Here is a 288,358-nt window from a genome sequence, read left to right as displayed (position 1 = left end):
TCAATTTACACACTGACGATTTACTCACTGCTTGATTCACACACTGCCTGATATACACACTGACAATTTACACTCTGCACAATTTGCACACTGCTTGATTTGCACTCTGCTTGATTTACACACTGCCTGATATACAGCCTGTCCTATTTGCCCACTGCCCTATTTACCCACTTCCCGATTTATGCACTGCCAGATTCACACCCTGCCCGATTTACACACTGCCCGATTTACACACTGCCCGATTTACACACTGATGATTTACACAATGCCTGATATACACACTGATGATTTAAACACTGCCTGATATACACATTGCTTGATTTACACACTGCTTGATTTACTAGCTGATGATTTACACACAGCCTGATTTACACATCTACGATGTACTGACTGCTTGATTTACACACTGCCTGATAGACATACTGACGATTTACACACTGCCTGATATACACACTGACGATTTACACACTTCTTGATTTACACACTGCCTGATATACACACTGTCTGCTATACACACTGACGATTTACACACTGCCCGATATACACTCTGTCTGATTTACACACTGCCCGATTTAGACGCTGCCTGATTTACACACTGCATGAAATACACTCGGACGATGCACACACTGCCCGGTTTACACCCTGCTTGATTTACACACTGCTTGACTTACACACTGCCTGATATACACACTGATATTTTACACACTGCCTGATTTACACACTTCTTGATTTACACACTGATGATTTACACACGGCCTGATATATACACTGACTATTTACATCCTGCCTCATTTACACACTGCCTAATTTACACACTGATTGTGTATACACTGCCTGATATACACACTGATGATTTACACACCGCCTGATTTACACACTGCCTGATATACACACTGACGACTTACACAGTGCCTGATATACCCTTTGCTTAATTTACACACTGCATGAAATAAACTCGGACGATGCACACACTGCCCAGTTTACACACTGCTTGATTTACACACTGCTCGACTTACACACTGCCTGATTTACACACTTGTTGATTTACACACTGATGATTTACACACTGCCTGATTTACACACTTCTTGATTTACACGTTGATGATTTACACACGGCCTGATATATGCACTGACGATTTGCATCCTGCCTAATTTACACACTGCCTAATTTACACACTGATGGTGTACGCACTGCTTGATATACACACTGATGATTTACACACTGCCTGATTTACACACTGACGTTTTACACTCTGCCCAATTTACACACTGCCTGATATACAGACTGTGCTATATACACACTGCCCAATTTACACATTGCCTGATATACATACTGCCTGATTTGCACACTGCCTGATTTGCACACTGCCTGATTAACACACTGATGATTTACACACTGATGATTTACACACTGCTTGATTGACACACTGACGATTTACTCACTGCTTGATTTACACACTCCCTGATACATACACTGACAATTTACATCCTGCCTAATTTACACACTGCCTAATTTACACACTGATGGTTTAGACACTGCCTGATATACACACTGATGATTTAGACACTGCCTGATTTACACACTGTCTGATATTTACCCTGATGATTTACACACTGACGATTTACAAACTGCCTGGTTCACACTCTGACGATTTACACACTGCCCAATTCACAAACTGCTTGATTTACACACTGCCTGATATAAAGACTGTGCTATATACACACTGTCCAATTTACACATTGCCTGAGTTGCACACTGACTCATTAACACACTGACAATTTACACACTGCTTGATTTACACACTGACGATTTACTCACTGCTTGATTTACACACTGCCTGATATATACACTGACGATTTACATCCTGCCTAATTTACACACTGCCTAATTTACACACTGATGGTTTACACACTGCCTCATATACACACTGATGATTTAGACATGGCCTGATTTACACACTGCCTGATATATGCTCTGTCTGATTTACACACTGCCCTATGTAGACACTGCCTGATTTACACACTGCCTGATATATGCTCTGTCTGATTTACACACTGCCCTATTTAAACACTGCCTGATTTACACACTGCCTGATATATGCTCTGTCTGATTTACACACTGCCCTATTTAGACACTGCCTGATTTACACACTGCCTTAGATACACACTGCTTGATTTACACACTGCTTGATGTACACACTGCCTGATATAAACACTGATGATATACACACTGATAATTTACACACTGCCCAATTTACACACTGCTTGATTCACACACTGCATGATTCACACACTGCCTGATTTACAAACTGCCTGATATACAGACTGTCCTATTTGCACACTGCCCAATTTACACTCTGCCTGATATACACACTGACTGATTTACTCACTGATGATTTACACACCACCTGATATACACTCTGTCTGATTTACACACTGCCCAATTTACACACTGCATGATATACACTCGAATGATGCACACACTGCTCAATTTACACACTTGTTGATTTACACACCGATGATTTACACATTGCCTGATTTACACACTTCTTGAAATACACATTGATGATTTACACACGGCCTGATATATACACTGACGATTTGCATCCTGCCTAATTTACACACTGCCTAATTTACACACTGATGGTGTATGCACTGCTTGATATCCACACCGAAGATTTACACACTGCCTGATTTACACTCTGACGTTTTACACTCTGCCCAATTTACACACTGCCTGATATACAGACTGTGCTATATACTCACTACCCAATTTACACATTGCCTGATATACATACTGCCTGATTTGCACACTGCCTGATTTGCACACTGCCTGGTTAACACACTGATGATTTACACACTGCTTGATTTAAACACTGATGATTTACTCACTGCTTGATTTACACACTCCCTGATATATACACTGACAATTTACATCCTGCCTAATTTACACACTGCCTAATTTACACACTGATGGTTTGCACACTGCCTCATATACACACTGATGATTTAGACATGGCCTGATTTACACACTGCCTGATATATGCTCTGTCTGATTTACACACTGCCCTATTTAGACACTGCCTGATTTACACACTGCCTGATATATGCTCTGTCCGATTTACACACTGCCCTATTTAGACACTGCCTGATTTACACACTGCCTGATATATGCTCTGTCTGATTTACACACTGCCTGAGATACACACTGCTTGATTTACACACTGCTTGATGTACACACTGCCTGATATAAACACTGATGATTTGCACACTGCTTGATTTACACACTGCCTGATATACAGACTGTCCTATTTACACTCTGTCTGACATACACACTGACTGATTTACACACTGATGATTTACACACCACCTGATATACACTCTGTCTGATTTACACACTGCCCGATTTACACACTGCATGATATACACTCGAATGATGTACACACTGCCTGATTTACACACTGCTCAATTTACACACTGACGATTTACTCACTGCTTGATTCACACACTGCCTGATATACACACTGACAATTTACACTCTGCACAATTTGCACACTGCTTGATTTGCACTCTGCTTGATTTACACACTGCCTGATATACAGCCTGTCCTATTTGCCCACTGCCCTTTTGACCCACTTCCCGATTTATGCACTGCCAGATTCACACCCTGCCCGATTTACACACTGCCCCGATTTACACACTGCCCGATTTACACACTGCCCGATTTACACACTGATGATTTACACAATGCCTGATATACACACTGATGATTTACACACTGCCTGATATACACATTGCTTGATTTACACACTGTTTGATTTACTAGCTGATGATTTACACACAGCCTGATTTACACATCTACGATGTACTGACTGCTTGATTTACACACTGCCTGATAGACATACTGACGATTTACACACTGCCTGATATACACTCTGTCTGATTTACACACTGCCCGCTTTAGACGCTGCCTGATTTACACACTGCATGAAATACACTCGGACGATGCACACACTGCCCGGTTTACACCCTGCTTGATTTACACACTGCTTGACTTACACACTGCCTGATATACACACTGATATTTTACACACTGCCTGATTTACACACTTCTTGATTTACACACTGATGATTTACACACGGCCTGCTATATACACTGACGATTTACATCCTGCCTCATTTACACACTGCCTAATTTACACACTGATTGTGTACACACTGCCTGATATACACACTGATGATTTACACACCGCCTGATTTACACACTGCCTGATATACACACTGACGATTTACACAGTGCCTGATATACCCTTTGCTTGATTTACACACTGCATGAAATAAACTCGGACAATGCACACACTGCCCAGTTTACACACTGCTTGATTTACACACTGCTCGACTTACACACTGCCTGATTTACACACTTGTTGATTTACACATTGATGATTTACACACTGCCTGATTTACACACTTCTTGATTTACACGTTGATGATTTACACACGGCCTGATATATACACTGACGATTTGCATCCTGCCTAATTTACACACTGCCTAATTTACACACTGATGGTGTACGCACTGCTTGATATACACACTGATGATTTACACACTGCCTGATTTACACACTGTGCTATATACACACTGCCCAATTTACACATTGCCTGATATACATACTGCCTGATTTGCACACTGCCTGATTTGCACACTGCCTGATTAACACACTGATGATTTACACACTGATGATTTACACACTGCTTGATTTACACACTGACGATTTACTCACTGCTTGATTTACACACTCCCTGATACATACACTGACAATTTACATCCTGCCTAATTTACACACTGCCTAATTTACACACTGATGGTTTAGACACTGCCTGATATACACACTGATGATTTAGACACTGCCTGATTTACACACTGTCTGATATTTACACTGATGATTTACACACTGACGACTTACAAACTGCCTGGTTTACACACTGACGATTTACACACTGCCCAATTCACAAACTGCTTGATTTACACACTGCCTGATATAAAGACTGTGCTTTATACACACTGCCTGATTCACACATTGCCTGATATACATCCTGTCAAATTTACACACTGCCTGATTTGCACACTGACTCATTAACACACTGATAATTTACACACTGCTTGATTTACACACTGACAATTTACTCACTGCTTGATTTACACACTGCCTGATACATACACGATTTACATCCTGCCTAATTTACACACTGCCTAATTTACACACTGATGGTTTACACACTGCCTCATATACACACTGATGATTTAGAAATGGCCTGATTTACACACTGCCTGATATATGCTCTGTCTGATTTACACACTGCCCTATTTAGACACTGCCTGATTTACACACTGCCTGATATATGCTCTGTCTGATTTACACACTGCCCTATTTAGACACTGCCTGATTTACACACTGCCTGATATATGCTCTGTCTGATTTACACACTGCCTTAGATACACACTGCTTGATTTACACACTGCTTGATGTACACACTGCCTGATATAAACACTGATGATATACCCACTGATAATTTACACACTGCCCAATTTACACACTGCTTGATTCACACACTGCATGATTCACACACTGCCTGATTTACAAACTGCCTGATATACAGACTGTCCTATTTGCACACTGCCCAATTTACACACTGTCTGATATACAGACGGTCCTATTTACACTCTGCCTGATATACACACTGACTGATTTACTCACTGATGATTTACACACCACCTGATATACACTCTGTCTGATTTACACACTGCCCGATTTACACACTGCATGATATACACTCGAATGATGTACACACTGCTCAATTTACACACTTGTTGATTTACACACTGATGATTTACACGTTGCCTGATTTACACACTTCTTGAATTACACATTGATGATTTACACACTGCCTGATATACACACTGACGATTTACACACTTCTTGATTTACACACTGCCTGATGTACACACTGTCTGCTATACACACTGACGATTTACACACTGCCCGATATACACACTGTCTGATTTACACACTGCCCGATTTAGACGCTGCCTGATTTACACACTGCATGAAATACACTCGGACGATGCACACACTGCCCGGTTTACACCCTGCTTGATTTACACACTGCTTGACTTACACACTGCCTGATATACACACTGATATTTTACACACTGCCTGATTTACACACTTCTTGATTTACACACTGATGATTTACACACGGCCTGATATATACACTGACGATTTACATCCTGCCTCATTTACACACTGAATAATTTACACACTGATTGTGTACACACTGCCTGATATACACACTGATGATTTACACACCGCCTGATTTACACACTGCCTGATATACACACTGACGATTTACACAGTGCCTGATATACCCTTTGCTTGATTTACACACTGCATGAAATAAACTCGGACGATGCACACACTGCCCAGTTTACACACTGCTTGATTTACACACTGCCTGATATAAAGACTGTGCTATATACACACTGCCTGATTCACACATTGCCTGATATACATCCTGTCAAATTTACACACTGCCTGATTTGCACACTGACTCATTAACACACTGATAATTTACACACTGCTTGATTTACACACTGACGATTTACTCACTGCTTGATTTACACACTGCCTGATACATACACGATTTACATCCTGCCTAATTTACACACTGCCTAATTTACACACTGATGGTTTACACACTGCCTCATATACACACTGATGATTTAGAAATGGCCTGATTTACACACTGCCTGATATATGCTCTGTCTGATTTACACACTGCCCTATTTAGACACTGCCTGATTTACACACTGCCTGATATATGCTCTGTCTGATTTACACACTGCCCTATTTAGACACTGCCTGATTTACACACTGCCTGATATATGCTCTGTCTGATTTACACACTGCCTTAGATACACACTGCTTGATTTACACACTGCTTGATGTACACACTGCCTGATATAAACACTGATGATATACCCACTGATAATTTACACACTGCCCAATTTACACACTGCTTGATTCACACACTGCATGATTCACACACTGCCTGATTTACAAACTGCCTGATATACAGACTGTCCTATTTGCACACTGCCCAATTTACACACTGTCTGATATACAGACGGTCCTATTTACACTCTGCCTGATATACACACTGACTGATTTACTCACTGATGATTTACACACCACCTGATATACACTCTGTCTGATTTACACACTGCCCGATTTACACACTGCATGATATACACTCGAATGATGTACACACTGCTCAATTTACACACTTGTTGATTTACACACTGATGATTTACACATTGCCTGATTTACACACTTCTTGAATTACACATTGATGATTTACACACTGCCTGATATACACACTGACGATTTACACACTTCTTGATTTACACACTGCCTGATGTACACACTGTCTGCTATACACACTGACGATTTACACACTGCCCGATATACACACTGTCTGATTTACACACTGCCCGATTTAGACGCTGCCTGATTTACACACTGCATGAAATACACTCGGACGATGCACACACTGCCCGGTTTACACCCTGCTTGATTTACACACTGCTTGACTTACACACTGCCTGATATACACACTGATATTTTACACACTGCCTGATTTACACACTTCTTGATTTACACACTGATGATTTACACACGGCCTGATATATACACTGACGATTTACATCCTGCCTCATTTACACACTGAATAATTTACACACTGATTGTGTACACACTGCCTGATATACACACTGATGATTTACACACCGCCTGATTTACACACTGCCTGATATACACACTGACGATTTACACAGTGCCTGATATACCCTTTGCTTGATTTACACACTGCATGAAATAAACTCGGACGATGCACACACTGCCCAGTTTACACACTGCTTGATTTACACACTGCTCGACTTACACACTGCCTGATTTACACACTTGTTGATTTACACACTGATGATTTACACACTGCCTGATTTACACACTTCTTGATTTACACGTTGATGATTTACACACGGCCTGATATATACACTGACGATTTGCATCCTGCCTAATTTACACACTGCCTAATTTACACACTGATGGTGTACGCACTGCTTGATATACACACTGATGATTTACACACTGCCTGATTTACACACTGTGCTATATACACACTGCCCAATTTACACATTGCCTGATATACATACTGCCTGATTTGCACACTGCCTGATTTGCACACTGCCTGATTAACACACTGATGATTTACACACTGATGATTTACACACTGCTTGATTTACACACTGACGATTTACTCACTGCTTGATTTACACACTCCCTGATACATACACTGACAATTTACATCCTGCCTAATTTACACACTGCCTAATTTACACACTGATGGTTTAGACACTGCCTGATATACACACTGATGATTTAGACACTGCCTGATTTACACACTGTCTGATATTTACACTGATGATTTACACACTGACGACTTACAAACTGCCTGGTTTACACACTGACGATTTACACACTGCCCAATTCACAAACTGCTTGATTTACACACTGTCTGATATAAAGACTGTGCTATATACACACTGCCTGATTCACACATTGCCTGATATACATCCTGTCAAATTTACACACTGCCTGATTTGCACACTGACTCATTAACACACTGATAATTTACACACTGCTTGATTTACACACTGACGATTTACTCACTGCTTGATTTACACACTGCCTGATACATACACTGACGATTTACATCCTGCCTAATTTACACACTGCCTAATTTACACACTGATGGTTTACACACTGCCTCATATACACACTGATGATTTAGAAATGGCCTGATTTACACACTGCCTGATATATGCTCTGTCTGATTTACACACTGCTCTATTTAGACACTGCCTGATTTACACACTGCCTGATATATGCTCTGTCTGATTTACACACTGCCCTATTTAGACACTGCCTGATTTACACACTGCCTGATATATGCTCTGTCTGATTTACACACTGCCTTAGATACACACTGCTTGATTTACACACTGCTTGATGTACACACTGCCTGATATAAACACTGATGATATACCCACTGATAATTTACACACTGCCCAATTTACACACTGCTTGATTCACACACTGCATGATTCACACACTGCCTGATTTACAAACTGCCTGATATACAGACTGTCCTATTTGCACACTGCCCAATTTACACACTGTCTGATATACAGACGGTCCTATTTACACTCTGCCTGATATACACACTGACTGATTTACTCACTGATGATTTACACACCACCTGATATACACTCTGTCTGATTTACACACTGCCCGATTTACACACTGCATGATATACACTCAAATGATGTACACACTGCTCAATTTACACACTTGTTGATTTACACACTGATGATTTACACATTGCCTGATTTACACACTTCTTGAATTACACATTGATGATTACCACACGGCCTGATATATACACTGACGATTTGCATCCTGCCTAATTTACACATTGCCTAATTTACACACTGATGGTGTATGCACTGCTTGATATACACACCGAAGATTTACACACTGCCTGATTTACACTCTGACGTTTCACACTCTGCCCAATTTACACACTGCCTGATATACAGACTGTGCTATATACTCACTGCCCAATTTACACATTGCCTGATATACATACTGCCTGATTTGCACACTGCCTGATTTGCACACTGCCTGGTTAACACACTGAAGATTTACACACTGCTTGATTTACACACTGATTATTTACTCACTGCTTGATTTACACACTCCCTGATATATACACTGACAATTTACATCCTGCCTAATTTACACACTGCCTAATTTACACACTGATGGTTTGCACACTGCCTCATATACACACTGATGATTTAGACATGGCCTGATTTACACACTGCCTGATATATGCTCTGTCTGATTTACACACTGCCCTATTTAGACACTGCCTGATTTACACACTGCCTGATATATGCTCTGTCCGATTTACACACTGCCCTATTTAGACACTGCCTGATTTACACACTGCCTGATGTATGCTCTGTCTGATTTACACACTGCCTGAGATTCACACTGCTTGATTTACACACTGCTTGATGTACACACTGCCTGATATAAACACTGATGATTTACACACTGCTTGATTTACACACTGCCTGCTATACAGACTGTCCTATTTACACTCTGTCTGACATACACACTGACTGATTTACACACTGATGATTTACACACCACCTGATATACACTCTGTCTGATTTACACACTGCCCGATTTACACACTGCATGATATACACTCGAATGATGTACACACTGCCTGATTTACACACTGCTCAATTTACACACTGACGATTTACTCACTGCTTGATTCACACACTGCCTGATATACACACTGACAATTTACACTCTGCACAATTTGCACACTGCTTGATTTGCACTCTGCTTGATTTACACACTGCCTGATATACAGCCTGTCCTATTTGCCCACTGCCCTTTTGACCCACTTCCCGATTTATGCACTGCCAGATTCACACCCTGCCCGATTTACACACTGCCCCGATTTACACACTGCCCGATTTACACACTGCCCGATTTACACACTGATGATTTACACAATGCCTGATATACACACTGATGATTTACACACTGCCTGATATACACATTGCTTGATTTACACACTGTTTGATTTACGAGCTGATGATTTACACACAGCCTGATTTACACATCTACGATGTACTGACTGCTTGATTTACACACTGCCTGATAGACATACTGACGATTTACACACTGCCTGATATACACTCTGTCTGATTTACACACTGCCCGATTTAGACGCTGCCTGATTTACACACTGCATGAAATACACTCGGACGATGCACACACTGCCCGGTTTACACCCTGCTTGATTTACACACTGCTTGACTTACACACTGCCTGATATACACACTGATATTTTACACACTGCCTGATTTACACACTTCTTGATTTACACACTGATGATTTACACACGGCCTGATATATACACTGACGATTTACATCCTGCCTCATTTACACACTGCCTAATTTACACACTGATTGTGTACACACTGCCTGATATACACACTGATGATTTACACACCGCCTGATTTACACACTGCCTGATATACACACTGACGATTTACACAGTGCCTGATATACCCTTTGCTTGATTTACACACTGCATGAAATAAACTCGGACGATGCACACACTGCCCAGTTTACACACTGCTTGATTTACACACTGCTCAACTTACACACTGCCTGATTTACACACTTGTTGATTTACACACTGATGATTTACACACTGCCTGATTTACACACTTCTTGATTTACACATTGATGATTTACACACGGCCTGATATATACACTGATGATTTGCATCCTGCCTAATTTACACACTGCCTAATTTACACACTGATGGTGTACGCACTGCTTGATATACACACTGATGATTTACACACTGCCTGATTTACACACTGACGTCTTACACTCTGCCCAATTTACACACTGCCTGATATACAGACTGTGCTATATACACACTGCCCAATTTACACATTGCCTGATATACATACTGCCTGATTTGCACACTGCCTGATTTGCACACTGCCTGATTAACACACTGATGATTTACACACTGCTTGATTTACACACTGACGATTTACTCACTGCTTGATTTACACACTCCCTGAAACATACACTGACAATTTACATCCTGCCTAATTTACACACTGCCTAATTTACACACTGATGGTTTAGACACTGCCTGATATACACACTGATGTTTTAGACACTGCCTGATTTACACACTGTCTGATATTTACACTGATGATTTACAAACTGCCTGGTTTACACACTGACGATTTACACACTGCCCAATTCACAAACTGCTTGATTTACACACTGCCTGATATAAAGACTGTGCTATATACACACTGCCCAATTTACACATTGCCTGATATACATACTGTCCTATTTACACACTGCCTGATTTGCACACTGACTCATTAACACACTGATAATTTACACACTGCTTGATTTACACACTGACGAATTACTCACTGCTTGATTTACACACTGCCTGATATATAAACTGACGATTTACATCCTGCCTAATTTACACACTGCCTAATTTACACACTGATGGTTTACACACTGCCTCATATACACACTGATGATTTAGACATGGCCTGATTTACACACTGCCTGATATATGCTCTGTCTGATTTACACACTGCCCTATTTAGACACTGCCTGATTTACACACTGCCTGATATATGCTCTGTCTGATTTACACACTGCCTTAGATACACACTGCTTGATTTACACACTGCTTGATGTACACACTGCCTGATATAAACACTGATGATATACACACTGATAATTTACACACTGCCCAATTTACACACTGCTTGATTCACACACTGCATGATTCACACACTGCCTGATATACAGACTGTCCTATTTGCACACTGCCCAATTTACACACTGCCTGATATAAAGACGGTCCTATTTACACTCTGCCTGATATACACACTGACTGATTTACTCACTGATGATTTACACACCACCTGATATACACTCTGTCTGATTTACACACTGCCCGATTTACACACTTGTTGATTTACACACTGATGATTTACACATTGCCTGATTTACACACTTCTTGAATTACACATTGATGATTTACACACGGCCTGATATATACACTGACGATTTGCATCCTGCCTAATTTACACACTGCCTAATTTACACACTGATGGTGTATGCACTGCTTGATATACACACCGAAGATTTACACACTGTCTGATTTGCACTCTGATGTTTTACACTCTGCCCAATTTACACACTGCCTGATATGCAGACTGTGCTATATACTCACTGCCCAATTTACACATTGCCTGATATACATACTGCCTGATTTGCACACTGCCTGATTTGCACACTGCCTGAGTAACACACTGATGATTTACACACTGCTTGATTTACACACTCCCTGATATATACACTGACAATTTACATCCTGTCTAATTTACACACTGCCTAATTTACACACTGATGGTTTACACACTGCCTGATATACACACTGATGATTTAGACACTGCCTGATTTACACACTGTCTGATATTTACACTGATGATTTACACACTAACGATTTACAAACTGCCTGGTTTACACACTGACGATTTACACACTGCCCAATTCACAAACTGCTTGATTTACACACTGCATGATATAAAGACAGTGCTATATACACACTGCCCAATTTACACATTGCCTGATATACATACTGTCCTATTTACACACTGCCTAATTTACACACTGATGGTTTACACACTGCCTCATATACACACTGATGATTTAGACATGGCCTGATTTACACACTGCCTGATATATGCTCTGTCTGATTTACACACTGCCCTATTTAGACATGGCCTGATTTACACACTGCCTGATATATGCTCTGTCTGATTTACACACTGCCCTATTTAGACACTGCCTGATTTACACACTGCCTGATATATACTCTGTCTGATTTACACACTGCCTGAGATACACACTGCTTGATTTACACACTGCTTGATGTACACACTGCCTGATATAAACACTGATGATCTCCACACTGCTTTATTTACACACTGCCTGATATACACACTGACTGGTATACACACTGATAATTTACACACTGCCCAATTTACACACTGCTTGATTCACACACTGCATGATTCACACACTGCCTGATTTACAAACTGCCTGATATACAGACTGTCCTATTTGCACACTGCCCAATTTACACACTGCCAGATATACAGACTGTCCTATTTACACTCTGCCTGATATATACACTGACTGATTTACACACTGATGATTTACACACCACCTGATATACACTCTGTCTGATTTACACACTGCCAGATTTACACACTGCCCAATTTACACACTGCATGATATACACTCGAATGATGTACACACTGCTCAATTTACACACTGACGATTTACTCACTGCTTGATTCACACACTGCCTGATATACACACTGACAATTTACACTCTGCACAATTTGCACACTGCTTGATTTTCACTCTGCTTGATTTACACACTACCTGATATACAGCCTGTCCTATTTGCCCACTGCCCTATTTACCCACTTCCCGATTTACGCATTGCCAGATTCACACCCTGCCCGATTTACACACTGCCCCGATTTACACACTGCCCGATTTACACACTGCCCAATTTACACACTGATGATTTACACAATGCCTGATATACACACTGATGATTTACACACTGCCTGATTCACACACTGCCTGATATACACATTGCTTGATTTACACACTGCTTGATTTACACGCTGATGATTTACACACTGCCTGATAGACAGACTGACGATTTACACGCTGCCTGATATACACACTGACGATTTACACACTTCTTGATTTACACACTGCCTGATATACACACTGTCTGCTATACACACTGACGATTTACACACTGCCCAATATACACTCTGTCTGATTTACACACTGCATGAAATACACTCGGACGATGCACACACTGCCCGGTTTACACACTGCTTGATTTACACACTGCTTGACTTACACGCTGCCTGATATACACACTGATATTTTACACACTGCCTGATTTACACACTTCTTGATTTACACACTGATGATTTACACACGGCCTGATATATACACTGACGATTTACATCCTGCCTCATTTACACACTGCCTAATTTACACACTGATTGTGTACACACTGCCTGATATACACACTGATGATTTACACACCGCCTGATTTACACACTGCCTGATATACACACTGACGATTTACACAGTGCCTGATATACCCTTTGCTTGATTTACACACTGCATGAAATAAACTCGGACGATGCACACACTGCCCAGTTTACACACTGCTTGATTTACACACTGCTCGACTTACACACTGCCTGATTTACACACTTGTTGATTTACACACTGATGATTTACACACTGCCTGATTTACACACTTCTTGATTTACACGTTGATGATTTACACACGGCCTGATATATAAACTGATGATTTGCATCCTGCCTAATTTACACACTGCCTAATTTACACACTGATGGTGTACGCACTGCTTGATATACACACTGATGATTTACACACTGCCTGATTTACACACTGACGTCTTACACTCTGCCCAATTTACACACTGCCTGATATACAGACTGTGCTATATACACACTGCCCAATTTACACATTGCCTGATATACATACTGCCTGATTTGCACACTGCCTGATTTGCACACTGCCTGATTAACACACTGATGATTTACACACGGCTTGATTTACACACTGACGATTTACTCACTGCTTGATTTACACACTCCCTGATACATACACTGACAATTTACATCCTGCCTAATTTACACACTGCCTAATTTACCCACTGATGGTTTAGACACTGCCTGATATACACACTGATGATTTAGACACTGCCTGATTTACACACTGTCTGATATTTACACTGATGATTTACAAACTGCCTGGTTTACACACTGACGATTTACACACTGCCCAATTCACAAACTGCTTGATTTACACACTGCCTGATATAAAGACTGTGCTATATGCACACTGCCCAATTTACACATTGCCTGATATACATACTGTCCTATTTACACACTGCCTGATTTGCACACTGACTCATTAACACACTGATAATTTACACACTGCTTGATTTACACACTGACGAATTACTCACTGCTTGATTTACACACTGCCTGATATATAAACTGACGATTGACATCCTGCCTAATTTACACACTGCCTAATTTACACACTGATGGTTTACACACTGCCTCATATACACCCTGATGATTTAGACATGGCCTGATGTACACACTGCCTGATATATGCTCTGTCTGATTTACACACTGCCCTATTTAGACACTGCCTGATTTACACACTGCCTGATATATGCTCTGTCTGATTTACACACTGCCCTATTTAGACACTGCCTGATTTACACACTGCCTGATATATGCTCTGTCTGATTTACACACTGCCTTAGATACACACTGCTTGATTTACACACTGCTTGATGGACACACTGCCTGATATAAACACTGATGATATACCCACTGATAATTTACACACTGCCCAATTTACACACTGCTTGATTCACACACTGCATGATTCACACACTGCCTGATATACAGACGGTCCTATTTACACTCTGCCTGATATACACACTGACTGATTTACTCACTGATGATTTACACACCACCTGATATACACTCTGTCTGATTTACACACTGCCCGACTTACACACTGCATGATATACACTCGAATGATGTACACACTGCTCAATTTACACACTTGTTGATTTACACACTGATGATTTACACATTGCCTGATTTACACACTTCTTGAATTACACATTGGTGATTTACACACGGCCTGATGTATACACTGACGATTTGCATCCTGCCTAATTTACACACTGCCTAATTTACACACTGATGGTGTATGCACTGCTTGATATACACACCGAAGATTTACACACTGCCTGATTTGCACTCTGACGTTTTACACTCTGCCCAATTTACACACTGCCTGATATACAGACTGTGCTATATACTCACTGCCCAATTTACACATTGCCTGATATACATACTGCCTGATTTGCACACTGCCTGATTTGCACACTGCCTGATTAACACACTGATGATTTACACACAGCTTGATTTACACACTCCCTGATATATACACTGACAATTTACATCCTGCCTAATTTACACACTGCCTAATTTACACACTGATGGTTTACACACTGCCTGATATACACACTGATGATTTAGACACTGCCTGATTTACACACTGTCTGATATTTACACTGATGATTTACACACTAACGATTTACAAACTGCCTGGTTTACACACTGACGATTTACACACTGCCCAATTCACAAACTGCTTGATTTGCACACTGAATGATATAAAGACAGTGCTATATACACACTGCCCAATTTACACATTGCCTGATATACATACTGTCCTATTTACACACTGCCTAATTTACACACTGATGGTTTACACACTGCCTCATATACACACTGATGATTTAGACATGGCCTGATTTACACACTGCCTGATATATGCTCTGTCTGATTTACACACTGCCCTATTTCGACATGGCCTGATTTACACACTGCCTGATATATGCTCTGTCTGATTTACACACTGCCCTATTTAGACACTGCCTGATTTACACACTGCCTGATATATACACTGTCTGATTTACACACTGCCTGAGATACACACTGCTTGATTTACACACTGCTTGATGTACACATTGCCTGATATAAACACTGATGATTTACACACTGCTTGATTTACACACTGCCTGATATACACACTGACTGGTATACACACTGATAATTTACACACTGCCCAATTTACACACTGCTTGATTCACACACTGCATGATTCACACACTGCCTGATTTACAAACTGCCTGATATACAGACTGTCCTATTTGCTCACTGCCCAATTTACACACTGCCTGATATACAGACTGTCCTATTTACACTCTGCCTGATATACACACTGACTGATTTACACACTGATAATGTACACACCACCTGATATACACTCTGTCTGATTTACACACTGCCCAATTTACACACTGCATGATATACACTCGAATGATGTACACACTGCTCAATTTACACACTGACGATTTACTCACTGCTTGATTCACACACTGCCTGATATACACACTGACAATTTACACTCTGCACAATTTGCACACTGCTTGATTTGCACTCTGCTTGATTTACACACTGCCTGATATACAGCCTGTCCTATTTGCCCACTGCCCTATTTACCCATTTCCCGATTTACGCACTGCCAGATTCACACCCTGCCCGATTTACACACTGCCCTGATTTACACACTGCCTGATTTACACACTGCCCAATTTACACACTGATGATTTACACAATGCCTGATATACACACTGATGATTTACACACTGCCTGATTCACACACTGCCTGATATACACATTGCTTGATTTACACACTGCTTGATTTACACGCTGATGATTTACACACTGCCTGATAGACATACTGACGATTTACACACTGCCTGATATACACACTGACGATTTACACACTTCTTGATTTACACACTGCCTGATATACACACTGTCTGCTATACACACTGACGATTTACACACTGCCCGATATACACTCTGTCTGATTTACACACTGCATGAAATACACTCGGACGATGCACACACTGCCCGGTTTACACACTGCTTGATTTACACACTGCTTGACTTACACGCTGCCTGATATACACACTGATATTTTACACACTGCCTGATTTACACACTTCTTGATTTACACACTGATGATTTACACACGGCCTGATATATACACTGACGATTTACATCCTGCCTCATTTACACACTGCCTAATTTACACACTGATGGTGTACACACTGCCTGATATACACACTGATGATTTACACACCGCCTGATTTACACACTGCCTGATATACACACTGACGATTTACACAGTGCCTGATATACCCATTGCTTGATTTACACACTGCATGAAATAAACTCAGACGATGCACACACTGCCCGGTTTACACACTGCTTGATTTACACACTGCTTGACTTACACGCTGCCTGATATACACACTGATATTTTACACACTGCCTGATTTACACACTTGTTGATTTACACATTGATGATTTACACACGGCCTGATATATACACTGACGATTTGCATCCTGCCTAATTTACACACTGCCTAATTTACACACTGATGGTGTACGTACTGCTTGATATACACACTGATGATTTACACACTGACGTTTTACACTCTGCCCAATTTACACACTGCCTGATATACAGACTGTGCTATATACACACTGCCCAATTTACACATTGCCTGATATACATACTGCCTGATTTGCACACTGCCTGATTTGCACACTGCCTGATTAACACACTGATGATTTACACACTGCTTGATTTACACACTCCCTGATAGATACACTAACACTTTACATCCTGCCTAATTTACACACTGCCTAATTTACACACTGATGGTTTACACACTGCCGGATATACACACTGATGATTTAGACACTGCCTGATTTACACACTGTCTGATATTTACACTGATGATTTACACACTGCCCAATTCACAAACTGCTTGATTTACACACTGCCTGATATAAAGACTGTGCTATATACACACTGCCCAATTTACACATTGCCTGATATACATACTGTCCTATTTACACACTGCCTGATTTGTACACTGACTCATTAACACACTGATAATTTACACACTGCTTGATTTACACACTGATGAATTACTCACTGCTTGATTTACACACTGCCTGATATATACTCTGACGATTTACATCCTGCCTAACTTACACACTGCCTAATTTACACACTGATGGTTTACACACTGCCTCATATACACACTGATGATTTAGACATGGCCTGATTTACACACTGCCTGATATATGCTCTGCCTGATTTACACACTGCCTGATATATGCTCTGACTGATTTACACACTGCCCTATTTAGACACTGCTTGATTAACACACTGCCTGATATATGCTCTGTCTGATTTACACACTGCCTGAGATACACACTGCTTGATTTACACACTGATTGATGTACACACTGCCTGATATAAACACTGATGATTTACACACTGATAATTTACACACTGCCCAATTTACACACTGCTTGATTCACACACTGCATGATTCACACACTGCCTGATTTACAAACTGCCTGATATACAGACTGTCCTATTTGCACACTGCCCAATTTACACACTGGCTGATATACAGACTGTCCTATTTACACTCTGCCTGATATACACACTGCCTGATATGCACACTGAGGATTTACACACTTCTTGATTTACACACTGCCTGATATACACACTGTCTGATATACACACTGTCTGATATACACACTGCCCGATATACACTCTATCTGATTTACACACTGCCCGATTTAGACACTGCCTGATTTACACACTGCATGAAATACACTCGGACGATGCACACACTGCCCGGTTTACACACTGCTTGATTTACACACTGCTTGACTTACACACTGCCTGATATACACACTGATATTTTACACACTGCCTGATGTACACACTTCTTGATTTACACACTCATGATTTACACACGGCCTGATATATACAATGACGCTTTACATCCTGCCTGATTTACACACTGCCTAATTTACACACTGATGGTGTACACACTGCCTGATATGCACACTGATGATTTACACACCGCCTGATTTACACACTGATGATTTACACACTGCTTGATTTACACACTGACGAATTACTCACTGCTTGATTTACACACAGCCTGATATATACACTGACGATTTACATCCTGCCTAATTTACACACTGCCTAATTTACACACTGATGGTTTACAACCTGCCTCATTTACACACTGATGATTTAGACATGGCCTGATTTACACACTGCCTGATATATGCTCTGTCTGATTTACACACTGCCCTATTTAGACACTGCCTGATTTACACACTGCCTGGTATATGCTCTGTCTAATTTACACACTGCCCGATTTAGACACTGCCTGATTTACACACTGCCTGATATATGCTCTGTCTAATTTACACACTGCCCTACTTAGACACTGCCTGATTTACACACTGCCTTATATATGCTCTGTCTGATTTACACACTGCCTGAGATACACACTGCTTGATTTACACACTGCTTGTTTTACACACTGCTTGATTTGCACACTGCCTGATATACACACTGACTGATATACACACTGATAATTTACACACAGCCCAATTTACACACTGCTTGATTCACACACACTGCATGATTCACACACTGCCTGATTTACAAACTGCCTGATATACAGACTGTCCTATTTACACTCTGCCTGATATACACACTGACTGATTTACACACTGATGATTTACACACCACCTGATATACACTCTGTCTGATTTACACACTGCCCAATTTACACACTGCATGATATACACTCGAATGATATACACACTGCCTGATTTACACACTGCTCAATTTACACACTGACGATTTACTCACTGCTTGATTCACACACTGCCTGATATACACACTGACAATTTACACTCTGCACAATTTACACACTGCCTGATATACAGACTGTGCTATTAACACACTGCCCAATTTACACATTGCCTGATGTACATACTGCCTGATTTGCACACTGCCTGATTTGCACACTGTCTGATTAACACACTGATGATTTACACACTGCATGATTTACACACTCCCTGATATATACACTGACGATTTACATCCTGCCTAATTTACACATTGCCTAATTTACACACTGATGGTTTACACACTGCCTGATATACACACTGATGATTTAGACACTGCCTGATTTACACACTGCCTGATATACACACTGCTTGATGTACACACTGATGACTTAAACATTGCCTGAAATACAGACTGATGATTTACACACTGCTTGATTCACACACCTACGATTTACTCACTGTTTGATTTACACACTGCCTGATATAAACACTGACGATTTACACACTGGTTCATTTACATACAGCCTGATATACATACTGACTGATATGCACACTGATAATTTACACACTGCCCAATTTACACGCTGCTTGATTCACACACTGCTTGATTCACACACTGCATGATTTACAAACTGCCTGATATACAAATTGTCCTATTTGCACACTACCCAATTTACACACTGCCCTATTTACACTCTGTCTGATGTACTCACTGACTGATTTACACACTGATGATTTACACACCACCTGATATACACTCTGTCTGATTTACACACTGCCCGATTTACAAACTGCATGATATACACTCGAATGATCTACACACTGCCTGATTTACAAACTGCTCAATTTACACACTGACGATTTACTCACTGCTTAATTTACACACTGCTTGATTCACACACTGCCTGATATACACACTGACAATTTACACTCTGCACAATTTGCACACTGCTTGATTTACACTCTGCTTGATTTACACACTGCCTGTAATACAGCCTTTCCTATTTGCCCACTGCCCTATTTACCCACTGCCCAATTCACGCACTGCCAGATTCACACACTGCCCGATTTACACATTGCCTGATTTACACACTGCCTGATTTACACACTGCCTGATATACAGACTGTGCTATATACACACTGCCCAATTTACACATTTCCTGATATACAGCCCGTCCTATTTGCCCACTGCCCTATTTACCCACTGCCCGATTTATGCACTGCCAGATTCACACCCTGCCCGATTTACGCACTGCCCCGATTAACACACTGCCCGAGTTACACACTGCCCGATTTACACACTGATGATTTACACGCTGCCTGATATACACATTGCTTGATTTGCGCACTGATGATTTACACACTGCCGGATATACACATTGCTTGATTTACACACTGATGATTTACACACTGCCTGATATATACACGGACTGATTTACACACTGATGATTTACACACCACCTGATATACACTCTGTCTGATTTACACACTGCCCGATTTACACACTGCTCAATTTACATACTGCCTGATATACATACTGTGCTATTAACACACTGCCCAATTTACATACTGCCTGATTTGCACACTGCCTGATTTGCACACTGCCTGATTAACACACTGCCTGAATAACACACTGATGATTTACACACTGCTTGATTTACACACTGCTTGATTTACACACTCCCTGATATATACACTGACGATTTACATCCTGCCTAATTTACACACTGCCTAATTTACACACTGATGGTTTACACACTGCCTGATATACACACTGATGATTTAGACACTGCCTGATTTACACACTGCCTGATATACACACTGCTTGATGTACACACTGATGACTTAAACATTGCATGAAATACACACTGATGATTTACACACTGATAATTTACACACTGCCCAATTTACACGCTGCTTGATTCACACACTGCTTGATTCACACACTGCATGATTTACAAACTGCCTGATATACAAATTGTCCTATTTGCACACTACCCAATTTACACACTGCCCTATTTACACTCTGTCTGATGTACACACTGACTGATTTACACACTGATGATTTACACACCACCTGATATACACTCTGTCTGATTTACACACTGCCCGATTTACAAACTGCATGAGATCCACTCGAATGATTTACACACTGCCTGATTTACACACTGCTCAATTTACACACTGACGATTTACTCACTGCTTAATTTACACACTGCTTGATTCACACACTGCCTGATATACACACTGACAATTTACACTCTGCACAATTTGCACACTGCTTGATTTACACTCTGCTTGATTTACACACTGCCTGATATACAGCCTGTCCTATTTGCCCACTGCCCTATTGACCCACTGCCCGATTCACACACTGCCCGATTTACACATTGCCTGATTTACACACTGCCTGATTTACACACTTGTTGATTTACACACTGATGATTTACACACTTCTTCATTTACACACTGATGATTTACACAGGGCCTGATATATACTGACGATTTACATCCCACCTTATTTACACACTGCCTGATTTACACACTGCCTGATTTACACACTGCCTCATATGCACACTGATGATTTACACAGTGCCTGATATACACACTGACGATTTACACACTGCCCAATTTACACACTGCTTGATTTACACACTGCCTGATATACAGACTGTGCTATATACACACTGCCCAATTTACACATTTCCTGATATACAGCCTGTCCTATTTGCCCACTGCCCTATTTACCCACTGCCCGAAATATGCACTGCCAGATTCACACCCTGCCCGATTTACGCACTGCCCCGATTTACACACTGCCCGAGTTACACACTGCCCGATTTACACACTGATGATTTACACACTGCCTGATATACACACTGCCTGATATACACACTGATGATTTACACACTGATGATTTAACCATCTATGATGTACTGACTGCTTGATTTACACACTGCCTGGTAGACATACTGACGATTTACACACTGCCTGATATACACACTGACTATTTGCACACTTCTTGATTTACTCACTGCCTGATATACACACTGTCTGATTCATACACTGCTTGATTCACAAACTGCCTGATTTAAACACTGCCCGATATACACTCTGTCTGATTTACACACTGCCCGATTTAGATACTGCCTGATTTAAACACTGCATGAAATACACTCGGACGATGCACACTCTGCCCGGTTTACACACTGCTTGATTTACACACTGGTGATTTGCACACTGCTTGACTTTCACGCTGCCTGATATACACACTGATATTTTGCACTCTGCCTGATTTACACACTTGTTGATTTACACACTGATGATTTACACACTTCTTGATATACACTTTAATGATTTACACACTGCCTGATTTACACACTTCTTGATTTACACACTGATGATTTACACACGGCCTGATATATACACTGACGATTTACATCCTGCCTAATTTACACACTGCTGAATTTACACACTGATGGTGTACACACTGCCTGATAGACACACTGATGATTTACACACTGCGTGATTTACACACTGCCTGATATGCACACTGACGATTTACACACTGCCTGATATACAGCCTGTCCTATTTGCCCACTGCCCTATTTACACACTGCCCGATTTACGCACTGCCAGATTCACACCCTGCCCGATTTACACATTGCCCCGATTTACACACTGCCCGATTTACACACTGATGATTTACACACTGCCTGATATACACACTGATGATTTACACACTGCCTGATTCACACACTGCCTGATTCACACACTGCCTGATATACACAATGATGATTTACACACTGCCTAATATACACACTGTCTGATATACACACCGATGATTTACACAGTGCCCGATATACACTCGGTCTGATTTACACACTGCCCGATTTAGACACTGCCTGATTTACACACTGCATGAAATACACTCGGACGATGCACACACTGCCCGATTTACACACTGCTTGATTTACACACTGGTGATTTGCACACTGCTTGACTTTCACGCTGCCTGATATACACACTGATATTTTACACATGCCTGATTTGCACACTGCTTGAATCACACACTGACGATTTACTCACTGCTTGATTTACACACTGCTTGACTCACACACTGCCTGATATACAGACTGACAATTTACACTCTGCACAATTTGCACACTGCTTGACTTACACTCTGCTTGATTTACAGACTGCCTGATATTCACACCGCTTGATTTACACATTTCCTGATTTACGCACTGCTTGATGTACACACTGACGATTTACTCACTGATGATTTAAACACTGCTTGATTTACACAATGCCAGATTTACGCACTGCCTGATTTACACACTGCCTGATATACAGACTGTGCTATATACACACTGCCCAATTTACACATTGCCTGATATACAAACTGTCTTATTTACACACTGCCTGATATACACACTGTCTGATATACACACGGCCCGAAATAGACACTGACGATTTGCACACTGCCCAGTTTACACACTGCTTTATTTACACGCTGACAATTTACACACTGCTTGATTTACACAACGACCAATTTACACACTGACTGATAGACAGTTTGTCCTATTTACATACTGCCCGATATACACTCTGTCTGATTTACAGACTGCCCGATTGAGACACTGCCTGATTTACACACTGCTGAAAATACACTCTGACGATGTACACACTGCCTGATTTACAAACTGCTTGATTTACACATTGGTGATTTGCACACTGCTTGATTTACACACTGCCTGATATACACACTGATGATTTACAAACTGCATTAATTCCACACTTTTTGATTTACACACTGAAGATTTACACACTGACGATTTAAACACTGCCTGATATGCACACTGACTGATTTACACTCTGCTTGATATACACACTGACGATTTACTCACTGCTTGATTTACACACTGCCTGAGATACACACTGTCTGATATACACACTGACGATTTACACACTGCCCAACTTACACACTGCTTGATTCACACACTGCCTGATTTATACACTGCCTGATGTACAGACTGTCCTATTTACACACTGCCTGATATGCACATTGCCTGATTAACACACTGCCTCATATACACACTGCCTGATTTACACACTGATGATTTACACACCGCCTGATATACACTCTGTCTGATTTACACACTGCCCGATTTACACACTGCATGATTTACATTCTAATGATGTACATGCTGCCCGATTTACACACAGCTTGATTTACACACTGACGATTTACACACTGCTTGCTTCACACACTGCCTGATATACACACTGACAATTTACACTCTGCACAATTTGCACACTGCTTGATTTACACTCTGCTTGATTTACAGACTGCCTGATATACAGCCTGTCCTATTTACACACTGCCCGATTCACACACTGCCCAATTTACACACTGCCTGATTTACACACTGCCTGATATACACACTGCTTGATTTACACACTGCTGGATTTACACACTGCCCGATATACACTCTGTCTGATTTACACACTGCGCGATTTACACACTGCCTGATTTACACACTGATGATTTACACACTGCCCGATTTACACACTGCATGAAATATACTCTGACGATGTCCACACTGCCTGATTTTCACACTGTTTGATTTACACACTGGTGATTTGCACACTGCTTGACTTACACGCTGCCTGATCTACACATTGATGTTTGACACACTGCCCAATTTCCACACTGCCTGATATACACACTGCCTGATATACACATTGATGATTTACACACTGCTTGATATGCACACTGACGATTTACTCACTGCTTGATTTACACACTGCCTGATACACACTGATGTTTTACACACCGCCCGATTTACACACTGCCTGATTTCCACACTGCATGATATACACACTGCCTGATATACACATTGATGATTTGCACACTGCTTGATATGCACACTGACGATTTACTCACTGCTTGATTTACACACTGCCTGATATACACACTGCTTGATTCACACACTGCCTGATATACACACTGACAATTTACACTCTGCAAAATTTGCACACTGCTTGAATTAGACTTGACTTGATTTACACACTCACTGATCCACACACTGCCCAATTTACACACTGCCTGATTTACATACTGCATGATTTACACACTGACTGATTTACACACTGATGATTTACATACTGCCTTGTTTACACACTGACAATTTACACATTGCTTGATTTACACACTGCCTGATACACACAGTCTCTGATATACACACTGATGATTCACACACTTCCCAATTTACACACTGCTTGATTTACACACTGCCTGATTTACACACTGCCTGATTTACACACTGACGATTTACACACTGCCCGATTTACACACTGCATGAAATATACTCTGATGATGTCCACACTGCCTGATTTACACACTGTTTGATTTACACACTGGTGATTTGCACACTGCTTGACTTACACACTGCCTGATCTACACATTGATGTTTGACACACTGCCCAATTTCCACACTGCCTGATATACACACTGCCTGATATACACATTGATGATTTACACACTGCTTGATATGCACACTGACAATTTACTCACTGCTTGATTTACACACTGCCTGATACACACTGATGTTTTACACACCGCCCGATTTACACACTGCCTGATTTCCACACTGCATGATATACACACTGCCTGATATACACATTGATGATTTGCACACTGCTTAATATGCACACTGACGATTTACTCACTGCTTGATTTACACACTGCCTGATATACACACTGCTTGATTCACACACTGCCTGATATACACACTGACAATTTACACTCTGCACAATTTGCACACTGCTTGAATTAGACTTGACTTGATTTACACACTCACTGATCCACACACTGCCCAATTTACACACTGCCTGATTTACATACTGCATGATTTACACACTGACTGATTTACACACTGCTTGATATACACACTGACGATTTACTCACTGCGTAATTTACACACTGCCCGATATACACTCTGTCTGATTTACACACTGCCCGATTTAGACACTGCCTGATTTACACACTGCACGAAATACACTGTGACGATGTACACACTGCCCGATTTACACACTGCCTAATTTCCACACTGCATGATTTACACTCTGTCCGATTTACACATTGATGATTTACACACTGCCTGATATACACATTGATGATTTACACACTGCTTGATATGCACACTGACGATTTACTCACTGCTTGATTTACACACTGCCTGATATACAGACTGATGATTTACACACTGCCTGATATACACACTGCTTGATTCACACACTGCCTGATATACACACTGACAATTTACACTCTGCACAATTTGCACACTGCCTGATTTACACTTGGCTTGATTTACACACTGACTGATCCACACACTGCCCGATTTACACACTGTACGATTTTCACACTGCCTAATTTACACACTGCCCGATATACACTCTGTCTGATTTACACACTGCCCGATTTAGACACTGCCTGATTTACACACTGCACGAAATATACTGTGACGATGTACACACTGCCTGATATACACACTGCCTGATATACACATTGATGATTTACACACTGCTTGATATGCACACTGACGATTTACTCACTGCTTGATTTACACACTGCCTGATATACAGACTGATGATTCACACACTGCCTGATATCCACAATGCTTGATATTCACACTGCATGAAATACACACTGATGATTTACACACTGCTTGATTTACACACTGCCTGATTTACACACTGCCTGATATACAGACTGTGCTATATACACACTGCCTGATTTTCACACTGCCTGATATACACACTGTCTGATATACACATGGCCTGAATTAGACACTGACGATTTGCACACTGCCCAGTTTACACACTGCCTGATATACACACTGCCTGATATACACATTGATGATTTACACACTGCTTGATATGCACACTGACGATTTACTCACTGCTTGATTTACACACTGCCTGATATACAGACTGATGATTCACACACTGCCTGATATCCACAATGCTTGATTTACACACTGCATGAAATACACACTGATGATTTACACACTGCTTGATTTACACACTGCCTGATTTACACACTGCCTGATATACAGGCTGTGCTATATACACACTGCCTGATTTTCACACTGCCTGATATACACACTGTCTGATATACACATGGCCTGAATTAGACACTGACGATTTGCACACTGCCCAGTTTACACACTGCTTGATTTACACACTGACGATTTACATGCTGCCTGATTTACACATTGACCGATTTACACACTGACCAATTTACAGCCTGTCCTATTTGCCCACTGCCCTATTTACTAACTGCCCGATTTACGCACTGCCAGATTCACACCCTGCCCGATTTACACATTGCCCCGATTTACACACTGCCCGATTTACACACTGATGATTTACACACTGCCTGATATACACACTGATGATTTACACTCTGCCTGATTCACACACTGCCTGATTCACACACTGCCTGATATACACAATGATGATTTACACACTGCCTGATATACACACTGCTTGATTCACACACTGCCTGATATACACACTGACAATTTACACTCTGCACAATTTGCACACTGCCTGATTTACACTTGGCTTGATTTACACACTGACTGATCCACACACTGCCCGATTTACACACTGTACGATTTTCACACTGCCTAATTTACACACTGCCCGATATACACTCTGTCTTATTTACACACTGCCCGATTTAGACACTGCCTGATTTACACACTGCACGAAATATACTGTGACGATGTACACACTGCCTGATATACACACTGCCTGATATACACATTGATGATTTACACACTGCTTGATATGCACACTGACGATTTACTCACTGCTTGATTTACACACTGCCTGATATACAGACTGATGATTCACACACTGCCTGATATCCACAATGCTTGATTTACACACTGCATGAAATACACACTGATGATTTACACACTGCTTGATTTACACACTGCCTGATTTACACACTGCCTGATATACAGACTGTGCTATATACACACTGCCTGATTTTCACACTGCCTGATATACACACTGTCTGATATACACATGGCCTGAATTAGACACTGACGATTTGCACACTGCCCAGTTTACACACTGCTTGATTTACACACTGACGATTTACATGCTGCCTGATTTACACATTGACCGATTTACACACTGACCAATTTACAGCCTGTCCTATTTGCCCACTGCCCTATTTACTAACTGCCCGATTTACGCACTGCCAGATTCACACCCTGCCCGATTTACACATTGCCCCGATTTACACACTGCCCGATTTACACACTGATGATTTACACTCTGCCTGATTCACACACTGCCTGATTCACACACTGCCTGATATACACAATGATGATTTACACACTGCCCAATTCACAAACTGCTTGATTTACACACTGCCTGATATAAAGACTGTGCTATATACACACTGCCCAATTTACACATTGCCTGATATACATACTGTCCTATTTACACACTGCCTGATTTGTACACTGACTCATTAACACACTGATAATTTACACACTGCTTGATTTACACACTGCCTGATATATACACTGACAATTTACATCCTGCCTAATTTACACACTGCCTAATTTACACACTGATGGTTTACACACTGCCTCATATACACACTGATGATTTAGACATGGCCTGATTTACACACTGCCTGATATATGCTCTGTCTGATTTACACACTGCTTGATTTACACACTGCTTGATGTACACACTGCCTGATGTAAACACTGCTTGATTTACACACTGCCTGATATACACACTGACTGATATACACACTGATAATTTACACACTGCCCAATTTACACACTGCTTGATTCACACACTGCATGATTCACACACTGCCTGATTTACAAACTGCCTGATATACAGACTGTCCTATTTGCACACTGCCCAATTTACACACTGCCTGATATACAGACTGTCCTATTTACACTCTGCCTGATATACACACTGACTGATTTACACACTGATGATTTACACACCACCTGATATACACTCTGTCTGATTTACACACTGCCCGATTTACACACTGCTCAATTTACATACTGCCTGATATACATACTGTGCTATTAACACACTGCCCAATTTACATACTGCCTGATTTGCACACTGCCTGATTTGCACACTGCCTGATTAACACACTGCCTGAATAACACACTGATGATTTACACACTGCTTGATTTACACACTGCTTGATTTACACACTCCCTGATATATACACTGACGATTTACATCCTGCCTAATTTACACACTGCCTAATTTACACACTGATGGTTTACACACTGCCTGATATACACACTGATGATTTAGACACTGCCTGATTTACACACTGCCTGATATACACACTGCTTGATGTACACACTGATGACTTAAACATTGCATGAAATACACACTGATGATTTACACACTGATAATTTACACACTGCCCAATTTACACGCTGCTTGATTCACACACTGCTTGATTCACACACTGCATGATTTACAAACTGCCTGATATACAGATTGTCCTATTTGCACACTACCCAATTTACACACTGCCCTATTTACACTCTGTCTGATGTACACACTGACTGATTTACACACTGATGATTTACACACCACCTGATATACACTCTGTCTGATTTACACACTGCCCGATTTACAAACTGCATGATATCCACTCGAATGATTTACACACTGCCTGATTTACACACTGCTCAATTTACACACTGACGATTTACTCACTGCTTAATTTACACACTGCTTGATTCACACACTGCCTGATATACACACTGACAATTTACACTCTGCACAATTTGCACACTGCTTGATTTACACTCTGCTTGATTTACACACTGCCTGATATACAGCCTGTCCTATTTGCCCACTGCCCTATTGACCCACTGCCCGATTCACACACTGCCCGATTTACACATTGCCCGATTTACACACTGCCTGATTTACACACTTGTTGATTTACACACTGATGATTTACACACTTCTTCATTTACACACTGATGATTTACACAGGGCCTGATATATACTGACGATTTACATCCCACCTTATTTACACACTGCCTGATTTACACACTGCCTGATTTACACACTGCCTCATATGCACACTGATGATTTACACAGTGCCTGATATACACACTGACGATTTACACACTGCCCAATTTACACACTGCTTGATTTACACACTGCCTGATATACAGACTGTGCTATATACACACTGCCCAATTTACACATTTCCTGATATACAGCCTGTCCTATTTGCCCACTGCCCTATTTACCCACTGCCCGACTTATACACTGCCAGATTCACACCCTGCCCGATTTACGCACTGCCCCGATTTACACACTGCCCGAGTTACACACGGCCCGATTTACACACTGATGATTTACACGCTGCCTGATATACACACTGCCTGATATACACACTGATGATTTACACACTGATGATTTACACACTGCCTGATATACACATTGCTTGATTTACACACTGATGATTTACACACTGCCTGATTTACGCATCTATGATGTACTGACTGCTTGATTTACACACTGCCTGGTAGACATACTGACGATTTACACACTGCCTGATATACACACTGACTATTTGCACACTTCTTGATTTACACACTGCCTGATATACACACTGTCTGATTCATACACTGCTTGATTCACAAACTGCCTGATTTAAACACTGCCCGATATGCACTCTGTCTGATTTACACACTGCCCGATTTAGATACTGCCTGATTTAAACACTGCATGAAATACACTCGGACGATGCACACTCTGCCCGGTTTACACACTGCTTGATTTACACACTGGTGATTTGCACACTGCTTGACTTTCACGCTGCCTGATATACACACTGATATTTTGCACTCTGCCTGATTTACACACTTGTTGATTTACACACTGATGATTTACACACTTCTTGATATATACTTTAATGATTTACACACTGCCTGATTTACACACTTCTTGATTTACACACTGATGATTTACACACGGCCTGATATATACACTGACGATTTACATCCTGCCTAATTTACACACTGCTGAATTTACACACTGATGGTGTACACACTGCCTGATAGACACACTGATGATTTACACACTGCGTGATTTACACACTGCCTGATATGCACACTGACGATTTACACACTGCCTGATATACAGCCTGTCCTATTTGCCCACTGCCCTATTTACACACTGCCCGATTTACGCACTGCCAGATTCACACCCTGCCCGATTTACACATTGCCCCGATTTACACACTGCCCGATTTACACACTGATGATTTACACACTGCCTGATATACACACTGATGATTTACACACTGCCTGATTCACACACTGCCTGATTCACACACTGCCTGATATACACAATGATGATTTACACACTGCCTAATATACACACTGTCTGATATACACACCGATGATTTACACAGTGCCCGATATACACTCGGTCTGATTTACACACTGCCCGATTTAGACACTGCCTGATTTACACACTGCATGAAATACACTCGGACGATGCACACACTGCCCGATTTACACACTGCTTGATTTACACACTGGTGATTTGCACACTGCTTGACTTTCACGCTGCCTGATATACACACTGATATTTTACACATGCCTGATTTGCACACTGCTTGAATCACATACTGACGATTTACTCACTGCTTGATTTACACACTGCTTGACTCACACACTGCCTGATATACAGACTGACAATTTACACTCTGCACAATTTGCACACTGCTTGACTTACACTCTGCTTGATTTACAGACTGCCTGATATTCACACCGCTTGATTTACACATTTCCTGATTTACGCACTGCTTGATGTACACACTGACGATTTACTCACTGATGATTTAAACACTGCTTGATTTACACAATGCCAGATTTACGCACTGCCTGATTTACACACTGCCTGATATACAGACTGTGCTATATACACACTGCCCAATTTACACATTGCCTGATATACAAACTGTCTTATTTACACACTGCCTGATATACACACTGTCTGATATACACACGGCCCGAAATAGACACTGACGATTTGCACACTGCCCAGTTTACACACTGCTTTATTTACACGCTGACAATTTACACACTGCTTGATTTACACAACGACCGATTTACACACTGACTGATAGACAGTTTGTCCTATTTACATACTGCCCGATATACACTCTGTCTGATTTACAGACTGCCCGATTGAGACACTGCCTGATTTACACACTGCTGAAAATACACTCTGACGATGTACACACTGCCTGATTTACAAACTGCTTGATTTACACATTGGTGATTTGCACACTGCTTGATTTACACACTGCCTGATATACACACTGATGATTTACAAACTGCATTAATTCCACACTTTTTGATTTACACACTGAAGATTTACACACTGACGATTTAAACACTGCCTGATATGCACACTGACTGATTTACACTCTGCTTGATATACACACTGACGATTTACTCACTGCTTGATTTACACACTGCCTGATATACACTCTGTCTGATTTACACACTGCCCGATTTACACACTGCTCAATTTACATACTGCCTGATATACATACTGTGCTATTAACACACTGCCCAATTTACATACTGCCTGATTTGCACACTGCCTGATTTGCACACTGCCTGATTAACACACTGCCTGAATAACACACTGATGATTTACACACTGCTTGATTTACACACTGCTTGATTTACACACTCCCTGATATATACACTGACGATTTACATCCTGCCTAATTTACACACTGCCTAATTTACACACTGATGGTTTACACACTGCCTGATATACACACTGATGATTTAGACACTGCCTGATTTACACACTGCCTGATATACACACTGCTTGATGTACACACTGATGACTTAAACATTGCATGAAATACACACTGATGATTTACACACTGATAATTTACACACTGCCCAATTTACACGCTGCTTGATTCACACACTGCTTGATTCACACACTGCATGATTTACAAACTGCCTGATATACAGATTGTCCTATTTGCACACTACCCAATTTACACACTGCCCTATTTACACTCTGTCTGATGTACACACTGACTGATTTACACACTGATGATTTACACACCACCTGATATACACTCTGTCTGATTTACACACTGCCCGATTTACAAACTGCATGATATCCACTCGAATGATTTACACACTGCCTGATTTACACACTGCTCAATTTACACACTGACGATTTACTCACTGCTTAATTTACACACTGCTTGATTCACACACTGCCTGATATACACACTGACAATTTACACTCTGCACAATTTGCACACTGCTTGATTTACACTCTGCTTGATTTACACACTGCCTGATATACAGCCTGTCCTATTTGCCCACTGCCCTATTGACCCACTGCCCGATTCACACACTGCCCGATTTACACATTGCCTGATTTACACACTGCCTGATTTACACACTTGTTGATTTACACACTGATGATTTACACACTTCTTCATTTACACACTGATGATTTACACAGGGCCTGATATATACTGACGATTTACATCCCACCTTATTTACACACTGCCTGATTTACACACTGCCTGATTTACACACTGCCTCATATGCACACTGATGATTTACACAGTGCCTGATATACACACTGACGATTTACACACTGCCCAATTTCCACACTGCTTGATTTACACACTGCCTGATATACAGACTGTGCTATATACACACTGCCCAATTTACACATTTCCTGATATACAGCCTGTCCTATTTGCCCACTGCCCTATTTACCCACTGCCCGACTTATGCACTGCCAGATTCACACCCTGCCCGATTTACGCACTGCCCCGATTTACACACTGCCCGAGTTACACACTGCCCGATTTACACACTGATGATTTACACGCTGCCTGATATACACACTGCCTGATATACACACTGATGATTTACACACTGATGATTTACACACTGCCTGATTTACGCATCTATGATGTACTGACTGCTTGATTTACACACTGCCTGGTAGACATACTGACGATTTACACACTGCCTGATATACACACTGACTATTTGCACACTTCTTGATTTACACACTGCCTGATATACACACTGTCTGATTCATACACTGCTTGATTCACAAACTGCCTGATTTAAACACTGCCCGATATACACTCTGTCTGATTTACACACTGCCCGATTTAGATACTGCCTGATTTAAACACTGCATGAAATACACTCGGACGATGCACACTCTGCCCGGTTTACACACTGCTTGATTTACACACTGGTGATTTGCACACTGCTTGACTTTCACGCTGCCTGATATACACACTGATATTTTGCACTCTGCCTGATTTACACACTTGTTGATTTACACACTGATGATTTACACACTTCTTGATATATACTTTAATGATTTACACACTGCCTGATTTACACACTTCTTGATTTACACACTGATGATTTACACACGGCCTGATATATACACTGACGATTTACATCCTGCCTAATTTACACACTGCTGAATTTACACACTGATGGTGTACACACTGCCTGATAGACACACTGATGATTTACACACTGCGTGATTTACACACTGCCTGATATGCACACTGACGATTTACACACTGCCTGATATACAGCCTGTCCTATTTGCCCACTGCCCTATTTACACACTGCCCGATTTACGCACTGCCAGATTCACACCCTGCCCGATTTACACATTGCCCCGATTTACACACTGCCCGATTTACACACTGATGATTTACACACTGCCTGATATACACACTGATGATTTACACACTGCCTGATTCACACACTGCCTGATTCACACACTGCCTGATATACACAATGATGATTTACACACTGCCTAATATACACACTGTCTGATATACACACCGATGATTTACACAGTGCCCGATATACACTCGGTCTGATTTACACACTGCCCGATTTAGACACTGCCTGATTTACACACTGCATGAAATACACTCGGACGATGCACACACTGCCCGATTTACACACTGCTTGATTTACACACTGGTGATTTGCACACTGCTTGACTTTCACGCTGCCTGATATACACACTGATATTTTACACATGCCTGATTTGCACACTGCTTGAATCACATACTGACGATTTACTCACTGCTTGATTTACACACTGCTTGACTCACACACTGCCTGATATACAGACTGACAATTTACACTCTGCACAATTTGCACACTGCTTGACTTACACTCTGCTTGATTTACAGACTGCCTGATATTCACACCGCTTGATTTACACATTTCCTGATTTACGCACTGCTTGATGTACACACTGACGATTTACTCACTGATGATTTAAACACTGCTTGATTTACACAATGCCAGATTTACGCACTGCCTGATTTACACACTGCCTGATATACAGACTGTGCTATATACACACTGCCCAATTTACACATTGCCTGATATACAAACTGTCTTATTTACACACTGCCTGATATACACACTGTCTGATATACACACGGCCCGAAATAGACACTGACGATTTGCACACTGCCCAGTTTACACACTGCTTTATTTACACGCTGACAATTTACACACTGCTTGATTTACACAACGACCGATTTACACACTGACTGATAGACAGTTTGTCCTATTTACATACTGCCCGATATACACTCTGTCTGATTTACAGACTGCCCGATTGAGACACTGCCTGATTTACACACTGCTGAAAATACACTCTGACGATGTACACACTGCCTGATTTACAAACTGCTTGATTTACACATTGGTGATTTGCACACTGCTTGATTTACACACTGCCTGATATACACACTGATGATTTACAAACTGCATTAATTCCACACTTTTTGATTTACACACTGAAGATTTACACACTGACGATTTAAACACTGCCTGATATGCACACTGACTGATTTACACTCTGCTTGATATACACACTGACGATTTACTCACTGCTTGATTTACACACTGCCTGATATACACTCTGTCTGATTTACACACTGCCCGATTTACACACTGCTCAATTTACATACTGCCTGATATACATACTGTGCTATTAACACACTGCCCAATTTACATACTGCCTGATTTGCACACTGCCTGATTTGCACACTGCCTGATTAACACACTGCCTGAATAACACACTGATGATTTACACACTGCTTGATTTACACACTGCTTGATTTACACACTCCCTGATATATACACTGACGATTTACATCCTGCCTAATTTACACACTGCCTAATTTACACACTGATGGTTTACACACTGCCTGATATACACACTGATGATTTAGACACTGCCTGATTTACACACTGCCTGATATACACACTGCTTGATGTACACACTGATGACTTAAACATTGCATGAAATACACACTGATGATTTACACACTGATAATTTACACACTGCCCAATTTACACGCTGCTTGATTCACACACTGCTTGATTCACACACTGCATGATTTACAAACTGCCTGATATACAGATTGTCCTATTTGCACACTACCCAATTTACACACTGCCCTATTTACACTCTGTCTGATGTACACACTGACTGATTTACACACTGATGATTTACACACCACCTGATATACACTCTGTCTGATTTACACACTGCCCGATTTACAAACTGCATGATATCCACTCGAATGATTTACACACTGCCTGATTTACACACTGCTCAATTTACACACTGACGATTTACTCACTGCTTAATTTACACACTGCTTGATTCACACACTGCCTGATATACACACTGACAATTTACACTCTGCACAATTTGCACACTGCTTGATTTACACTCTGCTTGATTTACACACTGCCTGATATACAGCCTGTCCTATTTGCCCACTGCCCTATTGACCCACTGCCCGATTCACACACTGCCCGATTTACACATTGCCTGATTTACACACTGCCTGATTTACACACTTGTTGATTTACACACTGATGATTTACACACTTCTTCATTTACACACTGATGATTTACACAGGGCCTGATATATACTGACGATTTACATCCCACCTTATTTACACACTGCCTGATTTACACACTGCCTGATTTACACACTGCCTCATATGCACACTGATGATTTACACAGTGCCTGATATACACACTGACGATTTACACACTGCCCAATTTCCACACTGCTTGATTTACACACTGCCTGATATACAGACTGTGCTATATACACACTGCCCAATTTACACATTTCCTGATATACAGCCTGTCCTATTTGCCCACTGCCCTATTTACCCACTGCCCGACTTATGCACTGCCAGATTCACACCCTGCCCGATTTACGCACTGCCCCGATTTACACACTGCCCGAGTTACACACTGCCCGATTTACACACTGATGATTTACACGCTGCCTGATATACACACTGCCTGATATACACACTGATGATTTACACACTGATGATTTACACACTGCCTGATTTACGCATCTATGATGTACTGACTGCTTGATTTACACACTGCCTGGTAGACATACTGACGATTTACACACTGCCTGATATACACACTGACTATTTGCACACTTCTTGATTTACACACTGCCTGATATACACACTGTCTGATTCATACACTGCTTGATTCACAAACTGCCTGATTTAAACACTGCCCGATATACACTCTGTCTGATTTACACACTGCCCGATTTAGATACTGCCTGATTTAAACACTGCATGAAATACACTCGGACGATGCACACTCTGCCCGGTTTACACACTGCTTGATTTACACACTGGTGATTTGCACACTGCTTGACTTTCACGCTGCCTGATATACACACTGATATTTTGCACTCTGCCTGATTTACACACTTGTTGATTTACACACTGATGATTTACACACTTCTTGATATACACTTTAATGATTTACACACTGCCTGATTTACACACTTCTTGATTTACACACTGATGATTTACACACGGCCTGATATATACACTGACGATTTACATCCTGCCTAATTTACACACTGCTGAATTTACACACTGATGGTGTACACACTGCCTGATAGACACACTGATGATTTACACACTGCGTGATTTACACACTGCCTGATATGCACACTGACGATTTACACACTGCCTGATATACAGCCTGTCCTATTTGCCCACTGCCCTATTTACACACTGCCCGATTTACGCACTGCCAGATTCACACCCTGCCCGATTTACACATTGCCCCGATTTACACACTGCCCGATTTACACACTGATGATTTACACACTGCCTGATATACACACTGATGATTTACACACTGCCTGATTCACACACTGCCTGATTCACACACTGCCTGATATACACAATGATGATTTACACACTGCCTAATATACACACTGTCTGATATACACACCGATGATTTACACAGTGCCCGATATACACTCGGTCTGATTTACACACTGCCCGATTTAGACACTGCCTGATTTACACACTGCATGAAATACACTCGGACGATGCACACACTGCCCGATTTACACACTGCTTGATTTACACACTGGTGATTTGCACACTGCTTGACTTTCACGCTGCCTGATATACACACTGATATTTTACACATGCCTGATTTGCACACTGCTTGAATCACACACTGACGATTTACTCACTGCTTGATTTACACACTGCTTGACTCACACACTGCCTGATATACAGACTGACAATTTACACTCTGCACAATTTGCACACTGCTTGACTTACACTCTGCTTGATTTACAGACTGCCTGATATTCACACCGCTTGATTTACACATTTCCTGATTTACGCACTGCTTGATGTACACACTGACGATTTACTCACTGATGATTTAAACACTGCTTGATTTACACAATGCCAGATTTACGCACTGCCTGATTTACACACTGCCTGATATACAGACTGTGCTATATACACACTGCCCAATTTACACATTGCCTGATATACAAACTGTCTTATTTACACACTGCCTGATATACACACTGTCTGATATACACACGGCCCGAAATAGACACTGACGATTTGCACACTGCCCAGTTTACACACTGCTTTATTTACACGCTGACAATTTACACACTGCTTGATTTACACAACGACCGATTTACACACTGACTGATAGACAGTTTGTCCTATTTACATACTGCCCGATATACACTCTGTCTGATTTACAGACTGCCCGATTGAGACACTGCCTGATTTACATACTGCTGAAAATACACTCTGACGATGTACACACTGCCTGATTTACAAACTGCTTGATTTACACATTGGTGATTTGCACACTGCTTGATTTACACACTGCCTGATATACACACTGATGATTTACAAACTGCATTAATTCCACACTTTTTGATTTACACACTGAAGATTTACACACTGACGATTTAAACACTGCCTGATATGCACACTGACTGATTTACACTCTGCTTGATATACACACTGACGATTTACTCACTGCTTGATTTACACACTGCCTGAGATACACACTGTCTGATATACACACTGACGATTTACACACTGCCCAACTTACACACTGCTTGATTCACACACTGCCTGATTTATACACTGCCTGATGTACAGACTGTCCTATTTACACACTGCCTGATATGCACATTGCCTGATTAACACACTGCCTCATATACACACTGCCTGATTTACACACTGATGATTTACACACCGCCTGATATACACTCTGTCTGATTTACACACTGCCCGATTTACACACTGCATGATTTACATTCTAATGATGTACATGCTGCCCGATTTACACACAGCTTGATTTACACACTGACGTTTTGCACACTGCTTGCTTCACACACTGCCTGATATACACACTGACAATTTACACTCTGCACAATTTGCACACTGCTTGATTTACACTCTGCTTGATTTACAGACTGCCTGATATACAGCCTGTCCTATTTACACACTGCCCGATTCACACACTGCCCAATTTACACACTGCCTGATTTACACACTGCCTGATATACACACTGCTTGATTTACACACTGCTGGATTTACACACTGCCCGATATACACTCTGTCTGATTTACACACTGCGCGATTTAGACACTGCCTGATCTACACACTGCACGAAATACACTGTGGCGATGTACCTACTGCCCGATTTACACACTGCCCAATTTCCACACTGCATGCTATACACTCTGTCCGATTTGCACACTGCCTGATTTACACACTGATGATTTACACACTGCCTGGTTTACACACTGACAATTTACACATTGCTTGATTTACACACTGCCTGATACACACAGTCTCTGATATACACACTGATGATTTACACACTGCCCGATTTACACACTGCATGAAATATACTCTGACGATGTCCACACTGCCTGATTTTCACACTGTTTGATTTACACACTGGTGATTTGCACACTGCTTGACTTACACACTGCCTGATCTACACATTGATGTTTGACACACTGCCCAATTTCCACACTGCCTGATATACACACTGCCTGATATACACATTGATGATTTACACACTGCTTGATATGCACACTGACGATTTACTCACTGCTTGATTTAACACTGCCTGATACACACTGATGTTTTACACACCGCCCGATTTACACACTGCCTGATTTCCACACTGCATGATATACACACTGCCTGATATACACATTGATGATTTGCACACTGCTTGATATGCACACTGACGATTTACTCACTGCTTGATTTACACACTGCCTGATATACACACTGCTTGATTCACACACTGCCTGATATACACACTGACAATTTACACTCTGCAAAATTTGCACACTGCTTGAATTAGACTTGACTTGATTTACACACTCACTGATCCACACACTGCCCAATTTACACACTGCCTGATTTACATACTGCATGATTTACACACTGACTGATTTACACACTGATGATTTACACACTGCCTGGTTTACACACTGACAATTTACACATTGCTTGATTTACACACTGCCTGATACACACAGTCTCTGATATACACACTGATGATTCACACACTTCCCAATTTACACACTGCCTGATTTACACACTGACGATTTACACACTGCCCGATTTACACACTGCATGAAATATACTCTGATGATGTCCACACTGCCTGATTTACACACTGTTTGATTTACACACTGGTGATTTGCACACTGCTTGACTTACACACTGCCTGATCTACACATTGATGTTTGACACACTGCCCAATTTCCACACTGCCTGATATACACACTGCCTGATATACACATTGATGATTTACACACTGCTTGATATGCACACTGACAATTTACTCACTGCTTGATTTACACACTGCCTGATACACACTGATGTTTTACACACCGCCCGATTTACACACTGCCTGATTTCCACACTGCATGATATACACACTGCCTGATATACACATTGATGATTTGCACACTGCTTAATATGCACACTGACGATTTACTCACTGCTTGATTTACACACTGCCTGATATACACACTGCTTGATTCACACACTGCCTGATATACACACTGACAATTTACACTCTGCACAATTTGCACACTGCTTGAATTAGACTTGACTTGATTTACACACTCACTGATCCACACACTGCCCAATTTACACACTGCCTGATTTACATACTGCATGATTTACACACTGACTGATTTACACACTGCTTGATATACACACTGACGATTTACTCACTGCGTAATTTACACACTGCCCGATATACACTCTGTCTGATTTACACACTGCCCGATTTAGACACTGCCTGATTTACACACTGCACGAAATACACTGTGACGATGTACACACTGCCCGATTTACACACTGCCTAATTTCCACACTGCATGATTTACACTCTGTCCGATTTACACATTGATGATTTACACACTGCCTGATATACACATTGATGATTTACACACTGCTTGATATGCACACTGACGATTTACTCACTGCTTGATTTACACACTGCCTGATATACAGACTGATGATTTACACACTGCCTGATATACACACTGCTTGATTCACACACTGCCTGATATACACACTGACAATTTACACTCTGCACAATTTGCACACTGCCTGATTTACACTTGGCTTGATTTACACACTGACTGATCCACACACTGCCCGATTTACACACTGCCTGATTTACACACTGCATGATTTACACACTGCTTGATATACACATTGACAATTTACTCACTGCTTAATTTACACACAGCCTGATATATACACTGTACGATTTTCACACTGCCTAATTTACACACTGTTCGATATACATTCTGTCTGATTTACACACTGCCCGATTTAGACACTGCCTGATTTACACACTGCACGAAATATACTGTAACGATGTACACACTGCCTGATATACACACTGCCTGATATACACATTGATGATTTACACACTGCTTGATATGCACACTGACGATTTACTCACTGCTTGATTTACACACTGCCTGATATACAGACTGATGATTCACACACTGCCTGATATCCACAATGCTTGATTTACACACTGCATGAAATACACACTGATGATTTACACACTGCTTGATTTACACACTGCCTGATTTACACACTGCCTGATATACAGACTGTGCTATATACACACTGCCTGATTTTCACACTGCCTGATATACACACTGTCTGATATACACATGGCCTGAATTAGACACTGACGATTTGCACACTGCCCAGTTTACACACTGCTTGATTTACACACTGACGATTTACATGCTGCCTGATTTACACATTGACCGATTTACACACTGACCAATTTACAGTCTGTCCTATTTACACACTGCCCGATATACACTCTGTCTGATTTACAAACTGCCCGATTGAGACACTGCCTGATTTACACACTGCTTGATTTACACACTGGTGATTTGCACACTGCCTGATTTACACACTGCCTGATATACACACTGATGATTTACTCACTGCTTGATATACACACTGCCTGATATACACACTGATGGTTTACACACTGCCTGATATATACACTGCTTGATTTACACACTGCTTGATGTACCCACTGATGATTTAAACACTGCATGAAATACACACTGATGATTTACACACTGCTTGATTAACACACCGACGATATACTCACTGCTTGATTTATACACTGCCTGATATACACACTGATGATTTACACACTGCCTGATATACACACTGCTTGATTTACACACTGCTTGATGTACACACTGATGATTTAAACACTGCATGAAATACACACTGATGATTTACACACTGCTTGATTAACACACCGACGATATACTCACTGCTTGATTTATACACTGCCTGATATACACACTGATGATTTACACACTGCCTGATTTACACACTGCTTTACTCACACACTGCCTGATTTACACACTGCCTGATATACAGACTGTCCTATTTACACACTGCCCAATTTACACGCTGCCTGATTTACAAACTGCTTGATTTACACACTGGTGATTTATACACTGCTTGATTTACACACTGCCTGATTGACACACTGACGATTTGCACGCTGATGATTTACACACTGACGATTTAAACACTGCCTGATATGCACACTGCCTGATTTACACACTGCTTGATATACATACTGACGATTTACTCACTGCTTGATTTACACACTGCTTGATATACACACTGAAGATTTACTTCCTGCTTGATTTGCACACTGTCTGATATACACACTGACGATTTACACATTGCTTGATTTACACACTGCCTGATATACACAGTCTCTGATATACACACTGATGATTTACACACTTCCCAATTTACACACTGCCTGATATACACACTGCCAGATTTCCACACTGGCGATTTACTCACTGCTTGATTTATACACTGCCTGATATACACACTGATGATTTACACACTGCCTGATTTACACACTGCTTGATTCACACACTGCCTGATTTACACACTGCCTGATATACATACTGTCCTATTTACACACTGCCCAATTTACACAGTGCCTGATATACAGACTGTCCTATTTACACACTGTCTGATATGCCCACTGCCTGATTAACACACTGATGGTTTACACACTGCTTCATATACACACTGCCTGATTTACACACTGACGATTTACACAATGCCTGATATACACTCTGTCTGATTTACACTCTGCCCGATTTACACACTGCATGCTATACACACTGACAATTTACACTCTGCACGATTTGCACACTGCTTGATTTACACTCTGCTTGATTTACACTCTGCCTGATATACAGCCTGTCCTATTTACTCTCTGCCCGATTTACACACCGCCTGATTCACACATTGCCTGATTTACACATTCCCAGATTCACCCACTGTTTGATATATGCACTGACAATTGACACACTGCCTGATTTACACACTGCCTGGTATATGCACTAACGATTTTCACACTTCCTGGTTTACACACTGCCCAATTTACACACTGCTTGATTCACACATTGCTGATTTACACACTGCCCGATTTACACATTGCCTATTTACACACTGCCCGACTTACACACTGCCGATTTACACACTGCCCGATTTACACAGTACCTGATTCAAACATTCCCGCTGTGCACACTGCTCAGTTTACCCTCTGCCTGGTTTGTAATCTGCCTAAATTACATCCTGCCTGAATCACACATTCTCTGATTTTCTTTCCATCCCATCCCATCATTTTCCCACATGTATTGTCATTGAAAAGCCAATTGGAGTCCTATTGGAAAACGAAGAATCATTAGTAAAATGATGGGCTGCATATTACATTCCGGTCGCTGAAATTGGCGGCGTCCGTAAACACTGGCGTCCCGCACGTTTGGCAGCCCTTCGCAGAGCCACCGTGATATTAGACGCGGGGGCTCATTTAAATGGCTGGGGTGGATCCCCCCCACTCCCCCCCTCCCCCGGCCCCCGGATGACGTGAAGGTGGCAGATGGTCTGTCTCGGCAATGGCACCATGTGCCACTGCACAGGCGCTGACACCATTTTTAAAGGGCTTCGAGTCCTACGTAGCCATTTAAAATTTAAAGGGACATTTTTTATGAAGAAATTAATTAACTTGATCCTGACCCTCTCCACCGCCCCCCCCCCAAATAACCATGGAATTAAGTACCTGCCCTCTTCCGCCCCAAAGTCACTTACCTGGTGCACCTGACCTTCCCCCCAACAAAGTTCATAAACTCTAACCTTTACCCCTTCCCGCCATGCCCTCGACCAAGTAAATTACTCTGATGCTGCTCCCCCCCCCATCCCCCCACACAGAGAAACTTACCTGCTCCCGCATCCCCACCAGTGTTCTGCCTCAGATCCCAGGACGGAGATCCAAAGGTGTGGAAGTGCCGGCCATCAGCACCAATATTGGAGCGGAACGGACGGCGGGAGTGGATAAGTAATTAAATCCTTCATTTACATTAAGTAAATTTGGCTCCCGTCACTGCGCGGCAGTGCGGGGGGTGGGAACATGAGGCCTCGCCACCGTCGGCAATATCAGACTGGGCATTTCTGGTGTCAAGGCCCATGGCAGGCCTCTGTTGGAGATATTTTCCGGCCCCCTCGCCCACGACCCTCAATGTCGGGGGGTGGGGGCTGTAAAATCCAGCCTGGTATGTGTATTGGGCAGGGAAATGGGATGAGAATCGAGAGCTGCCAATGTAGACACAGATGGAATGGTCCAAATGTCGACCTTCTGTACTGTAATTTTTTGATTTCATAAAATAGAAAGTTTCTTCCATGCACAAATCTTTGAAGGTAGCAGGACAACTTAATGAACCTATCAAAATAAATTTGTATGGGATCCTTGGCTTTCTAAATAGAGGCATTGGGCTGGATTTTGCCACGGGCTTCGGGACCCTGAGGTTGGGGGGCAGTGAGATGGATGAAGCAATGTTCTGGGAGACGGCCTCCTAATTGGTCGCCTCTGTGCTCACCTTCTAATTAAGGATGTTGGGCAGGCCCTCGATGCTATCGGTCCAATCAGAGGGCCAGCAGCACTAGAGCCTCAGTAGCCCCACCAGGAGAGGCAGGTCAGGAACTGCAAAGGCGCCTCAAAATGGAGGCACCCTTGCTGGCCTGCACATCAATCATGAAGTAGAGTGATCTAGACCGGAAGGTCAAGCTGGGTGGAGGGGAAGACCCTCCATTGGATTGTTCTTGACCATGGTTGTGGCCTTACACAAACACTGCTCACTCTTTGCAGCATGGACCCTCTGGCCCTGATGGCGGCCTGGTCTCCCTCGAGGAGGATGCCTCTAAGTGACTCTGCGTGCGAGGTAGGGGGTGCACTCCACAGATGGAAAAATGCCATCAATGCTGCAATATCACCCTACTTGGGGCTGTAACTGCAGTAATTAGCTGCCCGCCTCCGTGGAATGGGCAGCTAATCCTCTTCCCAGCCCACCCAGGGAAAGCTCCCCTGCAGCAGATAAGCATTGGGGAGCCATCCCAATTCAGCTCCCACCTAATTCTCCTGGCTCTTCTGGCTCCAACCTGCCACAATGGGGCCAGAGAATGCAGCCCATTGTCCGGAATTTTACGCCCCACCCCAAAGAGCGGGATGGCGGCAGTGGGATGAGGGGGGGGTGGCGGTGCAGCGTAAAATGGAGCAGGGGGTTTGGGAGCTTTCTGATGGCCTGGGGGGTGGCCCTGCTGATCAGGCACCCTGTGCCTGACAAAGGGCTGCCCCCGATGCTGCAACCAACCCCCAATACCCAACACGCATCCCCCCCCTCCCGTCCCCTCAATCGACCACCCTTGCTTCGCCAGGGCCCAACCGATTGCCCCCGGCAAGGCCCCAAAAAACGTAGGCTCTCCAAAATCTTCCACTGCTCTATTAGACGGGACTTCCTGCCTCAATGAGATGGAAGTCTCACCTCAGATCAGTTAAAGGCCTGGGAAGGGAAAAATGCAGTCCAGATTCCCAGGCCAGGCAGAGGCGGGTTTGCCACCGACTTTTCAGTCACTGGACGGCTCCCGTCCGCCGAGGGAAAAATTCTGGCCATTAAGTATAAAACCAAGGAGAAAGAGAGGAGCACGGCGGGAGCGAAGAGAGAGAGAGGCATACGGCGGGAGCGGAGAGAGAGAGAGAGAGGAGCATGACGGGAGTGGAGAGAGAGAGAGGAGCACGGCAGGAGCGGAGAGAGAGAGAGAGGAGCACGGCGGGAGTGGAGAGAGAGAGAGGCGTACGGCGGGAGCAGAGAGAGAGAGAGAGGAGCATGACGGGAGTGGAGAGAGAGAGAGAGGAGCATGGCAGGAGTGGAAAGAGAGAGAGAGGCGTACGGCGGGAGCAGAGAGAGAGAGAGGAGTACGCCAAGAGTGGAGAGAGAGAGAGAGGAGCACGGCGGGAGCAGAGAGAGAGAGAGAGAGGAGCACGGCGGGAGCAGAGAGAGAGAGAGGAGCACGGCGAGAGCGGAGAGAGAGAGAGGAGCACGGCGGGAGCGGAGAGAGAGAGAGGAGCACGGTGGGAGCGGACAGAGAGAGAGAGGAGCACGGCGGGAGCGGAGAGAGAGAGGAGCACGACGGGAGAGCAGATAGAGAGAGAGAGGAGCATGGCAGGAGCGGAGAGAGAGAGAGAGAGGAGCACGGCGGGAGTGGAGAGAGAGATAGAGAGAGAGGAGCACGGCAGGAGCGGACAGAGAGAGAGAGGAGCACGGTGGGAGCAGAAAGAGAGGGAGAGGAGCACGGCGGAGGCGGAGAGAGAGAGAGGAGCACGGTGGGAGCGGAGACAGAGAGAGGAGCACGGCGGGAGCGGAGAGAGAGAGAGGAGCACGGTGGGAGTGGAGAGAGAGAGAGGAGCACGGCGGGAGTGGAGAGAGCGAGAGGCGTATGGCGGGAGCAGAGAGAGAGAGAGAGAGAGGAGCATGACGGGAGCGGAGAGAGAGAGAGAGGAGCACGCAGGAGCGGGGAGAGAGAGAGAGAGAGGGAGAGAGAGGAGCACGGCGGGAGTGGAAAGAGAGAGAGAGGCGTACGGCGGGAGCAGAGAGAGAGAGAGAGGAGCACGCCAAGAGCGGAGAGAGAGAGAGAGGAGCACGGCGGGAGCAGAGAGAGAGAGAGGAGCACGGCGGGAGCAGAGAGAGAGAGAGGAGCACGGCGAGAGCGGAGAGAGAGAGAGGAGCATGGCGGGAGCGGAGAGAGAGAGAGGTGCACAGTGGGAGCGGACAGAGAGAGAGAGGAGCACGGCGGGAGTGGAGAGAGAGAGGAGCACGACGGGAGCACAGATAGAGAGAGAGAGGAGCATGGCAGGAGCGGAGAGAGAGAGAGGAGCACGGCGGGAGTGGAGAGAGAGAGAGAGAGAGGAGCATGGCAGCAGCGGACAGAGAGAGCGAGGAGCACGGCAGGAGCGGAGAGAGAGAGAGAGGAGCACGGCAGGAGCGGAGAGAGAGAGAGAGAGAGAGAGGAGCACGGTGGGAGTGGAGAGAGAGAGAGAGGAGCACGACGGGAGCACAGAGAGATAGAGAGGAGCATGGCGGGAGCGGAGAGAGAGGAGCACGGCAGGAGCGGAGCGAGAGAGAGAGGAGCACGCTGAGAGCGGAGAGAGAGAGAGAGGAGCACGGCAGGAGCGGAGCGAGAGAGGGAGGAGCACGCTGAGAGCGGAGAGAGAGAGAGGAGCACGGCGGGAGCGGAAAGAGAGAGAGAGGAGCACGGCGGGAGCGGAGAGAGAGAGAGGAGCACGGCAGGAGCGGAGAGAGAGAGAGAGAAGCACGCTGAGAGTGGAGAGAGAGAGAAACACGGCGGGAGTGCAGAGGGAGAGAGGAGCACGGCGGGAGCGGAGAGAGAGAGAGGAGCACGGCGGGAGCGGAGAGAGTGGAGCACGGCGGGAGTGGAGAGAGAGAGAGAGGAGCACGGCGGGAGTGGAGAGAGAGAGAGGAGCACAGCGGGAGCGGAGAGAGAGAGAGAGGAGCATGCCGAGAGTGGAGAGAGAGAGAGAAGAGCACGGCGGGAGCAGAAAGAGAGAGAGAGGAGCACGGTGGGAGCAGAAAGAGAGAGAGAGGAGCATGGCGGGAGCGGAGAGAGAGAGAGGAGCACGGTGGGAGCGGAGAGAGAGAGAGGAGCACGGTGGGAGCAGAGAGAGAGAGAGCAGAATGGCGGGAGCGGAGAGAGAGAGAGAGAGGAGCACGGCGGGAGCGGAGAGAGAGAGAGAGAGGGAGAAGAGCACGGTGGGAGCAAAAAGAGAGAGAGAGGAGTACGGTGGGAGCGGAGAGTGAGAGAGGAGCACGGTGGGAGTGGAGAGAGAGAGAGGAGCACGGCGGGAGCGGAGAGAGAGAGAGAGAAGAGCATGGCGGGAGCGGAAAGGGAGAGAGAGAGGAGCACGGCGGGAGCAGAGAGAGAGGAGCACGGTGGGAGCGGAGAGAGAGAGAGGAGCATGGCGGGAGCGGAGAGAGAGAGAGAGAGAGAAGAGCACGGCGGGTGCAGAAAGAGAGAGGAGCACGGTGGGAGTGGAGTGAGAGAGAGGAGCACGGCCGGAGCAGAGAGAGAGAGGAGCATGGTGGGAGCGGAGAGAGAGAGAGGAGCATGACGGGAGTGGAGAGAGTGAGAGGAGCATGGCGGGAATGGAGAGAGAGAGAGAGAGAGGAGCTCGGCGGGAGTGGAGAGAGAGAGACAGAGAGGGGAGCACGGCGGGAGCAGAAAGAGAGAGAGAAGAGCACGGTGGGAGCAGAAAGAGAGAGAGAGGAGCACGGCGGGAGCGGAGAGAGAGAGAGGAGCACGGTGGGAGCATAGAGAGAGAGGAGCACGGCGAGAGCAGAGAGAGAGAGAGAGAGAGGAGCACTGTGAGAGCGGAGAGAGAGACAGAGAGAGGAGCACGGCGGGAGCAAAAGAAGAGAGAGAGGAGCACGGTGGAAGTGGAGAGAGAGAGAGGAGCACGGCAGGAGCGGAGAGAGAGAGAGAGAAGAGCACGACGGGAGCAGAAAGATAGAGAGAGGAGCACGGTGGGAGCTGAGAGAGAGAGAGGAGCACGGTGGAAGCGGAGAGAGAGAGGAGCACGGTGGGTGCGGAGAGGGACTGAGAGAGAGAGAGGAGCACGGCGGGAGCGGAGAGAGAGAGAGGGAGAAGAGCACGGCGGGAGCAGAAAGAGAGAGAGAGGAGCACGGTGGGAGCGGAGAGAGAGAGAGGAGCACGGTGGGAGCGGAGAGAGAGAGAGGAGCATGGCGGGAGCAGAGAGAGAGAGAGGAGCACGGCGGGAGCAGAGAGAGAGAGGAGCACAGTGGGAGCGGAGAGAGAGAGAGGAGCACGGTGGGAGCGGAGAGAGAGAGAGGAGCACGGCGGGAGCAGAGAGAGAGAGAGAGAGGAGCACGGCGGGAGCAGAGAGAGAGAGGAGCACGGTGGGAGCGGAGAGAGAGAGAGGAGCATGGTGGGAGCGGAGAGAGAGAGAGGAGCACGGCGGGTGCGGAGAGAGAGAGAGGGAGAAGAGCACGGCGGGAGCAGAAAGAGAGAGAGAGGATCATGGCGGGAGCAGAGAGAGAGAGAGAGGAGCACGGCAGGAGCAGAGAGAGAGAGGAGCACGGTGGGAGCGGAGAGAGAGAGAGGAGCACGGCGGGAGCGGAGAGAGAGAGAGAGAAGAGCACGGCGGGTGCAGAAAGAGAGAGGAGCACGGTGGGAGTGGAGAGAGAGAGAGGAGCACGGCGGGAGCGGAGAGAGAGAGAGAGAGAGGAGCACGGCGGAGCAGAGAGAGAGAGCAGCACGGCGGGAGCTGAGAAAGAGAGAGAGGAGCACGGCGGGAATGGAGAGAGAGAGAGAGAGGAGCTCGGCGGGAGTGGAGAGAGAGAGAGAGAGGAGCACGGCGGGAGTGGAGAGAGAGGAGCACAGCGGGAGTGGAGAGAGAGAGAGAGATAGAGGAGGTCGGCGGGAGCAGCAGGAGCGGAGCAGGGAAAATTTTAAAAGTGACATCAGAGTGACGTCACTATCAACCGAGAGAGCCAGGAAACAGAGAGCCATCGGGGTGAGTATACAGGTAAGCTTTTAATTTAATTTAATTTAATTTCAATCAAACAATAGCATCAAACATCACAGGCAAGCAGGTAGGTGATTGGTCTGAGAAGAAGCTACCTGTTTAGTGAGTATCTGGTTTTTGATTAAGGTCCATTCTAATCCCAATGTTTAAAATAGTAAAGGAACTATTGGTAAGCTTAATAAAATATATATATAAAAAAGGAAACTAAAATAAATAATTGAATAAAATAAGTAAGTAATTAATTAAAACAGATTAAAGATGGCAGGACAAGTGATGTGTCACAGCTGCAGCATGTGGGATCTCCTGGATGCCAGTGTGATCCAGGGCAAACACGTCTGCAGCAAGTGTTTGCAGCTCGAAGAGCTTCGGCTCAGAGTCATTGTACTGGAGTCCGAGCTGCAGACACTGTGACACATCAGGAAAGGGGAAAGTTACCTGGACATTTTGTACCAGGAGGCGGTCACATCCCTGAGGATAGGATCTTGTGATTTCATCAGTGGTCAGGGCGAGGAGAGTGTGGCTGCAGCTGAGGCCGGTAAGTGGACCCAGAGGGCAGGAGTGCAGGAGCCTCTGCCTTTGTGATTGTCCAACAGGTTTGAGGTTCTTTCAGCTTATTTGGAAGAGAGTGGGGGCTGCAGGGTGGATGAGCAACCTGACCATGGTACAGGAAGCCATTCAAGTGGAGGAAGAAAAAAGGAATGTGGTGATAGTAGGGGACAGTATAGTTAGGGGGATTAACACTGTTCTCTGCAACAAAGAGCGAGAGTCCAGACAGCTGTATTGCCTGCCTGGTGCCAGGGTTCAGGACATCTGCTCAGGGCTGGAGAGGAACTTACAGTAGGAGGGAGTGGATCCAGTCATTATGGTCCATGTAGGTACCAATGACATAGGCAGGACATGGAAATAGTCAGTATGAGGAACTAGGCACCAAATTAAGAAGCATAATCTCAAAGTTATTAATCTCTGGATTATTACCTGAGCCATGTGCAAATTGGCATAGGGCAAATAAGATTAAGAAACAAAAACTGGTGTGGTAGAAGTGGGTTCCCGTTCATGGGGCACTGGCACCAGTAGTGGGGAAAATGGTGGCTGTACCATTGAGATGGTCTACACCTGAATTGTGCTGGGGCTGGTGTTCTAGCGAGCCGCATAATCAGGGACATAGAGAGGGTTTAAACTGAATAATGGGGGCAAGGGATCAAATTTGACAAGATATGGTAAATCAAGGAGTAGAGACAAGGAAAGAGAGCAAAGTATTAATATGGGAAATGATAAACAGACAGTGATAGGAAGGGTCAGACTTACAAATCTAAGAGTAAATCAACAGATAAGGCTAGAGGTTACAAAAATAATAAAAGGACAAAACTAAAGGCTCTGTATCTGAATGCACGTAGCATTCGAAACAAAACAGATGAACTGAGAGTGCAAATAGAAACAAATAAGTACAATCTGATAACCATTACAAAGGCATGGCTGCAGGATGACATAGATTGGGACCTGAATATTGAAGGATACATAGTATTTAGGAAGGACAGGAAGCTAGGAAAAGTTGGAAGGGGTAGCTCTGTTAATTAATGATGGTAGTGGTGCAATAGAGAGGGATGACCTAAGTTCAGGAAACCAAAATGTAGAAGCAGTTTGGCTAGAGATGAGAAATCATAAAGGCAAGAAGTCACTTGCGGGACTGGTGTACAGGCCACCTAACATTAACCACACTGTAGGATGGGGTATAAAGGAAGAAATAATGGCAGCTTGTCAGAAAGGTACAGCGATAATTATGGGGGATATTAACTTACATATCGACTGGAAAAATCAGATGGGCAGAGCTAGCCTCGATTAGGAGTACACAGAATGTTTTCGGAATAATTTCTTGGAACAATTTCAGGAACCAACCAGAGAGCAGACTATACTAGACCTGGTATTGTGAAAAGAGATAGGATTAATTGATGACCTCATAGTTAAGGCGCCCTAGGTAGCAGTGATCATAACATGATTGAATTTTACATTCAGTTTGTGGGACAGAAGAGTGGGTCCAAGACGAATATTTTAAACTTAAATAAGGTCAATTATGAGGGCACGAAAGCAGAGCTAGCTAAAGTGAACTGACAAAACAGGTTAAGGGATAGGTCAATAGAGATGCAGTGGCAGACATTTAAGGGGATATTTCAGAATACACAGAATAGATACATTTCAATGAGAAAGAAACAGTCCAAGGGTGGGACACACCATCCGTGGTTAACTAAAACAGTTAAAGATAGTATCAAACTTAAAGAAAAAGCATATAATTGTGCAAAGATGGGAGGTAGGTCAGAAGATTGGACAGAATATAAAAAACAGCAAAGAATAATGAAAAGAGTGATAAGGAAGGTAAAATTAGAGTACGAGAAAAAGATAGCTAGAAATATAAAGGCAGATAGTAAGAGTTCCTATAGATATCTAAAAAAGAAAAGAGTTAACAAAGTGAGTGTTGGTCCTTTCTGAAAGTGAGTCCAGGGCATTAATAATGGATAATAAGGAGATGGCCGATGAATTGAACAGATAATTTGCATCGGTCTTCACTATTGAGGATACAAGTAACATCCTAGTATTAGCTGTAAGTCAGGAAATGGAAAGGAGCGAAGAACTCAAGAAAATTACAATCACCAGGCAAGTGGTACTGAACAAATTATTGGAGCTGTGGGCTGACATGCCGCCGGGTGCTGATAGATTTCATGCTAGGGTGTTAAAAGAAGTGGATAGTGAGATAGTTGATGCGTCAGTTTTAATTTTCCAAAATTCCCTAGAGTGGGGAAGGTTCCTTTAGATTGGAAAATAGCAAATGTAACTCCTTTGGTCAAAAAGGGAGGGAGACAGAAAGCTGGAAACTACAGGCCAGTTAGCTTAACATCTGTCTTAGGTAAAATGTTTGAAACTATTATTAAAGACGTTACAGCAGGGCATTTAGAAAAATTCAATTTAATCAGACAGAGTCAACATGGTTTTGTGAAAGGGAAATCATGTTTAACCAATGTATTGGAGCTCTTTGAGGGAGTTACATGTGCTGTGGATAAAGGGGAACTGGTGGATGTATTGTACTTAGATTTCCAGAAGGCATTTGATAAAGTGCCACATCAAAGGTTATTGCAGAAAATAAAAGCTCATGGTGTAAAGGGTAACATATTGGCACGGATAGAAGATTGGTTAGCTAACAGGAAACGGAGAGTAGTCATAAATAGGTAATTTTCTGGTTGGCAAGATGTTAAGAGTAGTGTGCCACAGGGATCAGTGCTGGGCCTCAACTTTTTACAATGTATATAAATGACTTAGATGAAGGGACCAAAGGTATGTTTACTAAATTTGCTGATGACACTAGGATAGGTAGGAAAGTCACTTGTGAAGAGGACATAAGGGGGCTACAAAGAGATATAGATAGATTAAGTGAGTGGGCAAAGACCTGGCAAATGGAGCATAATGTGGGAAAGTGTGAAATTATCCACTTTGGCAGGAAGAATAAAAAAGAAGCATATTACCTAAATGGTAAGAGATTGCGGAGCTCTGAGATGCAGAGGGATCTGGGTGTCCTAGTGCATGAATCGCAAAAGGCTAGTATGTAGGTACAGCAAGTAATTAGGAAAGCTAATAGAATGTTATTGTTTATTACGAGGGGAATTGAATATAAAAGTAGGGAGGTTAAGCTTCAACTATACAGCGCATTGGTGAGACCACATCTGGAGTATTGTGTACAGTCCTGGTCTCCTTATTTAAGGAAGGATGTAAATGTGTTGGAGGCAGTACAGAGAAGGTTTAGTAGACTAATACCTGGAATGGGCGGGCTGTCTTACAAGGAAAGATTGGACAGGCTAGGCTTGTATCCGCTGGAATTTAGAAAAGTAAGAGGCGACTTGATTGATACATATAAGATCCTGAGGGCTCTTGACAGGGTGGATGTGGAAAGGATGTTTCCCCTAGTGGGAGAATCGAGAACTAGGGGTCACTGTTTAAAAATAAGGGGCCGCCCATTTAAGACAGAGATGAGGAGAATTTTTTTTTCTCAGAGGGCCATGAGTCTTTGGAATTCTCTTCCTTAAAAGGTGGTGGAAGCAGAGTCTTTGAATATTTTTAAGGCAGAGGTAGATAGATTCTTGATAAGCAAAGGGGTGGAAGGTTATCGAGGGTAAATGGAAATGTGGAGTAATCAGTTCAGCCATGATCTTATTGAATGGTGGAACAGGCTCGAAGTGCCGAGTGGCCTACTCCTGCTCCTAATTCGTATGTTTGTATGTTGATATGCACTGTCTGAAAGGATAGTGGAATCAGCGTCAATAGTAAATTACAAAAGCATTGAGTTGGGCCTGACCACTTTCAAAAGAGCATTGCAGAGAAAAGAAAGGCTTGCATTTATATAGCACCTTTCATGACCACAGGACATCCCAAAGCTCTTTACAGTCAATGAAGTACTTTTGAAGTGTAGTTACTGTTGTAATGTGGAAAAGACAACAGCTAATTAGCACACAGCAAGGTTCCACAAACAGTAAAGTGATAACAACCAGATAATTAGTTTTTATGACTTTACCTGAGGGATAAATATTGGCGACCTCTTCTACTCTTCGAAATAATTCCATGGGACCTTTTATGCCCGCCTGAGAGGGCAGATGGAACCTCGGTGCAATATCTTGTCCAAAAGATGGCATCCTGACAGTGCAGCACTCACTCAGTACTGAACTGGAGCATCAGCCTTGATTTTTCTGCTCAACTCTTCGGGCAGAATTTTGTTCTGTCCTTTGGGATGGACAAGGAGGCGGGGGCAAACAAAATGGCAGGCGCGTTGTTCTCAATGTTACCTGGGCCCTCTGCCATTTTGTCCGGGGCGGGGAAGGCCAAGAACAGCCTTCGCACCCCCAATCCAATTGAGACCAAGGGTCTCTTTCCCTCTCCAATTCAATTTTGTAGAATGCGGAGGGGCCCACTTCCGTGGAGAGACAGTGCCAGGTAAAGCCTGGCAGCCTTTTAGCAGGGTCAGGGGTTGCCCCTCATTTGGGGACAATCCATGTCCCCCGGAGGGCTCCCCACCTTCACCAACCACCCCTCCCACCTGACCCCGTCACCAGGGTCTGCCTGAATGGCCCCGGTGACCTCAACCCTGCTCACCTCTCCCAGGGTCTTCTCTCTCCTCAATACTGCAGGGCCTCCTGCAGAACCAGCAGTGGCCACTGCTCCCAATGGCACTGCAGGCTTTCCAATTGGCCAGCAGTTCTGAAGGCAGGAGCTTGTCCCTTAAAGGGACGCCATCCCCGATGGTGGGCAGTTAATTCCCTGCCCGCCGTTAAATGTCTTCAGGGGTCTGATGGACGACCAAGGCAGGGTTCCCCCCACCAGGGGCCCCCATCACCATAATAAAATGCACCCTTAGAGTGGGGCATGAACCCACAACCTTACAACTCAGAGGCAAGTGTGCGACTAAATAAGCCACAGCTAATATACTGAGCAGCAACAAAACAAATCCAGAGAACTACCTGAACAGGCCACATCATAATCAACATAGAGAAGTGGCAAAGCCTGAGGAATTTAAGCTAAGTATTGAATTTTGTATGACATTTTAATTCACTTTAATTTGAATTTTAAACCAATCAATCAATTTTAGGTAAATAGTTATATCAGTAAATAATCAGAGTAATTCACTACTAATTCATTAGAAATGAAACTAAACTCATCTACTGATTTTAACCTAGACTTCAAGTGATTCTATTACTTCTAGAAATAAATTACTGCGAATAATAAATAAATAAAGATTAAAAATGACAACACAGGCAATGAGTTGGAACTGCAGTATGTGGCAATTTCTACTACTCTGTGGGAAAGTTGCACTTCCTGGATATCTGAAAGGAGAAAGCCATGCGTGGGTTTTCGCTGGGTGCTCCGGTTTCCTCCCACAGCCAAAGACTTGCAGATGATAGGTAAATTGGCCATTGTAAATTCCCCCTAGTGTAGGTAGGGTGGTAGTGAATATGGGATTACTGTAGGGTTAGTATAAATGGGTGGTTGTTGGTCGGCACAGACTCGGTGGGCCGAAGGGCCTGTTTCAGTGCTGTATCTCTAAATAAAATAAAATTAAAAATAAGTAAGGTTGTAGTGTGGGGAGTTGGAGGGAAAATAAGAGTATCATAGAATAACAGAATCATTACAGTGCAGAAGGAGGCCATTCGGCCCATCGTGTCTGCACCAGCTCTCTGAAAGAGCAACTCCCTCAGTTCCATACCCCTGCCTTCTCCCCATAACCCTGCACATTCTTCCTTTTCATATAACTATCTAATTCCTTTTTGATTGCTTCAACTGAACGAGCCTCCACCACGTTCAGGCAGCGCATTCCAGACCTTAACCACTCGCTGTGTGAAAAAGTTTTTCTTCATGTCACTTTTGCTTCTGTTATCAAAAACTTTAAATCTTTGCCCTCTCGTTCTCAATCCTTTCATGAGTGGGAACAGTTTCTCTCTATCTACTCTGCCCGGACCCCTCATGATTTTGAATACCTCTATCAAATCACCTCTCAGCTGTCTCTTCTCCAAGGAAAACAGTCTTAACTTCTCCAATCTATCTTCACAACTGAAATTCCTCATCCCTGGAACCATTCTTGTGAATCTTTTCTGCACTCTCTCCAGTGCCCTCACTTCTTTCCTCAAATGTGGCACCCAGAATTGGATGCAATACTCCAGCTGAGGCCAAACTAGTGTCTTATACAAGTTCAACATAACTTCTGCTCTTGCACTCTATGCCCCTATTAATAAAGCCCAGGATAATGTATGTTTTATTAACTGCTCTCTCAACCTGTCCTGCCACCTTCAATGACTTATGAACATATACACCAAGGTCCCTCTGCTCCTGCAACCCCATTAGAATTGTACCCTTTATTCTATATTGTCTCTCCATGTTCTTCCGCCCAAAATGAATCACTTCACATTTCTCTGCATTGAACTTGATCTGCCACCTGTCTGCCCATTCCACCAACATGTCTATGTCCTTTTGAAGTTCTTCACTATCCTCCTCACAGTTCACAATGCTTCCAAGTTTCGTATCATCTGCAAACTTTGAAATTGTGCCCTGTACACCAAGGTCTAGGTCATTAATATATATCAGGAAAAGCAAGGGTTCCAACACTGATCCATGGGGAACTCCACTACAAACATTCCTCAAGCCCAAAAAACATCCATAAACCACTACTCTTTATTTCCTATTACTCAGCCAATTTCATAACCATGTTGCAACTGTCCCTTTTATTCCATGAGCTATAAGTTTGCACACAAGTCTGTTGTGTGGCACTGTAACAAATGCCTTTTGAAAGTCCATGTAGACCACATCAACAGCATTGCCCTCATCAACCCTCTCTGTTACCTCCTCAAAAATCTCCAGTAAGTTAGTTAAACAGTGGCGCAGCGGTTAGCACCGTAGCCTCACAGCTCCAGCGACCTGGGTTCAATTCTGGGTACTGCCTGTGTGGAGTTTGCAAGTTCTCCCTGTGTCTGCATGGGTTTCCTCCGGGTGCTCCGGTTTCCTCCCACAAGCCAAAGACTTGCAGGTTGATAGGTAAATTGGCCATTATAAATTGCCCCTAGTGTAGGTAGGTGGTAGGGAAATATCGGGACAGGTGGGGATGTGGTAGCAATATGGAATTAGTGTAGGATTAGTATAAATGGGTGGTTGATGGTCAGCACAGTCTTGGTGGGCCGAAGGGCCTGTTTCAGTGCTGTATCTCTAAAACGAAACAAACATGATTTTCCCTTAAGAAATCCATGCTGGCTTTCCTTAATTAACTTGCATTTGTCCATGTGACTCTTGATTTTCTCCCAAATTATTTTTTCTAGAAGTTTTCCCATCAACGAAGTTAAACTGACTGGCCTGTAGTTGTTGGGCTCTTCTTTACACCCCTTTTTGAACAAGGGTGTCACGTTTGCAATTCTCCAGTCCTCTAGCACCACCCCCGAGTCTAAGGAAGACTGAAAAATTATTGCCAATGCCTCTGCAATTTCCACCCTCACTTCCTTTAGTATCCTTGGATGCATCTCATCCGGCCCTGGTGCTTTATCCACTTTAAGTCCAGACAGACTAGCTAATATTTCCTCTTTATCAATTTTAAACCCCTCTACTGTCTGACTTACCTCCTCTTTCAACATTGCCTGGGTTGTATCTTCTTCTTTGGTAAAGACAGATGCAAAGTATTCATTTAATACCTCAGCTATACCCTTTGCCTCCATGTGCAAATCCCCTTTCTGGTCCCTAATCGGTCCCACTCCTCCTTTTACCACCCTTTTACTATTTATATGCCTATAGAAAACTTTGGGATTTCCTTTAATGCTAGCTGCCAGTCTCTTTTCATGCTTTCCCCTTGCTTCTCTTATTTGCTTTTTCACTTCCCCTCTGGACCTTCTATATTCAGTCTGGTTCTCAATAGTATTTTCTACCTGGTATTTGTCATAATCACACTTTTTCTTCTTTATCTTAATCTCTTTCTCCCTTGTCATCCAGGGAGCTCTGGATTTGTTTGCTCTACTTTTCCCCTTCGAAGGCACATACCTTGACTGTGTCTGAACTATCTCTTCTTTGAAGGTAGCCCATTGTTCATCTACCAGTTTTGCTGCCAGCTTTTGACTCCAATTTATTCACCCCAGCTTCATCCTTACCCCATTGAAGTTAGCCTTCCCCCAGTTAATTATTCTCGCCCTGGATTGTTCTTTGTCCTTTTTCATAGTCAGCCTAAACCTTATGATACAATGATCACTGTCCCCTAAATGCTTCCCTACTGATACTTGATCCACTTGGCCCACCTCATTCCCAAGGTTTAGCAGTGCCTGCTTTCTCATTGGACTAGCTACATACCGTTGTAGAAAAAAATCCTGAACACATTCTCAGAACTCTTGCCCCTCACTGTCCTTTACACTACTATTATCCCAGTCTATGTTCGGATAATTAAAATCCCCCATTATAACTACCCTATAATTTTTGCACTTTTCTGTAATTTCCCTGCAAATTTGTTCCTCCATGTCCTTCCCACTAGCTGGTGGCCTATAGACAACACCGATCAATGTAACTGCACCTTTTTTGTTCCTTAGCTCTCGTCAAATTGATTCTGTCCTCGACCCCTCTGGGACATCCTTTTTCTCCAGCACTGCAATGCTCTCCTTAATCAATACTGCCATCCCTCCCCCTGTTTTCCCTTTCCTATCTTTCCAGAACACCTTGTATCCAGGAATATTTTACACCCAGTCCTGCCCTTCTTTGAGCCAGATCTCTGTTATAGTCAAAACATTATATTTCCACATGGCAATCTGCGCCTGTCGCTCACGAGTCTTATTAACCATGCTCCGTACATTCGCATACATGCACATTAACCCTGATTCAGACTTTATTACTTTCTCCCTTACTCTGACCCCATCTAATAATGTACTATTCCCTATTCTTGTGCTATCTATCTCCCCCAGTATTCTGTACATCTTGGTATTACTGTCTAATACTTGGTCCTGGTTCCCACACCACAGGCAGGTTACCAGTTTTGCTTCCCTCCAATCTGTGCTCCTTCTCATGTTCTTATCCCCCAGCAAGCTAGTTTAAACACTCCCCAACAGCACTAGCAAATCTCTCTGCGAGGATATTCATCCCAGCCCTGCTAAGAAGCAACTCGTCTATCTTGTACAGGTCCCACCTGCCCCAAAACCAGTCCCAATGTCTCAGAAATCTGATGCCCTCCCTCCTACACCAGTTCTCCAGCTACATGTTCAATCGATCAATCCTCCTATTCCTATGCTCACATGCACGTGGGACTGGGAGTAATCCTGAGATTACTGCTTTTGAGGTCCTGCTTTTTAATCTCCTTCTGAGCTCCCTAAAATCTGCTTTCAGGACCTCATCCCCTTTCTTACCTATGTCATTGGTACCAGTGTGGACCACAACCTCTGGCTGTTCATCCTCCCCCAGGAGAATGTCCTGCAGCCGCTCCATGACATCCTTGACCCTGGCACCAAGGAGGCAACACGCCATCCTGGAGTCATGTTTACTGCCACAGAAACTCCTGTCTGTTCTCCTAACTAATGAATCGCCTATCACTACTGCTCTTGCACTCTTCTTCCTCCCTGCATGTGCAGCTGAGCCACCTGTGGTGCCACAAACTTGGCTGTGACTGCACTCCTCTGAGGAATCATCACCCTCACCAGTATCCCAAATGGAAAACCGATTAGCGAGCGTGATCGTCTCAGTCGACTCCTGCACTACCTGCCTGATTCTCTCAGACTGCCTGAAGATCACCCATTCCCTATCTGCCTGCATACATCTAACCTGTGGTGTTACCACCTCCCTAAATGTTCTATCCACGTAGTCCTCCACCTCGCAGATGCACAACAGTGACTCCAGCCACCGCTCGCGTTCTGAAACCCAGAGGTGTGACACATCCTGCAGATGTGTTCGTCTAGGACACATGGTGTGTCCATGACTTCCCAGATGCCACAGGCTGTACATTCCACTCAGCTGAGCTGCCCTGCCATACATTAACTTTACAGACTATTTATTATAAGTAGAATAGCTTACCAGGTACTCATCAAACAGCTCCTTCCATTGCACTAAAGCAAGAACCAAATACTGGAGGGTTAAAAAAGTAAGAAAAAAAGTTTAAAAAATGAAAAAAAAGGTACATATTCACACCATCTTCAGCTTGTAAAACAGAAACATTGTGGGATGAGGGGGTAGGGGATGTGAGAAGGAGGATCAGGTATGAGGATACTATCATTATTGATGGTTTCAGCCTCACCACTGGCCATGATCTCAGCAATGGGCACCCAGTAATGGCCAGCATCATCTCCTCCTTGGGGGATAAGACATAGGGGTGCACCTGTCTCCCTCTGGTTTGCTCCTGCTGCTTCTTACGGTGTGCCACCTTGTCCTGCAAGACAGAAGGAAGTTTGTCAGTGAGTATCATGCAATCTGTTTGGGTGATATGGCTGTAATAGTTGAATAGCCTTGCAGCAATGCTAAGTGTGTGAGGGTGCGATGAAGCACAACAGTGTCAGGCATGAGACAGTCCTGGATTGTCACATCTGCAGGAAATTCTCTACATTGAGACATTCCATCTTCAAGTCACTGAGCTAGATGCCAGATCCAAAATATAAGAAAGTGAGAGGAATATCTGAATAGTTTTCTCGAGAGTACAGTCACATCTCAGAGGAAAGCATAGTTGCCAGAAGGGGAGTGTGTAATTATTAGTCAGCAAGGTTGGGATAACCTAAGGGAGGAGGTGAATGAGGTCCCACAGATGCTGGACCTATCCAACATGAACAATGTATTTGCTACTTGTGAGGATAAGGATGAAGGCGAGAGGGAGGGTGGCCAGAATGCTAACCATGACACCATGGAGCAGGAGGCAGTCAAGGGAGTTGGTGGGGGGTGGGGGGGGGGGGGTGGTGGTTGGTGGTGCATCAGAGTAGAAATAGGAATATTATACCCATAGAGCATAGAAGAACTGATAATTATGGAGATAGATAGAATCCTCTACAGTCATCACTGAGAGCGCAGGAAGATGTGTTACCTATCTGGTGTCAGAGAAAAGGACCTCTCGATGCAACTGAAGAGAATCTGTAAAGGGTGGGGGATGATCCTGTTGTCATGGTCCATGTCAGGACCAATAACACAGGAAAGAAAAGCAGGAGGTCCAACAAAGGGAGTTGGAGAAGCTAGGAACTAAATTACAAAGCAGGACCCCACAGGTGGTAATCTCTGGATTGGCATAGGTAGATAGATGTTAATTACTGTAGCAGGAAGCTAAACTAGCTAGTGACTCATCAGGGGCTCGATAAAAGCAGTCAGGTTTTCAAGCTGCATGGAGTAAGGGGAGCATGGAGAGGATACTTCACCTGAGTGAGACGTAGTCAGGGTGTGAAGATGGGAATTTGTTTCATGTGGGAATTCAGTGCAGAGGGGGAAAGAGGTGCTCCTTTTTCAGCCTCCAGTATCTGCAGAAGATGCAAGTTGCTTCCCAGAAATAGAGGGTAACCTAGAGACAGCAGTGAAAGTTTGAAGAGCTAAGGTGGCGAGTCTGTGGGTTCAGAGCATTCCAACGAAAATTGATGTGTGACACCACAGCAAAGAAAGTAAGTGATTGGTTGGTGAACATTTTCTCTTTTTCTCTTATCTAAACTAAGGAATTTTATTTGGGGTTATCATAACATGAATCGAAATAATAAGAATAGGAATCTTCTGAGATTCAGGTAATTTATTAGTAAGGTGTTATTATTAGTAGTAAGGTTTGCTAGCAATAGTAATTCGTGGTGTTTATTAATTATAAATTAACTAAGAAAAATAAATTAATTAACACATATAAAGATGGCAGGGCAGGTGATGTGTTGCGGCTGCAGTATGTGGGAACTGGTGGATGCCAGTGTGATCCACGGCAAACATGTCTGAAGTAAGAGTCTGTGGCTCGAGTAGCTCTGGCTCAGAGACAACGAGCTGGAGGCTGAGCTGCAGACACTGCAATGCATCAGGGAGTGGAAAGTTACCTGGACACTTTGTTCCAGAAGGCAGTCACACTCCTTCGGATGGCATCTTCTGATTTGGTCAGAGGTTAGGGACAGGAGGATGTGACTGTGCGTGAGGCAGGTAAGGGGATTGAGAAGGCAGAAATGGAGGAACCTCAGCCCTTGCAATTTTCCAACAGATTTGAGGTTCTTTCAGCTTGTATGGATGAGAGCGAGGGCTGCAGGGTGGATGGGCAAACTGACCATGGCACCGTGATAAAGGAAGCCATTCAAGTGGGGAGAGTAAATAGGAATGTAGTGGTAGTAAGGGACAGTATAGTCAGGGGGATAGATACAGTTCTCTGCAGCCAAGAGCGAGAGTCTAGAGTTCTAGATATTAAAAATGTCAAGGGATATGGGAATAGTGCAGGAAAATAGTGTTGAGGCTGAAGATCAGCCATGACCGAGTTGAAAGGTGGAGCAGGCTTGAGGGGCCGAATGGCCTATTCCTGCTCCTATTTCCTATGTTCCTATGTATACCTGAGCCCATGCTAATTGGGGTGTACAGATCATAAAAGTGAATGCATGGCTGAAAAATTGGCGTGGGAAGGAAGGGTTCCATTTCATGGGACATTGGCATCAGTACTGGCATAAGAGGGACTGGGATGGGTGACACCTGAACCAGAATGGCACCAAAGTCCAGCAGAAAGGATAAATAGGGTTGTAGATCAGACTTTAAAGTAAAGACAGGAGGAGGCATCCGGTGGAAATGACAGTAGCCTGAAGATAAAAGAATTAGGAGATGAGAGTAAAGGTCAGATCAAGGTAAGGAATAAGGGTAACATAGAAGGCCAGGGAACAATTATAGAACATAAGTAAAAAACAGCTGTTAAAAATGAAGTGAATCAAAGGAAGGATGCGAAGGCTTTAGAGGGAATGCAGAAAAGATTTATAGGAATGGTTCCAAGGATGAGGGATTGCAGTTACGTGGATATATTGGAGAAGTTGAGATTGTTCTCCGTAAAGAGGAGAAGATTGAGAGGAGATTTGATGACAGATCTAGACAAGAGTAGATAGAGAGAAACTGTTTCCATTGGATGAAGGGTCAAGAACCAGAGGACAAAGATTTAAAGCGCTTGGCAAAAGAACCAAAGGCGACATGAGGAAAAGATTTTAGGCAGTGAGTTGTTATGATCTGGAATGCACTACCTGAAAGAGTGGTGGAGGCAGATTCAATTGTGGCTTCCAAAAGGAAATTGGATAAGCACCTGAAGGGAAAAAAATTTGGTGTATGGGGAAAGGGTGTGGGAGTGTGGCTTGCTAAATTGCTCTAGTAGAGAGCTGCCACAGGCTCGACAGGCTGAATGGCTTTGTTCTGTGCTGTAACCATTCTATGATACTGAAAACAAATGAATTTGCCTGAACAACAATGTGATCAGCATCCGAAACAAATCGGGGGAACCAAAGGCTATAATTTACAATGCACTGCCAGCTGTAGTAACTGTAGGGATAACTGAAACACAGCTATATAAAGAACATTCATAAAAGAGCAAAATACTGTTGATGCTGGAAATCTGCAATGAAAGCACAAAATGATGGAAATACCCAGCAGGTCAGGCAGCAACTGTGAAGAGTAAAACAGAGGTAACGTTTCAGGTTGATGCTTCTTCGTCAGAACTTGGAGTACATCAAAATGTAACAGGTTTTAAACAAGTACAGAGGCAGGGAAAGGGAGAAGGGGAGGAAAGAATAAAAGGGTAGGTCTGTGATAGGGTGGAAAGCAGACGAGAATAAAGGACAAAAGGACAAAAGAGATGATGGGCAAAGGAAAGGAGATGGTAATGGGACAAGTAAAGAAACAAAAGATGGGTCTAGAGGAGGTGTAAATGGGAGTAGCAGGTTCATTACCAACAGCTGCCATCGAAAAAATGGGGGCAGAGATTATGATCTGAAATTGTTGAACTCAGTGTTGAGTTCAGAAGTCTGTAAAATGCTAGTCGAAAAATAAGGTGCTTTTCCTCAAGCTTATGTTGAGCTTCATTGGGACAGTGTAGGAGGCTGAGGACAGAGAGGTCAGAGTGGAGTGGAGAATTAAAATGACGGGCAAGTGGAAGCTTGGGGTCACGCTTGTGGACTGAAAGAAGGTGTTCAGGAAAGTGGTCACCCTGTCTGCGTTTGGTCTCCCCAATGTAGAGTAGACCACATCGTAAGCAGTGAATACAGTATACTTAATTGAAAGAAGTATGAGGACATCACTGTTTCACCTGGAAGGAGTATTTGGGGCCTTGGACATTATGAAGGGAGGAGGTAAAAGGGCAGGAATTGCATCTCCTGTGCTTGCATGAAAGGGGAGGGGTAATTGAACAGTGGGCCAGGGTGTCACGGAGAGAATGGTCTCTTTGGAATGCTGAAAGGGGAGACAAGGCGCAGATGAGTTTGGTAGTGGCATCATGCAGGAGGTGGCGGAAATGTGCAGGATGATCCATTGAATGTGAAGGTTTGTGGGTGGAGGGTAAGGGCAAGGGGAATCCTGTTGTGGTTCTGGGAGTTGGGGGAAAGGGTGAGAGCAGATGTGCAGGAAATGGAATGGACACGCTCGAGGGCCCAGTCAACCTTGGGCGGGGGGGCGTTTGGGAATCCTCATGGAAAAAGGAAGACATATTGGAAGTGTGGTATGGAAAGTGGCATCGTCAGAAAAGATATGATGAAGTTGGAGAAATTGGGAGCAGGAGTTTTATTCCATAAAGAACATGACTAGCATATATATTTAACGATGTAACATATCCAGAAAAGATAGAGAGGTGGTGGGGTTACTGGACCAACTAAAGATAGCTTAATGGCAGTAGAATAAAGGGGCATAACTAGCTTTACGTCATAAACAGAATAATATAGAAATAAATTATAAAGTGCAACCAAAGCCAGATCTCCCTGGATGTTGAAAAAGATAGAGTTAAATGAAGTAAAAAAAGGGTGCAGATGACAAATGTCAGGTTGATAATACAAGTGAGAGCCAGGCTGAACATAGAAAGTTCAGAGAGGAAGTGAGAAAATGAAATAAGGGAGGCAATGAGAGAGTATAAGAAGAGACTGGCAGCAAACATACAAGAGAATCCAAAAGTCTTCTATAGATGAGTAGTAAATAGTAAAAGGGTAGTAAGGGGAGAAGTGAGATTGATTAGGGACCAAAAAGGAGACCTATGCATGGAGGAAAAGGGTATAGCTGAGGCACTACATTAGTACATTGCCTTCCGAAGAAGGGTCACTGACCCGAAACGTTAACTCTGCTTCTCTTTCCACAGATGCTGCCAGACCTGCTGAGTGAATCCAGCATTTCTTGTTTTTGTTTCAGATTTCCAGCATCCGCAGTATTTTGCTTTTATTTTAGTACATTGCCTCTGTCTTTGCTATTCTATTCCAGAAAGCCAGTTGGTGAACATAAAAACATAGGAAATAGGTGCAGGAGTAGACCACATGGTCCCTCAAGCCTGCTCCATTATTCAACATGATTATGACTGATCTACTGCCTCAATTCCACTTTCCTGTCCATTCCCATATCCCTTGATTCCCTGCAATCAAAAATCTGTCTATCTTAGCCTTAAATATATTCAATGACGGAGCATCCAGAACCCACTGAGTGAAGAAATATCTGCTTACCTCAGTCCTAAATGACTGTCCCTTTATCCTGAGACCGAGCCCCCATGTTCTAGATTCCCCAGCCAGGGGAAACAACCTCTCCGTGTCTACCATCAAGCCCCTTCAGAATCTTGTATGTTTCAATCAGATCACCTCTCTTTCTTCTAAACTCCAGGGAATATAGTAAAAGCAAAATACTGCAGATGTTGGAAAACTGAAATAAAAACAGAATGTTCTGGAAATACTCAGCAGGTTAGGCAGCACCTGTGGAGAGAGAAGTAGAGTTAACGGCTGGGATTTCACGCTGGGCGGATGGGAGCCAGCCACCAACTGAAAAGTCGGTGGTGAACCCGCTTCCACCTCGCCTAGGGATCCGACCCGCATTTTACAGGTCCCCGGGCTTTAATTGTTCCGAGGTGGGACTTCCACCCCCATTTTGAAAATTCAGCCATTTCTTCATTCCCCATGATAATTTCTCCTGCCTCTGCCTCTAAGGGAACAACATTGACTTTAGTTACTCTCCTGTTTTATGTACTTGTAAAAACTCTCACAATCTGTTGTTATATTCCTGGCTAGTTTATTCTCATATTCTATTTTTTTCCCTTTTTATCAATGTTTTGGTTGCCCTTTGCTGGTTTCTAAAACACTCCCAATCCTCAGGCTTACTACCATTCTTTGCAATATTATAAGCCTCTTCTTTGAATCTAATATAATTAACTTACAGGGATGGATCTTTCTTGCTAAGTTTTTGTTTTTTAATGGAATCTATTTTTGCTAAACATTTTGAATTGTCGCTTTAAATGTTTCCCATCATTTATTTATCGCCAGACCTTTTAGTCTATTTATGCAATCAACCTCAGCCAGCTCTCCCCTCATATCTAAGTTGTTTAAGTTTAAGATTCTTGTTTGGGACTGGAGTATGTCACTTACAAACTTAACATGGAATTTGCTTGTATTATGATCACTTTTCCCCAGCAGATCTTTTACCATGAGATTACTAATTAACCCTGCCTCATTGCACAAAACTAGATCTAAAATAGCTTTACCCCTAGTAGGCTCCACGACATATTGTTCCAGGAAACTGCCAAAAAGCATTCTACAAACTCATCTTCCAGACCAATTTGATTGGTCCAGTCTATATGGAGATTAAAGTTCCCCATAATTATTACATTTCTTCGTCAGAAGCTCCAATTATTTATTGCTTATAACTACTGTTAGGGGGCCAATAACCGACACTCACCACGGTTTTCTGATGCTTGCTATTCCTGATCTCCATCCATACTGATTCTACTTCCTGCTCTTCAATGTTAAGATCCTTTTTCACGACTGTTCTTATGTCATCCTTTCTTATCAGGGCTACTCCTCCTCCTTTTCCATTCTGTCTATCTTTTCGAAATGTTGTACACTGGAATATTTATATCCCACCTTTGCCACCTTGTAACCATAGGCTGAATTTTGAAATGCCGGTGGGTGTGGCAGCGAGTTTTTTTTTATTCGTTCATGGGATGTGGGCGTTGCTGACTAGGCCAGCATTTATTGCCCATCCCTAATTGCCCTTGAGAAGGTGGTGGTGAGCTGCCTTCTTGAACCGCTGCAGTCCATGGGGGGTAGGTACACCCACAGTGCTGTTAGGAAGGGAGTTCCAGGATTTTGACCCAGTGACAGTGAAGGAACGGCGATATAGTTCCAAGTCAGGATGATGTGCGACTCGGAGGGGAACTTGCAGGTGGTGGTGTTCCCATGCATTTGCTGCCCTTGTCCTTCTAGTTGGTAGAGATCGTGGGTTTGGAAGGTGCTGTCTAAGGAGTCTTGGTGCGTTGCTGCAGTGCATCTTGTAGATGGTACACATTGCTGCCACTGTATGTGGAGGAAGTGAATGTTTGTGAATGGGGTGCCAATCAAGCGGGCTGCTTTGTCCTGGATGGTGTCGAGCTTCTTGAGCGTTGTTGGAGCTGCACCCATCCAGGCAAGTGGAGAGTATTCCATCACACTCCTGACTTGTGCCTTGTAGATGGTGGACAGGCTTTGGGGAGTCAGGAGGTGAGTTACTCGCTGCAGGATTCCTAACCTCTAACCTGCTCTTGTAGCCACGGTATTTATATGGCTACTCTTGTAGCCACGGTATTTATATGGCTACTCCAGTTTAGTTTCTGGTCAATGGTAGCCCCTGGGATGTTGATAGTGGGGGATTCAGCGACAGTAATGCCATAGAATGTCAAGGGGAAATGGTTAGATTCTCTCTTGTTGAAGATGGTCATTGCCTGGCACTTGTGTGGCATGAATGTTACTTGCCACTTATCAGCCCAAGCCTGGATATTGCCCAGGTCTTGCTGCATTTCTACACAGACTGCTTCAGTAGCTGAGGAGTGGCGCAGTGGTTAGCACTGCAGCCTCACAGCTCCAGCGACCCGGGTTCAATTCCGGGTACTGCCTGTGTGGAGTTTACAAGTTCTCCCTGTGTCTGCGTGGGTTTTCTCCGGGTGCTCCGGTTTCCTCCCACAAGCCAAAAGACTTGCAGGTTGGTAGGTAAGTTGGCCATTATAAATTGCCCCTAGTATAGGTAGGTGGTAGGGAAATATAGGGACAGGTGGGGATGTGGTGGGAATATGGGATTAATGTAGGATTAGTATAAATGGGTGGTTGATGGTCGGCACAGACTCGGTGGGCCGAAGGGCCTGTTTCAGTGCTGTTTCTCTAAACTAAACATAAACTAACATTGTGCAATCCTGAGCGAACATCCTGACATCTGACCTTATGATTGAAGGAAGGACATTGATGAAGCAGCTGAAGATGGTTGGGCCTAGGACAGTACCCTGAGGAACTCCTGCAGTGTTGCCCTGGAGCTCAGATTATTGACCTCCAACAAACATGACCATCTTCCTTTGTGCTAGGTATGACTCCAGCCAGCGGAGGGTTTTCCCCCTGATTCCCTTTGACTTCAGTTTTGCTAGGGCTCCTTGATGCCATACTGGGTCAAATGCTGCCTTGATGTCAAGGGCAGTCACTCTCACCTCACCTCTTGAGTTCAGCACTTTTGTCCATGTTTGAACCAAGGCTGTAATGAGGTCAGGAGCTGACTGGCCCTGGCGGAACCCAAACTGAGCGTCACTGAGCAGGTTATTGCTAAGCAAGTGCCGCTTGATGGCACTGTTGATGACATCTTCCATCACTTTACTGATGATTGAGAGTAGACTGAAGGGGTGGTAATTGGCTGGGTTGGACTTGTCCTGCTTTTTGTGTACAGGACATACCTGGGCAATTTTCCACATTGCAGGGTAGATGCCAGTGTTGTAGCTGTACTGGAACAGCTTGGCTCGGGGCGTGGCAAGTTCTGGAGCACAGGTCTTCAGTACTATTGCCGGAATATTGTCAGGGTCCAAAGCTTTTGCAGTATCCAGTGCCTTCAGTCGTTTCTTGGTATCATGTGGAGTGAATTTAAGTGGCTGAAGTCTGGCATCTGTGATGCTGGGGACTTCAGGAAGAGGCCGAGATGGATCATCAACTCAGCACTTCTGGCTGAAGATTGTTGCAAATGCTTCAGCCTTATCTTTCGCACTGATGTGCTGGGCTTCCCCATCATTGAGAATGGGGATATTTGTGGAGCCACCTCCTCCAGTTAGTTGTTTAATTGTCCACCACCATTCACAGCTGGATGTGGCAGGACTGCAGAGCTTAGATCTGATCCGTTGGTTATGGGATCGCTTAGCTCTGTCTATCGCATGCTGCTTACGCAGTTTGGCATGCAGATAGTCCTGTGTTGTAGCTTCACCAGGTTGACACCTCATTTTGAAGTATGCCTGGTGCTGCTCCTGGCATGCCCTCCTGCACTCTTCATTGAACCAGGGTTGGTCTCCTGGCTTGATGGTAATGGTAGAGTGGAGGATATGCCAGGCCATGAGGTTACAGATTATGGTTGAGTACAATTCTGCTGCTGCTGATGGCCCACAGCGCCTCATGGATGCCCAGTTTTGCATTGCTAGATCTGTTCGAAATCTGTCCCATTTAGCACGGTCGGAGTGCCACACAACACGATGGAGGGTATCCTCAATGTGAAGGCAGGACTTCGCCTCCACAAGGACTGTGCGGTGGTCACTCTTATCAATACTATCATGGCAGTTGCAGCTGCGGCAGGCAGATTGGTCAGGATGAGGTCAAGTATGTTTTTCCCTCTTGTTCCCTCACCAATTGCCACATACCCAGTCTAGCAGATATGTAATTTAGGACTCGGCCAGCTCGGTCAGTAGTGGTGCTGCCGAGCCACTCTTGGTGATGGACATTGAACTCCCCCACCCAGAGTACATTCTGTGCCCTTGCCACCCTCAGTGCTTCCTCCAAGTGCTCTTCAACATGGAGTACTGACTCATCAGCTGAGGGAGGGCGGTAGGTGGTAATCAGCTGGAGGTTTCCTTGTCCATGTTTGACCTGATGTCATGAGACTTCATGAGGTCCGAAGTCCACTCCCTCCCGACTGTATACCACTGTGCCACCACCTCTGGTGGGTCTGTCCTGCCAGTGGGCCCGGGGATGCTGAAGGCAGTGTCTGGCACATTGTCTGTCAGGTATGATTCCGTGAGTATGACTATGTCAGGCTGTTGCTTGACTAGTCTATGAGACAGCACTCCCAACTTTGGCACAAGCCCCCAGATGTTAGTAAGGAGGACTTTGCAGGGTTGATAGGGCTGGGTTTGCCATTGTCATTTCTGGTGCCTAGGTCGATGCCGGGTTGTCTGTCTGGTTTCATTCTTTTTTATTGAATTCGTAGCGGTTAGATACAACTGAGTGGCTTGCTAGGCCATTTTAGAGGGCATGTAAGAGTCAACCACATTGCTGTGGGTCTGGAATCACACGTACGGTAGGCCAGACCAGGTAAGGACAGCAGATTTCCTTCCCTAAAGGACATTAGTGAATCAGATGGGTTTTTACAACAATCGACAATGGTTTCATGGCCATCATTAGACTAGCTTTTATTCCAGATTTATTAACTGAATTCAAATTCCACCTTCTGTTGTGGTGGGATTTGAACCAATGTCGCCAGAGCAATACCCTGGGTCTCTGGGTTACTAGTCCAGTGACAATACCACTACACTACAGCCTCCCAGAGCGCGTGCGTGATTTGAAAATCGCATTCTCAGAGATCAGCACTGGGTCCCACTGCCTCCAGAACGCGAAGCAATTTTTAAAGCGACTACAGAAGGAAGTGAACGGGAGGCCCGACACCTTCATCTTGCAAGAGTCCCAGATGCCGCACCTCTTCAGGCCCACATCCAGACTCCGTTGGTGGCTGCTGGGAGATAAGGGTTGTCCCCTAAAGAGATGGCTCCTGATGCCTGTCCACTACCCAGACATGGATGGAGAGAAGTTTTACAACCAGAGACATCTCCTAACGTGCACCTGCTTTGAACAGACCATTGGCATTTGGAAGATTCGCTTCCGTTGCCTTGACCGGTCAGGTGGTGCCCTCCAATACGAGCCAGCCAGAGTATCTTGTATCATGGTCATCTGCTGTGCCCTGCACAACATGACAATACAAAGAGGGCTGGAGATGGTTGAGGAGGAGGACCTGGAACGCCACTCCACCTCAGAGGAGAACTGGGAGGAGGAAGAGGAGGAGGAAGGGATCAATCCAGAGGTGGCCGGCACCTAGGCATCGGAGGATCCCAGTGAGTGCTGTCCCTGATCTGAGGGGGGACTGTAGGTTCCACACTGATTCAGCAGCATTTCACTTGATCACCTCTCAGCCCTTATGACTGATGATCCCAGAACTCACCTTCCAGCATGTGACTTATAATTCCATAATGACCTGTGAAGTCCCATTAGCAGCCACGACCAGGGAGACCACCAACATTCTCCAATATCACAAAGCATGGTCATACAGCAATCCCAGGCCCCCACAGCCACTGCCACTCACGTCACAAAACTCAATCCCCCTTTTGACATGAAACATCAATAGCATGCATATCAGATAGATAAACAAGTAGTGAAGACAGGAAAGCAGACAAATGTGGAAAAAGCTCCAGGTGACCTATTAAGTGAAATCAACAGCATTTCTACAGGGTGCTTCTCCTGTGGCAGAGGAGGAGGTGGAGGCAGCCTGCTCCCTACTCTCTGCCACTGGTTGAAATGTCCGTGGCTTCCATCCTCATCTTGGAGGTGCCCATTGGGGTTCCTCCACAGCGTGCCATGCCTGATTCATTACAGGGGTGGCCTCTGTCACAGGACCTTGGCACACAGTTCCTCAGTCGGAGGGGGCGAGGGGCCAAAGGCTGCTCTCGGTGCCCCTTGAGGGATGGCCCCTTCATCTGCTGCTTCGACTGCCTCAGCCCTTTCATGGTGTCTATGGATGCTGAATGAGGCCACTGACTGGGACACAGCTGGCATCCACTCCGAGCATCTCTGTTCCATCAGTGACACTGAGTGGTCTATGCTAAAGAGAGTCTCAGTCTTTCAGCACATATTAGTGTTCTGTTCCTGTGTAGGCCTGAGGCCTGCAGCCACTACTTTTTGCATTTTACTTCTGCTGTGCTTTTGCTTTGCTTTTGACTTTAACAAAACACCTGTATTAAACCTGTAGTGAATTTTTAAAGGTTATTTTGTAGACATTGATTTAAGACTAAGTGTGATTGTAGTCTGATTAAGTGAAGTAATTAATCAATTATGAAATCAATGGCAATCAATAGTATGAACTTGTTTTTCCCAAATCCTTTTGTTTCCATGCTGGTCAGGCCATGCACAGCTGCTGTTTTGTCTAAATTACTGTTTTTTTTTCTTCTTAAAAATAATAGTTGTCTCCCATTGTTTAAACAGAAATCAGTTCTTACAGTCTTACCCTTGAACTACAAACCAGGACCTTGGATAACCTTGCACATGGGGTGGTCCACTATGGTGTGGTATCAGAAGATGCAGTTTAATTGCTGGACAGTATAACCTAATTGTTGGCAGGTGAGAGACACCATCAAAGGATGTGTCAACAGCCTGAACGGCCTCCGAGTGCCTGTGAGAAGAATTTGATAAGGACTCATGGTTGTCAGACTCTTGTTTTGAGAAAGTCTGAATAGAAACCTCGGGAAGCTGGAATGGAGCTAGAAATTGGACTTAAAGGGGGACAGCATCCGATGCTCGGGGCTGCAGCCAGAGTGAACTAGTCATCCACTAAAGTCTACAGAGGAAGGGACGTCGACGGAGTGACTGATCGGAGTGTCCAGCCCGATGCAAGTTTCTCCGGAGACTTGGTGATGTATGTACCGAGGGGGAATGCGGTACCATTTTAGGGAACTGTCGTGAACCGACTAATTTGGTGTTATAGCAGTTGTGCTATGAGGTCTTTTGAAAACTTGGTGGTGTAAGTACCAAAGGGAACTGTACCATTTTAGGGAGCTTTTGTGAACAGACTAATTTGGTGTTACAGTATTTGTGCTATAAGGTTTTTTTTGTCTTTCTATACACTTTTCCTTCCTTTCTTTTTAATAATGTTATCTTTCCTTCCTCTTTGCTATCATTAATAATTGTTGAATAATTACGTAATAATTACTTAACAAAAATTACTGTTTTAACACATTATTTGGTTTTGAGTCACTAATTCCTGTTATGTCCAGAGTAAGTCTCTATAACTAAGTGAGACTCCGCAGGGGACTCTCATGCCCTACACCTGCACCCACTCAGAGTGGTGCTGCATTTGGCTGTCCAAGAGGTTGCACAATTTCTCAATACTGGAGCTTAAGCGATTGAATCCCTGAGTCATTACAGAGCACATGTGCTGCATGGACTTCTCCATTGTCTGCCCAGGGCTCCTCAGGGCCTCAGGGAACTCCCAGAAACAAGATCTTACCTGCCTCTGGTTCTCGAGGCAGACACTCCTTATTTGTCACACCCGAGGCCCAGCATCTTTGCCCAGCAGTACATCGCTGTGTCTATCAAAGGAGGATCTGAGATCTCGACCTTGTTCCGCCTTCAGATCCAAACCTCGCTGCTGCACCATGTTGTGCAGAGTGCAGAACATCACGACTATTCTGGAGACCCTGGCTGATGAGTACTGAAGGACAGCACCAGATCTGTCTAGGCACCAGAAGCACATCTTCAGCATGACGATAGCATTTCAGTCATGCATCTGGTGGTCAGATGTAGTGATCCTGGGCTTCATTGGTCGGGTTTCTGATTGCTGTCACAAGCTGTGGGTATCCCTTGTCTCCTGGCAACCAACCCTTAACCCTCTTTGATGTTTGAAGATACCAGGGATCTTGAATTGCTGTCGAATGAAAGCATCATGGCAGCTTCCCAGGAATCCAGTACACACCGGCACCATGATCTTGTTTGTGTTGCACACCAGCTGCACATTGATTGACAAATTCTCCTGGTTGATCTAAGAGTGAGCAGATTGTCACATGTGTACAGTCAATGACAGCCTACTCCTGTGAGAAACCAGCCAGAGCTGCAAACCCGAGCATCCGCTTCATTCAAAGTGGCCTCATTGCTGGCAAACTTCACATAATTGGTGAACTAGCCATCAGTTACCTGTCTTATACAGTTGTGGGTCACAGTCTGGGAGATCCATAGGCAGAATAGTTGAGGGTGGTCGTCACTTAGACACTCACTGATAACACATGGCCACCAGGTTCAGCAGGGAGCAGGTCTTCTCGGAGGCTGCAGCTGTCTGTCACCATCTGACACGAACCCTGAGCTTCTTGAAACACTGCTGTTCAGACATGTCAGGGAAACTGAAAATCTCCCTGTAGGGCCTGTTTCATGAGCATTTTCTCCTATGAGCTGCACACTTCTGCTGCTCTGCTCTCTGCAGCTCCCCCATCTGCTGCTGTCCCTTTGCAGCTGTGCTCTCTGCTGCTCACCCGTCTGCTGTTCTCCTCTCTGCTGCTGCCCTCTCTGCAGCTCCCACATTATACTCTATTTGCCAGGTCTTTGCCCACTCACTTAACCTATCTATATCCTTTTGTAGCCCCCTTATGTCCTCTTCACAAGTTACTTTCCGAACCTATCCTTGTGACATCAGCAAATTTAGCAACCATACCTTCGGTCCCTTCTTCTAAGTCATTTATATAAATTGTAAAAAGTTGAGGCCCCAGAACAGATCCCTGTGACACACCACTCGTTACATCTTGCCAACCAGAAAATGACTCATTTATGCCTACTCTGTTACCTGTTAGCCAACCAATCTCCTATCCATGCCAATATGTTATCCCCTACACCATGAGCTTTTATTTTCTGCAATAACATTTGATATGGCATCTTATCAAATGCCTTCTGGAAATCTAAGTACAATACATCCACCTTTATCCGCAGCACATGTAACTCCCTTAAAGAACTCCAATAAATTGGTTAAACATGATTTCCCTTTCACAAAACCATGTTGACTCTGCCTGATTACCTTGAACTTTTCTAAATGCCCTGCTATAACGTCTTTAATAATAGGTTCTAACATTTTCCCGAAGACAGATGTTAAGCTAACTGGCCTGTAGTTTCCTGCTTTCTGTCTCCCTCACTTTTTGAATAAAAGAGTTACATTCGCTATTTTGCAATCTAAAGGAACCTTCCCCGAATCTAGAGAATTTTGGAAAATTAAAACTGACGCATCAACTATCTCACTAGCCACTTCTTTTAACACCCGAGGATGTCCATCAGGACCCGGGAACTTGTCAGCCCACAGCTCCAACAATTTGTTCAGTATCACTTCCCTGGTGATTGTAATTTTCTTGAGTTCCTCCCTCCCTTCCGTTTCCTGACTTACAGCTAATACTGGGATGTTACTTGTATCCTCAATAGTGAAGACTGATGCAAATTATCTATTCAATTCATCTGCCATCTCCTTATTATCCATTATTAATTCCCCAGACTCTCTTTTTATAGGACCAACGCTCACTTTGTTAACTCTTTTCAGCACAGACTCGGTGGGCCGAAGGGCCTGTTTCAGTGCTGTATCTCTAATCTAATCTTACTATCTGTCTTTATATTTCTAACTAACTTTTTCTCGTGCTCTAATTTTGCATTCCTTATCAATCTTTTAGTCATTCTTTGCTGTTTTTTAAATTCTACTCTCCTTTCTACTGCTCTCCTCACTGCTGCTCTCCTCTCTGCTGCTCTCCTCACTGCTGCTCCCCTCTCTGCTGTTCTCCTCTCTGCTGCTCCCCTCTCTGCTGCTCTCCTCTCTGCTGCTCCCCTCTCTGCAGCTCTCCTCTCTGCTGTTCTCCTCTCTGCTGTTCTCCTCTCTGCTGTTCTCCTCTCTGCAGCTCTCCTCTCTGCTGCTCCCCTCTCTGCAGCTCCCCTCTCTGCAGCTCTCCTCTCTGCTGTTCTCCTCTCTGCTGCTCCCCTCTCTGCAGCTCTCCTCTCTGCAGCTCTCCTCTCTGCTGTTCTCCTCTCTGCTGCTCCCCTCTCTGCAGCTCTCCTCTCTGCAGCTCTCCTCTCTGCTGTTCTCCTCTCTGCTGCTCCCCTCTCTGCAGCTCTCCTCTCTGCTGTTCTCCTCTCTGCTGCTCCCCTCTCTGCTGTTCTCCTCTCTGCTGTTCTCCTCTCTGCTGTTCTCCTCTCTGCTGTTCTCCTCTCTGCTGCTCCCCTCTCTGCTGTTCTCCTCTCTGCTGTTCTCCTCTCTGCTGTTCTCCTCTCTGCTGCTCCCCTCTCTGCAGCTCTCCTCTCTGCAGCTCTCCTCTCTGCAGCTCTCCTCTCTGCAGCTCTCCTCTCTGCTGTTCTCCTCTCTGCTGTTCTCCTCTCTGCTGCTCCCCTCTCTGCTGCTCTCCTCTCTGCTGCTCCCCTCTCTGCTGCTCCCCTCTCTGCAGCTCTCCTCTCTGCTGTTCTCCTCTCTGCTGTTCTCCTCTCTGCTGTTCTCCTCTCTGCTGCTCCCCTCTCTGCAGCTCTCCTCTCTGCTGTTCTCCTCCCTGCTGCTGCCCTCTTTGCTGTGGAGCTACAGGTCTATGAGTAGCGCCCTGCTGCTGTGGGTGCTGTAGCTGTGGCTGTCGCTGGTCAACTTGATCCTCATCCGAGGCCTAATTTAAGGCTGTATAAGTGATACCCATTCTGATGTGTTAGAACAAACCTCCAAAATGTAGACAAAATCTCCAAAATGTAGAGAGTAATTCTCAGCACAAATATGGGGAACAAACCCTTTCCCAGTAGCAGGATGCAGCTGTGAGTACTGACGATTTATTATCATATTTCCCTGAGATTGATTCGACTCCTCGATTGCTGCTGCGTTCTCCCTTTCACTGGCGAGTCTCAGGAGGCCTGGGAAACCAGGGAACCTGACGTTAAACTCAAAAGCTTGTGTTAATATCGCTCCGATTGAGTGATTAACATATGATAATTCACAACCTGTCTTTCCTGTGGGAATTGCGTGCATGCAGCCTGATGCATTCAAGTGAAATGTGAAAGTTGGCGAACTGGATCCGGGTTCCTGCAACGCTGTCAATTTCATCAACTTTAATCTGGCCTTAGAAGCCAAAAATATGATAAACAATAGTCAGCGTTGATTTCAGTAGGGAAGGCTATGCTTTACCGAACTCTTCTTAATGATGCAACAGAAAGAATAGCAACATAGTAACAGCAGCAGGCCATTCAGTCCATCGAACCTGTTCAATTAGATCATGGCTGATCCATATCTTAACTCCATCTACCCACCTTTGTTTTGTAACCTTTAATATTCTTGCCTGACAAAATTCTGTCAATCTCAGTTTTGAAATTTTCCATTAACCTAATGTCAACAGTTTTTTGAGGGAGATTGCCACTATCCTTTGCGTGAAGAACTACTTCTCGACATCATCTCCGAACAGCCTAACATTACAGGAAAGATGTGATCGAGCTAGTGAGAACAAAGAACAAAGAACAGTACAGCACAGGAACAGGCCATTCGGCCCTCCAAGCCTGCGCCGATCTTGATGCCTGCCTAAACTAAAACCTTCTGCACTTCCAGGGACCGTATCCCTCTATTTCCATCCTATTCATGTATTTGTTAAGATGCCTCTTAAACGTCTCTATGGTACCTGCTTCCACCACCTCCCCCGGCAACAAGTTCCAGGCACCCACCAACCTCTGTGTAAAGAACTTGCCTCGCACATCCCCTCTAAACTTTGCCCCTCTCACATCTTAAACCTATGTCCCCTAGTAACTGACTCTTCCACCCTGGGAAAAAGCTTCTGACTATCCACTCTGTCCATGCCGCTCATAACTTTGTAAACCTCTATCATGTCGCCCCTCCACCTCCGTCGTTCCAGTAAAAACAATCCAAGTTTATCCAACCTCTCCTCATAGCTAATGCCCTCCAGACCAGGCACATCCTGGTAAACCTCTTCTGTACCCTCTCCAAAGCCTCCACATCCTTCTGGTACTGTGGCGACTAGAATTGCACGCAATATTCTAAGTGTGGCCTAACTAAAGTTCTGTACAACTGCAGCATGACTTGCCAATTTGTATACTCTATGCCCCGACCGATGAAGGCAAACGTGCCATACGCCTTCTTGACTATCTTATCCACCTGCGTTGCCACTTTCAGTGACCTGTGGACCTGTACGCCCAGATCCCTCTGCCTGTCAATACTCCTAAGGGTTCTGCCATTTACTGTATACTTCCCACCTGCATTAGACCTTCCAAAATGCATTCCCTCACATTTGTCCGGATTAAACGCCATCTGTCATTTCTCCGCCCAAGTCTCCAACCGATCTATATCCTGCTGTATCCGCTGACAATCCTCATCACTGTCCGCAACTCCACCAACCTTTGTGTCGTCCGCAAACTTACTAATCAGACCAGCTACATTTTCCTCCAAATCATTTATATATACTACAAACAGCAAAGGTCCCAGCACTGATCCCTGCGGAACACCACTAGTCACATCCCTCAATTCAGAAAAGCACCCCTCCACTGCTACCCTCTGTCTTCTACTGACCGAGCCAGTTCTGTATCCATCTTGCCAGCTCCCCTCTGATCCCATGTGACTTCCACTGCCCTTCCTTCATCAATCATCTTTGTCACTTCCTCAAAAAACTCAATCAAATTAGTGAGACACGACCTCCCCTTCACAAAACCATGCTGCCTCTCGCTAATAAGTCCATTCGCTTCCAAATGGGAATAAATCCTGTCCCGAAGAATCCTCTCTAATAATTTCCCTCCCACTGACGTAAGGCTCACCGGCCGATAATTTTCTGGATTATCCTTGCTACCCTTCTTAAAGTCCTCTGGGACTTCACCTGTAGCCAATGAGGATGCAAAGATATCTGTCAAGGCCCCAGCAATTTCTTCCCTTGCCTCCCTCAGTATTCTGGGGGAGATCCCATCAGGCCCTGGGGACTTATCTACCTTAATGCTTTGCAAGACACCCAACACCTCCTCCTTTTTGATAATGAGATGACTGAGACTATCTACACTCCCTTCCCTGGGCTCATCATCCACCAAGTCCTTCTCCTTGGTGAATACTGATGCAAAGTACTCATTTAGTACCTCGCCCATTTCCTCTGGCTCCACACATAGATTCCCTTCTCTGTTCTTGAGTGGGCCAACCTTTTCCCTGGTTACCCTCTTGCTCTTTATATACATATAAAAAGCCTTGGGATTTTCCTTAATCCTGTTTGCCAATGACTTTTCATGACCCTTTTAGGTACAGAGGAGATTTATGGGGATGTTGTCTGAAATGGTGAATTTTCGCTATGAGGAAAGGTTGATAGGCTGAGGTTGTTTTCTTTAGAACAGAGGATGCTGAGGGGAGATTTAATTGGGGTGTATACATTTAGAGCTTAGATAGAGTGGATAGGAAGAACCTATTTCCCTCAGCAGAGAGGTCAATAACGAGGGGTATAGATTAAAAGTAATTGGTGGTAGGATTAAAGGGGAGTTGAGGAGAAATATTTTCACCCTGAGGATGGTGGGGATGTGGAACTCACTGCCTAAAAGGCTGGTAGAGGCAGAAACCCCCATCGCATTTAAAATGTAATTATAAGTGGACTTGAAGTGCCATAATCTACAGGGCTACAGACCAAGACCTGGAAAGTTGGGTTAGGCTGGATAGCTCTTTTATGGCCGGTATAGACATGATGGACCAAATGGTCTCCTTCTGTGCAGTAGATTTTCTATGCTTCTATCACTCGATCAAGTCATTTGATCATTTTAAGCACCTCAGTTAGATGACTGCTTAATCTTCTGTAGACAAGGGAATACAAGCCTAGTCTAGGCAACCTGTTTAACCCTTTTAGTCCTGGTACCATTCTGGTGAATCTGTGCAACATCCCCTTTAAGGCCAATATATTCCTCCTGAGGCGTAGTGCCCAGAATGAAACACAATGTTCCAGATGGGGTCTAACCAGAGATTTAGATAACTGTAATATCACTTGCTCCCCTTTGCAATCCAGGCATGTTATAGAGTCATAGAGTTTTACAGCACAGAAACAAGCCCTTCGGCCCAACGCACCTGCACTGACCATCAAGCACCCATCCAATCTAATCCCATTTTCCAGTACTTGGCCCGTAGCCTTGTATGTTATGGCATTTCAAGTGCTCATCTAAATACTTCTTAAATGTCTTGAGTGTTCCTGCCTCTACCATCCCTTCAAGCAGTGTGTTCCTGATTCCAACCACCCGTTGGGTGAAAAAACTTTTCCTCAACTCCCCTGTAAACCTCCTGCTGCTTACCTTAAATCTATGCCCCCTGGTTATTGACCCCTCCGCTAAGGGAAAAAAGTTTCTTCCTATCTATCAATGCCCCTCATAATTTTGTATACCTCAATCAGGTCCCCCCTCAGCCTTCTCTGCTCCAAGGGAAACAACCCCAGCCTATCCAGTCTCTCTTCATAACTGAAATGCTCCAGCCCAGGCAACATCCTGGTGAATCTCTTCTGCACCCTCTCCATTGCAATCATATCCTTCCTATAGTGTGGTGCCCAGAACTGTACACAGTACTCCAGCTGTGGCCTAACCAGCATTTTATACAGCTCCATCATAACCTCCCTGCCCTTATATTATATGCCTTGACTAATAAAGGACAAGTATCCCATATGCCTTCCTAACCACCTTATCTACCTGTGCTGCTGCCTTCAGTGATCTATGGACAAGTACACCAAGGTTCCTCTGGCCCTCTGTACTCCCTAGGGTCCTACCATCCATTGTGTATTCCATTGCCTTGTTGTGTGATAAAGGCCAACATTCCATTAGCCTTTTTAATAATTTTTTTTCTTCCTAGCCCTAATTTTTAGTGATTTCTATACTTGGACCCATAAGTTTTTCTGCTCATCCACATTTCCTATCTTCACACCACTCAGAAAATATGCTGCAATATCAATTTTACCCTTTGTCTGAAGAATTGCTTTGAGGCATAATCCCTGAATGGCCTCAATCTAATTTTAAGATTATGCTTCCTTGGTCAGGCCTCCCCCACCAGAGAAAATAATTTCTCCCTATCTATCCTATCAAACCCTTTAATCATCTTAAACTCTTCAATTCGAACACCCCTTAATCTTCTATAGGCAAAAGAATAAAAGGCTCGTCAAGTGCTTGTCAAACATTTTTGGTTGAAGGACCCCTTTTCAGATGGATTAGTAATCATGGAGCCCCCATCTAAATTATAATACAATGCATTTATTACACATATACATTTCTGAATGTAAACGTCATTAATGTTGTGTTAAAGGGAATTGCATGAAATTGAACTGAAAGGCAACCCTACAGGTTCAGCAATATGCCTGTATGACACCTCCTTGCTGTTCCTGGAGTAGGCGTGGTGGCTCCTGTTGGGAACACTGACACCATTTCAGGGGTAACCTTCTACCACCTGCCTACTCAATGCACAGCTGCTGAGCATTTTGGGTTTTTTTTCCTCCCCTCTGCTGTTTATCAGCCTGTCTGCATGAAAATGTCACCGGAATGATGCCTGGCATGCGCCATTTCTGCATCGTGACACCACCAGTAAATGTGACGAGCAACAGCGCACGCCCAACCCAGACGTCACAGTAACAAGTCACATTCACATCATTTTGCAGACCCCCTGGAGAGTCTCTATAGATCCCCGGGTGTCCATGACCCCACTTCAACAAACACTGGCCTCGTTTTTGCAGTCTCTCCTCATAACTAAACCTTTGGACTCTGGGGTCAAGTGGACAAGGGTAGTATAGTAGATGTAATATATTTGGATTTGCAAAAGGCCTTTGATAAAGAACCACAACATGGACACATGACTAGTTTGGAGGATGTGGAGTCAGGGGACAGTGTCTGGATGGATAGAAAGCTGGCTACAAAACAGAAAACAGAGAGTGGTGTTTATGAGTCGCTAAGTGGTGTTTCACATGGAACGATGCTAGGACCATTGTTGCTCGCCATCTGTATAAATGATTGAATTTGGGAATCAAAAGTACTATATCAAAATTTGTGGAAAAGTCCAAATTGGAGAACATATTTAGTACTGAGGAAGACTGTGACAAAGTACAAGAAGACATTTAGAGACTCATAGAATTGGGCTGTAATTGGAAAATTAATTTCAATATAGGGGAGTGTGAGATGGTGCATTTTGCCAGGAGGAATTCGGAGGCTATTTACTCCTGGAAAGTAAGAGTGTAAATTGGGCAGATCAACAAATCATTAAAGTAGCAACACAGCTGAGCAAAGCCATAGAGGAATAAAATTCAAAAGCAGGAATTTTATGATACACACTAATATAGAACCTTGGTTAGATCACGTTTGGAGTACTGTGCACCGTTCTGATTTCTACATTGCAAAAAGAATATCGAAGCACGGGAGAAAGTGCAAAAAAGATGTAGAAGGATAAAACCAGAACTGAGAGATTATAAATGCCAGCAAAGGCTGAACAGACTGGGGCCCTTTTTTCCGAGAATACAGGGTGAGAGTTGCCCGAATAGAGGTCTATAATGTATGAAGGGGTTCAATAGGTAGATGTAGAGAAGATGTTTTCACTTGTGGGGGAGTCAAAAACGAAACTCTATAAATATAAGATAGTCGTTAACAAATCCAATAGGGAATTCAGGAGAAACTCCTTTACTCAGTGAATAGTGAGAATGTGAAACTTGCTGTCACAAGGAGTAGTTGAGGTGAATTGATAAGATGGATATTTTGGGAAGCTAAATAAACACAAGAAGGAGAAAGGAACAGAAGGACATGGTGACAGGGTTAGATGAATTAAGGAGGGAGGAATAGACTTAAGTAAAAACAAGAAATGCTGGAAATACTCAGCAGGTCTGGCAGCATCTGTGGAAAGAGAAGCAGAGTTAACGTTTCGGGTCAGTGACCCTTCTTCGGAATTGCCATAATAGACTATTGGGCCAAATGGCCTTTCTCTGTGCTGTAAGTTCCAAGTAATTCAGTGTAAAAGGGAATTGATATATAGTTGAAAAATAAAATGTTGCAGGGCTATGGGAAAGAGTCCGGGGACCTGGATTTTGTGCTGGAGGTAGGACTCCTAGAGCCAGGCCAAAAGGCGGGGAAAACCCCTGCCTCTGCCTTTTCATGTCCTCCAGGAGTGATCCTCCGGTCGTTTAGAATTAAAATTTTAGGAGGCGGGATCCCTGTCCCTTTCAAGACTTTTAAAGAACCGGGATCCTGCCGTCAAGAATTGCCAGCCAATCACAGGGCCAGCAGCTCAGCAGTATTGGCAATGTCCCTGGGAGTGGTGGCCACTGCAGGTACTGCAGAGGCCTTGGATCCAGGCCCAACAGTGGAACCCCGGAACAGAGGTAGGTGAGGTGGGGTTGCTGGGGCCAGTCTGGAAGGTGCTGGCGAGGCGGGGGTTGGCAGGGGGGTGGGTGGTCATTGGGTGCAGGGTGAGGGGGGGGTCTCGGGGGGTAAAATTGTTCCTGGTGCGCTTCCTCTGTGGGCCGCAGATTGCCCACAAAGGAGGGATCCTCCCTGCTCCAAGCCAGCAGGGAGGGTGCCTCGTTTTACAAGACGTCCTCCTTGCGTGGCGGGGGCACCTCTGCTGCTGGTAAGATCCCAGCGATGGCAGGAAGAGGCCCTTAATTGGCCGTTACTAGGCCACTTAAGGGCCTTATTGGACCTCTGGGTGGGAAGGCCATCCTTGGCCTATCCTGCCCCCAGGAAGATCGCTGGCTGACGGGGAGGCAATGAGCCCTCTGTTCCGCTGCCCGTCCACCACCTGTCACAATACTCCAAGCCACTCCGCCTCCGATCCCACCTCAGGGGCCTCAAAGAATTCCGGTATGGGAGTGGGACTAATTGGATAGTTCTTTCAAAGAGCCAGCACAGACATAATGGGCTGAATGACCTCCTTCTGTGTTACATGATTTGATGCCTCGATGATTCGAAGTGATGGTCACTCACTCACTCACTCACTCAGTGTTCACACTAAGTCACTCACTCACAGTCTGGGTCACTCGATCAGTCACTCACTCAGTGACTTACAGTCTCATCATCTCACTGTCACTTACCCTTGCACTCGACTCATTCTGATTCATTCTGTAACAATGTGGGGGAATGCTATTGGCACTTCAAAGGTTGATGATGCACTGCAGTGCTCAGTGATGCAGAAATGCACTGTGTGGGCATTAAATGTGATCTTGAACACAGGGGAGAGCTCTTGGTGAGAAAGATGCCTTGTGCTTTGTTTAAAGTCAGAACTGTTTGATGATAATTGTGTTAATTTGATAGCTGAGTATGGCTTGGAGTCATGAATACATGACTTTGGAAGAAGACAGCGCCTGGGGGAAACCATTGTGGTGACTGCTATGATATCTATGAAGACAGAAGTGAAAGTTACCCTGATTGCACTGGTTGATCAAGAATTACGCCAATTATCTGGCTAGTTTTATTATGAAACTTTATACCCTGTGTTGATATATGAAAACAGCTGTAATAGCAGGACAAACAATAATTATACTAACCAGAGGTCGGGTTAATCCATTCACTGTGAAATATCCAAAGACCATGCAAGATGGATACAGAACTGGCTCAGTCATAGAAGACAGAGGGTAGCAGTGGAAGGGTGCTTTTCTGAATGGAGGGATGTGACTGGTGGTGTTCCGCAGGGATCAGTGCTGGGACCTTTGCTGTTTGTAGTATATATAAATGATTTGGAGGAAAATGTAGCTGGTCTGATTAGTAAGTTTGCGGATGACACAAAGGTTGGTGGAGTTGCGGATAGTGATGTGGATTGTCAGAGGATACAGCAGGATATAGATCGGTTGGAGACTTGGGCGGAGAAATGACAGATGGAGTTTAATCTGGACAAATGTGAGGTAATGCATTTTGGAAGGTCTAATGCAGGTGGGAGGTATACAGTAAATGGCAGAACCCTTAGGAGTATTGACAGGCAGAGAGATCTGGGCGTACAGGTCACTGAAAGTGGCAACGCAGGTGGATAAGGTAGTCAAGAAGGCATACGGCATGCTTGCCTTCATCAGTCGGGGCATAGAGTATAAAAATTGGCAAGTCCTGCTGCAGTTGTACAGAACTTTAGTTAGGCCACACTTAGAATATTGCGTGCAATTCTGGTCGCCACACTACCAGAAGGATGTGGAGGCTTTGGAGAGGGTACAGAGGAGGTTTACCAGGATGTTGCCTGGTCTGGAGGGCATTAGCTATGAGGAGAGGTTGGATAAACTCGGATTGTTTTCACTGGAATGATGGAGGTGGAGGGGCGACATGATAGAGGTTTACAAAGTTATGAGCGGCATGGACAGAGTGGATAGTCAGAAGCTTTTTCCCCGGGTGGAAGAGTCAGTTACTAGGGGACATAGGTTTAAGGTACGAGGGGCAAGGTTTAGAGGGGATGTGAGAGGAAAGTTCTTTACACAGAGGGTGGTGAGTGCCTGGAACTTGCTGCCGGGGGAGGTGGTGGAAGCAGGTACGATAGCGGCGTTGAAGAGGCATCTTGACAAATACATGAATAGGATGGGAATAGAGGGATACGGTCCCCGGAAGTGCAGAAGGTTTTAGTTTAGGCAGGCATCAAGATCGGCGCAGGCTTGGAGGGCTGAATGGCCTGTTCCTGTGCTGTACTGTTCTTTGACCAAGTCGAGTATTTGTTAGCTTAATGAAATTAAAAATTAATTGTTCCAAGAGTTGCTGCCTGGGAATTTGATTATTCGAAGGATCAGCCAATAAAGTGCTAAATGCCGTATTTTAATCCGTGAAGATTTGTGCTAATGAAACCTGTGAAAGGAAGAATTTTCCCATTTTAAGTGCCAATTCTGGGAATTTCCTGGGGGCCTTCTCCTGATGGGGAACTTTGGCATAAACTCTGGATAGACTGGAAAACGGGGATTCCGCTGATCTGTATGGCAGCTGCTCAGCAAAAAACCATCCAGGAAATTCTCAGTGAGAACATCAACACCAAGCACAGTCAGATAAGACCTGGGATGTCCAAATGCACATTAAACTGCTCTACGCACTATCCTGACATTGTTTCCCAATACCAACTGGCACCAGTTAAAATTAGTCCCAAACATATATCCTGGTATCCAATTAGTGCCAACAGAGGGGTAGATATGCATTGTGACCAAATACATCCCGGGTAAAATTCTTGGATTCAGCAGATGCAATATGCTGTCTGCTTTAATAAAAGCAAAATACTGCGGATGCTGGAAATCTGAAATAAAAACAGAAAATGGTGGGAACGTCTGTGGAGAGAGGAACAGTTAACATTTCAACTGTTAACTCTACTTCTCTCTCCACAGATGCTGCCAGACCTGCTGAGTATTTCCAGCACTTTTTGTTTTTATGCTGTCTGCTTGGGCTGGATTCAAGCCAGGGTCAAAAAAGTGAGAGGGCAAAGTTCATTCCTTCAAGACTACATTAACAGTCATGTCATTTGTCAATGTGTTCAACAAGTTGCTGTGTTGCCAGCTGAGCTGGTATGCTTGTGGACAGATGTGAGTGAGTGACAAGAAAGCCCAGATTGGTGGCTAAGGAATCCCCACCTATCAAGATGCCATCTGGGGCTTCAGTTAAGAACATGAGAACATAAAAAAAAGGAGCAGGAATCGGCCATTCGGCTCCTCGAGCCTGCTCCGCCATTGAATAAGATCATGCCCCCCTCATAAGCCTTGACTCCCCTGTAGATCATAAATCTGTCTAACTCAGCTTTGAATATATTCAATGATCCAGCCTCCAGTGCTCGCTCGGTCGAGGATTCCAAAGATTAATGACTCTCCGAGAGAGGAAATTCCTTGTCATCTCCATATTAAATGGGAGACCTCTTATTCTAAAATTGTGCCCCCTAATTCTAGATTCCCCCATGAGGGGAAACATCCTTTCAGCATCTACTCTGACAAGCAGCCTCAGAATCTTATAAGCTTCAATCAGATCACCTCTCATTCTTCTAAACTCCAATGAGTATAGACTCAACCAGCTCAACATTTCCTGATAAGACAACCCTTTCAGGAATTAATCTGGTGAACCTTCTCTGAACTGCTTCAAATGCAAGTATATCCCTCCTTAAATAAGGAGTCCAAAACTGTACATAGTACTCTAGGTGCAGTCTCATCAATGCCCTGTACAATTATAGCAAGACTTCCCCACTTTTATACTCCATCCCCCTTGCAATAAATGCCAACATTCCATTTGCCTTCCTAATTATTTAATGTAGTTGCATGCTAACTTTTGATGATCCATGTACAAGGACACCCAGATCCCTCTGTACCACAGCATTTTGCATTCTCACTACATTTAAATAATATTTTGCTTTTCTATTCTTCCTGCCAAAGTGGACAATCTCACATTTGCCCACATTATACTTCATCTGCCAACTTTTTTTCCATTCACTTAACCTATCCATATCCTTTTACAGACTCATTGGCTGGAATTTTATTCTGACGACGGGGGTCTCGACGTCCGGAAAAAGCGATGCCGAGATTGCTGCATCGCCTCTTCTCTGGAAGACCTGCTGAATCTTGTGCCAATTAGGCACTTAAGTGGACAGCGGTGGACCTTCCACAGGATCAGTGACCCCATCGGCGGAAGTCCTGCCCTTGGAGAGGTGCTGACTAATCAGAGGCCAGTAACTGCAGTGTCACTGTGGAGGCGGTGGCTGTTGCTAACAGAGGCTGAAGAGCTTCGCTGGACCCAGGCCGCAGGTAGGTCAGGGCGGGAGGGCTTTCGCAGGGTGGAGTTCATGTGGCAGGGGGTGTAGAGGGTCAGCAGCAAGGGTGGGGGTGGCTCTCAGCAGGCCTCCCCTTTCCCAATGCCAGGTCCCTCATTCAGGTATTAAATGCCTTTTAACGAGAGACCACCCCGCCCCACCCAGGAGATGGGAAGCAGCCTAAACCGATTTTTGAGCTGTGCTTCCTGTGCGGTGACAGGGCTTTCCACCGCACGGCTAATTGTAGCTGCAGCGGAAAGAGGCCTTTAATTGGGGTTAATTGCTCAGTTAAGGGCCTCAATTGGCGGCAGGGCAGAATGGTTTGTTCACAGACCTTCCCACCCCAGACTATATATTGGTGGAGGCGGCATGGTGGCAGGACCCGTCCGATTTTATGCTTTCCCCACCTCCAAACTTGCCATGGGGGAGAGCATAAAATTCCCCCCTTTGTGTCCTCCTCACAAATTACTTTCCCACCTATCTTTGTATTGTCAGTAAATTTGGCTACAATGCACTTGGTTCCTTCATCCAAATCAGTAATATAGATTGTAAATAGTTGAGGGCCCAGTCCTAATCCCTGTGGCACCCCAACCTGAAAATACCCCATTAATCCTGACTCTCTTTTTCCTGTTAGTTAGCCAATCCTCTATCCATGCTAATATGTTACCCTCAACACCATGAGCTCTTATCCTGTGCTGTAATCTTTTATGTGACACCTTATCGAATGCCTTTTGGAAATCCAAATACATTACATCTACTGGTTCCCCTTTATTCACCCTGCTTGTTACATCCTCAAAGAACTCTAAAAAATTTGTCAAACACGATTTCCCTTTCATAAAACCATGTTGACTCTGCATGTTTGATTTTGAAAAGTCTGATATTGGAGAGCATGCAACAGGGGATCTGGGGCCTTGGTAAATGATGGGACCAGCAGTGTATCTCTTTAACCAATGAGATCGAAAAAGTGAGAAATAAACCAAGAAATGAGTTTGAATCAGTGTGTGTGAATTCAAAGTCAAACCAGGTACAGCAAGAGAAAGTGGGAGAAGGAATGTAATATGTAACCATATTGGAAAGTGATGTAATGCACACCAGTCAGTTTTGACAGATCCTCCACATTCAGTTGAGAAACCAAACGGCCTCTTTCTTATAGCATTTCATCCCTAATTAGATGGTGAGACAGATTGAAACAATAGAACTTGGACCATATTGAGAAGCTATATTCATCACAGAGGGAATGCCAGAACAAACACCTACCATCTGCTGAATTTACATATAATAACACTTTTCTATAGAGTATATGCCATTTTATTCAGATGTTGCCTGACAAACTCATCTGTCAGTTTCTTTGACTCGCCCAATATCCTAGAATCCAGTTGCCGCTCCAACAGATTGTTCAGAGATTTTAGACACTACTCTTTGTGCCACGAAGGATTTTGGGATTCTTGGCCCAGAAAGAGATTATGAGGCTCACAGGGGGTGTCAGTGATCCATCTGCTGTGTAATTGTTTCTCTCGTCCACTCCAGTTTTTTTCTACTCTGTTGCTAAAGATGGTGACTCAATAATCCACAGCTCAATGAGAACAATTGCAGAATACTTTTCTCTACCGAGCTTAAAGACGTCGTTCCTCCATCTGATTCACCATGGTGAGTTATCATTAAACTATGCATGATGTTACACCAAACGGTGTGAGGAAAATTAAAATCAAGTCTAAAAACTGATATTAGGGAAAGGGTTTCATACAGGTAGAAACGTAAGAACAGGAGGAGGCCATTCAGCCCCTCGAGCCTGCTCTGCAATTCCATTAGATGATGGCTGATCTATACCCCAACTCTATTTACCCATCTTTGTTCCATATCCTTTGGATTCCTTATCTAACAAAAATCTATCCACCTCAGTTTTGAAAGCTCCAACTGACCCCCAGCATCCACAGCCTGTTGGGAGAGAGAATTCCAGATCTCACTATACTCTGCATGATAAAGTGCTTCCTAATTTCACTCTGGAATCTTCTAGCTCTAAGTTTAAGATTGTGTCTTTTTCTGGATTTACTCACCAGAAGAAATAATTTCTCTGTACCTACCCTTATCTCATCCTCTAATCATTCTGCATACCTTGATTACATCACCACTTAACTTCCTAAACTCAAGGAAATACAAACCAAGTTTCTGCAGTCTATTCTATCCTTTAACCCTTTAAACCCTGCTATCTGTCTGGTGAATCTGCACTGTACCTTCTCCAAGGCCAATATATTCTTCCCCAGGTGCACTGCCCAAAACTGAATGCTGTACATCTGATGAGTCTGACCGAGGTTCTGTACAATTGAAGCATAACTTTCACCCCCTTGTATTCCAGTCTCCTTGAGATAAAGAGCAGCCTTTTCGATTACTCTTTATTTACCTGTCCAATAGCTTTAAGTGATATGTATACTTGGAAAACCACATCTCTTTGTTCCAACAGAGTTCCTAGTCATTAAGAAACTGTATTTGCAGACCCCAGTTGATGTTGGTTGGGATACAAATCCTTTAGTAGGTCAGTCAGTTTTACTTTTTTTCTACTTCTAGTAATATGTAAGTTGGAAGCTGTGAATCCCTATCTTCCAACTCTATCAGCTACCATGTGTGAACATATCTGCCGAGCCCTTTGGATTCCAGTTCTAAGTCCAGCCTGCCTCCACGTCCTGAGAATATTTTTGAGAAGGGTATTGGAAATGGAGATCCCAAAGCTCCTGGGCCCTGAGGACCATGCAGGCTGGAATTCGCAGATGGACATATTTCCGTCTGGACTTCACACCTTAATTTTTGCAATATCTAATGTCACCAGGTATTTCTTGTGTCCATTTCTGAGGTCATGATAGGCACAATGTAAAGGCAAGTTTTTATTTCTTATGATGACCTTCTTGAAGCTACATTTAATGCACACCCAGTGTACCACAGCACCCAGAAAACACAGCAAATAAAATTGCTTGTTAGCTTAAATGAGTGACCAAAAGATTTAGCTCTTTGCTGCCAGTGAAGTACCTTTGAAGTGTAGTTACTTGTAATTTAGGAATCACAATAACCAATTTGTGCACAGCAAAATTCCACAAACACCAATCTGATAATAACCAGACAAGGTTTGTTTAGTGATGTTGGTTGAGGAATAAATAAAGAGGACTATGGGATTTTTTTACATCCACATAAGAGGTCAGGCAGAGCCTCGGTTTGACACCTCATCCGAAAGACAGCACCTCTGCTAGTGCAGCACTCCCTCAGTACTACACTAGAGTATAAGCCTGGATCATGTGCTCAAGTCTCTGGAGTTTGATTTGAACGCACAAACCTTTATCTCAGAGTCGAGAGTACCACTAACTGAGCTACGGCTAAGAGGAACTAACCTGTCTTCCTCGTTTCAGAGATGAGGGACTATCACTTTAGTGAGATAGACCAGTGCTATAGGGTCCTGTGCAATTTGGCTCCAGAGAGAGATGATACCGACAGGACAGGAAGAGAAATGAGGCAGCACCGCTGACTAAATAATGCAGGACAGATTAGTTTGGGCTAAAAGAGGAGTAGGAGAAAAGGTGAAGGTGCTCAGTTGGCCTCAGAACAAGTTCACAGGCAGAAGCAGTCCTAAATGTATTTGGCCCCACAAACCTTACCATGAACTAACATTTTCCACTAGTTTAGGATAATGGTAAACTGCTGGTGTGACCCGGTATTGCAGGCAGTGTCCAGCCAGCTCACCTTTCATGAGACAGTGACAAATTGTTAATCATCTAGTCCATCGACATGGTAGCGGTTGATGAGCATTCTAATTTGTTGGTCAAGTTATGTGCCCCTGGTAGCATGGGTGCACACGGGGCCATTCGAGGGAGGTGACATCAAACTGACTGCAAACTCCAGTAAGGTCAGCACCAGAGGTGCAACTGCCAGGATCATTGACCATGCATTCTCTGGGCGAAATGGTTCTGGTCACAATCCGTTGTTGTATGTGAGATTTTTTTGTTTTCAGTCTTGTTGTAATCAAAAACATCCTCAGATCACGGGCAGTTTAAAACCAATTAATTGAAAACATTTCTTTCTTATCTCCTGAAATCATTCTTTGAAATCCTCAGAGTCTGTATTAGAAAACAACATTATCATTATTATTAGGAAAAGAGTGTCATTGACTGCAGTGGTTATGGTATAGAATTAGTAACCTAAAGATTGTGAGTTCAAATCCCAAACTATGGCACATTGTGAAACTGAATTCAGTAATTCTGGGCATTATGGCTGGCACAAGAAAGTGACCATGAAAGCTGCCAGACTGCCATACAAACTCATCTGATTCATTACTGTCAGTGAAAGGAACCTGCTACCCCGACCTGGTATGGGCTACATGTACCTCCAGTGTGTAACTATGGGATTAGCACTTAATTGCCCAGCTACCACTAAGTTACATGGACAGTTTTCCAAACTGTAGTACTGTTTAATGGGACTGATAATACTTGATTGGTGAATTCACCCATATATACTTCAGTTCATTCAAAATGTGCAGCCATGCATGTGGCAATAGTGCAGTATTACTGAACACAGCTGGCACAGTAGGTGCTTCACCTGCCAATTGCATAGATTAAGAGACCAGATGCTCTCCTGTGTGCAGCATTGTGATGGTACCATGCAGAGTGCCCCTGAATCCTTGAAATAGGGAATTGTTTGAACACCACCATGTCCCATCATGCTTGACAAGGCTCATTGATCATGCTGTGACCCTGAGATAATGGCCCACCCAAAGCTCAGTGGCCAAACCTGTAGATAGTTTTCGAGAACAGTGCAATTAATTTATTTAATGCTCCATTAATTTAGTTTTGGACAAAATAAAAAAAAACAAAGAAAACATTTTTAACATAGCATCATAAACAACTCTAAACACACAACTAGATCCCATGCAATAAGATTAATGACCAGTTGGTTTTATTATTCATGAGGAAGAACCTGTTTGACCTGATCCACACATATCTACCTACCAAAGATGCACCTGTCCATGATAGTTTTGGTAGGGGTGACCACAGTCCTTGCACAGTCATTATGGAGGCCATGTCCTGTCTGAGGACTGAAATTAAATTAAAGAATTCTTGTGATATGGGCATTGCTAGTAAGATGAGAAGGTGGTGGTGAGCTGCAAGCCTTCTTGATCCGCTATAAGTCGTGTGGTGATGGTACTCATAATTCCAATATTTTGATGCAGTGAAGATGAAGGGATGGTGATATATGTTCAATGCAATCCCAGACAACAATGTCTAAAGTAAATGTCTGCAGCTTGCACAACTTCAGCTCAGAATTGTTGAGCTGGAGACTAAGTTGCAGACATTGTGGAGCATCAGGGAGGGGGAGAGTTACCTGGACACTTTGTTTCAGGAGGCAGTCACACTCCTTAGAGCAGGGAGACCATTAGAGATGGCCAATGGTCAGGGACAGGAGGGTGTGACTGCAAATGAGCCAGGTAGGGGGAATCAGCATGTAGTGATGGAGGAGCCTCAGCCCCTGACCTTGTCCAACAGGTACGACGAGGTCCTTGCTACCTGTGTGGATGAAGAGAAAGACTGCAAGGTGAATGAGCGGACTGACCATGGTACCATGGTGAAAGATGCCATTCCAGTGGGGGGAGTAAAGAGGAATGTGGTAGTGATAGGAGACAGTGTATTCAGGGGGATAGATACTGTTCTCTGTAGCTGCGACCAGGATGTCCGATGGCTGTGTTGTCTGCTCAATGTCAGGATTAAGGACATCTCCTCGCAGCTGGAGAGGACCCTGGAGTGGGAGGGGAAGATCCAGTTGTCGTGGTCCATGTGGGAACCAATGACATTGGTAGAACTAGAAATAATGGTCTGCTTGAAGAATTTGAGGAGTTAGAGCCCAAACTAAAGCACAGACCATCAAAGGTAATCATCTCCGGATTGTTACCTGAGCCAGGGCATCGGAGGAGGATAGTGATGTGGGTAACTCCTAACAGAATGGGACAGGAAGGGACAGAGAGTTTAACAAAAATTGTACATTGGCAAATAAGGTCATTGCAGGGAATAGAGGCATAAAATTAAATTGAAGTTCCTTTATCTGAATGCATGAAGCAATAAGATAGATGAACTAGTGGCACAAATGGAGGTAAATGATCTAGATCTAATTGCTATTACCAAGACATGGTTACAAGGAGATCAAGGTTAGGAAATAAATATTCCAGACTATACAATATTTCGGACAGGCAGACAGAATGGCAAAGGAGGAGGGGTAGCCCTGATAGTAAAGAGTGGCATAAGGACATTAATAAGAAGGGATCTGGCCTCAGAAGTTCATGAAGTAGAATCCGTTTGGGTGGAAATTAGGAATAGCAGGAGTCAGAAAGCACTGGTGGGAGTAATTTACAGACCCCCTAACAGTAGCTAGATTATAGGACAGAACATTAAATGGGAAATTATTGGAGCATGTAAAAAAGGTAACATATTAATTGTGGAGGACTTTAATCTATGTTTAGACTGGGAGAATGAAATTCGCAACAGTGGTCTAGAAGATGAATTTATAGAATGCTTTTGTGACAGTTTCTTGGAGCAATACATTGTAGAACCAACTAGAGATAAAGCTATCTTAGATCTTGTATTGTGTAATGAAGCAGAGTTAATAAACAATGTCATAGGAAAAGATCCACTGGGAAATAGTGATCATAATACCATTGAATTTCATGTTAAGCTTGAAAGTGACAGTTTTCAATCACAAACAAGAAACTTAAACTTAAACAAAGCCAATTACAATGGTGTGAGGGGAGAACTAGCTAAGGTTAATTGGGTAAATAGACTGGACGGTATGGCAGTAAATGAATAGTGTGAAACATTTAAAGAAACAATTCAAAGGGTTCAACAAAAGTACATTCCATTCAAAAACAAAAACTCACCCAGAAAGACCCATCCGTGGCTCACTGAGGAAGTTAAGGAGAGTATTAGACTAAAAGAAGAGGCTTACAATGTTGCAAAAAATAATAGCAAGTCTGAAGATTGGGAGTGTTTTAGAAACCTGCAAAGGGCCACCAAAAAGTTGATAAAAAGGGAATAAAATAGCATATGAGAGTAAACTAGCCAGCAATGTAAAAACAGATTGTAAGAGCTTTTATAAGTACATAAAAAGGAAGAGAGTAACTAAAGTAGCTTTGGTCCCTGAAAGGCAGAGACAGGAGAAATCATCATGGGGAATGAGGAAATGGCAGAGGCATTGAACAAATACTTTGTGTCTGTCTTCACAGTAGAAGACCCAAGTTCCATACCAGAAATAGGCAGTAACCTAGGGGCTAAGAAGAGTGAGGCAATTTAGGATATTGATATCAGCCGAGAAAAAGTATTGGAGAAACTTGAGGGACTAAAATCTGACAAGTCCCCAGGAGCAGATGGCCTACACCCGAGGGTTCTAAAAGAGATAGCTGCAGAAATAGTGGATGCACTGACTATGATTTTCCAGAATTCCTCAGATTCAGGAATGGTCCCATCAGATTGGAAGTTGGCAAATGTTATGCCACTTTTCAAGAAAGGAGGTAGAGAGAAAACAGGGAACTACAGTCCAGTTAGCTTAACATCAGTCATTGGGAAGATGCTGGAAACTATTATTAAGGAAGTCTTAACATTGCACTTGGAAAAGCATAGTATGATCAGAACAAGTCAGCATGGTTTTACTAAAGGGAAATCCTGTTTGACAATTTATTAGAGTTTTTTGAGGATGTAACTAGTAGGGTAGATAAAGGGGAACCAGTAGATGTAGTATACCTGGATTTTCAAAAGGTATTCGATAAGGAGCCACATAACAGATTAATAGGCAAGATAAGGGCTCTTGGTGTTAGGGGTAATATATGAATATGCATAGAGGATTGCTTAACAGACAGGAAGAAGAGAGTGGGCATAAATGGGGCATTTTCAAGTTGGCAGGCAGTGAATAGTGAGATTCCACAAGGATCAGTGCTGGGGCCTCAGCTATTTACACTCTATATTAATGACTTGGATGAAGAGACAGAGAGTAATGTATCTAAGTTTGCTGATGATATAAAACTGGGTGGAAAGGTAAGCTGCAGGGAGGATGTAGAGAGGGTGCAAAGAGATATAGACAGGTTAAGTGAGTGGGCAACAAGATGGCAAATGGAGTACAATGTAGGGAAGTGTGAAGTTGTTCACTTTGGTCGTAAAAATAGAAAAGCAGCATATATTTTAAAAGGTGTGAAACTGGTAAGTGTTGATTTTCAGAGAGACTTGGGGGTACTCGTATAAGGAACGCACAAAGTTAACATACAGGTGCAGCAGGCTATTGGGAAGGCAAATGGCATGTTGACGTTTATTGTAAGGAGATTGGAGTACAGGAATAAAAAAGTCTTACTAAAATTGTACGAGACTTTGCTGAGACCGCACCTGAAATACTGTGTGGGTTTCCACATTTAATAAAGGATATACTTGCGCTGGAGGCAGTGCAGCAAAGATTTACTAAATTGGTCCCTGGGATGAGGGGGATGTCCTATGATGAGAGGCTGAGTAAATTAGGCCAATATTCTCTGGAGTTTAGAAGAATGAGAGACGATCTAATTGAGACATACAAGATTCTGAAAGGGCTTGATAGGGTAGAAGCTGAGCGATTGTTCCCACTGGTCAGGGAATCTAGAACACGGGGACACAGTCTCAGGATAAGGGGCCAATCATTTAGGACTGAGATGAGGAGAAATTACTTCACTCAAAGGGTTGTGAATCTTTGGAATTCTCTACCGCAGAGGGTTGTGGATGTTCCATCATTGAATACATTTAAGGCTGAGATAGATAGATTTTTGGTCTCACAGGGAATCAAGGCATATGGCGAGCAGGCAGAAAAGTGGAACTGAAGCCCAAGATCAGCCATGATCGTATTGATCGTATCGATGGGCCTTATGGTCTACTTCTGCTCCTATTTCTTGTGTTGTTGTAGGTCGGGATGGTGTGAGACTTAGAGGGGAACTTGCAGGTGGTGGTGTTTCGATGCGTCTGCTGCCTGTGTCCTAGTTGGTAAAGGTCATAGCTTTGGAAGATGCTGACGAAGGAGACTTGACGAGTTGCTGCAGTGTACTTTGTAGATGGTACACACTGCTGCCACTGTGCATTGGTGGTGAAGGGAGTGAATGTTGAAGGTGGTGGTTGGGGTGCCAATCAAGTGGGCTGCTTTGTCCTGGATGGTGTCAAGCTTCTTGAGCGTTGTTGGAGCTGCACCCATCCAGGTAAGTGGAGAATATTCCATCACATTCCTGACTTGTGCCTTGTAAGTCTGGGAAAGGTGAGGACTCTGGAGGTGAGTTACTCACTGCAGTTCATCTGCTTTTCGCATATTGGTTGAGGGAGGAAGGTTAACCTAGGCACCTTTTTCAATAGTACAATGTGGGCCTAGTTTTTTCTTTGAATTGTTGCCTGTTTTGGAGCAAATGCAGGCAGTAAACAGTGGAACATGCATTCTTAAAGAGTATCACCTCAAATTCAACTCAAAAAAAATCTGCACCAGAATTCTCCTCCCATAAAGATCCCCAGTTCCCTTTAAGGCCCTTCATAAGCCTGTTCTAAAATATTTAAGTGAAGTCATGATGTATGACTAACTCCTACACCCTAGTCCCCTACATTTCCACCTGAATTACTGCAACTATACCAGCCTCATTGCTGTTTGTGGGAGCTTGCTATGTGCAAATAGGTTGCTGCATTTCCTGCATTACAACAGTGATCCCACTTCAAGAATATTTCATTGGCTGTCCAGTACTTTAGGACAACCTGAGATTGTGAAAGGCACTATAGAAATCCAAGTCCTTTCCCTGAGCTGCAGGTTCCAGCACCTGGGCTTGGATGGGGACCCAGCTGTGTGTCAGTGGTGGTCCATTACCCGAGTGAGATAAGGTATGAAATAAAGAATGTGCTGGTTTTGCCAAAGGCAAGTGTGGCTCCCATTCTCACCAGTGGGGTTCAGTCCTGGCAAGTGGACTGGCTGCTTTGCCCAGGGTTGGTGTTTGGGGGCACAGTCTGGGTAACACTCCCTCGCCATGGTCAAGCAGCTAGAGAGATTTCTACTGGCATGTGGCAGGCAGGCACTGAAAAAATGGTACTTGTGTCCACTGGCCCCATGTCAGTGAGGTGCACTCCAATGACCCCATGAGCTCTGGCAAGTGTCAGTGTCAGAGGACGTGCGCAGGAGCAATCTTGCCACATCCACTGAGATCATTACCCATGGAAATTCAGGGTACTCTGGTATAGTTAACTACACTTAAATCTGCAAAACACCCAAATGCAGCTGTAACATTTGAGAGGATTATTTAACTCACATTTTTTTTTAATTCCTTCAATGCCTTGTACCTTTTTTTCTTAACAGTGATTGTTTATTGCCAATGATGCCAAGGAAGGCTACAAACTGTGCAGCTGGCATGGGTTCAGGGATTTCTGTTGATGAAAGTCACTTTCATTAATATTCATACAAAAGATGACTTGGCTGGTGGTAACAGAAACACGTAAGTTATTTCCTCCACAGAAATCTTGCGATTGCAAACTGTTATTTCACAACAGTCAAGCTATACACGATAATGCTGGCTGATTTGTTAATGTGTTAAAACACATAAAAATGTCAGGAAACAAGCAGCTGAAAATTTCTGCCAAGTCGTAAAATCATTGTGGAAGCTTCAATCTAACTTGACGGGGTCCAGTTAGGTTCATTCATTCATTACATCATGCTAATAGGTGATTTGAGACCTATTACAACAAGAGCAACAATAATACCAACTGGTGCCCACTCACAAGACAAAACTCACTCATAGTCACATCTGTCCTTGTCCCTGTCCCAGACCCCAGATACAGATGGAAATTGAGGCAATGCTGATTGAACTCTTTTAAATTAAAAATTAAATAAACTTGCTTAATCTTCATGTAAATGGCAAATTAATTTTAATATAGGTAAGTGTGAGGTGGTGCATTTTAGTAGGAGAAATAAGACAACCACATACTCCTTGGAAAATAAGAACTTGAATGAGGCAGTGGAGCAAAGGATCTTGGGATACAGCTACACAAATTCCTAAAAGTAGCAATGCAAGTTAATAAGGTCAAAAAATGAAAACTAAGCAGTGGGCTTCATTTCTGGAAGAACAGAATTGAAAAGCAGGGATATTATGTTAAACTTGTACAGAACCTTGGTTAGCTCACACTTAAAGCAATGTAAACAGCTCTGGTCTCAACATACAAAAAGGTGCAAAAAAGATTTATAAAGATGATATCAGAACTGAGAGGTTATAACTATCAGGCATGCCTGCAGAGGTCTTTAAAATTATGATAGGGTAAAGATAGAGATGATGTTGCTACTTGTGAGATATCCAAAACAAGGACCATAAATATAAGCTAGTCATTAATAAATCCTTTGAAGAATTCAGGAGAAACTTCTTTACTCAGTGTGTGGTCAGAATGTGAAACTTGCTACCACAGGGAGTAGTTGAGGTGAACAGCTTTGATGCATTTAATGGGAAGCTTGATAAGCACATGAAGGAGAAAGGAATAGGATATGCAGATAGTGTTTGATGAAGTAAGGTGAAAGGAAGCTCATGTGGAGCATCATGGCTGTTTCTACACTGTAAATTTTATATAATTCATATAAATAAACAATTTTTATGCTCAAGTACCTTCAGGAATAAAAAAGAGGATGATTCGATAACCATGAATTTCCTTCTCCCGCTCTGCTGGTGCAGTTATAGTGGAGACCGGGTTTCCTTGTGTGAATTGGGTTCTGGACAAATCTCAGCAGAAGTTGTGGTAGTGGAATTTGAGAATCCCTGAGGAAACTCCCGGCTATTTAATTGAAACAAAGCACTTTACAGAGGCATAATTGGAAAAGAATTGGACTTCAAGCCAAAGAAAGATATTATGATGTGAGACATACTGTTTAGTCAAATGAGTTGAATTTTTAGGAGGACCTTAAACAAGGAGAGGAAAGTGGTGAGGCATTGGGGTGCAGGGAGGAAATTTCAGAACTTAGGATAAGGCAGCTGAAGGAGTGACCGCCAACAGTAGGTTGAAAGGAGGGAAGTTACACAATGATAATGGAGAGGTCACAGTGGGTGAGGAGGTTGTAGGACTGGAGAAGGTTATAGAGACAGGGAGAGGTGAAGCCATGAAAGGATTTACATATAAGGATGAGATGTAAGTCAATGAGCACAGGGGTGATGCTGAACAGGACTTGGTGCAGGGTCGGATATGGACTGCAGAGTTTTGAATGAGCTAAGTTTATGGAGAGAGGCAAGCCAAGAGAGTAATGGAACAGTCAAGTCTGGAGGTGACAACGGGATGGATGAGGGTTTCGGCAAAAGGTGAGCTGAGATGGGAGAAGGCAGGTGAGGTTTTGGAGGTGGAACTAGGAGGACTTTGTGAGAGAGAGGATATCGGGTAGGAAGCTCAGCTCGGGATTGAACAAGAAGTTGAGTTTATGGAGAGTCTGATTGCCTGAGCGAATGGCCAGGATGAGGATAGAATTGGCAGACAACGTACGGAGTCCGTGGTGGGGACTGAAGATGATGGTTTTGGACTTCTGAATATTTAACTGGAGGAAAGTTTAGAACAAATTTCTGTTGAAGCACCATACCCAAATATTAACCCGCAATTTCCGAGATGCTGACCAACTTGCTGAAATTAGGGAAAATTCAGCGCTTCCATTAGGGAAGCTATGCTCAAGGGGAGTGCAGGTCAGAGTCAGGCATGAATAATTGATCTGTGCTCCCTTTGAGTGTGGATTCCCTAGGTTGATCACAGGATTGTAGTTTTTAGCTGTGTTTATGAGCGTACATGGACTTCTCTGGGAATTCTGCAGATGTGACCTAGATACGCTCAGTGGGACCGGGGCCTGCTGCTAGCAGGGACAGGTCCAGTTGGGGGTCTAGTGAAGGTCCTGAGAGTGAGCAGTGTAATTGTACTCAACCCCGAGGCATACATTGCGATCGGAGTGACCCTGTTTACACAAGTCAGGAGTGTGATGGAACACTTTCCACTTGCCTGGATGGGTGCAGTTCCAACAACACTCAAGAAGCTCGATACCATCCAGGACAAAGCAGCCCGCTTGATTAGCACCTCATCCACAAACATTCACTCCTTCCACCACCAACACACAGTGGCAGCAGTGCGTACCATCTACAAGATGCACTGCAGCAACTCATCGAAGCTCCTTAGACAGCTGCCTCCATGGGTCAGACACTTCTGTTGCACCACTCTACATGGAGGTGACCACTTCTGTTAGAACCATAGAAAATTACATCACCTGGTCCATAGCCTCACAGGTTACAGCAGGTCAGGTGCATGTCCAGGTACCTTTTAAATTAGTCGAGGGTTTCTGTCTTCACCACCGGACAGTGAGTTCCAGAGACCCACCACCCTCTGGGTGCAAAAGGTTTTCCTCATGTTCCCTCTAATCCTTCTACCAATCACCTTAAATCTGTGCCCCCTGGTAATTACCCTCTCCGCTAGGGAAAACAGGTCCCTCCTGTCTTGTCTATCTAGGTCCCTCATAACTTTGTACACCTGAATTAAATCACCCCTCAGCCTTCTCTGTTCTAGGGAAAACAACCCTAACCTATCCAATCTTTCCACATAACATACTTGTAAATCTCCTCTGTACTCTCTCCATAGCAATTATGTCCTTCCTGTAATGTGGTGACCAGAACTGTATGCAATACTCCAGCTGCAGCCTAACCAATGTTTTACAAGTTCCAGCATTACATCCCTGATTTTGTATTCTATATCTCGGCCAATAAAGGAAAGCATTCTATATGCTTTCTTCACCACTCTATCTACCTGTCCTGCCACCTTCAGGGACCTGTGGACATGCACTCCAAGGTCTCTCACTTCTTCTACCTCTCTCAATATCCTCCCATATATTATGTAGTCCCTTGTTTTGTTTGCCCTCCCCAAATGCATTACCTCACACTTCTCCGAATTGAATCCCATTGCCACTTTTCCGCCCACTCAACCAAACCATTGATATCATTCTGGAGTCTACAGTTATCCTCTTCACGACCAACTACAGGGCTAATTTTTGTGTCATCTGCAAATTTCCCAATCATGCCTCCCGCATTTAAGTCCAAATCATTAATATATTGCACAAACAGCAAGGGTCCCAACACTGAGCCCTGTGGAACACCATTCGCAAAAACATCTATCAACTACTACCCTTTGTTTCCTGTCATTGAGCCAATTTTGGATCCAACCTGCCGCATTCCCCTGTATCCCATGGGGTTTCATTTTACTGACCAGTCTGACATGTGGGACCTTGTCAAATGCCTTACTAAAGTCCATGTAGACCACATCCCCTGCACTACCCTCATCAGTCCTCCGTGTTACTTCCTCAGAAAACTGAATCAAGTTAGTAAGATATGACCTTTCCTTAACAAATCCATGCTGACTATCCCTGATTAATCTGTGCCTTTCTAAGTGGCAGTTTATCCTGTCCCTTAGAATTGATTCTAATAATTTACCCACCACCGAGGTCAGACTGACCGGCCTGTAATTATTTGGCCTACCCCTCGCATCCTTTTTAAACAATTGTATAACGTTCGCAGACCTCCAATCTGTGGCACTTAGCCTGCATCCATTGAGGATTTGAAGATAATCCTCAGCGCATCTGCTATTTCATCCCTGGTTTCCTTTAACAATCTGGGATGCAATCCATCCGGCCCTGGTGATTTATCCACTTTCAACGATGTCAGACCCTCTAATACTTCCTCTCTCATTATGCTTATCGTATCGAATATTTCACATTCCTCCTCTTTAACTACAACGTCTGCATCATCCTTTGCCTTTGTGAAGACAGAGACAAAGTACTCATTAAGAGCCCTGCCCACATCTTCTGCATCCATGTATAAGCTACCTTGTACATCTCTGATAGGCCGTACCCTTTCCTAGTTATCCTCTTGCTCTTAATGTACTGATAAAACATCTTCAGGTTTTCTTTGATTTTACCTGCCAATAATTTTTCATGTCCTCGCTTTGCTTTTCTAATTTCTGTTTTATTTCACCCCTGCACTTTCTGTATTCCTCGAGGCTTTCTAAAGTATTAAGTGTTTTTGTGATTGGCATTAGCGTTCTTTTTCTGCTTTAACTTACCCTATAAGCTTCTAGATAACCAGGGGGCTCTCGATTTGGTAGTACCACCCTTTATCTTTGTGGGGACATGCCTACACTGTGCCTGTAGTATCTCGCTTTTGAATGCCTCCCACTGGTTGGGCACTGATTTTCCTTCAAGTAGCTGTATTCAGTCCACTTTCGCAGGTCATCTCTCAGCTTCGTAAAATTTGCCTTCCCCCAATTTAGAACTTTTACTCCTGTTTTATCTTTGTCCTTTTCCACGATTATGCTAAAACTAACTGTATTATGGTCACTATCTCCAAAATGGTCACCCACTGTTACTTCATCCACTTGCCCAGCTTCATTACCAAAGACTAAATCTAGAATTGCACCCCCTCTCGTTGGGCTAGTTACGATCAAGTGTAGTATCTGTTCTTATCAGTGCTTATTTGATTGAGAAGAGACCATGATCATTGCCTTTTGATCCTGGGGAAGCTTTGAGTAAAATGGCTAGAACCAATTTTCGAGCTTCGGGCCAGGGAGTGCGCAACACCGTTCGGGTGGTCGTGAAGGACAAGGAAGGAGATGCACCGGTCGATCGCACCTTCTTCATCAAGAAAATTCTCTTCGATTGCTGCGGATTTCAAGAGACGGACGTCTTCTGCCTGCAGGATTTCCCCAGCAGTGGATACTTCGACGTGACGTTCCGGAACGTGGCGGGATGCATCAAGTTCCTGAAGGCGTTCAAGGAGAAAGGGGACCGGGCGCCACTGTCGATCCTCACGGCGGAACCGCTCTTCACGCTCGCATCTCAACGGGACCGGGTGGTGACGATTCACCTCTACAACCCCCATGTTCCGGTGGTGGATGTACTCACCTTTCTCGCCAGGTACGTCGAGGTGGCCGGCAGCAGCACTGATGTCAAGGACCCCTTTGGGATCTGGACCAGCAAGCGGCAGGTCAAGGTGACCTTGAAGGTAGATCCCAGTGGAGCCATCATCCACCCTCCCTCCAGCTTCGCTATCGGGGGAAGTCGAGGCTTCTTGGTCTACGCTGGTCAGCCCTGAGTTTGCCGCACCTGTGGCAAATCTGGTCACATGGCAGCCAACTGCAGCACGGTTGTTTGCAAGAACTGCAAGGAGGAAGGACATCAGACCAAGGACTGTAAGCAGACTAAGTGTTGCAACTTGTGCGGTGCGGCAGGCCATCTCTACAAGACCTGCCCCAAACGTTGCCTCAGCTATGCTCAGGCAGCAAGGTCCAAGGAAAGGCCGGGAGAAGGTTCGACGAAGGCGTCCGCTGTTCGAAAGAAGACCAGCAACCTTCTCCGCAGTGAGGAACTTCAACCTGAGAATGAAGGGGAGGCAGCTGAAACCAACGACCCAGCACCTACCCAGCGCCCGGAAACCCCTCCTCCACAGACAGAATCAATGGAGGAGGAGGCAGCAGATGGACAAACAGGTCAGTGGCAAGTGGTCCAGAGGAAAACCACAAAGAAAAAACATCCCAAAGCCACCACCCAAACCAGTGGCAAGAGGAGGCTCTCTTCTGAATCCGACTGCAACAACTCCTCTTCACTGGACGGGGAAATGCTGGAACGACAGCCCCTTCAAAAGAGGCGGCAGAACTCCGAGATGGATGATAAAGCATCCCAGCCCCCGGGCACTGGAAGCTGTGATGGGCCCGGCGTGCCCCAACCCCAATGCCCCACACGTAACGACATGGCCAACGCATCTCAGCTCCGGGACACCGGGAGCAAAGACACGTCTGGCGCACCTGAGCTCCGGGAGCTGTGATGTTTTCGAGGAGGAACAGATGGAAGCAGCTGAGGACAACCCAATCCTCTCTGCCTACAAGACCCCCCCGATGTCACCCGAGCGGCACAAACCCTGCAGGAAAAATCAGGAGGGGTTTCTGAGCCCAACCAACGTGAAACTGCTTGCGCATACGATGGGTATGCAGGAACATCCCGAAGGGGAAGGACTGGGACTAGCGAGGACAAATGGTATGGGAAGCAACAACTAACTTTTAGTAAAAAATGGGTGTAAGAATTGCTTCCATTAATGTGCGTAGCATTAAATCTACTACGCGATGTGTTTCAACCTTGGATTACCTTGCCAAGGTCAAAGCTGACCTACTGTTTCTGCAGGAGTGTGGAATACCACACCTCAGCACCTACAGGCAGTGGTCGCGATGGTGGTCCCACGGGCCATCGATCTGGTCGGGGGGGAATGACTGCCGTTCCTCCGGCCTGGGTATTCTGCTGCGGGGAGGTAACTTCACCATCTCCGAAGTTAAGGAGGTGGTGGGCGGTCGCCTCCTCGTAGCAGACGTGATGTACAACAACGCTCCGCTCCGGTTGATCAACGTGTACGCCCCGGTACAACGCAGCGAGCGGCTGACCGTCTTCCAGCAGCTCCCACTGCTGCTGGCGACGTCCAGGCCGGTCATCCTAGGCGGTGACTTCAACTGCATCATCGATGCGGCTGGACGATCCGGCAGTGACGACAGCAAACTGGACGCTACGTCCAGATTCCTAATAGAAACAGTTAAGGATGCCAAACCGCACGACGTCTTCAGCAAACCTGCAGACGGAGCGCAGCGCAGATACACATGGTCAAGATCGGACGGGTCTGCCCGTTCCAGGATTGATTTCCTGTTTGTGTCCCGTGCTGTCACGGTCGGATCCACCGACGTCAAGCAGGTGTTCTTCTCCGACCACTGCCTCTTACTGGCCGACTGTCACTTACAGGACGACCAGCGGGTTGACAGAGGGACATGGAAACTCAATGCTACACTGCTGACCCCAGAGAACGTTGAGGAACTCAAAAGGGATTACAATGGTTGGAGGACCGTGAAACCCCTCTTTGAGTCTCCAGTTCACTGGTGGGAAGCGATTAAGGAGAACATCAAGAGGTTCTTCATCCACAAAGGTGTTCAGAAGGCGAGAGAGAGACAGAGGGAACTGTCCCGACTCCAGAAAATTATGCAAAATCTACTCCGGTTGCAGTCAATGGGGGTCGAGGTCAAGGAGGACCTCCAAGAGGTGAAGAGCCAGCAGGCCTCGCTCTTTGCCAAGGAGGCCTCCAAGATCATCTTCCGGTCCAGAGTCCGCTCCATCGAGCAGGATGAGACGTGCTCGCGTTACTTCTTCCAAAAGGTACACAGAGAGAGCTCTGTTATCAGCAGCCTGAATAAAGAAGATGGCTCGGTAACGTCTTCGCAGTCCGACATACTAAGGATCAGCAAATCCTTTTATGCTGGGCTGTATGACGCGAAGCCCACAGACAGCAGAGCCTCCCAGTCCTTCCTGTCATCTATCACAGAGGTCTTAGATGACAGCAGGAGGGAGGGACTGGACAAGCCGCTAACTCTGGACGAGCTGACAAAGGCCGTCGAGTCTTTCGAGACGAGTAAAACTCCCGGGAGCGACGGCTTACCGGTCGAGTTGCACTCGGCCCTGTGGGACTGGGTCGGCCCGGACCTGCTGGAAGTATACGAGAGTATGCTCCTGGCCGGCAGCATGTCAGAATCCATGAGAAAAGGCATCATCACCCTCATTTACAAGCAGAAGGGGGAGAGGGCAGAAATCAGAAATTGGCGGCCCATCTCACTGCTTAATGTTGATGACAAGATTCTGTCCAAAGTCATAGCCAGTCGAGTCAAGTCTGCTCTGGAGATGGTGATTCACCCCGATCAGACCTGTACTGTACCCGGCAGGAAGATCTCTGATAGTCTCGCGCTACTCAGGGATACGATCGCCTACGTACGGGACAGGAGGGTGGACACCTGCCTCATCAGCCTGGACCAGGAGAAGGCTTTTGACAGGATATCGCACACCTACATGATGGACGTGCTTTCCAAAATGGGGTTTGGGGAGGGAATCTGCAATTGGATCCAACTGCTCTACACAAACATCAGTAGCGCAGTCTCAATCAACGGGTGGGAATCGGAAAGTTTCCCGATCAAATCTGGAGTCAGACAGGGCTGTCCTCTCTCCCCGTGTCTTGTTTGTTTGCTGTATTGAATCCTTTGCTGAGTCTATTAGGAAGGATGCGAGCATAAGAGGGGTGACAATCCCAGGCAGCGGAGGCACTCAGGTCAAAACCTCCCTGTACATGGATGACGTCGCCGTTTTCTGCTCGGATCCGCTGTCCGTGCGCAGACTGATGAGCATCTGCGACCAGTTCGAACTGGCCTCGGGTGCCAAAGTTAACCACGGCAAGAGCGAGGCCATGTTCTTTGGCAACTGGGCTGACCGATCCTTTGTCCCCTTCACCGTCAGGTCAGATTACCTGAAGGTGCTGGGGATATGGTTCGGAAGGGCCGGGGCGTGCACCAAAACATGGGAGGAGCGAGTAGCCAAGGTACGACAAAAGTTGGGCATGTGGGGGCAGCGATCTCTCTCCATTGTGGGTAAGAACCTGGTCATCAGGTGCGAGGCGCTCACGTTGTTGCTCTACGTGGCGCAGATCTGGCCCATACCCCACTCCTGCGCCGTGGCAGTCACCCGAGCCATTTTCCGCTTTGTCTGGGCATCTAAAATAGACCGGGTCCGGAGGGACACGATGTTCAAATCTCTGGACAAGGGCGGGAAAAATGTACCCAACGCGGCCCTCATTCTGATGACCACCTTCGTGTGCGGATGCATCAAGCTGTGTGTAGATCCCCAGTACGCAAACTCCAAGTGTCACTACGTGCTGAGGTTCTATCTGTCCCCGGTGTTGCGAAGGATGGGCCTGGTCACATTGCCGCGGAACGCTCCGTGCAGTTGGGCGGTGCCGTACCACCTATCCTTCGTGGAGCAGTTTCTGCGGGAAAACACCTTTGACCACCGGTCCATCAGGCAGTGGTCTGCACGGAATGTCCTCAAGGCCCTACGGGAAAAGGAAACGGTGAATCCTGTCGGATGGTTCCCCGAGCAGACCGTCAAAGTTATTTGGCGGAATGCCTCATCACCAGAACTTTCAAACAAGCACCAAGACGTAGCTTGGCTGGTGGTGAGAAGGGCCCTCCCCGTCAGATCCTCCATGCACACCCGAAGTCTCGCCCCCTCTGCACAATGACCCCGCGTTGGCTGTGGTGGGGAAGAGACGGTCGCCCACCTCCTCCTGGAATGTGCCTTTGCAAAGCAGGTGTGGAAAGAGATGCAGTGGTTTTTGTCAAGGTTCATCCCAAGCAGCTCTGTCACACAGGAGTCTGTGCTCTACGGGCTGTTCCCAGGGACGCACACCGAGACAAACATCAACTGCTGCTGGAGGACTATCAATTCGGTGAAAGACGCCCTTTGGTCTGCCCGAAACTTGCTGGTCTTCCAGCGCAAAAAGTTGTCCACCACCGAATGTTGCAGACTGGCACATTCCAAGGTCCAGGACTACGTGCTGAGGGACGCACTAAAGCTTGGGGCAGCCGCAGCAAAGGCTCAATGGGGAAAGACCACAGTGTAAGGTTCCCCCACCAAGCTGGACTGAGGGGCTGGATCCATGGGAAACCCCTCGAACTGTATCGTTAATATTCTCAATTGCTGTAAATGTAAAACTGTAATTGACATGACAATTGTGAAAAGGAAGGGTTGGGAAGGAACTCATGACAGTATTGAAGGAAACTGATCTCCCTTGCAATGTTTGTATTTTTTGGTGCTGTTTGGAAACTGTCTGGCAATGTAATTTTTACAGATGTTTATGAATAAAGTATATTTTGGAAATAAAAAAAAAAGTTACGTGCTGGTTAAAAAAGTTCTCTTGAATGCAGTTCAAGAATTTTGTCCCCTCTGTTATCAAAATAACTCCAGTCTGGGACTTGGGATGGGTGGGCAGCAGGTAAAATAGCAGCTGGATATTCCAACCCCCTCACACTTCCACAGATGTAACGATGCTACAGAGCTTGTAAACCTCAGCCTTCAGTCTCAGAAGTGACAGTACTAAAAATACAGTCAAACAGGCAGGAAAATTGAAAGGGTTGGCTTACAATTGTTAAATAATTGTTCTGACAGATAGGGTGAAAGTGGCTCAGATTAAGACCGAGACTGATCCTAGATTTGATCCTTGCAGTATTTGTTGGAACAGACTGTGGCTTTGCTGGTAGCATGCTTGCCTCTGAGTCAAAACGTTGTGAGTTCAAATTCAGTGTAACACAGAGAAAGTGTTGGACTGTTGGAGATGATGTCTTTCAGATGAGGCACTAAACTGAGGTCCTGTCTGTCCTCTCAGGTGATTGTAGCTATTTGGAAAAGAACAGGGGTCCTGATCAATAATTACCCTCAATCAACACATTAAAACAGTTTATCTGTTCATTATCACATTGCTGTTTGTGGGAGCTTGCTGTGCACAAATTGGCTGTTGTGTCTCCTGTGTTACAACAATGACTACACTTCAAAAGTACTTCATTGGCAGTCAGGTGATTCGATACGATAAGTTGTGATCTCCTGAGGTAGTTAGAAATGAAAATCTTACTTTCATTTAAATTAAGAGTTCGTAGCAATCATGAATAGGAAGTTTGGGAATTCAAACCCCAGTCTAGGACTTGAGCACATAATCTAGGCTGTGACATTTCAATGCAGTGCGGTGAGAGTGCTGGATTGTTGGAGGTGCTGTTTTTCAGATAGGATGTCAAAACAAGGCAATGTAAAAGATCCCAAGGTATTATCTGATGAGTTTGCTCTACTGGTCAACCTTTCTCCGTCAACTACAAACGAATTAACTAGTCATTCATCTCATTTGCGGTTTTGGAAGCTTGCAGTGTGCAGATTGGGTGCTGTGTTTGCCTATGTAATAAGAGTGACTACCCTTGAAAAAGTGCTTCATGGCTTGTGAAGGAGTCGCACAGACCTCCAATTGTTAGGGCAATTCAATTGCAATGGAGAAGTGGGTGGGTCCAAGACTTTGGAATACACTGTCAGCACTTTCACTACTTGTTGAATTCATGGGGAAATTAAACACAAGACTAACCAGCTTGTGATTGGAACCTTGCACCTTTTTGTTGTGAGCATGTGAGTGTGGCAGGTGGGGTGCGTTGCCCCGGGGCTGTAGATGAAGTGAGCTACATGTTGAACTGGTGCAATGAAAGTTTCACAATTGAATGTCAGTTAACTTGTTCTCATATTCTGAAAATACTTTGATCCATTTGGTGTAATATTAAATGCTCTCAGATCTCATCTCTCATTAATTGATAACCCTTCAAGGCTATATGATTACATATTTATGTAGGTCTGTGCAATTTTTTTCAATTTCAGAGAAGAAATTGTCATGAAGACCCCCACCTGCCAAGAATGAGGCATATTAATTTTGTCACATGAACATTAATTTTAAACTGTTGCTGAAGTGGAGAGATGACTCGTTTAAAGAGATCAGCAGTGGCTGGAAAAGAATTGCATTCTAAGATACAGTCGCCTCGGAAAAGACAATGGGAATTGCCCACTGATTCAATTAACAGAGATTGTTCTGGGCAATGGTGATCCACATCTTGTCGGTGTAAGAGACAGCACTACACACCCCCACCGAGAGCTTTGAAATCCACAAACTCAGAAGTTTGTTAAAAAAGTGAGTCACATGACTAACTGGCTTGGCCCAGGTCTGGTTTTGAACTGCTCACAGGACAGCTTGGATCAGACTGCAGATTGCAACTCAACTTGGAACCAGAGCCTCTCTCCTGTCTGGCTCTCTGTCCCTCACTAATCTCTGGTTCCACTGAAGTCAATTAAAACTCAAGAGAGAAAAGACTCCTACATCGAAACAAGTTTTAAAGTGTGCACTGAGCCCCAACGAAATGACAAGACTTACCGGCAACCAAAGACTCAATGTCAAACTCAAAGGACCGTAAATAGAAACCCAGCTATTGCCTCAAACCTTCCCCCTTTATTCTTTCTACTTCTGTCTCTATCTGCGTGTGTGTTTATTGCGTATGCATGCTAGTGTGGTCACGTCGTGGATTCATAGTTGTTAACTGACTTAGAGTATAAGTTTAATAAACTTCCACCTTTCTTGTTTAAATCTAAGAAAACCTGTGTGATTGATTTCTTTGCCTTACAATTGGAAAGCAGTGAACAAGGATTCACTGAGGGGGAGCTTTAAAAATTAAACCCTGTTACGGTTAAACCAGGCAAAGGCTGAGAGGGAACCCTTAGACCCCTTTCTCACCTGGTCGTAATAAAACAAATAAGTCACTGTGGCACAGTGGCGCAGTGGTTAGCACCACAGCCTCACAGCTCCAGCGACCCGGGTTCAATTCTGGGTGCTGCCTGTGTGGAGTTTGCAAGTTCTCCCTGTCTCTGTGTGGGTTTCCTCCGGGTGCTCCGGTTTCCTCCCACATGCCAAAGACTTGCAGGTTGATAGGTTAATTGGCCATTATAAATTGCCCCTAGTATAGGTAGGTGGTAGGGAAATATAGGGACAGGTGGGGATGTGGTAGGAATATGGGATTAGTGTAGGATTAGTATAAATGGGTGGTTGATGGTCGGCACAGACTCGGTGGGCCGATGGGCCTGTTTCAGTGCTGTATCTCTAAACTAAACTAAACTGGTCTTGTCCTGAGGACGTGCCAAAGTACTTCATAGCCAATGAAACATTTTTGAAGTGGAATCATGGTTATTTTGTAGGCAAGCATAACAGACAACTTTCTCTGTTCAGCAGCAGGAAGGACCTCACATCAGTGCTATGTAAAGGGATCATCAACTGTTTACAGGTTAGTTGCTGCTTGATTTCTTCTGGCTGTTGCTTCAATTCTATAAGTGCTTTGTATAGTTGTTTGAAGCTGCAAAAAATTACAGGAAGTGGAGTGGTAGGTGCTGAAGGACTTTTTACTGACTTCAAGGCTTCTGCACAAAACAGTTGCCCCCAGATATGTTTGCACTGGTCGTCATTCCCCCTGGAATGCAGCATGACTTAGAGAATGAGCAGAGGCCATACAGAGCAGGAAAAGTTGCTGGAAGAGGGAGGAGGAAGAGGAAGAATATGGCTCTTATGTTGCTCTGGGAGCAATTCACCTACCTGAACCTCATGAAGGAACAATGTGCAACATCTACACTTCAGAAAAGACATTCTCACTGAAATCTGTCATCTGCTGTAGCCACAACTGCAGCCTCAGAGCAGGGCAATGACCACATTGTTACGGACAGGTGAGAAATGGCATGGCTGGTTTCCACTGGTCACCTCCCAACTGACCACTGGTAGTGTTTTGTTTAACTTATTGTTTCAGCCCCTGTGTTGTTGGTCAAATAAACAGGTCTTCTCGTGAGTTTAAAACAAAACTAAAAATTTATTGAATAATAATCATTCAAAATGTTTGTACCACCACCCACGCATACATTTACTCTCTCATGCATACAAAAGAAAAGCTAGATAGAAAGTAAAAGGTAAGAGGTGTTAAGAATTCAAGGTGTAGAAGTCTGCTGTTTTCAGGAAAGACCTGTGGGATCCTCTTCCAAGGTAAGTTTTAAAGTCGCAGGCCTATTTGCTGGTCATCTTGCCCTTGCTGGGTTGCTGAAGTCTCTTAGTAGTCAAAACTTCAGTTTGAAGATGGTGCTTATATTTTAGTTCAATTTCCACAGGTGGAGGAGTTGTTCAAAGGGCCCTCAGTTATTTCTCTGCTGCAGTTGGTTGCCAACTCGTCTCAGTAGGGTTCAAATGTCTTAGCTAGAATTGATCTCTCTCTCACTCTCTCTCAGACTTTTGCTGGAATTAAAGATGGCTTTCAATATTCTCTCTGTGGCTGGAGATACTAGTTGATGTTCTGATGACTTGTGGACACAGAGAGAGAAAGAAGGGGGACAGAGAGAGAGAAGAAGGACAGACAGAGAGAGAGAGAAGGGGGGACAGAGAAAGAGAGAGAGAGTGAGAAAGAGGGGGGCAGAGAGAGAGAGAGTGAGAAGGGGGAGAGAGAGCCAGATCCGCTGTGTACTGGATAGGTATATACAAAGACATTGAAAATATGGCATCTACATGCAATGTATGCCAGAAGTACAGAAACACACAGCAAAAAGAGGAGATGATAGCAACTGAAATACCAACCAGACCATAGCATACTGTCGGAGCCGATTTATTCATACACAATTAAGAATGGTATCTCTGTCACCGACTACTACTCAAAATTCCCTTTTAGACTGAAGGTGAAAGACTTGAGTGCCACAACAATCATTTCAGCAGTATGAGTTCTGTTCACTGAGCTAGGGATTTGTGAAAGATTAATGGCCGGAACCCTTGGTGGCAGGACAGCAAAGGCCTCAGGAACCCTGGCTGGTGAAACTAGGCTGCCTTCTTGCGGGATGGGGGGGTGCCCTCCTGATTGGGCACCCTGTGCCCCACGGAGGGCCACCCCGAAACCCTAACTGCCCCCAACGCTCAACACTGCCGCACCCCACACCCACTTAACTGACCTCCCCTTGCCTCACCCGTGTCCAGCCGATTGTCCCTGGCGAGGCCCTAAAAACTTATCTCCTTTCCCAGATCATCCTTTCTCTTCCTCCTGAAGCTGGGTGTGGTCACTGCTGATTGGCCGGCAGCTCCATTAGGCGGGACTTCCTGCCTCAAGGAAGACTAATTAAGGGCCTAGGAGAAAAAAATCCCGGCGGAGGCGGGCTCGTCACCAACTTTTCGGTCAGTGGGCAGGGCCTCCCGCCCAACGTAAAATTCCGGCCACTATGTGATAATGGCACCCAATTCACCTCCAGAGAATTTAAGGAATTTGCTGAACAGTATGGTTTCAACATCACCTCATCACCACACCACCCACCGGGACATGGGTTTATAAAAAGACATGTCCAGATGGTCAAAACAATCTTTGTGAAATGCTGAGAGACGAAGGAAGAACCAAACCTTGCCTTATTGTCACTCTCATCCGCACCTCTCAAGGCTGACATGAAATCACTTGCAGAGCTGTTGAATGGAAAAAAGTATAAGGCAACTCTGCCAAGCAAAATACATCCTCTAAGTAAGCAGGGGGAAGTGAGACAACAACTCACTGAAGCACAGGTAGAACAAGGTCAGTGCTTCAAGCAGACTAAATCCCTACCCGAGCTGTTGAAAGGACAAACTGTATAAGTACAGGATCCAATCATTGAGTCTTTGAATATTTTAAGGCAGAGGTAGATAGATTCTTGATAAGCAAGGGGGTGGAAGGTTCTTGGGGGTAGGTGGAAATGTGGAGTAATTAGTTCAGGAAATGAACTTATTGAATGGTGGAGCAGGCTCGAAGGGCCGAGTGGCCTACTCCTGCTCCTAACTTGTATGTTTGTATGTTGAAGCAACACTTCTACTGTCGAGACCACTCTGGAGGAGCCCTGCAGTACTCGGCAGAGCAGGTGTAAGGATTCATTGTGGTCTGCTGCATGCTGCACAACCTCACTACCAGCAATAGGATATGCAGCTGATCTGTGGGAATATGAGGAGAAGGAGGAGGAGACATCCTCTGTGTCAGCAGAACTAGTGTGCAACTTCACTCAACGGCAAGCTGGCACCTACACCATCCTTGCCACCTGCCTTGGCTGCAGCCCAATTATGCCCAGTGTCTCATCACATACAGATCCTGCCTCTATGCTACATCTTACAGTATGCACAGTGTCATTATCTGAGCTGGTGGCTGTGAGTGTGAAATCAAGTGATGACAAATCTTCAACATCACTGTTTTCTTGCTCTAACATCACCACCTGCTCAGGTTGCATTTTTTGTGTATCTGAAAGGAGAAAGGCACAAGAGTAAGATTGTAGTGAGGGGAGGGGAGAAAGTAAGAGTGCATGATTACAAAATCTGCAGTTTGTAAATCAGAAGAGATTATGAGATGAGGGGGCAGTGAGAGGTGAGAAGGAGGATTACGGATGAAGATACTGTCATCTTCAATAGTTTCAGTGATGGCCACTCCACTGAAGGTGAGCATCGTGTCCTCCATAGGGATCAGAACATGTAGGCATGCCTATCACCCGCCGGTTAGCTGCTGCTGCCTCCAGTTGTCCACCACCTTGCACTGCAAGAGAGAGGGAAGTTTTAGTTTAGTTTAGTTTAGAGATACAGCACTGAGACAGGCCCTTCGGCCCACCGAGTCTGTGCTGACCATCAACCACCCATTTATACTAATCCTACACTAATCCCATATTCCTACCACATCCCCACCTGTCCCTATATTTCCCTACCAACTACCTATACTAGGGGCGATTTATAATGGCCAATTAACCTATCAACCTGCAAGTCTTTTGCATGTGGGAGGAAACCGGAGCACCCGGAGGAAACCCACGCAGACACAAGGAGAACTTGCAAACTCCACACAGGCAGTACCCAGAATTGAACCCGGGTCGCTGGAGCTGTGAGGCTGCGGTGCTAACCACTGCGCCACTGTGTGTCAGTGAGTGTGGTGAAACGTGTTTGGGTGATGTGGCTGTCATGGTTGAATAGCTGGCAGTGTGTGGAAACTGTGAGATGTGGGTACGAGAATTGCAGAAGTCCTAAGTGTGACGGTGAGGTGAAGCAATTGAATGTTAGATAAGACTGCTGATTGATAGAGTTTGTCAATAAGTAATAAGAAACAAATAAAATAAAGAATAAATAAGTAATTGACTATTTAGGACCTAGATGAGGATGGATTCCTTGACTCAGAAAAAAGCTCAAAATGGTTGTGAATCTTTGGAATTCTCTACCCGAGAGAACTGTGGATGCTCCATCATTCAGCGTGTTCGAGACAGAGAGTGATAGGTTTTTGGGAATTCAAGGATATGGAGATAGTGTGGGAAGGTGGAGTTGAGGCAGAAGATCGGCCATAATTTTGTTGAATGGCAGTGCGGGCTCAAAGGGCCAAATGGACTATTCCAGCTCCTATTTCTTATGTTGTCATGCTGTTATATTCTAAGTGAATGATGGGGGTGTGATGATTTGAGAGTGTCTGAGGCTACTGGTGTATTTGCACAGATAAGGCATTTGAATATGCATTCACTGAAATGACTAATTGTGTGAAGCCATTGAACATCTTGTGACACTGCATCCAGCTTCTGCAGGTTTGACTTCTGGCATTGCCCTCCACAGCTATCTCTTCCGACTTCTTTCTGAACATGTGTCTGCAGGTCCTCCTGGCCCCCTGCAGATACAGGACATCTCTCCTCCTTTGCATCGCCTCCACCTAGACATCCAATACAACAACTGAAAACCTTGGAGCCCACTCTCTCTCTTGTGCCACTCTTCAATGTTTCCCAAATCAGACCCACTTCCTGAATGATTGCTAATAGCTGGTCCCGCCACAATGCACCTCCCCTTTAAGAGGTGCAGACTTCCTTTAAGTGGTGCTAGCCACTCACAATATTCAGCCACTAGTGATGCGTCCAAGCAATCAACAGCACAGTTTGCACTGCCTGGATACTGAAGTTGGCATGTTGTTTGCACCCCGATCAGTAGGGGGTGATTAATTGCACATCACAATCCCAGCACCTGTTTTCAGGCGCTATCCAATTTAGCCACCAATATGTTTTCAGAAAATGCAGTGCAGTTCAATAGTACTTGGCTAGAAGATTAGAAACACATGTATGGAGGAGTCGTTCAACAGGAATGAAGCTTTGATTTTAGGCAAGGGAGGTGATTGCTCCTACCTTAAGAACTCCCAGTGCAACATCCAGCCTATTTTTCTTCAGCAAGGTTGCTCTGCCTGTAAGTCTTTCCCGCGTCTGACTGCTCATCGATTATAAACATCCTGAAGTGAATCAATTTCAGATTTCTGCCCAAAGGAAAGTAAAAATAAATAGTTTTGAGGCAAGGTTATAACTTTGCATTTTCCCACCTCCTCTCCCAAGCACAGAAGCGGGCTGAAGTAATTTGTTTGCAAATTGCAATTGGTGCATTGCTTCCCCGTTACCAATCTCCACTGTTTATTTATTAAAACCAAGCAATTACTCTATGAGAGAACAAAAGAAGACTTGTTATTACTCTTGTAATGGGCAGTGAACACTCTCGTTATCACTTTAGAACAGATGTCGAACTAATCATCGTGGATAGCACGTACAGGGAGGTGGTCACACGGCAGGTAAAGACTGCAGAGGCAGAAAGGGAATGTGTGACCGTCAGGCAGAGTAGAAGAACTAGGCAGGTAGTGCAGGAGTTCCCTGGGTCCATCTCCCTATCGAACAGATTTTCCACTTTGGATACTGTTGGGGGAGAAAGCTTCTTGGGGGAATGCAGCAAAAGCCAAGTCTGTGGCACCACGGGTGGCTCAGCTGCACAGGAGGGGAGGAAAAGGAGTGGGAGAGCTATAGTGATAGGGGATTCTGTCGTAAGGGGTACAGATAGGCGTTTCTGTGGTCGCAAACGTGACTCCAATATGGTATGTTGCCTCCCTGGTGCTAGGGTCAAGGATGTCACACAACAGCTGCAGGACATTCTGAAGGGGGAGGGTTAACAGTCAGAGGTCGTGGCACAAATTAACGGCATGCTACCCGACCCGAACCCAATGGGACCCGACGACGTGTCGGGTTCAGGTCGGGTCAGGCCCCTCTTCCGGGTCCGGGTTTCAGGCTTGGGTTGGGCCGGGCCGAGTCTGGGTCGTGCTTGGGTCGGGCTGGACACATAGGGTAACTCCTCTGCCGGTAAGTATTAAAAATAAAAAAACGATCCTGAGCTGGGAGTCCAGGACGAAACTGAGTCTGCGCAGTGTGAGTGACATCACTATGATGTCATCATGCACGCGCTGCAGCTTCGTGGAGCTTCCCAGTCGCAAGGTAAGTAAAGGGATGGTCGGGTCGGGCTCGAGTCGGGTCATGTGGGGTCGGGCTCAGGCCGGGTCGAGCTAGGGTCCGCTGTAGATCAGCCGGGTTTGGGTCGGGTTCTTTTTCCCGACCTATGCAGGCCTTTATACACATTGGTACCGACGACATAGGTAGAAAGAGGGATGAGGTCGTGCAACAAGAATTTAGGGAGCTAGGCAGCAGATTAAAAAGCAGGACCTCCAAAGGTTGCAATCTCTGGATTACTCCCGGTGCCACATGCTAGTGAGTATAGGGATAGGAGGATAGAGCAGATCAATGCGTGGCTGAAGAGATGGTGCAGGAGAGAAGGCTTTAATTTCCTGGATCACTTGGTCTGTTTCTGGTGAAGATGCGATCTGTACAAGTTGGACAGGTTGCACCCGAACCGGAACGGGACCAACATCCTTGCTGGGAGGTTTGCTAATGCTGTTGGGGAGCATTTAAACTAATTTGGCAGGGTTATGGAATATAGAGTGGAGGTACAGTAGGTGGTGATGCACAGTCAAATATAGAAGAGAAACGGAGTCAGTCTGGAAGACAGAGCACAAGTGAATAATGGATTCCATCTTTTTTAAGGCAAGGGGTCTTACTAGTAAGGCAGATGAACTGAGGGCATTGATTAAAACATGGGATTATGATATTATTGCTATCACAGAGACATGGGTAAGGGAGGGGCAGGACTGGCAGCTCAATATTCCGGGGTATAGAATCTTCAGGCGTGACAGGGAGGGGGTAAAAGAGGAGGCGGCATTGCACTCCAGACCCACAGCAATGTGGTTAACTCTTACATGCCCTCTGAAATGGCCTAGCAAGCCACTCAGTTGTACCTAACGGCTATGAAGTCAATAAAAAGGAATGAAATCGGACGGACCACCCGGCATCGACCTAGGCACCGGAAACGACAACGGCAAAGCCAGCCCTGTCGACCCTGCAAAGTCCTCCTGACTAACATCTGGGGGCTTGTGCCAAAGTTGGGAGAGCTGTCCCACAGACTAGTCAAACAACAGCCTGACAGAGTCATACTCACGGAATCATACCTTACAGACAATGTGCCAGACACTGCCATCACCATCCCCGGGTATGTCCTGTCCCACCGGCAGGACAGACCCACCAGAGGTGCTGGCACAGTGGTATACAGTAGGGAGGGAGTTGTCCTGGGAGACCTCAACATCGACTCTGGACCCCATGAAGTGTCATGGCATCAGGTCAAACATGGGCAAGGTAATCTCCTATTGATTACCACCTACTGCCCTCCCTCAGCTGATGACTCAGCACTCCTCGATGTTGAACACCACTTGGAGGAAGCACTGAGGGTGGCAAGGGCACAAAATATACTCTGGTTGGGTGACTTCAATGTCCATCACCAAGAGTGGCTCGGTAGCACCACTACTGACCGAGCTGGCCGAGTCCTAAAGGACATAGCTGCTAGACTGGGTCTGCGGCAGGTGGTGAGGGAACCAACACGAGGGAAAAACATATTTTTTTAGAATATTTTAGAACATTACAGCGCAGTACAGGCCCTTCGGCCCTCGATGTTGCGCCGACCTGTGAAACCATCTGACCTACACTATTCCATTTTCATCCATATGTCTATCCAATGACCACTTAAATGCCCTTAAAGTTGGCGAGTCTACTACTGTTGCAGGCAGGGCGTTCCACGCCCCGGCTACTCTCTGAGTAAAGAAACTACCTCTAACATCTGTCCTATATCTATCACCCCTCAACTTAAAGCTATGTCCCCTCGTGTTTGCCATCACCATCCGAGGAAAAAGACTCTCACTATCCACCCTATCTAACCCTCTGATTATCTTATATGTCTCTATTAAGTCACCTCTCCTCCTCCTTCTCTCCAACGAAAACAACCTCAAGTCCCTCAGCCTTTCCTCTTAAGACCTTCCCTCCATACCAGGCAACATCCTAGTAAATAAAAACAAGAAATGCTGGAATCACTCAGCAGGTCTGGCAGATTTCCAGCATCCGCAGTATTTTGCTTTTATATTAACATCCTAGTAAATCTCCTCTGCACCCTTTCCAAAGCTTCCACATCCTTCCTATAATGCGGTGACCAGAACTGCACGCAATACTCCAGGTGCGGCCTCACCAGAGGTTTGTACAGCTGCAGCATGACCTCGTGGCTCCGAAACTCGATCCCCCTACTAATAAAAGCTAACACACCATATGCCTTCTTAACAGCCCCATTAACCTGGGTAGCAACTTTCAGGGATTTATGTACCTGGACACCAAGATCTCTCTGCTCATCTACACTACCAAGAATCTTCCCATTAGCCCAGTACTCTGCATTCCTGTTACTCCTTCCAAAGTGAATCACCTCACACTTTTCCGCATTAAACTCCATTTGCCATCTCTCAGCCCAGCTGTCCCTCTGTACCCTACAACATCCTTCGGCACTATCCACAACTCCACCGACATTCGTGTCATTCGCAAATTTGCTAACCCATCCTTCTACACCCTCTTCCAGGTCATTTATAAAAATGACAAACAGCAGTGGCCCCAAAACAGATCCTTGCGGTACACCACTTGTAACTAAACTCCAGGATGAACATTTGCCATCAACCACCACCCTCTGTCTTCTTTCAGCTAGCCAATTTCTGATCCAAAGCTCTAAATCACCTTCAAGCCCATACTTCCGTATTTTCTGCAACAGCCTACCGTGGGGAACCTTATCAAACGCCTTACTGAAATCCATATACACCACATCCACTGCTTTACCCTCATCCACCTGTTTGGTCACCTTCTCGAAAAACTCAATAATGTTTGTGAGGCACGACCTACCCTTCACAAAACCGTGCTGACTATCGCTAATGAACTTATTATTTTCAAGATGATTATAAATCCTGTCTCTTATAACCTTTTCCAACATTTTACTCACAACCGAAGTAAGGCTCACAGGTCTATAATTACCAGGGCTGTCTCTACTCCCCTTCTTGAACAAGGGGACAACATTTGCTATCCTCCAGTCTTCCGGCACTATTCCTGTCGACAATGACGACATAAAGATCAAGGACAAAATTGATAACACCTCCTCCTTGTGAACCTCAATCCCATCTAGCCTAGTAGTCTGAATCTCAGTATTCTCCTCGACAACATTTTCTTTCTCTACTGTAAATACTGACGAAAAATATTCATTTAACGCTTCCCCTATCTCCTCTGATTCCACACACAACTTCCCACTACTATCCTTGATTGGCCCTATTCTAACTCTAGTCATTCTTTTATTCCTGATATACCTAAAGAAAGCCTTAGGGTTTTCCTTGATCCTATCCGCCAATGACTTCTCGTGTCCTCTCCTTGCTCTTCTTAGCTCTCCCTTTAGATCCTTCCTGGCTAGCTTGTAACTCTCAAGCGCCCTAACTGAGCCTTCACGTCTCATCCTAACATAAGCCTTCTTCTTCCTCTTGACAAGCGCTTCAACTTCTTTAGTAAACTACGGCTCCCTCGCTCAACAACTTCCTCCCTGCCTGACAGGTACATACTTATCAAGAACACGCAGTAGCTGCTCCTTGAATAAGCTCCACATTTCGATTGTGCCCATCCCCTGCAGTTTCCTTCCCCATCCTAGCATCCTAAATCTTGCCTAATCGCATCATAATTTCCTTTCCCCCAGCTATAATTCTTGCCCTGCTGTATATACCTGTCCCTGCCCATCGCTAAGGTAAACCTAACCGAATTGTGATCACTATCACCAAAGTGCTCACCTACATCTAAATCTAACACCTGGCCGGGTTCATTACCCAGTACTAAATCCAATGTGGCATCGCCCCTGGTTGGCCTGTCTACATACTGTGTCAGAAAACCCTCCTGCACACACTGGACAAAAACTGACCCATCTAAAGTACTCGAACTATAGTCTTTCCAGTCAATATTTGGAAAGTTAAAGTCCCCCATAACAACTACCCTGTTACTCTCGCCCCTGTCGAGAATTATCTTCGCTATCCTTTCCTCTACATCTCTGGAACTATTCGGAGGTCTATAGAAGACTCCCAACAGGGTGACCTCTCCTCTCCTGTTTCTAACCTCGGCCCATACTACCTCAGTAGACGAGTCCTCAAACGTCCTTTCTGCCGCTGTAATACTCTCCTTGATTAACAATGCCACACCCCCCCCTCTTTTACCATCTTCTCTGTTCTTACTGAAACATCTAAATCCCGGAACCTGCAACATCCATTCCTGCCCCTGCTCTACCCATGTCTCCGAAATGGCCACTACATCGAGATCCCAGGTACCAACCCATGCTGCAAGCTCACCCACCTTATTCCGGATGCTCCTGGCGTTGAAGTAGACACACTTTAAACCAGGTTCTTGCTTGCCAGTGCCCTCTTGCGTCCTTGTAACCTTATCCCTGACCTCACTACTCTCAACATCCTGTACACTGGAACTACAATTTAGGTTCCCATTCCCCTGCTGAATTAGTTTAAACCCCCCCGAAGAGCACTAGCAAATCTCCCCCCCAGGATATTGGTACCCCTCTGGTTCAGGTGAAGACCATCCTGTTTGTAGAGGTCCCACCTACCCCAGAAAGAGCCCCAATTATCCAGGAAACCAAAACCCTCCCTCCTGCACCATCCCTGCAGCCAGGTGTTCAACTCCTCTCTCTCCCTATTCCTCGCTTCGCTATCACGTGGCACGGGCAACAGCCCAGAGATAACAACTCTGTTTGTTCTCGCTCTAAGCTTCCACCCTAGCTCCCTGAATTTCTGCCTTAAATCCCCATCTCTCTTCCTACCTATGTCGTTGGTGCCTATGTGGACCACGACTTGGGGCTGCTCCCCCTCCCCCTTAAGGAACCCAAAAACACGATCCGAGACATCACGAACCCTGGCACCTGGGATGCAACACACCAACAGTGAGTCTCTCTCGTTGCCACAGAACCTCCTATCTGTTCCCCTAACTATGGAGTCCCCAATGACTAATGCTCTGCTCCTCTTCCCCCTTTCCTTCTGAGCAACAGGGACAGACTCTGTGCCAGAGACCTGTACCCCATTGCTTACCCCTGGTAAGTCGTCCCCCGCAACAGTATCCAAAACGGTATACCTGTTGTTGAGGGAAACGGCCACAGGGGATCCCTGCACTGCCTGCTGGTTCCCTCTCCTTCCCCTGACGGTAACCCAGCTACCTACTTCTTTTACCTGAGGTGTGACTACCTCCCCATAACTCCTCTCAATAACCCCCTCCGCCTCCAAAATGATCCGAAGTTCATCCAGCTCCAGCTCCAGTTCCCTAACGCGGTCTGCGAGGAGCTGGAGTTGGGTGCACTTCCCACAGGTGCAGTCAGCAGGGACACTCTTGGTGACCCTTACCTCCCACATTCTGCAGGAGGAACATACAACTGCCTTAACCTCCATTCCCACTATTCTAAATTCCCAACAAATCTACTGAATACTTGACCTCGTCCTCACCAATCTGCCTGCCACAGATGCTTCTGTCCATGACAGGATAGGTAGGAGTGACCACCGCACAGTCCTTGTGGAGACGAAGTCCCGCCTTCACACTGAGGATACCCTCCATCGTGTTGTGTGGCACTATCACCGTGCTAAATGGGATAGATTTCGAACAGATCTAGCAATGCAAAAGTGGGCATCCATGAGGCACTGGGCCATCAGCAGCAGCAGAATTGTACTCAACCACAATCTGTAACCTCATGACCCGGCATATCCCCCACTCTACCATTACCATCAAGCCAGGAGACCAACCCTGGTTCAATGAAGAGTGCAGGAGGGCATGCCAGGAGCAGCACCAGGCATACCTCAAAATGAGGTGTCAACCTGGTGAAGCTACAACACAGGACTATCTGCGTGCCAAACTGCGTAAGCAGCATGCGATAGACAGGGCTAAGCGATCCCATAACCAACGGATCAGATCGAAGCTCTGCAGTCCTGCCACATCCAGCGGTGAATGGTGGTGGACAATTAAACAACTAACTGGAGGAGGTGGCTCCATAAATATCCCCATCCTCAATGATGGGGCAGCCCAGTACATCAGTGCGAAAGATAAGGCTGAAGCATTTGCAACAACCTTCAGCCAGAAGTGCCGAGTTGATGATCCATCTCGACCTCCTCCTGAAGTCCCCAGCATCACAGATGCCAGACTTCAGCCAATTCGATTCACTCCGCATGAAATCAAGGAACGACTGAAGGCACTGGATACTGCAAAAGCTATGGCACCTGACAATATTCCAGCAATAGTACTGAAGACCTGTGCTCCAGAACGTGCCGCACCCCTAGCCAAGCTGTTCCAGTACTGCTACAGCCACAACACTGGCATCTACCCTGCAATGTGGAGAATTGCCCAGGTATGTCCTGTACACAAAAAGCAGGACAAGTCTAACCCGGCCAATTACCGCCCCATCAGCCTACTCTCAATCGTCAGTAAAGTGATGGAAGGTGTCATCAACAGTGCCATCAAGCGGCACTTGCTTAGCAATAACCTGCTCTGTGACGCTCAGTTTGGGTTCCACCAGGGCCACTCAGCTCCTGACCTCATTACAGCCTTGGTTCAAACATGGACAAAAGAGCTGAACTCAAGAGGTGACGTGAGAGTGACTGCCCTTGACATCAAGGCAGCATTTGACTGAGTATGGCATCAAGGAGCCCTAGCAAAACTGAGGTCAATGGGAATCAGGGGGAAAAGCCTCCGCTGGTTGGAGTCATACCTAGCGCAAAGGAAGATGGTTGTGGTTGTTGGAGGTCAATCATCTGAGCTCCAGGACATCACTACAGGAGTTCCTCAGGGTAGTGTCCTAGGCCCAACCATCTTCAGCTGCTTCATCAATGACCTACCTTCAATCATAAGGTCAGAAGTGGGGATGTTCGCTGATGATTGCACAATGTTCAGCACCATTCGTGACTCCTCATATAATGAAGCAGTCCGTGTAGAAATGCAGCAAGACCTGGGCAATATCCAGGCTTGGGCTGATAAGTGGAAAGTAACATTCGTGCCACACAGGTGCCAGGCAATGACCATCTCCAACAAGAGAGAATCTAACCGCCTCCCCTTGACATTCAATGGCATTACCATCGCTGAATCCCCCATTATCAACATCCTAGGGGCTACCATTGACCAGAAACTGAACTGGAGTAGCCATATAAATACCGTGGCTACAAGAGCAGGTCAGAGGCTAGGAATCCTGCAGCGAGCAACTCACCTCCTGACTCTCCAAAGCCTGTCCAGCAACTACAAGGCACAAGTCAGGAGTGTGATGGAATACTCTCCACTTGCCCGGATGGGTGCAGCTCCAACAACACTCAAGAAGCTCGACACCATCCAGAACAAAGCAGCCCATTTGATTGGCACCCCATCTACAAACATTCACTCCCTCCACCACCGACGCACAATGGCAGCAGTGTGTACCATCTACAAGATGCACTGCAGCAATGCACCAATGCTCCTTACACAGCACCTTCCAAACCCGCGACCTCCATCAACTAAAAGGACAAGGGCAGCAAATGCATGGCAACACCACCACCTGCAAGTTCCCCTCCAAGTCACACACCATCCTGACTTGGAACTATATCGCCGTTCCTTCACTGTCGCTGGGTCAAAATCCTGGAACTCCCTTCCTATATACCTACCCCAAATGGACTGCAGCTGTTCACGAAGGCAGCTCACCACCACCTTCTCAAGGGCAATTAGGGATGGGCAATAAATGCTGGCCTGGACAGCGACGCCCACATCCCATGAATGAATAAAAAAAAAGCACTGTTGATCGAGGAGTCAATTACTGCAGTAAGGAGGGATGATATCTTAGAAGGTTCCTCAAATGAAGCCATATGAGTAGAACTTAAAAACAAAAAGGGGGCAATCACTTGGCTGGGTGTGTACTACAGGCCTCCAAACAGTCAGGGAGAGATAGAGGAGCAGATATGAAGGCAAATTTCAGAAAGGTGTAAAAATAATAGGGTAATAATAGTCGGGCTTCAACTTCCCCAATTTCAACTGGGATAGTCTTAGTGCAAAAGACTTAAAGGGGACGGAATTCTTATAATGCATACAGGAGAGCTTTTTGAGCAAGTACGTAGAAAGTCCAACAAGAGAAGGGGCAGTACTGGACCTAATCCTAGGGAATGAAGCCGGTCAAGTGGTAGAAGTGTCACTGGGGGAACATTTTGTGGATAGTGACCATAACTCTGTAAGATTTAAGGTAGTTATGTAGAAGGACAAAGATGGTTCGGGAAAAAAGGTACTGAATTGGGGGAAGGCTGATTTCAATGTGATAAAACAGGATCTGGCCAAAGTGGACTGGGAGCAGCTACTTGTAGGAAAGTCTACATCAGATCAGTGGGAGTCATTCAAAGAGGAAATAGTGAGAGTTCAGGGCCAATATGTACCCATTAAGGTGAAGGGTAGGGCGACCAGGTCCAGGGAACCCTGGATGTCAAGGGATATAGAGGGTTGGATAAGGAAAAAAATGAAGGCTGAGGCAGATTCAGATCGCTGAAAACAGAGGAGGCCCAAGAGGAGTATAGAAAGTGTAGAGCAGTAGATAAAAAAGTAATTAGGAGAGCGAAGAGGGGACATGAAAAAACACTGGCGGGCAAGATAAAGGAACATCCGAAGGCATTTTATAAGTATATTAAGGGCAAGAAGATAACCAGGGAAAGAGTAAGGCCCATTAGGGACCAAAGTGGCAATCTGTGTGTGGAGCCGGAGGATATAGGTGAGGTTTTAAATGATTACTTTTCATCTGTGTTCACTAAGGAGAAGGATGACGTAGGTGTAGCGATCAGGGAGGGGGATTGTGATATATAACATATATCATTGAACATATAACATTGAAAGGGAGGAAGTATTCGCTGTTTTAGCGGGCTTAAAAGTGGATAAATCCCCAGGCCTAGATGAGATGTATCCCAGGCTGTTACGTGAGGCAAGGGAGGAGATAGCAGTGGCTCTGAAACAAATTTTCAAATCCTACTTGGCCACAGGAGAGGTACCAGAGGACTGGAGGACAGTGAATGTGGTACCATTATTCAAGAAGGGTAGTAGGGATAAACCAGGTAATTACAGGCGGGTGAGTTTAACGTCAGTGGTAGGGAAACTACTGGAAAAAATTCTCAGGGACAGAATTAATCTCCATTTGGAGAGGCAGGGATTAATCATGGATAGTCAGTGTGGCTTTGTCAGTGGGAGATCGTGTCTAACCGATGACTAGAGGCGGTGACTAGATGTGTCGATGAGGGTAAAGCAGTTGATGTAGTCTACACTGACTTCAGTAAGGCTTTTGATAAGGTCCCGCATGGGAGATTGGTCAATAAGGTAACAGCCCATGGGATCCAGGGCAATCTGGTAAATTGGATCCAAAATTGGCTTAGTGGCAGGAGGTAGAGGGTGATGGTCGAGGGTTGATTTTGCGATTGGAAGCCTGTGACCAGTGGGGTACCACAGGGATCGGTGCTGGGACCCTTGCTGTTTGTAGTGTACATTAACGATTTAGACGTGAATATAGGAGGCATGATCAGTAAGTTCGCAGATGACATGAAAATTGGTGGTGACGTAAATAGTGAGGAGGAAAGCCTTAGATTACAGGACGATATCGATGGGCTGGTAACATGGGCAGAGCTGTGGGAAAGGGAATTTAATCCTGAGAAGTGTGAGGCAATGCATTTTGGGAGGACTAACAAGGCAAGGGAATATACAATGGATGGTAGGACCCTAGGAAGTACAGAGGGTCAGAGGGACCTTGGTGTACTTGTCCATAGATCACTGAAGGCAGCAGCACAGGTAGATAAGGTGGTTAGGAAGGCATATGGGATACTTGCCTTCATTAGCCGAGGCATAGAATATAAGAGCAGGGAGGTTATGACGGAACTGTATAAAACGCCAGTTGGGCCACAGCTGTGTACAGTTCTGGGCACCACACTATAGGAAGGATGTGATTGCACTGGAGAGGGTGCAGTGGAGATTCACCAGGATGTTGCCTGGACTGGAGCATTTCAGCTATGAAGAAAGACTCAAAAGGCTGGGGTTGTTTTCCTTAGAGCAGAGAAGGCTGAAGGGGGACATGATTGCGGTATACAAAATTATGAGGGGCATTGGTAGGCTGGATAGGAAGAAACTTTTTCCCTTAGCGGAGGGGTCAATAATCAGGGGGCATAGATTTAAGGTAAGGGGCAGGAGGTTTAGAGGGGAGTTGAGGAAAATTATTTTCACCCAGAGGATGGTGGGAATCTGGAACACACTGCCTGAAGAGGTGGTAGAGGCAGGAACCTCACAACATTTAAGAAGTATTTAGATGAGCACTTAAAACGCCATAGCATAAAAGGCTATGGTCCAAGTGCTGGAAAATGGGATTAGAAAAGTTAGGTGATTGATGGCCAGCACAGAGACGATGGGCTGAAAGGCCTGTTTCTGTGTTGTATAACTCTATGACTCTATGATTCTGATAGATTTCTTCAGCTACAGCCTGCCTGCTCCCCTGACTGGGGGACTTCAAACCTTTAGAGTGAAGCTTCTGAAAAAATACAATGTAGTAATTGGTCATTCAAAGAACAAAGAACAAAGAAAATTACAGCACAGGAACAGGCCCTTCGGCCCTCCAAGCCTGCGCCGATCCAGATCCTCTATCTAAACCTGTCACCTATTTTCTAAGGGTCTGTATCTCTTTGCTTCCTGCCCATTCATGTATCTGTCTCGATACATCTTAAAAGACGCTATCGTGCCCGCGTCTACCACCTCCGCTGGCAACGCGTTCCAGGCACCCACCACCCTCTGCGTAAAGAACTTTCCACGCATATCCCCCCTAAACTTTTCCCCTCTCACTTTGAACTCGTGACCCCGAGTAATTGAATCCCCCACTCTGGGAAAAAGCTTCTTGCTATCCACCCTGTCTATACCTCTCATGATTTTGTACACCTCAATCAGGTCCCCCCTCAACCTCTGTCTTTCTAATGAAAATAATCCTAATCTACTCAACCTCTCTTCATAGCCAGCGCACCTCCATACCAGGCAACATCCTGGTGAACCTCCTCTGCACCCTTTCCAAAGCATCTACCTCCTTTTGGTAATATGGCGACCTGAACTGCACGCAGTATTCCAAATGTGGCCGAAATGTGGTCTTATACAACTGTAACATGACCTGCCAACTCTTATACTCAATACCCCGTCCGATGAAGGAAAGCATGCCGTATGCCTTCTTGACCACTCTATTGACCTGCGTTGCCACCTTCAGGGAACAATGGACCTGAACACCCAAATCTCTCTGTACATCAATTTTCCCCAGGACTTTTCCATTTATTGTATAGTTCACTCTTGAATTGGATCTTCCAAAATGCATCACCTCGCATTTGTCCGGATTGAACGCCATCTGCCATTTCTCTGCCCAACTCTCCAATCTATCTATCTTCTGCTGTATTCTCTGACAGTCCCCTTCACTATCTGCTAAACCACCAATCTTAGTGTCGTCTGCAAACTTGCTAATCAGACCACCTATACTTTCCTCCAAATCATTTATGTATATCACAAACAACAGTGGTCCCAGCACGGATCCCTGTGGAACACCACTGGTCACACGTCTCCATTTTGAGAAACTCCCTTCCACTGCTACTCTCTGTCTCCTGTTGCCCAGCCAGTTCTTTATCCATCTGGCTAGTACACCCTGGACCCCATGCGACTTCACTCTCTCCATCAGCCTACCATGGGGAACCTTATCAAACGCCTTACTGAAGTCCATGTATATGACATCTACAGTCCTTCCCTCATCAATCAACTTTGTCACTTCCTCAAAGAATTCTATTAAGTTGGTAAGACATGACCTTCCCTGCACAAAACCATGTTGCCTATCACTGATAAGCCCATTTTCTTCCAAATGGGAATAGATCCTATCCCTCAGTATCTTCTCCAGCAGCTTCCCTACCACTGACGTCAGGCTCACCGGTCTATAATTACCTGGATTATCCCTGCTACCCTTCTTAAACAAGGGGACAACATTAGCAATTCTCCAGCCCTCCGGGACCTCACCCGTGTTTAAGGATTCTGCAAAGATATCTGTTAAGGCCCCAGCTATTTCCTCTCTCGCTTCCCTCAGTAACCTGGGATAGATCCCATCCGGACCTGGGGACTTGTCCACCTTAATGCCTTTTAGAATACCCAACACTTCCTCCCTCCTTATGCCGACTTGACCTAGAGTAATCAAACATCTATCCCTAACCTCAACATCCGTCATGTCCCTCTCCTCGGTGAATACCGATGCAAAGTACTCGTTTAGAATCTCACCCATTTTCTCTGACTCCACGCATAATTTTCTTCCTTTGTCCTTGAGTGGGCCAATCCTTTCTCTAGTTACCCTCTTGCTCCTTATATATGAATAAAAGGCTTTGGGATTTTCCTTAACCCTGTTTGCTAAAGATATTTCATGACCCCTTTTAGCCCTCTTAATTCCTCATTTCAGATTGGTCCTACATTCCCGATATTCTTCCAAAGCTTCGTCTTTCTTCAGCCGCCTAGACCTTATGTATGCTTCCTTTTTCCTCTTTGCTAGTTTCACAATTTCTCCTGCTATCCATGGTTCCCTAATCTTGCCATTTCTATCCCTCATTTTCACAGGAACATGTCTCTCCTGCACGCTAATCAACCTCTCTTTAAAAGCCTCCCACATATCAAATGTGGATTTATCTTCAAACAGCTGCTCCCAATCTACTTTCCCCAGCTCCTGCCGAATTTTGGTATAGTTGGCCTTCCCCCAATTTAGCACTCTTCCTTTAGGACCACTCTCATCTTTGTCCATGAGTATTCTAAAACTTACGGAATTGTGATCACTATTCCCAAAGTAGTCCCCTACTGAAACTTCAACCACCTGGCTGGGCTCATTCCCCAACACCAGGTCCAGTATGGCCCCTTCCCGAGTTGGACTATTTACATACTGCTCTAGAAAACCCTCCTGGATGCTCCTTACAAATTCTGCTCCATCTAGACCTCGAACACTAAGTGAATCCCAGTCAATGTTGGGAAAATTAAAATCTCCTATCACCACCACCCTGTTGCTCCTACATCTTTCCATAATCTGTTTACATATTTCTACCTCTATCTCACGCTCGCTGTTGGGAGGCCTGTAGTACAGCCCCAACATTGTTACCGCACCCTTTCTATTTTTGAGTTCTGCCCATATTGCCTCACAGCTCGAGTCCTCCATAGTGCCTTCCTTCAGCACAGCTGTGATATCCTCTTTGACCAGTAATGCAACTCCTCCACCTCTTTTACCTCCCTCTCTATCCCGCCTGAAGCATCGATATCCTGGGATATTTAGTTGCCAATCGTGCCCTTCCCTCAACCATGTCTCAGTAATAGCAATAACATCATACTCCCAGGTACTAATCCAAGCCCTAAGTTCATCTGCCTTACCTACTACACTTCTTGCATTAAAACAAATGCACCTCAGAGCACCAGTCCCTTTGCTTTCATCATCTGCTCCCTGCCTACTCTTCCCCTTAGTTACGCTGACTTCATTATCTCGTTCCTTATAGGCTTTAGTTACTACCTCCTTACTGTCCACTTACCTCCTCATTTGGTTCCCATCCCCCTACCACATTAGTTTAAACCCTCCCCAACAGCGTTAGCAAAAGCACCCGCAAGGACATTGGTTCCAGTCCGGCCCAGGTGTAGACCGTCCAATTTGTAATAGTCCCACCTCCCCCAGAACCAGTCCCAATGTGCTGATTCTCTCTCCCCCCAGATAGCTGCAAGCCTGAGAACCCGGACGCCATGCTGCAAGAAGTTCAATTATCACACACGAGAGGTCAAAATTAGTGAATATATCTTCAAATGGCAGTTCCTACTGATTGCATCATTAACCTTACCCACTGCTCAATGCATCTCCATCACTCACCTGCCAACAATCTCTATCAATCAGGACTCATTCCTAACAATTCAAATGCTTCACCCCACCCTCACAGATTTAGCACTGTTGTAAGCATCACACCCACATCTTATAGGTTGGACGCCCTGCCAGCTATTCAACCATGACAACCACATCACCAAAACACATTGCACCACACTTACTGACACAATTCCCTCTTTCTTGCAAGACAAATTGGCACACTACTAAAGTTAGCAAGTGCTAACTGGAGGGGGACAGGGGAACCGGCATGTCCTGACCCCATAGAGAAGGCAGTGCCAGTCAATATGGAAACAGCCATTGCTGAAGCCGTGGCTAGTGGCAAGGCTGCAACCATTGAAGATAATGGTACCCTTATACCCTCATACCTAATTCTCCTTCTCACATCCCACTTCCTCCTCATCCCAAACCCTCTTCTGATCTACAAGCTGCAGTTGGTGTAAGCCTGCACCTCTTACTTTCTGCCTCTCCCCACACCACAACCCTATCCTTGTCCTTTTTTCTTTCAGATACCCAGGAGATGCAACATGGTTTGACAGTGGAGGAAGAGCAACAAAATAATGATGATGAAGATGCACTGTCATTTAATTTCACACTCGCATCAACTCAGATACTGACACAGCGCATTTCTTACAGGTTAGGTTAGAGGTGGGATCTGTATGTGGTGAGACACTAGGCACAAGTGGGCTGCTGTCAGGGTAATCAGAAAGGATAATACAGATGTCAGCTCACCAGAGACTGAGGTCACACACAGGTTCTGCTGCACAGGACTCAGATGAGAACTTTGGTGGAGAAGCCTACGGACAAACACTGATGGAGATGCACAACAAAATGTTTGGTGCATTCGCAGATTGGCCAAAAAGCCTGCGGTCAATGTCAAGGAGCATGAAAAAGCCCAGTACCAACTTGGAAGAGGACTTTGTGCAGAGACTGGAGACCATTTTTCCTGGATGGAAGTGTTGGCCAACTCTAGTTGCACACTTGTGAACCTAAACATGATGCAGCGTTTGATGGCCGATGTCTCAGCTTCCATTGCAGCACAAGCAGCAGCCACCTTTGTCTGAGTGCTGCAGTGAAAGTTCAGATGGAGGTCAGGTAAGGCCAGACTGCTGTCATCATGGTTGTGGAATACAGTGTGCAAAGAGGCGTGCAGAGTGTTACTGCAGTCCAGCAATCTGTTCTCCAGCACATTGCAAGGATTGCTGAGGAAGTGGCAGTGGCTCCATGGAGCACAAACCTCTCAGGAGGACAGTATTTACCCTCACATCCCACCACCTCACCAGTGTCTTTGCCAGCCAGCCCAGAGAGTTGCCACCCATGCCGAGTTGGTGCCATCTGCAGCCTGATCTTCTCGGCTCAGAGCTGCTCAAGGTCATCCTGCAAGGTCATCTGAATCTCCTCTACTGAAAGCCAGAAGCCTTCCAGCAACCATGTTGCAGCCAGTGGTGTCACACCATGTAGGAGCACTAGGACAGGCAAATTCATGTGGAAGATAGGCACGAAGGGAATACACAAAGATGATTAGTTGACTCTTGTATGCAACATGAGATGGTTTTGTTTTCAAATTTGGTTGGAATTTTGTGGTTGCTTTTTGTTTTGCATTATGGTTAAGTGGATGCTTGTATGGGCAGTGAAAGAGAGAAGGCAAGGCGCAGGAATGTTGGTGAATGGGTATTCTTCTCTTCTTCTTCTTCTTTGGCCTCCTTATCTCGAGAGACAATGGATACGCACCTGGAGGTGGTCAGTGGTGTGTGGAGCAGCACCTGGAGTGGCTATAAAGGCCAATTCTAGAGTGACAGGCTCTTCCACAGGTGCTGCAGAAAAATTTGATTGTCGGGGCTGTTACACAGTTGGCTCTCCCCTTGCGCCTCTGTCTTTTTTCCTGCCAACTGCTCAGTCTCTTCGACTCGCCACACTTTAGCCCCGCCTTTATGGCTGCCCGCCAGCTCTGGCGAACTCTGGCAACTGACTCCCACGACTTGTGATCAATGTCACAGGATTTCATGTCGCGTTTGCAGACGTCTTTAAAGCGGAGACATGGACGGCCGATGGGTCTGATACCAGTGGCGAGCTCGCTGTACAATGTGTCTTTGGGGATCCTGCCATCTTCCATGCGGCTCACTTGGCCAAGCCATCTCAAGCGCCGCTGACTCAGTAGGATATATAAGCTGGGGATGTTGGCCGCCTCGAGGACTTCTGTGTTGGAGATACGGTCCTGCCACCTGATGCCAAGTATTTTCCGGAGGCAGTGAAGATGGAATGAATGGGTATTGGGGTTGCGTTTACTGGTGTCACAATCGGATGAGTTCTTCACGGACTGCTTGGGCAGATAGGGACTGACTAGGTTGCCTCTTCCCTTCCTCCTCTTCCTCCTCCTTATGCTCCTGCTCCTCAGCTGCTCACAATATGACTGGTGACAAAGGCTGACCCCTCATGATGGTGAGGTTCTGCAGCATGCAGCAAATTACCACAAACATTCACACCACTCTCTCAAGTACTGTGTGGCTCCTCCAGTGTGGTCCAGGCAGCAGAAGCATTGTTTCAGCAATGGTCTGCTCTGTCACATTTTGTGTGGCACCATGACTTTCATTGTATGCATGATGAGCACGTGTGTGTGAGTGATACACCAGTGACATGGGGTATGTTGTCAGTGGATAGACCATGTTGTGCAGTAAACACCCTTTGGTTTGCCATGGTTGATGCAGCTGGTACAGTGGACTGCTGCAAAATGAAGGCATCACGACTGCTGCCCAGATACTGTGCATTGACCTGCATGATTCTCTGCCTACAGTCACACACCAGCTGGATGTCGAAGGAGTGGAATCCCTCTTGGTAGAGGGCTGAGTTGGCATGTGGCACCCACAAAGCGATGTGTATGCAATCAATGGAACCCTGCACCTTGGGGTAGCCTGCAATCCTAGCAAAGCTGTGTGCTTACTCCACCTGCTTCTCTCAGGCAAGAGAGAATGAAATGTAGTTAGCTCTAATTGAGTAGAGGGCCTCATTGATGTCCCATGCACACCAGTGGATGGAAAACTGTGAGATGTTGCAATATCTCCAGCTCCAGACTGGAAGCCACAAGCATAAAAGTCCATCGCCATGGTCATCTTCACAGCCAATGTCAATACGGTGCTTGCCCTGCTCTGAGGTTGCAGTATGGCTGCAGCAGGTGGCAGATTTCAGTGAGCATGCACTGACTAGAGTGCAATTGTTGCATACATTGTTCCTCATTGACGGTCAGGTAGGAGAATTGTTCCCTGAACACCCTGGGTGGATATGGCATCCTGCTGACAGGGACTCGCCTCCTCCCTCTTCCAGCAGCTTGTCCTGCTCTGCATGGCTTCTGCTTACTCTCCAAGTTATTTTGTATTCCAAGGGGAATACCGACGAGTGCACATATAGGGCAGGACTTCAAATCGTGGGTAGGAACCTCAATGTTGCAGGGACTTCTGGATCCCGACCCTGCGCCGATACAGAAAAGTTCATGCATTGCAATTAAAAGTTGCAAATCAATTATTTGGCCTGGCATCGCGTTCACCACTCAATTAGCAGTGGCAGATGCGGGAAGAAGGTGGGGACTGAGGGAGCAGTGGGCCCAATTTAAAGGGTGACAGCAGCCAATTGCTGAGGCACAACCTGCACAGAGGGCAGTGGGCTGGGAGGGCCCTGTGCCAGGGCTGCCCACTACCCCCCAGGCCCCGTTTTGCTGATGGTTTGTTGGAGGTGCTGCTGGAGGCGGCGAGTGAGGGTAGGAGCATCCTCTTCCCTGCCAGTGGCCACAGACGACCCATGGGACTCAAGAAGAGGGCATGGCTGGAGGTGGAACATGAGGTCAACAGCAGAGGAGTGATGATCAGGAACTGGGTGCAGTGCCGGAAATGCTTCATTGACCTTCTTAGATCTGGAAGGGTGAGTGCCAATAGAGACCTAGGTGGCATGCCTCCTGGTCAGCAGTCACCAGAGTACAAAACAGAGGGGAATCCTAAGGGTGCATAGAGTTCTCCTCACCACGGGAGAGGAGTATGCGCAACAGCTTTGCTGACCCACAGGCATAGGTCAGAACCCTAGTGCTGCTGGTCAGGAGGCTGGAGTGCTGACCGCAATATTGAATGAGAAGCTGCAAGTGGAGAGGGCATCATTCTTCACCTTGCAGGCCAAAAGGGAATTGAATGTTTGGAGAACGGGAGGGCATGCCTGGAAGGTGGGCTGCGGTACTGACGTGATTCAAGGGGCAGGCCCTTGATGTGGCCAGACTATCCAGCCGCAGGGATGCTGGGGACAGAGAAACAGGAGTCTACTGCAGACAAGGTGCAGACATCTCAACATCTCCAGGTTCAGGGGGACAAGGCAATGTTTCCCGTGCAACCAGTTGACAATATTGTAATCTCAATGCTTTAAGCAGCAGAGGCATCTGCTGACTGTTCCAATCTCTCATCACCACCTTCTCTTATGTCACCCAAAGGGCCAGCTGCAGAGGGGCAGGAGTCCATGCTCCTGAGGGATCAGAGGAGGAAGACACTTCAGAGCCTGCACCATTACATCTTACTAGCACGCCCTCCAACAGGGCAGGCACTCACACCTCGGTGGGCCTCATGTGTTATTAGAAATGGTGGCCCAGGGTGAAGCACACATTACATCAGAGCAGGAAAATTCAGGGGAGGCTGAATCAGCTGTGGCCAGTCCCACTCACAGGGTGAAGGACAGGTACAGCCCTGCTCAGCAGGGTGGAGATGCAGAGCCTTGGGTGTTACAAAACAGATGGCTCTACCTGGTGAACCAGCATGAGATGTGTGCCCACATGTCAGGGTTACCTGAGGTTCTGCTGATTCATTGGATGAGAATGGAGTCATTCATCTCATGTGCTCCACAATGTTTCAGTGCTTTGAATGTGTGAGCTCTTCCATTGAGAGAGTGGCCAACCTCTTGTGGCATCACTCAGAGTGGATGCAGGAGCAGCACACTGACACACACTTTGTGGGTCACTAGGGTGTTTCTGATGTAAATCATAGTGAAATGTTAAGTGTTAAAGCACTGGGATAGGTGTTGCAATAACGCTGATTTGTATGTTTCCATTTCATGTTGGTGAGATGCAAAAGAATGGGAAGTGAGGGTTGACAGAGTGATGGAGTGTGTTGGTGAAGATTGTGTAAGCTGGAGAGTTTGAAACCTTCCTGCCCCTCCGTCCTCACCTCTTTGCCCACTTTGCCCAGGGGTCTCTGCCTCTGCTCCAGCAGATGCTGCCCCTTATTGCCGGTCGGAGCAAGTTTGGAGAAACTTGATTCCAGTTCCTCTAATGCTCTTTCTTCACTGGCATTAGACTGTGGAGTCTGCCTGCAAGCCCCCATCCTCTATCTTGCCCCAACCCTCCCCCAAAAAGCCCTTGTCAGGAGTGCAAAGATATGCAGGATATTTCTTATCACTAAGCACTGAAGTGATTTATGACTTTAACCCCTTATAGGGACTAAACCAAATCAGGAGTACATCCCAATGAATCTCCTTTAATTAAGTTCAATTCAGACAAACTCTTATAGATACCTATTTGGGTCCAAAGAATTGAAGTAGCTTTCCTTCAAAGAAAGAAAATTAACAGAGAATATTACCAACTTTCGGATAACCTATTTTTAATAATTATGGCTGTCATAAATATCCCAGATATTATAAGGGTCTGGGAAAAAATACATATCTCTCCACTTAAAGGGACATAGAGTGGGGGTCCTTGTAGTTGTATACAGAATACTTACATGAGACGATTTTTTAACTTTTATATATTTATTAAAGAATTTAACATGCACTACACTTCTTAGTGGATAAGTATATCACAATATCAACATTTCTATGAGATGTAACACATAATCTTATTTCTAACATAGAATCCGAAGGTTTAACCCTGCTAATGTTACAGTAAAATATCTTAGAATATCCATCAAAATTTAAAGTAAACTTTTACCTTAAATTCCCCGAGTAAGGCATAGGGTAAGAAATACTGATGAGGTATTCAACACTTCTAATTTTTCCTTCAGAACCTCTCATGTTTATACTGTTTCTAAGGTGTCATATGACCTCTTAGCATATAGGTGTTACCTTTCTGTGTGTGTTTTTCTTGCTTTCAAGATCCATATTTGGTAGTATCATTAACAAACATTCCACTTAATGTTTTACTGGAAATACCCTGTTCTTGAAGTTTTGAGAATTTATCGGGTCAAATTGTTTATAATTGTATTACAGGAACCTCTTGTAAATGTAAGCCCATTCCATTTATTGTTTTATTAGCTATAATTGCCTTTTTTATGGTACCTTGAAGCAACCTTTTGAGACAATCTGTCTGCATCAACAACCCTGTTATGACCAGATGAGAAAGGTGTCTAGGGGTCTTTCTCAGCCTTCTCCGGTCTTATTGTAACAGGTTTTGTGTTTTAAAACACACTGTGTTTTAAGCTCCCCCTTGATGAATTCTTGTTCACTGCTTTCCAATTATAAGGCAAAGAAATGAGCATAAACAGGCTTTCTTAGGTTTAAAGTAGAAAAGTGAAATTTATTGAACTTAAACCTAAACTCTAATTTGGTTAATGCCTTCGGATACATGCCGCTCCCACGCTAGCATGCATACACGATACGCTCATGCAAATTGAGACAGAAAAGAGCAGAAGAACCATAAAGTAGAGGTTTGAGGCAATCTCTAAAGAGGGTTTTTTGTTACTGTACTTTGAGCTTGCTGTAGTCCTTGCTTGTAGGTAGATCTTGCTTTTCATTGGGACCCAGTATTCTTCTTAAACCTTGTTCACTGTAGGAGACTTTTCTCTCTCGGGGTTCCTAAGTCTTCAATGGATTCCAAAGCTGCTCAGAATGAGATGAGAGGAGACAAGGGAGAGGTCTTTTCCAGTTCAAGGGCAAACAGCTTTCTGAGTTTTAAACCTCTGTGGCAAGTTCAAATTCAAAAAAACTCCCAACAACCAGTTAGTCATGTGACTAAACTGGTCTGACCAAGTCTTGTGTAGTCAGCCATCTTAGCAGTTAACCTGGAATGCTAGCCTCTCCACCTTCAATGTCTGGTAATCAAAAGTCCATCATGGATTAAATTGGAGCAGGAAGTGGCCCCTTTGTCCTTTCCAAGTACTGTCTGTCCAGTAAGGGTCTGGTGTTTTTTTTTAAAACAAGTTCTTTCTTTACTCCAGTAACAGTTTAAAAATCAATGTTCTTGTGGCAAAATATGTGTCACATTCTTGGCGGGTGGGGGCCTGCATGACAAACCCCACAAACTATTTAAGTCTATTTCTACCTCTTATTGATGTCACACAGCATATTTCAATGTGTGTGTGTATCTTCCAAGTCCCTGACAACAGAAATTCTATTCTAACAGTGACTTTGAAATTTTTAACTCTATCTTCTTAAAGGGGAATGTCAATGAGTCTTGAAAACTGACCATCTATTCAATCTTTAATTCAAAAAGTTATAATATATTAACTATATCTAAATGTTACCTAATTAAGCCGATTATATCGATATTCCATCACAGCACAACTGCTTGCCTGTGAGGACAGGCCTTATCTGAGCCTTCCCTCTTCACTGCTGCCTCATGCTTGTCTTGTCATTCCATATTACTCCCCACTATGTCACCACCTCCTCCTCCCTGTTGTGGTTCTGACAGCACATTGAATCTGCCCCTTAGAACCAAAATCTAAGTTTGGTTCTTAAACGAGCTGTCAACAAGCTTATGCTTAATTGTCCAATTACACAGAGCGGCGGGTTGCTTCTTCCGGCTCCCATTGGCACCATTCAAAATCTGAGTGTGTCAGTTTCACATTGGTTTAAGCAACTTCCTGGGCCCGTTCCCACCCTCCTGACGAATTGGAATCATGCCCATAATCTGGGAGTACCTGGTTTGTACAGAAGACTTGATGTCAGTAAAAAGTCCTTCAGCACCTGCCACGCCTCCCGCAATAGACTTTTGCAATGTGAAACTCCGACAGCAAACACCGAAGATTTGTAGAATAGAAGCAACTGCCAGAAGAAATCAATCAGCAACTAACCTATAACCAATGGATGATCTTACGTTTATAGGGGGTGGAAGATGTGAGGCCGGCCAGGGCAGCATTGGAATACACAAGTGCAGAGGTAACAAAGTCATGGATGAGGTTTTCAGCAGCAGATAGAGTCATAGAGTTATACAGCACAGAAACAGGCCCTTCGGCCCATCGTGTCTGTGCCGGCCATCCAGCACCCAGCTATTCTAAACCCATATTCCTGCACTTGGACCATAGCCTTGTATGCTATGGCATTACAAGTGCTCATCTAAATACTTCTGAAATGTTGTGAGGGTTCCTGCCTCTACACCTCTTCAGGCGGTGCGTTCCAGATTCCAAACACCCGCTGGGTGAAAAACTTTTCCTCAAATCCCCCCTAAACCTCCTGCCCCTTACCCTAAATCTGTGCCTCCTGGTTCTTGACCTCTCCGCTAAGGGAAAAAGTTTCCTCCTATCTAACCTATCAATGCCCCTCATAATCTTGTATACCTCAATCATGTCCCCCCTCAGCCTTCTCCGCTACAAGGAAAACAACCCCAGCCTTTTCAGTCTCTCTTCACAGCTGAAATGCTCCAGCCCAGGCAACATCTTGGTGAATCTCCTCTGCACCCTCTCCAGTGCAATCACATCCTTCCTATAGTGTGGTGCCCAGAACTGTACACAGTACTCCAGCTGTGGCCTAACTAGAGTTTTATACAGCTCCATCATAACCTCCCTGCTCTTATATTCTATGCCTCGACTAATAAAGGCAAGTATCCCATATGCATTCCTAACCACCTTATCTACTTGTGCTGCTGCCTTCAGTGATCTATGGACAAGTACACCAAGGTCCCTCCGACCCTCTGTACTTCCTAGGGTCCTACTATCCATTGTATATTCCCTTGCCTTGTTAGTCCTTGCAAAATGTATTACCTCACACTTTTCAGGATTAAATTCCATTTGCCACTGCTCCGCCCATCTTACCGACCCATCTATATCTCCCTGTAATCTAAGGACTTCCTCCTCACTATTTACAGCACCACCAATTGTCATGTCATCTGCGAACTTACTGATCATACCTCCTATATTCACGTCTAAATCATTGATGTACATTACAAACAGCAAGGGTCCCAGCACCGATCCCTGCGGTACATCACTGGTCACAGGCTTCCAATCACAAAAACAGCCCTCGATCATTACCCTCTGCCTCCTGCCACTGTGCCAATTTTGGATCCAATTTGCCAAATTGCCCTGGATCCCATGGGCTCTTACCTTCTTAACCAATCTCCCATGTGGGACCTGATCAAAAGCCTTACTGAAATCCATGTATACTACATCTATTGCTTTACCCTCATCAACACATCTAGTCACCGCCTCGAAAAATTCAATCAAGTTAGACATGATCTCCTCCTGACAAAGCCATGCTGACTATCCTTGATTAATCCCTGCCTCTCCAAGTGGAGATTAATCCTGTCCCTCAGAATTTTTTCTAATAGATTCCCTACCGGTGATGTTAGACTCACCGGCCTGTAATTACCTGGTTTATCACTGCTACCCTTCTTGAATAATGGTACCACATTCGCTGTCCTCCAATCCTCTGCTACCTCTCCTGTGGCCAGAGAGGATTTGAAAATTTGTGTCAAAGCCCCTGCTATCTCCTCCCTTGCCTCACATAGCAGCCTGAGATACATCTCATCTGGGCCTGAGGATTTATCCACTCCTAAGCCTGCTAAAACAGCTAATACCTCTCCCTTTCAATGCTGATATGTTCAAGTATATCACAGTCCCCCTCCTTGATCTCTACACCTACATCGTCCTTCTCCATAGTGAACACAGATGAAAAGTAATCATTTAAAACCTCATCTATGTCCTCCGGCTCCACACAAAGATTGCCACGTTAGTCCCGAATGGGCCCTATTCTTTCCCTGATTATCCTCTTACCCTTAATATACTTATAAAACGCCGTAGAATTTTCCATTATCTTGCCCGCCAGTGTTTTCTCATGTCCCCTCTTCGTTCTCCCAATTACTTTTTTACGTGCCACCCTACACTTTCTATACTCCTCTAGTGCCTCCGCTTGGGATCTGCCATAAGTCTCCTTTTTTTCCTTATCCAATCCTCTATATCCCTTGACATCCAGGGTTGCCTGGGCCTGTTGGTCCTACCCTTCACCTTAACGCGTACATGTTGTCTCTGAACTCTCACTATTTCCTCTTTGAATGACTCCCACTGATGTGATGTAGACTTTCCTACAAGTAGCTGCTCCCAGTCCACTTTGGCCAGATCCTGTTTTATCATATTGAAATCAGCCTTCCCCCAATTCATTTCCGGTCCATCTTTGTCCTTTTCCATAACTACCTTAAATGTTACAGAGTTATGATCACTATGCCTGAAATGCTCCACCACTGACACTTCTACCACTTGACCGGCTTCATTCCCTAGGATTAGGTCCCGTACTGCCCCTTCTCATGTAGGACTTTCTACGTACTGGCTCAAAAAGCTCTCTTGTATGCATTTTAAGAATTCCGCCCCTTTAAGCCTTTTGCACTAAGACTATCCCAGTTAATATTCGGGAAGTTGAAATCCCCTACTATTAATACCCTATTATTTTTACACCTCTCTGAGATTTGCCTACATATCTGCTCCTCTATCTCTTCCTGACTGTTTGGAGGCCTGTAGTACACTTCCAGCCAAGTGATTGCCCTCTTTTTGTTTTTTTCTACCCAAATGGCCTCATTTGAGGAACCTTCTAAGATATCATCCCTCCTTACTGCAGTAATTGACTCCTTGATCAACAGTGCAATGCCACCTCCTCTTTTATCCCCTCCCCTGTTGCGCCTGAAGATTCTATACCCTGGAATATTGAGCTGTCAGTCCTGTCCCTCCCTCAACCATGTCTCTGTGATAGCAATAATATCATAATCCCATGTACTAATCAATGCCCTCAATTCATCTGCCTTACTAGTAAGACTCCTTGCATTGAAATAGATGCTATCCAACTTGCATTTTTCACTTGTGCCTTACCAGGTTTATATTTGCTCTGCCTTCCAGACAGACTCAATTTCTGTTCTATATTAGCCCTTGCAGTTCAAGATGGCTCCTGGGCTGGAAGCTCCCTTGCTGTTCAACTCTATCCATGGCCATCTGCTCCCATCCCTAACGTTTTCTCCCCCAATCTGCCCTCTTAAACTGTTTAAATTCCCCTGGCTCTTTAAATCAGTTCATTTTAGCCCTATCTAAAAGTTAACAGTTAGTTTTAGTGTATGTTACCTGGGCCCACTGCCCTCCCCCAGCCACACCTGCTCTTTGTTTTCTCAATGAAATTGATCCGGATGAAATTGACGAGCACAGCTGCCGATACTTCAATCTCCGATCCTGCTGTCTTCACAGTCCAGAGTGTCTGCAGCCACGGCATGCGGTAAGTCCATTGAGGTGAAGAAGGAGCTGCGGGACCCGAGAGAAGTCCTGTGAAAAGGTGCCCCGAACACCCAAAACATCCACGAACGGCACCCCCGGCCGCAACTTCAAAGCGCCCGCGGGAGATGGCTCGGAGAGCATCTGCAGCGCACTGTCGGCAATGCTGCATGCCTTTATTTAAACCACTGCAGAAAAAAAAAACCCTTAGCAAATGTAATCACCTCTAAGTCTGCCAAATGATGCTTCACCTCCCGAAGGACGTGGATGAGCTTGCCGGACGTCGATGGTGGGCACTGAGGAAATGGCTTATTACCTGCACCAGATTCCACCCCCCCTCCCCCCCCCCCCCACCCCCGTCCCCTTCCCTGCTCCACCCTCTCAGCTCACCCCCTCACAACCCCGTCCCAGCCCGCCCCCCCTCGCACCATCTTCACCCCGCACCCCCTTCCCCTGCACCCCCACCCACCCCCTCCCTCTACCCCTCCCCCTTGCATCCCCTCCTCCCACCGGCACCATCCTACACCTGTGTAGGGGCCCCAACAACCCCACTGCCTTGTGGGCGTCTCGGGAGAGACCAAGGCTAAGGGAGTAAACCCTAACAGAAAATCCGGAGCGGAACCCCGTAGGCGGTCATGTGTCACCTTTGGCATGTTTCCGGCAGTTCCTGCAGCCATACTGGTGCCAAACGTCGTGTCCTGCACTCCTTTGGACCCCACCAGAAAGGCCGAGAGGGGGGTTTTGACGACTGGGCAACTCTCAACCTCCATAAATTTGCCCAGGCATGCGCCATGGAGAGGTCACTCCATAGTTGCCTCACAGCGACTAAAACAACACGGAAGGCAGCAGTTACGGGTTATAAGTCCAGATAAATTGGCGTAGAAACTGGGCGCCACGGGTTGCCTTTGTCAATGGGAGAGGTCATTGCACCTCACTGGACAGCTATCGCCCGCCTCAAACCGGGCAGCCCCCGGTCAATAAGGTTCTGTCCCGCCACAGTCTGCCTGCTTCAATGGGTGCTTGGAGCTCAGGGTCATTGCCCGAAAGGTGGACTGATACACCGCACCAAACAACATGAAAAAAGGAAAGAAGGTACCAGCCCTTCGCTTTGCAAGCTGGAACGTCAGAACTATGTGTCCTGGCCTGTCGGAAGACCTTACACAAATCAACGATTCTCGGAAGACCGCCATCATTAACAACGAGCTCAGTAGATTCAATGTGGACATTGCAGCACTTCAGGAGACTCGCCTCCCCGTGAGTGGCTCTCTAGCAGAGCAAGACTACACCTTCTTCTGGCAGGGCAGGGATCCTGAAGAACCAAGACAGCATGGAGTGGGCTTCGCCATCAGAAACTCCTTGCTCAGCATGATAGAGCCTCCCTCAAATGGCTCGGAACGCATACTGTCCATCCGACTGCTCACCACCTCTGGTCCAGTACACCTACTCAGCATCTATGCTCCAACACTCTGCTCCGCACCTGAAGCTAAAGACCAGTTCTATGAACAACTCCATAACATCATTAGCAGCATCCCCAACACCGAACACCTATTCCTGCTGGGGGACTTTAATGCCAGGGTTGGGGCCGACCATGACTCATGGCCCTCCTGCCTTGGGCGCTATGGCGTTGGAAGGATGAATGAGAACGGGCAGAGACTGCTTGAGTTGTGTACCTATCATAACCTCTGCATCACCAACTCGTTCTTTCACACTAAACCCTGTCACCAGGTTTCATGGAGGCACCCAAGATCACGTCGTTGGCACCAGCTAGACCTCATTGTCACAAGGCGAGCCGCCTTAAACAGTGTTCAAATCACACGCAGCTTCCACAGTGCGGACTGCGACACCGACCACTCCCTGGTGTGCAGCAAGGTTAGACTCAGACCAAAGAAGTTGCATCATTCCAAGCAGAAGGGCCACCCGCGCATCAACACGAGCAGAATTTCTCACCCACAGCTGTTACAAAAATTTCTAAATTCACTTGTAACAGCCCTTCAAAACACTCCCACAGGGGATGCTGAGACCAAGTGGGCCCACATCAGAGACGCCATCTATGAGTCAGCTTTGACCACCTACGGCAAAAGTGCGAAGAGAAATGCAGACTGGTTTCAATCTCATAATGAAGAGCTGGAACCTGTCATAGCCGCTAAGCGCATTGCACTTTTGAACTACAAGAAAGCCCCCAGCGATTTAACATCCGCAGCACTTAAAGCAGCCAGAAGTACTGCACAAAGAACAGCTAGGCGTTGCGCAAACGACTACTGGCAACACCTATGCAGTCATATTCAGCTGGCCTCAGACACTGGAAACATCAGAGGAATGTATGATGGCATGAAGAGAGCTCTTGGGCCAACCATCAAGAAGATCACCCCCCTCAAATCTAAATCGGGGGACATAATCACTGACCAACGCAAACAGATGGACCGCTGGGTTGAGCACTACCTAGAACTGTACTCCAGGGAGAATGCTGTCACTGAGACTGCCCTCAATGCAGCCCAGCCTCTACCAGTCATGGATGAGCTGGACATACAGCCAACCAAATCGGAACTCAGTGATGCCATTGATTCCCTAGCCAGCGGAAAAGCCCCTGGGAAGGACAGCATTACCCCTGAAATAATCAAGAGTGCCAAGCCTGCTATACTCTCAGCACTACATGAACTGCTATGCCTGTGCTGGGACAAGGGAGCAGTACCCCAGGACATGCGCGATGCCAACATCATCACCCTCTATAAAAACAAAGGTGACCGCGGTGACTGCAACAACTACCGTGGAATCTCCCTGCTCAGCATAGTGGGGAAAGTCTTTGCTCGAGTCGCTCTGAACAGGCTCCAGAAGCTGGCCGAGCGCGTCTACCCTGAGGCACAGTGTGGCTTTCGTGCAGAGAGATCGACTATTGACATGCTGTTCTCCCTTCGTCAGATACAGGAGAAATGCCGTGAACAACAGATGCCCCTCTACATTGCTTTCATTGATCTCACCAAAGCCTTTGACCTCGTCAGCAGACGTGGTCTCTTCAGACTACTAGAAAAGATCGGATGTCCACCAAAGCTACTAAGTATCATCACCTCATTCCATGACAATATGAAAGGCACAATTCAACATGGTGGCTCCTCATCAGAGCCCTTTCCTATCCTGAGTGGTGTGAAACAGGGCTGTGTTCTCGCACCCACACTTTTTGGGATTTTCTTCTCCCTGCTGCTTTCACATGCGTTCAAATCCTCTGAAGAAGGAATTTTCCTCCACACAAGATCAGGGGGCAGGTTGTTCAACCTTGCCCGTCTAAGAGCGAAGTCCAAAGTACGGAAAGTCCTCATCAGAGAACTCCTCTTTGCTGACGATGCTGCTTTAACATCTCACACTGAAGAATGCCTGCAGAGTCTCATCGACAGGTTTGCGTCTGCCTGCAATGAATTTGGCCTAACCATCAGCCTCAAGAAAACGAACATCATGGGGCAGGATGTCAGAAATGCTCCATCCATCAATATTGGCGACCACGCTCTGGAAGTGGTTCAAGAGTTCACCTACCTAGGCTCAACTATCACCAGTAACCTGTCTCTAGATGCAGAAATCAACAAGCGCATGGGTAAGGCTTCCACTGCTATGTCCAGACTGGCCAAGAGAGTGTGGGAAAATGGCGCACTGACACGGAACACAAAAGTCCGAGTGTATCAGGCCTGTGTCCTCAGTACCTTGCTCTACGGCAGCGAGGCCTGGACAACGTATGCCAGCCAAGAGCGACGTCTCAATTCATTCCATCTTCGCTGCCTTCGGAGAATACTTGGCATCAGGTGGCAGGACTATATCTCCAACACAGAAGTCCTTGAAGCGGCCAACACCCCCAGCTTATACACACTACTGAGTCAGCGGCGCTTGAGATGGCTTGGCCATGTGAGCCGCATGGAAGATGGCAGGATCCCCAAAGACACATTGTACAGCGAGCTCGCCACTGGTATCAGACCCACCGGCCGTCCATGTCTCCGTTATAAAGACGTCTGCAAACGTGACATGAAATCGTGTGACATTGATCACAAGTCGTGGGAGTCAGTTGCCAGCATTCGCCAGAGCTGGCGGGCAGCCATAAAGACAGGGCTAAATTGTGGCGAGTCGAAGAGACTTAGTAGTTGGCAGGAAAAAAGACAGAGGCGCAAGGGGAGAGCCAACTGTGCAACAGCCCCAACAAACAAATTTCTCTGCAGCACCTGTGGAAGAGCCTGTCACTCCAGAATTGGCCTTTATAGCCACTCCAGGCGCTGCTTCACAAACCACTGACCACCTCCAGGCGCGTATCCATTGTCTCTCGAGATAAGGAGGCCCAAAAGAAGAAAGAAAAAAGAAAGAAGAATTAGCCCTTACTGTATCTCCACTCTGTATCCCATCCCCCTGCCAAATTAGTTTAATGATGAGCTGAGGCAGGGGCAGAGTTGGACAATGTTACAGAGGCAGAAACAGGCAGTCTTAGAGATGGCATGGATATGTGATTGGAAGGTCATCTCGGGTCAAGTAGGACATCAAGGTTACTCCAGTGTGTACACTTGCATTGATGACTAAGCAAGCATGATATTGAGTTTGGGATAATAAGCCTAAAACCTTTCTATATTTTGCTTTAGCTGTTCTGAGCCAACACAAGATCTTGGTGACACAGTGGCGCAGTGGTTAGCACCAGCGACCCGGGTTCAATTCTGGGTACTGCCTGTGTGGAGTTTGCAAGTTCTCCTTGTGTCTGCATGGGTTTTCGCCGGATACTCCTGTTTCCTCCCACCACCAAAGACTTGCAGGTTGATAGATAAATTGGCCATTATAAATTGCCCCTAGTATAGGTAGGTGGTAGGGGAATATAGGGACAGGTGGGGATGTGATAGGAATATGGGATTAGTGTCGGATTAGTATAAATGGGTGGTTGATGGTTGGCACAGACTCGAAGGGCCTGTTTCAGTGCTGTATCTCTAAATAAAATAAAAATAAATAAATAAACAACACTAGACCTTGTTGTTAGGCTTCAACTGTGGCTCAGTGGTAGCACTCTCACCTCAGAGTCATTAGTCCCACTCCAGGAAATGAGCACATAATCTAGACTGACACTGGCGACCAGTACTGAGGGAGTGCTGTACTGTCAGAGGTGCCATCTTTTAGATGAGTTGTTAAACTGAGGCCTTGTCTGCTCCTTAGGTGGAGGTAAATGATCCCACGGCCAGGGGAGGGGAATTCTCCCTGGTTACTAAGTAGGGCGGTCCACAGATCCCACTGATCCTTTGAGTCATTGACTTAATGAGGGTGTCTGCTATCTAGTTTTGTTAGGAGTCTTCACAATGACACCTGGTTGTCTGTCTCAACCCTGCCTTAGCTTATCTGCTGCTGAAATCCTCATACATGCTGTTTTCACCTCCAGACATGACGATTCTAATGATTTCCTGGCTGGCCTCTTGTCTTCCATCCTACATAAACTTGAGTTCTTCCAAAATACAATTAAATTCTCCCAAGTCCTGCTCTCTATTGGCTCAAATTAAAAATTCTCATATTTAAAACAGGATCCTCTGAAATTTATAATTAATAATGGATAATAAGGAGATGGCAGATGAATTGAACAGATATTTTGCATCGGTCTTCACTACTGAGGATACAAGTAACATTCCAGTATTAGCTGTAAGTCAGGAAATGGAAGGGAGGGAGGAACTCAAGAAAATTACAATCACCAGGGAAGTGGTACTGAACAATTGTTGGAATTGTGGGCTGACAAGTTCCCGGGTCCTGATGGACATCATCCTAGGGTGTTAAAAGAAGTGGCTAGTGAGATAATTGATGCGATTGTTTTAATTTTCCAAAATTCCCTAGATACAGGGAAGGTTCCGTTAGATTGGAAAATAGCGAATGTAACTCTTTTATTCAAAAAGGGAGGGAGACAGAAAGCAGGAAACTACAGGCCAGTTAGCTTAACATCTGTCTTAGGGAAAATGTTAGAAGCTATTGTTCAAGATGTTATAGCAGGGCATTTAGAAAAATTCAAGGTAATCAGGCAGAGTCAACATGGTTTTGTGAAAGGGAAATCATGTTTAACCAATTTATTGGAGGGAGTTACATGTGCTGTGGATAAAGGGGAACTGGTGGATGTATTATACTTAGATTTCCAGAAGGCATTTGATAAGGTGCCACATCAAAGGTAATTGCAGAAAATAAAAGCTCATGGTGTAGGGGTAACATATTGGCATTGATAGAAGATTATCTAGCTAACAGGAAACAGAGGGTAGGCATAAATGGGTCATTTTCTGGTTGGCAAGATGTAAAGAGCGGTGTGTCATAGGGATCAGTGCTGGGCCCTCAACTTTTTACCATTTATATAAATGAATTAGATGAAGGGATCGAAGGTATGGTTGCTAAATTTGCTGATGACACAAAGATAGGTCGGAAAGTAACTTGTGAAGAGGACATAAGAGGGCTACAAAGGGATATAGATAGATTAAATGAGTGTGCAAAGATCTGGCAAATGGAGTATAACATGGGAAAGTGTGAAATTGTCCACTTTGGCAGGAAGAATAAAAAAGAAGTATATTATCTAAATGGTGAGAGATTGTAGAGCTCTGAGATGTAGAGGGATCTGGGTGTCTTAGTGCATGAATCGCAAAAGGTTAGTATGCAGGTACAGCACGTAATTAGGAAAGCTAATAGAATGTTATCGTTTATCGTGAGAGGAATTGAATATAAAAGTATGCTTCAGCTTTACAGGGCATTGGTGAGACCACATCTGTACAGTATGGGTCTCTTTATTTAAGGAAGGATGTAAATGCGTTGGAGGCAGTACAGAGAAGGTTTACTAGACAAATACCTAGAATAGGCAGGCTGTCTTATGAGGAAAGATTGGATAGGCTAGGCTTGTATCCGTTGGAATTTAGAATAAGAGGTGACTTGATTGAAACATATAAGATCCTGAGGGGTCTTGACAAAGTGGATGTGGAAAGGATGTTTCCCCTTGTGGGAGAATCTAGAATTAGGAGTCACTGTTTAAAAATAGGAGTTCGCCCATTTAAGACAGAGATGAAGAAAAATTTTTTCTCTCAGAGTGTCGTGAGTCTTTGGAATTCTCTTCCTCAAAAGGTAGTGGAAGCAGAGTCTTTGAATATTTTTAAGACAGAGGTAGATAGATTCTTGATAAGCAAGGGGATGAAAGGTTATGGGGTTTATGTAGAAATGTGGGGTATAGTTTAGTTTAGTTTAGAGATACAGCACTGAAACAAGCCCTTCGGCCCACCGAGTCTGTGCCGACCATCAACCACCCATTTATACTAATGCTACACTAATCCCATATTCCTACCACGTCCCCACCTGTCCCTATATTTCCCGACCACCTACCTACACTAGGGGCAATTGCTAATGGCCAATTTACCTATCAACCTGCAAGTCTTTGGCATGTGGGAGGAAACCGGAGCACCCGGAGGAAACCCACGCAAACACAGGGAGAACTTGCAAACTCCACACAGGTATTACCCAGAATTGAACCCAGGTCACTGGAGCTGTGAGGCTGCGGTGCTAACCACTGCGCCACTGTGTGGGGTAATCAGTTCAGCCATGAACTCCACCTTCTGTGGAGACTGTGGAGTTGGCAGGAGAAAGAGAAAATAGCATAATATTGTGGTGTCACTAAATACTGGATAAACCAAAGGAAAGGTTCTACATGTGCAAAAACAGAAGATGGATCTTCTCCCCCCGTTCAAAAGATCTGATCTGCTGGGGGATAAAGCAGTCTGATTAAGCAAAGGATTGATGGACCCTGGGGGTAGTTGCTAATTCATAGGAACGAATTGTATCGGGAAATGGTGCTGTAAACAGGAAGTACTCTGTGATTAACAGTGCGCCTTGAATGCACAGTTCCTGTCATTACCTACATACCCTTAATCAGAAAAGATTGTTTAAATCTGCATGAGCCATTGGTTACTGTGGTACTTTACCAGATGTAGAAGGAGGCCACTGTTTGAGATTTATTACAGCTACTTTCAGACAAAGCCACATGTTATTACCACCATCTATCTGCTCACATGCTTACTCATCAAGGCACTGCATGGGAAAGGCTCTCACACACATGCAACCCATACTCCCACCCCCGCCACAATGCCAGCCCTCATAGTACTTTCAAAATGATTTATAGCATAGGTCAGGTTGACTAAAGAACTCAGTGTTAGGGTGTTGGGATTTCTCCGAAAGCATTTTCCCACAGCATAAATTATAAACAGCATACGTTTTCAATTGAGATTGATAATGGATCCCTTATTCAGGTTGGAATGCTCCAAGGCTTTTTTTCCCTGGATACATGACTTTTAATTCGGATGTAAAATGTGTTTCATTTCCTCCCAATTACCAACAGCATATTCCACAGATCATCTCTTGAATCCCTGACATCTTCTGGTGGGGAAGTTCGTACTGAATTGGCTAAAGGGGGGCAGTGATTAATAGAATTCTAACAATTTGTTGTTGGGTGTTAGATCCTTGTTAGATTTATCCAATTACCTGATAGATTAAGGATTCCCCTATCAGAGAACTACCCAAGTTGGGCCAATCTGAAGAAGATTGGTGCAGTGCTGATTGCCTGTCTGTGGTAGATAAGCAATTGCACGTATTTTCTCCACAAAGCTTCCAGGAGACAATTGAAGGAAGAACATTATTACTGCAAGACATAGCTTGTTATTGCATGGCAATTATCTGTCTCCCTATTATCCAGTCCTTCGTGAATTTATTCTGTTGATGCTTGTGTGCTCATTCTCCCTCTGAACATTCTCGTTCTATCATAAATGCACATTCTGACCTACACTTCCTCCTCTCAAGACTTCACCAAGTTGAAATCAAGATTTGTATCACTGCACTGCACTGCACTACGCTATGTCGTGTTAGAGAAACTCCAAAGCCTGTTTGTGAAGAAGACACAGAGACTAGGATGCTTTGGTAGGGATTGTTTATTGCTTACAACAGAAATTAATTCTGCTCTCCAAACAACACCCACAGCCATTGCTGGCTGGCTTTTCTTTATACATACACATTTGAATACAATTAACTAATTAACACAAAACACCTGTTCAACCTATTATATTGAACTACCAGGTATTAATAATCTATTAACAGAACTTAAGGATGTTATCATTACTCATGCATTCACAGGATCACAAAACTGTGCTGTACCTTAATTACACAAGCCTTCAAGTCTTTTCAACCTCAAGCTTGGAAAAACAACCACGAGGTCCTGAATTAGCTTGTCATCTCTCTTATACTCTGCATGGCTCTGATGTCCTGCTCCATCAGTCAGTAATGTCCTGCTCCATGTGTCATTGATGTCCTGCTCCATGTGTCAGTGATGTCCTGCTCCATGTTTCAGTGATGTCCTGCCCCATGTGTCATTGATGTCCTGCTCCATGTGTCAGTGATGTCCTGCTCCATGTGTCAGTGATGTCCTGCTCCATGTTTCAGCGATGTCCTGCTCCATGTGTCAGTAATGTCCTGCTCCATGTGTTATTGATGTCTTGCTCCGTGTGTCAGTGATGTCCTGCTCCATGTGCCAGTAATGTTCTGCTCCATGTGTTATTGATGTCCTGCCCCAGGTGTCATTGATGTCTTGCTCCGTGTGTCAGTTATGTCCTGCCCCATGTGTCATTGATGTCTTGCTCCGTGTGTCATTGATGTCCTGCTCCATGTGTCAGTGAGGTCCTGCTCCATGTCTCATTGATGTTCTGCTCCATGTGTCATTGATGTCCTGCTCAATGTGTCAGTGATGTCCTGCTCCATATGTCAGTGATGTGCGGCTCCATGAGTCAATAAAGTCCTGCTCCATGTGTCATTGATGTTCTGCTCCATGTGTCAGTGATGTCCTGCTCCATGTGTCATTGATGTTCTGCTCCATGTGTCAATTCATTCCTGCTCCATGTGTCAGTGATGTCCTGCTCCGTGTATTAGTGATGTCCTGCTAGATGTGTAATTGATGTCCCGCACCATGTGTCACTGATGTCCTGATCCATATGTCTGTCATGTCCTGCTCCATGTGTCATTGATCTCCTGCTCCATGTGTCACTGATGTCCTGCTCCATGTGTCATTGCTGTCCTGCTCCATATGTCAGTGGTGTCCTGCTCCATATGTCAGTGAAGTCCTGCTCCATGGGTCATTGATGTCCTGCTCCATATGTCAGTGATGTCCTACTCCATGTGTCAGTGTTGTGCTGCTCCGTGTGTCATTGATGTCCTGCTCAATATGTCATTGATGTCCTGCTCCATGTGTCATTGATGTCCTGCTCCATATGTCATTGATGTCCTGCTCCACATGTCAGTGCTGTCCTGCTCCATGTGTCATTGATGTCCTGCTCCATATGTCAGTGAAGTCCTGCTCCATGTGTCAGTGGTGTCCTGCTCCATGTGTCATTGATGTCCTGCTCCATGTGTCAGTGATGTCCTGCTCCATATGTCATTGATGTCCTGCTCCATGTGTTAGTGATGTCCTGCTCCATGTGTCCTTGTTGTCCTGCTCCATATGTCAGTGATGTCCTGCTCCATGTGTCAGTGTTGTCCTGCTCCGTGTGTCATTGATGTCCTGCTCAATATGTCATTGATGTCCTGCTCCATGTGTCATTGATGTCCTGCTCCATATGTCAGCGATGTCCTGCTCCATGTGTCATTGATGTCCTGCTCCATGTGTCAGTGATGTCCTGCTCCATATGTCATTGATGTCCTGCTTGATGTGTTAGTGATGTCCTGCTCCATGTGTCTTTGATGTCCTGCTCCATATGTCAGTGATGTCCTGCTCCATGTGTCAGTGATGTCCTGCTCCATGTGTAAGTAATGTCCTGCTCCATGTGTCAGTGATGTCCTGCTCCATATGTCAGTGATGTTCTGCTCCATGTGTCAGTGATGTCCTGCTCCATATGTCAGTAATGTCCTGCTCCATGTGTCAGTGATGTTCTGTTCCATGTGTCAGTGATGTTCTGCTCCATATGTCATTGCTGTCCTGCTCCTTGTTTCAGTGATGTCCTGCTCCATGTGTCATTGATGTTCTGCTCCTTGTGTCAGTGATGTTCTGCTCCATGTGTCAGTGATGCCCTGCTCCATATGTCAGTAATGTCCTGCTCCATGTGTCAGTGATGTTCTGCTACCTGTGTCAGTGATGTTCTGCTCCATGTGTCATTGATGTCCTGCTCCTTGTATCAGTGATGTCCTGCTCCATGTGTCATTGAGGTTCTACTCCATGTGTCAGTGATGTTCTGCTCCCTGTGTCAGTGATGTTCTGCTACCTGTGTCAGTGATGTTCTGCTCCATGTGTCAGTGATGTTATGCTCCATGTTTCAGTGATGTAATGCTCCATATGTCAGTGATATCCTGCTCCATGGGTCATTGATGTCCTGCTCCATATGTCAGTGATGTCCTGCTCCATGTGTCATTGATGTCCTGCTCCATATGTCAGTGATGTCCTGCTCCATGTGTCAGTGGTGTCCTGCTCCATATGTCATTGATGTCCGGCTCCATATGTCAGTGATGTCCTGCTCCATGTGTCAGTGTTGTCCTGCTCCGTGTGTCATTGATGTCCTGCTCCATATGTCATTGATGTCCTGCTCCATATGTCATTGATGTCCTGCTCCATATGTCAGTGCTGTCCTGCTCCATGTGTCATTGATGTCCTGCTCCATATGTCAGTGATGTCCTGCTCCATGTATTAGTGATGTCCTGCTAGATGTGTAATTGATGTCCCGCACCATGTGTCACTGATGTCCTGCTCCATATGTCTGTGATGTCCCGCTCCATGTGTCATTGATCTCCTGCTCCATGTGTCACTGATGTCCTGCTCCATATGTCAGCGATGTCCTGCTCCATGTGTCATTGCTGTCCTGCTCCATATGTCAGTGGTGTCCTGCTCCATATGTCAGTGATGTCCTGCTCCATGGGTCATTGATGTCCTGCTCTCTATGTCAGTGATGTCCTGCTCCATGTGTCATTGATGTCCTGCTCCATATGTCAGTGATGTCCTGCTCCATCTGTCAGTGGTGTCCTGCTCCATGTGTCATTGATGTCCTGCTCCATATGTCAGTGATGTCCTGCTCCATGTGTCAGTGTTGTCCTGCTCCGTGTGTCATTGATGTCCTGCTCAATATGTCATTGATGTCCTGCTCCATGTGTCATTGATGTCCTGCTCCATATGTCATTGATGTCCTACTCCATATGTCAGTGCTGTCCTGCTCCATGTGTCATTGATGTCCTGCTCCATATGTCAGTGATGTCCTGCTCCATGTGTCACTGATGTCCTGCTCCATATGTCAGTGATGTCCTGCTCCATGTGTCATTGCTGTCCTGCTCCATATGTCAGTTGTGTCCAGCTCCATATGTCAGTGATGTCCTGCTCCATGGGTCATTGATGTCCTGCTCTCTATGTCAGTGATGTCCTGCTCCATGTGTCATTGATGTCCTGCTCCATGTCTCAGTGATGTCCTGCTCCATATGTCAGTGATGTCCTGCTCCATGTGTCAGTGATGTCCTGCTCCATGTGTCATTGATGTCCTGCTCCATATGTCAGTGATGTCCTGCTCCATGTGTCACTGATGTCCTGCTCCATATGTCAGTGATGTCCTGCTCCATGTGTCATTGCTGTCCTGCTCCATATGTCAGTTGTGTCCAGCTCCATATGTCAGTGATGTCCTGCTCCATGGGTCATTGATGTCCTGCTCTCTATGTCAGTGATGTCCTGCTCCATGTGTCATTGATGTCCTGCTCCATGTCTCAGTGATGTCCTGCTCCATATGTCAGTGATGTCCTGCTCCATGTGTCAGTGATGTCCTGCTCCACATGTCAGTGATGTTCTGCTCCAAGTGTCAGTGATGTTCTGCTCCCTGTGTCAGTGATGTTCTGCTCCATGTGTCATTGATGTCCTGCTCCATGTGTCAGTGATGTTCTGCTCCCTGTGTCAGTGATGTTCTGCTCCCTGTGTCAGTGATGTTCTGCTCCCTGTGTCAGTGATGTTCTGCTCCATGTGTCAGTGATGTTCTGCTCCCTGTGTCAGTGATGTTCTGCTCCCTGTATCAGTGATGTTCTGCTCCATATGTCACTGATGTCCTGCTCCATGTGTCAGTGATGTCCTGCTAGATGTGTAATTGATGTCCTGCTCCATGTGTCACTGAAGTCCTGCTCCATATGTCAGTGATGTCCTGCTCCATGTGTCACTGAAGTCCTGCTCCATATGTGAGTTATGTCCTGCTCCATGTGTCAATGATGTCCTGCTCCATGTGTCATTGTTGTCCTGCTCCATATGTCAGTCATGTCCTGCTCCATGTGTCATTGATGTCCTGCTAGATGTGTCACTGATGTCCTGCTCCATATGTCAGTGATGTCCTGCTCCATATGTCAGTGATGTCCTGCTCCATGTGTCAGTGCTGTCCTGCTCCATGTGACATTGCTGTCCTGTTCCATATATCAGTAATGTCCTGCTCCATGTGTCATTGTTGTCCTGCTCCATATGTCATTGATGTCCTGCTCCATGTGTCAGTGATGTCCTGCTCCATGTGTCATTGATGTCCTGCTCCATGTGTCAGTGATGTCCAGCTCCATGTGTCATTGATGTCCTGCTCCATGTGTCATTGTTGTCCTGCTCCATGTGTCATTGATGTCCTGCTCCATATGTCAGTGATGTCCTGCTCCATGTGTCAATGATGTCCTGCTCCATGTGTCATTGTCGTCCTGCTCCATATGTCAGAGATGTCCTGCTCCATGTCTCAGTGGTGCCCTGCTCCATGTGTCATTGATGTCCTGCTCCATGTGTCATTGATGTCCTGCTCCATATGTCAGCGATGTCCTGCTCCATGTGTCATTGATGTCCTGCTCCATGTGTCAGTGATGTCCTGCTCCATATGTCATTGATGTCCTGCTTGATGTGTTAGTGATGTCCTGCTCCATGTGTCTTTGATGTCCTGCTCCATATGTCAGTGATGTCCTGCTCCATGTGTCAGTGATGTCCTGCTCCATGTGTAAGTAATGTCCTGCTCCATGTGTCAGTGATGTCCTGCTCCATATGTCAGTGATGTTCTGCTCCATGTGTCAGTGATGTCCTGCTCCATATGTCAGTAATGTCCTGCTCCATGTGTCAGTGATGTTCTGTTCCATGTGTCAGTGATGTTCTGCTCCATATGTCATTGCTGTCCTGCTCCTTGTTTCAGTGATGTCCTGCTCCATGTGTCATTGATGTTCTGCTCCTTGTGTCAGTGATGTTCTGCTCCATGTGTCAGTGATGCCCTGCTCCATATGTCAGTAATGTCCTGCTCCATGTGTCAGTGATGTTCTGCTACCTGTGTCAGTGATGTTCTGCTCCATGTGTCATTGATGTCCTGCTCCTTGTATCAGTGATGTCCTGCTCCATGTGTCATTGAGGTTCTACTCCATGTGTCAGTGATGTTCTGCTCCCTGTGTCAGTGATGTTCTGCTACCTGTGTCAGTGATGTTCTGCTCCATGTGTCAGTGATGTTATGCTCCATGTTTCAGTGATGTAATGCTCCATATGTCAGTGATATCCTGCTCCATGGGTCATTGATGTCCTGCTCCATATGTCAGTGATGTCCTGCTCCATGTGTCATTGATGTCCTGCTCCATATGTCAGTGATGTCCTGCTCCATGTGTCAGTGGTGTCCTGCTCCATATGTCATTGATGTCCGGCTCCATATGTCAGTGATGTCCTGCTCCATGTGTCAGTGTTGTCCTGCTCCGTGTGTCATTGATGTCCTGCTCAATATGTCATTGATGTCCTGCTCCATATGTCATTGATGTCCTGCTCCATATGTCATTGATGTCCTGCTCCATATGTCAGTGCTGTCCTGCTCCATGTGTCATTGATGTCCTGCTCCATATGTCAGTGATGTCCTGCTCCATGTATTAGTGATGTCCTGCTAGATGTGTAATTGATGTCCCGCACCATGTGTCACTGATGTCCTGCTCCATATGTCTGTGATGTCCCGCTCCATGTGTCATTGATCTCCTGCTCCATATGTCAGTGGTGTCCTGCTCCATATGTCAGTGATGTCCTGCTCCATGGGTCATTGATGTCCTGCTCTCTATGTCAGTGATGTCCTGCTCCATGTGTCATTGATGTCCTGCTCCATATGTCAGTGATGTCCTGCTCCATCTGTCAGTGGTGTCCTGCTCCATGTGTCATTGATGTCCTGCTCCATATGTCAGTGATGTCCTGCTCCATGTGTCAGTGTTGTCCTGCTCCGTGTGTCATTGATGTCCTGCTCAATATGTCATTGATGTCCTGCTCCATGTGTCATTGATGTCCTGCTCCATATGTCATTGATGTCCTACTCCATATGTCAGTGCTGTCCTGCTCCATGTGTCATTGATGTCCTGCTCCATATGTCAGTGATGTCCTGCTCCATGTGTCACTGATGTCCTGCTCCATATGTCAGTGATGTCCTGCTCCATGTGTCATTGCTGTCCTGCTCCATATGTCAGTTGTGTCCAGCTCCATATGTCAGTGATGTCCTGCTCCATGGGTCATTGATGTCCTGCTCTCTATGTCAGTGATGTCCTGCTCCATGTGTCATTGATGTCCTGCTCCATGTGTCAGTGATGTCCTGCTCCATGTGTTAGTGATGTCCTGCTCCATGTCTCAGTGATGTCCTGCTCCATATGTCAGTGATGTCCTGCTCCATGTGTCAGTGATGTCCTGCTCCATGTGTCAGTAATGTCCTGCTCCATGTGTCAGTGATGTCCTGCTCCACATGTCAGTGATGTTCTGCTCCAAGTGTCAGTGATGTTCTGCTCCCTGTGTCAGTGATGTTCTGCTCCATGTGTCATTGATGTCCTGCTCCATGTGTCAGTGATGTTCTGCTCCCTGTGTCAGTGATGTTCTGCTCCCTGTGTCAGTGATGTTCTGCTCCATGTGTCAGTGATGTTCTGCTCCATGTTTCAGTGATGTTCTGCTCCCTGTGTCAGTGATGTTCTGCTCCCTGTATCAGTGATGTTCTGCTCCATATGTCACTGATGTCCTGCTCCATGTGTCAGTGATGTCCTGCTAGATGTGTAATTGATGTCCTGCTCCATGTGTCACTGAAGTCCTGCTCCATATGTCAGTGATGTCCTACTCCATGTGTCACTGAAGTCCTGCTCCATATGTCAGTGATGTCCTGCTCCATGTGTCAATGATGTCCTGCTCCATGTGTCATTGTTGTCCTGCTCCATATGTCAGTCATGTCCTGCTCCATGTGTCATTGATGTCCTGCTAGATGTGTCACTGATGTCCTGCTCCATATGTCAGTGATGTCCTGCTCCATGTGTCAGTGCTGTCCTGCTCCATGTGACATTGCTGTCCTGTTCCATATATCAGTAATGTCCTGCTCCATGTGTCATTGTTGTCCTGCTCCATATGTCATTGATGTCCTGCTCCATGTGTCAGTGATGTCCTGCTCCATGTGTCATTGATGTCCTGCTCCATGTGTCAGTGATGTCCAGCTCCATGTGTCATTGATGTCCTGCTCCATGTGTCATTGTTGTCCTGCTCCATGTGTCATTGATGTCCTGCTCCATATGTCAGTGATGTCCTGCTCCATGTGTCAATGATGTCCTGCTCCATGTGTCATTGTCGTCCTGCTCCATATGTCAGAGATGTCCTGCTCCATGTCTCAGTGGTGTCCTGCTCCATGTGTCATTGCTGTCCTGCTCCATGTGTCATTGCTGTCCTGCTCCATATGTCAGAGATGTCCTGCTCCATGTGTCATTGCTGTCCTGCTCCATATGTCAGTAATGTCCTGCTTCTTGTGTCATTGCTGTCCTGCTCCATATGTCAGTGATGTCCTGCACCATGTGTCATTGATGTCCTGCTCCATATGTCAGTGTTGTCCTGCTCCATGTGTCAGTGATGTCCTGCTCCATGTGTCATTGTTGTCCTGCTCCATGTGTCAGTGATGTCCTGCTCCATGTGTCAGTGATGTCCTGCTCCCTGTGTCAGCAATGTCCTGCTCCATGTGTCATTGCTGTCGTGCTCCATGTGTCATTGCTGTCCTGCTCCATATGTCCGTTATGTCCTGCTCCATGTGTCATTGCTGTCCTGCTCCATATGTCAGTGATGTTCTGCTCCCTGTGTCAGTGATGTTCTGCTCCCTGTGTCAGTGATGTTCTGCTCCATGTGTCAGTGATGTTCTGCTCCATGTTTCAGTCATGTTCTGCTCCCTGTGTCAGTGATGTTCTGCTCCCTGTATCAGTGATGTTCTGCTCCATATGTCACTGATGTCCTGCTCCATGTGTCAGTGATGTCCTGCTAGATGTGTAATTGATGTCCTGCACCATGTGTCACTGATGTCCTGCTCCATATGTCAGTGATGTCCTCCTCCATGTGTCATTGATGTCCTGCTCCATGTGTCACTGAAGTCCTGCTCCATATGTCAGTGATGTCCTGCTCCATGTGTCACTGATGTCCTGCTCCATATGTCAGTGATGTCTTGCTCCATGTGTCAATGATGTCCTGCTCCATGTGTCATTGTTGTCCTGCTCCATATGTCAGTCATGTCCTGCTCCATGTGTCATTGATGTCCTGCTAGATGTGTCACTGATGTCCTGCTCCATATGTCAGTGATGTCCTGCTCCATGTGTCAGTGCTGTCCTGCTCCATGTGACATTGCTGTCCTGTTCCATATATCAGTAATGTCCTGCTCCATGTGTCATTGTTGTCCTGCTCCATATGTCATTGATGTCCTGCTCCATGTGTCAGTGATGTCCTGCTCCATGTGTCATTGATGTCCTGCTCCATGTGTCAGTGATGTCCTGCTCCATGTGTCATTGATGTCCTGCTCCATGTGTCAGTGATGTCCAGCTCCATGTGTCATTGATGTCCTGCTCCATGTGTCATTGTTGTCCTGCTCCATGTGTCATTGATGTCCTGCTCCATGTGTCAGTGATGTCCTGCTCCATATGTCATTGATGTCCTGCTTGATGTGTTAGTGATGTCCTGCTCCATGTGTCTTTGATGTCCTGCTCCATATGTCAGTGATGTCCTGCTCCATGTGTCAGTGATGTCCTGCTCCATGTGTAAGTAATGTCCTGCTCCATGTGTCAGTGATGTCCTGCTCCATATGTCAGTGATGTTCTGCTCCATGTGTCAGTGATGTCCTGCTCCATATGTCAGTAATGTCCTGCTCCATGTGTCAGTGATGTTCTGTTCCATGTGTCAGTGATGTTCTGCTCCATATGTCATTGCTGTCCTGCTCCTTGTTTCAGTGATGTCCTGCTCCATGTGTCATTGATGTTCTGCTCCTTGTGTCAGTGATGTTCTGCTCCATGTGTCAGTGATGCCCTGCTCCATATGTCAGTAATGTCCTGCTCCATGTGTCGGTGATGTTCTGCTACCTGTGTCAGTGATGTTCTGCTCCATGTGTCATTGATGTCCTGCTCCTTGTATCAGTGATGTCCTGCTCCATGTGTCATTGAGGTTCTACTCCATGTGTCAGTGATGTTCTGCTCCCTGTGTCAGTGATGTTCTGCTACCTGTGTCAGTGATGTTCTGCTCCATGTGTCAGTGATGTTATGCTCCATATTTCAGTGATGTAATGCTCCATATGTCAGTGATATCCTGCTCCATGGGTCATTGATGTCCTGCTCCATATGTCAGTGATGTCCTGCTCCAAGTGTCATTGATGTCCTGCTCCATATGTCAGTGATGTCCTGCTCCATGTGTCAGTGGTGTCCTGCTCCATATGTCATTGATGTCCGGCTCCATATGTCAGTGATGTCCAGCTCCATGTGTCAGTGTTGTCCTGCTCCGTGTGTCATTGATGTCCTGCTCAATATGTCATTGATGTCCTGCTCCATATGTCAGTGCTGTCCTGCTCCATGTGTCATTGATGTCCTGCTCCATATGTCAGTGATGTCCTGCTCCATGTATTAGTGATGTCCTGCTAGATGTGTAATTGATGTCCCGCACCATGTGTCACTGATGTCCTGCTCCATATGTCTGTGATGTCCCGCTCCATGTGTCAGTGATCTCCTGCTCCATGTGTCACTGATGTCCTGCTCCATATGTCAGCGATGTCCTGCTCCATGTGTCATTGCTGTCCTGCTCCATATGTCAGTGATGTCCTGCTCCATGTGTCAGTGTTGTCCTGCTCCGTGTGTCATTGATGTCCTGCTCAATATGTCATTGATGTCCTGCTCCATGTGTCATTGATGTCCTGCTCCATATGTCATTGATGTCCTACTCCATATGTCAGTGCTGTCCTGCTCCATGTGTCATTGAGGTCCTGCTCCATATGTCAGTGATGTCCTGCTCCATGTGTCACTGATGTCCTGCTCCATATGTCAGTGATGTCCTGCTCCATGTGTCATTGCTGTCCTGCTCCATATGTCAGTTGTGTCCAGCTCCATATGTCAGTGATGTCCTGCTCCATGGGTCATTGATGTCCTGCTCTCTATGTCAGTGATGTCCTGCTCCATGTGTCATTGATGTCCTGCTCCATGTGTCAGTGATGTCCTGCTCCATGTGTTAGTGATGTCCTGCTCCATGTCTCAGTGATGTCCTGCTCCATATGTCAGTGATGTCCTGCTCCATGTGTCAGTGATGTCCTGCTCCATGTGTCAGTAATGTCCTGCTCCATGTGTCAGTGATGTCCTGCTCCACATGTCAGTGATGTTCTGCTCCAAGTGTCAGTGATGTTCTGCTCCCTGTGTCAGTGATGTTCTGCTCCATGTGTCATTGATGTCCTGCTCCATGTGTCAGTGATGTTCTGCTCCCTGTGTCAGTGATGTTCTGCTACCTGTGTCAGTGATGTTCTGCTCCATGTGTCAGTGATGTTCTGCTCCATGTTTCAGTGATGTTCTGCTCCCTGTGTCAGTGATGTTCTGCTCCCTGTATCAGTGATGTTCTGCTCCATATGTCACTGATGTCCTGCTCCATGTGTCAGTGATGTCCTGCTCCATGTGTCATTGCTGTCCTGCTCCATATGTCAGTGATGTCCTGCTCCATGTGTCAGTGTTGTCCTGCTCCGTGTGTCATTGATGTCCTGCTCAATGTGTCATTGATGTCCTGCTCCATGTGTCATTGATGTCCTGCTCCATATGTCATTGATGTCCTACTCCATATGTCAGTGCTGTCCTGCTCCATGTGTCATTGAGGTCCTGCTCCATATGTCAGTGATGTCCTGCTCCATGTGTCACTGATGTCCTGCTCCATATGTCAGTGATGTCCTGCTCCATGTGTCATTGCTGTCCTGCTCCATATGTCAGTTGTGTCCAGCTCCATATGTCAGTGATGTCCTGCTCCATGGGTCATTGATGTCCTGCTCTCTATGTCAGTGATGTCCTGCTCCATGTGTCATTGATGTCCTGCTCCATGTGTCAGTGATGTCCTGCTCCATGTGTTAGTGATGTCCTGCTCCATGACTCAGTGATGTCCTGCTCCATATGTCAGTGATGTCCTGCTCCATGTGTCAGTGATGTCCTGCTCCATGTGTCAGTAATGTCCTGCTCCATGTGTCAGTGATGTCCTGCTCCACATGTCAGTGATGTTCTGCTCCAAGTGTCAGTGATGTTCTGCTCCCTGTGTCAGTGATGTTCTGCTCCATGTGTCATTGATGTCCTGCTCCATGTGTCAGTGATGTTCTGCTCCCTGTGTCAGTGATGTTCTGCTACCTGTGTCAGTGATGTTCTGCTCCATGTGTCAGTGATGTTCTGCTCCATGTTTCAGTGATGTTCTGCTCCCTGTGTCAGTGATGTTCTGCTCCCTGTATCAGTGATGTTCTGCTCCATATGTCACTGATGTCCTGCTCCATGTGTCAGTGATGTCCTGCTAGATGTGTAATTGATGTCCTGCTCCATGTGTCACTGAAGTCCTGCTCCATATGTCAGTGATGTCCTGCTCCATGTGTCACTGAAGTCCTGCTCCATATGTCAGTGATGTCCTGCTCCATGTGTCAATGATGTCCTGCTCCATGTGTCATTGTTGTCCTGCTCCATATGTCAGTCATGTCCTGCTCCATGTGTCATTGATGTCCTGCTAGATGTGTCACTGATGTCCTGCTCCATATGTCAGTGCTGTCCTGCTCCATGTGTCAGTGCTGTCCTGCTCCATGTGACATTGCTGTCCTGTTCCATATATCAGTAATGTCCTGCTCCATGTGTCATTGTTTTCCTGCTCCATATGTCATTGATGTCCTGCTCCATGTGTCAGTGATGTCCTGCTCCATGTGTCATTGATGTCCTGCTCCATGTGTCAGTGATGTCCAGCTCCATGTGTCATTGATGTCCTGCTCCATGTGTCATTGTTGTCCTGCTCCATGTGTCATTGATGTCCTGCTCCATATGTCAGTGATGTCCTGCTCCATGTGTCAATGATGTCCTGCTCCATGTGTCATTGTCGTCCTGCTCCATATGTCAGAGATGTCCTGCTCCATGTCTCAGTGGTGTCCTGCTCCATGTGTCATTGCTGTCCTGCTCCATGTGTCATTGCTGTCCTGCTCCATATGTCATAGATGTCCTGCTCCATGTGTCATTGCTGTCCTGCTCCATATGTCAGTAATGTCCTGCTCCTTGTGTCATTGCTGTCCTGCTCCATATGTCAGTGATGTCCTGCACCATGTGTCATTGATGCCCTGCTCCATATGTCAGTGTTGTCCTGCTCCATGTGTCAGTGATGTCCTGCTCCATGTGTCAGTGATGTCCTGCTCCATGTGTCATTGATGTCCTGCTCCATGTGTCAGTGATGTCCAGCTCCATGTGTCATTGATGTCCTGCTCCATGTGTCATTGTTGTCCTGCTCCATGTGTCATTGATGTCCTGCTCCATATGTCAGTGATGTCCTGCTCCATGTGTCAATGATGTCCTGCTCCATGTGTCATTGTCGTCCTGCTCCATATGTCAGAGATGTCCTGCTCCATGTCTCAGTGGTGTCCTGCTCCATGTGTCATTGATGCCCTGCTCCATATGTCAGTGTTGTCCTGCTCCATGTGTCAGTGATGTCCTGCTCCCTGTGTCAGCAATGTCCTGCTCCATGTGTCATTGCTGTCGTGCTCCATGTGTCATTGATGTCCTGCTCCATATGTCCGTTATGTCCTGCTCCATGTGTCATTGCTGTCCTGCTCCATATGTCAGTGATGTCCTGCTCCAGTGTCATTGCTGTCCTGCTCCATATGTCAGTGATGTCCTGCTCCATGTCTCATTGCTGTCCTGCTCCATGTGACAGTGATGTCCTGCTTCATGTGTCATTGTTGCCCTGCTCCATGTGTCAGTGATGTCCTGCTCCATGTGTCAGTAATGTCCTGCTCCATGTGTCATTGCTGTCCTGCTCCATGTGTCATTGCTGTCCTGCTCCATAAGTCCGTGATGTCCTGCTCCATGTGTCATTGCTGTCCTGCTCCATATGTCAGTGGTGTCCTGCTCCATATGTCAGTGATGTCCTGCTCCATGGGTCATTGATGTCCTGCTCCATATGTCAGTGATGTCCTGCTCCATGTGTCAGTGATGTCCTGCTCCATGTGTCAGTAATGTCCTGCTCCATGTGTCAGTGATGTCCTGCTCCACATGTCAGTGATGTTCTGCTCCAAGTGTCAGTGATGTTCTGCTCCCTGTGTCAGTGATGTTCTGCTCCATGTGTCATTGATGTCCTGCTCCATGTGTCAGTGATGTTCTGCTCCCTGTGTCAGTGATGTTCTGCTCCCTGTGTCAGTGATGTTCTGCTCCATGTGTCAGTGATGTTCTGCTCCATGTTTCAGTCATGTTCTGCTCCCTGTGTCAGTGATGTTCTGCTCCCTGTATCAGTGATGTTCTGCTCCATATGTCACTGATGTCCTGCTCCATGTGTCAGTGATGTCCTGCTAGATGTGTAATTGATGTCCTGCACCATGTGTCACTGATGTCCTGCTCCATATGTCAGTGATGTCCTCCTCCATGTGTCATTGATGTCCTGCTCCATGTGTCACTGAAGTCCAGCTCCATATGTCAGTGATGTCCTGCTCCATGTGTCACTGAAGTCCTGCTCCATATGTCAGTGATGTCCTGCTCCATGTGTCAATGATGTCCTGCTCCATGTGTCATTGTTGTCCTGCTCCATATGTCAGTCATGTCCTGCTCCATGTGTCATTGATGTCCTGCTAGATGTGTCACTGATGTCCTGCTCCATATGTCAGTGATGTCCTGCTCCATGTGTCAGTGCTGTCCTGCTCCATGTGACATTGCTGTCCTGTTCCATATATCAGTAATGTCCTGCTCCATGTGTCATTGTTGTCCTGCTCCATATGTCATTGATGTCCTGCTCCATGTGTCAGTGATGTCCTGCTCCATGTGTCATTGATGTCCTGCTCCATGTGTCAGTGATGTCCTGCTCCATGTGTCATTGATGTCCTGCTCCATGTGTCAGTGATGTCCAGCTCCATGTGTCATTGATGTCCTGCTCCATGTGTCATTGTTGTCCTGCTCCATGTGTCATTGATGTCCTGCTCCATATGTCAGAGATGTCCTGCTCCATGTCTCAGTGGTGTCCTGCTCCATGTGTCATTGCTGTCCTGCACCATGTGTCATTGCTGTCCTGCTCCATATGTCAGAGATGTCCTGCTCCATGTGTCATTGCTGTCCTGCTCCATATGTCAGTAATGTCCTGCTCCTTGTGTCATTGCTGTCCTGCTCCATATGTCAGTGATGTCCTGCACCATGTGTCATTGATGTCCTGCTCCATCTGTCAGTGTTGTCCTGCTCCATGTGTCAGTGATGTCCTGCTCCATGTGGCATTTGTGTCCTGCTCCATGTGTCAGTGATGTCCTGCTCCATGTGTCAGTGATGTCCTGCTCCCTGTGTCAGCAATGTCCTGCTCCATGTGTCATTGCTGTCGTGCTCCATGTGTCATTGCTGTCCTGCTCCATATGTCCGTAATGTCCTGCTCCATGTGTCATTGCTGTCCTGCTCCATATGTCAGTGATGTCCTGCTCCATGTGTCATTGCTGTCCTGCTCCATATGTCACTGATGTCCTGCTCCATGTCTCATTGCTGTCCTGCTCCATGTGACAGTGATGTCCTGCTCCATGTGTCAGTGATGTCCTGCTCCATGTGTCAGTAATGTCCTGCTCCATGTGTCAGTGATGTCCTGCTCCACATGTCAGTGATGTTCTGCTCCAAGTGTCAGTGATGTTCTGCTCCCTGTGTCAGTGATGTTCTGCTCCATGTGTCATCGATGTCCTGCTCCATGTGTCATCGATGTCCTGCTCCATGTGTCAGTGATGTTCTGCTCCCTGTGTCAGTGATGTTCTGCTCCCTGTGTCAGTGATGTTCTGCTCCATGTGTCAGTGATGTTCTGCTCCATGTTTCAGTCATGTTCTGCTCCCTGTGTCAGTGATGTTCTGCTCCCTGTATCAGTGATGTTCTGCTCCATATGTCACTGATGTCCTGCTCCATGTGTCAGTGATGTCCTGCTAGATGTGTAATTGATGTCCTGCACCATGTGTCACTGATGTCCTGCTCCATATGTCAGTGATGTCCTCCTCCATGTGTCATTGATGTCCTGCTCCATGTGTCACTGAAGTCCTGCTCCATATGTCAGTGATGTCCTGCTCCATGTGTCACTGATGTCCTGCTCCATATGTCAGTGATGTCCTGCTCCATGTGTCAGTGATGTCCTGCTCCATGTGTCATTGTTGTCCTGCTCCATATGTCAGTCATGTCCTGCTCCATGTGTCATTGATGTCCTGCTAGATGTGTCACTGATGTCCTGCTCCATATGTCAGTGATGTCCTGCTCCATGTGTCAGTGCTGTCCTGCTCCATGTGACATTGCTGTCCTGTTCCATATATCAGTAATGTCCTGCTCCATGTGTCATTGTTGTCCTGCTCCATATGTCATTGATGTCCTGCTCCATGTGTCAGTGATGTCCTGCTCCATGTGTCATTGATGTCCTGCTCCATGTGTCAGTGATGTCCTGCTCCATGTGTCATTGATGTCCTGCTCCATGTGTCAGTGATGTCCAGCTCCATGTGTCATTGATGTCCTGCTCCATGTGTCATTGTTGTCCTGCTCCATGTGTCATTGATGTCCTGCTCCATATGTCAGAGATGTCCTGCTCCATGTCTCAGTGGTGTCCTGCTCCATGTGTCATTGCTGTCCTGCACCATGTGTCATTGCTGTCCTGCTCCATATGTCAGAGATGTCCTGCTCCATGTGTCATTGCTGTCCTGCTCCATATGTCAGTAATGTCCTGCTCCTTGTGTCATTGCTGTCCTGCTCCATATGTCAGTGATGTCCTGCACCATGTGTCATTGATGTCCTGCTCCATCTGTCAGTGTTGTCCTGCTCCATGTGTCAGTGATGTCCTGCTCCATGTGGCATTGTTGTCCTGCTCCATGTGTCAGTGATGTCCTGCTCCATGTGTCAGTGATGTCCTGCTCCCTGTGTCAGCAATGTCCTGCTCCATGTGTCATTGCTGTCGTGCTCCATGTGTCATTGCTGTCCTGCTCCATATGTCCGTAATGTCCTGCTCCATGTGTCATTGCTGTCCTGCTCCATATGTCAGTGATGTCCTGCTCCATCTGTCAGTGATGTCCTGCTCCATGGGTCATTGATGTCCTGCTCCATATGTCAGTGATGTCCTGCTCCATGTGTCAGTGGTGTCCTGCTCCATGTGTCATTGATGTCCTGCTCCATATGTCAGTGATGTCCTGCTCCATGTCTCAGTGTTGTCCTGCTCCATGTATCATTGATGTGTTGCTCCAGATGTCAGTGATGTCCTCCTCCATGTGTCATTGATGTCCTGCTCCATATGTAATTGATGTCCTGCTCGATATGTCAGTGATGTCCTGCTCCATGTATCATTGATATCCTGCTCCATATGTCAGTGATGTCCTGCTCCATGTGTCAGTGGTGTCCTGCTCCATGTGTCATTGATGTCTTGCTCCATAAGTCAGTGATGTCCTGCTCCATGTGTCAGTGGTGTCCTGCTCCATATGTTAGTGATGTCCTGCTCCATGTGTTAGTGATGTCCTGCTCCATGTGTCATTGATGTCCTGCTCCATATGACAATAATGTCCTGCACCATGTGTCAGTGATGTTCTATTCCATGTGTCAGTGATGTTCTGCTCCATATGTCATTGCTGTCCTGCTCCTTGTGTCAGTGATGTCCTGCTCCATGTGTCATTGATGTTCTGCTCCATGTGTCAGTGATGTTCTGCTCCCTGTGTCAGTGATGTTCTGCTCCATGTGTCATTGATGTTCTGCTCCATGTGTCATTGATGTCCTGCTCCTTGTGTCAGTGATGTCCTGCTCCATGTGTCATTGATGTTCTGCTCCATGTGTCATTGATGTTCTGCTCCATGTGTCAGTGATGTTCTGCTCCCTGTGTCAGTGATGTTCTGCCCCATGTGTCAGTGATGTTCTGCTCCCTGTGACAGAGATGTTCTGCTCCCTGTGTCAGTGATGTTCTGCTCCATATGTCAGTGATGTCCTGCTCGATGTGTCAGTGGTGTCCTGCTCTATGTGTCATTGATGTCCTGCTCCATATGTCAGTGATGTCCTGCTCCATGTGTCAGTGATGTTCTGCTCCATATGTCAGTGATGTTCTGCTCCATGTTTCAGTGATGTTCTGCTCCATATGTCACTGATGTCCTGCTCCATGTGTCAGTGATGTCCTGCTCCATGTGTCAGTGATGTTCTGCTCCATGTTTCAATGATGTTCTGCTCCATATGTCACTGATGTCCTGCTCCATGTGTCACTGATATCCTGCTCCATATGTCAGTGATGTCCTGCTCCATGTGTCATTGATGTCCTGCTCCATGTGTCACTGATGTACTGCTCCATATGTCAGTGATGTCCTGCTCCATGTGTCAGTGATGTCCTGCTCCATGTGTCATTGATGTCCTGCTCCATGTGTCAGTGATGTCCTGCTCCATGTGTCATTGATGTCCTGCTCCATGTCTCAGTGATGTCCTGCTCCATGTGTCACTGATGTCCCGCACCATGTGTCTGTGATGTCCTGCTCCATGTGTCATTGATGTCCTGCTCCATGTGTCACTGATGTCCTTCTCCATATGTCAGTGATGTCCTGCTCCATGTGTCATTCATGTCCTGCTCCATTTGTCACTGGTGTCCTGCTCCATATGTCAGTGATGTCCTGCTCCATGTGTCAGTGATGTCCTGCTCCATGTGTAATTGATGTCCCGCACCATGTGTCAGTGATGTCCTGCTCGATATGTAATTGATGTCCCGCACCATATGAAAGTGATGTCCTGCTCCATGTGTCATTGATGTCCCACACCATGTGTCAGTGATGTCCTGCTCCATGTGTCAGTGATGTCCTGCTCCATGTGTCATTGATGTCCTGCTCCATGTGTCAGTGATGTCCTGCTCATGTGTCAGTGATGTCCTGCTACATGTGTCATTGTTGTCCTGCTCCATGTGTCAGTGATGTCCTGCTCCATGTGTCAGTGATGTCCTGCTCCCTGTGTCAGCAATGTCCTGCTCCATGTGTCATTGCTGCCGTGCTCCATGTGTCATTGCTGTCCTGCTCCATATGTCCGTTATGTCCTGCTCCATATGTCCGTTATGTCCTGCTCCATGTGTCATTGCTGTCCTGCTCCATATGTCAGTGATGTCCTGCTCCATGTGTCAGTGATGTCCTGCTCCATGTCTCATTGCTGTCCTGCTCCATGTGACAGTGATGTCCTGCTTCATGTGTCATTGTTGTCCTGCTCCATGTGTCAGTGATGTCCTGCTCCATGTGTCATTGCTGTCCTGCTCCATGTGTCATTGCTGTCCTGCTCCATGTGTCATTGCTGTCCTGCTCCATAAGTCCGTGATGTCCTGCTCCATGTGTCATTGCTGTCCTGCTCCATATGTCATTGCTGTCCTGCTCCATATGTCAGTGGTGTCCTGCTCCATATGTCAGTGATGTCCTGCTCCATGGGTCATTGATGTCCTGCTCCATATGTCAGTGATGTCCTGCTCCATGTGTCAGTGATGTCCTGCTCCATGTGTCAGTAATGTCCTGCTCCATGTGTCAGTGATGTCCTGCTCCACATGTCAGTGATGTTCTGCTCCAAGTGTCAGTGATGTTCTGCTCCCTGTCTCAGTGATGTTCTGCTCCATGTGTCATTGATGTCCTGCTCCATGTGTCAGTGATGTTCTGCTCCCTGTGTCAGTGATGTTCTGCTCCCTGTGTCAGTGATGTTCTGCTCCATGTGTCAGTGATGTTCTGCTCCATGTTTCAGTCATGTTCTGCTCCCTGTGTCAGTGATGTTCTGCTCCCTGTATCAGTGATGTTCTGCTCCATATGTCACTGATGTCCTGCTCCATGTGTCAGTGATGTCCTGCTAGATGTGTAATTGATGTCCTGCACCATGTGTCACTGATGTCCTGCTCCATATGTCAGTGATGTCCTCCTCCATGTGTCATTGATGTCCTGCTCCATGTGTCACTGAAGTCCTGCTCCATATGTCAGTGATGTCCTGCTCCATGTGTCACTGAAGTCCTGCTCCATATGTCAGTGATGTCCTGCTCCATGTGTCAATGATGTCCTGCTCCATGTGTCATTGTTGTCCTGCTCCATATGTCAGTCATGTCCTGCTCCATGTGTCATTGATGTCCTGCTAGATGTGTCACTGATGTCCTGCTCCATATGTCAGTGATGTCCTGCTCCATGTGTCAGTGCTGTCCTGCTCCATGTGACATTGCTGTCCTGTTCCATATATCAGTAATGTCCTGCTCCATGTGTCATTGTTGTCCTGCTCCATATGTCATTGATGTCCTGCTCCATGTGTCAGTGATGTCCTGCTCCATGTGTCATTGATGTCCTGCTCCATGTGTCAGTGATGTCCTGCTCCATGTGTCATTGATGTCCTGCTCCATGTGTCAGTGATGTCCAGCTCCATGTGTCATTGATGTCCTGCTCCATATGTCAGAGATGTCCTGCTCCATGTCTCAGTGGTGTCCTGCTCCATGTGTCATTGCTGTCCTGCACCATGTGTCATTGCTGTCCTGCTCCATATGTCAGAGATGTCCTGCTCCATGTGTCATTGCTGTCCTGCTCCATATGTCAGTAATGTCCTGCTCCTTGTGTCATTGCTGTCCTGCTCGATATGTCAGTGATGTCCTGCACCATGTGTCATTGATGTCCTGCTCCATCTGTCAGTGTTGTCCTGCTCCATGTGTCAGTGATGTCCTGCTCCATGTGTCAGTGATGTCCTGCTCCATGTGGCATTGTTGTCCTGCTCCATGTGTCAGTGATGTCCTGCTCCATGTGTCAGTGATGTCCTGCTCCCTGTGTCAGCAATGTCCTGCTCCATGTGTCATTGCTGTCGTGCTCCATGTGTCATTGCTGTCCTGCTCCATATGTCCGTTATGTCCTGCTCCATGTGTCATTGCTGTCCTGCTCCATATGTCAGTGATGTCCTGCTCCATGTGTCATTGCTGTCCTGCTCCACATGTCAGTGATGTCCTGCTCCATGTCTCATTGCTGTCCTGCTCCATGTGACAGTGATGTCCTGCTTCATGTGTCATTGTTGTCCTGCTCCATGTGTCAGTGATGTCCTGCTCCATGTGTCAGTAATGTCCTGCTCCATGTGTCATTGCTGTACTGCTCCATGTGTCATTGCTGTCCTGCTCCATAAGTCCGTGGTGTCCTGCTCCATGTGTCATTGCTGTCCTGCTCCATATGTCAGTGGTGTCCTGCTCCATATGTCAGTGATGTCCTGCTCCATGGGTCATTGATGTCCTGCTCTATATGTCAGTGATGTCCTGCTCCATGTGTCAGTGGTGTCCTGCTCCATGTGTCATTGATGTCCTGCTCCATATGTCAGTGATGTCCTGCTCCATGTGTCAGTGTTGTCCTGCTCCATGTATCATTGATGTGTTGCTCCAGATGTCAGTGATGTCCTCCTCCATGTGTCATTGATGTCCTGCTCCATATGTAATTGATGTCCTGCTCCATGTGTCAGTGATGTTCTGCTCCCTGTGTCAGTGATGTTCTGCTCCCTGTGTCAGTGATGTTCTGCTGCATGTGTCAGTGATGTTCTGCTCCATGTTTCAGTCATGTTCTGCTCCCTGTATCAGTGATGTTCTGCTCCATATGTCACTGATGTCCTGCTCCATGTGTCAGTGATGTCCTGCTAGATGTGTAATTGATGTCCTGCACCATGTGTCACTGATGTCCTGCTCCATATGTCAGTGATGTCCTCCTCCATGTGTCATTGATGTCCTGCTCCATGTGTCACTGAAGTCCTGCTCCATATGTCAGTGATGTCCTGCTCCATGTGTCACTGAAGTCCTGCTCCATATGTCACTGAAGTCCTGCTCCATATGTCAGTGATGTCCTGCTCCATGTGTCAATGATGTCCTGCTCCATGTGTCATTGTTGTCCTGCTCCATATGTCAGTCATGTCCTGCTCCATGTGTCATTGATGTCCTGCTAGATGTGTCATTGATGTCCTGCTAGATGTGTCACTGATGTCCTGCTCCATATGTCAGTGATGTCCTGCTCCATGTGTCAGTGCTTTCCTGCTCCATGTGACATTGCTGTCCTGTTCCATATATCAGTAATGTCCTGCTCCAAGTGTCATTGTTGTCCTGCTCCATATGTCATTGATGTCCTGCTCCATGTGTCAGTGATGTCCTGCTCCATGTGTCATTGATGTCCTGCTCCATGTGTCATTGATGTCCTGCTCCATGTATCAGTGCTGTCCTGCTCCATGTGTCATTGATGTCCTGCTCCATGTGTCAGTGATGTCCAGCTCCATGTGTCATTGATGTCCTGCTCCATGTGTCATTGTTGTCCTGCTCCATGTGTCATTGATGTCCAGCTCCATATGTCAGAGATGTCCTGCTCCATGTCTCAGTGGTGTCCTGCTCCATGTGTCATTGCTGTCCTGCACCATGTGTCATTGCTGTCCTGCTCCATATGTCAGAGATGTCCTGCTCCATGTGTCATTGCTGTCCTGCTCCATATGTCAGTAATGTCCTGCTCCTTGTGTCATTGCTGTCCTGCTCCATATGTCAGTGATGTCCTGCACCATGTGTCATTGATGTCCTGCTCCATCTGTCAGTGTTGTCCTGCTCCATGTGTCAGTGATGTCCTGCTCCATGTGGCATTGTTGTCCTGCTCCATGTGTCAGTGATGTCCTGCTCCATGTGTCAGTGATGTCCTGCTCCCTGTGTCAGCAATGTCCTGCTCCATGTGTCATTGCTGTCGTGCTCCATGTGTCATTGCTGTCCTGCTCCATATGTCCGTTATGTCCTGCTCCATGTGTCATTGCTGTCCTGCTCCATATGTCAGTGATGTCCTGCTCCATGTGTCATTGCTGTCCTGCTCCATATGTCAGTGATGTCCTGCTCCATGTCTCATTGCTGTCCTGCTCCATGTGACAGTGACGTCCTGCTTCATGTGTCATTGTTGTCCTGCTCCATGTGTCAGTGATGTCCTGCTCCATGTGTCAGTAATGTCCTGCTCCATGTGTCATTGCTGTCCTGCTCCATGTGTCATTGCTGTCCTGCTCCATAAGTCCGTGATGTCCTGCTCCATGTGTCATTGCTGTCCTGCTCCATATGTCAGTGGTGTCCTGCTCCATATGTCAGTGGTGTCCTGCTCCATATGTCAGTGATGTCCTGCTCCATGGGTCATTGATGTCCTGCTCCATATGTCAGTGATGTCCTGCTCCATGTGTCAGTGGTGTCCTGCTCCATGTGTCATTGATGTCCTGCTCCATATGTCAGTGATGTCCTGCTCCATGTGCCAGTGTTGTCCTGCTCCATGTATCATTGATGTGTTGCTCCAGATGTCAGTGCTGTCCTCCTCCATGTGTCATTGATGTCCTGCTCCATATGTAATTGATGTCCTGCTCCATATGTCAGTGATGTCCTGCTCCATGTATCATTGATATCCTGCTCCATATGTCAGTGATGTCCTGCTCCATGTGTCAGTGGTGTCCTGCTCCATGTGTCATTGATGTCTTGCTCCATAAGTCAGTGATGTCCTGCTCCATGTGTCAGTGGTGTCCTGCTCCATATGTTAGTGATGTCCTGCTCCATGTGTTAGTGATGTCCTGCTCCATGTGTCATTGATGTCCTGCTCCATATGACAATAATGTCCTGCTCCATGTGTCAGTGATGTTCTGCTCCATATGTCAGTGATGTCCTGCTCGATGTGTCAGTGGTGTCCTGCTCTATGTGTCATTGATGTCCTGCTCCATATGTCAGTGATGTCCTGCTCCATGTGTCAGTGATGTTCTGCTCCATATGTCAGTGATGTTCTGCTCCATGTGTCTGTGATGTCCTGCTCCATATGTCAGTAATGTTCCGCTCCATGTGTCAGTGATGTTCTTTTCCATGTGTCAGTGATGTTCTGCTCCATATGTCATTGCTGTCCTACTCCTTGTGTCAGTGATGTCCTGCTCCATGTGTCATTGATGTTCTGCTCCATGTGTCATTGATGTTCTGCTCCATGTGTCATTGATGTTCTGCTCCCTGTGTCAGTGATGTTCTGCTCCATGTGTCAGTGATGTTCTGCTCCATGTTTCAGTGATGTTCTGCTCCATATGTCACTGATGTCCTGCTCCATGTGTCAGTGATGTCCTGCTCCATGTGTCAGTGATGTCCTGCTCCATGTGTCAGTGATGTTCTGCTCCATGTTTCAATGATGTTCTGCTCCATATGTCACTGATGTCCTGCTCCATGTGTCACTGATATCCTGCTCCATATGTCAGTGATGTCCTGCTCCATGTGTCATTGATGTCCTGCTCCATGTGTCACTGATGTACTGCTCCATATGTCAGTGATGTCCTGCTCCATATGTCAGTGATGTCCTGCTCCATGTGTCAGTGATGTCCTGCTCCATGTGTCATTGATGTCCTGCTCCATGTGTCAGTGATGTCCTGCTCCATGTGTCATTGATGTCCTGCTCCATGTCTCAGTGATGTCCTGCTCCATGTGTCACTGATGTCCCGCACCATGTGTCTGTGATGTCCTGCTCCATGTGTCATTGATGTCCTGCTCCATGTGTCACTGATGTCCTTCTCCATATGTCAGTGATGTCCTGCTCCATGTGTCATTCATGTCCTGCTCCATTTGTCACTGGTGTCCTGCTCCATATGTCAGTGATGTCCTGCTCCATGTGTCAGTGATGTCCTGCTCCATGTGTAATTGATGTCCCGCACCATGTGTCAGTGATGTCCTGCTCGATATGTAATTGATGTCCCGCACCATATGTCAGTGATGTCCTGCTCCATGTGTCATTGATGTCCCGCACCATGTGTCAGTGATGTCCTGCTCCATGTGTCAGTGATGTCCTGCTCCATGTGTCATTGATGTCCTGCTCCATGTGTCAGTGATGTCCTGCTCATGTGTCAGTGATGTCCGGCTACATGTGTCATTGTTGTCCTGCTCCATGTGTCAGTGATGTCCTGCTCCATGTGTCAGTGATGTCCTGCTCCCTGTGTCAGCAATGTCCTGCTCCATGTGTCATTGCTGTCCTGCTCCATATGTCCGTTATGTCCTGCTCCATTTGTCCGTTATGTCCTGCTCCATGTGTCATTGCTGTCCTGCTCCATATGTCAGTGATGTCCTGCTCCATGTGTCAGTGATGTCCTGCTCCATGTCTCATTGCTGTCCTGCTCCATGTGACAGTGATGTCCTGCTTCATGTGTCATTGTTGTCCTGCTCCATGTGTCAGTGATGTCCTGCTCCATGTGTCAGTAATGTCCTGCTCCATGTGTCATTGCTGTCCTGCTCCATGTGTCATTGCTGTCCTGCTCCATAAGTCCGTGATGTCCTGCTCCATGTGTCATTGCTGTCCTGCTCCATATGTCAGTGGTGTCCTGCTCCATATGTCAGTGATGTCCTGCTCCATGGGTCATTGATGTCCTGCTCCATATGTCAGTGATGTCCTGCTCCATGTGTCAGTGATGTCCTGCTCCATGTGTCAGTAATGTCCTGCTCCATGTGTCAGTGATGTCCTGCTCCACATGTCAGTGATGTTCTGCTCCAAGTGTCAGTGATGTTCTGCTCCCTGTGTCAGTGATGTTCTGCTCCATGTGTCATTGATGTCCTGCTCCCTGTGTCAGCAATGTCCTGCTCCATGTGTCATTGCTGTCGTGCTCCATGTGTCATTGCTGTCCTGCTCCATATGTCCGTTATGTCCTGCTCCATGTGTCATTGCTGTCCTGCTCCATATGTCAGTGATGTCCTGCTCCATGTGTCATTGCTGTCCTGCTCCATATGTCAGTGATGTCCTGCTCCATGTCTCATTGCTGTCCTGCTCCATGTGACAGTGACGTCCTGCTTCATGTGTCATTGTTGTCCTGCTCCATGTGTCAGTGATGTCCTGCTCCATGTGTCAGTAATGTCCTGCTCCATGTGTCATTGCTGTCCTGCTCCATGTGTCATTGCTGTCCTGCTCCATAAGTCCGTGATGTCCTGCTCCATGTGTCATTGCTGTCCTGCTCCATATGTCAGTGGTGTCCTGCTCCATATGTCAGTGGTGTCCTGCTCCATATGTCAGTGATGTCCTGCTCCATGGGTCATTGATGTCCTGCTCCATATGTCAGTGATGTCCTGCTCCATGTGTCAGTGGTGTCCTGCTCCATGTGTCATTGATGTCCTGCTCCATATGTCAGTGATGTCCTGCTCCATGTGCCAGTGTTGTCCTGCTCCATGTATCATTGATGTGTTGCTCCAGATGTCAGTGCTGTCCTCCTCCATGTGTCATTGATGTCCTGCTCCATATGTAATTGATGTCCTGCTCCATATGTCAGTGATGTCCTGCTCCATGTATCATTGATATCCTGCTCCATATGTCAGTGATGTCCTGCTCCATGTGTCAGTGGTGTCCTGCTCCATGTGTCATTGATGTCTTGCTCCATAAGTCAGTGATGTCCTGCTCCATGTGTCAGTGGTGTCCTGCTCCATATGTTAGTGATGTCCTGCTCCATGTGTTAGTGATGTCCTGCTCCATGTGTCATTGATGTCCTGCTCCATATGACAATAATGTCCTGCTCCATGTGTCAGTGAAGTTCTGCTCCATATGTCAGTGATGTCCTGCTCGATGTGTCAGTGGTGTCCTGCTCTATGTGTCATTGATGTCCTGCTCCATATGTCAGTGATGTCCTGCTCCATGTGTCAGTGATGTTCTGCTCCATATGTCAGTGATGTTCTGCTCCATGTGTCTGTGATGTCCTGCTCCATATGTCAGTAATGTTCCGCTCCATGTGTCAGTGATGTTCTTTTCCATGTGTCAGTGATGTTCTGCTCCATATGTCATTGCTGTCCTACTCCTTGTGTCAGTGATGTCCTGCTCCATGTGTCATTGATGTTCTGCTCCATGTGTCATTGATGTTCTGCTCCATGTGTCATTGATGTTCTGCTCCCTGTGTCAGTGATGTTCTGCTCCATGTGTCAGTGATGTTCTGCTCCATGTTTCAGTGATGTTCTGCTCCATATGTCACTGATGTCCTGCTCCATGTGTCAGTGATGTCCTGCTCCATGTGTCAGTGATGTCCTGCTCCATGTGTCAGTGATGTTCTGCTCCATGTTTCAATGATGTTCTGCTCCATATGTCACTGATGTCCTGCTCCATGTGTCACTGATATCCTGCTCCATATGTCAGTGATGTCCTGCTCCATGTGTCATTGATGTCCTGCTCCATGTGTCACTGATGTACTGCTCCATATGTCAGTGATGTCCTGCTCCATATGTCAGTGATGTCCTGCTCCATGTGTCAGTGATGTCCTGCTCCATGTGTCATTGATGTCCTGCTCCATGTGTCAGTGATGTCCTGCTCCATGTGTCATTGATGTCCTGCTCCATGTCTCAGTGATGTCCTGCTCCATGTGTCACTGATGTCCCGCACCATGTGTCTGTGATGTCCTGCTCCATGTGTCATTGATGTCCTGCTCCATGTGTCACTGATGTCCTTCTCCATATGTCAGTGATGTCCTGCTCCATGTGTCATTCATGTCCTGCTCCATTTGTCACTGGTGTCCTGCTCCATATGTCAGTGATGTCCTGCTCCATGTGTCAGTGATGTCCTGCTCCATGTGTAATTGATGTCCCGCACCATGTGTCAGTGATGTCCTGCTCGATATGTAATTGATGTCCCGCACCATATGTCAGTGATGTCCTGCTCCATGTGTCATTGATGTCCCGCACCATGTGTCAGTGATGTCCTGCTCCATGTGTCAGTGATGTCCTGCTCCATGTGTCATTGATGTCCTGCTCCATGTGTCAGTGATGTCCTGCTCATGTGTCAGTGATGTCCGGCTACATGTGTCATTGTTGTCCTGCTCCATGTGTCAGTGATGTCCTGCTCCATGTGTCAGTGATGTCCTGCTCCCTGTGTCAGCAATGTCCTGCTCCATGTGTCATTGCTGTCCTGCTCCATATGTCCGTTATGTCCTGCTCCATTTGTCCGTTATGTCCTGCTCCATGTGTCATTGCTGTCCTGCTCCATATGTCAGTGATGTCCTGCTCCATGTGTCAGTGATGTCCTGCTCCATGTCTCATTGCTGTCCTGCTCCATGTGACAGTGATGTCCTGCTTCATGTGTCATTGTTGTCCTGCTCCATGTGTCAGTGATGTCCTGCTCCATGTGTCAGTAATGTCCTGCTCCATGTGTCATTGCTGTCCTGCTCCATGTGTCATTGCTGTCCTGCTCCATAAGTCCGTGATGTCCTGCTCCATGTGTCATTGCTGTCCTGCTCCATATGTCAGTGGTGTCCTGCTCCATATGTCAGTGATGTCCTGCTCCATGGGTCATTGATGTCCTGCTCCATATGTCAGTGATGTCCTGCTCCATGTGTCAGTGATGTCCTGCTCCATGTGTCAGTAATGTCCTGCTCCATGTGTCAGTGATGTCCTGCTCCACATGTCAGTGATGTTCTGCTCCAAGTGTCAGTGATGTTCTGCTCCCTGTGTCAGTGATGTTCTGCTCCATGTGTCATTGATGTCCTGCTCCATGTGTCAGTGATGTTCTGCTCCCTGTGTCAGTGATGTTCTGCTCCCTGTGTCAGTGATGTTCTGCTCCATGTGTCAGTGATGTTCTGCTCCATGTTTCAGTCATGTTCTGCTCCCTGTGTCAGTGATGTTCTGCTCCCTGTATCAGTGATGTTCTGCTCCATATGTCACTGATGTCCTGCTCCATGTGTCAGTGATGTCCTGCTAGATGTGTAATTGATGTCCTGCACCATGTGTCACTGATGTCCTGCTCCATATGTCAGTGATGTCCTCCTCCATGTGTCATTGATGTCCTGCTCCATGTGTCACTGAAGTCCTGCTCCATATGTCAGTGATGTCCTGCTCCATGTGTCACTGAAGTCCTGCTCCATATGTCAGTGATGTCCTGCTCCATGTGTCAATGATGTCCTGCTCCATGTGTCATTGTTGTCCTGCTCCATATGTCAGTCATGTCCTGCTCCATGTGTCATTGATGTCCTGCTAGATGTGTCACTGATGTCCTGCTCCATATGTCAGTGATGTCCTGCTCCATGTGTCAGTGCTGTCCTGCTCCATGTGACATTGCTGTCCTGTTCCATATATCAGTAATGTCCTGCTCCATGTGTCATTGTTGTCCTGCTCCATATGTCATTGATGTCCTGCTCCATGTGTCAGTGATGTCCTGCTCCATGTGTCATTGATGTCCTCCTCCATGTGTCAGTGATGTCCTGCTCCATGTGTCATTGATGTCCTGCTCCATATGTAATTGATGTCCTGCTCCATATGTCAGTGATGTCCTGCTCCATGTATCATTGATATCCTGCTCCATATGTCAGTGATGTCCTGCTCCATGTGTCAGTGGTGTCCTGCTCCATGTGTCATTGATGTCTTGCTCCATAAGTCAGTGATGTCCTGCTCCATGTGTCAGTGGTGTCCTGCTCCATATGTTAGTGATGTCCTGCTCCATGTGTTAGTGATGTCCTGCTCCATGTGTCATTGATGTCCTGCTCCATATGACAATAATGTCCTGCTCCATGTGTCAGTGAAGTTCTGCTCCATATGTCAGTGATGTCCTGCTCGATGTGTCAGTGGTGTCCTGCTCTATGTGTCATTGATGTCCTGCTCCATATGTCAGTGATGTCCTGCTCCATGTGTCAGTGATGTTCTGCTCCATATGTCAGTGATGTTCTGCTCCATGTGTCTGTGATGTCCTGCTCCATATGTCAGTAATGTTCCGCTCCATGTGTCAGTGATGTTCTTTTCCATGTGTCAGTGATGTTCTGCTCCATATGTCATTGCTGTCCTACTCCTTGTGTCAGTGATGTCCTGCTCCATGTGTCATTGATGTTCTGCTCCATGTGTCATTGATGTTCTGCTCCATGTGTCATTGATGTTCTGCTCCCTGTGTCAGTGATGTTCTGCTCCATGTGTCAGTGATGTTCTGCTCCATGTTTCAGTGATGTTCTGCTCCATATGTCACTGATGTCCTGCTCCATGTGTCAGTGATGTCCTGCTCCATGTGTCAGTGATGTCCTGCTCCATGTGTCAGTGATGTTCTGCTCCATGTTTCAATGATGTTCTGCTCCATATGTCACTGATGTCCTGCTCCATGTGTCACTGATATCCTGCTCCATATGTCAGTGATGTCCTGCTCCATGTGTCATTGATGTCCTGCTCCATGTGTCACTGATGTACTGCTCCATATGTCAGTGATGTCCTGCTCCATATGTCAGTGATGTCCTGCTCCATGTGTCAGTGATGTCCTGCTCCATGTGTCATTGATGTCCTGCTCCATGTGTCAGTGATGTCCTGCTCCATGTGTCATTGATGTCCTGCTCCATGTCTCAGTGATGTCCTGCTCCATGTGTCACTGATGTCCCGCACCATGTGTCTGTGATGTCCTGCTCCATGTGTCATTGATGTCCTGCTCCATGTGTCACTGATGTCCTTCTCCATATGTCAGTGATGTCCTGCTCCATGTGTCATTCATGTCCTGCTCCATTTGTCACTGGTGTCCTGCTCCATATGTCAGTGATGTCCTGCTCCATGTGTCAGTGATGTCCTGCTCCATGTGTAATTGATGTCCCGCACCATGTGTCAGTGATGTCCTGCTCGATATGTAATTGATGTCCCGCACCATATGTCAGTGATGTCCTGCTCCATGTGTCATTGATGTCCCGCACCATGTGTCAGTGATGTCCTGCTCCATGTGTCAGTGATGTCCTGCTCCATGTGTCATTGATGTCCTGCTCCATGTGTCAGTGATGTCCTGCTCATGTGTCAGTGATGTCCGGCTACATGTGTCATTGTTGTCCTGCTCCATGTGTCAGTGATGTCCTGCTCCATGTGTCAGTGATGTCCTGCTCCCTGTGTCAGCAATGTCCTGCTCCATGTGTCATTGCTGTCCTGCTCCATATGTCCGTTATGTCCTGCTCCATTTGTCCGTTATGTCCTGCTCCATGTGTCATTGCTGTCCTGCTCCATATGTCAGTGATGTCCTGCTCCATGTGTCAGTGATGTCCTGCTCCATGTCTCATTGCTGTCCTGCTCCATGTGACAGTGATGTCCTGCTTCATGTGTCATTGTTGTCCTGCTCCATGTGTCAGTGATGTCCTGCTCCATGTGTCAGTAATGTCCTGCTCCATGTGTCATTGCTGTCCTGCTCCATGTGTCATTGCTGTCCTGCTCCATAAGTCCGTGATGTCCTGCTCCATGTGTCATTGCTGTCCTGCTCCATATGTCAGTGGTGTCCTGCTCCATATGTCAGTGATGTCCTGCTCCATGGGTCATTGATGTCCTGCTCCATATGTCAGTGATGTCCTGCTCCATGTGTCAGTGATGTCCTGCTCCATGTGTCAGTAATGTCCTGCTCCATGTGTCAGTGATGTCCTGCTCCACATGTCAGTGATGTTCTGCTCCAAGTGTCAGTGATGTTCTGCTCCCTGTCTCAGTGATGTTCTGCTCCATGTGTCATTGATGTCCTGCTCCATGTGTCAGTGATGTTCTGCTCCCTGTGTCAGTGATGTTCTGCTCCCTGTGTCAGTGATGTTCTGCTCCATGTGTCAGTGATGTTCTGCTCCATGTTTCAGTCATGTTCTGCTCCCTGTGTCAGTGATGTTCTGCTCCCTGTATCAGTGATGTTCTGCTCCATATGTCACTGATGTCCTGCTCCATGTGTCAGTGATGTCCTGCTAGATGTGTAATTGATGTCCTGCACCATGTGTCACTGATGTCCTGCTCCATATGTCAGTGATGTCCTCCTCCATGTGTCATTGATGTCCTGCTCCATGTGTCACTGAAGTCCTGCTCCATATGTCAGTGATGTCCTGCTCCATGTGTCACTGAAGTCCTGCTCCATATGTCAGTGATGTCCTGCTCCATGTGTCAATGATGTCCTGCTCCATGTGTCATTGTTGTCCTGCTCCATATGTCAGTCATGTCCTGCTCCATGTGTCATTGATGTCCTGCTAGATGTGTCACTGATGTCCTGCTCCATATGTCAGTGATGTCCTGCTCCATGTGTCAGTGCTGTCCTGCTCCATGTGACATTGCTGTCCTGTTCCATATATCAGTAATGTCCTGCTCCATGTGTCATTGTTGTCCTGCTCCATATGTCATTGATGTCCTGCTCCATGTGTCAGTGATGTCCTGCTCCATGTGTCATTGATGTCCTCCTCCATGTGTCAGTGATGTCCTGCTCCATGTGTCATTGATGTCCTGCTCCATGTGTCAGTGATGTCCAGCTCCATGTGTCATTGATGTCCTGCTCCATATGTCAGAGATGTCCTGCTCCATGTCTCAGTGGTGTCCTGCTCCATGTGTCATTGCTGTCCTGCACCATGTGTCATTGCTGTCCTGCTCCATATGTCAGAGATGTCCTGCTCCATGTGTCATTGCTGTCCTGCTCCATATGTCAGTAATGTCCTGCTCCTTGTGTCATTGCTGTCCTGCTCGATATGTCAGTGATGTCCTGCACCATGTGTCATTGATGTCCTGCTCCATCTGTCAGTGTTGTCCTGCTCCATGTGTCAGTGATGTCCTGCTCCATGTGGCATTGTTGTCCTGCTCCATGTGTCAGTGATGTCCTGCTCCATGTGTCAGTGATGTCCTGCTCCCTGTGTCAGCAATGTCCTGCTCCATGTGTCATTGCTGTCGTGCTCCATGTGTCATTGCTGTCCTGCTCCATATATCCGTTATGTCCTGCTCCATGTGTCATTGCTGTCCTGCTCCATATGTCTGTGATGTCCTGCTCCATGTGTCATTGCTGTCCTGCTCCATATGTCAGTGATGTCCTGCTCCATGTCTCATTGCTGTCCTGCTCCATGTGACAGTGATGTCCTGCTTCATGTGTCATTGTTGTCCTGCTCCATGTGTCAGTGATGTCCTGCTCCATGTGTCAGTAATGTCCTGCTCCATGTGTCATTGCTGTACTGCTCCATGTGTCATTGCTGTCCTGCTCCATAAGTCCGTGGTGTCCTGCTCCATGTGTCATTGCTGTCCTGCTCCATATGTCAGTGGTGTCCTGCTCCATATGTCAGTGATGTCCTGCTCCATGGGTCATTGATGTCCTGCTCCATATGTCAGTGATGTCCTGCTCCATGTGTCAGTGGTGTCCTGCTCCATGTGTCATTGATGTCCTGCTCCATATGTCAGTAATGTCCTGCTCCATGTGTCAGTGTTGTCCTGCTCCATGTATCATTGATGTGTTGCTCCAGATGTCAGTGATGTCCTCCTCCATGTGTCATTGATGTCCTGCTCCATATGTAATTGATGTCCTGCTCCATGTGTCAGTGATGTTCTGCTCCCTGTGTCAGTGATGTTCTGCTCCCTGTGTCAGTGATGTTCTGCTCCATGTGTCAGTGATGTTCTGCTCCATGTTTCAGTCATGTTCTGCTCCCTGTGTCAGTGATGTTCTGCTCCCTGTATCAGTGATGTTCTGCTCCATATGTCACTGATGTCCTGCTCCATGTGTCAGTGATGTCCTGCTAGATGTGTAATTGATGTCCTGCACCATGTGTCACTGATGTCCTGCTCCATATGTCAGTGATGTCCTCCTCCATGTGTCATTGATGTCCTGCTCCATGTGTCACTGAAGTCCTGCTCCATATGTCAGTGATGTCCTGCTCCATGTGTCACTGAAGTCCTGCTCCATATGTCAGTGATGTCCTGCTCCATGTGTCAATGATGTCCTGCTCCATGTGTCATTGTTGTCCTGCTCCATATGTCAGTCATGTCCTGCTCCATGTGTCATTGATGTCCTGCTAGATGTGTCACTGATGTCCTGCTCCATATGTCAGTGATGTCCTGCTCCATGTGTCAGTGCTGTCCTGCTCCATGTGACATTGCTGTCCTGTTCCATATATCAGTAATGTCCTGCTCCATGTGTCATTGTTGTCCTGCTCCATATGTCATTGATGTCCTGCTCCATGTGTCAGTGATGTCCTGCTCCATGTGTCATTGATGTCCTGCTCCATGTGTCAGTGATGTCCTGCTCCATGTGTCATTGATGTCCTGCTCCATGTGTCAGTGATGTCCAGCTCCATGTGTCATTGATGTCCTGCTCCATGTGTCATTGTTGTCCTGCTCCATGTGTCATTGATGTCCTGCTCCATATGTCAGAGATGTCCTGCTCCATGTCTCAGTGGTGTCCTGCTCCATGTGTCATTGCTGTCCTGCACCATGTGTCATTGCTGTCCTGCTCCATATGTCAGAGATGTCCTGCTCCATGTGTCATTGCTGTCCTGCTCCATATGTCAGTGATGTCCTGCTCCATGTGTCATTGCTGTCCTGCTCCATATGTCAGTGATGTCCTGCTCCATGTCTCATTGCTGTCCTGCTCCATGTGACAGTGATGTCCTGCTTCATGTGTCATTGTTGTCCTGCTCCATGTGTCAGTGATGTCCTGCTCCATGTGTCAGTAATGTCCTGCTCCATGTGTCATTGCTGTCCTGCTCCATGTGTCATTGCTGTCCTGCTCCATAAGTCCGTGATGTCCTGCTCCATGTGTCATTGCTGTCCTGCTTCATGTGTCATTGCTGTCCTGCTCCATATGTCAGTGGTGTCCTGCTCCATATGTCAGTGATGTCCTGCTCCATGGGTCATTGATGTCCTGCTCCATATGTCAGTGATGTCCTGCTCCATGTGTCAGTGGTGTCCTGCTCCATGTGTCATTGATGTCCTGCTCCATATGTCAGTGATGTCCTGCTCCATGTGTCAGTGTTGTCCTGCTCCATGTATCATTGATGTGTTGCTCCAGATGTCAGTGCTGTCCGCCTCCATGTGTCATTGATGTCCTGCTCCATATGTATTTGATGTCCTGCTCCATATGTCAGTGATGTCCTGCTCCATGTATCATTGATATCCTGCTCCATATGTCAGTGATGTCCTGCTCCATGTGTCAGTGGTGTCCTGCTCCATGTGTCATTGATGTCTTGCTCCATAAGTCAGTGATGCCCTGCTCCATGTGTCAGTGGTGTCCTGCTCCATATGTTAGTGATGTCCTGCTCCATGTGTTAGTGATGTCCTGCTCCATGTGTCATTGATGTCCTGCTCCATATGACAATAATGTCCTGCTCCATGTGTCAGTGATGTTCTGTTCCATGTGTCAGTGATGTTCTGCTCCATATGTCATTGCTGTCCTGCTCCTTGTGTCAGTGATGTCCTGCTCCATGTGTCATTGATGTTCTGCTCCATGTGTCAGTGATGTTCTGCTCCCTGTGTCAGTGATGTTCTGCTCCATGTGTCATTGATGTTCTGCTCCATGTGTCATTGATGTCCTGCTCCTTGTGTCAGTGATGTCCTGCTCCATGTGTCATTGATGTTCTGCTCCTTGTGTCAGTGATGTCCTGCTCCATGTGTCATTGATGTTCTGCTCCATGTGTCATTGATGTTCTGCTCCATGTGTCAGTGATGTTCTGCTCCCTGTGTCAGTGATGTTCTGCCCCATGTGTCAGTGATGTTCTGCTCCCTGTGTCAGAGATGTTCTGCTCCCTGTGTCAGTGATGTTCTGCTCCATATGTCAGTGATGTCCTGCTCGATGTGTCAGTGGTGTCCTGCTCTATGTGTCATTGATGTCCTGCTCCATATGTCAGTGATGTCCTGCTCCATGTGTCAGTGATGTTCTGCTCCATATGTCAGTGATGTTCTGCTCCATGTGTCTGTGATGTCCTGCTCCATATGTCAGTAATGTTCCGCTCCATGTGTCAGTGATGTTCTGTTCCATGTGTCAGTGATGTTCTGCTCCATATGTCATTGCTGTCCTACTCCTTGTGTCAGTGATGTCCTGCTCCATGTGTCATTGATGTTCTGCTCCATGTGTCATTGATGTTCTGCTCCCTGTGTCAGTGATGTTCTGCTCCATGTGTCAGTGATGTTCTGCTCCATGTTTCAGTGATGTTCTGCTCCATATGTCACTGATGTCCTTCTCCATGTGTCAGTGATGTCCTGCTCCATGTGTCAGTGACGTTCTGCTCCATGTTTCAATGATGTTCTGCTCCATATGTCACTGATGTCCTGCTCCATGTGTCACTGATATCCTGCTCCATATGTCAGTGATGTCCTGCTTCATGTGTCATTGATGTCCTGCTCCATGTGTCACTGATGTACTGCTCCATGTGTCAGTGATGTCCTGCTCCATGTGTCATTGATGTCCTGCTCCATGTGTCAGTGATGTCCTGCTCCATGTGTCATTGATGTCCTGCTCCATGTCTCAGTGATGTCCTGCTCCATGTGTCACTGATGTCCCGCACCATGTGTCTGTGATGTCCTGCTCCATGTGTCACTGATGTCCTTCTCCATATGTCAGTGATGTCCTGCTCCATGTGTCATTGATGTCCTGCTCCATTTGTCACTGGTGTCCTGCTCCATATGTCAGTGATGTCCTGCTCCATGTGTCAGTGATGTCCTGCTCCATGTGTAATTGATGTCCCGCACCATGTTTCAGTGATGTCCTGCTCGATATGTAATTGATGACCCGCACCATATGTCAGTGATGTCCTGCTCCATGTGTCATTGATGTCCCACACCATGTGTCAGTTATGTCCTGCTCCATGTGTCAGTGATGTCCTGCTCCATGTGTCATTGATGTCCTGCTCCATGTGTCATTGATGTCCTGCTACATGTGTCAGTGATGTCCTGCTCCATGTGTCATTGATGTCCTGCTCCATGTGTCAGTGATGTCCTGCTCCATATGTCATTAATGTCCTGCTCCATCTGTCATTGATGTCCTGCTCCATATGTCATTGATGTGCTGCTCCATATGTCAGTGATGTCCTGCTCCATGTGTCAGTGATGTCCTGCTACATGTGTCAGTGATGTCCTGCTCCATGTGTCAGTGATGTCCTGCTCCATGTGTCATTGATGTCCTGCTCCATGTGTCATTGATGTCCTGCTACATGTGTCAGTGATGTCCTGCTCCATGTGTCATTGATGTCCTGCTCCATGTGTCAGTGATGTCCTGCTCCATATGTCATTGATGTCCTGCTCCATCTGTCATTGATGTCCTGCTCCATATGTCATTGATGTGCTGCTCCATATGTCAGTGATGTCCTGCTCCATGTGTCAGTGATGTCCTGCTCCATCTGTCATTGATGTCCTGCTCCATATGTCATTGATGTGCTGCTCCATATGTCAGTGATGTCCTGCTCCATGTGTCATTGATATCCTGCTCCATATGTCAGTGATGTCCTGCTCCATGTGTCATTGATGTCTTGCTCCATATGTCAGTGATGTCCTGCTCCATGTGTCATTGATGTCCTGCTCCATATGTCATTGATGTCCTGCTCCATATGTCAGTGATGTCCTGCTCCATGTGTCATTGATGTCTTGCTCCATATGTCAGTGATGTCCTGCTCCATATGTCAGTGGTGTCCTGCTCCACGTATCATTGATGTCCTGCTCCATATGTCAGTGATGTCCTGCTCCATGTGTCATTGATGTCCTGCTCCATGTGTCAGTAATGTTCTGCTCCATATGTCAGTGATGTCCTGCTCCATGTGTCATTGATGTCTTGCTCCATATGTCAGTGATGTCCTGCTCCATGTGTCAGTGGTGTCCTGCTCCATGTGTCATTGATGTCCTGCTCCATATGTCAGTGATGTCCTGCTCCATGTGTCATTGATGTCCTGCTCCATGTGTCAGTAATGTTCTGCTCCATGTGTCAGTGATGTCCTGCTCCATATGTCAATAATGTCCTGCTCCATGTGTCAGTGATGTTCCGTTCCATGTGTCAGTGATGTTCTGCTCCATATGTCATTGCTGTCCTGCTCCTTGTGTCAGTGATGTCCTGCTCCATGTGTCATTGATGTTCTGCTCCATATGTCACTGATGTCCTGCTCCATGTGTCAGTGATGTCCTGCTCCATGTGTCAGTGATGTTCTGCTCCATGTTTCAATGATGTTCTGCTCCATATGTCACTGATGTCCTGCTCCATATGTGACTGATATCCTGCTCCATATGTCAGTGATGTCCTGCTCCATGTGTCATTGATGTCCTGCTCCATGTGTCACTGATGTACTGCTCCATATGTCAGTGATGTCCTGCTCCATGTGTCAGTGATGTCCTGCTCCATGTGTCATTGATGTCCTGCTCCATGTGTCAGTGATGTCCTGCTCCATGTGTCATTGATGTCCTGCTCCATGTCTCAGTGATGTCCTGCTCCATGTGTCACTGATGTCCCGCACCATGTGTCTGTGATGTCGTGCTCTATGTGTCATTGATGTCCTGCTCCATGTGTCACTGATGTCCTTCTCCATATGTCAGTGATGTCCTGCTCCATGTGTCATTGATGTCCTGCTCCATGTGTCACTGGTGTCCTGCTCCATATGTCAGTGATGTCCTGCTCCATGTGTCAGTGATGTCCTGCTCCATGTGTAATTGATGTCCCGCACCATGTGTCATTGATGTCCTGCTCCATGTGTCACTGATGTCCTTCTCCATATGTCAGTGATGTCCTGCTCCATGTGTCACTGGTGTCCTGCTCCATATGTCATTGATGTCCTGCTCCATGTGTCATTGATGTCCTGCTCCATATGTCAGTGATGTCCTGCTCCATGTGTCATTGATGTCCTGCTCCATATGTCAGTGATGTCCCGCACCATGTGTCATTGATGTCCTGCTCCATGTGTCACTGATGTCCTTCTCCATATGTCAGTGATGTCCTGCTCCATGTGTCACTGGTGTCCTGCTCCATATGTCATTGATGTCCTGCTCCATGTGTCATTGATGTCCTGCTCCATATGTCAGTGATGTCCTGCTCCATGTGTCATTGATGTCCTGCTCCATGTGTCACAGGTGTCCTGCTCCATATGTCATTGATGTCCTGCTCCATGTGTCATTGATGTCCTGCTCCATATGTCAGTGATGTCCTGCTCCATGTGTCATTGATATCCTGCTCCATATGTCAGTGATGTCCTGCTCCATGTGTCATTGATGTCTTGCTCCATATTTCAGTGATGTCCTGCTCCATGTGTCATTGATGTCCTGCTCCATATGTCATTGATGTCCTGCTCCATATGTCAGTGATGTCCTGCTCCATGTGTCATTGATGTCTTGCTCCATATCTCAGTGATGTCCTGCTCCATGTGTCAGTGGTGTCCTGCTCCATGTATCATTGATGTCCTGCTCCATATGTCAGTGATGTCCTGCTCCATGTGTCATTGATGTCCTGCTCCATGTGTCAGTAATGTTCTGCTCCATATGTCAGTGATGTCCTGCTCCATGTGTCATTGATGTCTTGCTCCATATGTCAGTGATGTCCTGCTCCATGTGTCAGTGGTGTCCTGCTCCATGTGTCATTGATGTCCTGCTCCATATGTCAGTGATGTCCTGCTCCATGTGTCATTGATGTCCTGCTCCATGTGTCAGTAATGTTCTGCTCCATGTGTCAGTGATGTCCTGCTCCATATGTCAATAATGTCCTGCTCCATGTGTCAGTGATGTTCCGTTCCATGTGTCAGTGATGTTCTGCTCCATATGTCATTGCAGTCCTGCTCCTTGTGTCAGTGATGTCCTGCTCCATGTATCATTAATGTTCTGCTCCATGTGTCAGTGATGTTCTGCTCCCTGTGTCAGTGATGTTCTGCTCCCTGTGTCAGTGATGTTCTGCTCCATGTGTCAGTGATGTCCTTTTCCATGTGTTAGTGATGTCCTGCTCCATATGTCAGTGATGTCCTGCTCCATGTGTCAGTGATGTCCTGCTCCATGTGTCAGTAATGTCCTGCTCCATGTGTCAGTGATGTCCTGCTCCATATGTCAGTGATGTTCTGCTCCATGTGTCAGTGATGTCCTGCTCCATATGTCAGTAATGTCCTGCTCCAAGTCTCAGTGATGTTCTGTTCCATGTGTCAGTGATGTTCTGCTCCATATGTCATTGCTGTCCTGCTCCTTGTGTCAGTGATGTCCTGCTCCATGTGTCATTGATGTTCAGCTCCATGTGTCAGTGATGATCTGCTCCCTGTGTCAGTGATGTTCTGCTCCCTGTGTCAGTGATGTTCTGCTCCATGTGTCAGTGATGTTCTGCTCCATGTGTCAGTGATGTTCGGCTCCCTGTGTCAGTGATGTTCTGCTCCCTGTGTCAGTGATGTTCTGCTCCATATGTCACTGATGTCCTGCTCCATGTGTCAGTGCTGTCCTGCTCCATGTGTCATTGATGTCCTGCTCCATGTGTAATTGATGTCCTGCTCCATCTGTCAGTGATGTCCTGCTAGATGTGTAATTGATGTCCCGCACCATGTGTCACTGATGTCCTGCTCCATATTTCAGTGATGTCCTGCTCCATGTGTCATTGATGTCCTGCTCCATGTGTCACTGATGTCCTGCTCCATATGTCAGTAATGTCCTGCTCCATGTGTCAGTGATGTCCTGCTCCATGTGTCATTGATGTCCTGCTCCATGTGTCAGTGCTGTCCTGCTCCATGTGTCATTGATGTCCTGCTCCATGTGTAATTGATGTCCTGCTCCATCTGTCAGTGATGTCCTGCTCCATGTGTCAGTAATGTCCTGCTCCATGTGTCAGTGATGTCCTGCTCCATGTGTCTGTGATGTCCTGCTCCATGTGTAATTGATGTCCTGCTCCATGTTTCATTGATGTCCCGCACCATGTGCCATTGATGTCCTGCTCCATGTGTCAGTGATGTCCTGCTCCATGTGTCTGTGATGTTCTGCTCCATGTGTCAGTGATGTTCTGCTCCATGTTTCAGTGATGTTCTGCTCCCTGTGTCAGTGATGTTCTGCTCCATGTGTCAGTGATGTTCTGCTCCATATGTCACTGATGTCCTGCTCCATGTGTCAATGATGTCGTGCTCCATGTGTCATTATTGTCCTGCTCCATATGTCAGTGATGTCCTGCTCCATGTGTCACTGAAGTCCTGCTCCATATGTCAGTCATGTCCTGCTCCATGTGTCTTTGTTGTCCTGCTCAATATGTCAGTCATGTCCTTCTCCATGTGTCATTGATGTCCTGCTCCATGTGTCACTGATGTCCTGCTCCATATGTCAGTGATGCCCTGCTCCATGTGTCAGTGCTGTCCTGCTCCATGTGTCATTGTTGTCCTGCTCCATGTGTCAGTGATGTCCTGCTCCATGTGTCATTGCTGTCCTGTTCCATATGTCAGTAATCTCCTGCTCCATGTGTCATTGTTGTCCTGCTCCATATGTCATTGATGTCCTGCTCCATGTGTCAGTGATGTCCTGCTCCATGTGTCAATGATGTCCTGCTCCATGTGTCAGTGATGTCCTGCTCCAAGTGTCAGTGATGTTCTGCTCCATATGTCATTGCTGTCCTGCTCCTTGTGTCAGTGATGTCCTGCTCCATGTGTCATTGATGTTCTGCTCCATGTGTCAGTGATGATCTGCTCCCTGTGTCAGTGATGTCCTGCTCCCTGTGTCAGTGATGTTCTGCTCCATGTGTCAGTGATGTTCTGCTCCATGTGTCAGTGATGTTCGGCTCCCTGTGTCAGTGATGTTCTGCTCCCTGTGTCTGTGATGTTCTGCTCCATATGTCACTGATGTCCTGCTCCATGTATCAGTGATGTCCTGCTCCATGTGTCAGTGATGTCCTGCTAGATGTGTAATTGATGTCCCGCACCATGTGTCACTGATGTCCTGCTCCATATGTCAGTGATGTCCTGCTCCATGTGTCATTGATGTCCTGCTCCATGTGTCACTGATGTCTTGCTCCATATGTCAGTAATGTCCTGCTCCATGTGTCAGTGATGTCCTGCTCCATGTGTCATTGATGTCCTGCTCCATGTGTCAGTGCTGTCCTGCTCCATGTGTCATTGATGTCCTGCTCCATGTGTAATTGATGTCCTGCTCCATCTGTCAGTGATGTCCTGCTCCATGTGTCATTGATGTCTTGCTCCATATGTCAGTGATGTCCTGCTCCATGTGTCAGTGGTGTCCTGCTCCATGTGTCATTGATGTCCTGCTCCATATGTCAGTGATGTCCTGCTCCATGTGTCATTGATGTCCTGCTCCATGTGTCAGTAATGTTCTGCTCCATGTGTCAGTGATGTCCTGCTCCATATGTCAATAATGTCCTGCTCCATGTGTCAGTGATGTTCCGTTCCATGTGTCAGTGATGTTCTGCTCCATATGTCATTGCTGTCCTGCTCCTTGTGTCAGTGATGTCCTGCTCCATGTGTCATTGATGTTCTGCTCCATATGTCACTGATGTCCTGCTCCATGTGTCAGTGATGTCCTGCTCCATGTGTCAGTGATGTTCTGCTCCATGTTTCAATGATGTTCTGCTCCATATGTCACTGATGTCCTGCTCCATATGTGACTGATATCCTGCTCCATATGTCAGTGATGTCCTGCTCCATGTGTCATTGATGTCCTGCTCCATGTGTCACTGATGTACTGCTCCATATGTCAGTGATGTCCTGCTCCATGTGTCAGTGATGTCCTGCTCCATGTGTCATTGATGTCCTGCTCCATGTGTCAGTGATGTCCTGCTCCATGTGTCATTGATGTCCTGCTCCATGTCTCAGTGATGTCCTGCTCCATGTGTCACTGATGTCCCGCACCATGTGTCTGTGATGTCGTGCTCTATGTGTCATTGATGTCCTGCTCCATGTGTCACTGATGTCCTTCTCCATATGTCAGTGATGTCCTGCTCCATGTGTCATTGATGTCCTGCTCCATGTGTCACTGGTGTCCTGCTCCATATGTCAGTGATGTCCTGCTCCATGTGTCAGTGATGTCCTGCTCCATGTGTAATTGATGTCCCGCACCATGTGTCATTGATGTCCTGCTCCATGTGTCACTGATGTCCTTCTCCATATGTCAGTGATGTCCTGCTCCATGTGTCACTGGTGTCCTGCTCCATATGTCATTGATGTCCTGCTCCATGTGTCATTGATGTCCTGCTCCATATGTCAGTGATGTCCTGCTCCATGTGTCATTGATGTCCTGCTCCATATGTCAGTGATGTCCCGCACCATGTGTCATTGATGTCCTGCTCCATGTGTCACTGATGTCCTTCTCCATATGTCAGTGATGTCCTGCTCCATGTGTCACTGGTGTCCTGCTCCATATGTCATTGATGTCCTGCTCCATGTGTCATTGATGTCCTGCTCCATATGTCAGTGATGTCCTGCTCCATGTGTCATTGATGTCCTGCTCCATGTGTCACAGGTGTCCTGCTCCATATGTCATTGATGTCCTGCTCCATGTGTCATTGATGTCCTGCTCCATATGTCAGTGATGTCCTGCTCCATGTGTCATTGATATCCTGCTCCATATGTCAGTGATGTCCTGCTCCATGTGTCATTGATGTCTTGCTCCATATTTCAGTGATGTCCTGCTCCATGTGTCATTGATGTCCTGCTCCATATGTCATTGATGTCCTGCTCCATATGTCAGTGATGTCCTGCTCCATGTGTCATTGATGTCTTGCTCCATATCTCAGTGATGTCCTGCTCCATGTGTCAGTGGTGTCCTGCTCCATGTATCATTGATGTCCTGCTCCATATGTCAGTGATGTCCTGCTCCATGTGTCATTGATGTCCTGCTCCATGTGTCAGTAATGTTCTGCTCCATATGTCAGTGATGTCCTGCTCCATGTGTCATTGATGTCTTGCTCCATATGTCAGTGATGTCCTGCTCCATGTGTCAGTGGTGTCCTGCTCCATGTGTCATTGATGTCCTGCTCCATATGTCAGTGATGTCCTGCTCCATGTGTCATTGATGTCCTGCTCCATGTGTCAGTAATGTTCTGCTCCATGTGTCAGTGATGTCCTGCTCCATATGTCAATAATGTCCTGCTCCATGTGTCAGTGATGTTCCGTTCCATGTGTCAGTGATGTTCTGCTCCATATGTCATTGCAGTCCTGCTCCTTGTGTCAGTGATGTCCTGCTCCATGTATCATTAATGTTCTGCTCCATGTGTCAGTGATGTTCTGCTCCCTGTGTCAGTGATGTTCTGCTCCCTGTGTCAGTGATGTTCTGCTCCATGTGTCAGTGATGTCCTTTTCCATGTGTTAGTGATGTCCTGCTCCATATGTCAGTGATGTCCTGCTCCATGTGTCAGTGATGTCCTGCTCCATGTGTCAGTAATGTCCTGCTCCATGTGTCAGTGATGTCCTGCTCCATATGTCAGTGATGTTCTGCTCCATGTGTCAGTGATGTCCTGCTCCATATGTCAGTAATGTCCTGCTCCAAGTCTCAGTGATGTTCTGTTCCATGTGTCAGTGATGTTCTGCTCCATATGTCATTGCTGTCCTGCTCCTTGTGTCAGTGATGTCCTGCTCCATGTGTCATTGATGTTCAGCTCCATGTGTCAGTGATGATCTGCTCCCTGTGTCAGTGATGTTCTGCTCCCTGTGTCAGTGATGTTCTGCTCCATGTGTCAGTGATGTTCTGCTCCATGTGTCAGTGATGTTCGGCTCCCTGTGTCAGTGATGTTCTGCTCCCTGTGTCAGTGATGTTCTGCTCCATATGTCACTGATGTCCTGCTCCATGTGTCAGTGCTGTCCTGCTCCATGTGTCATTGATGTCCTGCTCCATGTGTAATTGATGTCCTGCTCCATCTGTCAGTGATGTCCTGCTAGATGTGTAATTGATGTCCCGCACCATGTGTCACTGATGTCCTGCTCCATATTTCAGTGATGTCCTGCTCCATGTGTCATTGATGTCCTGCTCCATGTGTCACTGATGTCCTGCTCCATATGTCAGTAATGTCCTGCTCCATGTGTCAGTGATGTCCTGCTCCATGTGTCATTGATGTCCTGCTCCATGTGTCAGTGCTGTCCTGCTCCATGTGTCATTGATGTCCTGCTCCATGTGTAATTGATGTCCTGCTCCATCTGTCAGTGATGTCCTGCTCCATGTGTCAGTAATGTCCTGCTCCATGTGTCAGTGATGTCCTGCTCCATGTGTCTGTGATGTCCTGCTCCATGTGTAATTGATGTCCTGCTCCATGTTTCATTGATGTCCCGCACCATGTGCCATTGATGTCCTGCTCCATGTGTCAGTGATGTCCTGCTCCATGTGTCTGTGATGTTCTGCTCCATGTGTCAGTGATGTTCTGCTCCATGTTTCAGTGATGTTCTGCTCCCTGTGTCAGTGATGTTCTGCTCCATGTGTCAGTGATGTTCTGCTCCATATGTCACTGATGTCCTGCTCCATGTGTCAATGATGTCGTGCTCCATGTGTCATTATTGTCCTGCTCCATATGTCAGTGATGTCCTGCTCCATGTGTCACTGAAGTCCTGCTCCATATGTCAGTCATGTCCTGCTCCATGTGTCTTTGTTGTCCTGCTCAATATGTCAGTCATGTCCTTCTCCATGTGTCATTGATGTCCTGCTCCATGTGTCACTGATGTCCTGCTCCATATGTCAGTGATGCCCTGCTCCATGTGTCAGTGCTGTCCTGCTCCATGTGTCATTGTTGTCCTGCTCCATGTGTCAGTGATGTCCTGCTCCATGTGTCATTGCTGTCCTGTTCCATATGTCAGTAATCTCCTGCTCCATGTGTCATTGTTGTCCTGCTCCATATGTCATTGATGTCCTGCTCCATGTGTCAGTGATGTCCTGCTCCATGTGTCAATGATGTCCTGCTCCATGTGTCAGTGATGTCCTGCTCCAAGTGTCAGTGATGTTCTGCTCCATATGTCATTGCTGTCCTGCTCCTTGTGTCAGTGATGTCCTGCTCCATGTGTCATTGATGTTCTGCTCCATGTGTCAGTGATGATCTGCTCCCTGTGTCAGTGATGTCCTGCTCCCTGTGTCAGTGATGTTCTGCTCCATGTGTCAGTGATGTTCTGCTCCATGTGTCAGTGATGTTCGGCTCCCTGTGTCAGTGATGTTCTGCTCCCTGTGTCTGTGATGTTCTGCTCCATATGTCACTGATGTCCTGCTCCATGTATCAGTGATGTCCTGCTCCATGTGTCAGTGATGTCCTGCTAGATGTGTAATTGATGTCCCGCACCATGTGTCACTGATGTCCTGCTCCATATGTCAGTGATGTCCTGCTCCATGTGTCATTGATGTCCTGCTCCATGTGTCACTGATGTCTTGCTCCATATGTCAGTAATGTCCTGCTCCATGTGTCAGTGATGTCCTGCTCCATGTGTCATTGATGTCCTGCTCCATGTGTCAGTGCTGTCCTGCTCCATGTGTCATTGATGTCCTGCTCCATGTGTAATTGATGTCCTGCTCCATCTGTCAGTGATGTCCTGCTCCATGTGTCATTGATGTCTTGCTCCATATGTCAGTGATGTCCTGCTCCATGTGTCAGTGGTGTCCTGCTCCATGTGTCATTGATGTCCTGCTCCATATGTCAGTGATGTCCTGCTCCATGTGTCATTGATGTCCTGCTCCATGTGTCAGTAATGTTCTGCTCCATGTGTCAGTGATGTCCTGCTCCATATGTCAATAATGTCCTGCTCCATGTGTCAGTGATGTTCCGTTCCATGTGTCAGTGATGTTCTGCTCCATATGTCATTGCTGTCCTGCTCCTTGTGTCAGTGATGTCCTGCTCCATGTGTCATTGATGTTCTGCTCCATATGTCACTGATGTCCTGCTCCATGTGTCAGTGATGTCCTGCTCCATGTGTCAGTGATGTTCTGCTCCATGTTTCAATGATGTTCTGCTCCATATGTCACTGATGTCCTGCTCCATATGTGACTGATATCCTGCTCCATATGTCAGTGATGTCCTGCTCCATGTGTCATTGATGTCCTGCTCCATGTGTCACTGATGTACTGCTCCATATGTCAGTGATGTCCTGCTCCATGTGTCAGTGATGTCCTGCTCCATGTGTCATTGATGTCCTGCTCCATGTGTCAGTGATGTCCTGCTCCATGTGTCATTGATGTCCTGCTCCATGTCTCAGTGATGTCCTGCTCCATGTGTCACTGATGTCCCGCACCATGTGTCTGTGATGTCGTGCTCTATGTGTCATTGATGTCCTGCTCCATGTGTCACTGATGTCCTTCTCCATATGTCAGTGATGTCCTGCTCCATGTGTCATTGATGTCCTGCTCCATGTGTCACTGGTGTCCTGCTCCATATGTCAGTGATGTCCTGCTCCATGTGTCAGTGATGTCCTGCTCCATGTGTAATTGATGTCCCGCACCATATGTCATTGATGTCCTGCTCCATGTGTCACTGATGTCCTTCTCCATATGTCAGTGATGTCCTGCTCCAAGTGTCAGTGATGTTCTGCTCCATATGTCATTGCTTTCCTGCTCCTTGTGTCAGTGATGTCCTGCTCCATGTGTCATTGATGTTCTGCTCCATGTGTCAGTGATGATCTGCTCCCTGTGTCAGTGATGTCCTGCTCCCTGTGTCAGTGATGTTCTGCTCCATGTGTCAGTGATGTTCTGCTCCATGTGTCAGTGATGTTCGGCTCCCTGTGTCAGTGATGTTCTGCTCCCTGTGTCTGTGATGTTCTGCTCCATATGTCACTGATGTCCTGCTCCATGTATCAGTGATGTCCTGCTCCATGTGTCAGTGATGTCCTGCTAGATGTGTAATTGATGTCCCGCACCATGTGTCACTGATGTCCTGCTCCATATGTCAGTGATGTCCTGCTCCATGTGTCATTGATGTCCTGCTCCATGTGTCACTGATGTCTTGCTCCATATGTCAGTAATGTCCTGCTCCATGTGTCAGTGATGTCCTGCTCCATGTGTCATTGATGTCCTGCTCCATGTGTCAGTGCTGTCCTGCTCCATGTGTCATTGATGTCCTGCTCCATGTGTAATTGATGTCCTGCTCCATCTGTCAGTGATGTCCTGCTCCATGTGTCAGTAATGTCCTGCTCCATGTGTCAGTGATGTCCTGCTCCATGTGTCTGTGATGTCCTGCTCCATGTGTAATTGATGTCCTGCTCCATGTTTCATTGATGTCCCGCACCATGTGTCATTGATGTCCTGCTCCATGTGTCAGTGATGTCCTGCTCCATGTGTCTGTGATGTTCTGCTCCATGTGTCAGTGATGTTCTGCTCCATGTTTCAGTGATGTTCTGCTCCCTGTGTCAGTGATGTTCTGCTCCATGTGTCAGTGATGTTCTGCTCCATATGTCAATGATGTCGTGCTCCATGTGTCATTATTGTCCTGCTCCATATGTCAGTGATGTCCTGCTCCATGTGTCACTGAAGTCCTGCTCCATATGTCAGTGATGTCCTGCTCCATGTGTCATTGTTGTCCTGCTCCATATTTCAGTCATGTCCTGCTCCATGTGTCATTGATGTCCTGCTCCATGTGTCACTGATGTCCTGCTCCATATGTCAGTGATGTCCTGCTCCATGTGTCAGTGCTGTCCTGCTCCATGTGTCATTGATGTCCTGCTCCATATGTCATTGATGTCCTGCTCCATGTGTCAGTGATGTCCTGCTCCATGTGTCATTGATGTCCTGCTCCATGTGTCAGTGATGTCCTGCTCCATGCGTCATTGATGTCCTGCTCCATGTGTCAGTGATGTCCTGCTCCAAGTGTCATTGATGTCCTGCTCCATGTGTCATTGATGTCCTGCTCCATGTGTCAATGATGTCCTGCTCCATGTGCCATTGTCGTCCTGCTCCATATGTCATTTCTGTCCTGCTCCATGTGTCATTGCTGTCCTGCTCCATCGGTCCGTGATTTCCTGCTCCATGTGTCATTGCTGTCCTGCTCCATATGTCAGTGATGTCCTGCTCCATGTGTCATTGCTGTCCTGCTCCATATGTCAGTGATGTCCTGCTCCATGTCTCATTGCTGTCCTGCTCCATGTGTCACTGAAGTCCTGCTCCATATGTCAGTGATGTCCTGCTCCATGTGTCATTGTTGTCCTGCTCCATATGTCAGTCATGTCCTGCTCCATGTGTCATTGATGTCCTGCTCCATGTGTCACTGATGTCCTGCTCCATATGTCAGTGATGTCCTGCTCCATGTGTCAGTGCTGTCCTGCTCCATGTGTCATTGTTGTCCTGCTCCATGTGTCAGTGATGTCCTGCTCCATGTGTCATTGCTGTCCTGTTCCATATGTCAGTAATGTCCTGATCCATGTGTCATTGTTGTCCTGCTCCATATGTCATTGATGTCCTGCTCCATGTGTCAGTGATGTCCTGCTCCATGTGTCATTGATGTCCTGCTCCATGTGTCAGTGATGTCCTGCTCCATGTGTCAATGATGTCCTGCTCCATGTGCCATTGTCGTCCTGCTCCATATGTCAGAGATGTCCTGCTCCATGTCTCAGTGGTGTCCTGCTCCAGGTGTCATTGCAGTCCTGCTCCATGTGTCATTGCTGTCCTGCTCCATATGTCAGTAATGTCCTGCTCCATGTGTCATTGCTGTCCTGCTCCATATGTCAGTGATGTCCTGCTCCATGTGTCATTGATGTCCTGCTCCATATGTCAGTGTTGTCCTGCTCCATGTGTCAGTGATGTCCTGCTCCATGTGTCAGTGATGTCCTGCTCCCTGTGTCAGCAATGTCCTGCTCCATGTGTCATTGCTGTCCTGCTCCATGTGTCATTGCTGTCCTGCTCCATAGGTCCGTGATGTCCTGCTCCATGTGTCATTGCTGTCCTGCTCCATATGTCAGTGATGTCCTGCTCCATGTGTCATTGCTGTCCTGCTCCATATGTCAGTGATGTCCTGCTCCATGTGTCATTGCTGTCCTGCTCCATATGTCAGTGATGTCCTGCTCCATGTCTCATTGCTGTCTTGCTCCATGTGTCAGTGATGTCCTGTTTCATGTGTCATTGTTGTCCTGCTCCATGTGTCAGTGATGTCCTGCTCCATGTGTCAGTGATGTCCTGCTCCATGTGTCATTGTTGTCCTGCTCCATGTGTCAGTAATGTCCTGCTCCATGTGTCATTGCTGTCCTGCTCCATGTGTCATTGCTGTCCTGCTCCATAAGTCCGTGATGTCCTGCTCCATGTGTCATTGCTGTCCTGCTCCATATGTCAGTGGTGTCCTGCTCCATATGTCAGTGATGTCCTGCTCCATGTGTCATTGATGTCCTGCTCCATATGTCAGTGATGTCCTGCTCCATGTGTCAGTGGTGTCCTGCTCCATGTGTCATTGATGTCCTGCTCCATATGTCAGTGATGTCCTGCTCCATGTGTCAGTGTTGTCCTGCTCCATGTATCATTGATGTCCTGCTCCATATGTCAGTGATGTCCTCCTCCATGTGTCGTTGATGTCCTGCTCCATGTGTCAGTGATGTCCTGCTCCATGTGTCATTGATATCCTGCTCCATATGTCAGTGATGTCCTGCTCCATGTGTCAGTGGTGTCCTGCTCCATGTGTCATTGATGTCTTGCTCCATAAGTCAGTGATGTCCTGCTCCATGTGTCAGTGGTGTCCTGCTCCATGTGTCATTGATGTCCTGCTCCATATGTTAGTGATGTCCTGCTCCATGTGTTAGTGATGTCCTGCTCCATGTGTCTTTGCTGTCCTGCTCCATACGTCAATGATGTCCTGCTCCATGTCTCAGTGATGTCCTGCTAGATGTGTAATTGATGTTCTGCTCCATGTGTCATTGATGTTCTGCTCCCTGTGTCAGTGATGTTCTGCTCCATGTGTCAGTGATGTTCTGCTCCATGTTTCAGTGATGTTCTGCTCCCTGTGTCAGTGATGTTCTGCTCCATATGTCAGTGATGTCCTGCTCCTTGTGTCAGTGATGTCCTTCTCCATGTGTCATTGATGTTCTGCTCCATGTGTCATTGATGTCCTGCTCCATGTGTCAGTGATGTCCTGCTCCAAGTGTCAGTGATGTTCTGCTCCAAATGTCATTGCTGTCCTGCTCCTTGTGTCAGTGATGTCCTGCTCCATGTGTCATTGATGTTCTGCTCCATGTGTCAGTGATGATCTGCTCCCTGTGTCAGTGATGTCCTGCTCCCTGTGTCAGTGATGTTCTGCTCCATGTGTCAGTGATGTTCTGCTCCATGTGTCAGTGATGTTCGGCTCCCGGTGTCAGTGATGTTCTGCTCCCTGTGTCTGTGATGTTCTGCTCCATATGTCACTGATGTCCTGCTCCATGTATCAGTCATGTCCTGCTCCATGTGTCAGTGATGTCCTGCTAGATGTGTAATTGATGTCCCGCACCATGTGTCACCGATGTCCTGCTCCATATGTCAGTGATGTCCTGCTCCATGTGTCATTGATGTCCTGCTCCATGTGTCACTGATGTCCTGCTCCATATGTCAGTAATGTCCTGCTCCATGTGTCAGTGATGTCCTGCTCCATGTGTCAGTGATGTCCTGCTCCATGTGTCATTGATGTCCTGCTCCATGTGTAATTGATGTCCTGCTCCATCTGTCAGTGATGTCCTGCTCCATGTGTCAGTAATGTCCTGCTCCATGTGTCAGTGATGTCCTGCTCCATGTGTCTGTGATGTCCTGCTCCATGTGTAATTGATGTCCTGCTCCATGCTTCATTGATGTCCCGCACCATGTGTCATTGATGTCCTGCTCCATGTGTCAGTGATGTCCTGCTCCATGTGTCTGTGATGTTCTGCTCCATGTGTCAGTGATGTTCTGCTCCATGTTTCAGTGATGTTCTGCTCCATGTGTCATTGATGTCCTGCTCCATGTGTCAGTGCTGTCCTGCTCCATGTGTCATTGATGTCCTGCTCCATGTGTAATTGATGTCCTGCTCCATCTGTCAGTGATGTCCTGCTCCATGTGTCAGTAATGTCCTGCTCCATGTGTCAGTAATGTCCTGCTCCATGTGTCAGTGATGTCCTGCTCCATGTGTCTGTGATGTCCTGCTCCATGTGTAATTGATGTCCTGCTCCATGTTTCATTGATGTCCCGCACCATGTGTCATTGATGTCCTGCTCCATGTGTCAGTGATGTCCTGCTCCATGTGTCTGTGATGTTCTGCTCCATGTGTCAGTGATGTTCTGCTCCATGTTTCAGTGATGTTCTGCTCCCTGTGTCAGTGATGTTCTGCTCCATGTGTCAGTGATGTTCTGCTCCATATGTCAATGATGTTGTGCTCCATGTGTCATTATTGTCCTGCTCCATATGTCAGTGATGTCCTGCTCCATGTGTCACTGAAGTCCTGCTCCATATGTCAGTGATGTCCTGCTCCATGTGTCATTGTTGTCCTGCTCCATATTTCAGTCATGTCCTGCTCCATATGTCAGTGATGTCCTGCTCCATGTGTCACTGAAGTCCTGCTCCATATGTCAGTGATGTCCTGCTCCATGTGTCAGTGCTGTCCTGCTCCATGTGTCATTGTTGTCCTGCTCCATGTGTCAGTGATGTCCTGCTCCATGTGTCATTGCTGTCCTGTTCCATATGTCAGTAATGTCCTGATCCATGTGTCATTGTTGTCCTGCTCCATATGTCATTGATGTCCTGCTCCATGTGTCAGTGATGTCCTGCTCCAAGTGTCATTGATGTCCTGCTCCATGTGTCATTGATGTCCTGCTCCATGTGTCAGTGATGTCCTGCTCCATGTGTCAATGATGTCCTGCTCCATGTGCCATTGTCGTCCTGCTCCATATGTCATTTCTGTCCTGCTCCATGTGTCAGTGATGTCCTGCTCCAAGTGTCATTGATGTCCTGCTCCATGTGTCATTGATGTCCTGCTCCATGTGTCAATGATGTCCTGCTCCATGTGCCATTGTCGTCCTGCTCCATATGTCATTTCTGTCCTGCTCCATGTGTCAGTGATGTCCTGCTCCAAGTGTCATTGATGTCCTGCTCCATGTGTCAGTGATGTCCTGCTCCATGTGTCAATGATGTCCTGCTCCATGTGCCATTGTCGTCCTGCTCCATATGTCATTTCTGTCCAGCTCCATGTGTCAGTGATGTCCTGCTCCAAGTGTCATTGATGTCCTGCTCCATGTGTCAATGATGTCCTGCTCCATGTGCCATTGTCGTCCTGCTCCATATGTCATTTCTGTCCTGCTCCATGTGTCATTGCTGTCCTGCTCCATAGGTCCGTGATGTCCTGCTCCATGTGTCATTGCTGTCCTGCTCCATATGTCAGTGATGTCCTGCTCCATGTCTCATTGCTGTCCTGCTCCATGTGTCACTGAAGTCCTGCTCCATATGTCAGTGATGTCCTGCTCCATGTGTCATTGTTGTCCTGCTCCATATGTCAGTCATGTCCTGCTCCATGTGTCATTGATGTCCTGCTCCATGTGTCACTGATGTCCTGCTCCATATGTCAGTGATGTCCTGCACCATGTGTCAGTGCTGTCCTGCTCCATGTGTCATTGTTGTCCTGCTCCATGTGTCAGTGATGTCCTGCTCCATGTGTCATTGCTGTCCTGTTCCATATGTCAGTAATGTCCTGATCCATGTGTCATTGTTGTCCTGCTCCATATGTCATTGATGTCCTGCTCCATGTGTCAGTGATGTCCTGCTCCATATGTCAGTGATGTCCTGCTCCATGTGTCAGTGCTGTCCTGCTCCATGTGTCATTGTTGTCCTGCTCCATGTGTCAGTGATGTCCTGCTCCATGTGTCATTGCTGTCCTGTTCCATATGTCAGTAATGTCCTGATCCATGTGTCATTGTTGTCCTGCTCCATATGTCATTGATGTCCTGCTCCATGTGTCAGTGATGTCCTGCTCCATATGTCAGTCATGTCCTGCTCCATGTGTCATTGATGTCCTGCTCCATGTGTCACTGATGTCCTGCTCCATATGTCAGTGATGTCCTGCTCCATATGTCAGTGATGTCCTGCTCCATGTGTCATTGTTGTCCTGCTCCATGTGTCAGTGATGTCCTGCTCCATGTGTCATTGCTGTCCTGTTCCATATGTCAGTAATGTCCTGATCCATGTGTCATTGTTGTCCTGCTCCATGTGTCATTGATGTCCTGCTCCATGTGTCAGTGATGTCCTGCTCCATGCGTCATTGATGTCCTGCTCCATGTGTCAGTGATGTCCTGCTCCATGTGTCATTGATGTCCTGCTCCATGTGTCAGTGATGTCCTGCTCCATGTGTCAATGATGTCCTGCTCCATGTGCCATTGTCGTCCTGCTCCATGTGTCAGTAATGTCCTGATCCATGTGTCATTGTTGTCCTGCTCCATATGTCATTGATGTCCTGCTCCATGTGTCAGTGATGTCCTGCTCCATGTGTCATTGATGTCCTGCTCCATGTGTCAGTGATGTCCTGCTCCATGCTTCATTGATGTCCTGCTCCATGTCTCAGTGGTGTCCTGCTCCAGGTTTCATTGCTGTCCTGCTCCATGTGTCATTGCTGTCCTGCTCCATATGTCAGTAATGTCCTGCTCCATGTGTCATTGCTGTCCTGCTCCATATGTCAGTGATGTCCTGCTCCATGTGTCATTGATGTCCTGCTCCATATGTCAGTGTTGTCCTGCTCCATGTGTCAGTGATGTCCTGCTCCATGTGTCAGTGATGTCCTGCTCCCTGTGTCAGCAATGTCCTGCTCCATGTGTCATTGCTGTCCTGCTCCATGTGTCATTGCTGTCCTGCTCCATAGGTCCGTGATGTCCTGCTCCATGTGTCATTGCTGTCCTGCTCCATATGTCAGTGATGTCCTGCTCCATGTGTCATTGCTGTCCTGCTCCATATGTCAGTGATGTCCTGCTCCATGTCTCATTGCTGTCTTGCTCCATGTGTCAGTGATGTCCTGTTTCATGTGTCATTGTTGTCCTGCTCCATGTGTCAGTGATGTCCTGCTCCATGTGTCAGTGATGTCCTGCTCCATGTGTCATTGTTGTCCTGCTCCATGTGTCAGTAATGTCCTGCTCCATGTGTCATTGCTGTCCTGCTCCATGTGTCATTGCTGTCCTGCTCCATAAGTCCGTGATGTCCTGCTCCATGTGTCATTGCTGTCCTGCTCCATATGTCAGTGGTGTCCTGCTCCATATGTCAGTGATGTCCTGCTCCATGTGTCATTGATGTCCTGCTCCATATGTCAGTGATGTCCTGCTCCATGTGTCAGTGGTGTCCTGCTCCATGTGTCATTGATGTCCTGCTCCATATGTCAGTGATGTCCTGCTCCATGTGTCAGTGTTGTCCTGCTCCATGTATCATTGATGTCCTGCTCCATATGTCAGTGATGTCCTCCTCCATGTGTCATTGATGTCCTGCTCCATATGTCATTGATGTCCTGCTCCATATGTCAGTGATGTCCTGCTCCATGTGTCATTGATATCCTGCTCCATATGTCAGTGATGTCCTGCTCCATGTGTCAGTGGTGTCCTGCTCCATGTGTCATTGATGTCTTGCTCCATAAGTCAGTGATGTCCTGCTCCATGTGTCAGTGGTGTCCTGCTCCATGTGTCATTGATGTCCTGCTCCATATGTTAGTGATGTCCTGCTCCATGTGTTAGTGATGTCCTGCTCCATGTGTCTTTGCTGTCCTGCTCCATACGTCAATGATGTCCTGCTCCATGTCTCAGTGATGTCCTGCTAGATGTGTAATTGATGTTCTGCTCCATGTGTCATTGATGTTCTGCTCCCTGTGTCAGTGATGTTCTGCTCCATGTGTCAGTGATGTTCTGCTCCATGTTTCAGTGATGTTCTGCTCCCTGTGTCAGTGATGTTCTGCTCCATATGTCAGTGATGTCCTGCTCCTTGTGTCAGTGATGTCCTTCTCCATGTGTCATTGATGTTACGCTCCATGTGTCATTGATGTTCTGCTCCCTGTGTCAGTGATGTTCTGCTCCATGTGTCAGTGATGTTCTGCTCCATGTTTCAGTGATGATCTGCTCCCTGTGTCAGTGATGTTCTGCTCCATATGTCACTGATGTCCTGCTCCATGTGTCAGTGATGTCCTGCTCCATGTGTCAGTGATGTCCTGCTAGATGTGTAATTGATGTCCCGCACCATGTGTCACTGATATCCTGCTCCATATGTCAGTGATGTCCTGCTCCATGTGTCATTGATGTCCTGCTCCATGTGTCACTGATGTACTGCTCCATATGTCAGTGATGTTCTGCTCCATATGTCAGTGATGTCCTGCTCCATGTGTCATTGATGTCCTGCTCCATGTGTCAGTGATGTCCTGCTCCATGTGTCATTGATGTCCTGCTCCATGTGTCAGTGATGTCCTGCTCCATGTGTCACTGATGTCCCGCACCATGTGTCAGTGATGTCCTGCTCCATGTATCATTGATGTCCTGCTCCATGTGTCACTGATGTCCTTCTCCATTTGTCAGTGATGTCCTGCTCCATGTGTCATTGATGTCCTGCTCCATGTGTCACTGGTGTCCTGCTCCATGTGTCAGTGATGTCCTGCTCCATGTGTCATTGATGTCCTGCTCCATGTGTCAGTGATGTCCTGCTCCATGTGTCATTGATGTCCTGCTCCATGTGTCAGTGATGTCCTGCTCCATGTGTCAGTAATCTCCTGCTCGATATGTAATTGATGTCCCGCACCATATGTCATTGATGTTCTGCTCCATGTGTCAGTGATGTCCTGCTCCATGTGTCATTGATGTCCTGCTTCATGTTTCATTGATGTTCCGCACCATGTGTCATTGATGTCCTGCTCCATATGTCATTGATGTCCTGCTCCATGTGTCATTGATGTCCTGCTCCATGTGTCATTGATGTCCTGCTCCATGTGTCATTGATGATCCGCACCATATGTCAGTGATGTCCTGCTCCATATGTCATTGATGTCCTGCTCCATGTGTCATTGATGGCCTGCTCCATGTGTCATTGATGTCCTGGTCCATATGTCATTGATGTCCTGCTCCATATGTCAGTGATGTCCTGCTCCATGTGTCAGTGGTGTCCTGCTCCATGTGTCATTGATGTCTTGCTCCATATGTCACTGATGTCCTGCTCCATGTGTCAGTGATGTCCTGCTCCATGTGTCACTGATGTCCAGCTCCATATGTCAGTGATGTCCCTCTCCATGTGTCATTGATGTCCTGCTCCATGTGTCACTGAAGTCCTGCTCCATATGTCAGTGATGTCCTGCTCCATGTGTCAATGATGTCGTGCTCCATGTGTCATTATTGTCCTGCTCCATATGTCACTGAAGTCCTGCTCCATATGTCAGTGATGTCCTGCTCCATGTGTCATTGTTGTCCTGCTCCATATGTCAGTCATGTCCTGCTCCATGTGTCATTGATGCCCTGCTCCATGTGTCACTGATGTCCTGCTCCACATGTCAGTGATGTCCTGCTCCATGTGTCAGTGCTGTCCTGCTCCATGTGTCATTGTTGTCCTGCTCCATGTGTCAGTGATGTCCTGCTCCATGTGTCAGTGCTGTCCTGCTCCATGTGTCATTGTTGTCCTGCTCCATGTGTCAGTGCTGTCCTGCTCCATGTGTCATTGTTGTCCTGCTCCATGTGTCAGTGATGTCCTGCTCCATGTGTCATTGATGTCCTGCTCCATATGTCAGTGATGTCCTGCTCCATGTGTCATTGTTGTCCTGCTCCATATGTCATTGATGTCCTGCTCCATGTGTCAGTGATGTCCTGCTCCATGTGTCAGTGATGTCCTGCTCCATGTGTCATTGATGTCCTGCTCCATGTGTCAGTGATGTCCTGCTCCATGCGTCAGTGATGTCCTGCTCCATGTGTCAATGATGTCCTGCTCCATGTGTCATTGTCGTCCTGCTCCATATGTCAGAGATGTCCTGCTCCATGTCTCAGTGGTGTCCTGCTCCATGTGTCATTGCTGTCCTGCTCCATGTGTCATTGCTGTCCTGCTCCATATGTCAGTGATGCCCTGCTCCATGTGTAATTGCTGTCCTGCTCCATATGTCAGTAATGTCCTGCTCCATGTGTCATTGCTGTCCTGCTCCATATGTCAGTGATGTCCTGCTCCATGTGTCATTGATGTCCTGCTCCATCTGTCAGTGTTGTCCTGCTCCATGTGTCAGTGATGTCCTGCTCCATGTGTCATTGTTGTCCTGCTCCATGTGTCAGTGATGTCCTGCTCCATGTGTCAGTGATGTCCTGCTCCCTGTGTCAGCAATGTCCTGCTCCATGTGTCATTGCTGTCCTGCTCCATGTGTCATTGCTGTCCTGCTCCATAGGTCCGTGATGTCCTGCTCCATGTGTCATTGCTGTCCTGCTCCATATGTCAGTGATGTCCTGCTCCATGTGTCATTGCTGTCCTGCTCCATATGTCAGTGATGTCCTGCTCCATGTCTCATTGCTGTCCTGCTCCATGTGTCAGTGATGTCCTGCTTCATGTGTCATTGTTGTCCTGCTCCATGTTTCAGTGAAGTCCTGCTCCATGTGTCAGAGATGTCCTGCTCCATGTGTCATTGTTGTCCTGCTCCATGTGTCAGTAATGTCCTGCTCCATGTGTCATTGCTGTCCTGCTCCATGTGTCATTGCTGTCCTGCTCCATAAGTCCGTGATGTCCTGCTCCATGTGTCATTGCTGTCCTGCTCCATATGTCAGTGGTGTCCTGCTCCATATGTCAGTGATGTCCTGCTCCATATGTCAGTGATGTCCTGCTCCATGTGTCATTGATGTCCTGCTCCATATGTCAGTGATGTCCTGCTCCATGTGTCAGTGGTGTCCTGCTCCATGTGTCATTGATGTCCTGCTCCATATATCAGTGATGTCCTGCTCCATGTGTCAGTGTTGTCCTGCTCCATGTATCATTGATGTCCTGCTCCATATGTCAGTGATGTCCTCCTCCATGTGTCATTGATGTCCTGCTCCATATGTCATTGATGTCCTGCTCCATATGTCAGTGATGCCCTGCTCCATGTGTCATTGATATCCTGCTCCATATGTCAGTGATGTCCTGCTCCATGTGTCAGTGGTGTCCTGCTCCATGTGTCATTGATGTCTTGCTCCATAAGTCAGTGATGTCCTGCTCCATGTGTCAGTGGTGTCCTGCTCCATGTGTCATTGATGTCCTGCTCCATATGTTAGTGATGTCCTGCTCCATGTGTTAGTGATGTCCTGCTCCATGTGTCTTTGCTGTCCTGCTCCATACGTCAATGATGTCCTGCTCCATGTCTCAGTGATGTCCTGCTAGATGTGTAATTGATGTTCTGCTCCATGTGTCATTGGTGTTCTGCTCCCTGTGTCAGTGATGTTCTGCTCCATGTGTCAGTGATGTTCTGCTCCATGTTTCAGTGATGTTCTGCTCCCTGTGTCAGTGATGTTCTGCTCCATATGTCAGTGATGTCCTGCTCCTTGTGTCATTGATGTTCTGCTCCATGTGTCATTGATGTTCTGCTCCCTGTGTCAGTGATGTTCTGCTCCATGTGTCAGTGATGTTCTGCTCCATGTTTCAGTGATGTTCTGCTCCCTGTGTCAGTGATGTTCTGCTCCATATGTCACTGATTTCCTGCTCCATGTTTCAGTGATGTCCTGCTCCATGTGTCAGTGATGTCCTGCTACATGTGTAATTGATGTCCCGCACCATGTGTCACTGATATCCTGCTCCATATGTCAGTGATGTCCTGCTCCATGTGTCATTGATGTCCTGCTCCATGTGTCACTGATGTACTGCTCCATATGTCAGTGATGTCCTGCTCCATATGTCAGTGATGTCCTGCTCCATGTGTCATTGATGTCCTGCTCCATGTGTCAGTGATGTCCTGCTCCATGTGTCATTGATGTCCTGCTCCATGTGTCAGTGATGTCCTGCTCCATGTGTCATTGATGTCCTGCTCCATGTGTCAGTGATGTCCTGCTCCATGTGTCATTGATGTCCTGCTCCATGTGTCATTGATGTCCCGCACCATGTGTCAGTGATGTCCTGCTCCATGTGTCATTGATGTCCTGCTCCATGTGTCACTGATGTCCTTCTCCATGTGTCAGTAATCTCCTGCTCGATATGTAATTGATGTCCCGCACCATATGTCAGTGATGTCCTGCTCCATTTGTCATTGATGTCCCGCACCATGTGTCAGTGATGTCCTGCTCCATGTGTCATTGATGTCCTGCTCCATGTGTCATTGATGATCCGCACCATATGTCAGTGATGTCCTGCTCCATGTGTCAGTGATGTCCTGCTCCATGTGTCAGTGATGTCCTGCTCCATATGTCATTGATGTCCTGCTCCATGTGTCATTGATGTCCTGCTCCATATGTCATTGATGTCCTGCTCCATATGTCATTGATGTCCTGCTCCATATGTCAGTGATGTCCTGCTCCATATGTCAGTGATGTCCTGCTCCATGTGTCATTGATATCCTGCTCCATATGTCAGTGATGTCCTGCTCCATGTGTCAGTGGTGTCCTGCTCCATGTGTCATTGATGTCTTGCTCCATATGTCAGTGATGTCCTGCTCCATGTGTCATTGATGTCCTGCTCCATGTGTCAGTAATGTTCTGCTCCATGTGTCAGTGATGTCCTGCTCCATATGTCAATAATGTCCTGCTCCATGTGTCAGTGATGTTCCGTTCCATGTGTCAGTGATGTTCTGCTCCATATGTCATTGCTGTCCTGCTCCTTGTGTCAGTGATGTCCTGCTCCATGTGTCATTGATGTTCTGCTCCATGTGTCAGTGATGTTCTGCTCCCTGTGTCAGTGATGTTCTGCTCCCTGTGTCAGTGATGTTCTGCTCCATGTGTCAGTGATGTCCTTTTCCATGTGTTAGTGATGTCCTGCTCCATATGTCAGTGATGTCCTGCTCCATGTGTCAGTGATGTCCTGCTCCATGTGTCAGTAATGTCCTGCTCCATGTGTCAGTGATGTCCTGCTCCATATGTCAGTGATGTTCTGCTCCATGTGTCAGTGATGTCCTGCTCCATATGTCAGTAATGTCCTGCTCCATGTGTCAGTGATGTTCTTTTCCATGTGTCAGTGATGTTCTGCTCCATATGTCATTGCTGTCCTGCTCCTTGTGTCAGTGATGTCCTGTTCCATGTGTCATTGATGTTCTGCTCCCTGTGTCAGTAATGTCCTGCTCCATGTGTCAGTGATGTCCTGCTCCATGTGTCAGTGATGTCCTGCTTCATGTGTCTGTGATGTCCTGCTCCATGTGTCATTGATGTCCTGCTCCATGTGTCACTGATGTCCTGCTCCATATGCCAGTAATGTCCTGCTCCATGTGTCATTGATATCCTGCTCCATGTGTCACTGATGTCCTGCTCCATATGTCAGTAATGTCCTGCTCCATGTGTCATTGATGTCCTGCTCCATATGTCACTGATGTCCTGCTCCATGTGTCATTGATGTCCTGCTCCATATGTCACTGATGTCCTGCTCCATATGTCAGTGATGTCCTGCTCCATGTGTCATTGATGTCCTGCTCCATGTGTCACTGATGTCCTGCTCCATATGTCAGTAATGTCCTGCTCCATGTGTCAGTGATGTCCTGCTCCATGTGTCATTGATGTCCTGCTCCATGTGTCAGTGCTGTCCTGCTCCATGTGTCATTGATGTCCTGCTCCATGTGTCAGTGATGTCCTGCTCCATGTGTAATTGATGTCCTGCTCCATCTGTCAGTGATGTCCTGCTCCATGTGTCAGTAATGTCCTGCTCCATGTGTCAGTGATGTCCTGCTCCATGTGTCTGTGATGTCCTGCTCCATGTGTAATTGATGTCCTGCTCCATGTTTCATTGATGTCCCGCACCATGTGTCATTGATGTCCTGCTCCATGTGTCAGTGATGTCCTGCTCCATGTGTCTGTGATGTTCTGCTCCATGTGTCAGTGATGTTCTGCTCCATGTGTCAGTGATGTTCTGCTCCCTGTGTCAGTGATGTTCTGCTCCATATGTCACTGATGTCCTGCTCCATGTGTCATTGATGTCCTGCTCCATGTGTCAGTGCTGTCCTGCTCCATGTGTAATTGATGTCCTGCTCCATCTGTCAGTGATGTCCTGCTCCATGTGTCTGTGATGTTCTGCTCCATGTGTCAGTGATGTTCTGCTCCATGTGTCAGTGATGTTCTGCTCCCTGTGTCAGTGATGTTCTGCTCCCTGTGTCAGTAGTGTCCTGCTCCATGTGTCAGTGATGTCCTGCTCCATGTGTCATTGATGTCCTGCTCCATGTGTCAGTGCTGTCCTTCTCCATGTGTCATTGATGTCCTGCTCCATGTGTAATTGATGTCCTGCTCCATCTGTCAGTGATGTCCTGCTCCATGTGTCAGTGATGTCCTGCTCCATGTGTCAGTGATGTCCTGCTCCATGTGTCTGTGATGTCCTGCTCCATGTGTAATTGATGTCCTGCTCCATTTTTCATTGATGTCCCGCACCATGTGTCATTGATGTCCTGCTCCATGTGTCAGTGATGTCCTGCTCCATGTGTCTGTGATGTTCTGCTCCATGTGTCAGTGATGTTCTGCTCCATGTGTCAGTGATGTTCTGCTCCCTGTGTCAGTGATGTTCTGCTCCATGTGTCAGTGATGTCCTGCTAGATGTGTAATTGATGTCCCGCACCATGTGTCACTGATGTCCTGCTCCATATGTCAGTGATGTCCTGCTCCATGTCTAATTGATGTCCTGCTCCGTGTGTCAGTGATGTGCTGCTATATTCTGGTTACTGTGTGAGTACAGAATTTATGTATGAGTCTGAGATTTAAAGTAAGTGGAGTTTATTTAAACATGACTTGCATCTAATACTTCCATTCCAGGTCTTCCACATGGTTCTGTACAGTTTACATTACGACATTTCCTATGATGGTGTTCACTGTCTTTTTACATATTCTGCCCAGTAACGTTGGACCACATCTCCCCCCATGTCTCGGAATTCTCTTTTCAGATTGATAACTGCTGTGGTGTTTTCACAAGCCTGCCATAACGCGTTCTTCTTTCTTTTGATGGATTTTGAGGTCTTGAATCTTTTGGTTCCTTCTTCTGACTTTGCAGTGCTTGTATAGGATTATTGATTGACTCGCAAGGTCTTTATTTGGGTTGTCCTCTGACTTCATTGATAATTGCAGCATCACTGGTTCAATAAACGTTTGAGATGATTGGTCTTCTTGTATTTTATGCATCTTTGGTATCATCACCAATGACCTGTTTCTTCTTATCATCCCATGGTCAATTAAGACAATTAATGATCATGAATGTGGTGATTTGTCTATCAATTATCCATACTGATTTTGGTCTCTAACCCAAACTGTTCCCTCAGGTTGGATATCTGACAAGTTTCTTGCTCTGTGACATCTGTCATAATTTCTGATTGATTTGCCTGCTCTCTATCCTCTATTTCTTGCACTTTCTCCAAGTCTTCTGCACTTACTTGTGGTTTGAGTGCACTTGGGAGTGCAGGAAGCTGGGTCTGCAACCTTCTTCTCCTTAACAATTCGCAGTTGGGCTAAACCGTTCCAAAGAGGTGTCAATGAAAAACTTAAAATTGCTGGCTGCAGATCTTCATTCTTTTTTCACAATGCTTTCACAGTCTGTACACCTCTCTCTGCTTCATTAGCTTGAGGGCACCTTAGCGAATAAGTGACATGGGCAAAGCCCTATACTCCTATAAACTCTCTGAAACATTAATTTGCAAATTGCGGCCCATTGTCTGATATTTCAAAGTCTGGAATTTCAAGCATAGCAAAAATTTCTCTCAAGGATGTGATTACGGCTTCTGAATGTTGACCTTGTCATTGGTTAACTTCAATCCACCTTGAGTAATAAGCGACCACTATTAAGAATATTTTACTCTTATAGCTGTTTGGTAGTGCAGAGCTTGAGTATTGGTGAAAATAGAGACTTGTTGTTGAAGCTTTTCATCTTGCACTCATCAGGACAATTCTCAAGAATACCAATGTAAAGGAAAAACAACAATGTTGCCCTTAAAGGACATGAGTGAACCAGATGTTTCATGGTCACCATTAGACTAGCTTTTTATGGAAAATGTTACAAATAACTGACAGCCAAGATGGTCACGCACAATTTGCATATGAAAAACCAAAGGATTAGGCTGGAGACACATAGTGAGTTTCCATAGTGAGCACAACCTCACTAGCAGGAATGAAGGTGACAGCTGCTCACATCTCCTTAGCTGCTTTCAGGCTCCTGAAGGTGATGTCCGCAGGCACCAGACAGCTTACTATGTCAGACCTGTTTCTCAGACATTGGTGAGCATGACCAGAAAAACCAGTTGAATTTCATGTCATAATTTTATTCTCTAGTCTTCTGGAATTAATGGAGGCCATGCATCTTAAATTACAGATGCCTTCATATGTGTTAGCCGTAGCTCAGTTTTAGGTCTGGGTCAGAAGGTTGAGAGTTCAAGTCACACTCTGGAGACTTGAGCACTTAGCTGACACTCCCGTACAATACTGACACTCTGGAGATTTGTGAGTTGTGACTCAGAAGACAGACAGTAACTGAAATCCGGCAAGGGAACATCTCTCTCCCCTCTCCCTCTCTCTAGTAAAGTCCCAGAGTAGCCTCCATTGCAACTACTAAGCCTCAAAGCTACAGCCCAGCACCATCAGTAAATGGGGACATGGATAAAGCCCCTCTCCTGCCTTCTGGAACCTGAGAAGCAAGCCTGAATCATGCACGTGGCCCAGCGAGGACTTCAGGACTACAATTTCAACCAAGAACTCTGGAACTGAGATTCAGTTCTTAAATTCCATTTATTACAGACTCTACTCCAACCTCCCAACTCTGTTTTTTCTGTCTGTAATCTATTTGTGTGTGCCTCTTGGGTGAATGTGGGGTGTGGATACATAGGGTATTTTAGTAATTTTAACCGGTTTAGAGTGATAAGGATAATAAACTTACATCCTTTATGTTTACACTCAAGAAAACCTGTCTGGTTGGCTCATTTGCAATTATATTAGAGCAACAGGAGCAAGTGCTCACTGAGGTGGTAAGTTCAATCATTGTGTTAAAAGGATAACCCCTATTGTGTTCAAACCAGAGACAGTGTGAAAGGGGAGCCTGAGACCTCTTCCTCACCTGGTTATAACATTCCTTTCTCAGAGTGATGTGGTATGCTGTTTTTAACATCCCCAATCCTCCAAATAATTTTTGGAAATTCAGCTCTAAAATCTCTAGGCTGCTCTTCTTTACATTTGAGCTCTTCTACTCTACATATTAGTTGTCGGTCTATGAAAGCCATTCTGCTTAGGAGTGAACAACTTTTATTTTTGATCGCATATAAAGTCTCAGGAATTTCTTTTCCCTGGGACCTCAATGATGTTTTTAACTCTCCTATTACTTTCAACTTAATGCCCCCAGGCCCATATGTGTCTGACAGAACTGAAACTGCTGCTCCAGTATCCAGTTTAAAAAGTTGGTCTTTTTCCCTTCCACAAGAATTTCTGCTGTCCAGCAATTTTCACTGATTCCCTGGATCTTGCCTAAAAAGGGTATTTCCACACTTTGGACATCCTGTACTTTGCTAACTCCTTTCCTCTCTTATTTTCCCTTATTTGTCTGCAGCACTAGCTTTTTAATGTGACGCAGTGACTGGAAGTGTCCCTTCTTCGTACGCAAGAAACACTCCACTTCTCTGGTTAGGTAGTTTTCCCGTTGGTGCCTCTCTCGGCCACACCTACTGCAATTAGTTGCTGCTGCTTCTAGAGGCTTTATCGTCTTTCTGGACTTTTGCCACCATTTTTCTCCCTGGTTTTTCTAACAAATTCAATTGATTCTGATAGCCTCAAGATCGGACTCTCTCTGTCCCCTCAAAACACATGTTGGTTAAACTTCCTAACCTCCACTTGTCTGCTCAATTAAATGGCTTTCAATAATATTAAATCATCCCTTGACTGTAGTTGATCTGATAGGGTGTCGTCTAATACCCCGACTATGATCCTGTCCTTAATCAGTTCTTCACATAAGCTGCCGTATTCGCAATCCTTCACAATTTTACATAAATCGTTAATAAACAAATCAATACTCTCCCCTTTCTGCTGGCACGCTTATTAAATTTGGCATGCTCCACAAGAAAGTTTTTTTCTTACTTTAAATTAAGGCTTGAGTGCCTTGGTAATTTCTGCTTATGTAGCCCTCTTTTCGTCTGTGCCTTGGGTGATGAAGATGTTGTCTGCACATTCCCCCATAGCATGCAATAATGCACTGACCTGTTCTTTGCCTGGCTTGCGCACTAAACCCGATACAGAATGGTACCTTTCAAACCTTCAACTTGGTTTGATCCAGCTACACTCTCGACGTTTTCTGGTAGAGGCAAAGACTTTTCCATTTTTTGCTTTCTTCTTCGGTTTTTCCGTTGTTATAATTGCTTTTCCGCTGCCACCATGTAATAGACTGGTAACTATTGACAGTACAAATATATAAATATATATATATAAGTCTGAGCGTTAAAGTACAGGAGTTTATTTACACACATTTTGCATCTAAGGCTTCCACTACAACTCTTCCACGAGGTTTTGTACAGATTACATTACATCACTTCTTGTGATGATGCTCATGGTCTATTTACTTATTCTACCCAACTCTATATTACATTATACTACATTGTCCTGCACCCTGGGGTCCTGCACAATGTGTTTGAGGTGACTTGCCCCATGCGTCTCCATGGTATCTCATCACCTTGATTTCTCAATTGTGAAAAAAATCTCTGTTTTATGAACTTGAAAAGCATTTGACTTGACTGAAGAAATGTGTATCTTCAGAAATCTGCAGCAGATGGTAGTTTAGAGCCAGGACTTTCAGCTTTGCATTGCATTTTAATGAGGATCCATTCAGTATCAGAGCCAAGACAACTTGCTGTTCAATCCTTTTGTTGAACAGTAACAAGATACAAGCTAGAGACAACTGTAAGGAGGGCCTGTGATGTCACAATAGCAGCTCTGGTGGCAGATGTGGACTTGAGGGAATCTTATTGGAGTAACATACAGGCAAAAGATTTTCACCACCTAAACCATTCTCAAAAAGTGACAAATGAGAATTAGCTGTATATTTAAACTTTCAAGGTTCCAGGCAGTAACTCTGTGAGTGAATTCCACAGGTGGAAGAAATAGTATGTATGAAACTTCACTGTGGGTGCTCTGCAGATGGCCTGGAAGGGTCTGAAGTAGTGACTGTTCATGGTTTGGCCATCGTCACCCAGCACCAGCACCTCTTGCACCACCTAAACACCAACAACACTTATGATGGACCCTCCAGTCATGTTCTTTGACTGGGAGCAGGAGGCCAGTGAGATTTCTTTAATCCAGCATGGAGAAAGCATCCTCATCAAGTGGCCTTGATGCTAGGGTTGGGCTTCCACTGTAGCCTCCAAAACAGGCTAAAATATTCCATCACTGGTGGGGACGGAAGCTTCTGTTTCCTATACTGTGTTATAGAGAATTGAATTTTGTATGTGTGGATCATTATTCTGTTCTGTTGACATGATAAGTGAGCACATGACCTTATCCATGTTTACACTGTGTAAGAAAATGCAATAACTTGCATTTATCTCATGCATTTAATGTAGGAAAACATCCTCAGGTGACTCACAGAGGTGTTTGTGCCAAGTCGTTAATATTGAAAGTAAATAAATTGGCAGCCTGCAGCAGAGCAGGTCAAAGTATTATTTTTCTCTGATATTTAAGAGTGCTGGAATAAGTAAATTTAAGGAGGAGAAATCGAAGGAAGAGTTGTCCTTTAAATGAATCAATTATCCCAATTTTCCATTTCATGCCCAAAGTCTTCAGAGTTTTCTGTTGCCAAGACAAACATTTGTGATCTCCGTTAGGACTAGAAGATTGACCTTGATGATGTTCTCATAACATTAGTTTCCATAGTGAGCACAACCTCACTAGCAGGAATGAAGGTGACAGCTGCTCACATCTCCTTAGCTGCTTTCAGGCTCCTGAAGGTGATGTCCGCAGGCATCAGACAGCTTACTATGTCAGACCTGTTTCTCAGACATTGGTGAGCATGACCAGAAAAACCAGTTGAATTTCATGTCATAATTTTATTCTCTAGGCTTCTGGAATTAATGGAGGCCATGCATCTTAAATTACAGATGCCTTCATATGTGTTAGCCGTAGCTCAGTTTTAGGTCTGGGTCAGAAGGTTGAGAGTTCAAGCCACAGTCTGGAGACTTGAGCACTTAGCTGACACTCCCGTACAATACTGAGAGAGTGCGGCACTGTCAGAGGTGCCATCTTTCAGATGAAATATTAAACCAAGGCCCTGCCCGCTATCTCAGGTGGCTGTAAAAGATCACATAGTGCTATTTTGAAGAAGTGCGGGGGAGTTCTCCTGGAGTCCTGGCCAATATTTATCCCTTTTTTAGCTAGCACGTAACAAGCCCAACAAGAGGGCACAATTCTAGATTTAGTCTTAGGAAATTAAGCTGGGCAAGTGGATGAAGTAGCAGTGGGTGACCATTTTGGAGATAGTGACCATAATACAGTTAGATTTAGCATTATTAAGGAAAAGGACAAGAACAGAACAGGAGTAAAAGTTCTAAATAGGGGAAGGCAAATTTTACGAAGCTGAGAGGTGATCTGGCGAAAGTGGACTGGATACAGCTACTTGAAGGAAAATCAGTGGCAAACCAGTGGGCGGCATTCAAAAGCGAGATTCTACAGGCACAGTGTCGACATATTCCCACAAAGAAAAAGGGTGGTCCTGCCAAACCTAGAGCCCCCTAGTTATCTAGAAGCATACAGGGTAAGATAAAGCAGCAAAGGAAAGCTTATGACAGTCACAAAGACTTCATACTTTAGAAAGCCTAGAGGGGTATAGAAAGTACAGGGGTGAAGTAAAGAAGGAAGTTAGGAAAGCAAAGAAATGACATGAAAAATATTGGCAGGTAAAATCAAAGAAAACCCAAAGATGTTTTTATCAGTACAAGAGAATAACTAAGGAAAGGGTAGGGCCTGTCCGAGATGTACAAGGTAACTTATACGTGGATGCAGAAGATGTGGGCAGGGTTCTTAATGAGTACTTTGTCTCTGTCTTCACAAAGGAGAGGAATGATGCAGACATTGTAGTTAAAGAGGAGGCGAGTGGAATTTTAGATACGATAAGCATAATGAGAGAGGATGTATTGGAGGGTCTGGCATCCTTGAAATTGGATAAATCACCAGGGCCGGATGGATTGTATCCCAGGCTGTTAAAGGAAGCCAGGGAGGAAATAGCGGATGCTCTGAGGATCATCGTCAAATCCTCACTAGATACAGGAGAGGTACCAGAGGATTGGAGGTCTGCAAACATTGTATAAAAAGGGTGCGAGGGATAGACCAAATAATTATAGGTTGATCAGTTTGACCTCGGTGGTGGGTAAATTATTAGAATCAATACTGAGAGATAGGATAAACTGCCACTTAGAAAGGCACAGATTAATCAGGAATAGTCAGCAACGATTTGTTAGGGGAAGGTCATGTCTTACTAACCAATTGACTTTTTTGAGGAAGTAATAAAGAGCACTGATGAAGGTAATGCAGTGGATGTGGTCTACATGGATTTTAATAAGGTATTCAACAAGGTCCCACATGGCAAACTGGTCAGAAAATGAAACCCCATGGGATACAGGGGAATGTGACAAGTTGCATCCATAATTGGCTCAGTGACAGGAAACAAAGGGTAATGGTCAACGAATGTTTTTGTTAATGGAAAGCAGTTTCAAGTGGCGTTCCACAGGGCTCAGTGTTGAGTCCCTTGCTATTTGTGGTATATATTAATGATTTGGACTTAAATGTGGGAGGCATGATTGGGAAATTTGCAGATGACACAAAAATTAGCCATGTAGTTGATAGTGAAGAGGATAGTCGTAGACTCCAGAATTATATCAATGGTTTGGTTGAGTGGGCAGAAAAGTGGCAATGGGATTCAATCTAGAGAAGTGTGAGGTAATGCATTTGGGGAGGGCAAACAAAGAAGGGAATACACAATAAACGGGAGGATATTGAGAGGGTAGAAGAAGTGAGAGACCTTGGACTGCATGTCCATAGGTCTCTGAAGGAGGCAGGAGTGGTGAAGAAGATACATGGAATGCTTTCCTTTATTGGCCGAGGTATAGAATACAAAAGCAGGGATGTAATTCTGGAACCGTATAAAACGCTGGTTAGGCCAGAGCTGGAGTATTGCGTGCATTTCTGGTCACCACATAACAGGAAGGACATAATTGCTCTGGAGAGAGTACAGAGATTTACAAGATTGCCAGGGCTTGAAAGTTGCAGCTATGAAGAAAGATTGGATCGGCTGGGGTTGTTTTCCTTCCAACAGAGGAGGCTGAGGGGTGACTTAATTGAGGTGTACAAAATTATGAGAGGCCTAGATAGAATAGACAGGAAGTACCTGTTTCCCCTAGCAGAAAGGGCAATTACAAGGGTGCACAGATTTAAGGTGATTGACAGAAGGATTAGAGAAAACATGAGGAAAAACTTTTTCATGCAGAGGGTGGTGGGTGTCTGAAATTCACTACCCGGATTGGCAGTGGAGGCAGAAACCCTCAACTCTTTGAAAAGGTACCCGGACATGTACCTGAAGTGCTGTAACCTGCAAGGCTACGAACCAGGTGCTGGAAGGTGGGATTAGATTGGGCAGCCAGTTTTTCAGCCATGCAGACATGATGGGCTGAATGGCCTCTTTCTGTGCCATAACTTTTTTATGCTTCTATGGGTCAAAGGAAGGATGATGAAAAACGTAAACTTGAACTCCAAATAACTGTTACAAACAATGCCAGCTGTAGCAGTTGTAAAATGGAGGAATGAATGAAATGAATGTGTACCGTGGTGTGACCCTAAACTTTTTTACTGTTTCTGTCTTCCCTCTTTTTAATCCCAAAAAAGAAACAGCATTGAAATTAAATCCAAGGAATTTCATTCTCTTCCCTTTTGGGGGAGGTGTCATACACACCGGAAGTGCGATCATACAACAATCATGGACGAACTCTGAAGAGTTATGAAAAACTGACTTTGTCTTTAAAGAATGAATCTTTATTTTTAAAAGTGAACAATGGTCCAAACGGCCATGGAAGAAAAGGGGATTGGCCTTTTGTTTATTCAAACGGTCTGACAAAGACAAAGGACAAATCATCAAAGACAAAAGGTGTTAATGGAGCCCATCTTACATGTATAAACATTCCAGAATTGAATTTCTTCTTCTGAAATAAAGGAGGTGTGAAGTAGCCACATCCTGGGACATTGTGCGATCACCATGGGGAAGAGACGAGACAGTCTCCTACCAGGAAGTGAATGCTCACACATGCTTAAAAAAGAAAGGCAGAGAGAGAGACTGACCCAGAAGATGTTGCTTGTAAGAGCTTCAGTTCCAACCAAGCCAGGAAGCACAGTGCCTGCTGAAAAAAATCTGACATCTACAATATACAGCAGTGAGACTAAACTCTAATACAAAAAGACTTGCTACCATCAGGTGGGGAGTTGAACAGTGGAAACCACTCATATCACATGATGTGGCCAAAACATCACCCTTACTTGCGTGGAAATCCATCTGCCACAGTTTTGGCCATTCATTTACTATATCAATGTAATTTGTAATTTCATGCTCCCATCTAAACTATTGACCATACAACAAATCTTTGTGAATATATACTTTGCTACATATTTTAAAAATAAATATTTTCGGGGTTATGGGGAAAGATTGGGGAGTTAGACTAATTGGATCGTTCTTTCAAAGAATCAGCACAACCACAATGGGCCAAAGAGGCTGCTTCTGTGTTGTATCATTCAATGATTCTAGAAATGCAAGTCTTTCTTGTTCTGTAGATATATTATACCATATATGGACTACCCTAATGGTTAAATGATGTTACCCAGTAAGAAGCTGTGCCATGCAGATTATAAGGCCCCAGATTCAATCTCTGCTGTGCACTGAGTTAGCCAGTCCCTACCGGGGGAGGTCATGTCTCACTAACTTGATTGAGTTTTTTGAGCAAGTGACAAAGATGATTGATGAAGGAAGGGCAGTGGATGTTGTCTATATGGACTTCAGTAAAGCCCTTGACAAAGTCCCTCATGGCAGACTGGTACAAAAGGTGAAGTCACACAAGATCAGAGGTGAGCTGGCAAGATGGATACAGAACTGGCTCTGTCATAGAAGACAGAGGGTAGCAGTGGAAGGGTGCTTTTCTGAATGGAGGGCTGTGACTGGTGGTGTTCCACAGGGATCAGTGCTGGGACCTTTGCTGTTTGTAGTATATATAAATGATTTGGAGGAAAATGTAGCTGGTCTGATTAGTAAGTTTGCGGATGACACAAAGGTTGGTGGAGTTGCAGATAGTGATGAGGATTGTCAGAGGATACAGCAGGATATAGATCGGTTGGAGACTTGGACGGAGAAATGGCAGATGGTGTTAATCTGGACAAATGTGAGGTAATGCATTTTGGAAGGTATATTGCAGGTGGGAAGTATACAGTAAATGGCAGAACCCTTAGGAGTATTGACAGGCAGAGAGATCTGGGCGTACATGTCCACAGGTCACTGAAAGTGGCAACGCAGGTGGATAAGGTAGTCAAGAAGGCATACGGCATGCTTGCCTTCATCGGTCGGGGCATAGAGTATAAAAATTAGCAAGTGATGTTGCAGCTGTACAGAACCTTAGTTAGGCCACACTTAGAATATTGCGTGCAATTCTGGTCGCCACACTACCAGAAGGACGTGGAGGCTTTGGAGAGGGCACAAAGGAGGTTTACCAGGATGTTGCCTGGTCTGGAGGGCATTAGCTATGAGGAGAGGTTGGATAAACTTGGATTGTTTTCAGTGGAACGACGGAGGTGGAGGGGCGACATGATAGAGGTTTACAAAGTTATGAGTGGCATGGACAGAGTGGATAGTCAGAAGCTTTTTCCCAGGGTGGAAGAGTCAGTTACTAGGGGACATAGGTTTAAGGTGAGAGGGGCAAAGTTTAGAGGGGATGTGCGAGGCAAGTTCTTTACACAGAGGGTGGTGAGTGCCTGGAACTTGCTGCCGGGGGCGGTGGTGGAAGCAGGTACCATAGAGACGTTTAAGAGGCATCTTGACAAAAACATGAATAGGATGGGAATCGAGGGATACGGTCCCCGGAAGTGCAGAAGGTTTTAGTTTAGGCAGGTTTCAAGATCGGCGCAGGTTTGGAGGGCTGAATGGCCTGTTCCTGTGCTGTACTGTTCTTTGTTCTTTGTTAGTTCTTTGTATTTGTCCTTGGCAGTCTTGAGTAAGGGAAGGGTAGATCACCCATGGTCCCTGCTCCTGCCACTAGCCAGTGAGCTCCTGGGCCCATGCATGTGTGGACAATTATTGAAGATAGGACTAGGTTTGACTTTCATACTGGATGCACTCTGCTTTCCTACTTCATTTTATCCTTTTCTCTCTGCCTCTACATTTTTCAACTAAATATGTTAGAGAGGGCAATGGATCACAATCTCAAGTTATGGAAGGCCTGATCTAGGAGATGGTTCTTCTTTTCCCAGAGAATAGTAGACCTCTGGAACAGGCTGCCAGCTCGTGTGGTGGATTCTGATTCACTTAGTTACTTGAAGCAAGAGCTGGACCTGTTTCTGGCTGGGACAGAGAGCACTTGTGCTAAAGGTAGGCACTACATTAATCAGGGCCAGAGTGGTCTCCTGGACTAGTTTTGATTGCATAAGGAGGGTCAGAGAGGAATTTTGAAGATTTTCTTCCCCCCCAGTTGGCCTGGGTTTTTCACCTCTCCCAAGAAATCATATGACTTTTGGGTGAGGTGGGGAGTATATATATTGTGATAAACAAGGTATCATAATTGTGTGGGACAGGCAGGTTGAATAGACTAGAGTGTATTTTCCTGTCCGTCATTGCTTATATGTGGATACAATCTTGTATGAGCTAATTATTATTGACTCATTACTCCTTCTGCAATACTCCTCATTCTGTGTTAGTTTTGGGCCGGCACCAAAAGGTTACTGTGTCTGTGAGATGATGTCAGACATACTGTAGGGTTGGCAGCTTGTGGTTGGGTCAACATCCATTGAAATTATATCTAAAATTACATGGGTGTGAACCTGATTATCTGACTGCGGTTCTAACATTGCAAAAAGGCTGAGTCAAGTTTGTTCGTTTGCTGACTCCAAGTCAAAACTGGAGTTCAGAACTGTAAGAGAGATTCAAAATTCAACTGTTTCACAATGGCACAAAGAGTATGCACCTGTTTACCTTTGCCCCTTTACTACAAAAATGATGAAAATTAATTATGCACCTCAAGACTTGTAACCTGCAGGCTACGGACCAAATACTGGAAAGTGGGATTAGGCTAGGTGGCTCGTTTTCCAGCCAGTGTAGACATGATAGGCCAAGTGGCCTCTGCTTTCTGAGCAGTAAACTTTCTATGATTCTATGATTCTAATCCATGTCATGTAGCAATTGGGACCTGAGGTGTTAAAACCTTCCTGAGATAATATTGTGAAATGTTTGACAATAAAGGAAGGTCCTGAGGCAAAGACATTTTTGTTCAGTATTTTCCTGTGGATGTAATAATTTGTGTGGTTTAGTCTATACATCTTCAAACCATTAGGCTATTTTGTAACACAATCATATCTATTCTTTGGTGCAGAACCCATTTGGAAAGACTGAGGCTTTAATTTGGGCCTATCATTTGGGGAAATCTAATAATGCCTTTCATAAGGCCATTTAAGCTAAATTCAGTTCAATCATTCACAAAATTATTCATGCTCAGTTTTTCTCTCTCGTTTCCTCTTCTGATAATTGATGTCTATCTTTAGATGTCTCACACCCACCATGAACCATTGTCCCATTAGGGTCAATAAGTAATACGCTGCAAGGAGATCTCAGATGATGACTAGATTGCAAGTTCTTCTTTGGGAAGGACCTTGTCCTCACTTTGTGCCTCTTCTGAACTGCCCAGCAGATATTAGGAACTCTCCATGTGAAGGCTCATAATCCTGAAGTGTCGCAAGAATAAAAATGTCATCTCATGGAAAGCATCTAATCCAGGATGTAGGGTTGCACAGACACTCATAGAAACATAGAAACATAGAAAATAGGAGCAGGAGTAGGCCATTCGGCCCTTCGAGTCTGCTCCGCCATTCATTATGATCATGGCTGATCATCCAACTCAGTAACCTGTTCCCGTTTTCGCCCCATATCCTTTGATACCTTTAAACCCAAGAGCTATCTAACAATCTATATTTATATCTAACTCCTTCTTGAAAAAATACAATGTTTTGGCCTCAACTACTTTCTGTGGTAGTGAATTCCACAGGTTCGCCATTCTCTGTATGAAGAAATTTCTCCTCATCTCAGTCCTGAAAGGTTTACTCCGTAGACTATGGTTTATCCTTAGACTATGACCCCTGGTTCTGGACTTCCCCACCATCGGGAACATCCTTCCTGCATCTACCTTGTCAAGTCCTGTTAGAATTTTATAGGTTTCTATGAGATCCCCCTCTCACTCTTCTGCGCTCCAGCGAATATAATCCTAACCGACTCAATCTCTCCTCATAAGTCAGTCCCGCCATCCCAGGAATCAGTCTGGTAAATCTTCACTGCACTCCCTCTAGCAAGAACATTCTTCCTCAGATAAGGAGACCAAAACCGCACACAATATTCTAGGCGTGGCCTCACCAAGGCCCTGTATAATTGCTCCTGTACTCGAATCCTCTCGCTACGAAGGCCAACATACCATTTGCCTTTTTTACCGCCTATTGGACCTGCATGCTTACCTTCAGCGATTGGTGTACGAGAACACCCATGTCTTGTTGCTTACTCCCCTCTCTCAGTTTATAACCATTCAGATAATAATCTGCCTTCCTGTTTTTGCGACCAAACATTTACCAAACCTCACATTTATCCACATTATACTTCATCTGCCATGCATTTGCCCACTCACTCAACTTGTCCAAATCACCCTGAAGCCTCTCTGCATCCTCCTCACAACTAACCCTCCCACATAGTTTTGAGCCATTTGCAAATTTGGAGATATTACATTTAGTTCCCTCATCTAAATCATTAATATATATTGTGAATAGCTGGGGTCCTAGCATCGATCCCTGCGGTACCCCACTAGTCACTGCCTGCCATTCGGAATAAGACCTATTTATCCCTACTCTTTGTTTCCTGTCCACCAACTAATTTTCTATCCATCGCAATACACTACCCCCAATCCCATGCACTTTAATTTTACATGCTAATCTCTCATGTGGGACTTTGTTGAAAGCCTTCCAGAATGTTGCTTCATTTATTTTTTTAGAGGGGAAAAGGACAGTGAAAAACCTTCACAGACCCTCTAGAGGAGATGAGATGGATGACTCAGAGTCCAGAATAAAGTAGATTGTACACAGGTTCTACAAGGAGTCTGATGGACTGAATACCCTTTTCTCATTCTGTGTTTTCTTTTGCCGTATAATCCTATCATTTCTGGGAACAAAGACTGAGTTGCAGAGTCAAGATTGAGGTGAAAAATAAAGGTTCATTTTTTTAAAGACAAAGTCTGTTTTCATAACCATTCTGAGTTAGTCCACAATTGTTGTATCATTGCACTTCCACTGTGCATGACAGTGAGGTCATATATTTTGGACCAAACAGGATGTATTTGACTATTATATAAATTGTTAAAATCTCGGAACAGTGAAGTCCGAAGAGATTTAGGGTCCATGTAGACAGATCACTAAAATGTGATGATCAGATACAAAAAATAATCAAAAAGGCTCATAGAACGTTAGTGCAAAAAGAAAATACTGCAGATGCTGGAAATCTGAAACAAAAACAGAAAGTGCTGGAAATACTCAGCTGGTCTGGCAGCATCTGTGGAGAGAGAAACAGAGTTAACGTTTCAGGTCAGCGACCCTGATGAAAGGCCGTCAGCTTGAACCATTAACTCTGTTTCTCTCTCCACAGATGTGCAAAGGCAGCTGATATCATCGGGGGAGGGGGGGTCGTCTGTCCTCGCCATTTAACTGAGCTGCCGCGTTTAACATCGCAGCAGCTCCGCGACGTGCGGCCCGCACAGAGGAAAGCCATTGTTTACATATAAATTTCGGTCCAATATTAAAATCAGAGCCGGGCCATTTAGGAAAGAAGTTGGAAAACACTTCTTCATACAAAGGGTAGTAGAAGTGTGCAACTCTCCCTGCAACAGTTTTGCTATACAAGAACGTAAAAGGATATGGAGACAAGGCAGGTGGATGTAGTAAGATACAGATCAGTCATGATCTCATTGAATGGCAGAACAAGCTAGAAGGGCTGAATGGCCTACCCCTGTTTCTATGTTCCTATGTTAATTCCCTTTTGAAAGTTGTTATTGAACCTTCTACCACCACCCTTTCAGGCAGTGCATTCCAGATCATGACAACTCACTGAATAAAACACTTGTCCTCACATCCACCCCTATATTAATGTATGTGAATGCACAGAGGGTGGTAAATAAGATTGGTGAGTTGCAGGTGCAGGTAGCCATGTGGAAATATAATGTTGTGATGATAAAAGAGACCTAGCTTAAAGAAGGGCAGGATTGGGTATTAAATATTCCTGGATACAAGGTGTTCAGGAATGATAGGAAAGGAAGTAAAAGGAGAGGGGTTGGAGTATTGACAAAGGAGAACATTGCAGTGCTGGAGAGGGTGAAGGACAGAATCTATTTGGCTGGAGCTAAGGAACAAAGAAGATGCAATTACATTGCTCAGTGTAATCTATAGGCCACCAACTAGTAGGAAAGTTATAGAGGAACAAATTTGCAAGGAAATTACAGAGAGGCACAAGAATTATCGAGTACTTAGAATGGAGGACTTTAATTATCCAAATATAGACCTGGATAGTAGTAGTGTAAAGGGCAGGGAGGGACAAGAGTTCCTACAGTGTGTTCAGGAGAATTTTCTACAGCAGTATGTTTCTAGTCCAATGAGAAAGGAGGCACTGCTACATATGGTTCTCAGGAATGAGATGGGCCAAGTGGATCAAGTGTCAGTAGGGAACCAATTAGGGGACAGTGATCATTGTATCATTAGGTCTAGGTTGGCTATTGAAAAGGACAAGGAACAATCCAGGACAAGAATAATTAACTGGGGTAAAGCCAACTTCAATGCGGTAAGAATGGATCTGACCCAGATAAATTATAATCAAAGGTTGGCGGGCAAAACAGTAACTGAACAATGGGCTGCCTTTCAGGAAGAAATAGTTCGGGCACAGTCAAGGTATATTTCCACAAAGAAGAAAGGTAGGGCAAACAAATCGAGAGCTCCCCGAAGGACAAAAGAAATAGGGATTAAGATGAAAAAGAAAAAGGGTGCTTATGACAGATGTCAGGTGAATAATACAACCGAGAACAAGGCTAAATATAGAAGGTTCAGAGGGGAATTAAAAAAGCAAGTAAGAGAAGCAAAGAGAGAATATGAGAAGAGACTGGCAACTAACATAAAAAGGAATCCCAAACTCTTCCATAGGCCTATAAATAGTGTCATGCAGGCCCCCACCTGCCAAGAATGAGGCACATTCATTTCGCCACATGGACATTAAACTTCAAATTGTTGTTGGGAAGAAAAGAGGGCCCATTACAAGGAATTGCCAGGCCCCTAGCCAGAAAGACAATTTTTCATACTCACAGACAATATTGGAACAAAGGAACCAGTCTTTGCTCCTAATAGACAAAACGGACGTGGTCAAACCAGTCGGCATGTGACCACCCTGCTGGCCAACTTAGAGAGTTTTTAATTGGAGAAACAGTGTTTTGAAGACAGAAATCTCCTGGCTCCTGGATTGAGAACATCTCTCTCCTGTCTCCTCTCAACTCTTTCTCACCTGCTTTGGAATCCATTGAAGACACATGAACCCCAAGAGAGAAAAGTCTCCAACAAAAAGCAAGAACTACCTACAAAAGGACTCGACAGTGATCTCGAAGCACAGTAACAAGAAATTCTTCAGATATTGCCTCAAACCACTCCACTTTATTATTCCTCTGCTGTTATCTGTCTCTATTTTCATGTGCATATCGCATATGCATGCTAGCGTGGGGTGCGGCGTGTATCCATAGGCGTTAACCGAATAAGAGTTTAAGTTTAAGTTTCAATAAATTTCACTTTTCTTCTTTAAACCTAAGAAAGCCTGTTTGTGCTAATTTCTTTGCCTTATAATTAGAAAGCAGTGAGCAAGAATTCACCAAGGGGGAGCTCAAAACACGGTGTGTTTAAAATTAAATCCTGTTACAGTCGACCAGGTAAAAGCTGAAAGGGAACCCTAGACAGCTTTCTCACCTGGTCATAACAATAGTAAAAGGGTGGTAAAAGGAGGAGTGGAGCCGATAAGGGACCAAAAGGGGAGTTACGCATGGAGCCAGGGGGCATGGCTGGGGTATTAAATGGATAGTTTGCTAATAGATTCCAAATGGAAACAGTAAAAGATGCCAAACTGCACGAAGTCTTCAGCAAACCTGCAGACGGAGCGGAGCGTAGATACACCTGGTCAAGATCGGACGTGTCTGCCCGTTCCAGGATTGACTTCCTGTTTGTGTCCTAGGCTGTCACAGTCAGATCCACCGACGTCAAGCCAGTGTACTTCTCTGACCATTGCCTCTTACTGGCTGACTGTCACGTACCTGACGACCAGCAGGTTGGCAGTGGGACATGGAATCTCAATGCTACATCCCAGAGAACGTTGAGGAACTCAAAAGGGATTACAAAGGTTGGAGAACCATGAAACCCCTCTTTGAGTCTCCAGTTCACTGGTGGGAGACGATCAAGGAGAACATCAAGAGGTTCTTTATCTTCAAAGGTGTTCAGAGGGCGAGAGAGAGAGAGAGAGACAGAGGGAAATGTCCCGACTCCAGAAAAGAATGCAAAATCTGCTCCGGCTGCACTCGATGGGGGTCGAGGTCAAGGAGGACCTCCAAGAGGTGAAGGGCCAGCAGGCCTCGCTCTTTGCCACGGAGGCCTCCAAGATCATCTTCCGGTCCAGAGTCCGCTCCACTGAGCAGGATGAGACGTGCTCGCGTTACTTCTTCCAAAAGGTACACAGAGAGAGCTCTGTTATCAGCAGCCTGAAGGAAGAGGATGGTTCGGTAACATCTTCGCAGTCTAACATACTAAGAATCAGCAAATCCTTTTATGCTGGGCTGTACGACGTGAAGCCCACGGACAGCACGGCTTCCCAGTCCTTCCTGTCATCTATCACGGAGGTCTTAGATGACAGCATGAGGGAGAGTCTGGACAAACCGCTAACTCTGGATGAGCGGACAAAGGCCGTCAGGTCCTTTGAGACAAGTAAAACTCCCGGAAGCGATGGCTTACCGGTTGAGTTGTACTCGGCCCTGTGGGATTGGGTCGGCCCGGACCTGCTGGAAGTATACGAGAGTATGCTCCTGGCTGGCAGCATGTCAGAATCCATGAGGAAAGGCATCATCACCCTCATCTACAAGCGGAAGGGGGAGAGAGCGGAAATCAGAAATTGGCTGCCCATCTCACTGCTTAATGTTGACTACAAGATTCTGTCCAAAGTCATCACCAGTCGGGTCAAGTCTGCTCTGGAGTTGGTGATTCACCCTGACCAGACCTGCACTGTACCCGGCAGGAAAATCTCTGATAGTCTCGCGCTACTCAGGGATACGATCACCTATGTACGGGACAGGAGGGTGGACACCTGCCTCATCAGCTTGGACCAGGAGAAGGCTTTTGACAGGATATCGCACACCTACATGATGGACGTGCTCTCCAAAATGGGATTTGGGGAGGGAATCTGCAATTGGATCAAACTGCTCTACACAAACATCAGTAGCGCAGTCTCAATCATTAGGCGGGAATCAGAAAGCTTCCCGATCCAATCTGGAGTCAAACAGTGCTGTCCTCTCTCCCCGGTCTTGTTTGTTTGCTGTATTGAACATTTTGCTGAATCCATTAGGAAGGATGGGGCATAAGAGGGGTGACAATCCCAGGCAGTGGAGGCACTCAGGTAAAAACCTCCCTCTACATGGACGACATCGCCGTCTTCTGCTCGGATCCACTGTCCGTTCACAGACTGATGAACATCTGTGACCAGTTCGAACTGGTCTCGGCAGCTAAAGTCAACCAAGGCAAGTGTGAGGCCATGTTCTTTGGGAACTGGGCCGGCTGAACCTTTGTCCCCATAACCATCAGGTCAGACTACCTGAAGGTGCTGGGGATATGGTTCGGAAGGGCTGGGGCATGTGCCAAAACCTGGAAGGAGCGACTAGCCAGGATACACCATAAACTGAGCATGTGGGAGCAGCGATCTCTCTCCATTGTGAGTAAGAACCTGGTCATCAGGTGCGAGGCGCTCACGTTGTTGCTGTATGTGGCGCAAGTCTGGCCCATACGCCACTCCTGCACCGTGGCGGTCACCCGAGCCATTTTCCGCTTTATCTGGAGATCTAAAATGAACCGGGTCCGGAGGGACATGATATTCAAACCTCTGGATAAGGGCGGTAAAAATGTACCCAACGTCACCCTCATCTTGATGACCACTTTCGTGTGCGGCTGCATCAAGCTGTGCTTGGAGCCCCAGTACACAAACACCAAGTGTCACTACGTGCTGAGGTTCTATCTCTCCCCAGTGTTGCGAAGGATGGGCCTGGTCACATTGCCGTGGAATGCTCCATCCAGTTGGACCATGCCGTACCACCTATCCTTCGTGGGAAAGTTTCTGCAGGAAAACACCTTTGACCACCAACCCATCAGGCAGTGGCCTGCACGGAATGTCCTCAAGGCCCTACGGGAGAAGGAGATGGTGGATCCGGTTGGATGGTTCCCCGAGCAGACTGCCAAAGTCATTTGGCAGAAAGCCTCATCACCAGAACTTCCAAACAAGCACCAAGATGTAGCTTGGTTGGTGATGAGAAGGGCGCTCCCCATCAGATCCTTCCTGCACACCCAGAGTCTCGCCCCCTCCACACGCTGCCCTCGAGCTGGCCATGGTGGGGAAGAGACAGTTGCCCACCTCCTCCTGGAATGTGTCTTTGCAAAGCAGGTGTGGAAAGAGATGCAGTGGTTTTTGTCGAGGTTCATCCCAAGTAGCTCTGTAACACAGGAGTCTGTGCTCTATGGGCTGTTTCCAGGGACACACACCAAAACAAACATCAACTGCTGCTAGAGGACCATCAATTCAGTGAAAGACGCCCTTTGCTCTGCCTGAAACTTGCTGGTCATCCAGCGCAAAGAGTTGTCCACGACCGAGTATTGCAGACTGGCACATTCCAAGGCCCAGGACTACGTGCTGAGGGGCGCACTAAAGCTTGGGGCAGCCGCGGCAAAGGCTCAATGGAGAAAGACCACAGTGTAAGGTCCCCCCCACCAATGTGAACTGAGGGGCTGGACCCATGGGAAACCCCTCGGACTGTATACACCAAATATGGTTTTGCTGTAAAATATACATGGCATGTTAAATGGAATGGAAGGGTTGTTGGGCAACTCACTCCTGTATTGAAGAAAACTGATTTCCTTTACACTTTTTGGAATGTCAACTTGGTGCTGTTTTGAACTCTTTTGTAATGTATTTTTTATAGATTTTTATGAATAAAGTAAATTTTGGAAAAAAAAATAAATGAATAGTTTGCATCTGTCTTTACCACGGAAGAAGATTCTTTTTCTTTTATTCGTTCATGGGATGTGGGCGTCACTGGCCAAGCCAGCATTTATTGCCCAACCCTAATTGCCCTTGAGAAGGTGGTGGTGAGCTGCCTTCTTGAACCGCTGCAGTCGATGTGGGGTAGGTCCACCCACAGTGCTTTTAGGAAGGGAGATCCAGGATTTTGACCCAGCGACAGTGAAGGAACAGCGATATAGTTCCAAGTCAGGATGGTGTGTGGCTTGGAGGGGAACTTGCAGATGGTGGTGTCCCCATGCATTTGCTGCCCTTGTCCTTCTAGTTGGTAGAGGTCGCGAGTATGGAAGGTGCTGTCTAAGGAGCCTTGGTACAAACTGCTGCAGTGCATCTTGTAGATGGTACACACTGCTGCCACTGTGCGCCGGTGGTAGAGGGAGTGAATGTTTGTAGATTGGGTGCCAATCAAATGGGCTGCTTTGCCCTGGATGGTGTCGAGCTTCTTCAGTGCTGTTGGAGCTGCACTCATCCAGGCAAGTGGAGAGTATTCCATCACACTCCTGACTTGTGCCTTGTAGATGGTGGATGGGCTTTGGGGAGTCAGGACGTGAGTTAGTCGCCGCAGGATTCCTAGCCTCTGACCTGCTCTCGTAGCCACGGTATTTATATGGTTACTCCAGTTCAGTTTCTGGTCAATGGTAGCCCCTAGGATGTTGATAGTGGGGGATTCAGCGATGGTAATGCCATTGAATGTCAAGGGGAGATGGTTAGATTCTCTCTTGTTGGAGATAGTCATTTCCTGGCACTTGTGTGGCACAAATGTTACTTGCCACTTATCAGCCCAAGCCTGGATATTGTCTAGGTCTTGCTGCATTTCTACACGGACTGCTTCAGTATCTGAGGAGTTGTGAATAGTGCTGAACATTGTGCAATCATCAGCAAACATCCCCACTTCTGACCTTATGATTGAAGGAAGGTCATTGATGAAGCAGCTGACGATGGTTGGGCCGAGGGCACTACCCTGAGGAAGTCCTGCAGTGATGTCCTGGAGCTCAGATGATTGACTTCCAACAACCACAACCAACTTCCTTTGCGCTAGGCATGACTCCAGCCAGCGGGGGGTTTTCCCCCTGATTCCCATTGACCTCAGTTTTGCTAGGGCTCCTTGATGTCATACTCGGTCAAATGCTGCCTTGATGTCAAGGGCAGTCACTCTCACCTCATCTCTTGAGTTCAGCTCTTCTGTCCATGTTTGAACCAAGGCTGTAATGGGGTCAGGAGCTGAGTGGCCCTGGTGGAACCCAAACTGAGCGTCACTGAGCAGGTTATTGCTAAGCAAGTGCTGCTTGATGGCACTGTTGATGACACCTTCCATCACTTTACTGATGATTGAGAGTAGGCTGATGGGGCGGTAATTGGCCGGGTTGGGCTTGTCCTGCTTTTTGTGTACCGGACATACCTGGGCAATGTTCCACATTGCAGGGTAGATGCCAGTGTTGTAGCTGTACTGGAACAGCTTGGCTAGGGGTGAGGCAAGTTCTGGAGCACAGGTCTTCAGTACTATTGCCGGACTATTGTCAGGTCCCATAGCCTTTGCAGTATCCAGTGCCTTTAGTCATTTCTTGATATCACGCGGAGTGAATCAAATTGGCTGAAGTCTGGCATCTGTGATACTGGGGACTTCAGGAGGAGGCCGAGATGGATCATCAACTTGGCACCTCTGGCTGAAGATTGTTGCAGATGTTTCAGCCTTATCTTTCACACTGATGTGTTGGTCTCCTCCATCATTGAGGATGGGGATATTTGTGGAGCCACTTCCTCCAGTTAATTGTTTAATTGTCCACTACCATTCACAGCTGGATGTGGCAGGACTGCAGAGCTTAGATATGATCCGTTGATTATGGGATCTCTTAGCTCTGTCTATCGCATGCTGCTTACGCAGTTTGGCATGCAGATAGTCCTATGTTGTCGCATCACCAGGTTGGCACCTCATTTTGAGATATGCCTGGTGCTGCTCCTGGCATGCCCTCCTGCACTCTTCATTGTACCAGGGTTGGTCTCCTCGCTTGATGGTAATGGTAGAGTGGGGGATATGCCGGGCCATGAGGTTACAGTTTGTGGTTGAGTACAATTCTGCTGCTGCTGATGGCCCACAGCGCCTCATGGATGCCCAGTTTTGCATTGCTAGATCTGTTCAAAATCTATCCCATTTAGCACGGTGGTAGTGCCACACAACACGAAGGAAGGTATCCTCAATGTGAAGGCGGGACTTCGTCTCTACAACGACTGTGCAGTGGTCACTCCTACTAATACTGTCATGGACAGATGCATCTGCAGCAGACAGATTGGTGAGGACGAGATCAAGTATGTTTCTCCCTCTTGTTCGTTCCCTCACCACCTACCGCATACCCATTCTAGCAGCTATGTCCTTTAGGACTCGGCCAGCTCGGTCGGTAGTGGTGCTACCGAGCCACTCTTGGTGATGGACATTGAAGTCCCTCACCCAGAGTACATTCTGTGCCCTTGCCACCCTCAGTGCTTCCTCCAGGTGCTGTTCAACATGGAGGAGTACTGACTCATCAGCTGAGGGAGGGCGGTATGTGGTAATCAGTAGGTTTCCTTGCCCATGTTTGATCTGATGCCATGAGACTTCATGGGGTCCAGAGTCGATGTTGAGGACTCCCAGGGCAACTCCCTCCTGACTGTATATCACTGTGCCGCCACTTCTGCTGGGTCTGTCCTGCCGGTGGGACAGGACATACCCGGGGATGGTAATGGCAGTGTCTGGGACATTGTCTGTCAAGTATGATTCCGTGAGAATGACTATGTCAGGCTGTTGCTTGACTGGTCTGTGGGACAGCTCTCCCAACTTTGGCACAAGTCCCCAGATGTTAGTAAGGAGGACTTTGCAGGGTCGACAGGACTGGGTTTGCCATTGTCGTTTCCGGTGCCTAGGTTGCTGCCGGGTGGTCCGTCCGGTTTCATTCCTTTTTTCATTCTGTGCAGGTCATGGTGAAAATGGAGATAGTTCAGCCACTTGAAGGGTTTAAAATTGATAAAGGAGGAGGTATTAGATAGGCTGACTGTACTTAAAGTTAATTAGGCACTGGGACTGGATGAGATGCACCCAAGGATGCTGAGGGAAATTGCAGAGGCACTGGCCATAATCTTCCAATCTTCTTTAGACTCAGTGGTGGTGCCAAAGGACTGGTGAAATGCAAATGTAACACCCTTGTTCAAAAAAGGTGCAAAGATAAGCCCAGCAACTACAGGACAGTCAGTTTAATCTTGGTGGTGGGGAAACTTCTAGAAACAATAATTCGGGACAAAATTAATACTTGGACATATATAGGTTAATTGTGGAAAACCAACACAGATTAGTTCAGGGCAAATTGTGTTCGACTAACTTGCTGGAGCTTTTTGAGAATGTAAAAAAAAGAGTTGAAAAGGGCAATATTGTTGACATGGTGTACATGGACTTTCAAAAGGCATTTGGTAAAGTGTCACACAACAGCCTTATGAGTAAAGTTATAGCTCATGGAATAAAAGGGACAGAAGCAAAATGGATACAAAATTGGCTGAGTGACAGGAAGCAGATTAATGAATGTTTTAAGGACTGGAGGAAGGTTTGTAGTGGAGTTCCCCAGGGGTTGTGTCAGGACCCCTGCTCTTCTTGATATGTATTATTGACCCAGACCTTGGTGTACAGGGCATAATTTCAAAATTTGCAGACGATGGAAAACTTGGAACTATGAGGAGGATAATGTAGAACTTCAAAAGGACATAGACAAGTTGGTGGAATGGGCAAACAAGTGGTAGATGAAATTTCATGCAGAGAAGTGTGAAGTGATTCATTTTTGCAGAAAGAACATGGAGAGACAAATATAAAATAAAGGGTACAATTCTAAAGGGGTGCAGGAGCAGAGGGACCTGGGGGTATATGTGCATAAATCATTGAAGGTGGCAGAACAAGTTGAGAGATTGGTTTATAAAGCATTCAGCATCATAGGCTTTATCAATAGGGGCATAGTGTACAAAAGCAAGGAAGTTATGCCAAACTTGTATACAACACTGATTCTGGGCATCACACTTTGGGAAGGAAGGTGTGAGAGAGGGTGTAGAAAAGATTCACGAGAAAAGTTCCAGGGATGAGGAACTTGAGTTAGGTCGATAGATTGGAGAAGTTGGGACTGTTTTCCTTGGAGAAGAGAAGGTTGAGAATAGATTTGATACAGTATTCAAAATCATGAGGGGTCTGGGTAGATAGGGAGAAACCGCTGCCATTGGTGGAAGGATCGAGAACCAGAGGGCACAGATTTAAAGAAATTGGAAAAAGAAGCAATGGTGACATGAGAAAAAACTTTTTCACGCAGTGCATGGTTAGGATCTGGAATGCAGTACCTGAGAGTATGATGGAGGCAGATTGAATCGAGACATTGAAGAGGGAATTGGATTATTATCTGAAAAGGAAGAATGTGAAGGGCTATGAGGACAAGGCGAGGCAGTGGTACTGTGCGAATTTCTCCTTCAGAGTGCCAGCACAGACACGATGGGCCCAATGGCCGCCTTCTGTGATGTAACCATTCCATGATTCTATGATTTTATATAGAACTTATTCCTCAGGAATGACCCAAAGCACTTCAAATGCAATGAAATACTTTGAAGTGCAGTCACTGTTGCAATGTATGGAAATGCAATACCCAATCTGTGCACAGCATGGTCCCGTAATCACAGATTAATGATCAATTAATCTACCTTTGATTATGTTGGTTGAGGGACTAACATTGGTCAAGATATTGAAATAATTTTCTGCCCTCCTTGTATTGTGCCACTTGGTCTTTAGCATTCACTTGGACAGTCAGACAGGACCTTAGATTTCCACAGCCAACCTAGACTGAATGATACAATGATCACTCTCCCCAAATTGATGGCATGTCCCACAGTCCAGCTGTCCCTCATTACAGCAGTTGAGTTACAGACTGGTCTATGTGTTAACGTCCTGAGACCGCGTCTGGTTCTCCTCACGATGTTGTGTTTTGTGGCGGAGTGCGGGGTGGGGTGGTGGGGGGTTGGGTGGGGGGGGCTGGAAAATCAGAGCAGAAGCGGCTGACCACAGAACTCGACGCCGGGATTGCTGGACCCTCTCTTCATGGCGGCGGGGAAACTCGATGGAGACCCCACTGCCGCACTGCAACAGGACCCGAATTAGCATATTTAAATTACATCTTTGCATGAATTAAAACGTCATCCGCAGCAATCATGCCTTCAGATCCCAATCTTCAGCAAAACGTGGGGCACTCATGAGACTTCACTTTCCCATCCAGGGAAAGCTGGTGCCACTGAGATGGGGAAGAGGGTGAACTCTGCACTAGGTACTGTACGGGGGGAGGGGGTGAACTCTGCATTATGTACTGTATGGGGGGAGGGGGTGAACACTGCACTAGGTACTGTATGGGGGGAGGGGGTGAACTCTGCATTATGTACTGTACGGGGGGAGGGGGTGAACTCTGCATTATGTACTGCATGGGTGGAGGGGGTGAACTCTGCACGATGTACTGTATGGAGGGCGGGGTGAACTCTGCACGATGTACTGTATGGGGCGGGGCTGAACTCTGCATTATGTACTGTATGGGGAGGGGGTGAACACTGCATTCTGGACTGTATGGGGGGAGGGGGTGAACTCTGCATTATGTACTGTACGGGGGGAAGGGGTGAACTCTGCACTATGTACTGTATGGGGGGAGGGGGTGAACTCTGCATTATGTACTGTATAGGGGGAGGGGGTGAACTCTGCATTATGTACTGAATGGGGGAGGGGGTGAACTCTGCATTATGTACTGTACGGGGGGAGGGGGTGAACTCTGCATTATGTACTGTATGGGGAGGGAGTGAACTCTGCATTATGTACTGTTTGGGGAGGGGGTGAACTCGGCAAAAGGTACTGTATGGGGGGAGGGGGTGAACTCTGCATTATGTACCGTATGGGGGGAGGGGGTGAACTCTGCATTATGTACTGCATGGGGAGGGGGTGAACTCTGCATTATATACAGTATGGAAGGAAGGGGTGAAGTCTGCATTATGTACTGTATGGGTGGAGGGGGGTGAACTCTGCATTAAGTACTGAATGGGTGGAGGGGGTGAAATCTGCATTATGTACTGTATGGGTGGATGGGGGGGAACTCTGCACTATGTACTGTATGGGAAGGGGGTGAACTCTGCATTATGTACTGTAATGGGTGGGGGTGAACTCTGCATTATATACTGTATGGGAGGAGGGGGTGAATTCTGCATTATGTACTGTATGGGAGGAGGGGGTGAACTCTGCATTATGTACTGTTTCGGGAGGGGGTGAACTCTGCATTATATACTGTATGGGGAGGGGGTGAACTCTGCATTATGTACTGTATGGGTGGAGGGGGGTGAAATCTGCATTATGTACTGTATGGGTGGAGGGGGGTGAAATCTGCATTATGTACTGTATGGGTGGAGGGGGTGAACTCTGCATTATGTACTGTTTGGGGAGGGGGTGAACTCTGCATTATGTACTGTATGGGGAGGGGGTGAACTCTGCATTATCGACTGTTTGGGGAGGGGGTGAACTCTGCATTATGTACTGTATGGGTGCAGGGGGTGAACTCTGCATTACGTACTGCATGGGGAGGGTGTGAACTCTGCATTATGTACTGCATGGGGAGGGTGTGAACTCTGCATTATGTACTGTTTGGGAGGAGGGGGTGAACTCTGCATTCTGTACTGTAATGGGTGGGGGTGAACTCTGCATTATGTACTGCATGGGGAGGGTGTGAAATCTGCATTATGTACTGTATGGGTGGAGGGGGTGAACTCTGCATTATGTACTGTATGGGTGGATGCGGGTGAGCTCTGCATTATGTACTGTTTGGGGAGGGGGTGATCTCTGCATTATGTACAGTATGGGTGCAGGGGGTGAACTCTGCATTACGTACTGCATGGGGAGGGTGTGAACTCTGCATTATGTACTGCATGGGGAGGGTGTGAACTCTGCATTATGTACTGTTTGGGAGGAGGGGGTGAACTCTGCATTCTGTACTGTATGGGTGGATGGGGGTGAACTCTGCATTATGTACTGTTGGGTGGATGGGGGTGAACTCTGCACTATGTACTGGATGGGTGGAGGGGGTGAACTCTGCATTATGTACTGTATGGGTGGATGGGGGTGAACTCTGCACTATGTACTGTATGGGAGGAGGGGGTGAACTCTGCATTATGTACTGTATGGGGACGGGGTGAACTCTGCATTATGTACTGGATGGGGAGGGGGTGAACTCTGCACTTTGTAATGTATGGGGGGAGGGGGTGAACTCTGCCTTTTGTACTGTACGGGTGGATGGGGGTGAACTCTGCACTATGGACTGTATGGGGAGGGGGTGAAGTCTGCATTTTGTACTGTATGGGTGCAGGGGGTGAAATCTGCATTACGTACTGTATGGGGAGGGAGTGAACTCTGCATTATCTACTGTTTGGGAGGAGGGGGTGAACTCTGCATTATGTACTGTATGAGTGGAGGGGGTGAACTCTGTATTATGTACTGTAATGGGTGGGGGTGAACTCTGCATTATGTACTGTAGGGTGGATGGGGGTGAACTCTGCACTATGTACTGTATGGGAGGAGGGGGTGAACTCTGCATTATGTACTGTATGGGTGGAGGGGGTGAACTCTGCATTATGTACTGTATGGGGATGGGGTTAACTCTGCATTATGTACTGTATGGGTGGAGGGGGTGAACTCTGCATTATCTACTGTTTGGGAGGAGGGGGTGAACTCTGCATTATGTACTGTATGAGTGGAGGGGGTGAACTCTGTATTATGTACTGTAATGGGTGGGGGTGAACTCTGCATTATGTACTGTAGGGTGGATGGGGGTGAACTCTGCACTATGTACTGTATGGGAGGAGGGGGTGAACTCTGCATTATGTACTGTAGGGTGGATGGGGGTGAACTCTGCACTATGTACTGTATGGGAGGAGGGGGTGAACTCTGCATTATGTACTGTATGGGTGGAGGGGGTGAACTCTGCATTATGTACTGTATGGGGATGGGGTTAACTCTGCATTATGTACTGTATGGGTGGAGGGGGTGAACTCTGCATTATGTACTGTTTGGGTGGAGGGGGTGAACTCTGCATTATGTACTGGATGGGGGGAGGGGGTGAACTCTGCACTATGTAATGTATGGGGGGAGGGGGTGAACTCTGCCTTTTGTACTGTACGGGTGGATGGGGGTGAACTCTGCACTATGGACTGTATGGGGAAGGGGTGAAGTCTGCATTTTGTACTGTATGGGTGGAGGGGGTGAACTCTGCATTATGTACTGTATGGGGAGGGTGTGAACTCTGCATTATGTACTGTATGGGTGGATGTGGGTGAACTCTGCACGATGTACTGAATGGGTGGAGGGGGTGCAATCTGCATTATGTACTGTATGGGTGGATGCGGGTGGGCTCTGCATTATGTACTGTATGGGTGGAGGGGGTGAACTCTGCATTATGTACTGTTTGGGGAGGGGGTGAACTCTGCATTATGTACAGTATGGGTGCAGGGGGTGAACTCTGCATTACGTACTGCATGGGGAGGGTGTGAACTCTGCATTATGTACTGTATGGGGAGGGGATGAACTCTGCATTATGTACTGTTTGGGGAGGGGGTAAACTCTGCACTATGTACTGTATGGGTGGATGGGGCTGAACTCTGCACTATGTACTGTATGGGTGCAGGGGGTGAACTCTGCATTATGTACTGTGTGGGGAGGGGATGAACTCTGCATTATGTACTGTTTGGGGAGGGGGTAAACTCTGCACTATGTACTGTATGGGTGGATGGGGCTGAACTCTGCACCATGTACTGTATGGGAAGGGGGTGAACTCTGTACTATGTACTGTAATGGGTGGGGGTGAACTCTGCATTATGTACTGTATGGGAAGGGGGTGAACTCTGTACAATGTACTGTAATGGGTGGGGGTGAACTCTGCACTATGTACTGTATGGGAAGGGGGTGAACTCTGTACTATGTACTGTAATGGGTGGGGGTGAACTCTGCATTACGTACTGTATGGGTGGATGGGGGTGAACTCTGCACTATGTACTGTATGGGTGGAGGGGGTGAACTCTGCATTATGTACTGTATGGGTGGAGGGGAGAACTCTGCATTATGTACTGTATGGGTGGAGGGGGTGAACTCCGCATTATGTACTGTTGGGTAGATGGGGGTGAACTCTGCACTATGTACTGGATGGGTGGAGGGGGTGAACTCTGCATTATGTACTGTATGGGTGGATGGGGGTGAACTCTGCATTATGTACTGTTTGGGGAGGGGGTGAACTCTGCATTATGTACTGTTTGGGGAGGGGGTGAACTATGCATTATGTACTGTATGGGTGCAGGGGGTGAACTCCGCATTATGTACTGTATGGGGACGGGGTGAACTCTGCATTATGTACTGTATGGGGAGGGGGTGAAGTCTGCATTATGTACTGTATGGGTGGAGGGGGTGAACTCTGCATTATGTACTGTTTGGGGAGGGGGTGAACACTGCATTATGTACTGTATGGGTGGAGGGGGCAAACTCTGCGTTATGTACTGTTTGGGGAGGAGGTGAACTCTGCATTATGTACTGTACGAGGAGGGAGTGAACTCTGCATTATGTACTTTTTGGGGAGGGGGTGAACACTGCATTATGTACTGTATGGGTGGAGGGGGCAAACTCTGCATTATGTACTGTATGGGTGGAGGGGGTGAACTCTGCATTATGTACTGTTTGGGGAGGGGGTGAACACTGCATTATGTACTGTATGGGTGGAGGGGGCAAACCCTGCATTATGTACTGTTTGGGGAGGGGGTGAACTCTGCATTATGTATTGTTTGGGGAGGGGGTGAACTCTGCATTATGTACTGTATGGGTGGAGGGGGTGAACTCTGCATTATGTACTGTATGGGTGGAGGGGAGAACTCTGCATTATGTACTGTATGGGTGGATGGGGGTGAACTCTGCATTATGTACTGTTGGGTGGATGGGGGTGAACTCTGCACTATGTACTGGATGGGTGGAGGGGGTGAACTCTGCATTATGTACTGTATGGGTGGATGGGGGTGAACTCTGCACTATGTACTGTCTGGGAGGAGGGGGTGAACTCTGCATTATGTACTGTATGGGGACGGGGTGAACTCTGCATTATGTACTGGATGGGGAGGGGGTGAACTCTGCACTTTGTAATGTATGGGGGGAGGGGGTGAACTCTGCCTTTTGTACTGTACGGGTGGATGGGGGTGAACTCTGCACTATGGACTGTATGGGGAGGGGGTGAAGTCTGCATTTTGTACTGTATGGGTGCAGGGGGTGAAATCTGCATTACGTACTGTATGGGGAGGGAGTGAACTCTGCATTATCTACTGTTTGGGAGGAGGGGGTGAACTCTGCATTATGTACTGTATGAGTGGAGGGGGTGAACTCTGTATTATGTACTGTAATGGGTGGGGGTGAACTCTGCATTATGTACTGTAGGGTGGATGGGGGTGAACTCTGCACTATGTACTGTATGGGAGGAGGGGGTGAACTCTGCATTATGTACTGTATGGGTGGAGGGGGTGAACTCTGCATTATGTACTGTATGGGGATGGGGTTAACTCTGCATTATGTACTGTATGGGTGGAGGGGGTGAACTCTGCATTATGTACTGTTTGGGTGGAGGGGGTGAACTCTGCATTATGTACTGGATGGGGAGGGTGTGAACTCTGCACTATGTAATGTATGGGGGGAGGGGGTGAACTCTGCCTTTTGTACTGTACGGGTGGATGGGGGTGAACTCTGCACTATGGACTGTATGGGGAAGGGGTGAAGTCTGCATTTTGTACTGTATGGGTGGAGGGGGTGAACTCTGCATTATGTACTGTATGGGGAGGGTGTGAACTCTGCATTATGTACTGTATGGGTGGATGTGGGTGAACTCTGCACGATGTACTGAATGGGTGGAGGGGGTGCAATCTGCATTATGTACTGTATGGGTGGATGCGGGTGAGCTCTGCATTATGCACTGTATGGGTGGAGGGGGTGAACTCTGCATTATGTACTGTTTGGGGAGGGGGTGAACTCTGCATTATGTACAGTATGGGTGCAGGGGGTGAACTCTGCATTACGTACTGCATGGGGAGGGTGTGAACTCTGCATTATGTACTGTATGGGGAGGGGATGAACTCTGCATTATGTACTGTTTGGGGAGGGGGTAAACTCTGCACTATGTACTGTATGGGTGGATGGGGCTGAACTCTGCACTATGTACTGTATGGGTGGATGGGGCTGAACTCTGCACCATGTACTGTATGGGAAGGGGGTGAACTCTGTACTATGTACTGTAATGGGTGGGGGTGAACTCTGCATTATGTACTGGATGGGTGGATGGGGGTGAACTCTGCACTATGTACTGTATGGGAAGGGGGTGAACTCTGTACAATGTACTGTAATGGGTGGGGGTGAACTCTGCACTATGTACTGTATGGGAAGGGGGTGAACTCTGTACTATGTACTGTAATGGGTGGGGGTGAACTCTGCATTACGTACTGTATGGGTGGATGGGGGTGAACTCTGCACTATGTACTGTATGGGTGGAGGGGGTGAACTCTGCATTATGTACTGTATGGGTGGAGGGGAGAACTCTGCATTATGTACTGTATGGGTGGAGGGGGTGAACTCCGCATTATGTACTGTTGGGTAGATGGGGGTGAACTCTGCACTATGTACTGGATGGGTGGAGGGGGTGAACTCTGCATTATGTACTGTATGGGTGGATGGGGGTGAACTCTGCATTATGTACTGTTTGGGGAGGGGGTGAACTCTGCATTATGTACTGTTTGGGGAGGGGGTGAACTATGCATTATGTACTGTATGGGTGCAGGGGGTGAACTCCGCATTATGTACTGTATGGGGACGGGGTGAACTCTGCATTATGTACTGTATGGGGAGGGGGTGAAGTCTGCATTATGTACTGTATGGGTGGAGGGGGTGAACTCTGCATTATGTACTGTTTGGGGAGGGGGTGAACACTGCATTATGTACTGTATGGGTGGAGGGGGCAAACCCTGCATTATGTACTGTTTGGGGAGGGGGTGAACTCTGCATTATGTATTGTTTGGGGAGGGGGTGAACTCTGCATTATGTACTGTATGGGTGGAGGGGGTGAACTCTGCATTATGTACTGTATGGGTGGAGGGGAGAACTCTGCATTATGTACTGTATGGGTGGATGGGGGTGAACTCTGCATTATGTACTGTTGGGTGGATGGGGGTGAACTCTGCACTATGTACTGGATGGGTGGAGGGGGTGAACTCTGCATTATGTACTGTATGGGTGGATGGGGGTGAACTCTGCACTATGTACTGTATGGGAGGAGGGGGTGAACTCTGCATTATGTACTGTATGGGGACGGGGTGAACTCTGCATTATGTACTGGATGGGGAGGGGGTGAACTCTGCACTTTGTAATGTATGGGGGGAGGGGGTGAACTCTGCCTTTTGTACTGTACGGGTGGATGGGGGTGAACTCTGCACTATGGACTGTATGGGGAGGGGGTGAAGTCTGCATTTTGTACTGTATGGGTGCAGGGGGTGAAATCTGCATTACGTACTGTATGGGGAGGGAGTGAACTCTGCATTATCTACTGTTTGGGAGGAGGGGGTGAACTCTGCATTATGTACTGTATGAGTGGAGGGGGTGAACTCTGTATTATGTACTGTAATGGGTGGGGGTGAACTCTGCATTATGTACTGTAGGGTGGATGGGGGTGAACTCTGCACTATGTACTGTATGGGAGGAGGGGGTGAACTCTGCATTATGTACTGTATGGGTGGAGGGGGTGAACTCTGCATTATGTACTGTATGGGGATGGGGTTAACTCTGCATTATGTACTGTATGGGTGGAGGGGGTGAACTCTGCATTATGTACTGTTTGGGTGGAGGGGGTGAACTCTGCATTATGTACTGGATGGGGAGGGTGTGAACTCTGCACTATGTAATGTATGGGGGGAGGGGGTGAACTCTGCCTTTTGTACTGTACGGGTGGATGGGGGTGAACTCTGCACTATGGACTGTATGGGGAAGGGGTGAAGTCTGCATTTTGTACTGTATGGGTGGAGGGGGTGAACTCTGCATTATGTACTGTATGGGGAGGGTGTGAACTCTGCATTATGTACTGTATGGGTGGATGTGGGTGAACTCTGCACGATGTACTGAATGGGTGGAGGGGGTGCAATCTGCATTATGTACTGTATGGGTGGATGCGGGTGAGCTCTGCATTATGCACTGTATGGGTGGAGGGGGTGAACTCTGCATTATGTACTGTTTGGGGAGGGGGTGAACTCTGCATTATGTACAGTATGGGTGCAGGGGGTGAACTCTGCATTACGTACTGCATGGGGAGGGTGTGAACTCTGCATTATGTACTGTATGGGGAGGGGATGAACTCTGCATTATGTACTGTTTGGGGAGGGGGTAAACTCTGCACTATGTACTGTATGGGTGGATGGGGCTGAACTCTGCACTATGTACTGTATGGGTGGATGGGGCTGAACTCTGCACCATGTACTGTATGGGAAGGGGGTGAACTCTGTACTATGTACTGTAATGGGTGGGGGTGAACTCTGCATTATGTACTGGATGGGTGGATGGGGGTGAACTCTGCACTATGTACTGTATGGGAAGGGGGTGAACTCTGTACAATGTACTGTAATGGGTGGGGGTGAACTCTGCACTATGTACTGTATGGGAAGGGGGTGAACTCTGTACTATGTACTGTAATGGGTGGGGGTGAACTCTGCATTACGTACTGTATGGGTGGATGGGGGTGAACTCTGCACTATGTACTGTATGGGTGGAGGGGGTGAACTCTGCATTATGTACTGTATGGGTGGAGGGGAGAACTCTGCATTATGTACTGTATGGGTGGAGGGGGTGAACTCCGCATTATGTACTGTTGGGTAGATGGGGGTGAACTCTGCACTATGTACTGGATGGGTGGAGGGGGTGAACTCTGCATTATGTACTGTATGGGTGGATGGGGGTGAACTCTGCATTATGTACTGTTTGGGGAGGGGGTGAACTCTGCATTATGTACTGTTTGGGGAGGGGGTGAACTATGCATTATGTACTGTATGGGTGCAGGGGGTGAACTCCGCATTATGTACTGTATGGGGACGGGGTGAACTCTGCATTATGTACTGTATGGGGAGGGGGTGAAGTCTGCATTATGTACTGTATGGGTGGAGGGGGTGAACTCTGCATTATGTACTGTTTGGGGAGGGGGTGAACACTGCATTATGTACTGTATGGGTGGAGGGGGCAAACTCTGCGTTATGTACTGTTTGGGGAGGGGGTGAACTCTGCATTATGTACTGTACGAGGAGGGAGTGAACTCTGCATTATGTACTTTTTGGGGAGGGGGTGAACACTGCATTATGTACTGTATGGGTGGAGGGGGCAAACTCTGCATTATGTACTGTATGGGTGGAGGGGGTGAACTCTGCATTATGTACTGTTTGGGGAGGGGGTGAACACTGCATTATGTACTGTATGGGTGGAGGGGGCAAACTCTGCATTATGTACTGTTTGGGGAGGGGGTGAACTCTGCATTATGTATTGTTTGGGGAGGGGGTGAACTCTGCATTATGTACTGTATGGGTGGAGGGGGTGAACTCTGCATTATGTATTGTTTGGGGAGGGGGTGAACTCTGCATTATGTACTGTATGGGTGGAGAGGGTGAACTCTGCATTATGTATTGTTTGGGGAGGGGGTGAACTCTGCATTATGTACTGTATGGGTGGAGGGGGTGAACTCTGCATTATGTACTGTATGGGTGGAGGGGGTGAACTCTGCATTATGTACTGAATGGGGGAGGGGGTGAACTCTGCATTATGTACTGTACGGGGGGAGGGGGTGAACTCTGCATTATGTACTGTATGGGGAGGGAGTGAACTCTGCATTATGTACTGTTTGGGGAGGGGGTGAACTCGGCAAAAGGTACTGTATGGGGGGAGGGGGTGAACTCTGCATTATGTACCGTATGGGGGGAGGGGGTGAACTCTGCATTATGTACTGCATGGGGAGGGGGTGAACTCTGCATTATATACAGTATGGAAGGAAGGGGTGAAGTCTGCATTATGTACTGTATGGGTGGAGGGGGGTGAACTCTGCATTAAGTACTGAATGGGTGGAGGGGGTGAAATCTGCATTATGTACTGTATGGGTGGATGGGGGGGAACTCTGCACTATGTACTGTATGGGAAGGGGGTGAACTCTGCATTATGTACTGTAATGGGTGGGGGTGAACTCTGCATTATATACTGTATGGGAGGAGGGGGTGAATTCTGCATTATGTACTGTATGGGAGGAGGGGGTGAACTCTGCATTATGTACTGTTTCGGGAGGGGGTGAACTCTGCATTATATACTGTATGGGGAGGGGGTGAACTCTGCATTATGTACTGTATGGGTGGAGGGGGGTGAAATCTGCATTATGTACTGTATGGGTGGAGGGGGGTGAAATCTGCATTATGTACTGTATGGGTGGAGGGGGTGAACTCTGCATTAAGTACTGTTTGGGGAGGGGGTGAACTCTGCATTATGTACTGTAGGGGGAGGGGGTGAACTCTGCATTATCGACTGTTTGGGGAGGGGGTGAACTCTGCATTATGTACTGTATGGGTGCAGGGGGTGAACTCTGCATTACGTACTGCATGGGGAGGGTGTGAACTCTGCATTATGTACTGCATGGGGAGGGTGTGAACTCTGCATTATGTACTGTTTGGGAGGAGGAGGTGAACTCTGCATTCTGTACTGTAATGGGTGGGGGTGAACTCTGCATTATGTACTGCATGGGGAGGGTGTGAAATCTGCATTATGTACTGTATGGGTGGAGGGGGTGAACTCTGCATTATGTACTGTATGGGTGGATGCGGGTGAGCTCTGCATTATGTACTGTTTGGGGAGGGGGTGATCTCTGCATTATGTACAGTATGGGTGCAGGGGGTGAACTCTGCATTACGTACTGCATGGGTGGGGGTGAACTCTGCATTATGTACTGCATGGGGAGGGTGTGAAATCTGCATTATGTACTGTATGGGTGGATGGGGGTGAACTCTGCATTATGTACTGTTGGGTGGATGGGGGTGAACTCTGCACTATGTACTGGATGGGTGGAGGGGGTGAACTCTGCATTATGTACTGTATGGGTGGATGGGGGTGAACTCTGCACTATGTACTGTATGGGAGGAGGGGGTGAACTCTGCATTATGTACTGGATGGGTGGATGGGGGTGAACTCTGCACTATGTACTGTATGGGAAGGGGGTGAACTCTGTACAATGTACTGTAATGGGTGGGGGTGAACTCTGCACTATGTACTGTATGGGAAGGGGGTGAACTCTGTACTATGTACTGTAATGGGTGGGGGTGAACTCTGCATTACGTACTGTATGGGTGGATGGGGGTGAACTCTGCACTATGTACTGTATGGGTGGAGGGGGTGAACTCTGCATTATGTACTGTATGGGTGGAGGGGAGAACTCTGCATTATGTACTGTATGGGTGGAGGGGGTGAACTCCGCATTATGTACTGTTGGGTAGATGGGGGTGAACTCTGCACTATGTACTGGATGGGTGGAGGGGGTGAACTCTGCATTATGTACTGTATGGGTGGATGGGGGTGAACTCTGCATTATGTACTGTTTGGGGAGGGGGTGAACTCTGCATTATGTACTGTTTGGGGAGGGGGTGAACTATGCATTATGTACTGTATGGGTGCAGGGGGTGAACTCCGCATTATGTACTGTATGGGGACGGGGTGAACTCTGCATTATGTACTGTATGGGGAGGGGGTGAAGTCTGCATTATGTACTGTATGGGTGGAGGGGGTGAACTCTGCATTATGTACTGTTTGGGGAGGGGGTGAACACTGCATTATGTACTGTATGGGTGGAGGGGGCAAACTCTGCGTTATGTACTGTTTGGGGAGGGGGTGAACTCTGCATTATGTACTGTACGAGGAGGGAGTGAACTCTGCATTATGTACTTTTTGGGGAGGGGGTGAACACTGCATTATGTACTGTATGGGTGGAGGGGGCAAACTCTGCATTATGTACTGTATGGGTGGAGGGGGTGAACTCTGCATTATGTACTGTTTGGGGAGGGGGTGAACACTGCATTATGTACTGTATGGGTGGAGGGGGCAAACTCTGCATTATGTACTGTTTGGGGAGGGGGTGAACTCTGCATTATGTATTGTTTGGGGAGGGGGTGAACTCTGCATTATGTACTGTATGGGTGGAGGGGGTGAACTCTGCATTATGTATTGTTTGGGGAGGGGGTGAACTCTGCATTATGTACTGTATGGGTGGAGAGGGTGAACTCTGCATTATGTATTGTTTGGGGAGGGGGTGAACTCTGCATTATGTACTGTATGGGTGGAGGGGGTGAACTCTGCATTATGTACTGTATGGGTGGAGGGGGTGAACTCTGCATTATGTACTGAATGGGGGAGGGGGTGAACTCTGCATTATGTACTGTACGGGGGGAGGGGGTGAACTCTGCATTATGTACTGTATGGGGAGGGAGTGAACTCTGCATTATGTACTGTTTGGGGAGGGGGTGAACTCGGCAAAAGGTACTGTATGGGGGGAGGGGGTGAACTCTGCATTATGTACCGTATGGGGGGAGGGGGTGAACTCTGCATTATGTACTGCATGGGGAGGGGGTGAACTCTGCATTATATACAGTATGGAAGGAAGGGGTGAAGTCTGCATTATGTACTGTATGGGTGGAGGGGGGTGAACTCTGCATTAAGTACTGAATGGGTGGAGGGGGTGAAATCTGCATTATGTACTGTATGGGTGGATGGGGGGGAACTCTGCACTATGTACTGTATGGGAAGGGGGTGAACTCTGCATTATGTACTGTAATGGGTGGGGGTGAACTCTGCATTATATACTGTATGGGAGGAGGGGGTGAATTCTGCATTATGTACTGTATGGGAGGAGGGGGTGAACTCTGCATTATGTACTGTTTCGGGAGGGGGTGAACTCTGCATTATATACTGTATGGGGAGGGGGTGAACTCTGCATTATGTACTGTATGGGTGGAGGGGGGTGAAATCTGCATTATGTACTGTATGGGTGGAGGGGGGTGAAATCTGCATTATGTACTGTATGGGTGGAGGGGGTGAACTCTGCATTATGTACTGTTTGGGGAGGGGGTGAACTCTGCATTATGTACTGTAGGGGGAGGGGGTGAACTCTGCATTATCGACTGTTTGGGGAGGGGGTGAACTCTGCATTATGTACTGTATGGGTGCAGGGGGTGAACTCTGCATTACGTACTGCATGGGGAGGGTGTGAACTCTGCATTATGTACTGCATGGGGAGGGTGTGAACTCTGCATTATGTACTGTTTGGGAGGAGGAGGTGAACTCTGCATTCTGTACTGTAATGGGTGGGGGTGAACTCTGCATTATGTACTGCATGGGGAGGGTGTGAAATCTGCATTATGTACTGTATGGGTGGAGGGGGTGAACTCTGCATTATGTACTGTATGGGTGGATGCGGGTGAGCTCTGCATTATGTACTGTTTGGGGAGGGGGTGATCTCTGCATTATGTACAGTATGGGTGCAGGGGGTGAACTCTGCATTACGTACTGCATGGGTGGGGGTGAACTCTGCATTATGTACTGCATGGGGAGGGTGTGAAATCTGCATTATGTACTGTATGGGTGGATGGGGGTGAACTCTGCATTATGTACTGTTGGGTGGATGGGGGTGAACTCTGCACTATGTACTGGATGGGTGGAGGGGGTGAACTCTGCATTATGTACTGTATGGGTGGATGGGGGTGAACTCTGCACTATGTACTGTATGGGAGGAGGGGGTGAACTCTGCATTATGTACTGTATGGGGACGGGGTGAACTCTGCATTATGTACTGGATGGGGAGGGGGTGAACTCTGCACTTTGTAATGTATGGGGGGAGGGGGTGAACTCTGCCTTTTGTACTGTACGGGTGGATGGGGGTGAACTCTGCACTTTGGACTGTATGGGGAGGGGGTGAAGTCTGCATTTTGTACTGTATGGGTGCAGGGGGTGAAATCTGCATTACGTACTGTATGGGGAGGGAGTGAACTCTGCATTATCTACTGTTTGGGAGGAGGGGGTGAACTCTGCATTATGTACTGTATGGGTGGAGGGGGTGAACTCTGTATTATGTACTGTAATGGGTGGGGGTGAACTCTGCATTATGTACTGTAGGGTGGATGGGGGTGAACTCTGCACTATGTACTGTATGGGAGGAGGGGGTGAACTCTGCATTATGTACTGTATGGGTGGAGGGGGTGAACTCTGCATTATGTACTGTATGGGGATGGGGTTAACTCTGCATTATGTACTGTATGGGTGGAGGGGGTGAACTCTGCATTATGTACTGTTTGGGTGGAGGGGGTGAACTCTGCATTATGTACTGGATGGGGAGGGTGTGAACTCTGCACTATGTAATGTATGGGGGGAGGGGGTGAACTCTGCCTTTTGTACTGTACGGGTGGATGGGGGTGAACTCTGCACTATGGACTGTATGGGGAAGGGGTGAAGTCTGCATTTTGTACTGTATGGGTGGAGGGGGTGAACTCTGCATTATGTACTGTATGGGGAGGGTGTGAACTCTGCATTATGTACTGTATGGGTGGATGTGGGTGAACTCTGCACGATGTACTGAATGGGTGGAGGGGGTGCAATCTGCATTATGTACTGTATGGGTGGATGCGGGTGAGCTCTGCATTATGTACTGTATGGGTGGAGGGGGTGAACTCTGCATTATGTACTGTTTGGGGAGGGGGTGAACTCTGCATTATGTACAGTATGGGTGCAGGGGGTGAACTCTGCATTACGTACTGCATGGGGAGGGTGTGAACTCTGCATTATGTACTGTATGGGGAGGGGATGAACTCTGCATTATGTACTGTTTGGGGAGGGGGTAAACTCTGCACTATGTACTGTATGGGTGGATGGGGCTGAACTCTGCACTATGTACTGTATGGGTGGATGGGGCTGAACTCTGCACCATGTACTGTATGGGAAGGGGGTGAACTCTGTACTATGTACTGTAATGGGTGGGGGTGAACTCTGCATTATGTACTGGATGGGTGGATGGGGGTGAACTCTGCACTATGTACTGTATGGGAAGGGGGTGAACTCTGTACTATGTACTGTAATGGGTGGGGGTGAACTCTGCATTATGTACTGTATGGGTGGATGGGGGTGAACTCTGCACCATGTACTGGATGGGAAGGGGGTGAACTCTGTACAATGTACTGTAATGGGTGGGGGTGAACTCTGCATTACGTACTGTATGGGTGGATGGGGGTGAACTCTGCACTATGTACTGTATGGGTGGAGGGGGTGAACTCTGCATTATGTACTGTATGGGTGGAGGGGAGAACTCTGCATTATGTACTGTATGGGTGGAGGGGGTGAACTCCGCATTATGTACTGTTGGGTGGATGGGGGTGAACTCTGCACTATGTACTGGATGGGTGGAGGGGGTGAACTCTGCATTATGTACTGTATGGGTGGATGGGGGTGAACTCTGCACTATGTACTGTTTGGGAGGAGGGGGTGAACTCTGCATTATGTACTGTATGGGTGCAGGGGGTGAACTCCGCATTATGTACTGTATGGGGACGGGGTGAACTCTGCATTATGTACTGTATGGGGAGGGGGTGAAGTCTGCATTATGTACTGTATGGGTGGAGGGGGTGAACTCTGCATTATGTACTGTTTGGGGAGGGGGTGAACACTGCATTATGTACTGTATGGGTGGAGGGGGCAAACTCTGCATTATGTACTGTTTGGGGAGGGGGTGAACTCTGCATTATGTATTGTTTGGGGAGGGGGTGAACTCTGCATTATGTATTGTTTGGGGAGGGGGTGAACTCTGCATTATGTACTGTATGGGTGGAGGGGGCGAACTCTGCATTATGTACTGTTTGGGGAGGGGGTGAACTCTGCATTATGTATTGTTTGGGGAGGGGGTGAACTCTGCATTATGTACTGTATGGGTGGAGGGGGTGAACTCTGCATTATGTACTGTATGGGTGGAGGGGGCAAACTCTGCATTATGTACTGTTTGGGGAGGGGGTGAACTATGCATTATGTGTTGTTTGGGGAGGGGGTGAACTCTGCATTATGTACTGTATGGGTGGAGGGGGTGAACTCTGCATTATGTACTGTTTGGGGAGGGGGGTGAACTCTGCATTATGTACAGGATGGGGGAGGGGGTGAACTCTGCATTATGTACTGCATGGGTGGATGAGGGTGAACTCTGCACGATGTACTGAATGGGTGGAGGGGGTGAAATCTGCATTATGTACTGTATGTGTGCAGGGGGTGAACTCTGCATTATGTACTGTTTGGGGAGGGGGTAAATTCTGCACTATGTACTGTATGGGGAGGGGGTGAACTCTGCATTATGTACTGTATGTGTGCAGGGGGTGAACTCTGCATTATGTACTGCATGGGGAGGGGGTGAACTCTGCATTATGTACTGTTTGGGGAGGGGGTAAATTCTGCACTATGTACTGTATGGGGAGGGGGTGAACTCTGCATTATGTACTGTATGTGTGCAGGGGGTGAACTCTGCATTATGTACTGCATGGGGAGGGTGTGAACTCTGCATTTTGTACTGTATGGGTGCAGGGGGTGAAATCTGCATTACGTACTGTATGGGGAGGGAGTGAACTCTGCATTATCTACTGTTTGGGAGGAGGGGGTGAACTCTGCATTATGTACTGTATGGGTGGAGGGGGTGAACTCTGTATTATGTACTGTAATGGGTGGGGGTGAACTCTGCACTATGTACTGTATGGGAGGAGGGGGTGAACTCTGTATTATGTACTGTATGGGAGGAGGGGGTGAACTCTGCATTATGTACTGTATGGGAGGAGGGGGTGAACTCTGTATTATGTACTGTATGGGAGGAGGGGGTGAACTCTGCATTATGTACTGTAGGGTGGATGGGGGTGAACTCTGCACTATGTACTGTATGGGAGGAGGGGGTGAACTCTGCATTATGTACTGTATGGGTGGAGGGGGTGAACTCTGCATTATGTACTGTATGGGGATGGGGTTAACTCTGCATTATGTACTGTATGGGTGGAGGGGGTGAACTCTGCATTATGTACTGTTTGGGTGGAGGGGGTGAACTCTGCATTATGTACTGGATGGGGAGGGTGTGAACTCTGCACTATGTAATGTATGGGGGGAGGGGGTGAACTCTGCCTTTTGTACTGTACGGGTGGATGGGGGTGAACTCTGCACCATGGACTGTATGGGGAAGGGGTGAAGTCTGCATTTTGTACTGTATGGGTGGAGGGGGTGAACTCTGCATTATGTACTGTATGGGGAGGGTGTGAACTCTGCATTATGTACTGTATGGGTGGATGTGGGTGAACTCTGCACGATGTACTGAATGGGTGGAGGGGGTGCAATCTGCATTATGTACTGTATGGGTGGATGCGGGAGAGCTCTGCATTATGTACTGTATGGGTGGAGGGGGTGAACTCTGCATTACGTACTGTTTGGGGAGGGGGTGAACTCTGCATTATGTACAGTATGGGTGCAGGGGGTGAACTCTGCATTACGTACTGCATGGGGAGGGTGTGAACTCTGCATTATGTACTGTATGGGGAGGGGATGAACTCTGCATTATGTACTGTTTGGGGAGGGGGTAAACTCTGCACTATGTACTGTATGGGTGGATGGGGCTGAACTCTGCACTATGTACTGTATGGGTGGATGGGGCTGAACTCTGCACCATGTACTGTATGGGAAGGGGGTGAACTCTGTACTATGTACTGTAATGGGTGGGGGTGAACTCTGCATTATGTACTGGATGGGTGGATGGGGGTGAACTCTGCACTATGTACTGTATGGGAAGGGGGTGAACTCTGTACTATGTACTGTAATGGGTGGGGGTGAACTCTGCATTATGTACTGTATGGGTGGATGGGGGTGAACTCTGCACCATGTACTGGATGGGAAGGGGGTGAACTCTGTACAATGTACTGTAATGGGTGGGGGTGAACTCTGCATTACGTACTGTATGGGTGGATGGGGGTGAACTCTGCACTATGTACTGTATGGGTGGAGGGGGTGAACTCTGCATTATGTACTGTATGGGTGGAGGGGAGAACTCTGCATGATGTACTGTATGGGTGGAGGGGGTGAACTCCGCATTATGTACTGTTGGGTGGATGGGGGTGAACTCTGCACTATGTACTGGATGGGTGGAGGGGGTGAACTCTGCATTATGTACTGTATGGGTGGATGGGGGTGAACTCTGCACTATGTACTGTTTGGGAGGAGGGGGTGAACTCTGCATTATGTACTGTATGGGTGCAGGGGGTGAACTCCGCATTATGTACTGTATGGGGACGGGGTGAACTCTGCATTATGTACTGTATGGGGAGGGGGTGAAGTCTGCATTATGTACTGTATGGGTGGAGGGGGTGAACTCTGCATTATGTACTGTTTGGGGAGGGGGTGAACACTGCATTATGTACTGTATGGGTGGAGGGGGCAAACTCTGCATTATGTACTGTTTGGGGAGGGGGTGCACTCTGCATTATGTATTGTTTGGGGAGGGGGTGAACTCTGCATTATGTATTGTTTGGGGAGGGGGTGAACTCTGCATTATGTACTGTATGGGTGGAGGGGGCGAACTCTGCATTATGTACTGTTTGGGGAGGGGGTGAACTCTGCATTATGTATTGTTTGGGGAGGGGGTGAACTCTGCATTATGTACTGTATGGGTGGAGGGGGTGAACTCTGCATTATGTACTGTATGGGTGGAGGGGGCAAACTCTGCATTATGTACTGTTTGGGGAGGGGGTGAACTATGCATTATGTGTTGTTTGGGGAGGGGGTGAACTCTGCATTATGTACTGTATGGGTGGAGGGGGTGAACTCTGCATTATGTACTGTTTGGGGAGGGGGGTGAACTCTGCATTATGTACAGGATGGGGGAGGGGGTGAACTCTGCATTATGTACTGCATGGGTGGATGAGGGTGAACTCTGCACGATGTACTGAATGGGTGGAGGGGGTGAAATCTGCATTATGTACTGTATGTGTGCAGGGGGTGAACTCTGCATTATGTACTGTTTGGGGAGGGGGTAAATTCTGCACTATGTACTGTATGGGGAGGGGGTGAACTCTGCATTATGTACTGTATGTGTGCAGGGGGTGAACTCTGCATTATGTACTGCATGGGGAGGGGGTGAACTCTGCATTATGTACTGTTTGGGGAGGGGGTAAATTCTGCACTATGTACTGTATGGGGAGGGGGTGAACTCTGCATTATGTACTGTATGTGTGCAGGGGGTGAACTCTGCATTATGTACTGCATGGGGAGGGTGTGAACTCTGCATTATGTACTGTATGGGGAGGGGGTGAACTCTGCATTATGTACTGTTTGGGGAGGGGGTAAATTCTGCACTATGTACTGTATGGGGAGGGGGTGAACTCTGCATTATGTACTGTATGTGTGCAGGGGGTGAACTCTGCATTATGTACTGCATGGGGAGGGTGTGAACTCTGCATTATGTACTGTCTGGGTGGATGTGGGTGAACTCTGCACGATGTACTGAATGGGTGGAGGGGGTGAACTCTGCATTATGTACTGTATGTGTGCAGGGGGTGAACTCTGCATTATGTACTGCATGGGGAGGGTGTGAACTCTGCATTATGTACTGTATGGGGAGGGGGTGAACTCTGCATTATGTACTGTTTGGGGAGGGGGTAAATTCTGCTCTATGTACTGTATGGGGAGGGGGTGAACTCTGCATTATGTACTGTATGGGGAGGGGGTGAACACTGCATTCCGGACTGTGCGGGGGGAGGGGGTGAACTCTGCCTTCTGTACTGTCTGGGGAGGGGGTGAACACTGCACTATGTACTGTATGGGGAGGGGATGAACTCTGCATTATGAACTGTATGGGGAGGGGGTGATCTCGGCATTATGAACTGTATGGGGGGAGGGGGTGAACTCTGCGTAATGTACTGTATTTGTAGAAGGGGTGAACTTTGCATTATGCACTGGATGGGGAGGGGGTGAACTCTGCATTATGTACTTTATGGGGAGGGGGTGATCTTGGCATTATGAACTGTCCGGGGGGAGGTAGTGAACTCTGCACTTTGGACTGTATGGGCAGGGGGTGAACTCTGCATTATGTACTGTATGGGGAGGGGGTGAACTCTGCATTACGGACTGTGCGGGGGGAGGGGGTGAACTCAGCATTATGTACTGTATGGGTGGAGGGGGTGAACTCTGCATTATTTACTGTCTGGGGAGGGGATGAACTCTGCATTACGTACCCTATGGGGGGAGGGGGTGATCTCTGCACTATGTACTGTATGGGGGGAGGGGGTGAACTCTGGACTATGTGCTGCATGGGGGGAGGGGGTGAACTCTGCATTATGTACTGTATGGGGAGGTTGTGAACTCTGCATTATGCACTGTATGGGGAGGGGGTAAACTCTGCATTACGGACTGAGCGGGGGGTGGGGGTGAACTCTGCATTATGTACAGGATGGGGGAGGGGGTCAACACTGCACTATGTACTGTATGGGGAGGGGGTGATCTCGGCATTATGAACTGTATGGGGGGAGGGGTTGAACTCTGCATTATGTACGGCATGGGGGGGGGTGAACTCTGCATTATGTACTGGATGGGGGGAGGGGGTGAACTCTGCATTATGTACTGCATGGGGAGGGGGTGATCTCGGCATTATGTACTGGATGGGGGGAGGGGGTGAACTCTGCATTATGTACTGCATGGGGAGGGGGTGATCTCGGCATTATGAACTGTATGGGGGGAGGGGGTGAACTCTGCATTATGTACTGTATGGGTGGAGGGCGTGAACTCTGCATTATGTACTGTATGGGGAGGGGGTGAACTCTGCATTATGTACTGTATGGGGAGGGGGTGAACTCTGCATTATGTACTGTATGAGGAGGGGTTGAACTCTGCACTATGTACTGTTTGGGGAGGGGGTAAACTCTGCGTTACGGACAGAGCGGGGGAGGGGTTGAACTCAGCATTATGTCCTGTATGGGGAGGGGGTGAACGATGCATTATGTACTGTTTGGGGAGGGGGTGAACTCTGCACTATGTAATGTATGAGGAGGGGGTGAGCTCTGCATTATGTACTGTACGGGGAGGGGGTGAACACTGCATTATGTACTGTATGGGGAGGGGGCAAACTCTGCATTATGTACTGTTTGGGGAGGGGGTGAACTCTGCATTATGTACTGTTTGGGTGGATGGGGAGAACTCTGCGTTATGTACGGCATGGGGGAGGTGAACTCTGCATTATGTACTGGATGGGGGGAGGGGGTGAACTCTGCATTATGTACTGTATGGGGAGGGGGTGATCTCGTCATTATGAACTGTATGGGGGGAGGGGGTGAACTCTGCATTATGTACTGTATGGGTGGAGGGCGTGAACTCTGCATTATGTACTGTATGGGGAGGGTGTGAACTCTGCATTGTGTACTGTATGGGTGGATGGGGGTGAACTCTGCATTATGTACTGTCTGGGTGGATGCGGGTGAACTCTGCATTATGTACTGTATGGGTGGAGGGGGTGAACTCTGCATTATGTACTGTTTGGGGAAGGGGGTGAACTCTGCATTATGTACAGTATGGGTGCAGGGGGTGAACTCTGCATTACGTACTGCATGGGGAGGGTGTGAACTCTGCATTGTGTACTGTATGGGTGGATGGGGGTGAACTCTGCACTATGTACTGTATGGGTGGAGGGGGTGAACTCTGCATTATGGACTATATGGGGAGGGGGTGAATTCTGCATTTTGTACTGTATGGGTGGAGGGGGTGAACACTGCATTCTGGACTGTATGGGGGGAGGGGGGTGATCTCTGCCTTCTGTACTGTATGGGTGGAGGGGGTGAACACTGCATTCTGGACTGTATGGGGGGAGGGGGTGATCTCTGCCTTCTGTACTGTATGGGTGGAGGGGGTGAACTCTGCATTATGTACTGTTTGGGGAAGGGGGTGAACTCTGCATTATGTACAGTATGGGTGCAGGGGGTGAACTCTGCATTACGTACTGCATGGGGAGGGTGTGAACTCTGCATTGTGTACTGTATGGGTGGATGGGGGTGAACTCTGCACTATGTACTGTATGGGTGGAGGGGGTGAACTCTGCATTATGGACTATATGGGGAGGGGGTGAATTCTGCATTTTGTACTGTATGGGTGGAGGGGGTGAACACTGCATTCTGGACTGTATGGGTGGAGGGGGTGAACACTGCATTATGTACTGTATGGGCGGAGGGGGTGAACTCTGCACGATGTACTGTATGGAGGGCGTGGTGAACTCTGCACTATGTACTGTATGGGGAGGGGCTGAACTCTGCATTATGTACTGTATGGGGAGGGGGTGAACACTGCATTCTGGACTGTGCGGGGGGAGGGGGTGAACTCTGCCTTCTGTACTGTGTGGGGAGGGGGTGAACACTGCACTATGTACTGTTTGGGGAGGGGATGAACTCTGCATTATGTACTGTATGGGGAGGGGGTGAACTCTGCATTATGTACTGTATGGGGAGAGGGTGATCTCGGCATTATGAACTGTCCGGGGGGAGGTAGTGAACTCTGCATTATGTACTGTATGGATGGAGGGTGTGAACTCTGCAGTATGTACTGTATGTGGGGGGGCGGGGGGTGAACTCTGCACTTTGGACTGTATGGGCAGGGGGTGAACTCTGCATTATGTACTGTATGGGGAGGGGATGAACTCTGCATTATGTACTCTATGGGGGGAGGGGGTGAACTCTGCACTATGTACTGTATGGGGGGAGGGGGTGAACTCTGTACTATGTACTGCATGGGGGGAGGGGGTGAACACTGCATTATGTACTGTATGGGGAGGGGATGAACTCTGCATTATGTACTCTATGGGGGGAGGGGGTGAACTCTGCACTATGTACTGTATGGGGGGAGGGGGTGAACTCTGTACTATGTACTGCATGGGGGGAGGGGGTGAACTCTGCATTATGTACTGTATGGGGAGGTGGTGAACTCTGCATTACGGACTGAGCGGGGGGTGGGGGTGAACTCTGCATTATGTAGTGCATGGGTGGAGGGGGTGAACTCTGCATTATGTACTGTATGGGGAGGGGGTGATCTCGGCATTATGAACTGTATGGGGGGAGGGGTTGAACTCTGCATTATGTACTGTATGGGGAGGGGGTGAACGATGCATTATGTACTGTTTGGGGAGGGGGTGAACTCTGTACTATGTTCTGTATGGGGGGATGGGGGTGAACTCTGCATTATGTACTGTATGGGGAGGGGGTGAAATCTGCACTATGTTCTGAATGGGGGGGGAGGGGGTGAACTCTGCATTATGTACTGTATGGGGAGGGGGTGAACTCTGCACTATGTACTGTATGGGGGGATGGGGGTGAACTCTGCATTGTGTACTGTATGGGGAGGGGGTGAACTCTGCACTATGAACTGTATGGGGGGAGGGGGTGAACTCTGCACTATGTATTGTTTGGGGAGGGGGTGAACACTGTACTATGTACTGTATTAGGGGGGAGGGGGTGAACTCTGCACTATGTACTGTATTAGGGGGGAGGGGGTGACCTCTGCACTATGTACTGTATTGGGGAGGGGGTGAACTCTGCACGATGTACTGTATTAGGGGGGAGGGGTTGAACTCTGCACTATGTACTGTATTAGGGGGGAGGGGGTGACCTCTGCACTATGTACTGTATTGGGGAGGGGGTGAACTCTGTGCTATGTACTGTATGGGGAGGGGGTGAACTCTGCACCATGTACTGTATGGGGGGAGGGGGTGAACTCTGCACTATGTACTGTGTGGGGAGAGGGTGAACTCTGCATTATGTACTGTTTGGGGGGAGGGGGTGAACTCTGCATTATGTACTGTTTGGGGGGAGGGGGTGAACTCTGCATTATGTACTGTATTGGGGAGGGGGTGAACTCTGCACTATGTACTGTATGGGGGGAGGGGGTGAACTCTGCACCATGTACTGTATCGGGGGACGGGGTGAACTCTGCACTATGTACTGTATGGGGGAGGGGGTGAACTCTGCACCATGTACTGTATGGGGGGAGGGGGTGAACTCTGCACTATGTACTGTGTGGGGAGAGGGTGAACTCTGCATTATGTTCTGTATGGGGAGGGGGTGATCTCTGCATTATGTACTGTATGGGGAGGTGGTGAACTCTGCATTACGGACTGAGCGGGGGGTGGGGGTGAACTCTGCATTATGTACTGTATGGGGAGGGGGTGATCTCGGCATTATGTAGTGCATGGGTGGAGGGGGTGAACTCTGCATTATGTACTGTATGGGGAGGGGGTGATCTCGGCATTATGAACTGTATGAGGGGAGGGGGGTGAACGATGCATTATGTACTGTTTGGGGAGGGGGTGAACTCTGTACTATGTTCTGAATGGGGGGGAGGGGGTGAACTCTGCACTATGTACTGTATGGGGGGATGGGGGTGAACTCTGCATTGTGTACTGTATGGGGAGGGGGTGAACTCTGCACTATGAACTGTATGGGGGGAGGAGGTGAACTCTGCACTATGTATTGTTTGGGGAGGGGTGAACTCTGTACTATGTACTGATTGGGGGTGAGGGGGTGAACTCAGCACTATGTACTGTATGGGGAGGGGCTGAACTCTGTGCTATATACTGTATGGGGAGGGGGTGAACTCTGCACTATGAACTGTATGGGGGGAGGGGGTGAACTCTGCACTATGTACTGTATTGGGGAGGGGGTGAACTCTGTGCTATATACTGTATGGGGAGGGGGTCAACTCTGCACTATGAACTGTATGGGGGGAGGGGGTGAACTCAGCACTATGTACTGTATTGGGGAGGGGGTGAACTCTGCACTATGTACTGAATGGGGGTGAGGGGGTGAACTCAGCACTATGTACTGTATGGGGAGGGGGTGAACTCTGCACTATGTACTGTATTGGGGAGGGGGTGAACTCTGTGCTATGTACTGTATGGAGGAGGGGGTGAACTCTGCATTATGTACTGTTTGGGGGGAGGGGGTGAACTCTGCACTATGTACTGTGTGGGGAGAGGGTGAACTCTGCATTATGTACTGTTTGGGGGGAGGGGGTGAACTCTGCATTATGTACTGTATTGGGGAGGGGGTGAACTCTGCACTATGTACTGTATGGGGGGAGGGGGTGAACTCTGTGCTATGTACTGTATCGGGGGAGGGGGTGAACTCTGCACTATGTACTGTATGGGGGGAGGGGGTGAACTCTGCTCTATGTACTGTATGGGGGGAGGGGGTGAACTCTGCACCATGTACTGTATGGGGGGAGGGGGTGAACTCTGCACTATGTACTGTGTGGGGAGAGGGTGAACTCTGCATTATGTTCTGTATGGGAAGGGGGTGATCTCTGCATTATGTACTGTATGGGGGGTGGGGGTGAACTCTGTACTATGTACTGTATGGGGAGGGGGTGAACTCTGCACCATGTACTGTGTTGGGGGAGGGGGTGAACTCTGTACTATGTACTGTATGGGTGGAGGGGGTGAACTCTGCACTATGTACTGTGTGGGGAGGGGGTGAACTCTGCACTATGTACTGTGTGGGGAGGGGGTGAACTCTGCACTATGTACTGTATGGGGGGAGGGGGTGAACTCTGTATTATGTACTGTATGGGGAAGGGGTGAACTCTGCACCATGTACTGTGTGGGGAGGGGGTGAACTCTGTACTATGTACTGTATGGGGAGGGGGTGAACTCTGCACTATGTACTGTATGGGGAGGGGGTGAACTCTGCACTATGTACTGTATGGGGGGAGGGGGTGAACTCTGCACTATGCACTGTATGGGGGGAGGGGGTGAACTCTGCACTATGCACTGTATGGGGTGGAGTGGGTGACCTCTGCATTATGTGCTGTCTGGGGAAGGGGTGAACTCTGCACCATTTACTGTGTGGGGAGGGGGTGAACTCTGTACTATGTACTGTATGGGTGGAGGTGGTGAACTCTGCACTATGTACTGTATGGGGGGAGGGGGTGAACTCTGCACTATGCACTGTATGGGGTGGAGTGGGTGACCTCTGCATTATGTACTGTTTGGGGGGGTGGGGGGGAGGGGCTGACCTCTGCATTATGTACTGTATGGGGGGGGGAGGGGCTGAACTCTGCATTATGTACTGTATGGGGGGGGAGGGGCTAAACTCTGCATTATGTACTGTATGGGGGGGGAGGGGGTGAACTCTGCATTATGTACTGTATGAGGAGGGGGCGAACTCTGCATTATGTACTGTATGAGGAGGGGGTGAACTCTGCATTATGTACTGTATGGGGGTGGGGGGAGCGGCTGAACTCTGCATTATATACTGTATGGGGGGAGGGGGTGAAATGTGCACTGTGTACTATGTACTGAATGTGGGTGAGGGGGTGAACTCTGCATTATGTGCTGTTTGGGGAGGGTGTGAACTCTGCACTATGTACTGTATGGAGAGGGGGTGTACTCTGTACTATGTACTGAGTGGGGGTGAGGGGTGAACTCAGCGCTATGTTCTGTATGGGGAGGGGGTGATCTCTGTACTATGTTCTGTATGGGGGGATGGGGGGTGAACTCTGCATTATGTACTGTATGGGGAGGGGGTGAACTCTGCACTATGTTCTGAATGGGGAGGAGGGGGTGAACTCTGCACTATGTACTGTTTGGGGAGGGGGTGAACTCTGCACTATGTACTGTATGGGGGGATGGGGGTGAACTCTGCACTATGAACTGTATGGGGGGAGGGGGTGAACCCTGCACTATGTACTGAATGGGGGTGAGGGGGTGAACTCAGCACTATGTACTGTTTGGGGAGGGGGTGAACTCTGTACTATGTACTGTATTAGGGGGGAGGGGGTGAACTCTGCAATATGTACTGTATTGGGGAGGGGGTGAACTCTGCACTATGTACTGTATTGGGGAGGGGGTAAACTCTGCATTATGTACTGTATTGGGGAGGGGGTACTATGTACTGTATTGGGGAGGGGGTAAACTCTGCATTATGTACTGTATTGGGGAAGGGGTAAACTCTGCACTTTGTACTGTATTGGGGAGGGGGTAAACTCTGCATTATGTACTGTATTGGGGAGGGGGTGAACTGTGCACTGTCATGTCTTGGGGGAGGGGGTAAACTCTGCACTATGTTCTGTATTGGGGAGGGGGTGAACTCTGCACTATGTACTGTATTGGGGAGGGGGTGAACTGTGCACTATGTACTGTATTAGGGATGGGGTGATATCTGCACTCTGTACTGTATTGGGGATGGGGTGAACTGTGCACTATGTACTGTATTGGGGAGTGGGTAAACTCTGCATTATGTACTGTATTGGGGAGGGGATGAATTCTGCACTCTGTGCTCTGATGGGGGAGGGGGGAACTCTGCACTATGTACTGTTAAGGGGGGGAGTGGGTGAACTCTGCCCTGTGTCGTGTATGGAATGTGGAGGGGGTGAGCGCTGCACTGTATAATGTACTGGGGGGTGGTATGAACTCTGCACTGTGTACAGTGAGGGGGGGAGTGGGTGAACTCTTCACTATGTAGTGTATGGAAGGGGGAAGGATTCAGCTCTGCATTCTGTTGTGTAGGCCTGTTAATCTTTTAAAAATGGTCCCAACACCTACTCCTACCACAGGTGATGCCGTGAACGGCATTGCAAGGCTGCCTCCGCCACATGATTAGGAGGCAGGGTGGGGAGGGGAGCAGCCACTGTTCATTTGCAAAGTGGACAGGACTAGGAGTAGGGACTCTATAAGCATGAAGTTGTCACTCCTAAGCCAGAGAAGGGACCATGTGTTTGTGTGGTGGATGGTAGACCATGTGCATGGTGCCTCCATTAAGCTCCACTCGGGCATCTGGAAACTCTACCAGTGGAGCCTGGGGTGGGCCAGTGGCACGGACCATCGAGGAATAAAAGAAATGATTGTGCAAAGCTCAGCACGTAGTCCTTTTTGCCAGGGGTTTAATTGGACCATTGTTGGGTTTGGGAGGAGGGAAGTACCTGGGCAAACCTCTAGGAGGCAGTCATGTTTTTGTGGATATTGGGTAGGTGAATGCCAGGGATGTGCCCTCAGTCACATTTGCACCCATTGGCCCCATGCCAATGGGATGCCATGCAACTAATGTGGGTGTCTGTGCTGGAGATCACAGCCAGATGAGATTCCTGAGTAACCATTGGGATCGTGAGACGAGCAAATTCAGGGACAAAAAACTTCGACATGCACAACAAATCAGAATATCCAGCCAAGTCTGCCAATACATAAATGCATTAGCGGATACCAGGAACTGAACAGCAAGGTTTCATTCAATGAAGAAGTTTGGCAATGTCCTGAACCTTAAGGGTAAATTCAATCTCACCCTCCCAGCCTGAAACTGCACTCACTGGTTTGAGAGTCATACCCCTGTATGAGCTGCACGCCCTTCGAGCCTGACTCCATGATTGAGTGATGCAGTGATCTTACCCGCCAGTCTTTGCTTTTCCGTTTTTTCCCAATGATTTTCTCCCTTTAACACTACAGCACTGCAAGAAATGCAACCTGGACTGTGTTGAGCTCATGTCCTTGCACTTGATAATTTATATTACTGATGGTGGTTATTTTGAAGAGCAATGATATAATTCTTTAGACAGGGCTGAAGGGAGAGTAGGGGGTGTCCTGTTAGTCATTAGGTGTGAACGCACTGCAGCCCAGATGGACAAGATGTAGGTGTAGAGATCAGGGAGGGGGATTGTGATATACTTGAACAAATTAGCATTGAAAGGAAGGAAGTATTAACTGTTTTAGTGGGCTTAAAAGTGGATACATCCTCAGGCCCAGATGAGATGTATCCCAGGCTGCTATGTGAGGCAAGGGAGGAGATAGCAGGGGCTCTGATGCAAATTTTCAAATCCTCTCTGGCCGCAGGAGAGGTACCAGAGGACTGGAGGACAGCGAATGAGGTACCATTATTCAAGAAGGGTAGGAGGGATAAACCAGGTAATTACAGGCCAGTGAGTCTAACATCAGTGGTAGGGAAACTATTAGAAAAAATTCTGAGGGACAGGATTAATCTCCACTTGAAGAGGCAGGGATTAATCATGGATAGGCAACATGGCTTTGTCAGGGGGAGATCGTGTCAAACAAACGATTGGATTTTTCGAGGCGGTGACTAGATGTGTAGATGAGGGTTATGCAGTTGATGTAGTCTACATGGACTTCAGTAAGGCTTTCGATAAGGTCCTGCATGAGAGATTGGTTAAGAAGGTAAGAGCCCATGGGATCCAGGGCAAGTTTGCAAATTGGATCCAAAATTGGCTTAGTGGCAGAAGGCAGAGGGTGATGGTGGAGGGTGTACCGCAAGGATCGGTACTAGGACCCTTGCAGTTTGTCGTGTATATTAATGATTTAGACGTGAATATAGGAGGTATGATCAGTAAGTTTGCAGATGACACGAAAATTGGTGGTGTCGTAAATGATGAGGAGGAAATCCTTAGATTGCAGGATGATATAGATGGGCTGGTAAGATGGGTGGAGCAGTGGCAAATGGAATTTAATCCTGAGAAGTGTGAGGTGATGCATTTTGGGAGGTCTAACAAGGCAAGGGAATATACAATGGATGGTAGGACCCTAGGAAGTACAGAGGTTCAGAGGGACCTTGGGGTACTTGTCCATAGATCACTGAAGGCAGCAGCACAGGTAGATAAGGTGGTTAGGAAGGCATATGGGATACTTGTCCTTTATTAGTCGAGGCATAGAATATAAGAGCAGGCAGGTTATGATGGAGCTATATAAAATGCTAGTTAGGCCTCAGCTGGAGTACTGTGTACAGTTCTGGTCACCACACTATAGGAAGGAAGTGATTGCACTGGAGAGGGTGCAGAGGAGATTCACCAGGATGTTGCCTGGGCTGGAGCATTTCAGCTATGAAGAGAGACTGGATAGGCTAGGGTTGTTTTCCTTATAACAGAGAAGGCTGAGGGGGACCTGATTGCGGTATGCAAAATTATGAGGGGCATTGATAGGATAGATAGGAAGAAACTTTTTCCCTTAGCAGAGGGATCAATAACCAGGGAGCATAGATTTAAGGTAAGGGGCAGGAGGTTTGGAGGGGATTTGAGGAAAAATATTTTCACCCAGAGGTTGGTTGGAATCTGGAATACACTGCCTGAAGAGAGGTAGAGGCAGGAACCCTCACAACATTTAAGAAGTATTTAGATGTGCCCTTGAAATGCTATAGCACACACGGCTAAGTGGTGGAAAATGGGATTAGAATAGATAGGTGCTTGATGGCCAGCACAGACACCATGGGCCGAAGGGCCTTTTTCTGTATAACTCTATGACTCTATGTCCTCTGTCTCCCCCCTTTAGCTCGGGAAAGCTGAACCTTGTTCTCAAGTATTATGGACTTGACAGTACAAAATTACACGTAATTTGGCATTGTAGGGTTAAAAGTTTGTTTCCGCAAGCTCAGAACAAGCCCAGATTACGTGTACCAAAAATGCACAGGGTCAGTCCATGACTTTCAGTCCATTTATTTGTTACGACCAGGTGAGAAAGAGGTCTCGGGTTTCCTTTTTGCCTTCACCTGGTCTTACTGTAACGTGGTTTAATTTTAAACACACCATATTTTTAGCTCCCCCTTGGTAAATCCTTCCAATTGTAAGACAAAGAAACCAGCACAACAGGCTTTCTTAGGTTTAAAGAAGTAAAGTAAAATTTATTAAACTAAACTCTAGTTTGTTTGGCGCCTACGGATACACGACGCGCCAAGCTAGCATGGATACGCGATACACATATGCAAATAGGGACAGAAAAGAGCAGAAGAAATAAAGTGGAAGGTTTGAGGCAATATCTGAAGAGTTATTGTTACGGTTCTTTGATCTCACTGTAGAGTCCTTGATTGTGGGTAGTTCTTACTTTTCACTGGGGCCCAGTATTCTTCTTAAACCTTGTTCACTGTAGGAGACTATTCTCTCTTGGGGTTCATGTGTCTTCAGTGGGTTTTCGGAGTTCTGTGAGAAAGAGATGGGAGCAGACAGACAGACAGGAGAGGCTGTGGCAAGCAAGCCAGGAGAGGTCTTTTCAATCCCGGAGAAAACAATTTTCTGCCAGCTCTCAGTTCAAAACTGTACACTTCAGAAAAAAAACACAGACTCCCAGCAGGTTAGTCATGTGACTAACTGGTTTGACCATGTCTGTTTGTGGATTTATTGGAGCAGGGGATAGCTCCTTTGTTCCATGCATTGTCTGTTAATATGCAAAAATTTATTTCCAGCCAGGGGCCTGGCAACCCCTTGTCACAGGCCTTCTCCTCTTCTCAGCAACAATTTGAAATTTAATGTCCATGTGACGAAATTAATAATGCCTCATCGTTGGCAGGTGGGGGCCTGCATGACACATTTAAATCCACACCTCCTCCACTTCCTTCACCTCACCTTTGGCAGCCATGGAATCAGAAGGTTTATTGGCCTTGGTGGGAGCATCAAGAGAGCAGGAGCACAGAAAGAGCAGGAGAATGGAGTGAACAGGAGCACTGAGAGAGTGCAGGAGCAGCGAGAGACCAGGACCATGGGTAAATGACAGAGAAAGTACCAGAGGAGAAGGGGGGAAGCAGAGCACCCCTGCAATTGCCACTTACTCTTGACCATTGTACCCTGGGCAACTGCCCACCTGCAAGGCTAGTCCTATATCACAGAGTGCCTGCAAGATCTCTGCAGACCCCAGTTTGAGAACCACTGGTGTAGAGGAAACTTTGCTCTGTATCTAACCAGTCCTGTACCTGACCTGGGAATGTTTGATGGGACAATATAGAGGGAGCTTTACTCTATATCAACAGAAGTTCTGTATCTGAGATTTGAGTGTTTAATGAAAGAGTGTAGAGCATGTTTATTCTGTATCTGACCCATGCTGTCTCTACTCTATGAATGTTTGATAGTACAGTCTAATGGAATCTTTACTCTGTATACAAACCATGCTGCATCTACCCTGGGAGTGTTTCATGGTTCAGCATCAAGGGGTCGTAATTCTCTATCAAACACATGCTGTTCCTGCCCTAGGTGTGCTTGATGAGGCAGTAAAAGAGTGAGCCTTATTCTTCATCTAACCTGTTCTGTACCTCCCCTGGGACTGGTTGGGACAGTGTTAAGGGACCTTTACCTTTAGATTGGCTGGTTTGATTGACAGCAGGAGTTTGTCTGTTTATATAGTTTCTAGCCTCCAGTCTGTTTATTTACACAGTTGTGCAATAGGCATTTCAGGTACTTTTTTTGCTAGGGGTTGTTTATGCAGCCATTCAATAAGCAATTCTTCATGCTTGAGTGGTTTTATGAGCTTTTTAAACACTGGCTGAGTGAGTGAAAAATTTTCAGCATTCGAGATTTAATGAGTTTCTTTTTCTCGCTTCAGCTGCCAGCTGCGTGAATGGTGGATTCCCACGCTTTTCACTGTTATGCGCCTCCTGTATTGGCGTGGACCTGATCAGCCTAGGAAAGCCTTTGAAACAATCAATCAGCCGGATATAGGGATTGGGTTTTCCCTGTTTTTTTCTTTTGCTGAGCCTTTAAAAAAAATCAACTTTGCAAGCACTTCAAAGCTTTTTTTTCAACTGGGATTCCTATACCGATGGCACATTGACTCACCCGATCATAGTGATTGATTTGCAGCCTGTCGTGCAGCTCTGCCTTCTACACCCAGAGGTACAAAACGTACAAACATACAAATTAGGAGCAGAAGTAGGCCATTCAGCCCCTCGATCCTTCTCGCCATTCAATAAGATCATGGCTGATTTGATTTTAACCTCAACTCCACATTCCTGCCTACCCCCAATAACCTTTCACCCCCTTGCATATCAAGAATCTATCTCCCTCTGTCTTAAAAATATTCAAAGACTCTGCATCCACTACCTTTGAGGAAGAGAGTTCCAAAGACTCAAGGCCCTCTGAGAGAAAAAATGTCTCCTCATCTCTGTCTTAAATGGGCGACCCCTTACATTTAAATTGTGACCCTTAGTTCTAGATTCTTGCACAAGAGGAAACCTCCTTTCCACATCCACCCTGTCAAGACCCCTCAGGATCTTATGTGTTTCAATGAAGTCGCCTCTTACTCTTCCAAACTCCAGCGGATACAAGCCTAGCCTGTCCAACCTTTCCTTACAGGACAACCTGCCCATTCCAGGTATTAGTCTAGTAAACTTTCTCTGAACTGCTTCCAACACATTTACATCCTTCCTTAAATAAGGAGACCGATACTGCACATAGTACTCCAGACGTGGTCTCAACAAATCCCTGTATAGTTGAAGCATCACCTCCCTACTTTTGTATTCAATTCCCCTCGCAATCAATGATAACATTCTATTAGCTTTCCTAATTACTTGCTGTACCTGCATACTAACCTTTTGCAATTCACGCACTAACATCTGGACACACAGTTCCATCTGCATCTCAGGTGAGTTTGTTTTTTCTTCTTTACACTGTTTGGGCTCGTGTTTCTTTTAACTTTCTTTTCGGTTTAGGTAATTTTTAAAGCTGTTTCCTGTGGTCTTCAATACTGGACTTTGTCTTCTCACCACAGCTGCCACCATGCACTGAGAAGTTTTTGTGTTGTCTGGTGGAACATAAATGAGATGCATGGAGTTCAGTTGATTGATGATCTCAAATAGGTTTATCAGCAGCTAACAAGTATGTACAGTGCGGAACTATCTATTTACAGGACTTGCCTCTTGGTGTTACAGTTACAGAGTCACTCTGGCTCTGAGTCACATGACTATGTACTGGTATGTAGCTCATTAGCATACTATGATCTTAAAGGAACATCACTCTTAAAGCCAATCACACAACAGAGGGAGCTTTATTCTCTATTTAACCTGTGCTGTACCTACCTTGGGATTATTTAATGGTTCAGTGTCAAGGAAGCTTTACTCTGTATCTAACCTTATTTATGTAATGATGCATAATTCTAAGCACAGATTCATTGGTTCTGCTCTGATTAGGTCAAATTTAAAAAGATGAGAATCATGAAAGTGTAGTGCCAGAATCAGAGGAACAAAAATTTATAAAGGTTCTGCAAAATATTAAAAGGCATCTCTGTCCAATACCAATGTTTGTCAAGGTTGAATTGGTATGGGTGTAAGGAGTGAATAGTCAGGACAAAGGGAAAGGGATCCTCGGTACAATGCATTTTCTTCAAATGAGGGAGGGCACAGCTTGGCACTTGGCCTCCTCTTTGATGGTTGCTGGAGTTGAGGTGGGCCTATCTCAGATGCTTGTCCTCTGTTCCTGTCCACTGCACCATCTCATGTGCTGTTACCTCAGCACTGCCTGCAAGAACATATAGCTAGAGCCAATCATTTCTGTCCCTGCACATGTGTAGTCTCTGTGTTGCATGGTAGCCACCATGCTCCTCACAGCCAATGGCACAGCCCCACTCTGCCGCTGTGCTGATCTGGCCCCTGAGAAGGCAAGTTATCACAGTCATACCCAGCTGGGTTTACCAGAGCCCACGGAAATGATTGTGGCATTTTGCAGGGCCGAATGGGCAATGCCAGCTGCTGATTGCCATGGCATGACCTCTTTTGTCCAATCCTGTGTGGAAGGCCTGAGGGCCCAGACCACCACCATAACCCTCATAACACATCCCCTTGAAGGATTCCAGGTGGCAAACACCCCAGTGCCAATAAAGGGAGCTTGGAGAAAAATAGATAAATCTATAATTGTAGCTGCTACTAAGGCTGATAAAAACTTAAGCACCAGCTAGAAACAGAAATAAGCCTGCAAGAAGGGCCTGCAGAAAGCCCAATGCCCTTTTCTTAGAAATGCCTACGTGACTTCAGGCTGTCCAGAGGCCAGCCTTGTTCCTGGCTGGGTTTCACTGGTCCACTGGAGACTTGCCACCTAGAACAGCCCCTGGATTCCTCCACACCGCTCCACACCTCCACACCGCCACAAGGGCGTTCCAGAAGATCTATGCCCCAATTCGCCAAGAGCGAGAGAGAGAGATCGATCTCTCCCCGGGAAGTTGGGATAGATATTGGACCAGATTTCATAGAGAAGGCAGAGGACAGTGGGCTCCCTATAGGGATGAATTTTACTCTGACCAAGACTATCAAAGTGCCATGCGGGAATACCGGGAAAAATAGAATAGGGATCAAAGAGATTTCCCACAAGACCGGTGTCAACCCCAACGGGAAGACCATTGAGATAATAACCAGTCCGACAGATCCCTTAAAGCCTCTGGAATGGACAGTATCCCCAAAAGAAAGGAACATAAATCAGTCAAAATGGTTAAAAGTAAGACCAAAAATAAATAAAAATCACAGCCACCCTAGAGGTAGGACTGATACCAAAATTGGCTTGCTTTCTCATTATAGGACAATGAGACAGAAAACATTTCTTAAAATCTCAAACCAGGCCTGTGGAAGCATCCACAGATCAGGATGACAGGTGTTGTGGGCAGATGAAAGATTATATTGGGGGGCGGGGGGCGGGTTCCCCCTTTTCCACCTCTTGACTGACCAAAGAAAGTGTTTTTTTTTAAAAAAAAGTGTTTTTGAACTTCTGAGTCAGTTAATTGTCAAGAATAGACAAATAACAGGTTTTCTCGTAAGTTAAAAAAGAAAGATAAATGTTTTGTTACAACCAGGTGAGAAAGAGGTCCCAGGTTCCCTTTCAGCCTTCACCTGTAATAGGTTTTATTTTTAAAAACACTGCTTTTAGCTTCCCCTTGGTGGATCCTTGTTCACCGCTTTCCAATTATAAGGCAAAGAAACGAGAGCAAACAGGCTTTCTTAGGTTTAAAGAAGAAAGGTGAAATTTTATTAAACTTAAACTCTAATTCGGTTAATGTCTACAGGTACACAACGCGCCCACACTAGCATGCATACATGATACACACATGTGGATAGGGGCAGAAAAGAGCAGAAGAAATAAAGTGTAAAAGTTTGAGGCAATATCTGAAGAGCTTTTGGTTACGGGTCTTTGAGCTTACTGTAGAGTCCTTGCTTGTAGGTAGATCTTGCTTTTCTTTGGGGCCCAGTATTCTTCTTAAACCTTGTTCACTGTCGGACACTTTTCTCTCTTGGGGTTCATGTGTCTTCAGTGGGTTTTTGGAGTTCTGTGAGAAAGATGGGAGCAGACAGACAGGCAGGAGAGGCTGTGACGAGCCAGCCAGGAGAGTTCTTCAGTCCAGGAGCAAACAGCTTTCTGCCAGTTCAAACACGGTCTCTCCAATTTAAAACTCTCAGTTCAAACTCCGCAACAGCCAGTTAGTCCTGTGACTAACTGGTCTGACCATGTTTGTTGGTCGATTGTATTGGAGCAGGGGATATCTCCTTTGTTCCCAAACACTGTCTGCTAATATGCAAAAATGTCTTTCTAGGCAGGGGCCTGGCAACCCCTTGAAAACAGGCCTTCTATTCTTCCCAGCAACAATTTGAAATTTAACGTCCATGTGGTGAAATTAATGTGCCTCATCCTTGGCGGGTGGGGGCGTGCATGACAGTTGCTCTGAACATCTATGCATCAGGCTCATTCCAGGCTTCCACAGGAGACATGTGTGGAATCTCACAATCAGTGCATCACTGCATAAAGGTAGTAACTGATGCCATATTCAGGCTCGCCAACCAGTTCAACAAGTTCCAGACAGATTCCCATCAGTCAGGCTGAGAGAACCAGGAGCTACAGCACCATCGCTGGGTTCCCCATGGTCCAAGGCATGATTGACTGTTCACATGTGGCCATTAGAGCACCTGCAGATCTGTCAGGGTCTTCATTAATCAAAAGGGGTTTCACTCAATGAATGTATACCTTGTCTGTGACCACCATATAATTGCAGGTGTGTGCTCATTATCCAGAAGCAGTCACGACACATTCATTCTCCGGAACTCCCAGGTGCCAGCACTATTCAGCACCCCCCAAGTGCGTGCAAGGATGGATACTTTGCGACAGGGGTTACCCGCTGAAGACATGGCTGATGACACCTGTGAGGAACCCACGGAATGAAGCAGAGGAACAGTACAATGTGAGCCCTGTGACCACCAGAGTCACCATTGAGCAGACCATAGGTCTCCTGAAAATATGAGATTTCGCCAGCCAGGGTATCTTATGTTGCCCTTGTCTGCTGTGCCTTACATAACCTGACTCTGAAGAGGGGGAGACCCTGGATGCTGAGGACATTGTTCAGCACAAGACATCCTCAGACGAGGAGGGTGAAGGGGTTGAGGAGGAGGAGGGGTCGCAGCCACAAGAGTGTCAAGGGGAAGGAGTTGAAGGTTTGCAGGAGTTGAGTGCAAGGGAGGTTTGGGAGGCTCTAATACTCAGGTGTTTCTCCTGATCGGAGGTTCATGACCCATGTGGTCTGCCAGTGACGAACACGTCAATCTGAATTCAGGCATTCACATCAGCTGGAAGTGAAAAAGCACTCACCTGCAGTCACTAATCTCAGCTGCAATGGTCCACCTTTCCCTTTAACACACCATGGCCCAATGTGGCACCTCCCCCAAGTCTCCAATTCATGCAGAAGAAAAAGATCACCTCATACGTCAGTGACTTGAGACATATAAATGAGCCAAGTGAGAAATTTAATAATTTTTGTTGTACTGTGCACAAAACTTAAATCCCAATCGCACCAGGGATTGCAGTTAATGTGATTTCTTAAAACGTGTTGAATCCCCCTTGGCGCCAGCCACAGTGGAGGCAGGTGGCTGTTCAGGATGCCCCGTGGCTTGGGATGAGCTTGGTGGGTGTCATTTGGCTGTCCGAGGCTGTGAGAGCCCTAGCATGTTGAGGTGAACCTGAGCAGTCTCAGGACTACACCCTCTCATCCTGGGATTCTGAGGTGCTAATGTGGCAGAGAGGACAAGGAGTCACTGTACCCATCAGGAGTGCCCTGAGAGGAGCCCCCAGATCCATGCAGCTGTTGATCCTGTGCCCTCACGAGGCTCAGTAGGGCCTCCCTGCTGACCTCAGAGGAATGAACAGCTGTTGGATACTCCAGGAGCCTCGTTGATATCTCACTGAGGCACTGCTGCATAGAGCTCACTGTCTGTGTGGGTTTGCAGATCTCTATCTCCAGCAGGCTTTGGATGGCCTGCAGGATCGGGCACTCTACTGCAGCCAATCTGTCAATGGAGGAGGCCAATCACTCAGATGACAGGGACGGTGCTGAACCCAGCCTGGATGGAAACCTCCAAAGTCTGAGCCAGTACACGCATCATCTCTGGTAACTCTGCCAGATCTCCATGCACCTCACGCTGCACCTGCAGCATCTCCCGCTGAATGGATGTCCTCAGAGGCTCATCATCAGCATTGGGCTCAACACCGGCCTGGCCTCCCACAGTCCTCTGAGTGTCAGAGGCTTCGGCCGATACTGCCTCTGGCACCAGGTTGTGACCACGCATCTAAAGACGCAACCAGCCCAACCGAGGTGACTGTCTATGAACTGGTGCTTGGTGCAGGTAAAGCATGTGATGCTGCACCCTCTCAAATCCCCTCCTCCGAGATGGATGGATGTGCTCTGGAGATGCTGCCTGGCGGTAGCTGCGCTTCACCTGCAGGGGAAAACAGAATGATCAGGTGTGAGCAACACTCCAGACTGAAGGACACAATTGCAGTGTGGCGACATGTCTGAGTTTGAACTCGCGAGCAACCTTCATTGCTTAAAGCACCTCACCCCACACCCTCCCTCCACCATCAGCAACTGAACGCCTCCATCCTCCCCAGCAAGTAACAATGCCTCCTCCTCCACACTGGTGAGAATTGGGACACCACCACCAGTCCATGCCCTCTCTGGCATTCTGGGCCCTCTTCTCCTGTGGAAACACTTGACAATCAGTTCAGTTACTTGACTTGAAGCAGCACCCACTTATCCCTTGTGCTGCATGCTGTCTCTGGGACCATTGCCATTCAAGCGTACAGTTGGCACACTTCTGGTCCAGTGTGCGTCTCAACTGTATCAAGCATATGGCCCATGACAGGGCTTCAGACATTCACTTCAGATGGATGGCTTCCACTTTGCACCATCAACACCTGATGACCCACCCAAATAAGGACAAAGTAACAAGGACTGAGACAAAGAACAGTACAGCACAGGAACAGGCCATTCGGCCCTCCAAGCCTGCGCCGATCTTGATGCCTGCCTAAACTAAAACCTTCTGCACTTCCGGGGACCGTATCCGTCTATTCCCATCCTATTCATGTATTTGTCAAGATGCCTCTTAAACGTCACTATCGTACCTGATTCCACCATCTCCCCCGACAGCAAGTTCCAGGCGCTCACCACCCTCTGTGTAAAGAACTTGCCTCGCACATCCCCTCTAAACTTTGCCCCTCTCACCTTAAACCTATGTCCCCTAGTAACTGACTCTTCCACCCTGGGAAAAAGCTTCTGACTATCCACTCTGCCCATGCCGCTCATAACTTTGTAAACCTCTATCATGTCACCCCTCCACCTCCGTCGTTCCAGTGAAAACAATCCGAGTTTATCCAACCTCGCCTCATAGCTAATGCCCTCCAGACCAGGCAACATCCTGGTAAACCTCTTCTGTACCCTCTCCAAAGCCTCCATGTCCTTCTGGTAGTGTGGCGACCAGAATTGCACACAATATTCTAAGTGTGGCCTAACTAAAATTCTGTACAGCTGCAGCAGGACTTGCCAATTTTTATACTCTATGCCCCGACCGATGAAGGCAAGCATGCCGTATGCCTTCTTGACGACCTTATCCACCTGCGTTGCCACTTTCAGTGACCTGTGGACCTGTACGCCCAGATCTCTCTGCCTGTCAATACTCCTCAAGGTTCTGCCATTTACTGTATACTTCCCACCTGCATTCGATCTTCCAAAATGCATTACCTCACATTTGTCCAGATTAAACTCCATCTGCCATTTCCCCGCCCAAGTCTCCAACCGATCTATATCCTGCTGTATCCTCTGACAATCCTCATCACTATCCGCAACTCCACCAACCTTTGTGTCATCCGCAAACTTACTAATCAGACCAGCTACATTTTCCTCCAAATCATTTATATATACTACAAACAGCAAAGGTCCCAGCACTGATCCCTGCGGAACACCACTAGTCACATCCTCCATTCAGAAAAGCACCCTTCCACTCCTACTCTCTGTCTTCTATGACAGAGCCAGTTCTGTTTCCATCTTGCCAGCTCACCTCTGATCCCGTGTGACTTCACCTTTTGTACCAGTCTGCCATGAGGGACCTTGTCAAAGGCTTTACTGAAGTCCATTTAGATAACATCCACTGCCCTTCCTTCATCAATCATCTTCGTCACTTCCTCAAAAAACTCAATCAAATTAGAGAGACACGACCTCCCCTTCACAAAACCATGCTGCCTCTCGATAATAAGTTCATTAGTTTCCAAATGGGAGTAAATCCTGTCCCGAAGAATCCTCTCTAATAATTTCCCGACCACTGATGTAAGGCTCACCAGCCTATAATTTCCTGGATTATCCTTGCTACCCTTCTTAAACAAAGGAACAACATCGGCCATTCTCCAATCCTCTGGGACCTCACCTGTAGCCAATGAGGATGCAAAGATTTCTGTCAGGGCCCCAGCAATTTCTTCCCTTGCCTCCCTTAGTATTCAGGGGTAGATCCCATCAGGCCCTGGGGACATATCTACCTTAATGCTTTGCAAGATTAATTGGCCATTATAAATTGCCCCTAGTATAGGTAAGTGGTGGGGAAATATAGGGACAGGTGGGGATGTAGTAGGAATATGGAATTAGTGTAGGATTAGTATAAATGGGTGGTTGATGGTCGGCACAGACTCGGTGGGCCGAAGGGCCTGTTTCAGTGCTGTATCTCAAAACTAAACTAAACCTCCTCCTTTTTGATAATGAGATGACTGAGACTATCTACACTCCCTTCCCGAGGCTCATCATCCACCAAGTCCTTCTCTTTGGTGAATACTGATGCAAAGTACTCATTTAGTACCTCACCCATTTCCTCTGGCTCCACACATAGATTCCCTTCTCTGTCCTTGAGTGGGTCAACCCTTTCCCTAGTTACCCTCTTGCTCTTTATATACGTATAAAAAGCCTTGGGATTATCCTTAATCCTGTTTGCCAATCACTTTTCATGACCCCTTTTAGCCCTCCTGACTCCTTGCTTAAGTTCCTTTCTACTGTCTTTATATTCCTCAAGGGATTCGTCTGTTTCTCGCCTTCCAGCCCTTACGAATGCTTCCTTTTTCTTTTTGACTAGGCTCACAATATCCTGCATTATCCAAGGTTCCTGAAACTTGCCAAACATATCCTTCTTCCTCACAGGAACATGCTGGTCCTGGATTCTAATCAACTGACATTTGAAAGACTCCCACATGTCAGATGTTGATTTACCCTCAAACAGCCGCCCCCAATCTAAATTCTTCAGGTCCTGCCTAATATTGTTATAATTAGCCTTCCCCCAATTTAGCACCTTCAGCCGAGGACTACTCTTATCCTTTTCCACAAGTACCTTAAAACTTATGGAATTATGGTCACTGTTCCCGAAATGCTCCCCTACTGAAACTTCGAACACCTGGCCGGGCTCATTCCCCAATACCAAGTCCAGTACGGCCCCTTCCCGAGTTGGACTATCTACATATTGTTTCAAGAAGCCCTCCTGGATGCTTCTTACAAATTCTGCCCCATCTAAGTGAGTCCCAGTCAATATAGGAGAAGTTAAAAATCACCCACCACTACAACCCTGTTGCTTTTACATCTTTCCAAAATCTTTCCACATATCTTCTCCTCTACCTCCTGCTGGCTGGTGGGAGGCCTGTAGAAAACCCCCAACAGCGTGACTGCACGCTTCCTATTCCTGAGCTCCACCCATATTGCCTCGCTGCACGACCCCTCCGAGGTGTCCTCCCGCAGTACAGCTGTGATATTCTCCTTAACCAGTAATGCAACTCACCCACCCCTTTTACATCCCCCTCTATCCCGCCTGAAGCTTCTAAATCCTGGAACATTTAGCTGCCAATCCTGTCCTTCCCTCAACCAAGTCTCTGTAATAGCAACAACATCATAGTTCCAAGTACTAATCTAAGCTCGAAGTTTATCTGCCTTACCTGTTATACTCCTCGCATTGAAACAAATACACTCCAGCCCACCAGTCCCGCTGTGCTCCGCAACATCTCCCTGCCTGCTCTTCCTCTTAGTCCTACTGGCCTTATTTACTAGTCCCCTCTCATTTATTTCACTTGATATCCTACTGCTCTGGTTCCCACCCCCCTGCCACACTGGTTTAAACCCTCCCGAGTGACGCTAGCAAACCTCGCAGCCAGGATATTTGTGCCCCTCCAGTTTAGATGCAACCCGTCCTTCTTGTACAGGTCCCACCTGTCCCTGAAGAGATCCCAATGATCCAGATATCTGAAACCCTCCTTTCTACACCAGCTATTCAGCCACGTGTTTAGCTGCACTATCTTCCTATTTCTAGCCTCACTGGCACATGGCACAGGGAGTAATCCCGAAATTACAACCCTAGAAGTCCTGTCTTTTAACTTTCTACCTAACTCCCTAAACTCCCCCTGCAGGACCTCGTCACTCTTCCTGCCTATGTCATTGGTACCGATGTGTACCACAACATCTGGCTGTTCACCCTCCCCCTTCAGAATGCCCCCGTCCATTCAGAGACATCCTTGACCCTGGCACCAGGGAGGCGACATACCATCCTGGAGTCTCTTCCACGTCCACAGATGCACCTATCTGTGCCCCTGACTATAGAGTTCCCTATAACTATTGCTCTTCTACGCTTTGTCCCTCTCTGCTGAGCAACAGTGCCAGCCGTGGTGCCGCTGCTCTGCCTGCTGTTGTTTTCCCGATAGGCCATCCCCCCCAACAGTATCCAAAACAGTATACTTGTTAGAGAGGGGGATAGCCACAGGGGATTCCTGCACTGACTGCCTGCCCCTTCTAGCGGTCACCCATCTATCAGCCTGCACCTTGGGTGTGACCACTTCTCTAAAACTCCTGTCTAAGATGCTTTCTGCCACCTGCATGCTCCTAAGTGCATCCAGTTGCCGCTCCAACTGATCCATGCGGTCTGTGAGGAGCTGCAACTGGGTACACTTCCTGCAGATGTAGTCGTCCGGAACGCTGGAAGCGTCACAGACCTCCCACATCTCACAGGTGAAGCACTTCACCCCTCTAACTGTCATTTCTAGCACTAATTAAATTAATTTAAGATAAATAAATATTTATTAAATCCTTACTAAATTGTTACATTTATATGGTCCCTAGTGCTAGATTCCTACTATAAATATTAAATGCTAACTAAATACTGTAATTTCCTCCTTCTGGTTTAGTTACTCTACTTATTAATTAGTTAATTAGGGTTTTAATCAATTTTTATCAATGTTTTATTTTCAAACTCAGTAAAAAAAAATCCCTACCAGCCAATCAGGTCACAACTTTGTTTTTTTTTACCAGAGGTAAGTTTTTTATACTTACCGGTCTGGAACTCTGCCCTCCCGAGTCTTCTCCCAGTCAGCTGTGCTCTTTGGAAGCTCTGGGCTCCCCTCACTCTGAGGACAGGTAGGAAATGAAAGGAGCTCCTCGCTCCCTCCTTACCGAACTTCCTCACTTCCCAAACTTCAACTGTAGCACTGTATTGCAAACAATGTCAGCACTGTAAGATGGCCCACTTTTATACTGACTAACTCTAGCCCCTGAAAACTGGTGTAAAACAATTCTCTAATTAACAAGGTGCAGCTACAAGCAGAGCCTGAGTGAACCCTGTTTAAAGCTGGTCTAAAACTCACCTTCTCCAACCCTAACAGCAACTGCTAAGTTGATCTGTTAAATAAAAGACAGATTAGATTTAAGATAAAATTAACCCTTAATTATCCTCACTTACCAAACTTCCACTGTAGCACTCTATTGCGATCCAAGTCAGCACTCCAGTGCAAACCCCTTACCCTGGCAGAGCAGAGAAGGTCGTTGACCTGCTTGCGCCACTGGAGCCATGTCCTCCTCCCAACCTCGTGGCTGCTGACCTCCTCCGCAATCTCCATTCACTCCTTCTTGGTGACCTGGGCAGGCCTCCTCCTCTGTCTGCTGAGAAGAGGACCCCCCGTCTTGCCTCAGCCGCCTGGAGGAGGACATGCAGGGAGTCATCTGTGAACTTTGGCGCCATGCAGTTGGCTCTCTCTGACATTGCCGCAAGTGGGTTCTGGTCCTCCAAGGTCTCAGGATACTTTTGGCAATTGACTGAGTTGCCCCTTTAACTGAAAGGATACCTCCTTTTCCCCTCAGCCTGGTATATGTCTGGTGTTAACCTTTTGCTCCTCCCTCAGTCCTCTGTGAAACAAGAAGCCCTTTCAGAGCCACTAAAGGTGCTGACAACCCTTTTAAATGGCTTTCAGCACCTGCTTCCAGGTCTTGCCCCGCCCCCGCCGGTGCTCACCTACCCGCCCGCACATGCCTTTGTCGATCAATGATCCACCGCCAAAACACTAACTGGTAAGTTGGTGCTCGATCTGGGAGGCAGTTGAGCGCAAAGCGGGAGCGACTTCGGCATCCATTTCTGCCTCCCGGACTGCAGACCCACTGTGACAGGTAAAATTCTGGCCATAGGAGCAGGAGTAGGCCATTCAGCCCATCGAGGCGGCTCTGCCATTCAGTACGATCATGGCTGATGATCCACTTCAATAGCTTTTCCCCACACTATCCCCATATCTCTTTATGTCATTGGTATTTAGAAATCTGTCAATCTCTGCTTTAAACATACTCAATGACTGAAATTCTACAGCCCTCTGGGATAGAGAATTCCAAAGATTCACAACCCTCTGAGTAAAGAAATTTCTCCTCATCTCTGTCCTAAATGGCTTCCCCCTTATTTTGAATTTGTGTTCCCTGGTTCTAGACTCCCCAAGCAGGGGAAACATCTTACCTGTATCTCCCCTGTCTATCCTTTTAAGTATTTTGTCGGTTTCAATGAGATCACCTCTCATTCTTCGAAACTGTAGAGAATACAGGCTCATTTTCCCCAATCTCTCTTCATAAGACAGTCCTGCCATCCCAGGAACAAGTCTGATGAACCTTCGTTCCACTCCCTCTATGGCAATAATATCCTTCCAAAGATAAGGGAGCAAAACTGCACACAGTACTCCAGGTGCGGTCTAACCAAGGTTCTATACAATTGAAGCAAGATTTCGCTACTCCTTTACTCGAATCCTCTTGTGATAAAGACTAACATACCATTCACCTTCCTAATTACTTGCTGCACTTGCATGTTAGCTTTCAGTGACTTATTGACGAGGACACCCAGGTCCCTTTGTACATCTACACTTTCCAATCCCTTACCATTTAAGAAATACTCTGCAAATCTATTCCTCCTACCAAAGTGGATAACCTCACATTTTTCCACATTATATTCCATCTGCCATGGTCTTAACCACTCACTAAGTTTGTTCAAATCCCCTCGAAGCCACTTTGCATCTTCCTCAGAACACACAATCCCACCTAGTTTAGTGTCATCCGCGAACTTGGAAATATTACATTTATTCCCCACATCCAAATCATTGATATATATTGTAAACAGCTGCCAATGTGAGATTGACCCGTTTATTCCTACTCTCTATTTTCTGCCTGTTAACCAAACCTTAATCCATACCAGTATATTACCTCCTATCCCATGTGCTTTAATTTTGCTAACCAACCTCCTGGGGTGGCTTTCTCAAAAGCCTTTTGAAAATCTAAGTATACTACGTCCACCATTATCAATTCTGTTAGTAACATCCTCAAAAAACTCCAACAGGTTTGTCAAACATTATTTCCCATTAATAAATCAATGTTGACTATGCCCAATCAGATCATTATTATCCAAGTGTGCATTTATCACATCCTTTAGAATATATTCTAGCATTTTCCCTACCACTGATGTAAGGCTAACAGGTCTGTTGTTCCCTATTTTCTCTCTCCCTCCCTTCTTAAATTATGGGGTGACATTTGTTACCTTCCAATCTTCAAGAACCATTCCAGAATCTGTAGAATTTTGGAAGATGATCACCAATGTATCCAATATCTCCATAGTTATCTCTTTCAACACTCTGGGATATATAAGATCAGGTCCTGGGGACTTATCAACCTCCAGCCCCATTAATTTCTCCAAGACAATCTTCTTACTAATACTAATTTTCTTCAATTCTTCATTCCCCCTAGTCCCTTGGATCTCTAATTCTGGGAGATTTCTTGTATCTTCCTTGTATCTTCCTCAATGAAGACAGACGCAAAGTAATAATTTAGCTTC

Source organism: Heterodontus francisci, chromosome 16 (assembly GCF_036365525.1).
Source record: "Heterodontus francisci isolate sHetFra1 chromosome 16, sHetFra1.hap1, whole genome shotgun sequence".
NCBI lineage: Eukaryota > Metazoa > Chordata > Chondrichthyes > Heterodontiformes > Heterodontidae > Heterodontus > Heterodontus francisci.
The sequence above is the reverse complement of the archived record's forward strand: the minus strand, read 5'-3'. Positions refer to the sequence as shown.